This window comes from Pongo abelii, chromosome 8 (assembly GCF_028885655.2).
Source record: "Pongo abelii isolate AG06213 chromosome 8, NHGRI_mPonAbe1-v2.0_pri, whole genome shotgun sequence".
In the NCBI taxonomy this organism is placed as follows: Eukaryota; Metazoa; Chordata; class Mammalia; order Primates; family Hominidae; genus Pongo; species Pongo abelii.
In genome coordinates, this window is record NC_071993.2 from 74,017,043 (window position 1) to 74,303,534 (window position 286,492).

General features: G+C 49.6%; 1 protein-coding gene and 1 pseudogene across 6 annotated transcripts; both read right to left on the reverse strand.

Moving 5' to 3' along the window:
• Positions 1 to 32,200: 32,200 nt before the first annotated feature.
• COL13A1 (collagen type XIII alpha 1 chain) lies at positions 32,201 to 188,356 on the reverse strand. Of its 6 annotated transcripts, XM_063727360.1 has the most exons (41): positions 187,524 to 188,356; positions 167,993 to 168,062; positions 122,588 to 122,595; positions 118,623 to 118,649; positions 115,688 to 115,723; positions 112,831 to 112,857; positions 110,311 to 110,361; positions 103,327 to 103,362; positions 102,489 to 102,515; positions 101,387 to 101,413; positions 96,246 to 96,272; positions 96,122 to 96,148; positions 95,247 to 95,273; positions 92,087 to 92,152; positions 87,996 to 88,103; positions 85,908 to 85,934; positions 85,054 to 85,089; positions 73,536 to 73,580; positions 72,596 to 72,628; positions 71,825 to 71,851; positions 71,186 to 71,248; positions 68,970 to 69,023; positions 68,110 to 68,196; positions 67,050 to 67,103; positions 65,910 to 65,954; positions 65,046 to 65,114; positions 63,805 to 63,828; positions 61,902 to 61,964; positions 60,813 to 60,857; positions 60,366 to 60,518; positions 58,278 to 58,322; positions 55,531 to 55,572; positions 54,237 to 54,263; positions 53,312 to 53,392; positions 50,035 to 50,070; positions 46,890 to 46,943; positions 45,353 to 45,406; positions 43,733 to 43,768; positions 38,156 to 38,242; positions 34,088 to 34,126; positions 32,201 to 32,424 (listed from the first exon to the last, which is right to left on the reverse strand). In XM_063727360.1, the coding sequence occupies exons 1-41, from the start codon at positions 187,815 to 187,817 to the stop codon at positions 32,422 to 32,424; spliced, it is 2,187 nt and encodes a 728-aa protein (XP_063583430.1). In that variant the 5' UTR covers positions 187,818 to 188,356; the 3' UTR covers positions 32,201 to 32,421. The 6 variants fall into 6 exon arrangements, with proteins under 6 accessions (XP_063583430.1, XP_063583431.1, XP_063583432.1 ...); XM_063727361.1 differs by lacking the exons at positions 71,186 to 71,248; positions 92,087 to 92,152; positions 112,831 to 112,857 and adding an exon at positions 93,316 to 93,372; XM_063727362.1 differs by lacking the exons at positions 50,035 to 50,070; positions 71,186 to 71,248; positions 112,831 to 112,857.
• Positions 188,357 to 212,069: 23,713 nt separating this feature from the next.
• On the reverse strand, positions 212,070 to 212,821 carry LOC112135220 (large ribosomal subunit protein uL18-like; annotated as a pseudogene).
• Positions 212,822 to 286,492: the final 73,671 nt, after the last annotated feature.

Below are 286,492 nucleotides of genomic sequence, written 5' to 3' on the forward strand. Positions count from 1 at the left end.
TTTAAGTCTTCTTTCATGGCTTCAGTAAAGAGTTGGAGTTCTTTTTCATAGGCAGGTTACATTTACTTCTGTTTGCCTCCTCTGTGTTCTTCCATTTCTCTTGCTTTCTTTTGGATTGTATTAAAACTGTTTGGACTTCTATTTTAATTTATCTATTAACTTTTTAGCTATTCCTCTTTATATTACTTTTTATATTACTCTTTGTGTTACTTTTTAAATAGTTCCTCTAGGGCTTACAACATATTTCTTCAAATCTTCACTGTTGGAGTATTGTACTACTACAACTAATGGGAGTTAGTATTGTACTACTTTATGTGAACCCTAAAATCTTGCAACTGTATAGATCCAATTATGCCTTCTCATCCATTATGCTATGTAGTTGTCATATGTTTGCCTTTACATATGTTATGGATCACATGTCATGATTTTTAAAACTGTTTTTTGTAGTTGAAAAAAAAAGAGAAAAATATTATGTTATATTTACCTAGATATTTGCCATTTCCAATGCTTGTCACTAATTCCTGAAAATCTAAATTTTCATTTCATCTGGAATCATTTTTTTCCTTTAGCATTTCTTATAATGTGATTCTGTTGGTTTTTAGTTTCTTTCTTTCTTTTGTTCTTTTTCTTTTCTTCTCTTTTCTGTTTTTTCTTTTTTTTTTTTGAGACAGGGTTTTGCTCTGTTGGCCAGGCTGGAGTGCAGTGATGCAATCACGGCTCACTGGAGTCTTGAACTTCTGGGCTCAGGTAATCCTCCCACCTCAGCCTGCTGAGTAGCTGGGGCCACAGGTGTGTGCCACCATGCCCACCTTTTTTTAAAAAATTTTTTGCAGAAACAGAGTCTCCCTGTGTTGCCTAGGTTGGTCTTGAAATTCTGGGCTCAAGCCATCCTTTTGCCTGGGCATCCCAAAGTGCTGGGATTACAGGTGTGAGCTACCGTGTCCAACTCGTACCTGAAAATATCTGTTTTTCACTTCCATTCTTGACATGATGAATATTATAGAATTCTTGGTTGATAGGTTTTTCTGAAACATTTTAAAGATATTGTTGCATTGTCTTTTGGCCTTTATGATTTATGATGTCAGCAGTCATTCAAATAATTGTTCAGTGTATATATGTGTCACTTGTATCTGGTCACTTTAAAAATTTTATCTTTTTTTTGGTTTGCAGAAGGTTGATTATGATCTTCCTAGGTGTGGATTTTTTATTCTTTTGGGGATGCATTGAACTTCTTGAATATATAAATTTACTTCTTTTATCATATTAAGAAAATTTTTGTCATAATTTCTTAAAATATTTTTTCTGCTCCATTCTCTCTCTTTCTTTTGTGCAACTCCAATTACATGGATGTTAAACCTTTTGATATAGTCCCACATATCACTAAGTCTCTATTCATTAAAAAATTTTTTCTCTGTGCTCTTCAGATTGTATAATTCTATTGATCTATTTTTAAGCTCATTGCTGCTTTTGTCCATCTTCCTCAATTTGCTGTAATTGTTTTCCAGATATTGTATTGTTCAGTTTTAGTATTTCCATTTGGGGTTTTTTTTCCTGTAGTTTTTATTTATCTGCTGAGATTTTCTATTTATCATTTATTGTGGGCACATTTTCCTTTATACCCTTAAGCATAGTTATAATAGCTGTTTTAAAATCCTTCTCTGCTAATTTAAACATCTGGATCATCTTGGGGTTGCTTTGTATTTATCAACATTTTTCATGAGAGTGAGTCACATTTTCTGTTTATTTGGGTATTAAGTAATTTTTTATTGTCTATTGGGCATTATAAATGCTATGCTATGGAGATCTAGATTTTGTTTTAGTCCTGTGAAGAACCTTGATGTTATTGTTTTAGCATGCAATGTATTTGGTTTGATTCAAATTATAAACATCATGTCCTTGTGTCTTTGGTGACAGATTAAACTTCAGTTTAGTTCTTTTAGCCTTAGCTGGCTGCTGAAGTCTGTCCACATATGTGTGGTCCAGGGGTTAGGCAGAGATTTAAGTAGAGTTTATACACGAAAGTTAGGGCACTACCTCTGTGACTCTCTCTTTTCTGGTATTACTGCCTCATTGTATAGTGACTATATTTGTCCTGAACTCTGTCTTCTAGGTTTTCAAGTCAGAAAGACTGCAATTTTGATGTTTTAGTCACCCTAAATGGCATAGACTGAAGCCTGCTGTCAGGCTTGAAGCCATGAAACTGTGAAACTCACCCAGTGTCATTCCTATATTTTAACTGTCAACTCTGCTCCAAAATCTACCTGCTTTTGGTCTTTTCCCAGTGCCCTCAAGTATTTGTTTTTTTTTTCATATTTTGTCCAAAGGTTATTGTTTTACCTGTGGAAGGGTTGGTTCATTTAGAGCTTACTTGGTCATTATCAGAAGAAGCTGGAATTCCATATTTCTTGTCTGGTTAATTGCTAGGCTGCCCTTCCTTCCCTTCCTTCCCTTCCCTTCCTTCCCATCCTTCCCTTCCTTCCCTTCCTCCCTTCCCTTCCTTCCCTTCCCTTCCTTCCCTTCCTTCCCATCCTTCTCTTCCTTCCCTTCCCTTCCTTCCCCTCCTTCCCTTCCTCCCTTCCCTTCCTCCCCTTCCCTTCCTTCCCTTCTTTCCCTTTCCTTCCTTCCCTTCCTTCCCTTCCTTCCCCTCCTTCCCTTCCTCCCTTCCCTTCCTTCCTTCCCTTCCTTCCCTTCCCTTCCTTCCCATCCTTCCCTTCCTTACCTTCCTTCCCATCCTTCCCTTCCTTCCCTTCCCTTCCTTCCCTTCCTTCCCTTCCCTCCCTTCCCCTCCTTCCCTTCCTCCCTTCCCTTCCTCCCCTTCCCTTCCTTCCCTTCTTTCCCTTTCCTTCCTTCCCTTCCTTCCCTTCCTTCCCTTCCCTTCCTCCCTTCCCTTCCTCCCCTTCCTTCCCTTTCCTTCCTTCCCTTCCTTCCTTTCTTTTAGGTTTGATAACCTTCTGAAGGGTATTTCCCCCCATACAATGTTTTCCTACTGGTTTTTACTGATACAGAAAAAATATTAAATTTTGTTCATAATATTGTATCTGGCTACTGTACTAAACCCTTTTATTAATTTTAATGATTCATTAATCTGTGCTCCTGGGATTTTTCTAGAAAAGTGTCATAATATTTACAACTGAAGATGTTTGTCTTGTTCTTTCCACTATTCATACTTTTAATTTTTTAATTTGTTATTCCATTGACTAGGACTTCTAATACAACGTTACCTCTAATACTTCACCATTAAGAAGGATGTTTGTGTGAAATTCTTGTAGATATTCATTCTTGAGTGAAGCTTTCATTTTTAAATTCATAATTAGTTAAGAGTATATTAGTTTTGATTTATGGGTATTGAAAAGTATCGAATACTTTTCCTTCATCCATTACAATTTTCATTTTTTCCTCATTAATCTATTAATATAGTCCTTGCATTCCTGGCATAAACCTAATTTGATTCTCATGGATTAATCATGAAATGCATTGTTGAATTTCATTTCACAACGTATCATTAGGGATTTTTGTTTCTGTATTCATGAATAGAATGGATCTACAGCCTAATTTGGGGGCTGTTTTTGTCTAGTCAAGTACAGGGTTATGTTAACTTCATAGTTTAAGTTCAAAAAATTTTCATCTATTTTTATATACTTTTATAGTTGATGTACCATGGCAGTTATCTGTTTCTTAAAAATTTGGTAGAACTTGCCTGTAAAACCATTTGAGCCTGGAGTTATTTCTATTAATAAATCTTTGATGCTTCTTACAGTTGTTTGTTTATTCAGATTATCTACCCCTTAATTGTGCTAATTCTAGTATACTTTATTTTCCTTGAAAATCATCAATTTCACCATCATCAAATTTATTGGTATAAAATTATATATAATAATATCTCGGCGAGGTGTGATGGCTCATGCCTGTAATCCTAGCACTTTGGGAGGCCGAGGCAGGTGGATCACCTGAGGGTCAGGAGTTCCAGACCAGCCTGGCCAACATGGCAAAACCCCGTCTCTACTAAAAATACAAAAATTAGCCGGGCGTAGTGGTGGGTGCCTGTAATCCCAGCTACTTGGAAGGCTGAGGCAAGAGAATTGCTTGATCCTGGGGGGATGGAGATTGCAGTGAGCCGAGATTGTGCTACTTCACTCTAGCCTGGGCAAAAGAGCGAGACTCCGTCTAAAAAAAAAATTATATATCATGATATCTCATAAATTAAAAATTATCTCCCAAATTTGTAATATACTTTCTCATTTCCAATATTCTTTATTTTTATTTTGTTTTTCTCTTTTTTTCTAATTATATAAACTTATCAGAGTTTTGTCTATTTTATTGGTCATTACAAAGAACTAGATTTAGTTATTACTAAATAACTACTCTTTTTCTTTCATTTGTTTATTATTAAATTAATTTCTGTTTTTATCTTTAATAATTCTTTTCTTATATTTTCATTGAATATTTTGGTTATTCTTTTTTGTAGCTTTTGGGTTATTTTTATCCTTTCTTGTTTTTATTAATAAATTAATGTTTTAAATTTTCCTGCACTATTTTGTTTTCATGTATAAATTTTGTGTGGTTCTTAGTGTCACATATTTTAAAGTAATTTATAATTTGTTTTGATTGCTTCTTTATCTAGTTACTAAAAATAGTGCTTAAAAATGTACACATGGGCCGGGCGCAGTGGCTCACGCCTGTAATCCTAGCACTTTGGGAGGCCAAGGCGGGCGGATCACCTGAGGTCGGGAGTTTGAGACCAGCCTGGCCAACATGGAGAAACCCTGTCTCTACAAAAAATACAAAATTAGCTGGGCATGGTGGCGCATGCCTGTAATCCCAGTTATCCGGGAGGCTGAGGCAGGAGAATTGCTTGAACCCGGCAGGTGGAGGTTGCAGTGAGCTGAGATCGCACCATTGCACTCCAGCCTGGGCAACAAGAGCAAAACTCTGTCTCAAAAAAAAAAAAAAAAGTACACATGAATAAAAATACATGTATTCTTTAAATATCCTTGTTATTCTAAATCTATTGCATTTTGGACAGAGTGAATGAAACTTTCATGATTTCTGCTTTTTATAATAGATTAAATAAGGTTTTAAAAGAAAGTGATCTTCTGTTTTGGCAGTGTGATGCCTATAACTAATCAATAAAACTTATTGACTAATTTTAATCTATATTGTTATCTCTTTTTGTTTACTTAGTCTGAGAGAAGTAGATGAAAACTATCCTATTATGGCACAGTGTGGTGACTCACACCTGTAATCTCAGCACTTTGGGAGGCTAAGGCAGGAGAATCGCTTGAGCCTAGGGGTTCAAGACCAGCCCGGGCAACATAGTGAGATCTGTCTCTGCAAAAATTTAAACAAAATTAGCCAGGCGTGGTGGCTCACACCTGTGGTCCTAGCTACTCTGGAGGCTGAGGTGGGAGAATTACCTGAGCTAGGGAGGTTGCGGCTGCAGTTACAGCCTGGGTGATTTAGCAAGATCCTGTCTCAAAAAAAAAAAAAAAAATCAATGTTGTAGCATGGATCAGGACTTCATTCCTTTTTTTCTGGGTGAATAATATTCTACTGTGTGGATATACTGTATTTTGTTTATCCATTCATTAGTTGATAGGCATCTGGGTTGTTTATACTTTTTTTTTTTGAGACAGAGACTTGCTCTGTCGCCCAGGCTGGAATGTAGTGGCGCGATCTCGGCTTGCTGCAACCTCCACCTCCTGGGTTCAAGCGATACTCTGCCTCAGCCTCTGGAGTACCTGGGACTACAGACGCCCACCACCACACCTGGCTAATTTTTTTTGTATTTTTTAGTGGAGACGGGGTTTCACCATGTTGGCCAGGCTGGACTCAAACTCCTGACCCCAGGTGATCCGCCTGCCTTGGCCTCCCAAAGTGCTGGGATTACAGGTGTGAGCCACGGTGCACGGCCTGTTTATATTTTTTAACTACTAAGTAATGCTGCTGTGAACATTAGTGTACAAATTTTTGTGTGAACATGTTTTCATTTCTATTTCTCATATAGCCAGGGGTGGAATTTCTGGGCCATCTGATAACTCTATGCGTAACTTTTTTTTTTTTTTTTTTTTTTGAGACGAGGTCTCACTTTGTCACCTAGGCTGGAGTGCAGTGGCATAAACATGACTCATTGCAGCCTCAACCTCCTGTGCTCAAGTGCTTCTCCCACCTCAGCCTCCTGAGTAGCTGGGACTACAGGCATGCACAACCATGCTCAGCTAATTTTTAAAAACCTTTCTGTAGAGATGTAGTCTCACCATGCTGCTCAGGCTGGTCTTGGACTCCTGGGCTCAAATGATCCTCCTGCCTTGGCCTCCCAAAGTGTTTGCTTAACTTTGAGGAACTGCTAAACTGTTTTTTAAAGTGGCTGCACCATTTCACATTCTCATTAGCAGTTTATTAGAGTTCCAGATGTTTTCATATCCTTGATTTTCATTTTTTTGTTCTGTCTTGTTTTTCCAGATTTTTTATTATAGCCATCCTAGTGGGTGTGGAGCGGTATCTCGCTGTGGTTTTGATTTGCATTTTCATAATGATTAATGATGTTGAACACCTTTTAATGTGCTTATTGACCATTTGTATATCATCACTGGAGAAATGTCTATTAAAATTCTTTACCAATTTTTCAATTCAGTTATTTGTTTTTTAGAAGAGTTCTTTAGTTCTTTTTTTCAAGTATTGTTTTAGCTCTTCTGTGTCTCTTGCATTTCCATATGCATTTTAGTATCAGCTTGTCAATTTCTACAATTTCTATAGCTGGGATTTTGACAAGAATTGCACTGAATATACAAATCAAGTTAGGGAATATTGCCATCGTAACCAGATTAGTCTTCTAATCTGTGAACACAAACTGTCTTTCCATTATTTAGGTCTTCTTTAATTTTTTTCAATAATGTTTTGCTGTTTTCAGTGTATGAGTCTTGCTCTTTTTGTTTAATTTATTTCTAAGATTGTATTTTTTTTTTTTTTTGAGACGTAGTCTTGCTCTGTTGCCAGGCTGGAGTGCAATGGCGCGATCTCGGCTCACTGCAACCTCCGCCTTCTGGGTTCAAGCGATTCTCCTGCCTCAGCCTCCTGAGTAGCTGGGATTACAGACCTGTGCCACCACACCCAGCTAATTTTGTATTTTTAATAGAGATGGGGTTTCACCATGTTGGTCAGGCTGGTCTTGAACGCCCGACCTCAGGACCCTGAGGAGATCCACCCACCTCAGCGTCCCAAAGTGCTGGGTTAACAGGCGTGAGCCACCGCACCTGGCTGATTGTATTATTTTTAAAGCTATTGTAAATGTAATTGATTTTCATATATTAAGCCAATCTTACATTTCTATGATAAATCTCATTTGGTCATATTGTATAATTCTTTTTATATGTTGCTGGACTCAATTTGCTAGTAACATATTGAGGAGTTTTGCATCTATATTCATAAGGAATTTTGATCTACAGTTTTATTTTTCAGTAATATCTTTGGTTTTGATACTAGGATACTACTAACCTCATAGAATAAGCTAAGAAGGATTTCTTCTTTCTTCTTTTCCCTCCCTCCCTCTCTCTCTTTTCTTTTCTTCTTTTCTTCTTTCTTCTTTTTTCTTTCTTCTTTCTTTCTCCTTCCTTCCTTCCTTCTCTCCTTCTCTCCTCCTCCTCCTTCATTTGTTTTTTTTTTTTTTTTTGAGATGATGTCTTGCCATGTTGCATAGGCTGCTCTTGAGCTCCTGACCTCAAGCAATCCTCCTGCTTCAGCCTTCTAAAGCATTAGGATCACAGATGTGAGCTATTGCCTAAATTCAAGGTTATTATTGATTGGTAAGGACTTATTTTGTTAATTGTTAATTGTTTTCCAGTTCTGTAGATCCTTCGTTTTTATTCCTTTCTTGTTGTTTACATCTGTGCTTTGGTGTTTTTTTCTGTGGTGTTGAGCTTTGTTTCCTTTTTCTTTCCCATTTTTGTATCTGCTGTAATTTCTTTCTTTGTGGTTACCATGGGGTAACATAAAGAGTCTTATAATAGACTATTTTAAGCTGATAACAACCTAACTTTAGTTGCTTACAAATACTCTAGACATCCCCCCTTACCCTTACTTTTGTTGCCTTAATCTATATCTTTAGCTATTGTGTGTTCTTTAGTCACTAACTGTAGTTGTTGTTCTTTTTGACCATTTGAATTCAAACTTTCATACCAGAGAATTGAAAGATTTACATAGCACCATTATAGCATTAGGGCATTCTGAGTTTGATTATGAATTTACCTCTACTGGTGAATTTTATATTTTCATGTGTTTTCATAATTGTAATTATCATCCTTCGTTTCCACTTGTAGCACTTTCTTAAGCATTTCTTTTAAGTTCAGTCTACTTGTTATGAATTCCCTCCGCTTTTGCTTGTCTGGGAAATACTTAATTTTTCCTTCATTTCAGAAGGATAGTTTTGCTGTATATAGTAATCTTGGTTGGTGGGCTTCTTTTTATTGTTCTTTTCTTTTTTTTCTTAGGGTCTCACTCTGTCACCAGGCTGGAGTGCAGTAGTGCAATCTTGGCTCACTGCAACCTCTGCCTCCTGGGTTCAAGTGATTCTCCCACCTCAGCCCAAGTAGCTGGGACTACAGGTGTGCACCACCACACTTGGCTAATTTTTATATTTTTTGTAGAGATGGGGGTTTTATCATGTTGCCCAAGCTAGTCTCAAATTCCTGGCCTCAGCCTGCCTCGGCCTTCCAAAGTGTTGGATTATAGGTGTGAGCCACTGTGCCTGGCCAACAGTTTTTTTTTTTTTCTTTGAGCACTTTGAAACATTCTCTCCTGGCCTGCAAGGTTTCTGCTGAGAAGTCTGCTGATAGTCTAATGAGATGCTTTTCTCTCATAGCTTTTAGAATTTCCTCTTTGTGACTTTTTTTTTGAGTTTAGAAGCAGAGGTTTAATAGGCAGAAGAGAAAGGAAAACAGCTTTCTCTCTACTGAAACAGAGGGGCTTCCAAGAAGAAAAGGCCAGCCAGTGGCAGAATTCGCTGGATTTTGTAGGCAGGCTTGAAGGGGCAGTGTCTGATTTATGTAGGGCCCACAGATTAATTCCCTGAACTGTAAAACTTCCCGCACATTGCATACACAAGGAGGACAGGAGACACGGTGGTTGCTTACAGGAAAGGAGGAAATTGTGATAGGCAAGTTGGAGATCCTGTGGCTGACGCACCATTGGTTGGTCAGAGGCTGGGGTCAGTCCAGAAGTCTTTGGATAACACCAGCGGGTAGCCCCAGCCAGAAATCCTCAGTTGCTCCAGGACCTCTTCCAGCCCCATGTGATGGCTATGTCCTCCATGAAATGAAGCTGGTTCAAACATGGCCAATATGCCCAGCAACTCGTGGGTACTGGGGGATTCTCCATGTTCTCCCCAGCAAGCGTCACATCCAAGTCTTTAAGAATGGCAGCCATGCTAATTGTATTCTTAAATGGCTGAAGGATGCCCATTGTTGATTTGATTTGGTTTAAAATGGAGGCCGAGAGCCCTAAAATGAAAGAACAGAGTTGGAGTTCTGTTCTCTTCTCACCATTTTGATGAATGTTGTACCTCAGGATCCTGGATAATTCCCCATTATGAAGCAGCTTTATCATCTGGGGTAAATACCCAGAGTTCATCTTCTCATGCCGAGAAAATTTGGGACACAGACATACACAAGGAGTTTAGGAGCGGAGGTTTAATAGGAAGAAGAAAGAGAAAGGAGAACAACTCTCTCTCTAGTGAGAGAGAGGGACTTCTGGAGGAAAAGGTCCCTCTTTGTGACTTTTGACAGTTTGATTATAATGTGCCTTGGAGAGGATCTTTTTGGGCTGAATCTAACTGGTGTCTTTGAGCTTCCTGGCTCTGGATATCCATATCTCTTCCAAGACTTGGGAAGTTTTTAGCTATTATTTTGTTAAATAGGTTTTCTGTGCCTTAATCTTTTCTCCTTCTGACACCTCTATAATGTGAATATTTATATGCTTAATGGTGTCCTATAACTCCCATAGGGTTTCTTATTCTTTTTATTAGTTCTTTTTTTCCCCTCTCTCTCACTGGGTTGTTTTAAGAGACCTGTTTTCACGTTCAGAAATTCTTATTTTCTGCCTGTTCTAGTCTGTTGTTGAAGCTCTCAATTGTATTTTTTATTTCATTCATTGAGTTCTTCAGGTCCAAGATTTCTGTTTTTTTTTTTTTTTTTTTTTTTTTACAATAACTCTCCCTTTGTTAAATTTCTTATTCAGATCATGAATTGCTTTCCTGATTTTATTGAGTTGTCTGTATACTATTGTATCTCACTGATATTCCTTAAGATCATTATTTTGAATTCCTTTTTGGGTATTTTGTAAATATCCATTTCTTCAAGGTCTGTTACTGGAAACTTATATTGTTCTTTTGGGTTTTTTATGTTTCTTGTGTTCCTATGTCGATATCTGTGCATCTAGTGGAACAGTTGCTTTTTCCAATTCTCTAGACTTACTTTTACAGGGAGAGGCTTTCCTGTGGATGGGTTCTAGGGTGTTGATTGGGCATTGTGTTAGCTTTGGCTCTGGGTGGACTCAGTACTGTGGTCTCTGTGTGTTTCTTTTTTCAGCTGTAATCTCACCAGTAATGTCTCTGATTGCCTCAGTGGCCTAAACTGCAGAAGTTTGTGATGGCAGTGGCATGGTTTTGCTGGAGGATGGGGAGTCTGGGCAGGTTTTAGGTCAGGCATGTTTGGGCATGGTGGGCCAGCAGACTATGTGGTGGGCTTTCTAGTGGGGGCTTTTCATGCTGCCAGCCTTGCTGTCAAGCTGGGCACATACAGGTACAGCAGTCTAACCAGCTATGCAGTGGGCTCTCTGGGAAGGTAGGACCACTGCTATACTGGCTGTACAGCTGGGCATGAGGTCATGCTAGTGTGGCAGGCTGGTTGGTCTCTCTGTGAGGTTGGGCTGCTGCTTTGCTGGCTGTCAGGCTTCGCATGGGTGTGTGCAGGCACAGCAGGTTTGCCAGCTGTGCAGCACAACTCTGTGTAGGTGTGACAGGCTGGCTGCCTGATCAGTGGCATTCCTACTATACAGGTTCACCTGTTCCCTGGGATTGGGGTGGCAAGGAGTGCTCTGTGGGTTTGACCACCAGAGTCTCCATCATTCCATTGGTTCTAGGCTCCATGCAGCTGGGGTTATGGTGTCACAGTCACCTATGTGAACATGTTGGAATGATAACAGGGTCTCATGGATAGAGAAAGGCAGTGGCCACCAGCCCCTAGGGCAGGATGCACTCTAGCTGTGTGTCCAGCTTGAAGATGGCACCATGTCGTAGCAGCTCAGGTTGTGGGGATAGGTAGTGCACAACTTGGGCTCTTCCTCCAGGGCAATGCAGCCACAGAAACTTCCAGAACTCCACAAACTGGATTCAGGGCCTGTGAGGACTGAGAGACTCTTTTCTAGCAAGAACTGCTGGTGTCTATAGTAGCTATGAGGACCACTAGGGATCTCCAACTTACCTTCTCCCTGTAAGAAAAAGTACCCCCTGACTCCTAGCCAATCCTGGTGGGGAAGACAGTGCTACAGATGCAGGGTGTGCCACTCCTCTCTCTATGATGCTATCCTTGGCTTCCATGCTCCATGGGGTTTTCCTATCCTTAGGTGCTCTCCAGCATACTTCTTTAGTCACTCCAGTTATTTATTCGTTGTTTTGGTCCCTTTTTGTCAGGGAGAAAAAGTGCCAGGCAACTCTAGCCAACCATCTTGCTGACATCAGTGGTATAATGACCATATCTTCTTGATGGATTGACTCTTTTATTATTTTAAAATATCCTTCTTTGCCCCAGTAACAATTTTTGTCTTAAAGTTTGTTTTGTGTAATGTGAGTATAGCCACTCCAGTTTTCTTTAGATTATCATTTGTTCTATTTGTGTCTCTGAATTCAAAATATGTCTCTTGTAAATTACATATAGATAGATCATATTTTTATCCATTCTGATGATCTCTGTGTTTTGATTGGCATGTTTAATCCATTTACATATAATGTAATTGATAAAACACTGTTTACATCTGCCTCTTTGCCATTACTTCTCTCTTTCTTTCTTTTTTTTTTTTTTTTTTGAGACAGAGTCTCACTCTGTCGCCCAGGCTGGAGTGCAATGGCAAAATCTCAGCTCACTGTGACCTCTGCCTCCCGGGTTCAAGTAATTCTCCTGTCTCAGCCTCCCGAGTACCTGGGATTACAGGCACCTGCCATCATGCCTGGCTAATTTTTATATTTTTCAGCAGGGTTTCACCATGTTGGCCAGGCTGGTCTTGGCCATTATTTCTTTGTATATTCTTTCTGTCTGTTTCTCTTCCTTCTTCTCAGATTCCCAGTATGCATGTGTTGATATGCTTGATGATTTCCCTTATGTCCCTGAGGCTTGTTTAGTTTTATTCATTGCCTTTTCTTTCTGTTCCTCAGACTGAATAACCTCAGTTAAACTGTCTTCAAGTTTGCTGATTCCGTCTTCTGTATGCTCATATGTGCTGTTTAACCTCTTTAGTGAAATTTTCAATTCAGTTGTATTTTCTTTCTTTTTTTTTGAGACGGAGTCTTGCTCTGTCATCCAGGTTGGAGTGCAGTGGTGTTATCTTGGCTCACTGAAACCTCTGCCTCCCAGGTTCAAGTTATTCTCCTGCCTCAGTCATCCAAGTAGCTGGAACTACAGGCACCTGCCACCACTGTCAGCTAATTTTTGTATTTTTAGTAGAGATGGGGTTTCACCATGTTGGCCAGGCTGGTCTTGAACTAGCCTCAAGTGATCTGCCTGCCTTGGCCTCCCAAAGTTCTGGGATTACAGTTGTGAGCCACCGCACCTGGTCCAGTTGTATTTTCTTAACCTTAGAATTTCTGGTTGTTCCCTTTTATAATTTCTATCAATTTATTCATATTGTCTATACAGTGAGATATTATTCTCATATTTTCCTTTAGTTCTTTACCCATGGATTACTTTTTTTTTGAACATATCTAAAATAGTGATTTTAATGTCTTTGTCTAGTAAGTCCAACATCTGGCTTCCACAAAGGTAGTTTCTATTACCTGCTTTTTTCTTGTATGTAGGCTTTCTTTCTTTTTGCATATTTTAAAATTTTAATTGAAACAGAACACCATATAATATTAGGTGTCATCTCTGGGAATCAGATTCTTTCTTCCCCCTCCCCACTCCATGTTTTGCTGTCCTTGCTGTTTGTTGTTATTATTGTTTTCTTTTGATAGCGATTTTTTTGAGGTAATTCTATAATGTCTTTATTCATCATGTGTGGTCACTGATGTCTCTGCTCAGTTAACTTAGACATCAGCTAATGATTACACAGAGATTTCCTCAAATGACTAGAATAAATAAGTCTCCCATTCTGTGCTAAGAGGCTCTGTATGCATATTGAGGCATGCCTTTAACACTCAGCCAGGGATGACAACTCTTGCTTAGTGTTCACTTACTGTTTGTGTAGGGCCTCAAGGTCAGCCAGAGGTGATAGCCTAGGGCTTTCTCAGATCTTTCCTGAGAATACCCACAGCCCTGTACGTGCACATGTTTTTCTAGACTACTGTGAGTATGTTGGAGTTTTAAAAAAATCCCCATGGATATCTCATTTCTCAGATTTACCCTTTAAACATTTTGGTTGGAATATTGTTTGTCCCAGCTGTTAGCCACCACCCAGGCAGCCATGATGTTAAATAGTCACTGCTGTTTGTTTCTGACAAATTCTCTTGGAGAAGAGGCTGTTTACACTGGGCTAACCCTGATCTGGGTCAAATAAGATAAGTCTTGTGAATAGGGTCTTCCAGGGAATGACCAGACAGGTTAAGTAATGATAATTCTCTGGAAGCATGGCCTTGAATGAGCTCCAAGCTGGTTCTGCCTCCCACATAACCACCTTCTCTCCTGTACCCCACTTCCTGCCCAACCCCAGGGCGTCTGGCTGCCAGGCTGCTGGTTTCATATTTTCAAGGCTACTGCTGAGCTGAGGAGGGTCATGGAAATAGGCAAGTTAAAACTCCACAAAACTCCCTGTTCTTACCAAGTTTCAGCCAATTTTCTTGAATAAATGCTCCTGGATTGCTGTAAGCCTTTCACTAATTTTAGAGTTCTGAAAAAGTCAATTCTGACAATTTTTGCCATTGTTTTAGTTGATTTTATGGAGGAGAGAATGTTCAGAACTCCTTACTCCTCCATTTGTACTGATGTCACCCTGAATACCTTTAAATTTTAGCACATGGTATCTCCTCTGTATGACCACAATTAATCTGTATTTCTCTCTTCCTCTTATTCAGAATAAGGGATAAACTAGGTATGATTTTACTTTCTCCTTCCCCAGGTCTCTGCTACTTTCCTTGCTGAAACTACTTGGGATTTTTGTTTCTTCTAGATTCTATCAATAAAACAACAATTATTTAGGCTTAGCTACATATTTTACCAATTTCTATGGATATAATAGTTTCTTGTATCCCATGTCTTTTTATTTGCTCAAGTACATTTTCTAGCATTAATTTCAGTGAGAGTTTATGGCCAAAGAAATATTCTAAGTCCTGCAGTCTGAACATGTTTTTATTTTGTCATAATACTTAAATAGTTGATTGCATATAGAATTTAGGTTCAAAATTATTTTGTTTTAGAACGTTGAAATTATTTCTACAGTGTCTTCTTTTTAATATATTTTTGTAAATAATTTCAAACACAAGAAATAGCTATAGCAGTGTAAAGAACTACTGTATATCCTTCATCCAGATTTGTCCCCCTTTATTTCCCACATTTTGTTTTCTTATTTTCTTTTTCAGTTTTTTCAACTTATCTTTTTATCTTTTTTCAATTAATTTTTTTTTCCTGAATGATTTGAGAGCAAGTTGTAGATATCTTTCTCCTTTACAGCTAGATACTTTGGTGTGTATTTTCTAAGGACAAGAATATTCACTTATGTATTTCAGTATGTATTTTCTAAGGACAAGAATATTCACTTATATATTTCAGTGTGAATTTTCTAAGCACAAGAATATTCACTTATATAATGTCACACCATATTCAAAAGTTGCCAATTGCCCTATAATGAACTTTTTGTCCATTTTTTTTCTGGCCCTGAATGTATTTTCCATGTCTCTTTAATCTCTACTCTTTGTTATTCTGGATCAGTTCCTCATTGTTCTTTATCTTTCATGACACGGATATTTTTGAAAAGTACAGGCCAATGTTTTTGCTGAATCTCTCTCCATTACATTGTATTTTTATATCCATTGTTGCCAGTGAGAATGTGGAGGTAGAAGGGCTGAACAAGAAGTCAGCATAACCCATCCTCACTCTTCAAAAGCCGGGGAGATAAACAATCTATTTTTGGAATATCCAGTACCTAAACTCCTGAAGGCCTGTTCAAGCTCAGCATCCTTGGAGATGCCATTTAATAGCTTGTTTTTGGGAATTTACTACTTTCTCAAATGAGGCATGAGTTAGGAAAGAGATCTCTATGTGATTGGAGTTATCCAAACCAATCTCTTTCCAATTCCCACATTAAAATCTTACTTCTGAGAGGGTACACTGCCGTTTTCCAATCACACATACAGGCTGTCAACAGCTACTATAGTCACAATATATTAAAGACACCAATGGCCACAATGTATCACCAGCTATCACTGTAAACCATGATAGAATCAAAAAAGATTTAGAATTCAATGTCTTCACTTTTATGAAGAAGAGGCCTTAGGAGATGAAGGGCTGGTGAAGGCACATAACTTGTTAGTGCCACAGCCACATAACTTCTTAGGGTCACAGCCGCATCTTGAGTTAATATTCTGATTTGTTATTTTAACGTGGAATGATCCAGCAATGCTAAGGAAATCACTGTATCCTTAGCAATGGCAAGAGTATAATGACCACATTACATTAATTAATACTGAAAAAGTGGGGAGGGAGACATAGTTCATGTCTCCAGGACTAAGATACTATGATTCCGCCAGCCCAATTAAAAAGAGTGGGTGGATGATAAGCATGAAGTATCATTGGATGGGCCTCTGTGAGGTCAGGAGGGAGACGACTGCAATTTATTATTCTAAGAGCATCTTAGCTGTTGGCACATTGAATTAAAAGGCCAGTAACAAAGATGTTCTTCCCAGTCAGCAGCCACAAATGTGAAGGATTAGTGGTCTTTAATTCAGAGGAAAGACTCTAGCCATATAAACATAGAGATTTATTACTCACCCAGTGATGACTGCTATGAAATCCGGGGTCAACATCCTTCACTACATCTGCTTTTGATCAGCTCTGCAGAGTTAGTATTTATGTCAAGAGTTCTTAGCCCCAAGCTAAGTGGGGGTGGGGTATGAGGTGGAGACAGTGAATAGACAGAGGAAAAGGGCTCAGAGAATTCAGAGGTCAGAAGCTTAACACTCAAATACAGGGCTCCATCAATATCTGCCCCGGGGTTTTTCTGATTACATGTTTACCAGCCTAATATATGAGTTGAAAAGGATGATGTGTTTTAATGTCTGTGAAATAAGTCTAGGTATTAAATAAGGCAGAGCATTGCTTTACAATTGTAGGAAAAAATTCTATGCTTTAATGGAAAATGATGCCACATCTATAGCATATCCTTCTGGGGTATCAGGTTCTATACTATTCATTGTCTTTGAGCTATTTTGCAGCCTTTTCTAACTTGTAGGTAACTGATAGTTATATAAATTATATACTGTCCAATAGTGATAATTGACTTTGTTTCCATTTGCAGTTCATCTCAACCTTCCTTTACTGCATATAATTTGTTCTTGTTTGATTTTTCCTTTGGACCGGTGAAAACATCTGTCTGGTTCCCTCATCATATGAGTCAAATAAAATCTTTAACATGTGTTCATTTTTATGTCAATGTAATAGTATGATTTTACCTTTTCCTGAACATTATCTTTTAGCAAAAATCCTTCCAAATCCTGATTGTTTGTGGAAAGATTCAGCCACTTGTTTTTCCTGTCTTTCCAAGATTTGGTTACCCAGATCAATTTTCTGGAGAATTTTAAACTAGAACTTTTAAACATCAGTCATTTAAAACAAAACACAGCTGAAATTCTTTCTAATGCCATTTTCTGAATTGTTGGGCTAATTGATTGGAAATCACAGGACTGTGTATCTAAGATAACTTCCTGTTTTACCAATTCTGCATCAAGGATCTGATAGAAGTTCAGGGCTGGCAGTGAGACAGGAAAAGCCAGGACAGAGAAAGTGGAGAAGGTGCTTTTAAATGCTCAGTGCTAGCATTTCACAGAAGGAAGGGCTCATGATCATGCTTAATGGAAGACTCAGACCTGGAACCCACTTCTTCAGGGACTTCCCAGTCCCATCCTGCTTCTCAGAAAAGGAGGAGAGATGGAAGCTTTTACTTTTATGACACAATTGTCCTCATCCACAGCCAAGATCCCCAAACTGTACAGTGCAATGCCTGTATTTCTGATGGTCCCAGGGGAAGATGGAGGACCTGTACGTGGCTGAGAGATGAAAGCACAAGTTCCCCTCCACCTGCCTTCCATGTCCCTCATCCTGAGCTGCAGGTGGAGCAGGTGGAACCACAGCTGCTGAGAAGGACTATATTGTCTCTTTATCCCTAGCTGTTTTTCTCATGAGCTGGAGGGCCCATGATTTTGAATGACCCTGGATGAGTCACATAAATTCCCAGTCTCTCATCTGTAAGATGCGAGGGGTGCAGATGATCTTTAAGGCTTCTTTCTACTCTGACATGGCAAGAATCCACGGTCAAGCGTTTTGGTCTGTTGAAGCGTGAAGTAAGCTGCTAGTCATTGTGGCTTTCCTTTGAGTTGAATTGGTTCAGTTTGGTCATTTACAAAGGAAAAGAAGGCACTTCTCAGTTTGATGTATTTGTATATGTGAGTTCCTTGGATCCAAAGTAGAGTTTGCCTGGGACATTCCTTGGGATTCCTTCCCCCTTTGGATGGATTGCCAATTCCACATCATTTGATTACATTTCTGCCTCTGGAAAAGCCTTCATCATGGAACGTTAGGCACTGATGAAGAAATTTTGGTCAAACCAAGAACATTCAGACTTAAGAATTTTGTTAAAAATTGTTGAAACTTATTTCTTCCCCAGTGCTCTTAAAGGTCATAAGATCATTATGATTATTAATTATGGGCCTTTAGAAGTACCAATAGAAGTTAACTTGACATTCAATTTCTGTTTGGTTTTGTCCCAAAATAGAATTCAAGCAAAAGACAATAATTAAACAAATTTCCTATATATAAAATTTTCATCCCTCAACCAATGGACACAATGACAGTTAAAGCTTGGTAATTTCATGCCTTTGAGTACAGCTTTTTACTTTCAAAGCATTTTGCATCTATTACCTTATTGAGTTTTAAAACAATGTTGGCAGCTGTTTTCAGTTTTAGATGAAGCTCCAAGAGGTTAACTGACTTAGTCAGGGCCCCACATCTGTTAATGAAAAAGTCAGAGCTAAAACCCACTCTCCTGACCCTTCATCTTTTCCTCTTATATGGCACCATCTTACTTCCATTAGTTAGGAATGAAGTTTCTCTTTAATCATGAAACTCTTTCCCTTCTGAAGGACAGTAAAGGTATATAATTTCTAAAAAAAAAAAAAGAAGAAGAAGAAAAAAGAACAAGATATAGATGATTTGTAATTTATTACTTGGATCAACTTCCATTTTAGAAAAGACAGAAACAAAAAATATGGTTAATATTTACATTTTTTACAATGAAAAGTATTTACATCATAGAGAAGAAGTACAAAATGGCATATAAAACTCTAAGACAACACAAACAGCAAGGACTACAATTTCAGCAAAAAATTATCTGTCCATTTTTTTTCCTTATAAGTTGAAGTGTGTCAGGCTAACTGTTGTCTAACCATTTTGCTAATTTAGCCAGTTCCTGCTTCATCTTTTTCATTTGATGCCTTTTTCAAAAGAGCCTTTATTTAGTGCAATTAGTAATTGATCTTCCCACATCACTCTTTTGGGTTCACCTTTGATCTTTAGGATACCTATTACATGACTGTGGTTCAAGTCATTGGCCCCTGTGGTTCCCAGTGGGTAGGACCTCTTACTTAAAAGAGCAGTTGTGTTCATTTGCTAAAATCCTCCACATCTGGGCAGTAGCAAAGCTACATTTCAAAGAATAGGCTGTTTTGTTCAGCTAAGTCTTTCCATACAGAATATTTGTGTTGCATTCAAAGTCTAGCCCTGTATTTTATACGACCAAGGCCCAGAAAGGCTGTCGTTGCACCAGTGACAGAACTGGAACCAGAACCTAGGTCTTCTGTCTCCCCATGCAGGGACCTCACCCTGGTGTCACACTGCCCAGGATGGATGTGTTCAGGTCAGGGAGAAAGGTCTCTTCTGAACTGAGACCACACTGCCTGTCTCTGTGTGTGCTGCCTCAGTGGTGAGCAGGGCCTGGGTCAACAAATATTTCTAGAATTCCAGGTTGAAGTCTACCTGGAGGTGGAGAAGTAGGAAGCAAGAAGTTTCAAACAGATGTGGCTATGGGCTAGCTGGATAGTCTGTCCCCCGCTGCCAAAACACTTGAGGAGCCGTTTGTGAAGCTGCTCAGTAGGTTCTTAGCAAACCCTGGCCACTTGGGCTGTTTTTCTTGCTATTCACTCTCAGCCTGGAAGTTAGCAAAATGGAGAGAAGATGCCACTGTCAAGGGAAATATCTGTCTTTGATGTGGTATATTCAGCCATTAGCAAACCGAATCACAGGCAATTAAAAATTAAAGTCAGAAATGGGAAGGACAGAGTAGTTCAGCAGAGAAACAAGTTTTGTTGAAATAGCACCTGTTAATTAGAAGAAAACCATATAGATAGCATTTAAGAGGACCAAATTTTAAGGTCAATGTCTGTCTATCAGAGAGCTTACAGCTTAATTTAAGCACTGCACTTTCCTGTGTCTACATACACAAATAGCTAACATACTTTCAAAATATCCAAGGTGATTAAAAAAATAGAGTGCACCAGAAAAAAAAATCCAACATTAAGAATGATAACAGAATCACGGTGATAATGATCACAATAAAAGTAGAGACAGAACTTGAAACACCAAAGTATGTCAAAAAGTATTTACATATATGAAGTTAGAAACAGCACAACATATATAAAGTGGGTGCAAAGATTTAAACATTTCTGAATTATCTGAAGACTACGAGAAGGAAGAGAAACTCTGTTCTATAATTAAGCTAATTATGGAGATAAAATACTGTACATTTAAATATTGTACACCAAATAACAAGAAAAAAAGTTTAAACAAAAGAGCTAAAGTATCAAATGTATAAAATCCAATTGCTTTAATAAACAGGCAAGATCATCCTGGGCTGCCGTGGAAGTTTGCAATGTTCAGTTGGGCAGAAAGGAAGTATTAAGAAGAAGGGAACCAGGCACCTCCCCTTAGTATTCTTTTCCCAGCAAAATGCTATTTTTACTAAGTTGCTGAAATATGATATGAGATTCTATACTCTTTCTCATAAAGAAAGCTCTCAAAATTATAGACTAATTAAAATTCCTTGGAGCCCTCTTTTTAGATTATCAACCAAAGAGGCCACGGGATGATTTTGTGCTTGATGGGGTCTGGCGTAACAGACTCAAGTAGTTATGGATTGTTGGAGAAAAACTGTGTTTGAAGGCGCAGGTATTCTGCACAGGAGGGGTCCCTTTGGTCAGCACCAAGAGGCTGCATGTGTGGCCAGGGCCATGGAAGGCCAACAGAGACCACTATGCTCTGGGATTACTGCCACCCAGTGGAATGCTGCTCTGGGGTTGCCAGGCTCTGCAGAAGACTTCTCCCTCATACTATGCTCAGCAGTCTGGTGTGGACAGGCTGGGGGCTATGGGCACTGATGATCAACACCATGCATATTTGAAGAACCCTATGTGAGTGCCTCAGGACCCGGAAGGACACCCATGCAAGTGGCTATTTCAGAAAACAGCTGGAGAAATCAGACTTCCTTGAGGGCTCCTCTCCAAGTGGGGAGGGACATCTTTGGTTGATATTAAGTTAATATTTTGATAGGAAGACTGGAGGCTGTGTCTCGATATAGAAGCGGCCAGTTCCTGTGAGTCTGTGTGCCAGTTAACAGCATATTTTCTTGCCAATTAATATAGTAGGACATTGCTCTGTTCTGTCTCTACCCCTGCTGGGTGACAGCTCATGTGACACCTGTTTTAACATGGTCCCTGCACAACCATATTCCCAGAGACATCACTTCATTCTATATGAACCCTGCAGTAACACCACAGAAAACACAGGTGCTGATTTTCTCTTCAACACAATCTATAAACTCTTTTGGCAACAGAACCACTTAGAGATTGACATTTTTACACTGATCATTCCAGAGCGTATACACTGAACTCAAATGGCTTCGGTGATGGAAACTCTGTAGACCCCTGATCATTCATGGGAAATATTGGTGGGGGATCTTCTCTCAGGGTCTTGGATGGCCATGGAACTGGCTTGCTTACTTTTGGCTAAACCATAAACTAAAGAATTGTTTAAGAAAAAGATGAGTTATTCTATATTCTGCCATAAATACCAGGCACTCCGTTTCTCTGGATGTCTCATCGCTTAATGGGGATCTAATCCCAGATTCCACCAAGCCATGCACTGAAGGGAAGCCAAATGGATTCCCTCTCTGAAAGGAAAGAGCATTTCTGGAAGCACTTGCTGGTCTTCTCAGCATGGGGAACTGTAGCCCTTCTTTGTTCACTGTAACTTTCCACCCGGGTTTGGTGGAAAAAGGGTGGGTATGAACTCAAGCCTGAGCCAGAACATCTCTTTAAATCAACAAAATCCAGTAGGCCTAAAGAAAAGTGTGTTTGACTTACTGAAATCAACAGAAAAGTTACTGAATTATAGAAGCACAAAGTAGGACGCCTGATCTTCCCCTTTGGTTTTAAAGACCGGGAAGTGGAGTCCATCCCTTTGCATTGTAGTTGGCTGCTGCCCTCTCCTGAGCTGAGTGTGTCACAGGCCTGTGCTGAGGAGTTTGCTGTGACATGTCGGACCTGAAACCAACAGGAAACCCTAGACACTTTGCTTATGACCATGAAGCCAAAAAACAAAAAAACCTGAAACATTTCTTTACCCTTAGGACCTAATAACAGTGTTTTATGAGACTTAGAACATAAACTAAAACTAAAAATTTTAAAAATGTACATTTTTTCCTCTGAAAGGGAACCTACTAAGATATATCTGTCAAAGAATCTATTTAAATGAAAGGCACCAGGAGTGTTTGAAGGAAAACAAAACTCACACAGGTTGACAATATTGTCGATGTTTTCTCCCTGGGTGTCGTTTTGCAGAGGTGAGGGGTGGTAGTGATCAGTGGGCTGCACTGAAAGAAGTGTCGGGAGGCCTTGGGGGCAGACGGAATGGGCAGGGGGATCGGAATGGAGACAAAAAGAGATGGAGACAGGAACAGGGGAGGGAGCCAAGGGGTCTGGGTGTGAGGAGCCGATAAGAGAGTATTGAAAAATAAAGAAAACAGAGAACAAGGGGGGATGCGAGAGAAAGGGGTGAGGAATTGTCAGGGGACACCAAAAGGAAATGAGACTGTGGTAGGGACAGCTATGGCCAAAGGTACCATCAGAGCTGAAGGGCTGGGGTCAGATTCCGTGAGGGGTCAGAGTTTGCTCTGGAGCTTTGGAGGCCATTTGGTAATGTGCCAAAGAGCAGCAAGAAGGTAGAAGACTCTGAAGCTCTCCTACCATCTGCTTGGTACCATGAGGAGATGTGAGCCAGGGGCTCCGTAAGGATGTGAACATGGCACACACAAAGACGGTGACTGACCTGTCAGCCCAGCAAAGGCCCTGGGTTTTGGGAAATGACTTCTTTTTGGTAAGAGGCACGAGGGTGGACAGGGGGCTCTGGCAGGGGTCAGGTTGGGCATGTATGTGGTTGGGAAACCTTAGGCGAGGAGCCGGGAAGGCCTCACGTTGGGGGCTTAGCACCAGATGGCCTCACTGGGGGCGCTTCTGTCCCAAAGGAGAGTCCAGGGGAAACAACTTTTTAAAAGTCATAGGAAATGTGCAACAATTAGCAAAATGAAGACACCTTGCCTTTACATTGAAACAGAAATGATTAAAAAAACTTCAGCAAACTACGTGCAGATAAATGTTTTCTTCTTCCATACAAAATACCCACTGCCTGCAGTATGGACAGGTCCTTAAGAAAAATAACCACTGCAAGAAAAAAAGTAATGAGTTTGTGCTTTCATCTTCTAGGGATTACTCTGGAAAATCTTTTTTTCCTAGTGCCTAATCTGTGGAACCAGTCGGTCAGCTGTGACCGTCATTATGCAATTCTGAAAATTAGGTTCTGCCTTACTTTCACATATATATATATTATATATATATATAAAAAAATAAAAAATATATATTATATATATATAATATATAATATATATAAAATATATATAATATATATAAAATATATATAATATATATAAAATATATAATATATATATAAAATATATATATATAAAAATATATATATATATATATTTTAGACACAGTCTCGCTCTGTTGCCCAGGCTACAGTGCAGTGGTGCAATCTTGGCTCACTGCAACCTCCGCCTCCTGTGTTCAAGCGATTCTTCTGCCTCAGCCTCCTGAGTAGCTGGGACTCCAGGCGCCGACCACCACACTTGGCTAATTTTTTGTACTTTTAGTAGAGATGGGGTTTCACCATGTTGGCCAGGCTGGTTTTGAACTCCTGACCTGAAGTGATCTGCCCGTCTTGGCCTCCCAAAGTGCTGGGATTACAGGGGTGAGCCACTGCGCCCAGCCTGACTTACTTTTAAAAGTATACGAAACCCTCCATTAACCGAACTGAAGTTTGCCACACGACACAGTGAAATACAGCTTTTTCTACTGATATACTGAGGTAATGACGTTTAAACTTAAGACGTCAGATTGATCACATGGGGAGTCTGCCCAGCGTGTCTCCAAGGGCACAGCGGGGCAGGAGAAAGAAGGAGGGAGGTGGGGGCAGGACCAGGTTGGAGGAAACATCACAGGCCGGAGCCCTCTGAAGAGAAAAACCTCATTTAACCAGCAATATGGGGAACTGGAATTTTAAAGCAAAAATAATGTTTTAAGTTGCTGACTTTTCTAGGAGAAAGGGAAAAAAATCCCTTATGAACATTTATGGACTTTAGTTTGAAAAAGCAACTTCCTAGATCTATCCTCATGTCTTTCCCCAAGCTGCCCACCATTTCCACATCTTCGTTACTCAGTGTCCACAATGTTTATCAGTCAGGCCTTCTTCATGCCTCCAAGGAGGGCCTCTTTGAACCTAATTGCACCAGAAATTTTAATGAACCATTCCTCAAGTGATTCCATTTAATTGAGGTTTGTCTATGCAAAGCAAGATTATTTTTTGTTTTTTGTTTTTCTGAACAGCGAACACTAGCAATCATATTGTCTAGCCTTTGCATGGCTCTTTACCATGTTCCAAGTGCTTCCACAGAGATAGCCCTCACATCACCTGGGAGGTAGGCAGTGCCTGCCCCAGGTCACACATGAGGGACTGGAGGCTCAGAGCATGGGCGGCACTTGCCTACGGTCACTCTGCTAGCACGCTGTGGCCGGAGCAAGCACCCGATCTCCTTACTCCCATCCCAGCCCAAGTGCTTTCCCACTGGCTGGGGGAGTTGCAGGCACGTTTATTTTGGCAGACTTTGCAATAAAATGCTTTGTCTTTGGAATGAGTGGAGTGCAAGAAAAATGTCTCTTAGCAAGCAGTTTCACTGCATTTGTGATCTTACAGTGAGCCCTGGGACTGGGCTGTGTCTTCTTAGAAGGTGGTCGTGATGAGTTTGTCTTCCTTGACTGTTGTAGGTTTAGAGCGGGGTGGTTTTCTGGCAGGAGATGAAGATCATTTGACTATATACAAACGTACAGGATCCTGTGAGTCATCTGGAATCCTCAAACGCACTCACACATGTGTCATTTTAAACAGGGATGCCTTTTATTTCTGCCATGCCCTGGGAAGGGCAGGAGGGTTGGGCAACTGGTTAACTTGGCTGTGAAAAATCTCTAAGTACCCACTGAGCCTCACATCACATCTGGATCACCAGCTGGGTGTATTAGCTATGACTTTTGCTGCATCCAGTCATGCACATGTGCCCTTGACCCCAACGGGGCCGCAATGGACCTGTGCAATTTGTTTGCAGCCCTGGACATACTGCTCCTCCCCATGTAATGGGGCTGCTGTTCCTACGTTACAATAAGCACCAAAAGAGAAGAGAGAGATGAGGTTATCAAATGAAGATCAGAAGTGTACTTTAACCCATAAGCCTTGTGGGCCAGATACTGTGAATGGGAGAAAACACTAAATTTGCTCTAAAGCATTTTCTTTAACCCACCAGGGCCAAGGAAAGATGTTGTTATGAATTTAAAGTCAGAATCCCAGAATTTAAAGTCAAATCACCAGAATGGCCTGGTAACCCTGGCGACCCAGCCTCTCCATCTTAAAATAGTCTCAGGGAAAAATTCCCTCCAAATGTTTGTTTATTCAAGATCTTTCTTTCCTTTGAATGTCCCCTGCCCTTCATTTCTGCCTTCTGCTGGCCTGTCTGTCCTGCCTTCGGTGAGAGTTGTCATTTGTGTTCTGATCATATCCCACTCGCCCAGGTGCATGGAGGTGAGAACAGGGGCGTGTTCACTATGTTCTCCACACAATGTCCACCTGGCCCTGTGGACACCTGAGGCCATCGGTGAAGGGCTGCAGCTACAAGGCACCAGGAGGGGTTGAGCTGTTGCCAGAGCTTGGCTTGGAAGGGCTGGAGGATGACGTGGGTATTGGGTCATTGTTACTGTGATCACCTGCTGTCACGCCAGGTTGACATCTGCTGTCACAGCCTAGTGACTACCAGGGCCCTTCTTACTTACAAAGTTTCCTGGATAGAACAAGAAAATATGGTCATTCTATTCATTGAAGAAGCAGGCAGCAAGGTGGTTTGAGTGTCATGACAAAGGGAGATGTAAGGTGGTTAATTTCCAGCCACTGTCCCTTCAATAATTTTGCTAAAAGAAGAGGGCTTACTTCAGACCCTCCTGAAACTACATAGACTGCTGCCTCCGTCCATGTCAGTTTAGTACTGGCTGGGTCACCTCTGGGCACCGGACTAGATGTGTGAGGCTCCTGGTTCTGAGGACCAGCCCAGGCGCCCGGCATGGCCACCCAGTCTTACTCCCGGGCTTTTCTCCTCCATTATGTTTTGGTTCTGTCCTTTCTAAGACAAACACTCCTTGCTTTTCCAGCTTGGTACATTCGTCTGCTTATGACACTGGAAAGAGCCCAGGAAGTAACAGGGTTGATGGTGGCAGCACCAAAGGAAATTGAAGGAACTCTGTTGAGAAAAGGTGGGAGAGGTAACAGCTGCCTGGCCTGCCTTGGGAGGAGGCTTTCCAAGTCAGATCAGGATGGTGCTGATAGCCCCTTCTGCAGAGAGGTTGCTCCCAGAACCACAATTCTTCATGAGCAAGAGGAGTCCAAGAGCCCTCAAAATTGCAGCAACAGCAGAGGGCCCTGGCTGGGGCTACAGCAGACACCTCAGCAGGCCACGAGAGCTGGAGGTGTGCAGATGTGGGGGCCTCGGCTTTCCTGGCTGAGCTCTAGCCCTTGGAGAGGACAGAGGCCCATCCACACACTCCTGAGATCACAATACACTTTGATCATCCCCTCAAACCAGGTACCCCCTGGAAGGATTCGGCCGGCGACCCTCTGTCCAGGGGCAGCTTCTCCACCTCTTTCCTCCTCCAAGGCAAGGCGCTTTCCCCAAGGCTCTGGGCTTGCTGGCTTCACTTCTTGGCGACTAACCAAGGACTCTGGCCCTTGAGGAGGTATAGAGAAGGGGTATTTGAGAAGGAACCTCTCTGGTGATAGGCATATCCGGGGGTGCCTCCCTGGCCAGGACATCCCCCACCCCCAGCCACTGGCTCCCAGACTCCCAGCCCCTCAGAGTTGAGAGGTGCCCTCTCTACCCTCCTCCTTCCATCGCCATCCCACTTGTCCTCCCCTACCTGAGAAGCGAGCATGGGCCAGGCTCGAGCTCACTGGAAGATTCCATCCAGGAAAGGAGCTTGAGCCCAGGGTGGGGACTGCCTACATGCAGGGCCAGCTCCTCCATCTCTGCTTTGTAACACCCCTCTCAGCTGACTCAGTCATCTGCTCATTCCGTCCACACTGGCCACCGCAGGAGCTTCTGTCCTTAGCACCCCTGCCCTAGCTGGCTGTACCCCTCACTTAGCACTTGGCACACTTGTCCCTGATGGGTGTGCTCCTGGTGGTTCTGGTGAAGCTCCTGGAGGGTGGATGGGTGTGCTCTTGGGTGTGCTCTGGTGAAGCTCCTGGAGGAGCTGGGTCTTACAGTCCTAGGGGCCTCTTCCCTCTCCTTCCCAGCCTGTCAGGAAGCACAGTGGTGCTGTCAGGAATCACAGAGTCAGGAAGCACAGTGGTGTCAGGTGCTTAACAAAGCTGGCTGATAACTCAGCAGGTGGTAGATATGTATGAGCCTCCGTCGATGGCTGGATTGTAAGGGAGACACTGAGCTAGGTCCCTCCTGAGCCTGGGAGTAAGAAAGTCCCAGCCCTTTAAGAGTTCACTATCAAAAATGGAAGAGCCCCTTTGCACACTCTCACATAAAGTGGAGGAAGAAAAGAACACTGAGTTCCAGGCAGTTGCAGGGAGGAGAGACTCCACCAACTGAGGAGCCCAGAGCCGTCTCTCCAGGGCCATGGAATCTGAGCTGGGCCTTGAAAGGAGGCAGATAAGAAGCAATGGCATCTCCAGGTAAGGGCCCGGCTTGGGCAAGCATGTGGAGGGGCAGCAGAGTGTGTGTGCAGAGTTAGTGTCACACCCTGGAAAGGAGGTGGGCCTGCTGGGGAAGGCCCTGGGGGTACAGGGGCCATGGCCCTCTACCTCCCTCTGAGTCTCCTTCCACAGGTGCTTGGCTGTTTCTCAGAGACGAACTTTTCTAGCAGCCAGAGGTCACTTTGCATGTGGATTGCACCCAATTCTGCTTGAGTGGCTAAGACATGGCTCCCTTCCCTGCACCATCCTCCCGTTTCCTTCACCACAGTGAGGGGCATCCTGCTTCAGCGACCCCTTGGGAGTTCTGCTCCTTTGAGAGGTGAACAGCTGCTCCTGCCCTTGCTTTCCTTCTCTGCTTCACGTCTTGATATGGTGTCCTTTTTTCTGAACACTCACAGGGAGCCTGCTCTTTTCTTTTGAAATGATTTGGAGTCTTGGGTGCTTGACGTCTCAAGTGGCTGAAAATGTGTCCAAGTCCAGGGCAAGGGGAGAGACACGCTGGGGGAGTGTGTGGGGTGGTGAATGGGAGGGACACAGAGGGCCTGAGAGGAGGGAGGTGGGTGGGCCTCCCCATGCCAGTGCAGTGTCCCTGAATGTGTGTTGGGGCTTGGGGATTCCCGCGTGTGTCAGGTGGCCAGTGCTGTATTGCTTTCTCTCTGATACATCCTCGGTGTCGACACCAATGTGAGAAACAACCCCTACAGCTGTTCTTGCCCTAAGGCAAGCTGACCCCGCTCACCCTACTTCTGGGTGGCACAGGCCTACTCCGAGTTTTGTTATTTGGGGTTACAAAGCACACACATGCCACACACAGTTTTGCAAAACCAATGCCATGCATAATACTGTCACAGCCAAATAACTCTAGGTGGTGGAGGACATGGAGTACTCCAGCCTCCACAGTCCTCCCAGGAGGTGACCTGCCTGTGGGGCCAGAGGGCCTCAAGGTGTCGAGCTGGAAAGTTTTATGGAGGTCATCCATGTCCAGCTTCTTCACTTGACGCTTGGGGAAACTAAGACCTGGAGTAAGGTGCCCAAGCCACACAGTGAGGTAATGGTTGAGAAAGAACTAGAAGCTGAGTTTCTGGACTTGCTGGCCAGTGCCCTCCTCCTCTTGTGGGCTAATGACAACCCTCCCCAGCTCCATCCTATCCCATTCTGCCAGGCGAAGGCAGGGCTGGGGAAGGGAGGCCAGCACTGGGTGGGGCTGAGATGGGGCGGGGTGGGCATATGTGGAAGGAGCCTCCTCTTCCCTCAGCAAGGGAAGCAATGTGGCTTCCCTTGGCTCACGTGACCACAACCACATAAGTCTCAGCCTTGGGGAGAGGCACCATTCGGGCCCAGATGACCCGGTCACACTGTCACCCATGGGGTACTGGCTCATTCTTTGCAGGTATCCAGATGGACAATGCTAGGCATGTGTCCTGCTGTGCCAGAGCACACAGCCACAGGCACTGAAACGAGAGAGGAACTACAGGAGACAAACGGCCTTAAGACCCAGTGCCTTACAATTTACAAAGAACTTTCACCAACATGCTCAGTGGGCAGGGCTGAGTGCACCTCTGGCTTCCTGGGCAGGCAGTTCTCACCAGGAGGTGCTGCAAGTCCCCCAAAACAAACAGCATGTCTTTCTCCTCTGCAAGCCCTCTGTGGCTCCTGTCTGTAGAGCTGGCCTTTCCCTGGTCCCTCCTGCAACGTGCCTGCATCTCCCGTTCCATCACTGGATTGTTCCTTCTTGCCTGGTTGTCCTGGTCTGCTGGGCGTTAGTATGGACTCACAGCTACTGTGCAAACTCTTTGACCATGTTTCTTTTTACTTCTCATCTCCCTGTACTGCATTTGACACACAGCCAAGATTCAAGTGGAGAGGCCTGGGGGCAGGGGCCTGAAGTCAGGAGCCTGAGGTGCAGTCCAGTGATAGGGTAGGGTCCTGGCTGAGTACTGTGGCAGCAACAACCGTATGGGGAGACAATGTGTTTACACACACGGGGCTAAACCTCAGGGGGCTGCAACCCACTGGACAGGGCAGTGTGGGCTCCGAAACCAGGCTGAGCTTTTATTTTTTTTCTGTGACCACTAGGTGGCCTGAAGTGATGTGTGTGACCCTGCCTCAGTTACGGCAAGGACCTTCCCCATCCCCTGGGCTTCCCAGCCACCGCTGTCTCCTCTCTACTTGTTTTGCTTGACTCTGACTTTTAAACTTCTCTTTACACACATTTCTATTTTATTACATAGATTCTTGTGACTTCGAATCCTTTGTGGCAGTAGCTAAAGTGTCATAAGTAAATGAACAACCCCAGGACTGGAACAAAAGAGGTTTCTTTGCCCATTTACCCAGGATATTCAACTAACACCGAATCTCCCCTTTCCGGGTTCCAGTGAATGTTCTACTCTATCCTGAGATCATCAGTGAGCTGTGATTGCCCTGGCCAGAGCCTGAAAGGGAGGGGGTTAGAAGAACGGGGTCACACCCTGATTGCTTGGGCCCTCGCCTGGGAGGGGAGGAGTGTGGCCTGGAGGTGGGGACACCCGCAGCTAGGGTGACTGTGAATTCTAAGGGGCAGAGGATGTGGGCTGGGCTGCATTATGACTTTTGGGGGCCCTGGGCAGTTTTGCCTTCCTCCATTAAAAAAATACAAAAAATTATATTTTATAATTGTGCTGGTAGAAAGACAAAAACAATCCTGGCTGGATTCATTGTTATATATTCACTTTTTTTTTCTAAATTTAAAAAGGTGAAAAATTAAGATATTTTTGTGGCCTCTAAAAGTACACTGTGGCTGCTGGAGAAGTTGTCCCTGGGCTACAGGGCCATGAGGATCCGGCCCAGGGCAAGAAACATCCCTGGGTTCAGATGAGCCCTCTTTGTGTCCACAGAGATCAACTCTTGTTCACTACTGCATGGCTTCACTTTTCTTTTTTCTTTCTTTCCTTCCTTCTTTTTTTTTTTTTTTTTTTTTCTTTTTTTTCTTTTAAGGCAGGGTCTCTGTTGCCCAGGCTGGAGTGCAGTGGTGCGATCATAGCTCACTGCAGCCTGAAACTCCTGGGCTCAAGCAGTCCTCCCACCTCAGCCTCCGGAGTAGCTGGGACTACAGGCGAGTGTCACCACACTCAGCTAAATTTTGAAAAATGTTTTTGTAGAGATTAGCGTCTCACTATGTTGCCCAGACTTGCTTCACTTTTCAAATGAGGAACCCAAGACTTAGAAGAGGAAGTTGTCCAAGTTCTAAGCTAAGCTAGTGATGTTTAGAGTAAGAATGTTGGTATAGATGTTTTGGGTCCGAGCTGCCTGTGATTTCATTACCATGAGCACTTGTGAGTGTGACCTCATCCCCACACATGGCAGGGGTCTGTCTAATGACTGTGAAGCCCACTAATTTAGAGTTTTGTGTGACAGCATGTGGACAGAGTCTGAGGTTAAATTTCCCCTTGCGTTGTCTAGGAAGAAAGGATGTGTAAAGAAAATGCAAAATGTAAACCAGATGGGGATGTATGTAAAGTACTGGAGTAATTTGTTGTTTTCAAGCTTTTAGAAGCATGAATTTATGCTGTCAAACAGCTAACAATAAACCTGTATGCTACACCATAGGTAAGACTTAACTGGTCATTAAAACCGGTTTCCTGAGGCCTTTTCTAAGCAATGCACTAAATATGGAAAGCAATACAACATTATTTCTTAAAAAAATAAAAACAACTTCAGATTGGCCCAGCCCAAGCCCAGATCTAGGCATGTTTCTGAATGCCCTTTGCAGGAGTGGAACATCAGATGAGGCAAAGCTCCTTCAACTGCTAGTTGTGAGTGAACCCACAAACTCATATCAAGTCAACAGCCGTGATTAGCAATAGCTGGTACGAGGGACTGTAGCTCAAAACAAAACAAAGCAAAACAAACAAGCAAAAACCTACCATAACCCAACAGCAAGAGCAAAAGTCTCCTTTGAAACCCTGGGGGCCCTTAGCACAACTGAACCTAAATGCTCACACAGCAAGCACTGTGATAAACTTGGGATCTGTAACAACATACATTGCTCAATAAAGTTCCCCTCCCTCCCTTTGTTGAACCTCACATTTCAAAACCTTACTCCATAGTTCTGAGGACCCCTGCTTCTGGGAATTCCTGCTTTCACAGGACAGAATGTATTTCATATAATGATTAATCAGGATCATGAATTGCCATGTTTCATTTCTTTTAATAATGAAAATCCATAAGGGTTTAAAATACTCTTAGACACACCTAGCTTAGCAAATATCATGGACCTCTACATTTATGTGACTTCTCACATGAGCTAGCCAGCACCTCAGTTCTGGCTGGCCCCCTTTGGCACCAGGACACAATAATTTATTAAGCTTCGATACTTAATAAGTGTGCACAAATATCATGCAGACATTACGACCAAACAAAAAATGTATTAGAGACATAGGCTTATACAAAACATCTTGTAAACAAAAGGGAAGAGGTTGATATTTTATGTACAAAATATGCAGGTTTTTCTTTCTTTCTTAATAATCTGTAAGATGCATCATACTTCTGGCATTTTCAAAAAGTGAAAACTGTATAAAAATAAATATTCTATGTACAAACACACACACAGGCCAATCCAAGGTTAGAGGCATCACTGCAAAACAAAAACAAAACAATGTTCTGTTAGTTTCAGTGGGTTTGCAGAGGTTTATTTCCTTTGTAGGAAGGGAGGTAAATCTTGTCCTGGGTTGGATGGGAGTTCTGGACAGGAGAACTGTGGGAACCCTGAGCCCCTAGGTGAAAGAAACTGGTGGCTACCTTAGCTCCCTGAAGGGAGGAAACCAAGTTCGCCTCTTTGTGAATCCCCTTTGTGACCACTAGAGGGCACTCTCTTTCTCTGCTGCCTTTGGAGGCCTGATTGTTGTAACCACAGCATTGTCCCAGATTGGACTTAAGGTGTGAATGAGCAGTCTTGAAGCTCTCTGGTTGCTTCTCCAAGACATTGTAGCTCTTGGTAGTGGCTGTTCTTCCCCTGCTAAGCACAACCATTTCTATCTCCTAACCATTGGCAGCAACCTTAAAGAGGAAATTTTTTTTAGGGGTCAAGGGTTTGGAGGTCTTATGACACCTCTGACCTGCTTTTGTGGCACTTTAACTAGGTCTAGGTGGAGCTTGGCAGGAGGACGAGGCCAGGCTCCAGGGATGGATTCTGGGGAGGCATCTCTCTTGAGTTAGGGGGTGCTTTAGGTAACCTTCTTGGGTTAGGGGGTGCTTTAGGTATCCGGGCAAGTAGGTGGTCAGCGTTGGCCTGCAGTCTTGGTGGTTTCACCACTTTTACCCAACCCAGTGCACTAATGAGATTCTGGCATCTTAGTACAGGGGAGCTTGTTCATCTCATTGTAAGTGTGACTCTGCTGTCACTGGAACAGGACTGGATTCGTTGAGCACAGATTCTTGAACAGGTTGGAGTCTCCGGCCCCTTTATGAGGATGAACTTTGAGACAATGGTGGTGGGGGGTTGGTGAGAAGACTTGGAGTGAGAGGCAAGGTGGCGGGAGACAGTATGGGGCAGCACAGCGGCTGCCACCATTGCTGGGGACCACGGCGGGGCTTCTGGATTAGTTAGCAAGCAGATGGCCCCTGTCTGCCTGGGCAGCCCTGTGCTCTGGGGAGCCATGGTTGAATGGGGTGATCACATGCAAGGGCACAGTCCTATGATGTCAGACTGCTCTAACGATGGCAAATGCCAAGGCCAGTGTGAATCAATGAAAACTCTTTGTTCGTAGGAACTCTGGGAGCCCAGGAAAGATTTAGCTGCAGGTCACGTGTGGTGGCATGAAGCTCTGCCAGCTTAAATGCAGGGGGAGTGGTAGAGTGGTGAGGAGCACAGCCCCTATGGGAGGCACAGTAGCATGTGAGTTCAGGGTGAAAGCAACTGAGATGTCCTACATCTAAGACATATCATCACATGGCATAAACGACCTTAGAGGAACTCTATGAGTGATGATCTGGAACTCCTTGGGAAGTTCCTTGGGGGAAAGACACTATGTACATTGAACACACAAAGCATAAAGATGTCACCTGTGTGGCTGCATGGACATTCCGCGTAGGGTTTGCTGATGTTCTAAGAAGCATTTTTAAATGTTCATTAACAGCATGCAGTGTATGGGATGTTTAATGGGTACGCTGCCTTTGAGACAGTGACTATTTGACCTATGTCTTGCTGCCTCATCTGTAGCAAGGCAGAATGGAAATTGTGGAAGCTTTATGGCACTGTTGAGAATGGAGCCCCAGTGCAAACCAATGGGAAGCCTTACCTTGTTCCAGCAGCCTTGGACTGGTAAGCCATCTTCGCCCTGCAAGGAGAAAGGAAGGCAGAGGGCTCAGACTTCCTGCAATGGTCCACCAAGTGGGCAGGACAGGGGTAACAAGGGCCACACACATTTTGGCAGCTGCTCAGGATATGGCCCACCCACTCTTGTCTATTTCTTTTCTCTACTACAGGTCAGCACCTCAGAAGGAGGTGGAAACAAATCCGGCTATTTTCCCATTGGTTAAAGGTCACATGCAGCTACAGTGCAAGGCCAATAGGGGCTGTCCTAGCCTGTGGGACCAGCAAGCAGAGATGTCCTTGCGTGCCATGAAGGAACAGTCTCTGCTGTGGCCCTGTGGAGTGCCGGCTGCTCACGGGTAAGCCACTCAGCACAAGGGGGCCTCAGTTTCCTCCTCCATAAAACCTTGGCAAGGACAGTTGCTTGACGTGACCTCTAAGGGCCTTCCCAGCCTTCTCATTCTCTTATTTGTCTCTCTTCCTAAGAAGAGGGAGGAGGACATGTAGACAGTCCTTCTTTGATGATTAATCCTGGGGTGGGGTGAGGGGCATGAAGGGACAGGCAACCTCATGAGTATTGCAGGACGGCCCTGAGATGCCTTTGGCAAGAAGACAAGCGTTCCTGGCGAAGCCTTAGACCTTGCTGGGAATTTGGGGGTGAAGTGCAGTAAAAACATGGGAATCAACTGCACACCGTCGGTTTCCTTTGTTGGTAGCAACCATGCAGCTCCTTTAGCCTCAAGACGTTCGTGTTCTGCCCTTGGTGATAGAAACCTTCCTGAGTTTTCTTGGGCTCTCATATCCTCTCCTTGCTGGCATACCCTGTGGGAAATCTAGAAATCTAGAGATCCGGTGGGGAAGGCGAGGCTGGGCCAAGGGCAAAGGTCTGGTTCTCAGCCCAAGTCTGCTAGACAGGCAGGGCAGACAAGGAGATGGACACGGGGTTTCAGGAGACCCAGAGCAAGTGCTCAGTCCTGAAGTAGCTTGTGGAATGAGTCCTCTGCTGCCCTGGTCTGACGTCATCCACCCACGCCAGGGGCTGAAACCTCTCATCACCTGGCATTCAGCAGGGATTGGTCCCAATATGGAGGGCTTAGGAAGTCTGGTTATCTTGTAGTAAAAGTCATGAGCAATAGCTACCCCTGCCCCCTAAGCCCATAATAACACAGAGGAGGAGGCAGAGTGAGAAACAAGGGGAAGACACTTCCCTAGTAAAATTAATAGAAAATTGACACATTGATATGGGATGTTATGGAAGAAAATGCCATTTTACATGGACAGTCAAATCAGGGTGACCTTCATTTTCCCCTCTGAGTTGGGGAGGGGTTTGCAGGGGGAGGTGGTGCATTCCACAGTTTCAGAGTGACCCTGTGCCCCTTCCCCAGCCTGCCACGGTGCGGTATGACACACGTCACATGGATGCTGGGAGGGAGAGGAGCCTCTGCGGGCCAGAGCGGCATTCCCATTGGTGTGTGGATGGTGGCAGGGGGATATGGAGGGCAGAGCAGGCAGAGAATGAAAAGTAATGTATGGTGAGGAACAGAGAGGCCAAGGCAGCTGCTGGCAGAACTAAAGGTGCCCAGATTGTGGGAGGGGATTGTGGCCGAGGGAAGACCTGGCTGGTGCTCAAGGGAGCTTCTGCGGGCCAGAGCAGCATTCCCATTGGTGCATGGATGCTGGGAAGTCCTGGTTGAGAAAGGTGGCTGTGCAGTCTGCAAGCACAGGGTTTGGCAGGACCAGCAGGGACAGGAAGCATGCTACCTGCCTGCTTGCTCTGCACTCTCCTTTTGTTGCCTATGCTCCTCCTAAAAAGTCCCTACTGCCCTTCAAGGGGCTCTACGACCACCTCTCAGGGTCACACAGCATAATTTCTTATATCTTTTTCGCTTTTGTTCAAAGAGAATTCCTGTGTGACCCCAGGACGGGGATGTGAGATCCCAAATTCTCTTATTACTGGTATGATAAAATAGCTCTTGAACTCCAAACCTATTGGGGAAATTTGGGAACAGCTGTAACCCCTTGAGCCTTGGAGTGAAGTGTTCCCTTCAGCTTCTTTTGCAGTAAGAGGATCAGCATGGAGGCCTAGACTGTCCATGCCTAGAGAGGGACTGGGCAGGCGGGAACAAACTGCTGCCACTTTGCCTGGGACGTGTTTGGAGGAGGGGTCCTTAGCTGTCTCCCTGCCTCCTCCTTAACTACATTCTTGACCTTTCCATCTCTCCCAGACTCTTCAGTAAGAAGCCATCCGACCATGAAAGAAAGGGACAAGGAAGGGTCTGGTAATGTCTTTGGAGATTTAAGCAAGAAGGACAAACCCTTTAGGATCCAAAAACCTAATCCTGGACCATCCCCTAGTTCTGATGGTGTCACCTGGGCAGCGACCCACGATCCAACCTGGAAGAATAGGCAGGTGGCCCCTCCTCCACCTCACTTCTAGAGCTTCTCAGTCTACTCTGTAATCATGCCCTTCTGTCCCCCAAATCATGTGATGGAGGGGCAGGGGATACAGGGCTGATCAGGCATCTCATTCACACGTTTCGCCAGGTGTTCAGCCAGTGATTCTGAACTAACTTCACTGCCTGAAGGAAAAGAAGTCATGGTTCTGAGAACCAGTCCAGAGAATCCACTTTCCTAGCTGGTCTCTGGTGGCAGCTTTGTCTAGAATCAGCTTGGAGATGAGTATCAGAGGCAGCCAAAACCAACTTCAGGGTGGGAGAGCTGGCTCGCATCGGGTGGCTGTGCTTTAGAAGTAGCTGCAGCAGGAAGCCAGGAAACATCCCAGTAAACTTCGCGTGCAAGAGGGTGGCATGACTGGGAGCCCCCAGAGTACTAGCCTAGGCGGGGTGACCCTTGGCATTTACAGAGTGAAGAAGTGGGAAGTGGAGACTGGGGGGGATGGAGGAGGAGTGTGGAGGATGGCTGGGGAGAAACGCAGCATGAATCACACACGTGGGGAAGCCCAAATCGGCCATGCAGGCAAGCAAGGGCAATGCCATACCAATGGGCATGGGGCATCCAGTCCGTCCAGCCCTGGTAACCCCGGCTCCCCTTTCTCTCCTTTAAAACCTCGGTGTCCCTGTTCACAAAACCAACCACGATGATTATTCAGGTCAAGGCCGGCCAGCTCCAACCATGGAATGGAGAGGCCCAGTCCTACCCTGGCCAGGATGCAGGACCCTTGAGGCATCTACAAACAGGGGCTAAATCCCAGATTATCCCCCATCTCCCAAATCCAGCTTTTGTGCTCTCATTGTGCTCTGGAGAGTTCAGCTTTGCACACATACAACCTGCCCCTCTCCATTGATCCTCCTCTTTTTACAGACTCACTTAGTGTAAACACAGACAAACTTCAACTTTAGTGCATCATAATTTTTAGAACCTTCAAATGGATTCAAAGGCACTTGAGAAACCCAGCAGAAGTGCCTCATCATTAATTGCTGGCTCTTTTGAGAAGGCTTCCCATGGGGTGTCTGTCTGACTACTGATTCTGGTCTGCAGCTTTAAAGGTTTTAGCTGGATGGCTGGTGAGTGTTGGGAGGCTGTGCATTAGAAGCCCCTCATCTGGCCTTGTTCTGCCCAGTTTTGAGCATCAGTGGCCCTGAGGAGACGCTAACTCTGGTGTCCTGCATCCTGACCAAGTGAGGATTCAGACAGCTTGAACTACCGGCCCACAGAGGTGGCCACGAAACGAAGAAGGCAAATCCGTGGCTCACAAATGCTACACTGGCTTCCAAAGCCATCCTGGAGCTAAGAGCAGAGGCCTTCCCTGAAAATCCCTTTTCTAGTGGTTTCCTCACTTCCACACATCGATTGCTCTGTATCTTCAAAGGAAAAGGATTCAAAGGCAAGGGATTTAGCCAGAATTACTTGCAGCTGTGGTTATAAAGCAAATCCAACAGCGGGCAGAATTTCACCGGTCAAATGAACAGATAGATTTTGGTAGCATCAGTGTAGACATTTGGTTCTCATCTTAGTTTATTTGCCTTCTTTGTTTCCAACTTTCAAACCTCAAGGACAAAAACCAGAACAATGCAAGTGATAAACAAAAACATACCAATGGGCAGGGGGCATCTAATCCAGGCGCTCCTTGGTCTCCCTTATCCCCTTTAGGCCCTCTAGAGCCTTTCTTCCCCCTCTCCCCCTGTAAATAATGGTTTAGTCCGAGAAAAAAAACAACATCAAAACTTTAAGATCATTCATGTGTTAAGGTTAAAGACAGAAACAGAAAAATAAAATTAAAAAGGGAAAAAGAGATGTTTTAAATTAGGATATTCTCCCCAATAGGATTTGGAGTCAATACCCACCTCCTCCCTACCCGCCAGGAACCTGAGAATTTGGCTAAGGTGGGTGGGAGGGGGAGGGGAGGACACACAGAGGGCTCAGAGCTGCAGGTGGAGGGAACCACAGACTGAAGATTTTGGTGGCCAGTTTTGCTAATACTAAGCCCAGCGTGGGTCTGTGCTGAACACAATGGCTAGGGACCAACTTCCTTCTCTTTGAGTCTATTTTTGAAAGGCTTTGGGGTGAAAACTTTTTTTCCCCAATTAATGTTTATCCTTTTGACATTCTATTAGGAGGTAAGGTGATTTTGCTTGGAGCCCTGGGATGTGTGTGAACATAGCATGTATGAGCGTATGCATATATGTGCTTGTGCATGTGCGTGTATATGTATGTATGAGTATACAGGTATGTGCTTGTGTATATGTGTGTGTGTGCCCACGTTTGAGTGTGTGTGGGTATGTGCTTGGGCACATGAACACATGTGTGTGCCTGTATGCATGTGTGTCCATGTGCACATATGTATGTGTGTGTCCAGAGCTCACGGATGGCCCCTGGTTCTCAGCTGGGTTCTCCTGTTCTGTCTGTGTCTCTGGTTCATCCTGGTCTGAAGTCAGACAGTTATTTGTATATGAATATGTTGGTTTAAGGAATTCATTTGTTTCTGAAAAGCTACAGTAAACATCATTTTTCTAAATTGAATCCTATATTGTATGTGTCAGAGTCTATTTAAAGAAGGGCTGTGGGGAATTCTTTTTAAAAGTGAAGCATCACCTCTGTAATGAATTTGCATTTGCATTTTTATACGTGTGTTTCCTAAAAAGGGGGCTCAGTATGCCCCCAGGGAGTCTTCCTGGGAGCTCCTCTCCTCTATGGAAGGGGGATTATCTAACACTTGGGGACTTCAACAGCGTCGCTCCAGGGTGACATTGAAGGCTGGGCAGCATATTAGAACAAAGGCTTGAAGTCAGAGTTGGTCCTGACAGTTAGCTGCATGACTTTGTGAAGTTACTTCTTTGAGCCTTAGTTTCTTTACCTGTAAAATGGGTACAATAATACCTGCCTCAAAAATTTGTTGTGAGGCTGGGCATGGTGGCTCATATCTGTAATCCCAGCACTTTGGGAGGCCAAGGCAGGAGGGTCACTTGAGGCCAGGAGTTCGAGGCCAGCCTGGACAACAAAGCAAGACCTCATTTTTGCAAAGAATAAAAAAATTAGTCGGGTGTGGTGGCATGTCCCTGGAGTCCTAGCTACTCTGAGGCAGGAAGATCACTTGAGCCAAGGACAGGAGTTTGAGGCAGCAGTCAACCATGATTGCACCACTACACTCCAGTCTGGGCAACAGAGCAAGACGCTGTCTGAAAAAAAAATGTTGTGAGGTCTTTGTGCACATTAAATGCTTAATAATGGCATATAGTATGTGCACAGTAAATGATAGCTGCTTCATAATGATAATAATGGTTATTATTTCTTTTTAGCCAGTATAGGAGCCAAAGGTTGAGGTCAGAGGTTGTCATGTGCAGTGTTCCTGCAGTGGAAGACTGCAGGGTCGATGTTCATTAGAGGAAGGCAGAGGATAAGAATATTTTTGGCTGGGTGCAGTGGCTCATGTCTGTAATCCCAGCACTTTGGGAGGCCGAGGCGGGCAGATCACCAGAGGTCAGGAGTTCGAGACCAGCCTGGCCAACATGGCAAAACCCCGTCTCTACTAAAAATACAAAAATTAGCCCGGTGTGGCGGCACTAGCCTGTAATCCTAGCTACTCGGGATGCTGAGGCAGGAGAATCGCTTGAACCCAGGAGGCAGAGGTTGCAGTGAGCTGAGATTGTGACACTGCACTCCAGCCTGGGTGACAGAGTGAGACTCTCACAAACAAACAAACAAACAAATATTTTTGATGTTCCTCCAGATCTTTGGAAATTACTCAAATTTCTCTATTCCAGAGGTTGTCTGCAACTGCCAGTGCATTATTCTAAATGAATTTTCTAAAAATGCAAATCCTTACTTAGAAAATGACATGTGTTTAAATATGTATGCACATATTAGGTATATTCCCATCGGTCTGAAGTTTTGTCTGCCAACAAGGACATCATGGCACAAATCATCCCCAAATGGTAGACCAGCAAAACCACTAGCTATTTGGGTGGGGAAGCCCCCTGGTAAACTCTCTCAGTAGTGTGGCCCCTCATTCTCTGGGTCATGAGCAGTTTCCTAATGAAGAAGGTGGGCAAATCTGCCAGAGTGGGGGATCCCAGTCCAGGATACCCCAGGGGTAACAGAGGGTTGGCGTGTTCCAGACTTTCACAACAGGTAACGGACACTATGGGGCATTGTGTTCTAAGAATCTGCACAATTGCCCCAAATCCGGTGTCCTTTGGGGCTATTAGAGTAGTAACGTCACCTGCATTCTCCCTGCCTCCCATCCCCAGACAGTGACACAAAAGAGACCCATTGCACAGAGGGAACCCTAGCTGGTAAGGGAGAAAGGGGCAAATAAAGTCAAGGGGCAAAGGCTTCTTAAAAACATAAGTAAATGTCTAACAGTGGACTTTGGAGGAGATAAACTGAAAGCTGGTAAGGGGGAGGGGGAGGGGAAAGGATGAAGGATGTGGGATTATTATAATGGAATGAACATATCTGGGGGGAGAAGCAGTAAAGGAAGAGGCCAAAAGAGATAGTGGAGGAGGAAGAAGTGAGGAGACAAGACGGACTTAGGAAGTGAGACATACACACACACACGCACACACACACATGCACACACACACACAAACATCTGTGCACCCCCCACCCCCCAAAGTTGGGCATCTCAGAGAGCAGAAGCAGCCTCACTGCATGCACACAGACCTTTTCAGTTGGCTGGTTTGCAGGCAGCTCCACAGTAACACCCAATTTTCCTGAATGATTATATTGCCAGATTCATGCCACCCTTTATCCTTTGACTGATTTTTTACCCTAAAGGTGGCTCCTGGGCCAAATTCACAGAGCTACTTGGGGAAAAGGGAAGCACCCTTAGTGACAAGGTCAGGATATTCTTTCCACTGGCGTGTGTGTCCTTAGAAAGCTCCTGGTCTGGGGCTCTGGGCCTTTGCCCACCACGACAAGGACTTTCCTTCCGTGAACAGGAAAGAGGCTCTGAGACCATCCTTTGATGGGACATGGAGAAGCATACTTGTAAGGTTGTATCTTGGTTCACTGTAAGATGAAGCAGATCTCTGGGCCAGGCGCGGTGGCTCATGTCTGTAATTCCAGCACTTTGGGAGGCTGAGGCAGGAGGATCACTTGAGGTCAGGAGTTTGAAACCAGCCTGGCCAATATGGTGAAACCCTGTCTCTACTAAAATACAAAAAATTAGCCGGGTGTGGTGGCACACACCTATAGTCCCAGCTACTCAGGAGGCTGAGGCAGGGGAATCGCTTGAACCTGGGAGGTGGAGTTTGCAGTGAGCCGAGATAGTGCCATTGCACTCCAGCCTGGCGACAGAGCAAGACTGTCTCGAAGAAAAAAAGAAAGGTCAGAATGAGAGGCAAGATTGAGGGGAGACTCTTCCAGGACATTTGGGCATCCTGAGAGTCAAATCCCTGGCATGAAGAGGACAAGCTGCCCTTGAGTTGGAAACCTGCTCTTTGGGAATAAGTCAATTGGCTCTTTACGGTGTGCTCAAAAGAAAGGTGCGTGCCACCTCATTGTTTTCTGAACTTGACTTTTAGTAAGTGACACGTTCCTAATTTGTAAAGGGGATGGAGGAAAGTGTGTCAAACATTGGGAAGGGGAGGGGGAATAGAAATACTTTCTCACTGATTCCTGGGGCCTCTGTGGATGACTCGATAACCTCAGTTGCTGCAGCATCAGAGCCGCCAGCCCCCGCCCTCCCTCTGTCTGTGACAAGGGTACTTGTCCTGCCTCCACCTCTAGAGCAACACGGTCACCGTCCCTTGAAGGACCAATTTTGCAGCCTTCAAACGGCTCAGTGTCTCCAGCCAACTGAAAAAGTCTGAAGAAGGAGGTTTAGAAAATACTAATTGAATATAATAAAGAAAACTAGAACATGTCAGAAAGACATTTGAAAGGAAGTTAGTATGCCAATGAAGAGGTGGAATGATCAAAGATTTTAGAGGCCTAAATCCTTTGATGCCACACTGAGGAAAGTCCTTCCCAGCATGCTTAGAGCATCTGGAAGCAGGTCTGTTTATTCTGGCGGTTTCCAGACCTGGTCTTGCCATGGGCCGGGGTGGTGCTGCTGCTCCCTCTTGTTTATAGAAGATGCGGGACAAACTGAGTTGCTTTTGAGCAGCTGCCAGTGAAGAGCACTTAGGAAAATGGGAGTGCTCAGTAAATAGATCTTGAATTGAAGAGAATGGAATTCACTGTTGCCAGATAGGAGCATAGGCATTCTGGCACTTTCTGTGCATGAACATGGTATCAGTGTGCAAAGATCAGCCACAAGACCTGGGTTCTGGAGACCGTGTGCTCTGCCTCTAACTCTCCATGGGAACCCAGAACACATAATCATCATCTGGGCCTTGTTTCTCCATCTGTTCCTTCTCCTCTAAGCGCCTTGGATTTTAGGACCCGCTAGAAGACACACTTGGTTTCTAGGGGGTGTGCCCCCACCCCAGGAAGCCCCATGATGCAGCAGCAGATGAGACCCTCCAGAGGGGAACCCAAAGGCCATCTCTTGGTCAGATGTAGTTAAATTCTCCCTGCTGGGCCCAAATGCTGAAGGCTGTGGCAGGTGCCACACCCTGTTACGTGGCTGTGGGTGCTGTGGGCATTTGGTGAGTGTGTCCTGGTGAAGATGGCAGAAACCAAAGGGACAGCAAGGGTCTGAGAAGGCGCAGTCCTTTCAGAGCCCTGCCGACTCTTTCCAAGAGAAATAGTGGCTGTAATATTTTTTTAAAGGGTTGGCTGCTTCCAACAGCTGTCTGCTTGTTCTTGGAGCTGGAATTTATTTTCTCTCTCACCAGTGGCCTGGAATGCCTGGCAAAACCAAGTTTCAGAAGGCGAGGACAAGGTAGCAATGGATCTAAAATGATCACGTAGGGTCCCACAATCAGGGCAACCTAGAAAGAGCTGGACACATGGCTCTTGTTGCTGGATGGCAATGCTAAGCTGGTGGCTGCCGTGGGATTCAGTCTCTCCTTGCTGTGTGGAAAAATATAGGCTTCCATGTGAGGATCAGGCCCCAGGCTCCCTACATGCCACAGGTTAAGGCCCTCCTTGTAAAGCCTTTCAATTTAGGATGACTTATCAGGAAAAACTGTTTGCCATGTTGGTCAAGAATCACCGATTGATCATTCCACTCCATCACAAAGACATTAGTAGCCAGAGCACGAGTGCAGGGGCTCAGACTCACCCGGTTTCCCTTGTCCCCGGGTGGTCCATGTAAACCCTGCAAGAGATCAGAGGAACAAAGGCATGTTAATGAGGATACACAGGCCGGCTGTACAGTGCTTTCTTCCAGGCTCATCAAATTCTCCTGATGCCTCACTCACCGGAGACAGGTTTAATTATTCCCATTACACAGAAAGGGGACAGAAGAGCAAATCACTCAGAAAACTTGACCTAGAGGCAAATGATGAGTTCTGGGCAAAGCCAAGAACACACTTCAGGCCAGGCGCGGTGGCTCACGCCTGTAATCCCAGCACTTTGGGAGGCCGAGGTGGGCAGATCACGAGGTCCAGAGATTGAAACCACCCTGGCCAACAAGGTGAAAGCCTGTCTCTATGAAAAATACAAAAATATTAGCTGGCCGTGGTGGTGGGCACCTGTAGTCTGAGCTACTCTGGAGGCTGAGGCAGGAGAATCGCTTGAACCTGGGAGGCCAAGGTTGCAGTGAGCCGAGATCATGCCACTGCACTCCATCCAGCCTGGCGACAGAGTGAGACTCCGTCTCAAAAAAAAAAAAAAGAGAAAAAAAAGGAACACAGTTCTGGTTTTCTCGCCTCTCCAGCCCAGGCCCTGGCCTGTGGCTGGGTTCTCCCGAGGTCACTATTGCAAGTGAGGGGTCAGTTCTGAGGATGCGCTTGTGGGGGCCAGGAATGCTCTTGGCAGAGGGGAGTTCCCAAGGCTCTCCTGCCAGGCTCTTGCTAGACCCTCTTTTCAAGGTGCAAAATGCTCTTCATTCTATAGCTAGGGGAATTTAGCACGAGGCAAGGGTGGCCCAGATGTGCATACCTGGCCAACACACACAGCCCCCAGTGGATGGGAAACTAAAGTGCGGGCTCTCTCAGGCAGACACTCAACTTCTGTAACAAAGTGGTGGGAAAGCATGCTGCGATGGAAAGCCAGGTGTCCCCTGCAAGGCCCAGCTGCTCCGCTCATGAAGCCTCTCCTATCACAGGGGTCTGGATTTGATTCTGCCCCTTCTGAGGGCAGGGGCCGTGGCGCACACATTGCTGAGGGCAGGCTGCACTTAACACAGTGGGAGGGGCTACATCCCATTACAGAGTCCGGATGGCAGAGGCCCTGGTCCTCTCACAGCGCAGTGCCCAGCAGGGCGTGCTAGCCCATCACCAGTTGCCTCTTGGCAGCTTCGTCTGTCATGGAAATGAGAGTTCTCCCTTGGCCCTGGATTTGTGCTCCAGCCCCTAGGTGTTTTTTTTTTGTTTGTGTGTTTCTTTTTTTTTTGAGATGGAGTCTTGCTCTGTCACCCAGGCTGGAGTGCAGTGGTGCGATCTCAGCTCACTGCAACCTCCACCTCCTAGATTCAAGTGATTCTCCTGCCTCAGCCTCCTGAGTAGCTGGGACTACAGGTGCCCACCACCACACGTGGCTAAGTTTTGTATTTTTAGTAGAGACGGGGTTTCGCTGTGTTGGCCAGGATAGTCTTGATCTCCTGACCTCGTGATCAGCCCGCCTCAGCCTCCCAAAGTGCTGGGATTACAGGTGTGAGCCACCATGCCTGGCCGGCCCTGGGTGTTTCTAATGGGGGCAGGGGTGGGAGGAGAGGAACCTCTGATCCCAAGAGACTCACAGGAAGCCCAGCTGCTCCCGTTGGTCCTGTCATCCCAGGGTCTCCTTTGCTGCCCTGAAATAGGAGAAAGAAATGCATGAATCCTGCCAGACTCGGTAACAATCTTCCTTGCCATTTTCTACTTTGGTATGAAATACAGGAAACCTCTCCAGTCCCCTCAAGAGGAAGCAACGGCTTCCTCCGGGAAGCAAGGGCTATGGGAAAGGTGGGGTGCTGCTGATGCAAACACTGCCTTGGGGAGGGGGCTCAGAAGCCCCCCTCACTCTCCCTCCAGCACAGCCTATCCCCCAAGGCCCTCCAGAATGACCCGTGGTGTCCTGGGCCTGGCTGGCCTGAGGCTGAAGCAGGGGAGAAGAAAACAGAGCAGGAAGGCAGGGAAAGAGAAAGGGAAGAGAAAGAGAGCTTTGCTTTCTTCTCCGGAGCCTCAAGGGTCACCTCTCAGAGCAGCCTCCTGGTTTCCCCAAGCTGGTGGTCACGGAGAAGCTTGTGCCCTCTGCAGAAGCTCCTGCCCTCCCCACCTGAGACACAGCCAGCAAGGTGGGCAGATGGGGAGTGCAGGGAGCTGCCCACACAGGCAAAGAACTCTACGGATGCCCACGCAGGGACATCCTGAGTGTGTAGAACCCAGGGGCTGGCTGGAAAGAGCTGATATAGAAAGACACACAGCTCCCCTGCCTCCACTCAGCCGACGCCCTCCACCCTCACCCTCGGACATGCCCATTCCAGCAGGACAGGCCTGGAACTGCAAGTCTTGTGACATGGCCAACGTCTATCGACAGCGACCGTGGGAGCCTGGCCTATGGCTCTGGCCTCCTGACTTCTTGCTGTCCTCCAGGACAGTTTCCCTAAATCATTACAAAGTTTAGGCATGTCCAGTGATAATGGTGCCCAGGGCCTTGCCAGACTGAACCTGAGATGGACACAAGGTGGCCAGAAGCCAAAGTGGAGGAAGTTCTCCAATTCCTTTTTTTTTCTTTTCCTCTTTTTTCTTTTTCTTTCTTTTCCTCTTTTTTCTTTTTCTTTCTTTCTTTCTTTCTTTTCTTTTTTTTTTTTTTAATAGAGATAAGGTCTTGCTCTGTCTCCTAGGCTGGAGTGCAGTAATATAATAATGCTTCACTGCAGCCTCCACTTCCTGGGCTCAACTGATCCTCCTGCCTCAGCCTCCCAAGTAGCTAGGACTAGAGGTGCACACCATCATGCCTGGCTAATTTTAAAACAATTTTTTGTAGAGTCGGGGTTGCACTATGTTGTCCAGGCTGGTCTCAGACGCCTGAGCCCAAGTGATCCTCCCACCCTGGCCTCCCAGCGTGTTGGGATTACAGGTATGAGCCAACGTGCCTGGCCTCTCCATCTCCTTGATCCCTCCAAGTCTTGTCGACTCATAGCCACACAACCAGCACCCCCTGTCCCAGGCTGCTGTGAGGATGACCAGGAGAAGAGATAGAAGAAGGAAGGCATGAGGGCTGAGACCCCTGGTGTTGGGTCCCACATGCCCCTCCCTCCTGGCCGCCCAGGCCCCTGGCTCAGTGACACTCACCCTCTCTCCCTTTGGTCCCGCTGGGCCTGGAACTCCAATTGGTCCTGGAGTACCCTGGGAAGGGGAAAGAAAGCAGAGGTGAGGGTCCCCACACGCTGGGGAGCCCTGGGTGCCCCACCCGATGCCTAGAGATGAGCAAGGTCCAAGGCCCAGTTTTCAGGGTTGGCGAGGCCAGGCTCGTTCAGGGCAGTCATTCGACCGGGCCATGGTCCTCTTTGGGTTCAGGGGCTATTGGGGAGAGAGCACCTCCCCATGCCTCAGAGCCAGATTTGTGGACTAAAACCCTTTTGCTTCACAACCAAGCTTGCCAAGGCTGAAAACAGTGGGAGAATGGTTGCTTAGTTTTGTTCCCAGAAGCACTTGGGAGGGAGTGGACCCATCCCGGGGCAGGGGCCAGGGGCTGGCACCCTCTTTGCTTTGCAGCTCCACATGCAGCGGGAGGGTCTTCATGCCACAGAGACGGATGCGGACGCACACACAGGGGCAGACGAGAGAGGGTTGTTCAGCCAACACCCACCCCACCAGCTCACCGCAGACCCACAGCCCTGGCCTCAGCCTCTGGCCGGGGCCTTCTCGCCCCACTTGCAGGCCTGCGGAACTGGCTGGACTGGGGATGAATTAGGGTGCCTCAATGTCTGCACCGACACTGGCCTGGCAGGGAGGCGTGTCATGAGCTCTGCTAGCCCGGGGCTGGGGGCGCTGGAGCCATTGGAGCTCATGGCTTAGACACGGAGCATCAGGGCTTGCTCTGGCCTCATCCAACATCTTCCCAGGTTCCCAATTCACAGCCTGGCCAGACCAAGTCTCTAGTTCAGCGTCTCCTATTGTTGGCCTCAGATGAGGACAGGAGGAGTTGAGCTGGGCTGTGGGCAGTTTCCGGTGCTCTGAATGTATCTGTGAATGGCGGGGCATGACTTACTTCACATGAGACAAAGAGGGGAGTAAGATGTCCTCAGGCCCCCCCTTTGCAACCACAAGGGAGGAAGGGAGGCTGTAGGCATCCATAATAGCACAGCAGAAAGAAAAGGAGGCTGGGCACAGTGGCTCATGCCTGTAATCCCAGCACTTTGGGAGGCTGAGGCGGGTGGATCACCTGAGGTCAGGAGTTCAAGACCAGTCTGGCCAACATGGCGAAACCCCGACTCTACTAAAAATACAAAAATTAGTCAGGCGTGGTGGTGGGTGCCTGTAATCCCAGCTACTTGGGAGGCTGAGGCAGGAGAATCACTTGAAACCCAGAGGTGGACGTTGCAGTGAGCCAAGATTGCGCCACTGCACTCCAGCCTGGGTGACAGAGCGAGACTCTGTCTCAAAAACAATAAGGAGTCAGCTCGGGCCAGTGGTTTGGCACAGTGCCACGGAGTCACCTGGCTGGCCTTGCCTCGGAGGCCTACAAACTCCTGGGTATTGGAGGAGCTCCTTAGCGTTGCCGAGTGTCAGTTTCCCTGTCTGTACCACGTGTGTCTGCCTCCTCGACCGTGCCAGGTTTCCATGCATGAATGCATAGCAAGCATTTGGTGCTGAGCCTGACGCGTAGGAAGTGCTCAATAAATGTTAATATTGGCAGGGAAGGCTTATATTTCCCCCCACATTTTCCCTTAAAGTTAGGATACTGATTTTATGAGGAAAATAAAGCCTCAGTTCCAAAGGGACAGAGTGTATGAATTTGTACTGCTTTCCTCGGTCTAACATAAATGGGAGAAGCCATTGAGAGGAAAGTCTTGGTTTCTCTGATTGCAACCACAGATCATCCCCGAGCCTTGCCCCGCACCTGAGACAGGTGTGATCGGTGGGAAAGGATGCAGAGGTAGGGACTGTGGTGAAGGAGCAAAGCCATAATAACGCCTGGGCATGCTCTCTGCATGTAAGGGTTTACGGTGTGAACTCCATCAGTGCAGGGAGGTGGGGGGCTCTGAAGAAGTCTGTCATCTTAGGCAAGCCTCGTCACCTCCTATTTATGAGGGCACAGAATAGGCATTCAGTAGGACAGGGCTCTCACAGAGGTCTATCTTGACCCTCCTACCTCTAAAAGCTCTGGGCTTCTCTTGGTGCCAGTTGCAAGTGCCCTTGGCCACCTGGGAAGACCCGTGAGCCTGTGCTTCAGTGCGTCCCCTACGCTGTACACATGAACCCTGGCAAGGTCTCGCCTCCCCTGAGGGTGGCTCCAGCCAGCTAACTAGAACTCCATGTAGGCCATGGGCAGACGTGGCCTTGAAAGCCCTCTGCAGGACAGAGCAGGGCCTTCCTGGCTGGAAGGGGCTGGGCGCACAGAGCTCTCATTATGGTTCCCGAGCAGGGCCTCAAGACTTGAGGGTGAGTGAGCTCAACACCCTGGGAAGGTTGACCTCGGAGGAAACTCAGGGGAGGGACCGGAGGTGGACAAGGAGGGAATTTTCCCTGATCCTTCAGTTGTTAGTCATAAGCAGAAGGGCCAGGTGCTTTCTAGTCAAGAGTAAATGATGCCTGTTTTCTGGAATCAGAAAGAATGGAGGAAGAGAGGACCCACGTGTGCCTCACTTGCTCTGTAATGAACAGCCTTGTTGGGTTGCAGAGTGGCTGTGCTGTCACAGGGAGTGCAAGGGTGGTTAGAACGTGCATAAGACACAGAGCTGGGACTGGCTTCTGTGCTCCTACAGGCTACTCCTGTCCTCAGCCTTCAAAGCTGTCCTACCCCACATATACCAGACTGGTGGCTGCACAAGACTAGGAGGCCCTCGTGGGAAGACAGGAGATGGACAGAGCTCACAGCATGAAGACAACACAGCATGACGGGCACACACAGACACTGGTGTGTTTGGTGGGGAGAGGCCATGGCTCAAACCTCCAGGGCTGGGCACCCAGGCTGGACTCAGCATTCCTGTGGAATCAGGAGCGGTGCTGCTGGAGTGGCCTCCCACCCCACACCTGGCAGGTTTGAGGTCCCTGGGTGTATTCTGTGGACAGGGGCATTCAGATGAAGGCCAGCCATATTTGGTCAAGAGGCCGGAAAAGGCACTTCAGAGCATCGATGGCATCTTTCTGGTGTCGGAGGTGGGACCAGGCATGATTCACTGGGAAAGTGAGGCCACAGTGGGACAGACAAAAGGGATCACAGGCCAGGTGTGGAGTGGGGTGGGGTGAGGGGTGATGGAGAAGTGACACTCACCGGTGGCCCAGGCCTGCCGTCCAAACCTGAAGCTCCCTGGACGAAGGGCACAGTTTGACCAAAAGAAGGGGAAGAGAGGATTGGGAGGGAGAAAAAGGGAACAATGGGGAGGGAAGAGGTGAGTAAAGCAGTGACTCTGGACAGACATAAATGCTGGTAATCAAACACAACTGGAGAAATAAGCTTGGGAGGACAGGGAATGGTATTTACATGGAAACCAACGAAAACATGGAGACACTGAATGCAGTGGCTGGCTGCTGAGCAGGCTGGGTGGAGGTCGGTGCGGATGGCCACCTGCTCCTCCCGCCCCCTCCTCTCCTCTCTCCCTTTATTCCCTCTCAGAAACCACTCTCCCTTCAGTGTTATGGGGTAAGGGATACAGAAAGGAATGCTTGGAGAGATGTCTTGGAATCAGAGCTGTGCACCCTTCCCAGGACAGGTTTCACTGGGGAGGGGCCCCAGGTGAGGAAAGCTTTCCCAGCCTCTTTGCCTTCCTGTTTGGATCAGGCCATGCTGGGGCGCCCCTGAGGGTCTCAGCCCTGGGTAACAGCACCCAGTTGTGAAATCTGGGTAGGAGTTGGTCTGCTTATCCTTCAGTCTGGGGGAATGAGTTGGCTCTTAGATGATATTACAGATGACGCCTGACATTTTGCTGGCACTTTACAGTCTGAGATGCTCAACCTAAACTCAATCCATTCATATGCTCCCAGACAAGGGCTCTTGTGTAGGCAAAGGCTTTGGAGGCAGCGGCCTGGGACAGAGGTCTAAGGCCATGTATTTCCCAGAGCAAATGGGCAGCAGGTGGGAAGCTACTGAGACCAACCTGCTATCAGCACCCTTACTTGCTGTTGGCCAGTGAAATACATGGTTGGTGGGTGTGAAGCTGCCTCTGAAACCCACCCAGGAAAACCCAGAGACCCTTTTCTAATGATTCCAATGTGACAAGTCAGGGAGAAGGCAGCGGCAATACTCTGGCCTGGTAAGGACTGAGTGCTTGAAAACTGCTTCCAACTGAGCCTCAGCCTCAGAATTTCAAATGAAAAGGAAGTCCCTAGAAAAGGGAGGCAATGAGCTGCTTCTTCATGGAAAAGGTGTTGGGTAGAAGGACTCTGCAGGGACTCTTCTCAGATTTAGGACCACACAATTCTGGGACCGACCTTGACTCACTGGGCTAGAGAGCTGTGGTTCTCAGCCCTGGCAGCACATTAGAATCTCTTGGGGGCAATGTTAAGTAAAACAGATGCCTGGGTCCCACCCCATCCCAGCCCGATCCAATTCAAAATCTCCAAGAGCGAAGCCCGGGGTGATGGTAAGTTTGAAAAGCTCTCAGGGGATTCCAGTGTGCAGCCAGCATTGAGAAGTGCTTCTGCAGGGCAAATGGAGGAACACTCCAGGATATGCCTGGAGAAGCAGGCTGCTACTACGTGGAATAAAACATCCAGGTGAAACCTGGAAACAGAATGGTAGCTAAATATCCATGTACTTAAAAAAAAATGCAGCATTAAAACTCAGTTGTCTTGAGAGGTCTGGAGCAGAAAGCACAAATTAGAGGCTTTCAGGCCATATGTGGGCCACTGACATATTTTGTATGGTCTGCAGTGTTGCAAATAATTTTGATCTAATGTTAGAAAATGGAAAGATTTCACATAAAACACCAGATGTTTAACTTCCTTTGAAAAATAGGAAGATCCAGAAATACCAGCTCCGCCTTCCTCCAAGGCAACAGTCAGCTGAGCTGAGAAGGGACGGTTCCCCTTAAGAAGGGATACACGGTCTCTAGTGCACCATAGTCCCCTCCAATCCCTAGTGTCTCTCTCAGGTTTGTGTCAGTTGTCTCGTATGAATGCTTGTTCTGTTGTTTATTTAAACTAAAAAAAAATACTTCTCTGTACCCATGCCTCTATCAAAAGTGAGAAAATTAATGATAGAGTAGGTACTTTGTCTTTTCATCTGGCGCTTTCCTTGTTTATATTAATATTACCTGTTTGGTCGCTGTGCCTTTCGCATTTCAACCCCTGACTGAATTCTCGAGTGTTCATCAAGGTCATTGGGGCCATGAATGTGGATAAGGAGAGGTTTGTGGTTGAGTGGGGCAGGAAGGCTCTTTAATAGTAAAGAGCACTTAATCATTCCAGACACAGCTTAAGACATGGGGAAATGCCTGCTAAAGTCATCAGTTTTCTGTAGTCCGTCAAGCAGATTGGCTTCTTAAATATTCCTACCTCGAATGCATTCATGAGGGTATAATTATACCTCTTGCATTTGCTGTTTGGTTGCTGTGATTGTATTAACCAGGCCTTCAAGCTCTGCCAAGCGAGGGTAGCTGGGCTTTCCATTGTTTCTCTGCTCTTTATGGCTACCTGGGGTGGGAACTGGCCTTGAGCCCAGGACGGAGGAAGCCTGAGTGGCTGGAAGGAGTCGCTTTGCAAGGCCATGGCTGCAGAGCAGCCTCTGGCTTGGCCACCAACTTTGTATGTGACCTCCAGTGACCCACTTTCTTCTCTGGGACCATCAGTGAAAGATGAGATGGATCACTAACATCCCTTCCAGCTCTTGGAAGAATGCCAGCCTCAGTGGAGGGTTAGGGGGCATGGAGCCCTGGCTCCAGGGAGGGTGGTGGGATGCGCTCACCTGTACACAGGTGAGGCAGTGAAGAGGCCATCAGCCCTATCCAGCCCAGCCCCATATCCTGACATGTGAACACCTTCTGAGTAGCTCCCCACCTCTGACCTGGGGCCTCTGGCTCTGGGCAGGCTGAGATCAGAGATCTCCAGGAACCCAGGAGATGAATGGCCTTGGCCTGCTGGGACCACAAAGTCCGACTTTGTCTTTGCCTTTCTGCCATGACCAGTGCTTAAGAGGGGAGAGCAGGAGTTCTCTTGGGGTCCCTCTGGGAAAATGGACTGTAATGGAGACTATCTTCTTGTCCCACTACTTCTAAACCCTCCAAGCTTGGCCCCCATAAAGGCAGCAGGCTTTGATTGCTTCTGAACCAGGCTCAAGCAGGGCCTGAAGCTGCCCTCCCAGCTCAGTGCCCCTTGGGGTGGGGGAGCCTGTCTTCTTCAGCATTGCCTTTCCCCAGCACCAAGGTGGGGCCTGGGCCCAGAGGAGGAAGAGAATCAGAGCCTGTGGTCTTGTCCAGGTGGGAAAGACAAACCACGTGGAACTCTGGATGCTCAGACTCTAGAACCTTAGCTTTCCAGTGGCTGTCCCCCAGTCCCAGCCCACACCCCTGGCCCGTCAAACCCACCAGTCTTGCTGGGTCCAAGGTACTTACAGGTAGTCCCAGGGGACCACGGTCTCCTTTTTCTCCCTGGACGCCTTTCTCTCCTTTTGCTCCATCTAGTCCTGCTTCCCCCTGGAGGAAAGGAAGAGGGGATGAGATCACACAAGGACATGTCCCAGACAATTCATTCTTGCATTCTGGGGTCCTGGAGGCTGGGGTGGCATTTGTAGAGGAAGGAGGGGTCAGGGTGGCAGCCTGAGGATACCAAGAATCCCTGAATTCTTAGCCTATTCCCGCCTCAGTTAGTAGCCCCTGTATCCTGTGGGAAAAGCCCCACAGAGAAAAGGACTAGGTGGCGTGGGGACAAACCCACAGGTCAGGCCTTGGCACAGGTGCCCAACTGCATGGCAGGAAAACAGGAACCTTACAGAGATTTGCTCATATGCCTGAGATGCTACCTCCAGAGCCCTGAGGCTCACAGCCTAGTCGGGAGAACAAACTGTCCCAAAGTCTCTTGAATACCAGGGCACGAGGAAAGGGCCATTGTCACACCAACAGCCTCCAGCCCCCTCATCCATTTGAAATGCTTGAGGCGAGGCCGGGAGAGCCCAGTGCAGAGTCCCCCCAAGCTTGACCCGGGGAGGGGTCCCACCCTATGTTGCTGTCTCTCTCCCACCTTTACTCAGCATGAGTGAAGGGGCCAGGGCAGGTTTGATGGGAAAAGGATTTTAACTATTGGCTAAGAATCTAACCTGTCCCTTTGTGGGGTGACAGATGGGAAGCTTCTGAAGCCAAAGCATGCCAGGTGTCAATGATAGATGCTAAAGGGAACCTAGGACTTCCTCCTGCCCTGACTGGACCCCCTTGGCTGGAGTGTCACCTAATGCCTTCTAGGAAAAAGGGTCAGCTGGTCTCGGGTGCTTTCCCTCTTTTCTACTAGCACTGACACAGCGCCTGTCACGTGACTTCTCCTTACCTTTGGTCCAGGAACACCTTGGAGCCCCTGCATTTGGAATAAAACAAGGTGCATTAGAGCTGCATCTCTAGTTAACACAACTGCCTAGTCCACAAGTGGACCACAGAAGAACAAGGGTTTTGGGTGCAGAGTATGGTTTGGGGTCCCTGCCCATGAGAGGTAGAAAGAAATGCTAAGCGGGGATCATGCTTGGGGCTTCCTAGGGAATAGTCTGAGCCAGTCCTTTCCAGCCAGGGCTCACAGAAAATCTCTCTGTGGTCCTCATGGTTGACCCAGAGTCTCATGAAAGAAAGACGCAGAGGTAACACAGCAAACATTAAATTAATACAGGCAAAGTGCTTGGAACAGTCTAGCATCCAGTAAGTTTCAATAAACGTTGGCTCCTATCATTATTCCTACTGCTACTTCTACCATCTACAACAGAGGACACACAGTGCCTTGGGGACCACGAACCACACAGAGGCATGGGCCAGCATCTGTTGCTTCAGGGTGCTTGGGGGCACTCTAGAAGCAATGCACAGGGGCCCCATGGTTATATTTCTGTAGCCAAGGAAAGCCAATCCAGTGGGGCTGGGGCTCACCCTTCCTTCCTTCCTTCCTTCCCTCCTTCCCTCCCTCCCTCCCTCCCTTCCCTCACTCCCTGCTTCCTCTCTTTCTCTCTTTTTCTTTTTTTTGAGACAGGGTCTCACTCTGGTTGTCCAGGTTGGAGTGCAGTGGTGCGATCTTGGCTCACTGCAGCCTCGACCTCCGGGGCCCAGGTGATTCTCCCACCTTAGCCTCTTGAGTAGCTGGGATTACAGATGCGTGCCACCACGCCCAGTTAATTTTTTGTATTTTTAGAAGAGACAGGGTTTCATTATGTTGCCCAGGCTGGTCTCAAACTTCTGGACTCAAGCGATCCACCTGCCTCAGCCTCCCAGAGTGCCAGATTGGTATCATGGGCGTGAGCCACTGTGCCGCACCGATGAGTCACTTTCACATGAGGAATGGGAGAAGCAGATGTTTGATGGCAAAGGGTGAGGTAAATGTTGGGCAGAGCTTAGAGACAAGGGACCCTGGGGCTGCCCTACCAGTCAGCTATTTCCAGGAAACCAGGCGATGCTTGGGCTCCTTGGTGTCCCCAGGATGGTGCTGTTTAACATGCGAGGGAAAAGGAGCGGGGAGGGGTTTGTAGACCAGAAAATCCCTCCCTGGGAGGAAGAGGTGATAGTGACTAAGGCCGAGGTTGAGCCCAGTGACTGCTGTGGAGAGGCAACATTAGTGGGCTGGCCACTGACAAGCCCTCCAAACTTACCGGAGGTCCGGGAGGCCCCTCTGGCCCTGGCAGCCCAGGAACCTAAAAGCCAAAGGGGAGCCCTGTTACACTTGAAGTGGCCCTCCCTCCTGATAGGGCCTAGGGCCCAGCTGGAGACTGCAAGGCCAGAGGAGGACATGGCTGCCCACTGGAGGTCAGCCAGTGACTGCCCAGCACAGTATCCCCCAAAAAAGGTTCAGAACAGGTCAAAAACTCATAGCAACCCGGTGGACTGCTCAATATTGAAAAAGCAAATTTCCAGGAAATGTCCCTAACGATCTATTCTTCCAGATTTTTCTTGGAAAAAAAAAAAAGAAAAACACCAGAAGATCTAGCAGCACTAGGTTCTTGTTCATGCATGGCAACAGTTGCCTGGAGTGGAATAAGAGCTTTCCCCTCTAGGTGGGGCATGACATCTTCAGTTTACCCCAGTCCCCACCACTCCTTATTGTCTTTGATCCAGAGCTTTTGCAGTCACTTTTTGCAGGCCTGGCCCTTGTAGACATTTGAGTTTGAGACCCTTGGCTTAGAGAAGCAGAGATTGGTTATCTGGAATGTGGGGAGACTGAGCTGTTCCTGAAGATTGCTCCTCAAGTCCCCAAGGTTTGTTACAGACAGGATGGGGACTGCTGGTCTCTGTTTCCCTTGAAAGCAGATGCAGATTGTGGTAAAGGAGATTCTGACTGGCCAGTGAAGATGGAGGAACTCAGGGCTGTCTCCTCTACAGAGGGTGGTGCCCATTGCAGCTTCTGTCTCTGATGAACACACACATCCTTTCGTCCACAGGCAGCCACTGCTGGGTCCTTCTGAGCTGCTCACCCCGCCTCGGCTTCAGGGCTCTCCTCAGGTGCCTCGTCTTCCCAGGGGTAGAATTCCCTGGAGCATGGCCAGGGGAGTGACTCCTGTGCCAGGCCACGACGGAGGACACCCCTACACTGGGCAGAGAGGAGGTCCCTGTTGTTTCCTGGACCTGTGGACTTTGTCGCCCCATCACAGTCTCCTTGTAGCGAACATGATCTTTGGAAACTCTGCCTTCTTAAAAAAAGCTTCCCATTTTTAATAAAAGTTTACCATTTTAATTCTTATTATAAGTAAGTGGTTTATGTATCCTAATCATGGTATTGGTTATACAAATCTCTACTTGTATTAACATTCACAGAACTGGACACATTCCAGAAGAAGTCAATTTTACCTGGGTGGGAATTTTAAAAATAATAAAAGGCTTCAAAAATTTAAACATTTTCTTGATGTATCAGATGTGCTTGAATATATGTATATACTTTTGATATTTATATATAATATGTGTATAATTGTATATACATATATGTGTATGTTTATGATTTCATATATGTATAAAATTTGGTTTTCGACTCTTTTTCACTTACTGTGAAACTGATGTTTCCATTTTTTATATGTTCTCCACCAGCTTCCTGGTAATGGTGCTGTGCTATTCATTGGGTGGAGTGAAAATGAGTTGTTACATACCCAGGGCTTAGTGTGGTGCTTGGCATGAGGAAAGTGCTCAGACGTGGTGACTATTATTACTATTAGTATTATTACTATAAGTTATTTAATCCTTTCCTTCTTGATAAAATTTAGGCTGTTTCCAACGTTTATTTTAAATGCTTCCGGGAGGGACAATGTGTGTATAATGCTTTTCCTGAATTAGGATCATTTCTTTAGGAGGCTATCCATTTCAAAACAAGTACCATACACATTGTACAATCAGGCCTGTTTCACTACATTCAGACGGGGCTTGGCAAGGTGAACCCACCCTGATGGGGACTGAGAAGGCTTGGTGGTCTCTCCCATGGGTCTGAGGTGCTATTTGGGTTGCCCAGACCCCGCCACCAAACATCCTGTCTCTCACGCATCGTTGATCTCCGTTGCTTTCCCGTTTCTTGCCCCTGAGCCTACAAATATGCCTGATTCTCTGCTGTCTTTTGAAAACCTTGCCTCCATCCTGACTATTCTCACTCAGCCGTTCTGTTTTCTCTTCCTTTCACTACACTTCTCAAAAGAATAATGCCTCTATCTGGAAAGCCTACCTCTGAAACTTCGTGGCGAACTCCTACAAAGCCGTCAAGACTCTGCCCAGATAGCACGTCTTTTGGGACGCTTGCCCAATTCCCTGAATTGCTCCCATGCTAGTGCCCATTATGGGGTACTGTGAGCTGCGGAGGGACGGTTCTGTTTTGTTTTTGTTTGTTTGTTTGTTTGTTTGAGGCAGAGTCTCACTCTGTTGCCCAGGCTGGAGTGCAGTGGCACAATCCTGGCTCACTGTAACTTCTGCCTCCAGGGTTTAAGCGATTCTCCCGCCTCAGCCTCCTAAATAGCTGGGATTATAGGCACCTGCCACCACTCCTGGCTAATTTTGTTAGGAGATGGGGTTTCACCATGTTGGCCAGGCTGGTCTCAAACTCCTGACCTCAGGTGATCCACCTGCCTCAGCCTCCCAAATTGCTAGGATTACAGGCGTGAGCCACCGTGCCAGGCAAGTTCTGTTTACTTTTGTATCTCCAGACTCTAGCACCAGGATGGAAGCACGGGAGGTGCTCTGTGAGGGTTGCTGAGAGATGTGGTTTGGGAAGGCTGGAGCAGTCCAGAGGATCAGTGCCTGACCTACGGTGGTGCTCAGTACATGTAAACGTCAGGCAGTTGCAAGCTTCATTCTAAAGCATAGAAATACTGTGCATTCTGCAGAGACTGTCGTTTGATGAGTCTCTGTCACATTATCTCTCATGTACCTCTGCTCCTGGATCGCCCTTCTCCCCGGCTTCTCCTTTCTCTCCCTGTGGGCACAAAACACCACTGCATGAATGCCAGCCCTTGTGAAAGCCTGGGACAGATGCACCCTCACATCTGTGACAAACTAGACTGGGACATGACTTGTCTAGGGGTCAACAAGGAACACCATGGAGGATGTGGAGGTGTCAGCCTGCAGGACAGAAGACTGGGCAGGGACTGTCATCACTGTCTTGAAGAATCTGAGGCTCTAGTACAGGGGAGGAGAGGCTGATACTCTCTGTGGACTCTGCAGTGGACAGGCCTTAGGGTGACCTGTGGCTTGTTTCTTAGCCATGGAGTAAGGCACATGGCAAAGGTGGTGGGACCTCACTTCTATGATTATGTTGCAGATTATAACATACATGTCATACAGATGGTGACATATAACGTATGTTAAGCTTATGTTACTAATATGTTACATGAACACACAAACACACATGTACACAGCTCTGTCTTGCTAGCACTAGACACTAGAGAGACCCTACTGCTGGCCTTGGCCTTGAAGATGCCAGTTGCTATAATGTGAATTGTCTACTCTGTGGGGGGTGGGGAGGGCAGGGGCGCAGGTGGCAGGAACTGTGGCCTCTAGGAGCTGAGTTCTGTTCCAGCAAGGAACTGGATTCTGCCAATACCAGTGAGCTTGGAAGGGGATCCCTAGCTCCAGATGAGAATGCAGTTGGCTGAGACATTAATTGCAGCCTCATGAGACCATGGGCAGGGGACCCAACTAGGATGTGCCTGAATTCCTGACCCACAGAAACTGTGTGCCAATAAATGTGTATTGTCTTAGGCCGCTACCTTTGCAGTGATTAGTTATGCAGCAATAGATAATAAATATGGCTCCAGAGGCCAGAGGCTCTGAGGGGTCAACTGGGGCAGGCTGACAAGGGAGCTTCCACACCATATCCAGGAATGCTCCCTCCATCCTGGGGCTGCCCCATGGTGCAGTGGACAGGTCTGGAGGCAGTGAGCTGCCTGCCTGTGCCGGCTGAGTGAGGCAGTCCTGCACTGGGTCAGACTTGGGACTGGTTGACCCCTGAGGCTCTTTCCACTTCCTAGAGGAGAATTCTGAGACCAAGATTCTAGCACCGTCGAACTAGGTTGGTGCTTCTAGAGGCCATCATACTGTGAGCCAAGGAAGTTGCAACTCCTGTTTACACTCAAATGAAGTAGGTGCTTGTTAAGAGGACCCCCCCTGCCTGCTCCCAGGCCTGGTAGGCAGGCTTGGGATTAGGGCAGCTTCGTCACAGTGCCAGGCACCCGCTAGGCTGGTGGCCCCAGGGAGGACCCTCATCTGTGGCTGCCTGCAGACAACCTTGACACCCAGCCGTCTGGCTTCACTGTAAACCTCAGAACCCCAGCTGGATTAGGCAATCCTGCCACTCTGGGTCTGCTCTGGCCACGAGGTTCTCCTTCTCTCTCCAACTGGGCCATCTAGACCCTACAGATTGACAACAATTTCTGTTAGTGGAGCTCAAGGTGGTCTTCCTGAGTGTGACCAACTGTGGCATGCACAGGATGTGGCTCCCTTGCTCCAAGGGTAGGTGTCTAGGATGGCACCCATTTCACAGATGGAAACCCCTGAGACCCAGAGAAGGCTCCCAAGTCAAGTTGGCAGCCTAGTGGACTGGGCGAAGGCCCCGTTTCTGTACATGCAACCTCTCCTGGGTATAGGGCTTCTGTACACTTTCCAAAGAGGCAGCTCTAAACCATGACTTCATCTCTTTCCCAACAATCCAGTGAGGTATCCAGGGAAGACGTTATTATCGCCATTTTAGAGATGAGGAGACGGAGGCTCTGCAACAGTGAGTGGCTTTCCCAAGGATACAGATGACAGAGCAGGACTCAGGTCTCCTGAGTCGGGAAACTGGCCTTCATAATGTGAGTGACTTGAGGGGAAGCTGAGTGAATCCTCCACCCCTAAGCCCTGGCCCCAGGTTTCTAGCCCAGGCAGCAGCTGACACCATGCAAAGTGCAAAGCCCTGCAAAGCTGGCGTCATGCTTGGGAGTGGTGTATGCACGGAAGGGCAGCCAGCCCTGCCACTCACCGGTGAGCCTGCTTGTCCTGTTTCCCCTTTCTCCCCCTTCTCTCCTGGGCTCCCTGGGTGCCCGTTTTCTCCCTTCATTCCTGGAGGTCCATCCTTTCCTGGGGGGCCTTGAGGACCAGGAGGGCCCATGTCTCCTGGTTTACCGCGAGGTCCCTTTAGAAAATACCAACAACGCTTCTTAGACACATTAATGGAGAAAAGAGGAGAGAGGGAGAGAGAGTAGAAAAGTCCAAAGGCCTTGGCTTTTTGGTGCTTGACTGGGGCAGGCACAGACAGCCCAGCCTGGGTCTGCCTGGCTCCTCCTGGGGCTTGCAGGGTGGGCCCCTCTCCCCGCCCCTCCCCATTTCCCCCTGCCCGCTGGGCTCACACCAGGGCCTGTTCTAGAGCCTTCCTGCCCGACCTCCTGCCCCCAGGGCCAAGACCGTCTTCAGACCTGTCTGTTCGTACCTTTTCCCCATCATGTCCTGGAGGGCCTGGCAGTCCAATCTCCCCCTGTAACCAGAACAACTAAAGGTGACTCTCAGGGCAGAGACCATAGCAGCCATCAGTTATACATTGCTTAGTGCACCCGGCATCCCACTCCACACTTTCCCATAGAGTTTGCTCATTTAATTCTCACTGTGTTGCTGGGAGGTATGCACTTGCATTGCCTCTCTTCTACAGACAGGACTCCAAAGCACAGAGTTGTGTCCCTGAGGCCCAGAGTTAGTGAACTGGGGAGCCAGGATCCCAGTCTGGACGCTCTGGCTCCATGTCCATGTTTTAGCCACAACCTCCCACTGCTGCCTCTGAGAGCCATAGGCGCCCTTGGCTCCCTTGCAGAAGGGTTCTTGCCTTCCTGTCTCCCCTGAATGCAGAACCCCTGCCCTGGCTGCTCCACAGGGTGCTCCTTTCATCTTCACACAAACCAAGCCCCTTCTTTGGGTCAGGTGCGGAGTTAAGGGAGGTGGCAAAATGATGTAGGTCCTACCCAGAGAAGCAGAGGAAAGGGCAGGGAATTCTGCCTGATAGATCAGGGGAAGCTTCAAGGAGGAGGTGGTCTTTGAATTGGGCTTGAAAGATGAGAGGGGCTTTGAAAGAAAGGTAAGAGGGAAAAAGACTAGCAGGGGAGAGGACCTCATGAGTGGGAGATAGACAGGTAGACCATCTGAGAAAAACACAGGTGGGTGGAGTGTAAAAGGAAAGCAAGGGCAGGGAGTGAGGTGGGAGGATTGGGGAGGGGCTCAAATGCTGAGGTCCCTGATGGGGTCCTCACTCCCGCTGTGGTTCTGGTTGGGGCAAGGGCAGGTGTGTGTCTAGACCCAGGCCCCACAGCATCAGAAGGCTCTGTGAATTACAGGAGCCCAAGCAGATGGCAAGGGTTGGATAGAAGAGCCACAGAGGCTGGGAGGTGGGTGGGTGGCTCCCTTGGTGTCTTGGAGCAGCCAGAGGGTGTGGTGGTGGTGCTGGGAAGATGAGAGGGTCGCAGGAGGAGGGGAAGCCCTGGGGTCGCTGCCCTTGCAAGGTCTTCACCCCCTATGTCAAAACAAGATTTACCTTCTGGCCTGGAATCCCTGGAGCTCCAGGTGGGCCAATTTGCCCAGGAAGACCAGGAGGCCCCTAGGAAAGAAAGGAAAGACACATGGAAGAACTGTCCCACCGAGGAGGGTAGCCTGTGCCCTGAGGGCTATATGTGGAGGCTGGCTTGTAGAGATAAGTTGTTTACAAACCTTTCTCCAGTGATAGAAACACATTTTTTGCAAAGAAAATAACATGGGGAACCCAAAATGCAAGACATATAAGCACCAAGTGTGACTGGGTTGAAGTGGAGGTGGGGTTCGGACAGCCACATCCAATACCCTGTCCTCCTTCTCTCTAGGGCATCTCTGGTGGCCCTTTGGGCTCCAAGAAGCTAAGTCTGACCTTCCCCAATAATGACTTAAAAATGTCTCCAGAAAACAACCCAAATGCCCATCAACACGGGAACGCATGGTACATCCATACAATGAAATACTACTCAGCAGGGAAAAAGAACCAAGTGCTGATGACAAGGGTGCATCTCAAACACATTCTGCTGAGCAAAAGCAGCCAGGCACAGATACTGTTTAATTCCATTTACATGAAACTCTAGAAGAGACAAAAGACACATCTAATCTACAGTGACAGAAGTAACGCAGAGCAGCGGTGGCCTGGGGCTGGGAGTGACTCCCAAGGTGCAGGAAGAAACTTTCTAGAGTGATTGGGTGGTTGATACCTGGGTATATACACTTATCAAAACTCACCAAACTCCACACCTAAAATGAGTACCTTTTATTATGTGTAAGTTACACCTCAAGGTTGATTTTAAAGGAAAAAAATGTTTCTGGGAAAGTTTTATTTCCAATAGCTATTTCACATGATGATGATGATGATGATGATGACAGAGTCTCACTCTGTCATCCAGGCTGGAGTGCAGTGGTGCAGTCTCGACTCACTGCAACTGCCACCTCCTGGGTTCAGGTGATTCTCGTTCCTCAGCCTACTGAGTAGCTGGGATTATAGGCACCCACCACCACGCCTGGCTAATTTTTGTATTTTTAGTAGAGACGACATGTTGGCCAGGCTGGTCTTGAACTCCTGACCTCAAGTGATCTGCCCACCTCAGCGTTCCAAAGTGCTGGGATTACAGGCACAAGCCACTGTGCCCTGCCAAATCATATATTTTAATGTCTCCAAATGAAGCTTATTGATTCCAGAACCACGTCGTTGATAGCAATTTCTGTGATTGGAGCGTCACAGAAGTGGTGTTTGATTGTGAGTTTGTGCCATCCCTAAGTGTGTTCTGTGGCTCATAGCCATGAAAAAATATTAGGTGAATTGAAATTTCAGTAGTCAGAGAACGTCATGATCTCTCCTCGCATTCTCTACCTTAGAAGTTAAACTTGGTGGTAGTCATTCCAACTACAAATATTTACCAAGAGCCTGTTACTGGTAGGCACCTGTACAAAACCCAGGCTTGAAATTCCCTGGTTTTCCAAGTGCAGATAATGAAACTGATTTCCAGGAAAGGGGGATATGTGGGAGGTTGCTACTAGTTTTTCAGGGTATTGGATTTAATTAGCTAAAAGTTGGGAAAAAAGAGAAACATTAAAAACATCCTCCTCAGTACTGCTATTTCCTTGACGCAGCTGTAAATAGAATCCAGCACTTGTATTGTCACCAGAGAGCACAGCTGTATTGGTGAAGAGCCTTTACACAGAGGACAGCCATGACCCAGGGCACGGGCAGCTCTGGAGGCCCACGTACCAGTCCTGACCCATCACCTCCAGCTCAGATCGTCTGTCCCAGCCCTGTCGGGTCAACCCTAATCTGCAGCCCAGTACCTGCTTTCTGGAGGGGAGAAATCAAGTCCTTGCTTCCAGGCTGCCGTCCCCAGCCCCCAGCCCAGTGCCCAAGGAAAGCCAGGAGGAGCAAGACTTACCATCAAGGCCAGCGTCCGGATCTCCTAAAAAACCAACACCAGGCAATCAGTTGAAGAGCAAACCAAGAGCCAACTGGAAGGTTCTCACTGCACAGTCATGGAAACATGGGAGCTGGGCCCCTCAAAGGAGCGTGGGTGGAGGGAGATGCTCGCAGGTGGGCTCCATGGCCCCCAGACTCACACCACCCCCACCCCACCTCTCGCTGAGGTTTGTAATCACTGGACAGAGAATACATAGCATCTCCTAAGCATGATTATACTCTGAGGCTGTCCTACAATGGACTCAGGCACACCCTAAATGGACTGCAACCTTTACTTCACTTTACTGAAGAGAAGGAAGCACCACCTCTTATTCTTTCTAGTCACCTTCTGAGAACCCTCCCTTGTTCTTTCCTCTTCTCCCAGAACTCAGATTTCAAAGTTGCCACGCACCTCCCTTTAAACAGACGCAGTATAGCAAAATACGGAACCACTCAAAAAATAGATCAGGGAGATGATTGTTGGCTTTAAAAGAGGATTTTACACCGTGTAAATGGAGTCACATATGGACACAGACTCTTTTGAAGAAGTGGTTCTTGAGCAGGGGCAATTTCTTCCCCCAAGGGATAATTGGTCATGTCTGGAGACATAGTTTCGTTGTCACAGCTGAGGCTGGGGTGCTACTGGCATCTAGCAGGTAGAGACTGGGGATGCTGCTGCACATCCTGCAACACTCAGGACTGCCTCTCCCCCAACCACAAAGATTCTCCAGCCCCAAATGTCAACAGTGCCAAGGCTGATAAACCCTGCTTTAAAGGGTGGGGAGCGGGAGCTCATGAACTTGAAACAGGATTAAACTGACACGAAAGGAGATGCGTTCTAGGAAGATTTTCTGCTGCATGAAAGGGGGTTATGCATGCATTAAGGAAATGGGGCCCCAGCACCCTGGATGGGCCGTACCTTGTGGGGTGCCAGGATAATTCCACTATGGCACTCAGGGGCCCGGAGGCAGGATAACTGGCCAGCTGGGCCCAGACAGAGAGCCCGGCCACCTGGATACCAGTAATGGGGCCATTTGCCAGGAGGCTACACAGTGGGAGGTCAAAGGAGAGAAACTGAGGAAGCAGCTCTCCTGGAAGTGCTGCCTGAGGGCCTGAGGGCAGGGCCCCTACTCGGCTGTATGGAAGGGCCCCCTGGTCAGGGCATGGTGCAGAGCCCTGGGGTCCATGAGGATCTTGGCCTCTGGGCTGGACCCTGCTCACCTGGAGAGCCTCATTGATGTTTCCATTGTAATCCACCATCTCTCCTTTCCCTGGTTCTCCCTTGGAGCCCTAGAAGGCAAATGAGATCTCAACCAAGGGTCTGGACCGGGAGGGCTGGGAGGGCAACTGTGGCCTGCTCTCTATCAGCCCACACTGGCTGCACCTGGCTGCACATGGGTGGACCCAGAACAGCCCTTGGGGCCCTGGGGATTCCGAACACTCTCAGAGGATGCTCGGGGATTGCAGAACAAATCGAGAAGACTCCATGTGAGAAGTCTGGGCTAGGCCGACCTGGGAAGGTTGGGTCCACCTGTGCTGCCAGTCAGACCTCCCACCTGAGGGCCAGAATGCTCTTCCCTTCCTTCCCCGTCAAGACCCCAAGGTCAAGCCTGTGAAAGGGAGATAAAAACTCGGGACCCCAGTTCACTCTGCCAAAAGAAAAAAAGTTCAGCTGAAAGCTGAGTCATGCAAGAAGCTGCCTTTCCTCTTGTTCCTAAGCAGAGAGCTACAGATAAAAGGTTACATATCCCCACAGGTAGCTGCTCCATGTTCACCTTAGCTTACATAAAGTGCCGATTTACTGAGCATGAGACTAATACATAATCAACTATTCCGCTACTTGCTCATTTTCCCTTGCAGTGTGTGGATTACCATACCCTTCCTCTTTCCCTTCCAGCCTGCTTTTCCGCTTTAAATATTGAAGCCCTCAAAATCATCTTTGGCAAAAGGCACAGACCTGTCTCTTGGGCACGTGCCCTTAACCTTGGCAAAATAAACTTCTAAATATTAATTGAGACCTGTCTCAGATGCTTTTTGATTTACCAGCTGCTTCACGCTGTGACTCCAGGCAAGACAGGCACGTACCTTGGGGCCAGCTGGTCCCTGTTCTCCAGCTGCTCCAGGCTCCCCCTGTTGTATGACAAAATTGGAGCAAAGTGGGGATAAAGTTGGTACAGAGAGCCTGATGTCCCTAGATGGGCCATGTGATAAGGGCCAGAGGCTTATCTTAGCTCTTAGTCCATAGAAGTGCAGGTTCCGCCCCTTCAGGAAACATCCAGGGAACACCCACCCACACTCCTGTCCCTCTGGGCTGCCTCCCATTTCAGACTCGGTGGCGTTCTTTCTGTTCTGTGTTCATTGTTAGTGACTCCCCTTTGTCTCTCTTGCACCTTTTCCCCAGTCCCCTAAGTCAGTTGCCTCCATCGGAGCAGGGACGTTTGCTTCTCTTTAATTCCATCCTGCTCAGGTATCCAGGGCTCAGCAGCTTTTTGCCAATTGTCTGGGTGTCAGTTGCCATCGAGAGCCCACACAGTTCTTTTGCTGCCCACTCTACTTGTGAAAGACCCAGAATGCCGAGTGAAATGTGGAGGGCCAGAAGGGTCTCAGGAGGACATGGGTGTATGAGCACCCACCTCCCAGAGTGGGCGGGTAGAAGGATTTGTTCCTCCTGCAAACAGGACAGAGCCATGGAGAATAAATGAAAAAGCGGCGTAACTTGTGAAAAACCAAGCGCAGTTTCAATTTTTCTGGGATAAAGGCAATTGAAAAAATCAAGATAGAAAGTAAAAATAAAGGAAACAGGAACCCTTTGGTGTGACTCCTGATGACCCTGCTCATGGGACGTGGAGCCACTGCTGCCTCCAGGTAACCCACTCTCTTTCTCCTCCACTGCCACAGCACTTTAGCCACTGTGAACTCATGAGGGACACAGCAGCCTTTCATAGGGAGTAGCTGGAGAGAAGCAAGAGCCCCTCGTTTACCAATGGCTCGGGAAGCTCTGTGTCACTCCCTGGTCAAGTGTCCCATCCCTAGACTGGCTTTTGCATGACTGCTGTCTCAGTGGATGGCTCTCTAAAGCCCAAGCCAACCAGGAAATAGGGAAGCCAGTGGTCATGGCCAGTCAGCCTTGTGCCCTGAGGGATACCCCTAGGGCCGGCCGGGATGATTCTTGACCTCCCAAGCTGACCCTCATCTTGCAGCTCTGGGATGTGGGGGTCTCTGTACCTTGTCTCCTTGCTGCCCTGGGGGGCCAACCTGGCCATCGACACCTGCTTCTCCCTGGGGAAGAGGAGAGAGTTGGGATGAGGGCATGCTGGGCACCTGGACAGCTGCTTATGAGGGAAAAGATGGTCTGGCCGCTCATGCCCGGGTGTTGCCTTGGACTTCTCTTTCCCCGATGGCTTCTGCACTCCCACTCTTCCACCTCCCTGACTCCTACCCACCCTTGGGCCCAGCCTGGGTCTTGCTTCCTCTGGAAGCCCACTCCTGCTTTCCTTCCCTGCATTCTGTACCCTTTACTGGTGTCCACTCTGCCCTGCCAGGCCCTACTAGGCCCACACAGAGCCCAGCCCATGGCAGGTGGATATGGGCGGAATGAATGAGTGTATTGCCCCAGATCATGTAGAGTAATTCATGCTTTCCTTCTGAGCTAAGAAAGAGACCTCCTTCATTTCTCAGTGCTGCTAAAGGAAACCAAGCAACATAGGAGGCATCTGCTTTGGGAAACCCAAATCTTACCATTGCACTTTTCAAGCAGCAAAAGGAAAGTGAGGGCAGTTTCCATTTGCAGCTGCCTCCACTGCTGCCACCTACCAGATATGCTGGTACCAGGTGGGGCCAGCTGATAGTTGACCTGCAACCTACTCAGAGCCAAGGTGGGGGGCCTCTTGGCTGTCCTAAGGCCCTGAAGCCATTGATCCCTCGCTCAGTGACAGCATAGCCATCAAGGTCCTGCAGCCATCAATCCTTGACTCAGTTACAGCATAGCCATGGAGGTCCTGCAGCCATTGCGCCCTGACTCAGTTACATCAGAGTCATCTGAGTCACTGGGACCATCCATCTGCCCCAGGGAAGACATCTCCTCTGAAAGGTCAAACTGTTATCTGCTTGGAAGCAGGAGCTGGGTCCAAATGACCTTTTTGGAATCCATGGGGAAAACCACACATCTGGAGCAGGGGAAGGCTAGAGAAGGCGGGATGTCCGGGACGTAGAGTCCCCGAGAACAGGCTGAAGACAAAGTCCCCAGGTAAGCACCTCCCCAACACCGATTCCAGGGAACACTCACCTTTGGCCCTGGGGGCCCAGGGAGCCCTGGAGGGCCAGGTTCCCCTCTGCCTCCTCCAATGGAGTTGCCAGCATCACCTTTCTCTCCCTGGGGGTGGAAGGTGGAGTTAGCATCCCTGGTGTGGAGGAAGGTCTAGGCTGAGCACTGGAGGGACACTATGGGTTGTGGGCCTCAGGATGTCTGAGGACCAGGGGCCTTCAGAACCCCGGACTGGTCTGATCCAGCCATGGGATTTGAAGAGAGATTGGAAGTGTTTGCTGAAGGGCAGCAGGTTTAGAGCTGACACAAGGGACCCTTCAAAGCTGGGTCTGGAGCAGTGTTTCTCAAAGTGTATTCCACAGAACACTGCTCAGTGGGTTGAGAATATTCAAAATGTAGAATAACATTGTTATTGGTAGCCAAACTATGTTAAGAAATGCAGCGTTAAATAAGGCTTTGCAGACCCCGTCACTGCAGGGTGCTCAGGCCTCTAACAGGCTGAGGAGCACTGTGACTTTCCAAGGGGCCCATCTTATTATGCACGTCTCCCCTTATTTTGGCCTCATCTTTTTTTTTTTAATTTTTAAATTAAATATCTTACAGAGCTCATGAACTGTGGGATGCATTTGCAGAGCTGGTACAAAGAAATCTGACCAGGTCATCACTACCGAATTCTTTACATTTAGGCATTTTATTTTTGCCAATCAGGGCCTGCCTATGGCACCTCTCCCCCAACAAACAGAATCTGGCTGTGTTCCAGCTGCCTTTCCTGCAGTCTGGGAGACAGACACGTCCAATGCTGGGGCCCGTGTGGATGTGCAGGGCCGGCTGTGGGATGTGGGTGATGAAGACCTGAACCCTCCATTCAGAGCGACACCTACCTTCTGTCCCAGGAGGCCAGGAAGCCCAGGGGAGCCTTCAGGCCCCTTCTCACCCTGCAGGGAGATGCAGACAGTGGGGGGTCAGGAACTGTTTCTGCAGCAGGTTTGGTAAGCCTCCAGCCCCACAGCTTAGAGCCTTGCCTTCCCTTGCTCGTGCCTCTCTGCCCCTGCCCCCGGCTGGCTTTTCGAAGGGCTCCACTTCCTCCCGGCTCCACTTCCTCCTGGCTGGCTACTTCCATGGGCCACTTCACATTGGTGACACCTGCACGACTGCTTTCCTTATTCCCATGTGGCCCGGGCCCTTGTCATTCATGCTGGGGAGAAGTCATACTGGCCACAGATCATAACAAAGGCCGGAAGCATCTAGTCTATCCTGGCGGTCTCCTGGGAGAGGTGAGCAGTTCAGAACGCCAGTGGTTGGGCAAGCAATTCCTTTTCACCACTCTGTTCTTCTTCAGATTTTTAATGCTTAGCAACTAAGGGCCCCCAGTCTTTTCTGGCACCCCCTTCTCTGCCTCTAGCTATAACCAGCTCACCTTATTTGGACATAGGGTCATTGCAAATGTAATGAGTTAGGATGAGGTCCCACGGGAGTAGGGTGAGCCCCTATCCAATGTGCTGATGTCCTTCTTATAAAAGGGAGAAATTTGGGCACAGACATGCACCCAGGGAAATGCCATGTGGAGATGGAGGCAGAGATTGGGGTGATGCGTCTATAAGCCAAGGAATGCCAAAGATTGCCAGCAAGCACCAGAAGCCGGGAGAGAGGCTTGGAGCGGATTCTCCCCCTTGGCCCTCAGATGGAACCTGCCCTGCTAACACCTTGCTTTTGGACTTCCAGCTTCCAGAACTGTGGGACAATGAATTTCTTCTGCTCAAGCCACCCAGTCTGTAGTACTTTGTTACCACAGCCCTAGCAAAATAATACACTTCCCTACCCAGCTTCTTCCACTACGGAAGAACTCTTTTTTCCCCCATGACATGAATCAAAGAGCCCCTTAGAAATACTGAACCCCATTCTCATTTCACAGATTTGGTGAGGGAAGCCCCAAGAGGTTACGTGACTGGTGGCCAACCCCTTACTGAGTCAGTGGCAGAGGCAGGTCGAGCCCATCTCCCTGATGCTCTGCCTTCTCTTCACAGAACAGCTGTCTTGGTCAGCTCAGGTGGCCATAACAAAGTCTGGGTGGCTTTGACAGCAGAAATGTATTTTCTTACAGTTCTGGATGCTGGAAGTCTGAGATCAGGATGCCAGTATGGCCAGGTTCTGGTGAGAGCCCTCTTCCTGCCTTGAAGATGACAGCTTTCTTGCCGTGTTCTCACAAGGCAGAGAGGGAGAAAGGTCTCTCAAAGGTCTCTCTCTTTCTTCCCCTTCTTGTAGGGCCACCAATCCTATTGGATTAGGGCCTCAACCTTACGGTCTCATTTAACCTTAATGACCTCCTCAAGGCCCTATCTAAATACAGCCACACTGGAGGTGAGGGCTTCAACGATATGGGTCTGGGATGGACATATTCAGTGCATAGCAGTGTCCAATATCAGGTGAGTGTCCAAGAGCACCCCACCAGCAGGGCTGGGGTATCATGTCAGCACAAGAAGCTTTGCTACCCATGGCCCTGGGGAGAGGCAGCTCTCATGTGCAATAATGTGAGCTGAGGGCTCTGGGCTTATAATTTGGTCAGATGTCTCAATGAACATTCATTCCAGCTGGAGCCACAAAAGGTGCCACAACAAGTCTTTTGGTGTCGTCTCCTTGGCACCTGCCCCAGGGTAGCAGCTGAACGGTAAAGTGGCCTGAGGCTGGTCAAGAGGGGTTGTGGAGGGCCAGGCAGAGGCCCTGGCAGTGGGAGGGAGCCCCCGCTGCCCTGTCCTGCCTGGGCTGCTCCTGCAGATGTGCTTAGTCTGGGTATCCTTCGGAAGCAGGCCAGGTGGAGAAGGAAAGGATGTGGATCTTTGGGGAGCAGAGGTGAAAAGAGGCAAGTTCCTCCTTCTGCTAGGCTTTCTGCTGGGTAATCAAGGCTGCCCAGGAGAGTGGGTGTGCTCTTGAGCGTGGGTTTCTGAAGCTTGGCCAGGCCGTCCTGCCACTCCCCTCGTCTCGGGACACATGCACCAACAGCACGCTGCAGGCGACACACCAGCCATGGAGGAAGGCCAGAGAGTAGGGGAATGGCGAGGCTAGGATGAGGGAGCACACACTCAAATACACGATATCCTACCCTCTGCCCCCTCTTTCCCAGCAAACCTGGGGGCCCCGGCTTCCCTTCTGCTCCTGGGTCTCCCTTTGGGGTAAGAAGAGAAAGTCACTGATAAGAAGATGGGGCCGGGAGTGAGGGGTATGATGGGCAGTGGTCATTGACCAGCATTTCCAGAATACTTGTCCCTTAAGCTTTTCCTCTTTCAAAAAGGGTGTTCTGGTCAAAAACGTTTTGAAAATGCCACATAAGATATTTCCTTTTGAGAGCTCCTCAATGCACATTTAACAAATCAAAGGTTCTGAGAAGGTCTGCAGCAAAGAAACCTGTGTAATATTTCTAACCTAGTATTTCTCAAACTTTTTTTCTTGTCACATATCTTATTGTCACACCTCTTATTGTCACACAAGAGGGAAAGAGAACCCTGTAGGTGCAGGGGACAATAGTCACTGCCTGCTGCAGCTGGCATGCCTGCACGCCAGGCCCCAGGGAAGGGGAGGCATTTGCAGTGTGCTCCTGACCAGTGGGCCCTTCTCTGCTCAGCCAGGTCCCCAGCCCCAGGCCAGCCTCAGGGAGACCAAGAGCAAAACAGCAGCAGCCCCTCCCACCTCTGCCCATGACTGATGCTCTGTGCAGCCTGGAACATTCTCTCTGCATCAGTACCTTGGTTCCTGGGATCCCTGGCTCACCCTGTGTGGGAAAAGAGAAACAAATGTGAGAGACAGAAAAAGCAGAAACAAATGAGCAAGGCACCTGTTGGTGGAGGTGGGGTGGGGGGCAGTCAGGGTGGGGTTAGTGAAACATCTGGCCAGCCCCAGCTCTTCTCTGTTCAGGCATCAGGTCCCAGGCCAAAGGAGGCCTATCAGGCTACTGACCCTTAGAAGGTCCTATTCTTCCCCAGGTGAGGGGTGTGGCAGGTGGGAGCACAAGTGAGGCAGCCCAGGAGGAAGGAGATGAAGGAATGGGCGTTTGGTTTGGACATGGCGCCCCCTGTAAGTGCACCTGCTGTGAAGATAGAATTTGAGCACTTGTTTTTCCAGGCTGTCCTCGCATCTGCCTGCCAACCAAATGGGCAGTTAGGGTGGGGGTTCTGGAGATGAACTCCTGCTCTCTCTGAAGCTTTGGAAGCATATAGCTGCCGAATTACAGAGCATAAAGGAAAGATCTGGGCTGCCTTCCTGCTGCCTTGGTGCATTGGCAGGCTAGTGAGTTGAGGCAGGAAGCCATCGCTACTTACTTGCAAGGCTTAGTTACACATCTGTGGCTTAAGGTTATGCACCTGGCACAAATGTTACTTTGAGAAAAATGTTTCCAAATCCTGTATGCTCCCTCGTTGGTCTGGCAGCCACCCTCCTGAGTCTAAGATTTCCAGCTCTGCCCGCTCACTTCTCTCCCACCCTGTCCCTGATGTGTTGGTTACAACAGTCCACTGACCTTCATCCCAGCCACGGAAATTCCGGGAGCCCCCTGGCAGAGAGAGAAAAAAAAGGTCTGAAGACATTCTGCAGCGAGGGGGCAGCAGGGGGCGGGGGGCAGGGACAGCCTCCCATGGTGCGATGGGAAGGAGGACCGCACACTCCTCCCAACCCTGCAACCACCAACCCCACCTGGGAGGTGGGGGCGCTGAGCTGATGCCACGAGAATGGACCCTGAGGAAGGCGCTTTGTGTAGCTCAGTCTGCGGGGCTCCCTGGGCTTCCCAACCACCTGCATGGCTCCTGGCCTCTCCTGGGAGGCACAGTGGGGACTGTGGGGCACTAGATCGGGCTGGAAGGGGTCCCTGGGGTGGAAGGGGGAGCTTCTTGGAATATGAAAGGAGGAGGAGGAGGAGGAGATGGGAAGGGAGAGGGAAGGAGGATGGAAAGCCACGGGAGAGGGGTGCAGAGTAGATGACAAAGTAAAGGGGCTGATTTCACCAGGGGCAGTTGCCCCCAGTGTTTGATTGGCATTACTCTCACAGTCAGCTCTGTGCACCTCTGCCCTCATGGACTGGGGAGTGGCTGGAGTGAACCCTGTTTTCACATCAGCCCAAGGCCACCTACTTTGAGAGATAGATGATGCCCAAAGTTGCCCCTTCGCAAATCTGAAGTGGAGGTGATTTTTGGGGGTCCCTACTCTCCACTTGGGTCTTAGGACTGCAGTGGAGCTAGGGGTACCTGAGATGGCTTTTTATGACCCAGAGATGCCCAGGAGGAGGCCTCCCACATCAGGGGGCACTGATGAGAGACCACAGTGCTGCAGCTGGGAGAACCAGGGCAGGCAGAAGGAGGCCCAAAGAGCTGGGACTCCAGAGTGTCCCCGGAGCTGGGGAGAGAGGGATGGGCACTGGGGGAGGGGCCTTGGGGCTGCCTGGGATGTGGGGAAGGGGGAGGTACCTTGGCTCCATGCTTGCCTGGCATCCCTGGCATGCCCCGTTCTCCCTGGAGGAAGAAATGAGAAAGCATGAGGAGAGGACCAGACTCGGGGCCTGTCAGCCTGCAAGGATGTCGGTGAGAATGTCTTGTCTGGAGGCTGGGATGGCTGTCCGGTTCATGTTGAGCTCTGAGGACCCTGCCCTGGTGGCAGCCCTGTGGGCCCCTGTCCTCAGCTATGTGAACTTGCAGGAGGGCCCCAGTTACAGGTCACAGAGCAGGAAAGGCCCCCAGAGACAGAGGCTCACCAAGTGGAATGCAAGTTCAGCAAGAGAAGTGACAGGCCCAAGATCTACCTACCACTCCGTGGTTGAGCTGTACCTGGAACTTGGGCTGTGGGAGGGGACCCGGGGCAGGAGCCACCCATTGGCCACTTACCTACCGCACACCTTCCCTCTGGTGCCTGCCTGGGACTTCTTGCCTCGTTTTCACTCCAGCAGCTTTGCTAGGATGATACCTTCTGGCTGAGCCAGACGGGAGCTCTCTTCTCTTTTCATTTGGGGTTCCTTTCCCTTCCAAGTCCTCTGGGTCTAACTCTTCCCAAGGGCATGTGTCCCTGACCATTTATCTGCACCCCATTTCTGACCCTACTCGTCCGGAGGCAGAGGTAGGGTCACCTGTCCATTGTTGCTCCTCTGGGACAGCATGGGGTTGCTCTACCGTCTTGGCACTGCCCTATCTTTATGTTCAACATCTTTACTTCCCCAGGAAAATGCCAAGTCTATGAGAGTAAGGTGAGATCAGGAAGAAGGACACACCACAAGGAGGTGGAGTTGGAGATGACAGCCAGGGACAAATGGGAGGCCAAGACCAGGTGAGTCAGGACTATCATCGGCTACATCAGGGGAGGGGGGAGGGCAGCTCCTGGCTCTGGGAGTTGAATCCTATGTAGTGCCTGAGCACGAAGCCCCAGCTGGGGCCCGGGATGGTGTCCAGCAACAGGTGACTGTGGCCAGCCTGCTGCCACTTCCTCCATCTGAAGGCCAGCGCTGTGGATGGGCAACACAGAGTGTGACAATCCTGCTCCCGGCCCAGTTGCCCCATTGGGTGTGACTGCTGTGGCTGCCAGGCCAGGCTGCAGTTCCCACAGGCTTAAAGGCAGAGGGGATCTGGTGTTCCCTGGCTTTCTTCTCAGCTGTCCACGCTCTCCCTTTCCTGCCATCTTACAGGAGGTCCTGGTCCATCCTTCTCCTTACCAAGGCTAGAGTACTTCCACCCTCTTCCTCCGTGATGGGTCTTCCATGCAAGTGTCCAGTTAAGCTTCGTAACACATGGGCTGGAGACCCCTGCCTTAAAACATCCCTGGCCTGCTGTTGACAGTAGGAAAAGGACCAGGTTCCTGAGCATGACGTTCTGATCCCCGCTTCCTTCCTAGCCTCATCACCTGATATCATGTCATGATATCACTAGTTTCTGTGTCCTGCTAGTTTCTGTGTCCCTGAAAACACCAACCATTTCCACGGTCTGTCTTTCTTCCATTTCAACTTAAAACCCTATTCATCGTTTGGAGTCTTGGTTGATAGAGCACCCAGTGCTTGTCTGGTGCCCTGGACTGAGCTGCCCTCGCACACTGACTCCTGTACCCCTATGGACCAGAGACCTGAGGGCCTCTGAGTAGAGAGGGGCTCTGCCCTGTTTTCAGCCTGAAGAGGCTGTTTGATGGGAGTGGGGCCCTTTTATCTCTTCTATGAAGCTTTTTGCTATCCCCTATAACTCAGCACTGCATCCTCAATGCGACAGGGACCACTTAGTGTTTGTAATCTGCACACACAAATTTATGTCTGCCTGAGATGGCTTCACTTTTATCCTCTTTGGGCCAAGTCTCTAAATTCTACAAAAGGCCTAGAATCTTTAGTTCCCAATGCCAGAGCCCTCTCTCAGCATGACCCCACCAGTGACCCCTGAACCACAGGTGGGATGACAGAGCTAAACTCAGGAAGTTACCACGGCTGAAAATCCACAGCCCAAGGCCTGCCCTAGACCTTAATTTCCTTCTTGTGGGACTGAGAGAGAAGGGCACAGCCACTTACTGCAGCTACCATGTGTCTGCACTGGACTGAAAAGCTTTACAACCTTCCTCTATTCCATCTCCAACAATCCCTTCCAATGTGGGAGTGGACGTTATTCTTGCTTCACAAGTAAGCTAACTGTGGCTCACAGAGGACAGGTATGATTGCCAAGGTCATGCAGCCTAGGGCTTTGGATAGTCTGTTGTCTGTTATGCCAAGGCGCTCATTTCTCTTGGCCAACCCAAATATCAGATGGACTGATGTTCCGTCTGCTTCCATCAAACAGCCTTTGCAGGCTGAAAGCAGAGAAGAGCCCCTCTTTGCTTAGGGGGGGTCCTTAGGTCTGTGGCCTATAGGGGTGCGTGCAGGGGTCAGTGTGTGGGGGCCGCTCAGCGCAGGATGCCCAGAGCAGCTCACTGCCTGTGTGCACAGCCGCTCTGTGGCCGGCAGAGGGCGCGACAGTACCTCATCTAAAGTCTGGCTACTCCGGCCACAGCGGTCTCCAAGCCCTCTCAGTAGCACCAGCTGAGGGCTCCTGTCATTCCTTTGGAGGGTCCCCTGCTAACATTCTGAATGACCAAACCAGTTTGACTCAGTACAGAGGCCCCCACAGTCCTCTGGTGTGGGTGCAGGTGGGAGGTCAGCTTGGGAGTCCTTGACTATTCAGAGGCCCCTGTCATCCCTGTCTTCTACTTTCTCTGTCTTTTCTCTTGCTTTCCCTCAATGCCCCTGCCCTCTTCTTCCCACCTCCATTTCGAGGAGCTGGGCTGGCAGTGCAAGTGACCACGGATAAGCCACTTTCTCCCACTGGTCCAGGGTTCTTGGTTGCAAAGTGAGGTTAGATCAGATACCTCCCATCCACTGGAGCTCCTGTCTCTTCTGACCCACCCCAGCCCTGTCTCTGCTCCCCTGCACGGCCCTTTGGAAGGAGAGAGGCCAAAGCTGGAGAGGTGCCATTTGGCTTGGTTGGCAGCTCCAGAAAAAGGCTCTGTGGGGTGGGGAGGGACTCTTAGCTTTGGTTAAAAATGCAGCTCCAGGAGGGGTCTCAGTGGGTCCCTGCTCTCCCTTCCTCCTGCCCACAGGGGGTGCTCCTGCAGGGAGGAGGTGGCATCTGCTTCAGGCTTGTCTCTGGGCTTCTGTCTCCAATCCCGGAAGAAACTGTGCAGAGTAAAACCCCGGAGCGTGAGAGTCTCCAGGCTAATTGGGGTTGTCCTCAGCCCTTGTTGATGTGAGTATGTAAAGACACAATCAGGCACTCAGGGGAAATCAGAGCCCCAGGAGCCTCCTCGGGAGGCAGCCCTCCTTGTTAGGGTGGCTGACCTTCGCCCCTTCCCTCCTCTCTGGGTCAATTCTCTTAATTCTGTAAATGACCCAGGCTTCCTTGATCCCCATCGCAGGGCCTCCCTCCCTCCCACCCCCTTGCTTGGCAGGAAGCAGGGGCGCCCCCACTGGCCTCCCCCAGCTGACCTCGCTCTGCCGCTCACTCCACTCTCATTAGGCTCACTCCCCGGGGCTTGTCTCTAGGGACCTGCCCCTGCCTGACCTCTGAACTGGGGAATGACTTCTCCTAAAGCCAAAAACATTGGTTTCTGGATGATGGGGAGGTGAGAGTCATTATCAAGCACTCCAGCATCGCTGTGGCCGGGGTCCATGTGCAGGAGGCAGGAGGCGGGGGTAGGGGGAGGGCATGGTTATTGCCCGAGGAGTACGGTGGCCCACCTCTGTTCAGAGGACTGTTTCTTGGGGCATGTCTTTGTGCGAGCCTATCTAAGGGCTCCTTCTTTTCTAATTCCCCTCCTAGGTTTTCCTATTTAAAAGGTGTATTAGTAATTGTGCTCAGTTTCCATCCACTCACTCATCACTGTCTTGGTTTTTGGAGGGCCTGGCTCACTCAGTCCAGCAAAGCCCAGAGGCCTCAATTCACCTCCTCTATCTCTGCTCCCTCTTGTCTCCCCAGAAGGGACTCAGAAGTTCCCCTGGGGGCTCTCAGCTGCCTTACTTGGGCTGGGGAAGTGGGTGCTCTGAGCCTTACAAAAGGTCTCGGCCATGTGCATGGTGTGATGGCAGAAGCTGTGACTCCCGGGCCAACATCCAGCCACCCCTCTGCAAGGCTGGCTTTTTAACTTCAGTGCCAAGAACCAATGCAGGAAGGGGTAGATTGTAGTCATTGTGGCTGAGAAGGCTCTAGGGGAGCACAAGTGGATAGAGAGGCGTTTGCTTTGAATGACCTTGAAGGCCTGTCCCATCCCTGATTTTGAGGCTGCCACTCAGACTCCCCAGCTGGGCACTGCACCTGAGCACCACACAGCATTGATAGGTCCTCTGTTCTGGTCCAAGATTCCAGGTGGGAGGATGCATCCTTTACAGAGATGATAGAATGGAAGTGAGCTCCTTGGAGCATAAACCAGCCACACTCTGGTCCTGTGGGAGTGGCCTCTTAATTGGCAATTTACTGTTTGTTGAACAAGCTGGGCAGGGACTTGGCAAGAAAGAATAGTCTACAGGAAGGAAGGGGGCTTTAAGGTTAGCTCCCAGCCAAGGTCAGGCCAGGGAAGCACAGGGAAGTAAATGAAGTTCTCTAAGATTAGGCCTGGTTTCTGCTGCAGCCAGGTCTGGGTTGGAAGGACCTGAGCAAATGCATCTGGTGGCACTGTCTCTGTTCTCTGTAACGGAGGAGGAAGGCCTGCCTGAGAGTGTGGGGATTTTGTGGGGAGGGGTGGGGGTGGGGGGCGGCTGGTGGATGGCTCAAGCCTCAAGCCTGGACCAGGGTCTTTTCCCTAGGCCAGAAAAGCCAGGTGTGGAGGGCTAATGATTTTCTCCCTATAAAGAGTTCCCAGGTCTTCCTTCCGGGAAAAAGGCAGCTCAGTTCCTGCTTCCCTGTTCCAGCTATCTTCCACACCAGAGAGGACCGGAACCACGGAAATCCCAGTTCCTCCGGTAATCAGGGCCGGCAGGAAGTGATTCGGGGAATTACCGGGGTTGGGTGCCCCATTGAAGGCCAGGGCTTTGGAAGGGCAGCTGGCTTGCAATCTCAATTTGAGATCGGTTGATTTTGTAGTTAGTTCCAAAAAGAAAAGTCAGCTCTAATTAATCTTGGACTTTGGAGTGCATGAAAAACAGAGCCCAGAGTGCTCAGGGTGGGGGCTGGGGTCGATTTAGTCTACACAAGGTCTCAGATCAGAGGCCTAGATCTTAGTTTTCTTATCTTTAATGCGAATGGTCCCCACAAGGATTTCACAGCTTTCAAAGAAAATGCTGTCCCCGCACTAGCAGGCTTCTGCATCTATGGCTTCCATCTGCACGGAGCACTCAGTGGGAGTGGGAACGGCATGGGCTACTCAGGTCCTACAGGAGCCAGAGGGGTGCAGGAAGGTTTTAGGAATACTGTCGTGGAAGGTTGGGGCAAGCTACCTCCTCTAGGCTTTATTGGGAGTCCTGAAACCATCCCAACTCCCTGAGGGACTTATTTGGGTGGAGTCAGTGCCAGTGGGCAAAGCTCTCCACTTCCTTAATTCTTTGGCAAGAGCAACACACCAAGTACTCCCTGTTCTCTGCTGCGGACTCTGCAGACACTGCTCCCAGGGAGCCTGGAGGCTCAGAGAAAGGCCTGAATCCAGCCTTGTCTTACAAGAACAAAAACAGCTCAGCTGCCACCTCCCTTCCTTCCATTCATGGAGGGGTTTGGGGGAAGGTCTACTGGAAATCATCATGGGGTCTCCCAGGGCTGCTAAGACGCAGATAGTAAAGTCATTCAGAGCAAGGCTTTGGGATCACACAGACCTGGCTTCTCTATTTCCTAGCTGTGGACCTCGGGGAAAATGGCCTCTGTGAACCTCAGTATGCTCATCCATAAGTTGGGAATTGAGTAAAAACTACCTCACGGGGTCGTTACAAGGATTCAATAAGTTGATGCATGCAAAGTGCCTAGTACACAGCCTGGCTTGTTGAAGAAGCCAGTAAGGTAGTTACAATTGCACGAGTTATCATTCTACAGCAGTGTGTCCACCACATGGGCCCTTGCTGTGGCTGGCAGATCAGAATCCTCATGCCCTTTGGCTGAAGGATTGAGAAGGGGCAAGGAGAAGGGCCAGCACAACCACAGAATGAAGGCTGAGATGGCTGGGGGGGTGGGCTTCTGTCCCTGTGCCCTTCCCCAGCCCTCTAGCCATCTCATCAAAGGGCCCATCCCATCTCCTCCCCAGGGCATCCCTGTTTCTGGGGAGCCCCACTGGCCTCCAGGAGGCGTAGCTGCAGTTGCAAGCAGCTCTAGCCTGAAGCTCTCATGTTCCTCCTCCGGTCTGAAACCCACAGCCTGAAAGAGGGGAATGTGTGTTTCAGCCATGGTCCTTCATGCAAACCATGAGGCTTAACATCCAGACCACCACAGGCATCAAATGCGCCCCCAGAGTGAGACAGACAGACCAGTTCTGCTGTACTTAGAGATAAGCTGTCACCAGGTTTTGTGATCCACATACCATCTGACAATACTCGTCAACCTTCTTGAAAGAGAGCCAAGGTTGTAATGTTTTAAACATGCTTCGCATCTTGCAACGTATTTAAAGTAGATCAGTGTCATAAATTTGGATCAAATAAATACCACATGGGTGCACAACAATACTCGCAGTGTCTAGGCAGGAGGGCTGGCCCTGACTGGGGCATGGGGGCAGCACAGGGGCCGCTGGCTACACTGGGCTTTGATCTCAAGGAACTGATGGAGAAGCCTGCCTTGCGGGTCTGGCTGGCCTTTGAGAGGATGCCAGGCCCAGTCCAGCTGCTGGGGGTGGTGGTGGACATCAGCAAACTTCATAGGCTGAGAGCCTGTGGTGTCAGAAAGGTGTCCCTCCAAGTGGGTCAGATCTCTGGGGAAGAAGGAAGCTTATGTGGGGGGCCCATCAGTTACCCCACAGGTCCTGCTCACATCCTGACCTCAAGAGGCAGTCACATGGCCCCGTCTCAGCTTGGCATCCCCAGCTGCTGGCACTGCTCCTCCCCAGGGTGGTGGGGGAGGGCAAACTCATTCCCAGCCCCTGAGACCAAGCCACCCTTCGTGTTAGTGCTTCCTCTGTAGGCCTTACTCCAAGCAGAGAGCAGAGCATGGAGGAGAGAATAAAAGAGGGGACTGATGGGCAATAGAAGGGAGGTAGGGGGACAGCCCTCCACATCCCAAAGAAACCATTAGTAGGCGGAGATTGGGAGGGTTGGTCTGTGCAGTTAGCTTAGCCTGGGGTGAGTCCCCTGAGCAGACATTCAACTTCTGCACCAGGGTGGAAAGACAGACTGGCCACAGGGCTTGATGAGGCCTGGTTTCTAATTCCAGCATGGCTGTTTACTAGCTGTGCAACCTTGGGCAAAGTATTAACCTCTCTCATTTAGACAATCAGGATAATGAGTTCTAACCACTGAGCCATGGTAAGAACTGAATAAGGTGGAATAAATGAACTTTCTAAACTAGAGATGTGAAATATTGCTGCACTACCCAAAGATGAAAAATCCCTTCATCTCAAGATTCAGAGGGGAAATAAACTTCTGCCTGATCATGGGGTCAAGACACCTGCTGTCCCAATGAGGCTAGGGCAGTGAGATAGGCACTTGTAGCCTCCCAAGGAATGACCTCAAGTCCTTGGTGGCGGGCCGTCTGCTGCTGGTCATAGTTCCCAGTGCCAGCCCTCTGACCTTTGGTGGACTTGGAGGCAGTGGAGAGTTAGTGGCAAGATAAGGGTCCCAGCAGAGTAAAGGCCAGCACAGAGGAAAGGGTGCCCAGACCAGCCATGGGCTGTTGGCTTTGCAAGGCTAGTCGCTCCAGTGGCACCTACTGAAAAGACTCAGCGACAGGTTGGGAGCAGTGGAGGCAATGGGAACCTTCCAGTGACCCAGAGAGGTGGTGATGGGGCATGATGGCCTCACAGTCCCTCCAGATTCCATGAGAAGAGGCTACTGGAGAAGAGCAGAGAGGGTGGTCTGGCAGAGAAAGAAGGGTTGGGAGGCAAGAGTCCAGCATGAAGGGGAAGGGTCTTCTCCTCAGTGCCTCATGAGACCTAGGAGTGGGGATGCTTCTGACAAGCCCTGGATGTGGATGGAGAAAAGACATGGACAGAGGTTCAGAGAGACAGAGCCTCCTCTCAAGGCCAGGGCTCAAGGCTCAGAGCTGCTTCTCTCTTAAGGCTATGGAGCCAACTCTGTCCCCACGAAGCTATGACTTCCCTGAGCTGGAAGGGATTTTCAGTCTCCCAGCTGATATAGAGACTTCTCTTAACACATCCCAGACCAGTCATTATCCAGCCTCTAATTGAACACCTCTGGTGACCAGAACTCCCTCCCTCCCAAGGCATCTGGCGATTAGGAAGCTCCCTCTTCTGGAGCTGGAATTGCTCTTCTTGTAGAGTTTATTCATTGGCACTTGCTCTACTTCTAGTCATGCAAATGAAAGTATGATCCTTCTTCCACACTAGAGCAGGGAGGCTCTGAGCAAATCTCCTGCTTCCTGGGTACCGGAAGTGTTCCCCCATCAGGAGGGCTACACTGGTCTTCTCTGCAAATTCAATGTAGCCTGGGTTAAATGTTTCTTCCTACAATCTGAGTCTAGGATTGCCACTGTCCTGGGACCAGGCCCTCTAGCGTCAGGACACCCTAACCCCAAGCAGAGGATACTCCGTACTCAGGACAGCAGACCCCATGCCCCTTTCTGGATGAATCACTCTTCTAGTTTGCAGCAGAATGCAGACACCTGTCATGGTATGATGCCAGCCAAGGGCATCGCTGTGATGCCTGGAGACCCTCTGCTGCCCTGCAACTCCTTCATAGCTTGAAAGAGCTGGCCCTGCTGTTAATGAAAAACCGACCCCGCATTGCACCAGGGGGCAGTAAATTTTATGAGTCTGTGTGAGTGGATAGAGGCAACTGCTGGGGCTGATTTCCACTTCCTGATACAATACAAATGTCTTAGTTTATGTAGAACTAATTAAAGATCTCTCAGGTCTTGCCATTTCATTCACCAGGCACCCATAAAGCCATGTAGTTATGGCAACCTCCTGACTGCAGTGTGCGAGGAATGTGCTTTGGAAGGAGTGCTTCTTCCCTTCCCTTCCCAACATTTCTGCCCCCCTCCTGCTGCTGCCTTTCCTTCCTGCCTCTTTTCTCCTCCTGGAAGGCTCTAGCAGCTTCCCAGCCAGGGTCTGGAGGGCAGGGTTGCGCTTCTTACAGCAGGTGGTACCATGGGAAGGACCCAGACCTGGAATTGAACTCCTGCTCTGCCACTTATGAGCCAGGAGACTTTGGACAAGCTCCAGTGCTGTGGTTTGAATGTGTCCCCCATAGCTCTTGTGTTGGAAACTTAATCCCCAATGCAACAGTGTTGAGAGGTGGGACCTTTAAGAGGTGATTAGTTTATGACAGCTCTGCCCTCACGAATAAATTAATGTTGCTGTCGCGGGAGTGGGATAGTTATCATGGGTTAGTTATTGTGGGAGTGAATTAGTTATTGCAAGAGTGGGTTAGTTATTGTGGGAGTGGGTTAGTTATCATGGGTGTGGGTTTGTGATTGCAGGAGTGGGTTAGTTATCATGGGAGTGGTTTAGTTATTGTGAGAGTGGGTTAGTTATTGTGGGGGTGGGTTACTTATCATGAGAGTGGGTTGGTTATTGTGGGAGTGGGTTAGTTATCATGGAAGTGGGTTAGTTATTGTGGGAGTGGGTTAGTTATCATGGAAGTGAGTTAGTTATTGTGGGAATGGGTGTGTGATTGCGAGAGTGGGTTTGTTATAAAAGCGAGCCCAGCCTTCTCTTGCTCGTGTTCTCTCACCCTCTCCTGCCCTTCCACTGTCCACCATGGGATGACACAACAAGAAGGTCCTCACCAGATATGGGCCCCTTGACTGTGGGCTTCCCAGCCTTCAAAATGGTAAGAAATAAGTTTCTTGTCTTTATAAATTACCCAGTCTGTGGTATTCTGTTATAGCAACATGAAATGGACTAAGACACACAGTTTTCTCATTTTTTAAATAGGAGAATAGTCATACCAGCCTCACAGAGTGGTTTTAGGGCGAAAAATAATGCAGTTTCTGTTGAAAGATAGTGCCTAGACCATAGTACGTGTTCAGTAAGTAGTGACTACCATAAAATTATTATTGCTATTACAGTTATTATAATGACTGCTTCTGGGTCTTTGCTCAAATTGTTTACCTATCTAAAATATTGTTTCCATTCAGATTTTCTAGTTGAAGGCCCACAGTGGTAGATTAAAAATGGCCACAACTGGGCGCGGTGGCTCACACCTGTAATCCCAGCACTTTGGGAGGCTGAGGTGGGCAGATCATGAGGTCAAGAGATGGAGACCATCCTGCCCAACATGGTGAAACCCCGTCTCTACTAAAAATACAAAAATTGGCTGGGCATGGTGGTGTGCACCTGTAATCCCAGCTACTCAGGAGGCTGAGGCAGGAGAATCACTTGAACCTGGGAGGCGGGGGTTGCAGTGAGCCGAGATCATGCCACTGCACTCCAGCCTGGTGACAGAGTTAGACTCTGTCTCAAACAAAACAAAACAAAACAAAAAAAACAACAAAAAAACCCAAAAAACCAAAAAAAAAAGAAAAGAAGGCCACAAATGCTTTCTACTCCTCCAATGAAGAAGTAGAGCCTAAGACTCTTCCCATACTGACTCACATGACTTGGTCATGTGACTTGCTTCAACCAATAAGACATTAGAAAATGTGAAACCAGCAGATATGTGACAAGTCTTTATGCACTGGGACCTGCCCATTTTGAATGCTGCCCTGGACCTGCTGTGCTGTAAGGAAGTCTGTCTAGCTTCCTGGAGGATAAGAGGCCATGTGGAGAACAAGGGCCCCCAGCCCACAGCCAGCATTGACCACCAGACATGTGAGTGGGGCCATCTTGTCCCCTCCTACTCTATCTGTCATTTGGTGTGACTGCATGAGTGAGCCCAGGTGAGATTAGCAGCATTCCCAGACTGTCAATCCACAGAATTGTGACAGAGAGTCAGTAAACTTGAAATGGTTTGTTACACGGCAATAGATAACTGATACATCTGCCCATTCATCAAAGTTGAGTTCTCAGGCTGTCTTCTCCCAGAATATTTCCCAAACTTCTCTCAACCTGAAATTTGTCTCTCCACCTCCTGTAATCATGCAGTGCCTTGTGACAGTAGCACTTAATAAAGTCTGCCTTCACTGGGGTTATTTGTGCAGGAGTGCTTCTGACTCTCTGGCCTGTAAGAGCCGGACCCCTCCATGTCCTACCTCCTGGCTCAGCACAGAAAGAACTCTGCCTAGGTGGATCCCAGTAATCTGGCTCCCACTTATCCAGGCCCTCGGGGGGCCAGTGAGAACCTGGCCTGCCTCAGTACAGGCACAGCCACTTAGGTTGGAAGGGAGAGACCCTCTTGGGTCTGAGGTCCAGTAGGCCACTGATTTGTCCAAAGTCCTGCCCCACTTGGGTCCTCCCCCTCCATCTTACCTTCCGGCCATGGTAGCCGTGGATCCCTGGGTCTCCCTGGGGAAACAAAGAGAAGGTCATTAAAGAAGTTTTCCCACTGCCAAACTTTGATGTGTGCTGTTCCCCACACAATACCATCCCTCTTCCTCTCCATGACTCCAAGTCCCACTGCCCCTTCAACACCCATCTCCAGCCTTCCCAGGAGCAACAGCTCTTAGCTTCCTCTGAGGCCAACACAGATTGTTCTACTCTTGAGAACAGGCTCCACTTTGCAGAGGCTGAGGAACGGTGGGAAGAGTCACTTGGGTAGAGACCCAGGAGACCTGATTCTATTGAACATGGACAAGTCACTTTCCCCCAGGGCTCTTAGCTTCTGCATTTATAAGATAGTTGGGCACAATCAGTGCTTGGCATCTTCTTGTCCCCAGAGCCCCAGGGTCCCCAGCTTCAAAGGGAGAGGCTGTTTGACACTGTGGGCCTCTGGGTGAGGGTTCACAGGAGACTGGATTACCCTAGAGGTCTCTTCCCATTCTGACACCTTATAAAACACTATTTTATTGGGATATTGTGACGATGTTCTGGGCATGAGCTTAGAGTTTCCAGCTAGACACTACGCTGCTTGGAGGGTGGACTGTGCCTTCAATGCTGGCCCGTAGCACTTGCTTCATTGGCTTGAGCACACAAGAAGTGCAATTCTTGTTGGAATCAAATTAGTTCTTGAGAAGGTTGGTGTTTTGGAAGTGGGTCAAGCTTGATCTGTCCCTCAGCTGAGATCCCTCTCTGCCCCTGCCTCAGTCACTTTCTGTGCTGCCTCCCCTTCCCTCCTGTAGGGAATTCTCCCGCCTGTTTAACACATCACCCAGAAGGACACTCACCTTTGGTCCAGGAGGCCCAGGTAAGCCCTGTGGAAACAGAAAAAAAAAAAAAAAAAAAAAAAAAGATGAGTAGAGCTGGTTTCCACTGGTTAATGGTTGGGGCTAGCCATACTTACAGTGCACCCTAGGGGCAGAGTATCCCCTAATAGCCATGGCAAGAGAATAGGCCAACAGTCTTAGTGGATCCCAGAAGAGGATCTGAAACCTGCTGAGGGCACGTGGGGATAACAGGCTTATGTCCCTCTTTGCAGCCATGTGGGCGCCGTGGGCAACTCTGCTGTGCTCGCCCATGGAAAGTAGGTCAGCGGCATCATGCTAAATTGACAGTGTGGTTTGGTCCAGATCCTCATTCACCCACCTCCTAATTGGAACCCCTCCCTAGAAAGCCAGCCTTGCCCAGCAGAGCCTTGGTTTTGCCCTTGGTCCTGCCTGCCGGTGGAGGAGCCTCTGTCTCCTTCTGCCCGTGGTGCTGTGGGCAGCTGGCCCCAGTGAGGTGGTGTGAGCTGAGGGACAGGTCAGGGAAAGCTGGCTCCACCGCAGCCTTGGGTGTAGGTGTGGACAGCAAACGTGGGCTGGAGAAAGCCATGACGCCTGAGTCTGGTCTGTTGCAATTGGTTTAAGAAACATGCTCTCTGGTTTTCTTTTTTTGGTTGTTGTTGTTGTTATAAACAACCTAACAAAGAAAACCACCTGCCTTGGGTTCAGTGAATGACAGCCCCAAGTGTCAGGAGGGGGGTGTGGTGGAAAGGGCAGCGGTCAGCAAAAAGTGAATTTGGAGCACTTTTTGGATTTCTTGCCTTAGTTTGGTTCCGTTTCCTAAGTTTCCCTTCCTTTAAGGTTTTCCCATCTAAAAACTGGTGGAAATAAGGCTAACCCCCCTCTCTGGAGTGCTGGGGAGAAATTGTGGAAAAATTTAAAATTCATTCCAGGGGTCAAGCATTGCAGGGGTCATTGTGCTGGCTTTCCCAGCCAAGTGGGTGCTCTGTTCGGCCATAGCTGTGGCCCAGTCCGGGGAGACCCCATAACAAGCTTTGAGATTGAAAGCTGGGCAGCCAAAGGGCTCAGACGTGCAACCAGGCCATCTAGAATGTGGCCGTACACACAGGGTGCTATCTGTTGGGGACATCCTGGCCCAGTGATTCCACTTCTGGGACTCTATTCCAGCAAAACTATCAGAGATGTGCACAAACATTATGTTTCTTTGTCTATGTTCCATTCTTTTCACAATTAACTTATGGTGCTTTTGTCATAAGAAGGAAAAACAGGTTTTGTTTTGGTTTTTCTACCATGTGGGAAAAACATTATTTAAAAAGCATTTTGCCCTTTACCTGCTTCTCCAATAACATTAGTCTTATGGGTGGGAGGAAGACCCGTTTTCTCTGAAGTCCAGGTACCCACTGAGTTATTCCGTCCTGGCGCTTTGTTGTATAAATTGGGCTGGGAAAGAGTGGAGTCTTAGCCAGGGCTTGAACATGGGTGACTTGGTGGCCACTGGGCTTGACCTGTCACTTGAATGTGGTCCAGCCTGGAGAGGTGCCAGTTGGCCTCTCTGGAGTCCTCCAGGCAGTGGCCCTGCAGGCTTGATGCATCCTCAGGCTTGGCGCAGGGCTCTTGGCTGACTGGACCTTCAGTTCAGCTGGCAGGTGGCCCAGCAGTGTGAAACCTGCACACCCCACTGGAGGGCATGTTCACTGGGGTGCCAGGTGGTTGGATGACCCCTCACTACCTCCTTCAGAACCCACTGCCTCTGACTCAGGTTTTCCTAAGGGGCTCAGGGATGGTCATCAGAGGTGTCCTTGGGAATTCTCTTTCCAAATTCCTCTCTGCTGGGGCTGGAAATGGGGCAGGCCATTGGCGGTCCCCTCACTGGAAGGCAGGGGACATGGCCCAGGTTGCATTTCAGAGCCAGAGTGCAACAGGTGATGAGTGTGATGGGGATGAATAGCCCCTTGTGTGGTTCACCCACATCCAATGGCCCTGCCAAGGCATTTCTGCTTTTTGTAGGGGACCCACTGCCTATTCAAGGTTTGGAGGTTTCCAGAGAGTTCTTGGGACAAGTCTTGAAGGAGAGAGGAAGGGAATACTTACAGGTGGCCCCATGGGCCCTGGCAGTCCTGGGTGCCCCAGAGGTCCACTTGGTCCAGGGGGGCCTGGGGGCCCTGGTGGGCCTTGGATGCTGGCCTGGCTCTGTTCACCCTGAGGTTCATGGAAACGAATGTTAGAGGGAAGTCCCCCAGAGCTGCAGACCATCCCCCACCCTCAGGCCATGCACCCGGTGAAGGCCTGCTGTGACTTCTGCTGGGAAGGCAGTGGTGATGGGGGGAGGAGGCGGTGGCATGATGGTGATGATGCTGTGGTAGTGGTGATGACATGCAGGGGCCGGTGGCAGTGAGAAGAACGCCAAGATGTTAGGTCCCTGAAGGTGGGGCTTCCAAAGAGGACTTGCTGCGGAGAGACATTCTGCGGGGGGCAGAGGCAGAGGAGTGGGTGGGAGACAGCCCCTGGCCCAACCAAAGGTCTGCTCCCAGCCTGGCCAGATGGCCTGAATCTTCAGCCTGGGCCTGCCTCTGTCACCCTCCCTGTGTGGCGAGGCACAGGTTTCCCTAAGCCCCGGTGTCTCAGCCATAGAATGGGAACAATAGCCCTCGTTTCCTGTCTCAGCTTTTTGCTGTCTTTGACTATCTGACCCAGAGGATCAAATGGGATCCTTAGGTCAAAGCCCATGGAATTTTGTTTGGCTCACTAAACAACTGAGCAAGAGACTTTACATACAAAATTTGAATTGATGGCTTCTGATGAAACACTGGGAACCCTGGCTGTGCTGGGCCTACATTTCTACGTCCAAGGAGTGGCTGCCTGTTAAGCGGGGCCTGAGTTCTCTGGCTGCTTTTGTCCTCTGCCTCCTAGCCCTTCTCACACACAGCCTGCTTCTGTTACTTAGGTGATCTGCCTGGCCTCGGAGGGCAGTTGAGTCTGCAATCTTTGGTTTCGTTGAAAGAGTTTGGAAGCTGTGTGGAAGTGCTTTATGCTGTGTGGAGAGGCTGTTATTATTCCTTTGTCTCCTCAGCCAGTTGCTCTGAGCCCAGCCTTGCCACCATGCCTGTCCCGGGGATGGACTGTGAGCCCAGGGAGGTAGGGATGGCATCATGCCAGGGAGGAGGAGACGGCCTGGTGCACGTGACCCAGATCTCAGGGCTGGGGCAACACAAAGTCATCTTAGATCTAAACCAAGCCTGGCTCCTTGGTTTGTTATTTTCTAAATGACCTCTCTGGGATCAATCTGGGCTTAGCTCTTGTGAGGAGGGGCCCATCCCTGCAGATGGGCTGAAGCAGAACCTCCTGGCAGGTGTGGGAGCTCCAGGGTGGAGGCTGGGGGATGCAGGTGGCCAGAGTTCCAGGCCGGCCCACCTTTCTCAGAGGATCTCAGCAAGCCCCTATGACACACCGGGTCTCCTGCTTCCCCATGTGAGGAAGGCAGCTGATGATGCTTGCTTCAAACTCTAGAGGGAAGTGGTGGTGATAAATAGGAGTGCACAACCTGGGAATCAGAAATGTAAGCTTTCAGCAAGACCTGCTTGCACCATCTTTTGGCTGGAAAACCTGTGGGCAGATGGCATCTAGCAGTGTCACTCTGGGGCCTGGGCCCTGTCCTGCCACACCTTCTGAGAAGCCACTTTAGGGCTCAGGGTGTCCATGGCAGAGGAGGTAGGTGTTGAAATCACTTTGGCAGCTGCCCTGACTGCAGGTCCCCCATCCGGCTGCATGGTGGTTGTTGATAAATCTCAGGTGTCAGTGTTTCTTCTGAACGGAGAAAGGCTTCACTAAGCCTCAGGCCTTAAAAAGGGACCAGTGCCGCCTCCTTTTCAACCACATTAAACCTGATTCAGCTGCTTGGGTCCTGGAACCTCCTCAGAATCCTGTACTTTATGTGTTTATATTTTTCGTGGGTTTCTACATTCACAAGATGGGGGAGGCTTAGTCTGAGGCAAACTCCTGAGGTCCTTTCTGGCTGTGAAATTCTAGAATCTTCATAACGTCACAAGTCCTATGTTACAGAAGAGAGAACTGAGGCTCTGAGAAGTTGAACTCCCTGATCAAAGTCACATGGGAATTCAGGGTGGCGCCAGGACCCAAAGTTGGAACTGCAGACTCTTCCTATTCTTTCCAAGTAAGCCCCCAGCAAAAAGGGCTCACCATCTACCCTTTTTGCACTTTGGAAATGACCTCCAGCACCATCTGCTAAACACATCTTATCTCATATAAAGCTTCCTTTTTCAGTGAATCTTAGACCCAATGTTTAAGTGGCTTGCAGAGCCTGTAAAATCAATATTGGTTTATTGATAAGAAATGGACAAGCATTTTTATGTCCCATAGTGGCTGACAGCATAAAAAACCTGATTCTGGAGGCAGAATCTGCAGCAGGTAGCTCAGAGTTGCCTCGTCTTCTTTCTCTACTTTGGAAACCAGGTCAGGGTAGCACAAAAAGTTCTGGCTTCACCACTTCTTGCTCTTGAAAAGGGAGGCAGTAACATGCAGTGGCCTGGATGGAATCCTGCACCCCTCTAGATTTCTTCCTTTGCAAAGCGGGGGATAATGAGGTGGCTGGTGTGGGGAATGCATGAGATAATTTGCATAGAATTCTCACAGCAATGCCTGGAACCCAGCGAGGGCTCAACAAAGAACAGCTGATACAACTAAGGCCGGGATGTCGCTGTTGGGGCCCAGGAGAATAGCTATTCTGAGAGTGTGGACTCAGCTCTCCTGGAATGGGGTCCGGCACAGGCTGGGGTGGGTGACAGGGGTGGGCCTGGTGCTTCTCTGAGCTGCCAGTGGGCCTCCTGAGTAGCCATGCTCTGGTGAGTGCTCGGGCACACGGAGGCTCTCGAGGATTTGGCCAGGCGTAATGAGATATGTGGCCTGCAGGCTTGGGTGGCACTGGAGTCATGTGTCCCTCTGTATTTTTAGCTGTTAATTGGAGGGATTTTTCAGCCTTGTTCAATCAGGTGCCTGAACATCCAGGCCCTTGGGCTCCTGACTCCTGACTCAGGCCGGATGGTTGCTCGAGGCTCTGCGGTCAGGCTTGAAGAAAGCAGCTCAGAGCCCTGCCACTGCTAGTGTCCCTGTGCCAGGAGGGGGACCCAGTGCAGCATGAGAAAGGTGAGGAGCACAGGGGCAGCCACGGGCCACCTGGCCTGGAATCAAGCTGTGATCTCTTGAAGATCAGAGGCCAGATGGCTTTGTTCTTTGTGATCTGCTCCTATCCAAGCCTCTTTGGGTTAGGAAGGCAGGAAGAAGGAAGCACTTGCTGACAATGTGGGTTGTGGACTACATTCCCTCCACAAATTCCCTTGCTCCCCAAACTCAGGTTATGAGGGATCAGGTGCTAAGCAGTCTGCATTTCTAAGTAGAGAGGAGGTAGGTCCAGCTGAGAGAGCCCTGGATGTGGGGTCTGAAGACCTGACTTCAATTTCAATTCTGCTTCAAGGCCAGTTTCAATTCTGCCTCTTACTGTTAGTAAAAGCTTGGGCAAATCAATTCACTTCTCTGAGCCTCAGTTTCTTTATCTCCAAAATATGGATAATAGTAATAATAACGGCTAACAATTATATCTCTTAAACTGTGCCAGGAACTATTCCAAGTGCTTTACATATCAACAACAGCCCTGTGAAATAGACACTGTTATTATCCTTATTTTATAGATGAGAAGGCTGGGACACAGAGAGGTCAAGTAACTTGCCCCAAATGACACAGCTAGTAACAGGCAGAGAGACTGGGTACAAATCCCCACTCTGCAATGTACTGGCTGTGTGACCTTGGCAACTTGATTAACCTCTGAGCCTCGATTTCCTCGTCTGTGAAACAAGGATGATCATGCCTAATTCATAAAACTGTTGGTGAATGAAATATAACCAGGCCTGTGAAATGGGTAACAGGGTGCCTGGCACACACTGACAGCTCTTATTGGTGGCTGTTGTGAGTAATCATTGTGTGGTGGTAGTTGTGGGTCTTCTGGGGCCTGTGTGTTGTGTATTTCCATGTCTATGGTATACGTGGGCCTATTTTTGTCTAATTTAATTTCACTGAGTTAGAGAGAGGTTCTGGCTTTGTCTGCAGCCCCAGCAGGCTTGCCAGGCCCCTTGGGAAACCACACATGGTCTGGACAAACGGGAGGTGTCTACCTGGAATGTCCGCCTTTTTATGACCGGGGGTGGAGCCAGTCGCACTGAATTGAGGAGAGGCAGCAGCTGAGGAGAAAGATGAGTTGGAGGGCCAGAGGGCAAAGGCCAAAGATCACAGGTATTCAGATCGATGCCAAAAGTCGCCAGGAGGGCAGGGCGGCCAAGAGGGACCGGAGCAGAGGAAGAGAGAAGAGAGATTAGCGTGCACACAAGGAGTGGGAGGGAAGGAGTGGACAGGGCACTCTCACGGCTTGAGGATGCAGAGCGGAGCTTGCCCTTGGATGGCACAGCCGTCCCTTGGGAGGAGTTGTGGCCCTCAGTCCACACCCGGCCTCGGCCTCCAGGTCGGAGTTTGGGGTGTTGACCAGCAGCCCCCGGAATAGGACAGTGGCCCCCCACGGCCAGGCTTGCCCTCCGTGGCCATGCTGGGCTGCAGAGGCTGCTGGACACGCAGCCCAACATTGCACTGCCAGCCCCACCCGTCCCTGCTTGGTGGACAGAAGGGAGCCAACTCAGAGGCTCTGGCCAGGGAACCACCAGGCCCGTGAAATTGGTACTTGAAGTTGGGCTGGTGTGCGGCTGGTGGGTTCTTTTTTAGGTTGAGCAAGAAAGGCTGGTGTCAGCGCATCTGGGGAGGGTGGTCAAGGGCAGTGCCAAGCCCAGCTCCCCGGGGGTTGAGCTGGCTGAGGGTGCGGCCAGTGTGGGCACATGCTAAGTGCTGCTGAGGGCTCACCCTGGGGCTGCGGGGCCTGGAAAATAGAGGCTGGGCAAAAATATCTCCAGAAAGCTCAACCACGTTTTTGCGGGAGGCAACTTGCAGTCATTTATCTAATGTGATTTTCATTTCTGGAAATTCTTGCAGCTTCCAGTCCCTCTACCCATTGAAGCTGAGCAACCCATGGCTTTAGGAGGCCATCAGAGCCCATGTGAAAACAAAGATGGCATATACTGTCATCAGCTGCTTGTTTTTGAAAGCGCTTAAATCACACGAGACTCCTGGGGTGAGTGTTAAGAACCAGGAGCTGCTTGGGCTGTGAATGCGCCCAGCTGGGGATGGGGAGCCCAAGTGTGGCCTTTCCAGGTCACAGCTGCTGCCTTCTTGGACAGCAGTGGCACACAGAGCTCCACCCGCTCCCGCTGCCGGGGCCTGGGGACGTGCAATGTTGGGCTGTATGTTCAGGAAGCCTCTCAGTGGAGAGGGGCCCGGAGACCTTCCAGAACCTACAAACCTTCAGGGCAATTATCTGGCTGGAGCGCAGAGCTGCTGGCATGCTGCTTAGGCACTCCTAGTTTGGGAGGGGATGGAGGTGGCGACAGGGACCGTGAGGGGAGAGCCCACAGACACCAGCTCCCCTGCTCCCCACCCCTTTCCTCTCCCTCCCTGGGGAAGCCACAGGCTGGAATGGAGGAGGGGCCACCTGGATTTCTTGGTGTCTTCCAGGCCCCGAGACCTGCCACCCCAACCCAACCCCTTGGAAAGCCAACAGATCTCTAGAAGCGCCCTGATTTTCTACCCTCTTCTAAATAAACTTGCTCTGCCCTCAGCTGGAATCCCAAATCTACACCCCCGCCCCACGCTTGACATGTTCCCCAGAGTGCCACTGTCATGAGGTCAGGCTTCACTGCACCCTGTGGCCAGGGGTATTCTGCAGCCTTCTGTCACTGTGCCCTTCCCTTTCCTTGTCTTGGGCTGAGGGGCAGAGAGCCCTGCCCCCACCCCATCCAAAGCGCTCACTAAGGACGGTTGACATACTACCAAAGCGTCTGCAGTTGTGTTGTCTTTTGTGCTGGGGGATGTTGTCTTTCTTTCAGGTAACATAACAATACTGTGAGCCCATCGTTTCAAATTAACACAGCTGACCTTCTATTATTGTATCAGGATCAGGCTGGCCGGAACACCAGGGCCCCTGCATCCCTGGAGCACATGCTGCTGATGGGCTGGCTCTGACTGCGCTGCTGCTGGCCTGCCTTCCTCAGCCCGGGCCCAGCACTGCCGTAGCCTTAAACCCATCCCAGCCTCTCATGCACCAGGCTCACAGTGGTTCCCTGGCCCAGGAACCCAGACCTCAGGCCTGCCTTCCAGCTTCCGGAGGGTCTGGGCAGAGGCTGGGCCCTGCTAGCATGGCCCTCCTGACGGCCTTCTAGAGTCAAGCTGACACTGAGCCCGGCTTATGTCTGTCTCCACTCCCAAAATCGCACCACCTGGACCTGCCTGGCAGGGCTGGGCAGCCAGGGAAGCTGAGCACCATGGGGTACATGACAGAGGGGAGAGATGCCTAAAGATGCTCATCTTCCATCCCTGCTGTCCAGGTCTGGGAGCAACGAGGCCAATCCACAAAATGAGGGGCATTTTTTTCTGGGTCCAGGTCAATGGGGCTCCTGCTGGAGGAAGCTGTGTGTATCTTGCTCTCCCCTGTCCCAAGATCGACCCTGCTGCTGGAACACAAGTTTGAAGATTCCTAACAGGACAACAGCAGTCTTTTGGGTTCTGTATCTTGGAGTGGAGCAAGGAAAAGGAAGGAGCAGGCGGGGGTGGGCAGAGGAACCATCTCAGCCTGAAATCCCCACCCTGCTTGGAGAAGGGCTTCCTCTGTTTTTCAAGAGGCCAAGGAGAGATTTTATCCTTGAATTGCTGCAGTCAGTCCCCGATTATCTCCCATCTTCGAGGTTTGGATGTGAAACACCATCATCTGATACAGTGACTAATCGAAAAGTCCCACTTTTTTGGCCATGGCTAGACTGCCAGGCACCCCCCCCCCACCGCCACACACACGCACTTGCACACACATGCTGGTTGGGTGGGGAGTCAAACAGACTCACACAAGTCACGCTGCCACAGAGGGCCATGTGCAGAGGAGCCACAGAGCTCCAGACACACAGCAGGAGACTCCAACATACCGAGTCGGATGTACGTACAAAGGGGCAGATGTACAGACACGCACGGGTGATGAACGGCTCCACACAGCACATCAGCTGTTCCCACCAGACGCACCACCACCCCAAGCTCCCCTCTCTGACTGCTGAGTGCAGAGGGCACTGGGTGCTCCTGTTCCCCCATGATCTGTTAGTAACTGGAGACCCCAGGGAGATGAGGCTGAGCTGGGTGCTGTGCCCCAGGGATGGATCAAAGGGCCCTGCTCAATTTTAAGGGTTCACTTACCCGGTGTGGGTACTCTCCACACTGACCCTGGGGAGGAGAGGGAAGGGAAAGGTGGTGTTAGGCACTTGTTGGGGATACTTGTCTCTCAGGGCACCCCCAGCACTTCAGGACATGCCACACATCTCACCGCTCACCAGCCCTCCTGCTCTAGTTTTGGTCTGAGCCCTCTGAGGCAGAAGAACTAAGTCCCTCCCTTGCCCCTGGGTAGCAGCAGGGAAGCAACTTCCACAGCCTGCCTGGAAGTGGCCCCAGGGAGCCTAGGGGTGGGGCTTCGCCTTACACCACTTGCCATAATGGCAGAGTCGGGAGTTATGCCCCATGCCTGGCAAAAGGTTGACCCTCTAGGCAGGCCCACCAGACAGCCCTGAACAGGAGCCACTGGATGGAAGCAGCTGGCACCATGGGGGACCCCAAGCCACCTTCTCTGAGCTGGGAGTGCCAGGCCCCTGTACCAGCGGCCCAAGGGCAAGCACAGCAGAGTCTCTATCAGAAATTGAACAAGACAGAGAGGGCAGGAGGCCAGGCCAGTGGTTTACAGATTGATGCCTCAGAATCCCAGAGGCTCATGGAGGTGTCAGGGAACACCATGGAGTGACAGCTGGGAGGGGCCCAGAAAGAGGCTGAAGAGGGCCAGGCTCCAGGAAGATCCCTGGAAAAGGTTGTCACCCTGACCAGCCTCCAAGAGGACCCCTCACTCCAAGAAAAGGATGTCCCCTGGAGTGGTGTCAACCCAATCTGTTATGCGGCACCTCAGGGGCTTTCCTGGTTCTGTCAATTAAAACTAAAGTTTGAAAATAACCATAATCGACCCCTTTCTACCAACTGAGAGGCCATTTCCTGAGATGGAGACTCTAGGAAACCTCCACTGCTCTTACCTTTTCTCCTTTTTGTCCCTGGGGTCCCTACAAAGAGACAGAGATGAGAGAGTTAGAAACCAAAGCTAAGGTCACAGCCACCTGAAGCTTCTCTGCTGGGAAAATAGAAGGACAAGGTACCAACCGGCTGTCCTGGGGGACCCGTCAGACCCTGTGGGAAGCAAACACACATAGGTCAGCGGGCAGACAGAAGATGGGCAATCAGGGACACCTGCCTGGGTGGGGATTGGGGCTGAATCCCGAAGGCTGGGCTCTACCAGCCATGGCCAGGTCTTCCCATGCCCACCACATTCAAGGTGGTGGCCTCATTCACAGAGTTTCAGCTGCTTCACCCCTCAGTGGGCAGGACTAGGGCTGTGATGAAGAACAGATGGCATCTTTCATCCATTCCTCCAACCACCAGCATCTCATGGGCCAGCTATGGAGGGGCTGTACCTAGAGGTCAGGGAGTTTTCCGCTCCATGGGACCCCCTACCTCACATGCATCAAGCCTCTGAGTGACACTAGCACATTCCACCTCCTGCCTCCCAGGCTGCAGTGAAGCCCACTGAACCAGAAGAGCTTCTGGTCTGGGGGGCTGGGCCAGTGCCTCAGACAATGGGGGCCTTAGAGAAACCTTCAGCAAAAGAGAGAAAGCAGGAAGTTGGCAACTGAAGCCATGTTCCGGACTTCTCCAAGGAATATGAGGGGTCTTGAGGTTTCCTTCAAGGTTGTCTTGTCCATGCAGGGCTAGGAAAGGAGCCGGGGTCGGGAGGGACCCTTGCTGTCTGGGGAGGGCCCAGCTTCTCTGGCTCTCTTAGGAGGCTGCACCAAGGCTGGTGGAGGGAAGAGGAGAAAACAAATGCCTTATGAGCTGAGGATCCACCCTGAGGCTGGCTCTTCAGGTATGTGCCTGTGAGGGAGATGCTCGTGTCCACTCCAGCTCCTAAGCGAGGTGACAGAGACAAGGCCCCGTGGCTCAGTGAATGGTGGCACTGGGACAGGAGCCCAGGTTTGTCTGACGGCCAAGGTCCAGCTGTTTCCACTCTGCCGAATGCTCGGAACTGGGCCAGACCTTGGGAGTCAGGGCTTCTAGACTTGGCTAGAGCCATAAGCAGGTCCCTTTGAGCCACCAGTCTCTTTGGGGCCTGAAGCACCATGGATCCCAATAGGTGGGTCCATCTGGGAGGTGGCCGCAGCATGCTGTGATGTGCGAGAGCCTTGCTCCTGCTCCCGACTTGCCAACAGGGCCACCTCCAAACTGGGAAACTCCCAAGAGCATCACTGGAAGGGAGAAGTGGCCTTTGGGACCATCCATGTGGCACTCCCAGCCCATGTGGCTGGCCAAGTGTTTATTTATCTTTTGTTGTTTTATTGAGACAGGGTCTCGCTCTGTTGCCCAGAATGGAGTGCAGTGGTGTGATTTCTGCACACTGCAGCCTCCGCCTCCTGGGTTCAGGCAGTCCTCCCACCTCTGCCTCACAAATAACTAGGTCTACAGGCACACACTACCGTGCTCAGCTAATTCTCCTATTTTTTTATAGAGACAGGGTTTTGCCATGTTGCCCAGGCTGCTCTCAAACTCCCAGACTCAAGCAATCTGCCCGTGCTGGCCTCCCAGAGTTCTGGGATTACAGGTGGGAGCCACCGCGCTCGGCCTGGCAGAGTGTTTAGAATGAAGTTCTGCAACGCATGATTCATCTGGCAGGGAACCCGGGCCCAGACCACAGGTGACCAGGTCATCCTCTGTCAGGACAGAGAGATAAGTGTGATGGGGGAGGGGCAGGTGGAGTTTCAGGACTGCAGAGACTTGGACAATTGAGACCAGACATCCCAAACGGTGGCCCAGGGGACAGTCGTGGTCTTCATAGGGATTTCGTTTGTCTCACATGGTTTTATTTCAACTAGTTGCCAACACTTAAGAGCGAGCAGAGTGCAAATAAAAATTTGGATTTCAAGTTTCTCTTAATTATGTCAAGGCCCAACAACACATGGTACCAGTTATCTCCAGCCAGGCAGCACCTGCCCCTTTAAGGGCCACGGCCACGGGCGATGTGCTTAGCACTTGCCCCCAGCCCTCCGTGAACCGCCACTGCCACTGAAGCATAGCTAAGGCGCCTGTCTGCTTCTCGTGTGCCAGGCGTGTTCTGAGTGCCTGGCACTCTTCACTCTTCCTACAGCCCTGTGGGTGGTGGGTGAGATTTGGACTCAGTCCAGGCCTTGCTTTACAGCCCGTATGTCATTCCTGAGTCTCAGACCCCCAATCTTGTCCACACCCCAACTGCACTATTGTACAACTGTGTCCTCCCAACACTTCAACACCTTATTTCAGGTTCTTGGGAATAATGTGAAATGGGGGGGGCAGGGCAGAGGTGACTCCCTTTTGACAGGTGAGGACACAGGTTAAACAATGAGGGTGAGTGCCAGTGCCCCAGTGGGACGCCAGCGGAGGGGACAGCCTCTGGGGCAGGAGACAGACAGATGAAGAGCAGGCCAAGGTAATGATGCTGGACAGCGGTGGGCAACTAACAGCTCGGGTACCCATGCCAAGCCAAACAGGAATCAGATGGCTGTGTGGCCTGCTGGATTTGATGAGGCAGACAGGGGATCTATCCCACTGATGTGGGCTCACGAGAGAGGGAGTGGGCCTGCCTTTTCTGTTGAGTTAGCTCTGATCCCTGGACAGGCAGTCAAGTGTGTGGGGCAGAGGGACGGTGTGGCAGAGTGAGGACAGGAAAAGGGGCCCCATGGAAGGGTCCCTTTCCTCCAGGACAAAGTGCTGGCAGCTGAGAGGAGGTGTGATGGAGGGGTAGGACCCCACCGCATGGGTCTGAATCTCAGCTCTGGTATTTAGGAGCTTTGTGGCCTGAGGCAATGTACTTAGCCACCCTGTGCCTCAATTTCCCCTCTCATGAAGTGGGGATGATAAGCTGTTATGAGGATGACAGAGTGCTGCCTAGAGGATGACCATTATTATTACTTCTGGGGGGCCATGGGCTACCTTATGGTAGCATAAGGCTGCCAGAGAGGGAAAGAAGCTCGGGCTGAAGGGATGAGCACCCCAAGCCCTTTATGCCTCTATAACAATGCAGCATGGCAGTTTATTCCTGCCTCGGTCTCCACTACTCCATGCATGTGCACAGCATGCCTGGGAACGGGGTAGGGACGGGGGGAAATGCATTTGCAGCAGAGGCAGCTGTGATAGAGAGGAAACCTTGCTGGGGAACCTGGATTCCAGCGCCAGCTCTTCTGTCACTGCCTCCAGGGCCTTCTGCCTCCAGTGCCCTTCCTCCAGTTCTGCAGACATGTCAAGGATTTTCCTACCTCAGGACCTTTGCACGTGCTATTCTCCCACGTCCAGAAAGCACATTCCCATCTCCCTTTCTATTTCCTCTCGGTTGAATCCTCATTCTTCAGGCACTAGTTCAAAAGTCTCTTTCTCAGAAAAGCCGTCTCCAACCCTTGGCCTGGGTGAGGTTTTTGTTATACCAAGATTTCCAGGGCACTAAGGATTATCTTTTTATAGTACTCATTGCAAAGCAACTTGTTAGTTATATGAGTGATTATTTAAAAGGATGTCTCCCTACTAGACTGTGAGCTACAGATGGCAAGGACAGTCTCTCTCTTGCTCCCGTCTGTATCCCTAGCACCTGAAGCAGTGCCCAGCACATTTTAGATATTCCATAAAAAAATGCATTAAAAGAAGGAAGGTGGCAGGAAGGCTGACAAAGAGTGAGGGAAACAGAAAGGGAGGAAAGTAATACAATGTGGAGGGAAGGAATTTGAGAACTGTGTTTCGATCTTGTTTTGGACACTTAGCTGTGTGACTTCAGGCAAGTTACTTAGACTCTCTGAGCCTTGGTTTCCACACCTGCCAAAGGGGATTCTAGTAAGACCTGGAGCACAGAGTTACACTAAGGATTGAGACAGTCATGCAAAGTGCTTAGCTCAGTGCCAACCACGTGGCAAACCCTCAATAAATGTTAGTTGGATCTGAGTCAAGAGGACAGGCTGGGGCCCAGAGGGAGCTGGCAAGTTAGGAAGAGCTAGGCTGGAGCCCAGGCCTTGCAACCAACACTCCACCATCCCCCTTTCCATCCACAAGATTACCTGCCTCCCTCGGTACACTGGCAGTGCCCCAGTCATGGGTCAAGGGTTGTCTTCACACCAGCGCTTGGAGCAAGGCATGAGCCAGACCCCCGCTGAACAGGGACAGGGGGCACCTGCTGCATTGCTTTCACCACCCCGCACAAATTCCTGGCCCGCTGACCTGTGGAGCGGGAGATGGTCCCTCACAGTGTAGGTGTGACCTGGAACTTAGGAGGCAGAAATGCACCCCAGCCCAGGGCTGTTTTGTTTGTTTGTTTGTTTTTTTAAAGCAGGGATTTATTGAAAACCAAAGTACACTCCACAGTGTGGGAGCAGGGGCCCATTTGCTCTTAATGGCCCATCAGTCCCTGCTGAGACCTGGCCCACCGTGAGAGTGGGCAGCCCCTCATTCCCTTCTGGAAAGGATGGTCCGCAGAGACAGCAAATTTATTTCCAAAGCTCTGCAGAAGGTAGGGGCCGGGAGAAAGCTGGGGCAAAGGTTGTCTCTCCACCTTTTTGGGGCCTGAGGCACTCCAGTTACCCTGGGCAGATCCATCTGGGTGGTGGCCGTGGGATGCTGTGACATGGAAGAGAAGACCTTGCTCCTGCTCCTGACTTGCCAAGTGGCCCAACCTCCAAACGGAAACTCCCAGGAAGGCATGGGGAGAGGGGAAGGGGCCTTTGGGATGATGCATGTGGCACCCCCAGCTGAGATGATCCACTGGGCACCACCAGCCCCAGTGGGGCAGGAACCCCTGGAGTCCTGGGGTGGCTCAGGGCACAGCCAGCACCGGGAAGGGGTTATGGGGCCTTAAGGGACCTCGGGCTCAGTAGAGATGGTGCCTCCTAGAGAAAGTGTCCCCTGTGAGTGCAGATGAAACCTTGTCTCCCAAGGCCCATGCGAGTGTGGTTTCAGAGCACTAAGCTGTACACCGACCTCTGTGTGCTACCAGCCAGGTGTGCACTCTCTCTGGATCTCCCATCCTCATGCTTCAGATGGAGAAGCCCCTGCCCATTTCTCCTCACTGCATATTGATGTGAGGATCCAGGGCATGTGGTTTACACAGCTGGGGAGTGACCAGCACGGGCAGCCACTCCTGTTGTCCCTGTGGGACCCACTTTGCAGTGCTTGGCTGTGCCTGTGAGGCTGGGCCAACCCCCACCCATCTCGGGAAGGCAGGAAAGCTGGGCTCTTACCATGTCGCCCTTTGGTCCTGGGTGGCCCTGGAAGGAGAAAAGGGTGAGCACCAGGTGCACTGTTTGCAGCCCAGAAGTTCCACCCCCTGTCCTTCATGCTCCTCCCTGCTCCCTGTGCTCCTCCCTGTCCCCTGTGCTCCATCTGCACCTTCTGGCTTGTGCACTCCTTCACCCACTCCCTAAGGCAAGGTCATTTGCTCACTGCCCCTCACTGGGCCTCACTAGCAGCTGCCTGCCCTTCAGAGAGCAGGGGTGGGGGTAGTCTCCCTAGATCCCAACTCTCACCCCATCCACATGTCCGGGGTAGCTTCGGGGGACGCCTGGTCCCATGACATGAGTGGAAATGATTGCTGGCACCCCTGGGCTGCACTTAGCTTGCTGGCCTGCAGTTGGGGAGTGACTGGGTGGTGCTAGGGTCCCTCAACTGAGAGAGTCGAGTGGTGGGGCCAGGTGTGGCTGTGAGTGGGGCTGCATTCCATCCACTTTGAGGGCTTTGGATGGGTCATGCTCCCTTCCAGCTCACTTGCTCCTAGGACTGGGGAGGGGACTCCTTTCCCCCATGAACATTTGTGTAAGGGAACCAAGTCTGAAGGATTGAAATGAACAAAGAGAGGAGCTATGGTGGGAAGCAGTCTCCACATGGACTTGAGCACACGTGTGGGGTCTCAATCAGGGAGGGAGACCCTGACCTCGAGGACAGGGCCATGGGAGACACAGGTGCTGGGGAGCAGGGGCAAGCATGTGCATGAGTGGCCAGGCTCTTCAGACCAGTGATTTGACCTCCGTACCCTCCCCTCTCCTCACTCCCTCCTGACCTCACCCCCACCCCACCAGAATCATCCATTCTAGGGATGGCTCTTGCCTGGACTTTGAAAGCCAAGCTGGGCAGCTGGGGACCTGTGCCCTGGGGAAGGCCACTGGGGTCGGGGTGACTCAAATGGCCCCCTCCACTTCCCACTAGTGACAACCTTCAGCCCCAGGACTTTTCTTTCTAAGTAAAGCATTTTCCAAGGATTCAGGGTCTTGCAGAAGGACCAAGAGATCCAGGATCACTGACCTGCAGTGAGGGGAGGAGCCCTCCTCTGAGAGCGGGTCCACTTACCGGTTTGCCATCCAGCCCAATGGGACCCTGAAACCAGAAAGGCCAGATGTAAAGACTGAGCATCACAGGACTCCTGCCAAAGAGGCTGCCTGGGCAGTGGGGAAAAGCACAGATTCTGGATTCTGATAAGTTGCAGCTCAAGGCCCTGCTTGACCACATACTTGTTAATGTGACCATGGGTAAGCCTAGGCCTCAACTTCCCATCCTGAAATGGGGTTGAGAATAATAGAATGTTGGATGCCAGGTGCACAGCACAAGAGAGAACCCAATGGGTGGCCTCCCCATTAATGTCAAAGACCTCACCCTTGCCCTGAGTGCAGAGTAGGTGGTGTGTTCCTAGAAATCAGGGGCTGGCCTGCATTGAGGCTGGGAGAGAAGGGGAACTGCTCCCTCTGCTCTGCCTGTCAAAACCTGCCTTAGGCCCCATAGGCAGAGGTCAAGGACACCCAGATGGCCACCCCTCTGCCTCCCCCTCGCTGGATCTCCTCTCAAAGCTCAGGCACAGGCTGAGCTGCAGGATGTTCTCCCACAGGGCATCATCCATTCTATATTCCCAGGTCATGCTGGGGTTTATCAGCCTGTGACTTCACTCACCTGGGGCCTGTCCTGCTGCCCCTTAATTTGTGTATTTGCTTCCCTGTATTTATTCCTTGCATCATGACCTGACTGCTGAGCTACTGTCCTGAGTTGGTGTCCATGAATGGCTGTAGAAGCAAGTCCTTAATGACCAGGGTTTGGGAGAGAAAGAGTGGAACCGGGGCTGATCTCAGATGAAGTTTAACCCAATCAGGCCTACAGACCACCTGGGACACAGCTAACTTCAGCCTTCTCCACTTACTGGAAATCCAGGGAAACCTCTAGTGCCTGGTTGACCCTGAAAAAAAAAAACAAGAGACACGTGATATTGAGCAAGGAGGAGATGCGGCCAATGCCTAGGCCTCCAGTTCATCTTTGCTCCCATCCCTCTCACTTTGTGTGATCGTCCTTGGGGGACACTCACTGTGGTTAGTAGGTTGGGAGGGAAGATGGAGAAAGATGAAATGGAACATCATAGGAAATCTCCTGCAGGGGCTGGGGGTGGGAAAGGAACAGAAAGGGGCCAGCATCCTTTGGGTCTCCTTCTGGGAAGTGGCTCCTGGAGAGCTCCTCACCGCTGTGGATGCATGGCTTGTAAACAAACGCATGGGACAGTGGGGCCAGCGGAGACTCAGCCCACAGCACATGGAACTCCTGGACTGCGATCCTCTAAGCTCTTTTTTATTTACACACGAGTCATTGCTCATGGCCACTTATCTAAGGATGGCTTAGATATCAGAACCTGACCTTCAAAATGTGTGTTTTCAGGCTAGACTAGGTCAGATTGCTCCTGTTCCTCTCACCCTAGCCAGCAGGCTTCTCCTAGCAGTTGGGCAATCTCTGAGCACCCCCTAATCTTTGTGGGATGCAGAGCAATCTATGCCTATTTTCCTGGAGGTGCAGAGTGCAACACAAATAAATATTTAGGATGGAGACTAGAAGCAGGTTCACTGGCCACAGTGATTTATGATCCAGTGGTTTATGATCAAGATTCAGGACAAAGGGGATGTGATGAGATTAGAAGAAGCACAAGGCTGTGATGATGCAGGGCTGAGGAGGGATGGCCAGGTGGTCAAGGGTGATGGAGAGCTAAGAAACGTGAGTCTTGTCACTCTCCTTCTCAAGAACAAGCAAGGGCTCCTTTCTACTATGTTCAAGGCCATCCCTCAATCCCATCCCCATCAACCATATTAGTTTCCTTTCCTGCCACATCTTTCCATCTATTCTATGCTCAGACACACTGGCTCACCCGCCGTTCACCACCAAACTAACATGCCCAGTTCTCAGCTTGGGGTCTCCTTTGGCTGACACAGCCAGAATCTCTTCCCAGGCATGGGCTTTCTAGACTGGCAGACTAAATTCTAATCCTGCCTTCAACTATGACTGTGTGACCCTGAGCAAGTTGTCTAACCTCCCAGAGCCTCAGTTTCCTCATCTATAGAATAGAGGTAACAGTATAACCTCATAGGATCATCAAATTACATTTAATTATGTTTGTAAAGCCTATTGAAATGGTAGCTGCCATCATCAGACACTTGTTGAACTGAACTGAACAGGGAAGCTCCAGAATAGAGCAAGGTTGCTTTTGAGCCCAATATGTCTTGTGATCAATGAAAGTTTGTCCTTGTCAAGCAGCAGTTTTAGAATCAGATCCTCTCCAGAAGATTTCTCTGGATTCACATGCTATGACCCTAAAACATCTCCAGGCTGCTAGGGTCCTCCTTGAAGCCGCAAATATAAGTGCCCAGTGGCCTGTGCTCAGGGAACACGTCAGCTGGGTAGGATGGGCACCCTGCCATCAGGGTGGGTGCGCTGGTTCAACAGGGAGCGAGTTGAAGTCTGCCGCAGGCTTAGGATGGGCTTGTGGCAGCCATCCAAAAGGGCACGAGGGAGGAGATCCCACTCATCTATCGGAAGGGCCCCTGGCTTTTCTCCTCTCAAGGATAAATGATGCTAAGAATAAACCAAGGAGAAAACCCGGAAACCATACAATGTCATCTCTGAAACCTCCCAGTGTAAACTTTTTGTAAACTACTCTGCACACCAAGAGGCCTGAAGAAAAGGTCAGGAGGAGAGGATTCCAAGAAACATCTTCAATCCCTCTAGGGACAATGTTTACGTGGTAGGGATAATCACACAGTTTGTTAATTACAGAGCCAGCCCTGGTAGCAGGATCCTTCTCTCCAACCAGGATCAAATCCAGGGCTAACCAAGGCTTTTTCAGAGATCTGGGGAAGAATGTTGTCACGGACCAAGTGGAAACTGGGACACCACTTTCTGGAGAGGCTGGGCCTGAGAAAGGCATGTGGTGAGACTTGGAACTGGACTTTAATTTATATCTCTTCAATTATATCCTGAGGTTAGACATCTCTTCCAATATTCTCTGCCTGTTTCTCTTTACCAATGTTTTCTAGTAGGTTGTTTGTTTTTTTCCTGCTGATTTGAGTGAAGCACTTTGTCAAGAAAAATAACTCTTTGATAGTCATATATGTCATGACTATTCTTTCTAATTTGGCATTTGTCATTTATTTTGTTTCTGGTGTGTTTTATATTTATATAGACAAATTTAATCTTCTCCTATGGCTTTTGGGTTTTGTGTCATGTTTAAAAGGGCCTTCCTCAGTTTCAGAATTATAAAATGTTCACTCATGCTTTGTCCTTGTATTTTACGGTTTCAGGTTTTGTATCTAAGTATTTTGTTCTTTGGAATTTATTCCAATATAATGAATAAATTGGCTTTAATAATAAAAAAAACCAAACAACCGTCTTTCATTTTACCTTTTACTAAGTGGCTTATCGGTTGTCCCAGCATCATTTCTTGAACAATTGATCTTTCTCTTCCTATTGTGAAATGAAGCCTTGATCATGTACCAAATTGACACATGCATTTGGCTTTATTCCTGGCCTCCCCATTCTGTTCTGTTCATATGTTTACTTAGATTGTCCTGTTTTTATAATACATTTTGATATCTAGTAGAATTTTGTTGGATTTCCAACCTCATAAAACATGCACAGGGATTAGGATCACATTAAATGTATACAAAATAGATGTATTTGTACGTTAATTCATGGATTGATATTACATCCTTCTGAACCAGAACAAGGGAAATAAGCTTTACATTGATCTCTGAAATCTTCTCTCTTAATTCAAGGTCAGAGTGAAAAGGGAGCCGAAGGAGGTCCCCACCTCTGAAAGCAGACAGACCCCTATGTCTACTCCTCCTTGTCTTTCTCCTACTTGCAAATACACAGACAGAAGGTTCTTGTTGGAAAAAGCCTACCAGGAAGTCTCCCTTCTCTTATTTGACCCTCGAGAGATGGTCAATTGTGTCTCTGCCCAGGGGCCACCTCATTCTGCCTCCCTCACCAACAAGACTCCATGCTGGCAAATGTTTAACCATTAGCTGAGTGGGGGAGGGTGGAGAGGAGAGCCCTGCTTTGTACAGCATCTGCCAATGTCTGTGGTGTAAATACACCCACCATAGCCAATTTCAAGCTACCAACATGAGGTCACTGAACGCAGCTGGGAGGAGGTGAGGTGTGCATGGTCCACTCTTGCCAGCCGTCCAAGCCAGCTCCAGCAGACCACATGCTCTGACCTCCAGCAGCAGATGACAGTTCCCGTTGGACATTATGGCATCTCTAATTCATCATGCTCAAATTCATCTCATCTCCCCTGGCAAAATCTGCTCTTCCTTCTGGGAAAGGGTACTCTGCTACTCAAGTCAGAAATGTGGTGTCATCTTGAGCTCCTGCTTCTTCCTCAATCCTCATTTTCTATCATCACGAAATCCTTCAAGTCCACTTCTAAAATAGCTTGCAAGTCCAGCCCTCCTGGCCAGCCCCACCGATTCTGCTCCAGTCTAGGCCTTGGTTGTTGCAAGTGCCTTCCAGCCAGCCTCCCACTGCAGCCTCTTCTAAACGTGCTGCATGCTGGACCTTCTAAAACCTTTTAAACTGCAAATCTGGTCATGTCCCACATCAGCCTAACACAACCTACAGGCTCTTCACACTCTCAGGACAAAGCCCAACCCCTGACCATAATGTAAGGGCTTCTCATGGGTCCTTGATTGCAGTTATTATCCCCTCCTCCAGGAAGCCTTCCCTGCCTGCCCTCCTTCCCCAAGGCTGGTGCCTCCTCCTTGTCCCACAGCTCGCTAACCATCCCCTGGCTTAGCACTTGCTGTCTGCATTGTCATAGATTATGTGATCGCTGGTCTCTCCCACTAGATCATGTGCCTAGAGGGCAAGCTGACAGAGGTCGGGTTTCTACACAACACCTAGCAGGCACTGGGCTCTTAACAAATATGAATGGAGTGAATTGAGACACCCTCAGTAGGTGTGTCTACCTGGTGTGGGGTGGCTCCTAGTGGATGAGGACTGGAAGTTCAGCTATCTCCTGGCCCAGAAGAGAAGCTGGAGAGCTCAGAGAGGGAATGGTCACACTTCGAGATGGGGCATTTCCTAGGACTGGCAGATCCCCTGCCCAGGGCCTGCTGGGCCAGCCAGCATCTTGGAGGTCCAGCCTCCCCCTCGATTTACTGAGGCTCTCTTAAAGTCAATGTGCCCCAACACTGTATTCTAGCTTGCTTCATTAGAAGGTGAACCCTCCTCCAAAGTGCTTGGAGGGGTCCCCCTTTGCTTGGACCATTTATCAAACTCCAAGAGGGGAGGCAGGTGGCCCCTGAGAGTGGCAAGGCTGGTTCTTATTAGCAGCATCTATGCTGGACCCTTCCTGGCTGAGTGGAAAGTCACATGTTCTCCATCATCCCTGGCTGCCACCAAGGGTGCCCACCTGACCTCTACCCCTTAATGACAAATGGACCCTTTGTCTTCCCCAGTCCCTGCTCCTATTAGCTCAGGGCAGCTTCCTGGAAGGAGCTGAGGGGGCTGTCCCTGCTGTCCAGTGGGGACTCAGCAGGGATACCTCGAGCCATTGGGTGATGGGGGCCAAAGTCAGAGGATGCTGGGCTTCGTTAAGACTCCTGGTATGATAAAACCTTTCCTGGCGCCAATGTAGGCACCCACCTGGAGGACTTTTTTCTCCTGAAGTAAATATCATTTTAAACGTAGCGTTTCAAACATGGAACAGGGTATTGAGGCAAGAATGCAGGCTTTGGGATGAGGATAACCTGGCCAAACCCAAGCTCCAGAACTTACTAGCTGGGTGACTACAGGCGAGATAGGAAACTGTTCTCTCCTCTGTAAAATGGGCTGGTGGGGCCTGCCTCACAGCTGTGAAGGACACCTATTATGTGACAGGTGCCCTTATGTGCCTGGGACACCTATTATGTGACAGGGAAACAGAAGCTCTCATTGCTACCTGAGCAGAAGGTGCTTTTCACTATTGGAGTCAAATCCAGTGTAGTAGGTATGTTTCTGATTAGGTTATCCGTGCTGGGCTGAGGCCAGGAGGAGCAGAGTCTCTACTGCCCTGAACACATCTCCAGCAGTGGAGCTTTTCAATAACTTTTTGGTAGCCTGTTGACATAATTTGCTGAAAGCGTGTGAGAGGACCGGCAGGATCCACACAATAGAACGTCTGTAGCCAGACCAGAAGGTGGACAGAGATGGCAGCCTAGGGTAGGGCCTGTATGCTGTGTTACTCCCCTGTCTTCCTAACACACTAGGCTTGGTCCTCGATGTTAGAACCTGGAGGACTGTCTTCTGTTCCTATGACCTTCCCATCACCACCTACATCAGGACCAATTTGGCCAGGGCATTGGTGCTGCACCTCCTCCAGGACACAGGAGGCTTGAAGCCCATCGGGGCAGCCACCGTGTGATCCCAGGAGCACATGTGACAGTGACATCAGGCCTGGCCCATCCATGACAGCAGCAGGAACCAGAAGCAGACTGGAGCCAGATGGTCTGGCTGAATGATCAGCTACCAGTGTAGCCACGTGTCAGCCCTATGGCTTTGGGCAAGTCACTCAGCCTGTCTGTGCCTCAGTTTCCTCACCTGTAAAATGGAGGCGATCACAGTCCCTATGTCATGGAGTTCTTGTGAGGATTAAGTGAGTGAATACGTGTAAAAGTCTTAAGATAAGACCACCACAGAGGAAGTGTTAAGCGTGGTCATTATGGTCTGAACCCAGAAGAAAACCTTGCTGTAAAGGCCGTATCTACTCAGCCCAGGGCCGCTCAAGTTCTGCCTCTGACCCAGCCCCTGACATGTCTGCCAGCCTGGCTCTCCTGCCCCTGCTCTCCTTCCCAAACTGGCTCTACTTCTCAGCTCCCCGCACTCGCCAAAACCCCTTGCTTGGCTGTTCAGCTCACTGCGGGCCCCCTCCCTTGGATATAACTTAGCCATTCGTTCTCCAGCCCCTCTCCCTCTGCTTGTGGGTCTCAGTCTCCCAGAGGCTAGCCCTCTGCTCCCACCCCTCACTGAGCACGGTGGGTCAGGAAAAGTGCAGAAGGTGGAGCCGGCGGCCTGCTGCTGTGGTGAGGCCGGGGCTCCTCGGTTCTAATCCTGCCCAGACTCTACATGGGAGGCCCCTCCCCCTCTCTGAGCCTCAGTTTCCCCTTCTGAGAGGGCTGTGTTAGACCATCCCTGGGATCCTTTCCACCCTGACGTGTGGTGATTTTATTAAAGCCCCGTGGTTCAGGGCTCTGGGAAAATAACAAGCCCTTCTTCCCACAGCCTTGATATCTTGCTGGCTTCATTACCCACACCGCTGTTTTGGTCCCTAAGGAAGCACATGTGAGGGGAGCCTCGCTGGTTTTCTCAAGCTCCCAGCCATGGGGTGGAGGGTGCTAGTGAACACACAGGACCCAGCACTGCACACAGAGACATCTGTGAGGGTGAGTGTGGGCTGGCCCTCTGGCAAGACCAGTAGTGCGTGCCTGGGTCAGTGAACCCGGACTCGTATCTGCTCCATGGGCTTCCAGAAACAAAGGCTGGTTCCCGGGAAAGCCGGATCACCCCATCCGGAGGAGAGCAAGCCCTTTCTCTCCTCTGCGTGTAAACAGCAGGGCCGCCTCGCAGCTGCTGTAGTTTCGTGGCTAGAGGGCAGGTCCCTCAGAACCCTTCCAAGGCACTGTAATTTAGGTATATTTAGCCAGGCCACTTTCCTTAACATCAACATCGGCACCCAAGGCCTGGTTGGGCTGACCACATCACATGCAGTGGCCTCCCCACCCAGGGCCACAGCCGCCCTCGCTGTCCCCTCATCCCCAGCCTAAAAGCCCTTTTCATCAACTCACCCATCCCCCCAATACCCCGAGGAAGAGCAAAAACAACTTACAGGGGGGCCGCGGGGACCAATGATGGACAGCCCAGCGTCTCCAGGGGACCCCTGCGGGGAGAGAGGAAGGGGGAGAGGGAGCGAGCGGCAGGGAGGTATGGAGAAGAGGAGCGGGAAAGAGAGGAGCCAAAGGGAAGGAGCTGGCAGGGGGCCCGGAGCAGGACGCCGGCCCCATGGGACAGGAGAGGGACGCCAGGGGACGTGGAGGGCCCCGAGAGGATCAGCAGAGTCAACACAGAGGGTACAGGGGCAAGGAAGGAGCATTCGGGACAGGTTGGGAAGGGCAGGTAGTAAGGGGAAGCAGCAGGAGGGAAAGGAGAAGAGGTGTCAGTGAGAACACAGGACATGGGGTTCCGGGGAGACAGGGTGGTGGGACCCCAGGCCGGGGAAGCGAGAAGAACAGGATCCATTGGAGTGGCGGGAAACAGGGAGACACAGAGAGAGAGAGGAGACTTAGCAAGGCTGCCCAGGCCCGAGTCCCTCCCCGGCCCAGCCCAGGATGCTTTCCAGCCCCACCCCCACCGCCCCGCAAACACCCATCCGGCCACACACCCTGCAACTGCTGAACAGTGACCTGCCCGAGAATGGGGCTGTGAAAACAGAGGAGGGGGACACAAGCAACATGCGGGCTGTGTGGACTCAGCATCCCTGACCCTGAAAGGCTGAGCTGCCTCAAATTCCCTAGTCCCGGTTTCAGAATGACACGGACGGGTGAAGGCCAGGGCAGATTTGTCAGCTCTGAGAGGAAGGCAGATGCTGCTGAATGAGGAGCTCAAAGTGCTGTCAAGGGTGGCTGAGCTAGCTAGACAAGCGCCGTGTGTGTGTGTGTGTGTGTGTGTGTGTGTGGTGTCCCCAAGTTCAAGGTCCTACTCTGCCAGGAAAAGTCACAAAACCTCTCTGAGCCCACATACCTCCTCTGTGAACAGGGATGCTGAGAGCGGCTCTGTTGCCCTTACGGGAAACGCATTTTGGAAAATGTCATACCTTACAGGCAGGCGAGGGGTGATTTCAAATTAGTAACTGTTTATGTCATGGCAATGATACAATAATTTTTATACAAGGCGGTGTAGTGTCATGGTTAAGAGCCAGAATGCTTGGGTCTGAAGACCAGCTCTGCTACCCACCAGCTGTATGACCTTGGGCAAGAGACTTAATGTCCCCGTGCTTGTTTTCTCATCTGTAAGGATACAGATAGCGCCTGTCTCATAGCATGGATGTGAAGATGTCATGTGATGATGTAAAGTACTTAAAACAATGCCTGGTCCATGGAAGGGGTCATGTGTCTTTCTCCTAGGCAGTTTACCCTCATGCCAATGTGGAGCTGACAGTCTAGTTCGATTTTGGGGACAGAATAGCATGGTAGGTAGGGGCCCCAGCCTTGGAGTCAGACACACTGGGGCACCTCTCCATCTCTGTCACATTCTAGCTGTGTGACCCAGGGCATGTGACTTGGCCTCTCTGTGCCTTGTGTAAATGAGAATATTAAAGCTTCCCTGAAAAGGTTATGTCAGTGCTAGTTGGGAAAACAGACAAAATACTTAAAACTGCACCTGACACAGTTTGTGTTTAATACACAGCAACTGTATTATAATTGTTGAGGTTGTTATTTTGGAGATGGGAAACTATTGCAGAAATACTGCATTACAGACAGGGAAGTACAGAGCCGGGCACCGGGAGGTCTGGCTTGGAGCCCCTGCTCATCACTATTGCTGCGCGATCTTGGGCCAGCCCTGCTCCTTCCTTGGGCATCAGATGAGTTTCCTCATCTGCAGAGTGAACTCTTTAGAAGTGTTGTGCTTGGCCAGGCGTGGTGGCTCACGCCTGTAATCCCAGCACTTTGGGAGGACAAGTGGGTGGATCACCTGAGGTCAGGAATTCAAGACCAGCCCGGCTAACATGGTAAAACCCTGTCTCTACTAAAACTGCAAAAATTAGCTGGGTGTGGTGGCATACACCTGTAATCCCAGCTACTCGGGAGGCTGAGGTAGGAGAATTGCTTGAACCCAGGAGACGGAGGTTGCAGTGAGCTGAGATCTCGCCACTGCACTCCAGCCTGGGTGACAGAGCGAGACTCCATCTCAAAAAAAAAAAAAAAAAAGAAGTGTTGCTCTCAGAAACCTCTCAAGAACCCCCCAGGGCTGATGTTCCAGGATGGCTTCTGGGTTTCTGACTTCCCGGGGGGCTCTATTCCATAACCGCTGGGGTCCCCCTGGGCAGTTCCAGCTACACAAAAGAGCAATTGGCCAGAATGATGAGGCCTCATGCTGTCAGGGCAGGGCAGGGCAGGGGAGACCTCCTCAGCTGGGAAAGCTGGGACCGCCGCCCAGGAATCCCAAGACTGCTGCCCAATGTTATGGAAGCTGTTAGGAAACGGGGCCGTGAGAGGCTGTGAGGGCAGCAGGCCCAGCCAGCACCCTCTGCTGGGGCTTTCATCAGGGGGAGGGCTGAGAGGCTCTCCATCAACAGTCCACCTGGAGGAGGAGGCTGGGTGCAGGGCAGAAGGGGAAAGCGTGGACTCACCTTCTCGCCTGGTTGGCCCTTTACTCCCTGGGGCAGCCACATGCAACACAGGGTGCAGGAAGGGAAAGGGGGGAGAGAAAAAAGAGGGGATGAGAAAGAGGCACCCACACAAGAATCCATGTTCATGGCACAACAACCAAACAGAAGAAATCACTGTGAAATAAGAAACAAAGCAAAACACAGATGCTGACACATGGCAGGTCCACATCCAACAAGCACAGCATGTGTCATGTGGAAGGCGGCTGCTGCCATGTGCAGCTGCTCCAGATAACTGAGAAACAGTGGCTGGGGCTGTAAGAGGCCCTCTTGAGGCACGTACGTGTGTGTGTGTTTGTGTGTGTGTGTGAGAGAGAGAGAGAGAGAGAGAGAGAGAAAGCGAGACAATGGGAGAGAGACAGAGATAGAGAAAAGAGAACAAGATCCCACCTAAGTCAGGAAATCCTCCCCAGAAGCCACGGCCCCAGCTGGCCAGGACACTCTGAGGTTGGGGTGGGGATCGAGGGGAATTGCCCCAGGACTGTGTTGTGATGCTGGTGTCTAGGAGGTTTGCAGGTCCAGCTGAACACCAAGAACAAAGCTTTGCCAAGCTAGACAAGCCTGGAGTCCTTGGGCCTGGCCGGGCAAGGTGGAGGGAGGGGGCCTGGAGAATCACAGGAGGCCAGAAGGCAGGACACACACCTCTGGAAGGATGGAGCATGGGTCAGTGATGCAGACGAGGCTGGTTAGGTGGCCAAGGGTCCCTTGCAACCACAATGACCAGTAGATGGACAGTCCCAATCCACCCTGCTCTGGACAGGCCAGTGGGGCCACCTCTGGTAAACCCCAGGGATGACCCAGGCATGTCACACCTACCGGCCACCTCACTGCTTATCAGGTGGCTCATGCCAGGACCCCTACTGGGCAGCCAAATGGGCCCATTGTCTCATTTAAAATAGCACCAGCAGCCAGAGTAGCTTGAAAATAGACCTGCTAAGAAGGAAGCAGGGAGACCTCCTGAAGCTCCCCTCCTTCTTCCCCCACTGCTATGGGAGGGAAGTGTGGACACTTCTTGGGGGGAGGTGACCACAGGGCCCAAGAAGGAGGACAGCACGGACAGGCCCAGAGCTGTCACTTTGCATTTTGCAGCCTTCCCTGTGGGCCTGTCTCTGCACTCAGGGGAGAGGCTCCTGAAGCTTCCCTGGGAGCAGGGACTTTGGGGTCCCACAGCTGGCTTGGGCACAAACCCCAACTCCACCCTATTTCGGGTGCAGTGAGTCTCAACATCTTCATTTGGAAGACAGGGGCTCAGAGGGCTATGGTAACGTAGGTGACTGGCTCAGGTCCACATGCGCAGGCCCTTGGGAAAGGATGGCTGAATCATGTTTCTCTGCTCTGTACAGAGCCTGTGACGGCTTGGGAGGACTCAGGATCTGGAGTTAGAAAACAGAAGAAAACAGACAGGGCCGGGCAGCAATTCCACTGTGCTCTGCTCTGGGAATTGGTGGGAGAGCTTCGCGTGGGGCAGCCCAGGGCTCCCAGCCTCCATGCCTCCATAGACAGGCCTTGGGTGGGCCCTGGGGAGAACAAAGCTCTGTGACATGGAACACTTGCCCTGAACTCTGAAATATCCCAGGCCTCTGGGGCTTCATTCTAAGGATCAGACCCTCCTCAGAGCTGCAAGGCCACTGGGGATGGGTGGTTAGTGGGGAGTAGTAATATTGTCAGGATCAAGAGCGCAGGTTTGGAGTTGGGCTGTCTGAGTTCAGATTTCTGCTCAGCCACTTCCTGACTGTGCGAACTTGGGAAGGACAGTTAGCTACTGAGCCTCAGTTTTCTCATCGGAAAAGTAGGGGTGGAAACTGTCTACCTCATGCAGTTCTTGTGAAGTCTGAGTAAGCTAACATAAGGCTCTTAGCACAACGCCAGCAAGCAGTTAGCACTAGCAAGGGTCAGCTATCATTTGGATGCCTTTTCTCAACCTCTGAGCACCGGCAGACTCACATCAGGCAAGCAAATTCACACAAGGATGCTACACCCACTCCTACAGCCAATCCCATGAGATTCTGAGGCAAAGCTGAGAATGACATGGGGGTGGTCAGGGGTCCTGGGGAGCCAGGTGAGGCAGAGGCTGATGGGAAGTTAGGAGTCACATGGGGAGAGTGGCCGAGGCCAGTGTCCCAGCCCAGGCTGGGGAGTGGTGAGGGTGGGGCATGGCCATCACTGCCTTAGGCTGCTGTCTTTATAGCCCTTTGTAGACACTGAGGGGCTGATGCTGGCCTTCCCATTTCTGGGAAACACCCTCTCCATCAAACATTCTCATCTCCCCTTCTCTATCTTCATTTTCCAGCAAGAAACAGGGAATGTTTTAACTCTCAGCCTCCTCCTGAGGACTTGGAGGTACCACCTGGGACCAAGCCCTGTCTTCACCATCTCTTAGTGCATCTCTGTCTACAGAGACGGCCTCTGGGAACCCTGGCTCCACCGAGGGGTGGTTGCAGGAGCAGCTGTGAATCTGAGGATGAGCTGCCAGCTTTGGGGGGCGGAGTGGGAGTCCTCCTGATATCGAGGCTCAGTTTGTTCCTGCCATTCCCAGCAGGTGACTAGCAAAGGGCTTTGTTCATGCAGCTTTATTGGGTTTTTCCTTTGCTGTGGCAGCTCTCTGGAGAGTAGTGCCGTACTGTGAGGTCTGAAGGACTGGGATACAACTTCCCTTCTCCTTCCTTGTCCCTCCCTAAAGCACACTGGGACCTGGGAAAGGGAAAGTGCTGACCCCCTTCTTGGGCCTGGGGTAGACAGCACATTGCCATGGTTTAGAGGACAGGCCAGCACAGAGAAGCAAGCAATGGCCACCTGAGCAGGTGTAAATGGGCCAACTCACCACACGTCCAGGCATCCCAATGGCACCTTTGTCCCCCTGATGATGAAGGAGGCAGAAACAGTCAGATGTGGTTGGAACCAGGCTAGCATGTGAAGGACCCTATAGGCAAACCGTGCACCTGATTTAGGGCACAGCTAACCCAGTTTGCAGCAGGGACGACATCCCATATGATGCCCAAGCATCATGTAGATACACTCCCTATGCAGCTCCCAAGGACTCTTCAGGAAGCAGCCACTGCTATGGCTATGTGTACTTAGGCATGAGTGTTGTGGAAAGAGCACGGAAGGAAGAGTCTGGTCCCAGCCTGGGCCTCAGTTTCCCTATGCCTTTCCAAGGCCCTTGCTCCCTTAGACTTCACTGTTGCATCGATTCCAGCCATGGCCAGGATGTGCCTCATCTTTATCACGCACAACTTCAAGGCACAGAGCAGGGTGACTGGCAGCTCCCATGTGACAGATGGGTGAATCACTTTCCTTGGTCTGTCTCTGCCAGGGCTGGAGAGCAGTGCTCCTCCCCAGCCCCTGGTTTGAGAAAGCAACCTCTGGAGTCTTTCTCCGGTCCTCCCTCCTCTCGGCCACCTCCAGTACTGACAGGAAGGACCACGAGCCATGTGGATTCAGCCGAATCACGAGTTGCAGATGCTCCAAGGGAAATGCTTTGTTTTGTAGCCAGGGGTTACATCTTCTCACTCTGGAAATCTGCTTATTAAGTTTTGTTCCTCCCTCTTTTGGTAGAAAATATTTTTTTGCCATCATATGCGTGCAGACATCATAAAACCTGGGGTGGGGCCTAGAGTTTGCTAGGAGCCTGGAACGATGGAAAGCAATAGGGTGCAGAGAATCAGGTGGTTTGTCCAGCCTGCTGGACAGGAGGGGACTGCATGGGCATTTCTGGGGTGACTCTGCATCTGCTAACCCCACTGAGGCACAATGCCTTGAGGAAGAATGAGCATCCACCATGTATGTGGGGCACACCTGGGAGAAGCAACTATTTCTGAAATTAGGCTCTTAAAATTAACACATAAGGTCAAGACCAACGGTGGCTTTGTGTAAAATGTTCCACTTTTACTAAAGAGTGGCAGAGTAGCAGTGCAGACTAGAAGCACTGACTCTTCCCTTAACCTTCCTGAGCAACAGTTCTGTGGAGTGGGGGTGACGAGAGCTTCTTTCTCATGGGGTTGCTGGGAGGATGCCACGTGATGCTGTCTCTGAGAAGCATGTGGCTAGTGCCTGGCCTTTGGTGTTGAGTAAATGGCATCTGCTCGTGTAAAGCCTAGCACAGCCGCGGGCAGGTGAATTTCATCAGCATGTTTGTACTCCACACCTTTTGCTTTGTACACCAGGGGCTCACATCCACCATCTTTTTGAGTGTTACTCCTAGGACCCTTCACACGGAAGCATCAACAAGACCATGACCCGTGGATCTGAAATTGGCCCTGCCTACGAAGGACCCCAGGCCAGGGCTGGTCGTCGGCTGTGGCAGCCCCACGGTCCACTCACTCTTGGGCTTTTGAATGATATTTCAGGATGTGTGTTTTGGTTTCTTTTTCATTTCTTTTTTAAAACTAATGCTCTTTGCAGTCCTGGCCATAAAATGCTTGGGTTAGGGATGGGTGTAGAATGGCCAGGGACTGGAAACTATGTGTAGCAGCCGCTGCTCTGTCAATTGCCCCCTAAATGCTTTTTAAAGGTGGATGTTGTAAGAAAAAAACAAAGTCTGCCCACATTCCCCTCGGTCATCTGATGTTTCCCCTCCTTGGATTTCATGGGACCGATTCACCCGTCCTCCTTTGCGCTGGGGCTCTTACTGGGAGAGTTTCAATTTGCAAGTCTGAACATTCCCCCACATGCATTTCATTAAGAAAGCCACTGCTAGGCATGAATTTTAGAAGCTGTTGGATTAGTCCAAAGGTTACAATATAATCCATGTCTAAAAGGGGAGTCATTAGGTAAGAGGGAGGAACATAAGGGTCTGGAATCTCATGGATGTGGCCTTTGGTATAGGGAGACAGGGCAGACTGGTGCCAGCCTCAGGCCAGGGTGCTCTCCATACCCGATTCCGGCCCCCTGACTGGCTGCAGCATCTTGCCTGGGTCACTCCGCATCTGAGGGCCCATGGTACACATACCCAGTACTCAACTCATCCATGCCCCAGGCTAGACTCCACAGAGCAATGTCTTAAAAGACTTTAAAGATGGGTTTTGAAGGTGAAGCACAGACCACAAGCAACAGCAGTATGGAATGGTGTGGGCCTCTAACAGGTCCCCACCTGAAGCTTGGACAGATGGACAAACTATTTTACCTTCCTGACTCTCATGTATAAAACAGGTTTATAATCATACCCATTTCACTGAGGTGTTGAACAAGCTGAATGTGTGAAAGGTGATAAATGCAGTGCCTGGCTCCTCTTATGGTTTCAATAAGAGATGGCTATCTTTTTTTGTCCCAAAGTCCCCATGGTTACTTGGCACAGCCTCTCTAGAATTGGGACATGGTAATTGAGGGAAAACAAAGTTTTTGAGTCCGCTTTCTTACCAGCAGGCATAGGAGGAACAGTGGTTTGAATGTCAGCTGCTATGCAGGGGGATAGTCAGTGTGCCCGTGGGCTGCCCATCCCTGCAGCTGCCCATGGTAGGGTCATCAGTCTGGAAGTCAGCTGCAGCTTTGGAAGGATCTGCATACTGTAATTTGTCTGCCTGGGGCAAAGGGGCACCAAGGGCTATAGCTAAAGATGCCCCAGCAGGGTCCTCTCTAGATCTCAAAGGAGGAAGGAGCTGAGGTGACTTCACCCTAAGCTATAGATCAGGGACTCTGGAGAGTGGCCTGTCACCCAGATACACCTGGAGAAAAACCAGCCACCCAACCTAGCCAGTCCTCAGACTGAGAAAGAGCACGTAAAAGAGATGCAAAGGAAAGAAGAAACAAAAGTGACTTACTGGGAGTCCGGGTCTTCCAGTGGGACCCTGAAATGAAGAGTGACGTTTACATAGGTCAGGCAGGTATCGTAACACCTAACTGTTGAACACTGTCCCAACCAGCTGTGTGACCTTGGCACACCACTTGGGTGAGCCTTTGTTATTTTATGAAAAAAATGAAGGGGGAGCCTTGATCACTAAGGCTTCTAAAGCTTCCTTCCAGTTCTGGCTCTGAAGAAAGCCCACCTGTGTTCACGTCTTGGCTCTGCCACTTACTACCTGGGTAACCTTCAGCAAGTGTCTTGGTCTCCCTGTGCCTCAGTATTCTCATCTTGAAAATGGAAGAATAATCATTACCTATCTATTAGGATCAAATGAGAGAATGTATGTAAAGCACTGAGCACAGCGGCTGGCATATAGCAAATCCTAAATAAATGCAGCTATTACCATGATTATTAGAAGAGAGGAGGACTGGCCAGAGACGGGCATGGCGCTGGCCTTGGTTCCTCCCTCCAGAGACCCTGCTGTCACATACAGTTTCTCTCCTTCCAGACATCCCACTGTTCCCATAAACCGAAGGCAGAACCAGGAGTAGGTCTTGGGGCGTTCCCTGGGAGACAAGCCCCTCTTCCTCTTGCTTCTAAACTTCCTGTCCCCCAATGTCACAGAGTGGGCTGAGAAGTGGGGCAGTGACCTCCCATCCCAGGGAAGGGAACGGGCCAGGGTGAGGAGGGTCCAACCTCATGCAGTGGGTCTACTCTGAATAGGAACAGAAGGGGAAATTTGCTTACTGTGTCCTTACAACCAACATCATCCACACTGTGCCACCCTTACAGGGACACATGAGGGAAACTTATTTTAGGCCCCATTCTCAGGAAAAACTGTGCTTCGCCCAAGCATCAGGCGCCCTCCTACCTCACTGCAGCCTGACCCTTGCCAAAGCTCTGCTTTCCTCTTTACTCTGGCCACCGAGAAGCTCAGAGCCAAGTGTGTGGCTCATCTGCACAGGATGCTGCAGTGCCATGGCTCTGGATTCCCTTTGCTTTCCTGCCTCTGTTCTCCACCCCTCACCTCCTGTTTCCTTACGTAGCTTGTCAATCCCCCTAAAATGTTTCTTGGAATGAGATGGGGTAGAAATAAATAAAACAATAAAATTCATTAACAAAAATCCACAAAATCATAATTTCTTCCTTAAAATGTAAGGTTTACCCAGCCACTTGGGAGACTGAGGCAGGAGGATGGCTTGAGGTCAGGAGTTCATGACCAGCCTGGGCAACATAGCAAAACCCCGTCTCTAAAAAAAAAAATTAAAAAAATTAGCCAGGTGGGGGGCATACGCCTGTTGTCCTAGCTACTTGGGAGGCTGAGGCAGGAGGGCCACTTGAGCCCATGAGATCGAGGCTTCAGTGAGCTTTGATCGCACCACTGCTCCCCAGCCTGGGTGAGAGAGTGAGACCCTGCCTCTCACTCTCTTGCCTAAAAAAGTTTTTTCTTTTTTTTTTCTAAAAAAGAAAAAAAAATTAAAGGTTTGCAAAAAACCTTTGGGCATCATCTAGGGCCTTATGCTTTTAGGATTAAATGAATTAATATATCCTAAGTAAAAAATATATATATATACGTACACACACACACACACATATTCCTTACAACATCCATATGAAGCAGACACCATTACTGTTCTAATTTTACAGATGAGGGGACTGAGGCAGAGAGAGGTTAAGTAACTTGCTAAGGTTACACAGCAAAAAGTGGCAGTGCCAGGATTTGATTGCAGTTGGTCTGGCCCCAGAGCCCATGCTCATAATCACTATGTTACACTGCCTCCATAAAAACATAACAGTGTCTAACACACAGTAAGTGTTAGATACTATTTCAGCAAGGATCATATTCAACAAGGCCTGGCAGCTGCTGGCAAATATTTCCCTATATTCCTTCAGAGAAAGATATGTCCCTACTTCCCTTGGTCATCTGTTTTCAGTCTCATAGTTCCCAGTATTAGGAAATTCTCCCTTAAATCGAATCCAGGGATGGCCAATAGATGTCAGCTTGAGCACTGACGCCAATGGATTGGGAGTAACTGACTAATGCGTTACGTTAAAAAGCCTCCTAATTGATTAGCAATGTCTGCTAGGGACATGATGGGTGGGGCAGTGGTGGCTGAAAATTTGCTTCCACCTAAATGGTTCCTGCTGCAGCTTTAATCCATCCTGCACAGTTGTGTTCTTCAGGCACTGGCCGACCTTGTGCCCACAGAAATCTGGGTCTTCCTGTTGGAGGACAGAGCCAGCCACCAGGATACACCCAGATGGCATCAGACAGGCATCTCAGAGCCCCTCTCTCTGGCCACCAGCATTCTTCTTTTGCAGGAAGCAGAGATAACAGGGCTGAGGAGGTGATTCCTGCCCTGGCCAGCTTCCCATTTCCTCCTCCTCCTGCCTTGTGGTTTCAGCCAGCACTGGGCAAAGGTTCAGGGCTCTTCTTCTGAGCTGGGCTCAGAATGTGGGGAAAGCTACCCGGGCCTTTCTTCTTCACTCTGTGGGCAGAGACTGAGTGAAGGATCATCCCCTTCCCATCATGGGCTCCTTCAGCACAGACCCAAAGGGGTCTGGGAACAGTCCCTGGGTCGGGCCAGCACAAGCTCTCAGAATGCAAAATTCCTATTGAGGAAAGGACCCTCAAGTCAGGCAGGGACTCAGAGCTGTCCTGGCATCCTGGCCCTGGGGATGAGGTGTGTGCAGGAGGCTGTAGCATCCTGCCCCTGGGGGTGAGGTGTGTGCAGGAGGCCCCAAGGCAGGGTGGGGGCAGTTGAGGGCTCTTGTGGCTTCCTCAGAATGAGACAGGAAAAAGCAGCACATTTCCCACAGGTGAAAGCTCTCTATGGCAGAGTTTATTTTGGAAGATGGATGATAGGAATTAAGATCTGACACACCAAATGTGCCATAATAAATTATCCTTCCTTTCAAGTAATGACATGACAGGTCCTGCCTCACTGTGATGTGTCAGGGGCCATGGGATCCTCAGCGTGGGTGCAAGGGCCTTTCAGGGCACAAATGGAGTCTTCGATAATGGCCTTTACTGAAAATGAAGCAGGCGGCTCCCACAGGTACACATCAAGAGGAAAACAGCTATGGAAATGACTTCTCCAAGGCAGGGATGATGATAGGGTTGATTTCAGCAACCTTGAGAAAGATCTGATGCGAGGGCTGGGCCCTTTCAATTCCTATCTCCAGCTCCCCCAGCGCCCTCTGGTCTTTTGTTGGGATATCAAAGGCAGGTGCTCCTGTTCTCTGGATCCATTACTTGAGGGAGGCAGTCTCCTTGAGCTCTTCTCAGGTTCTCTGGAAGTGGCTCCACTCCCCGCCCCACCCTGGGCTTCCTAGCAAGGCCAGGAAGGAGTGCGGCATGCTGCCTATAATTTATGTGCTGTCTCCCAGTCTAACCGGCTGACACCGCTCTGTCTTACATAAACATTGCCACCACCACCACCACCTGCCCAAAGTGGCCAGAATGGAGCTGCCCACTCAGGGGTGTGGACGTGAGTCCTCTGGAGCAGACCACGCTTGGAGCCAGCTTGATGACCTGTTTTCTGAGACCTTTCAAGGAATAGAACTGAGGAGAGATGATTTCTTTTCCTCTAATACCTGGTGCTTTTTTTTTTTTTTTTTTTTTTTTGACTCCAATAGCTTCTCTGGGGACAAAGGAACTGAGCTAATTAGACGGAAAGCCACTCTTTTATATTGAAATTTGGGGCCTGCTTTGCCCTGGGGGCAGCCATTGTCTTGCCCTGGAGGGGTGCAGAGGTGGGTGAAAAGCAAAATGGTAGCCTCCTCACCACAAGAGGCATTCTGGAGGGACCCCTCAGGAGCCTGCACAGGCCCCCCACAAGACAGCAGGGGCCCAGCTTTCAGTGCCCCCACCCAGAACCCCGTTACCGGCAGGTGACACAGGCCTTTCAGATGCATGAGACCCTCAGCTTGAGTACTTACAGGAGGTCCTGAAAGAGAGAAAGAAAATGCCTAGGTCAGTGTCATTGCTGTAGGGGGCGGTGGGGAGGCCGCCTTGGAAGCAGTGTCCAAGGATTCATCAGCGGAGGGGTTTCCATCTGGTCTTCGAAGTTTGTCTTTTCCTGGCCCACTTTCACCAATATAATCTCTTCCCCCTTTATTTCATCTCCATATTTTCATAATTGGATGAGAAATCCAGAGGTCTGGGCCCCAGGCTCAGCCCTGCTGGGGACCTGCTGGTGGCCCTTCTGCCTCAGCTTCCCACCTCACAAAATGGGCTCTTCGGGACCTGCCTGAACTTGTGTACAAGGCTGCTTTGCAGAACACGGGACAGCAGGCACCGAGGCACACTGAGAAAGGTGGAAATAACAGATCCTGTAGAGATGAGGATCGTTAGCATGCCCATGTCCTCACTGTGCCACGTCAGGGAGGGCCAGCAGGCAGGCAAGGGCGGGCGTGGATGGCCACTGTGCACCCTGCCTGAGGCCCATCGGCCCGTCCTGGTTTCTGTTTAGCAGTGAGTTAGGCACTTCACCCCTCCAGGGTCTGCCACCCACAGCCTCTTTCTCAAAGCCCCCTCTCGGGCTCCGGCCCCACCCTCCTCCATGCCTCTCTCTGTTTCTTTCTCTTTCTGGTGTCCACTCCCCACCTCCCTCCCACGGCCGCAGCAGCAGCCCTATCTCATTACTGGCAACAGCCAAGAATGACAAATTCAAGTGTTCCGAGAGGGAGAAAAAAGGAGTAGGGGTGGGGAGCAGGAGGGAAGGTTTAGAAAAGCAGCCCCAGAAAGATAGGGAAGGAAAGGCACTTCTGCGGAACATGAGCCACGAAACCCCGCCCTCCCGGCGATTCCCAGCTGGGCCTGGTGCGTCTGCCCGGCCCCTAGTGCCCTGGCCACGTTAACTCAGCTGCGACTCCTGTTGCTTCTTTTATGCTCGGCCAATAAAGGCTCCTATGTTTCCCTGTGCTCCTCCCGTTCCCAGAGCCGGCTTCCTTCTCTCCTCCTTTATCTGTCGGCTTCTCTGCCCTGGTCACCGTCCAGGAGGAAACAGCCTCTTTCACGCCGTCATGTTAAGGGAAACACAATGTTTTAGATTAAAAGCAACAGAAAAAGCCAAGAGGTGTAGAGCCTGGGTGAGCAAGCCCCAGGCCCGGGCCTTGCATGCAGGGCCCAGAACAAGCGGGAGGGAGCACGGAGCAGGGGGAGCATCTGGGAGCCATTAGGCTGAGTGGCAGAGGAACGTCACCCAGAATCTGAAAATATCCCCTGCGCGCAGCCTGCCAGAGGGGCCAGCTCAGCTGGGAAATCTGTGCCTCCTGGCTGGGGGAGATGTCCTCTGCATGAGAAGCAGGCTGGTGACAAAATTCAGCCTGTGGCAATTTTGGGATGCTTCAGCCACATGGAGGGCAGATGCCTTGCGCCTGCCAGGCCTGACGGGGCCCTGGCTCCCACTGTGGCAGGCTCTGGTGAGGCCCCCAGTGACACAGGCTGGAGCTCTGAGATGTCCCCAGTGACACAGGCTGGAGCTCTGAGGGCAGCCCTGCCTGTTGTTAGCACTCTCTGCTGCATAGGTGTCACCAGATGCAGCCAAGTAGCTGGCGCAAGACTCAAGGCTCAGCTGGGTGGCAGGAGGAGCAGTTTGCTGGGTCCACCCCTGGGGGATATAAATTCTACTGAAGATTTTGAGGGTTTTTACATCACCACGACTGCCACCACCACTGTCACTGCATACACCTCTATGCTCCTTATTAGGTGCCAGGCACAATTCGAGGGGTTTTCCATTATGCAATAAGTTCTATCATTCCCGCCTTGCAGATGAAGAAACTGAGGCCCCAGGGCCAAGCAGCTAATAAATGGTAGAGCTCTGGACCCTTCTCTACAGTGCCTCTCTCTCTGTCTCTCATTCAGAAAGCAACCTACCCCCCATCCCGCAATTGCCTGCAGACCAAGTCCTCTCCAGGCCTCCTCCTGGGATGCCTGTCATGGTCAGCCTCCAGCCCCCTTCTCTAGACTCAACCCTCTAATTTGTCTTTTACAGGCACCTTTGTCTTATGCAAGGGAATTTGGCTCTTCCAAGCTCAGCCAGGCTGCCGCTCCCCATACCTGTCCCTTACAGGGATTTCAGAAACAGGAAAATCCTCTTTGTGAGCTATTGCTGTGCCATAGAAGGGGAAGAGCTATACGGGTGCTATAAAAGACGACTTTCTCTCTCACACACCTTTTTTCCCCTGTTAAGGATGGTCTTCATGAGTCCCCTTGGAAAATCTTCAGGTGCCTTGGAAAACCCAACTGCCGTCCTGCCCCTGCCAACTTTCATCAAACAGGCCTGCATTGGGACAGCCCTGAGTTTCCAAGCAGATGCTTCCCCTGATGCTGTGTTCAATGCCTGGCAGCTCTAAGACACTGGGGAGCTGACAGCTTTGCAAAATCTAGCAGTGCCTGGATGTCACTAGTTGCTCTTCCATGTGGGCCACTTGGCTGTGCCCATTACCCTGGCCAGGCACCAAAGGATGGAGTCACTCCAAGGCACTACCAAGTCCCCACAGTACAGATGGAGAGAGAGAGGCCCGGGGAGATCCGTGACCATCCAGGGCCACGTTGTGGGCAGGTGATGGTGGTGGGACCAGCATTCAGTCTCCTGAATCCCCATCCTGGGGTCTTCCTCACAGAACACACCATATCTCATGCTGATCCTGCTGAGGTACAGCCCACACTACCACATCTTGAGAGAGGAGGAAGACACCTGGACTCTACCTATGCATCTGCTGCTTCCTCAGGAGGAACCTGTTTCTTGCAGCAGGGAGAACTATGATTGTCCCAGCCCCCTCAGGCGGGCTAAGCAGCCCGCAAGCAGGGCTGTGAGGAGAGGGTCACAACCGCCATCCAGGGTGGGGACATTCTGCCTGAGACCTCCCTGCTGATGTCTGTCACTGCCTCTATGTCTGTCACTGCCTCAGCTACCTGCTGAGGCCACTACTGTTCTCCCCCAGGGTTTGACCCACCTCCTCCGAGCAAGGCGGCCATGCTTCCCCAAAATGGACACATAGGGATGGACCCCCATGAAGAATTCTGGGGTAGCATTCTGGGTCGTGCCTTTTTTTCAACCACTTTTTGTATGTTCGTTCATTCAACAAACACTTAACAATGCCTACTGTGTGAGTCACTGTGCTGGGCTATGGCTCTCTAAAGATGAATAAAGTATACTCATTGTCCTCTGAGGAAGGAAAACTTCATTTTTTTAAGCACTTATTATCTACCAGGCCTGATGCAAAGCTCTGATGATACAGAGATGAATAACTCATTTCCTCCTGCTGAGAAGCCAACAGTTTCCTATGTTAGAAAGCTGGAGAAATTCCAGAGATGAGAACTAAAACAAACATGAGGGTTTAAGGAAGAAAGGATTGCTGTAGGAGGATTCATTTTTTCATTCTTTCATTCATTCAATCAACATTTACTGAGTGCTCATTATGCGGCAGACATAGACACAGTGCTAAGCATGGTAACTATAACACCGCACTTCGTCTTTACAACAACCTTGTGAAGTTGACATTATCACCCCTTCCATAGACTTGGAACCTGAGGCTTAGAGATTAAGCAACCTGCCTAAGGTGGTCACCTTGCTCTTAGATGATGGCATCTGATTCTTAAAGTTTAAAAAATTTAATTTAATTTAATTTAACTTATTGTTATTTTTTGAGATAGGATCTCACTCCGTTGCCCAGGATGGAGTACAGTAGTGCAATCATGGCTCACTGCAGCCTCAACCTCCCTGGGCTCAGGCAATCTTCCCACCTCAGCCTTCTGAGTAGCTGAGACCACACACCACACCTGGCTAATTTCTGTATTTTTTGTAAGGACGGAGTTTCACTATGTTGCCCAGGCTGGTCTCAAACTCCTGAGCTCAAGCTATCTGCCTGCCTCGGGCTCCCAAAGTGCTGGGATTATATGCATGAGTCACCATGCCTGGCCTCAGTTGATTGTTTAACTTTTATTTCCATATGGTAGGGCCTGGATGTGAACCTGGCGTCTCTTGCTGCAAAGCCTGTGTTCTCCTGGCTGGGGGTCATGAAGTTCTCAGGGGTGGAAGGGGCAGCTGGGCCCTCAGCCCCTTCTAAAGTGGTCAGGTAAGTCCCCTACCCCTCGACCCTAGACTTGGTGCCACCCAGTCTCTGGATCCAGTCCTGGTCCTGGACAGGGGGCATCAAGAGTGGCAGGGTGTTCCCAAGTTCAGTGTCATCTGAGCCATCTTCTGACTCTGCTTGACCGTTGGGCTCCCAGAAGCTGGGGTCCTAGCCCGCACCCATGCCTCCTGGTGCCTGCAGCTGACCACCTGCCACCAGCTCTGCCACATGCCCGACCCACCCATCTCTGCCAGGACAGGTGCTCTGCATCATGGGCTCCCCTCAGACCTTGGGTGACTAATGATATTGGTTACACTCTGCCTGCTGGAGCAGGGGTTCTCAGCTCAGGGGAATTTGGCTCCCCAGGGAATAGTTGACAATGTCTGGAGACATTCTGATTTCACAACTGGGAAGCTTCTACTGGTCTGTAGTGGGTACAGGCCAGGGATGCTGCTAAAAAGATAATGCACAGAGCCTCCTACCACAAAGACTCATCTAGTCCCACATGTGAATAGTGCTGAGGATGAGAAACCCCATGCTGGACTAATGGCACCAGATCTGCCTCAGGGCTCCCCCTGTGCCTCAGTCCCTATGACGCACGCCCTCACCCATGGCCCAGCCCTCACCGACCTGTGGTTTGCCAACTCTTGGGATCCCATTCTTCTACAGTTTGGCCTGTTCCACCTCCACCCAAGACCTCATCAGGACAAATAGTAATTTGTCTGTTATTCATCTATTGAGCATGTACTCTGTCTGACACTATGCTAAGACCCTTATTTCACTCGGTCTGCCCAACAACCCAGTGACGTATTGTTGGTTATTGTTCCCACTCTACAGATGAAAAAGCTGAGGCCCAGAGAGTTTATGGTGCATTCAAGGCTGCAGAACACATGCATCACTGGGCTGGTACTTGGCCCCAGGTCTGCCTGCCTCCCAGGACCATGGGCCCCCAAAGCTTGAAGGAGGCACATGGAGAAATAAAAGGAATAGCCTCTGCCTCAAAGAGCAGTGAAGAAGGGAAACACGAGTAGCTTTAAAAGCCATGAAAAGCAATTTGTCAGGGGCAGGCATGAGGGCCTGTGAAGGGACACTGGTGAGCTTTAAGGCAGCCTGTGTCTTCTGGGGTTAACCTCAAAGAGAACACCCAAGCCCTGTCTCGTACAGCCCTATGGCCCAAACCCTGACTTTCTAGGGAGGTCTGAGGCAGATTTCTGGGGTAGACCATCTGAATTTATTTGATGCCCCAGGAGCATGGTTGACAAATCATGCTTTGTGACTGATAAAGCACTTCCTTACATCACAGTTCACCACAACCCAGCTCCCATTTTATAGATGAGAAAACTGAAGCTCTGAGAAGGATGCAACTTGCCTATTATTCACGGCTGGTAAATGATCCTGAATCCTGGTCTAGTGCTATTCCCAGAATAGCCCACCATTAGCAAAGCTTTGAGACGCTTTACATTTCTTAGGAAAAATGTCTGACTACTCAGAGCCAACCTGTGCAGTCTTGCAAGAGCCAACTGTGGGCATCTCTTCCTAACTTGGCGCCCAGTGACTTCACACTGGCAGTTGGAAATTGGCCGTGGTGGAGTATTCACACCACAGAAATTGGCAAAAGCTACAAAGCAGCCCCACCTTACCCCAAGAGCCACTTCTTAAACGTTCGCCAGCACGCCACAGCTCACATCTGTCCTATGATGACATCTCTCAGCCACAAGACACCCCCAGACCTTTCCAGCCCAAGTTGATGGGGTGTAACAGGTCCTGGGAGAAGTGGGCAGCAGTTTAAATCACACACACCTACAGTCTCTCTGCCTGCACTCATGGCTGACATTGATAATCAATCACAGCTCCTTAATGAGCCTAGACAAGGGTTCTCAATTCTTTGCAACACAGCCACTATCAATCAGCAGAAATTGGCACATGATATGGAACCTATTAGTCATCCTGGAAACTAGAGCCATCTGGAGGTGAGACTCAGGGTAAGCAAGTAGACGAAGCAGGAGGACCCTTTTCTAACTAATCAGGCAGGACTGAGTCTAGCCTTGGGGAGTGGCAGAGATGGAGGTGGAGAGGCTGGTGTCCTGAACTCCCCAGACACATCTCATACCAGGCATGGGGACTAACGTTGATTGCAGCCCTCTCTCCTATCCCTGTTCAGCTGTTAAGGTTGGCAGAGAGACTGGAAGGTGCGAGCAAGGAAGGGACAGGAGCCAGTAAGATTCCCTCCAGCTTAGTTCATGCCCTGGCCCCAGGAGGTCCTCAGAGGACCCCACACTAGAGCTATGCCACTGCCATCCCTGGAGCCACCTGACAGCAACCTGAGTGGCCACCTTCCTGTAAACTCCATGGAAGTGGACTTCACACCTGGCAGCCTGGCGGGGCACTTGGTCCGGCTCCAGGGGCTTCTTGACACTCTGCCCTTGGCTAACCCCTGCTTTCAATCTGGAGGTGCCCCCTTCACTTCCTTGCTCCTTACATTGTTTGGCAAGTGCCTGAGGGCTGGTGGGATGGGGGAGGCTCAGATGCCCAGCACCCAGGGTTACTCCTCTCTGTGGACACAGGACGGTGTGCCTGAGTAGCAGACTTTCTTGGTTACCTCCTCTGCATCCATTCTCCCTTTCTCCTCCCAACAAAACCTTCAAGTCCCTCCGGCCTCCTCTCCTTCCCAATGCAGTCCTGTGTTTCCAGGGAAGCCGTTCCCCAGCCTAGCTAGCAATGGGTGAGGGTACATGCCTGGGGCCTGGAGCCCTCGTGGAGATGGCTCTGGTGAGACGGTTGGAGCAGGCAGAGGGACAGGATATCCCCTTACCACCCCTGCAGCTCCCTTGATGCCAGAGTCCCATATCCCTTGGAATGGGGGATAACAGCCCTGGGGCTCATGAAAATGGCCGCAGAAGGCCACAGGCAAGGAGGGCATGGGGGACCTGGCTGCAAGGTTCTGCCCAGGGGGATGGAGGGTGATGCCCAGCCCCTGGCGAGAGGAATGACAACCCAGACAGAAGATGGTGCCAGGCCACCCCCGTGCCCCTGCCCCACCCAGCTGTAATTCTGGGTGAATGAAAGGGAGAGAGGGGAATGGTGTCTCGACAGCTGATGAGAACCTGAAAGGCTAAGGGTTGAGCAGGAAGTGGCTGAGTTCCTCAGAATTATTCTTCTCATTCTTCAGCAGAAGGCAGGTGCTTGGAAGCACGGCTCAGTGCAGTATGAGGGGGTAAAGAAGATTGTATCCTGGCACACTGGAGCTGTGTTTCCCTCATGCCCGCTTTCAACACCTGCTCAACACCAGCTATATGCATGGCTGCTGTGCAGGAGGCTGTGAAGGTCACCCACTGTCCCTGACCCTGGGGGCTTCTTTTCTAGCTCAGGAGACCGCCCCATCCGAGTCCCCTGACACTTCATCCTGAGGCTGGGGGCTGTGGCAGCTTTTCCCTGGAGCAGGGCTCATCTGCTGGTCACTGCGCCTACTGCTTCCTGCAGACTGAGGCTGGGAACCCCAGAGTGAGACTGCAGCCCCCACGCTGCCCACCAGGTGTAGGCCCCCTGACTCTGCCTTCCGTCCAGCTTAGAGCCGGGTGTGCCTCTGGTCCTGGGGTGAGGCTGGTCCCACGTTGGTATCCACTCCCAAGCAAGCTCCTGCCTGGGGGCACTCTGTGGCTGACATTCAGTGCTTCTTCCTTCTCAGGGCTTTGTTTTACCTTTTCTCATTTGAGCCATAAAACAGCCCTGAAAGGCTGGAGTAGGAGTCAGCAGCCCCATTTTCTGAGTAAGGGACTGAGATGCAGAAAGGAAATGTGCTGTCTGGAAGCTTGCACAGAATTCCCAAACTCCAGGCTCCTCTGGCTACAGCCCTCTGGGCAGCTCCCCGGCCTGTGGCTCTGGGCCTTGTGACCAGCGACTGGACTGGGAGGGGCAAGTGGTCCCGACAAGACCCTTGACCACCAGCCCCCAGCCCTTGAGTCCCAAGCCAGGGCTGCTTTCTTCCATTGAGGTGTCGCTCAGGTCCCTGAAGGAAGACAAGTCTCCGGGCATCACACCTCTGACCTGGGACTTCTTCCTGACACCGGATCTCGCCAGTGTTCCTGTGCAAGGCCCTGCCTGGGGAAGCTCAAACGTCACATCATGGCTCTGCTGGCCAGGGCCCTGCCCGGCGACTGCCGGAGGAGCAGAGAGGAGGGGCTGGGAAAGGGTCACAGCTCAGGTCAGACTCATGCCGAATGCCACCCCTCAGAGGCCTGGGAGGGGCTGCAGGCTTCATAGGTCTTGCTTTGACAACTAGGCCTGTATCTCTGAATGATGAGCTTTTTGGTTTTAAAGTCACATTTATTATGTTGGTACAAAAGTAATTGCGGTTTTTGCCATTAAAAGGAATGGCAAAACCTGCAATTACTTTTGCATCAACCTAATATTAATAACCCATTTTGGTCTGGCATCATGCTAACCTCTAACCAGCGCCAAGCACCTTACACATATCATTTCCTCTTCACAGTAGCCCTATAGGTAACTATACAAGCTGTGCTATTGTCCACACCTAACAGTGGAGGAAACTGAGCCACAGAGAGGTCAAAGTTCTGGCCCATAGTCGTATAACTGAAATCCAGGCATGCCCTTAGCCCCAAAGACATGCCCTGACAGGCAGTTTCGGTACTATTATGCGCTGTTTCGCAGGTGGGGCTCTTGTGGCTGTGCAGAGAAGTTAAGTAATTTGTCCAATGTCACACAGCTGGTAAATTGGCAGAGCCTTTGGAATCAGCTACACCCTAAAGCTTTCTTTCTTAACCTTTACATTTATTGCTTCAGCTGGAAAAGCAAATTAAGAGTCAACAAGACTTAGTGGTAGGGGGAGACGGTTAGACTGCTGAGAAGGAAAACCTGCAATGAGCCCTTTCAAGTTCCTTTGAGGACCATGTGGCCTCATTCCTGGGCTAAGTTCAGACCACGCTCGTCTCTTGCCTGAAGTTGGCTCCCAGAGTCCCGCAGTGAGGACTGATCACGAACCCCATCCAGACACTGCCTATCTTAGGAGGAACTTCAACTAGACACATGCACACAGTCTCGTAGTTTCACTGTTCTTCCTTTTACTTAGAAGGAATGGGGAACTGCCCAGAATCCTGGATAAGAGTATAGGCTTTGGAGCCAAACAGTCACAGGTTCAAATTTCTACTTTACTACTTACTAGCTGTGTGAACTTGGGCAAGCTGCTTAACCTCTCTGAGCCCAGTATCCTCTGTAAAATGGGGGTGATAAGAGTATCTACCTCACTGGATTTGGGTGGTAAATGAGAGAATACAAGTAAGATATTTAGCACTGTCCCTGGCTTAGAGTAAGCACTCAATAAATATAGCTATGACAATTGTTATGGTTATGAAGTCAGAAATAATGGCATCCAATCACAGAAGCGTATGATACTGCCCACTGTGTTCTAACCAAAAGAATGGCTAATAAGAGCTATTCTCATGTGCCAAGCACCAATCTTTTTTTTTTTTTTTTTTTGAGACGGAGTCTCGCTCTGTCACCCAGGCTGGAGGGTAGTGGCATGATCTCGGCTCACTGCAACCTCTGCTTCCCGGGTTCAAGCAATTCTTCTGCCTCAGCCTCTTGAGTAGCTGGGACTACAGGCATGCGTCACCACGCCTGGCTATTTTTTGTATTTTTAGTAGAGACAGGGTTTCACCATATTGGCCAGGCTGGTCTCGAACTCCTGACCTCGTGATCCGCCTGCCTTGGCCTCCCAAACTGCTGGGATTGCAGGCATGAGCCACCGCGCCCAGCCAACCAGGCGCCAATCTTAATGCTTCACAGGTATTACCATGTTTAACCCTTACAAGCCTTTTAAGGTGGACATCAGGAGGCTGAGACAGAGAGAGGCAGCATCTCCTGCCTTGCCTCCCAAGCTGGCGAGGGGCAGGCTGATTCTAGGGCAGCAGTCCCTAAACTTTTTGGCACCAGGGACTGGTTTCCTAGAAGACAGTTTTTCGGGGTGGGAGGGATGGGTTCAGGATGAAACTGTTCCACCTTGGCCCATAAGGAGTGTGCAACGTAGATCCTCACATGCACAGTTCACAATAGTGTTCTCACTCCTGTGAAGATCTAATGCCACCACTGATCTGATGGGGAGCAGAGCTCAGGTCATAATGTGAGCAGTGGGGGAGCAGCTGTCAATTCAGAGGACGCTTCGCTTGCTCTGAACCAGTACCAGGCCCTTAATCACCCTGTTGCCCTGCCTCTCAGATGAGCCCTTAAAATCCTGGAACCCACAAAGAACACAGGCAGGGCTCAGGGTGAGCTGAGCTAAGCAGAGCAGGCTGGACAGGGCTGGGTGACCTTTTGAGTGAAATAGTACAGATTTAAGCCATCAGCTTTGAACTGTTGGGACAAATTGCACATTTTCTTACTTCCGTGGGCCCCTGTCGCTTCCAGGTTGGGGTCAGAATCAAGTCCTGAGTGAGGAAACCTTGGGGGTAGGTCTTGCTGGTAGAGACTGGAGTCCCAATTTTACAGATTCAGGCCAAGGGCAGCCATTGTTCTCAGGCTGAACAGTTTCCTGGCCAGGCCTCCAGCACAGGTCAGAGGGGCTGGGCTGCCACACACAGATAGGGACAGTGGGCCCAGGGAAGGTGGAAAAGTTCTCTATCAAGTCGGCCCTTGTGTGGGTGAGGTGGAAATCAATCAGGGGCGGGCCTTGCCCATTGCACTCTGCTGACTCTGACCCCTCAGTTCTATTTTGATAACAATCTGGAGTCTCCACACTTGAACTTGTCACCCTTGACTGAGTCTCCCAGAAACAGTGAGATCCTCCCACAGGACCTAGAGATATCTTCTCAAGGGGAGGGACTTCCTGCTCCACCCCCAGCCCCTCACCTTGGGCCCTTCCCAGGAAATCAGTGGTTGTGCAAGCCTTGCTCCCTTTTCCACATCCAAAAGGCATCGACAGTTCTCCAGCAGAGGTTGCAGTACGCACATCACGGCTTCACATCCTCTCCTCCACGCAGCTGGCTTTGATTTACCACAACCCCACGACATCAAAATATTCAGTGAATTATTCTCATTTCTATGTGTGGATCTCAGTTCCATGTTCCATGCCCATGTTTTTCTACCTTGTCTTTTGTTAGACTGTAAGATTTACGATGGACACAGTCCTTAATTCTTTAGTCACTACTCTAAGAAGAGTTGAGGGAGATTAGGTGTCACAAACTCCAATGCCTACAAGGAGCCAGGCAGGTCACACAAATGAATGAAGTAGGCCAGGCGTCGTGCAATAGGGCATGGTGGAAACTGTGGCAAAGTGCTAAGGGCTTGCCTGTGTGCCTAAAATGGACTGGATATCCCTCAGCTGCAACCAAGTATTGCCAGTTGAGGATGCAGACCTACTATTGGCAGATCTTGAAACTATTCAAGAAAAGCCAAGAATCAGATATTTTCTGCAAAATCCTCTCATTTCTAAATGCTGATAATAATTTAAGAACATTTAAAAACCACTCTGCAAGCCAAACAAAACCTGTGAAAGAGCTGCCTTTGGTCCTCAAGCTGCTAATTCGCAATACACAATCCCTGGGGACCTTCCAGACCTGAACTGCTCCAATTCCACAGCCCAGAACTTTTGGCCCAGAGTGTGGGCTCAGCCAATCCTTGCTGAATTTGCATGAATGAGTAATTAAATGAATGGATGGGTGGACCCACTGGCTATCATCTGACTACAGATCTGTGAAGGAGCAATGTCATAACAGTGTTTGGACATGGAACTTGTATGTGAGAGTTAGTTTGACCAAGAGTGGAATTGTTTGGGTACACTAAACAATTACAAGCACGCCTGCATCCCTCCCTCTTGCATCCCTCCCTCCTTCTACTGGACATGGAGCCCAGAGCTGAAGACAAGCCCCACACAAGTCCCCGGCCCCAGGATGCCAGGTGAGTTAGGAGGCTGCTTTCCTCAGGCCTAGAGGTAAAGCAGGACTCCGTGAAGCAGGGACGGGGAATAATTAACAATTAGTAAGGTACTTAATCACCTCTGGATATCTATTTTTCTTAAATCTTACTTTAAATTGCACACAATTAACAACATATACAGCAGTTAGTAATTAGCAAATGTTATTAGTTGATTATAATATGGAGTGTTTTAACTTACAATTGCACAATCAAGTGAAACATCATTTTTGTCCCTGTCTTTCAATGAATCCTGTCTCAAGCAGCTGTGTCATTAGTCCGGGAGGGCACGGTGAAGGCGTGCATGTGTAACTGTGGGCCAGGAGGAAATAAAGAAACACACAGCCTCATGGGTGGCAGCCTGGCAGCTCCATGGCCTGCTTCCATGCCATCTGGCTGAACGGCACCACCAACCCCTCTGAATGTCACAGGTGGCCAGGATAACAGCTACCCTAACACCTACTGTGTGCCAGCAGTAGACTGGGCACTGTGTCTATTTACTATTTCTAATTTTTATAACTCAGGCTATCTGAGTTCTAACTTAAAGGTGTAAACACCCAGGCTCCATAGCTTACACAGATTGCCCAAGGTCAAATCACAAGTAAACGGTGGAGCTGGGATTCTTGCCGGGGTCTATGAGACTGCAAAGTCTATCCTCTTTCCACACCAGCACACAGCCTGGAGAACGGGGAGCCTCTGCTTTTCCTTACACACATGACAAAGCTGTACAGTACCCAAGGTTCTCCAGGGAAGCACTGGCAGGGTTGAGATGAAAGCCCAGATGTCCAAGCCCTGCGCTGAGTACCTGTCTATTCTGGAATTGCAAATACCACAGGACATATACCATTCCTCTGTCTAGGGCCCACGGCAGACATAACTGATCTATTTCAGCACTGTTTCTTGTGCTTCTTGGCAACCACAACCAATCAATCACAACTGGTCCCTGTGAGGAAATGTACTAGGCATCCTTGGCAGGTCTCAGTACAACTGCAAGTGAAAGAATTTTCATAACCGAGGATGTAGAACCTCTAACTAGAGTCTGGTGACAAGCAGAAATGACAGAAACCACTTTTTTTTTTTTGAGACAGGGCACAAAAGACTGGAGGGCAGTCGTGTGATCTCGGTTCCCTGCAGCCTCAACCTCCCAGGCTCAAGCGACCCTCCCTCCTCAGCCTCCTGAGTAGCTGGGACTGCTGGTGCACACCACCATGCCCAGCTAATTTATTGTTCTAAAATTTTTTGTAGAGAGGCGGTTTCGTCGTGTTGCCTAGGCTGGTCTTGAACTCCTGAACTCCAGCTGTCTCTCAGCCTTGATCTCCCAGAGTGTTGGGATTACAAGCGTGAGCCACAGCACCCGGCTGAAACCACTGTCTTTTGAACAGAAAGGGCCTTAAGCATGTGGCACGAGAAGGGGCAAAAGGGAAAATGAAAGGATGAAGCCAAGTTCTGACATCTCACACACCATACCACGTAGGCTGAAGATTGAGGCCCGGGCTGCACAGTGAGCTGCATGGCCTCCTGTGTACACGCCGGGGATGTGGGGTTCTCGGGAGGCTGAGGAGTCCGGGAACTGGATCCATCTGAACTGAGAAGAGTGGAAACACTTTGGATTTTACATTTGGCTTTGCTTTAAGATTTTTTTTGGTTTGTTTTTCTGACATATATTTATTGTTCAAACAGCACTGCAAGAATATTAAAGGACATTTTGTGAAAGAAAAGCCATCATCCATTATCCCGCATGCCCACTCTCAACTGGTTCCATTTTCTCTTCCCCCCTCTGATCCTCGTCCACACGCACACCCATGTTTGCAGAGCAGAAATCGGTGTGCACGGAATATGGCCCACTGCTTCCTTCACTTACCATGACCAGGCAGACACGTTCCCGCATCGGGGCAGCCTTGGAAATGACATCTTTAACATGGCTGCGTTTAAAGATCATATACCGTGACTTATCTTTGAGTTGGTTACTAGATCACGAAGTTTCTGTTTTTTATATTCTGTGCTGCAGTGAATATCTTTGTGCATCTAGCAGTTTTCCTTTTATAAATTGTTTTCTGAGCCTAAGGGAGGGAGCCTGTGTGAAACCTTTTATGAACATCGTTATGGTTTTTTATACTTGTGTTCACCTCACATGTATAAAGTCTTGAAAGTTTTGAGAGCATCGTACTTCCCTAGATCCTATGGCAACTGTAGAGGAGCACATGTGTTCCCTCACAGGAATGAGGAATCAGAGGCTGGAAGGTTAAGAAGCTGAGTCCAGGTCACTCAGCAGATAAGAGGCCTCATTGGAAATGGCAGTTGTGTTTCAGGCTCCTTGTGCGAAGCTCTCTCACACCTAGAAGCCTGGGGTGCCAGGTGGGGGATGGGATGGGGGGTGGGTGCAGTATCCATAGGAAATGGAAACAGCAGGACCAAGAAGAGGGTGAGGCCTCTCTGGTGGCTTCCCCTCCTCATGGAATGTCCCTTCCAGACAGAAGGCTCTGTCTGACTTTTTAATTAAGAGAAGATGCTTTTTAGAGGGGGCAGGGGCACCCTGGGGAGACCAGGCTGTGTTATCAGATGCTGATTGCTAGGAAGATATCTCCCCACTGCTGGGCTGCACAGAGCCCCCTCCCCGCGCCCCAACCGCCACCCCACCCCCGCAGCTGGACAGCCCCAGGCAAGGGCTCTGCTGGGGAGGCCAGGCGGATGTCAGAGCTCTCTGCAGACAAAAAGTCTGGGTGGTCTCCATAGCTCTGGTCCCTTTCTGTCAAGGCACTGGGAAAGCCGCAGCCCCAGCCCCAGCAATGGGCCGAGTCCACCTTGGCCACTAGCATCATTCACTGCCCGGGAGAAGGGTTTGCCAGTTTTGCCCAGCGAGGTCCATTCCTCTCCCCTCCCAGCCCACTGGGGTCTCCCAAAATGGGACAAGTGACCTGCAGGCCACACTTGGCATCACCCTTGTACTTGCCCCCAGACCACCATCCCAACCAGGGGTTCCATGGGGCTGCACGGCTCGTGCCCACACCCAAGATCAGAGGACTTCCTGGGTCCACATCAGCCCAGTCACCCCACCATGCTGAGTCTTAGCCAGACTGGCAGTCAAGGGCCACCTACTGAGCCATTGCTCAATATATCTGGCACTGCTCTATGTTGGTGCTGGTACTACAGAGGTAGAAAAGACATCTTCTAGCAGGTGAGCTTGGGCAAGTCCACCTCTGAGCTTTAGTGTCCTCCTCTGCAAAATGGGGACAAAGCAGCACCTTTCTCACAGGTGAGTTGAAGGAATTAGATGAGATAATATATGTGAAATGATAAACCAGTACCTGACACATAATAAGCACCATGCAAATATTGGCTTATTATTATTATTATTATTTCTAGCTGTAGGTGATAGACAATAAACAGAAATAAATAAATGGGAAAAATTTACACACTGATGACTGCTATGGAGAAGTTACAATATGCAAATATAGTAGACGGGGCTGGAATTTGGGAAAATGCTTTAGCTTGGATGACTGAGGAAGGGCTTTCTGAGGAGGTGGTGTTGGAGTCAAAACCTAGATAATGAAGAGGTGGCATGAGAGAGTCCAAGGGATGGTCACTGCACACCAGCACAGCAAGTGCAAAGGCCCTGGGGTGGGAAACAGAAAAAAGGTCCTCTGTGGTTGGAGCTGTGATGTCTATTACAGTAGCTGTCAGCCACCTGTGGCCATTAAAATAAAATTGAAATAGGCCAGGAGCAGTGGCTCACACCTGTAATCCCAGCGCTTTGGGAGGCTGAGGCGGGTGGATCACCTGAGGTCAGAAGTTCTAGACCAGCCTGGCCAACGTGGCAAAACCCCACCTCTACTAAAAATACAAAAATTAGCTGGGGATGGTGGTGCAAGCCTGTAATCTCACCTACTTGGGAGGCTGAGACAGGAGAATCACTTGAACCAGGGAGGCAGAGGTTGTAGTGAGCTGAGATTGCACTGCTGCACTCCATCCTGGACAACAGAGAGAGACTCCATCTCAAAAAAACAAAACAAAACAAACAAAACAAAAAACCACAATGAAATTAAAATAAAATAAAAAATTCAGTTCAGTTCCTCAGCTTCACTAACCACATTTTAAGTGTTGAATAGCCACACGTAGCTGTGGCTACTGTATTAGACAGCGCAGGTAGAAAATATTTCATCCTGGCAGAAAGTTCTATTAAGCAGCTCTGCCCTGGAGTTTCAGGAGAAGAAAAGAAATGGACATGAAATGAAGAAGGAAAGGCAGGCAGGGGCCAGACCTCAAGGGATCTTGAAGGCCAGGGCAGGGAGGAGCTTGGCATTTTTCCCAAGGGCACTGGGAAACCTTTGGGGTATCCAGACTTTGGCAAAATTATTTTGGCTCGGCGGGGAGGGGGAGTTCCCTTCCTGATTTCCCTGATTCTCCCACTTCTCTGAACCTGAGAAATCTTCAGAAATCAGAGCCAAAGCTGAACAGATGTATTCATTGAGCCCAACACTCCCGTTTTCTCGAACCTACAGTTGTGAAGCATACGCAGGAATGCCACAGAAACTCCCAGGACCTCGATTCTCCTGAGGGGTGCATGGCTCCCCTTAGTGAAGGCGGAGATGGAGCCCTGCTCTCAGGACCCCTGGCCCATGTGCTGGCCCCTGTAGAAAGGTCCCTGTAGTGCCTGCTGTGCGGTGCCATCCAGATTCCCCTTTAGGGAATGAAGGACTTGTCCCTTCAGATGCTAGGGTGCTGCCTGCAGATAGCTCTTGGGCGTCAGTCCTCTGCAGGAGTGCCTTGGCTAAAGACAGTCACCTTGTCCAAGAACCCCCTTCATGACCTGGCCCCCTTGGGGCAACTCTGAGGGGCCATCCCAGTTCCAGAGCTACCTGGGTGGGCTGAGGCCATCACTGAAACTTGGCACAGCTCATCATCTTCCTTTGCCCAGGTCTGTTGCCTTTCCCTTCTCTCTCTTCCCTCCCCTTTCAATGTATGTAGAGTCTGTTAGCTGTGTATGTATGTTAGGTGTGTATGTAGAGTCTGTTAGCTGACAGTCAGCTTCCCAGGGAACCTGGTCTGCCTCAGCCCCCCTCAGCATCACAAGGAGAACAGCCCGCCCTTTGCCCATTGGTGAAAGACAGCACTAAGAAGAGCAGTACCCTGAGCAGGCTGGCAGAGACCTCTCAGTAGGTGGCTTCCTCCAGACGCAGGAGGCTGCTGGAAGGCCCCTGCATTAGACATGCACCATGGGGTAAGAAACCCTGTTTCTCGAGTGTCACCTCATGCCAGGCAGTTTAACATGTGGCTCCAGGTCCTCTCCTGATGTCTCTTAAGAGGATTGTTATCTTCATCCCACTAGAGACAGGGCCGAGGCTTTGAAAAAACCTAACTTCCTGCAGCTGCTTGATGCCAGAGCTGGGATTTGAACCCAGATCTTGTGGATTCCAGAATCTGCCTTTTGCCCTGTATTGTACTGTGTCGCACAGTCTAAACTTACCTAGAGTTCCAAACTCAGTGATTTAATGAGTTAATGTACAAATTCATTTTACAAATGTGGACATTTAGATCTCATCTGTGGACATTTGGATCTCGTCTGCCTTTGCTGTAGTCGAGAACTAAAGTGATCAGCGCCTTCCTCCACCTCCAGCTCACCCAGTGGGAGTTTTATGGCTCCAGGGCAGCCACCAGCTAATGTCTGTCACAGTCACTATGTGTCCAGGCTCTGCAAATCCTGCTTTGATGTGCTAACAGCTCCTAATGGGAACAGTGGCTAATAAATCATTAAGAGGAGCCCAGGATGACCAACTCGTCCTACTCTCCTGACCTCTGGACCTTACTCAGGAGCTGGCCGTGGGGCCCCGTTTCAGCCCCATCCCAGAAAGCGCTGGGTTCAAGGAAGCTGGAATCACCTGGGCAGCCCACACTGGTGATTCTGGAAAGTGGAATCACCTGGAAAGTGGCCAGGGTCATTATGAGTTCTGCAGATGAGAAAAAACACCTGTAAAGGAGTCACTAAGGGAATCACAGCAGAGGTCTGCACTGGGGACAGGTCGAGGCAGCCTGGGAAGACAGTGGGAGCCGCCATCCTTGTCTCCAGCCCCCGAACATAACAAAAGGCTACACACAGTTGGTCCCACATGCTAGGAGGGTCAGGGAGTCCCACAGAATTGAGGCCAGGGCTAAGATCAAAAGGAGATGTGAAAAAGAAGGAAACAATATCCTCTCTTTTTCTTAAAAATAAATAAAAATAAAAACGGGCCACTGTGTGGGCATCATACCACCACTCTCCCCAGAGACAGAGCAGAGAGGCTGCCGAGCCAGTTGGTAACTGCGGACCGTGGGCCTCCATGATGGGGCAGTGGGAAATGATCAGGGGGCACTGCTGCGGAAGCAACCCCCACTCCCGCTCCCCGTCCCCTGCACCAGGCTAGGCAGCTGGGCCTCTATGACAGCCCTCAGGCCCTGGAGGAAGCAGGAAAGGGATTGAAGGGGAGGGCAGGCACTTCTGTCTCTGATGGGACAGCATAATGGAGTTGAGACCTGGAAGTGACCTTCTACCAGTTTAGGGTCAGAAACCCGTTCTCTGTAAGCAGTGTGACGTCAGAATCTTTGAAAATTCTAAGGCATTTAAAAAAATGGTTTAAACACTTCTCTTTGGGTTTGGTAAAATTTTTAAGAGAATTCCAGCCTGTCTGAGCCAGAGGGGAGGTGGAGATGAATTGCCCACATGGGTCAGGTGAAGCAGGGGGGTGTCAAGGCACCCTGGGTGTCTGAGTACAGAGGCAGCGGCAGGAAATCCCATGGGGACAGCACCACAGAAGCAAAGGCAGGCTGCAGGCTGCAGCCCTTGGCTATGCAAATGTCCATGCTAGGTAGCACCTGAGCCACAAGGAGAAGGTGAGTTGTGGAGGGGACTCTTAGGCTCTCACTTGTCCTTAAGTGACCCCCTTGGTACCAGCTGGCTCTTCTGTGGGGAATGCTTCCATTTGTTTTCATAAGGGGAGGGCATCCCTTTCTGGTCCAAGAAACATCTTTGTCCCTTTGCCTCCAGAAAGACACAGCAGAAGTGTGGCATGGGGAAGGCAGGTGAGTCCGGCGACAGGTGAGAGGACGGTGCGTGGGTGCACACCTGTTGGCTGTTCTTGCTCTCACTCAGTAGTGTTTTGCTTACACACTGAGCGATCCTCTGTATCGGAGGTTTTCTCGGGGATTCTCTGTATCGGGGATGAGCTTTGGAGCCAAACAGACCTAGGTTCAGATCCCAGCAACTCTTAATAGCTCCAGAGCCCCAGGCAAGTTTCTTTTAATTTCTCTGAGCCTCAGTCTCTTTATGAAGTGGAACTAATAGTACCAGTTTGCAAGGTTGTTGGAGACATATACACATATGTAAGGGTCTTGCACTTAATAAGTTCTTGGGAAATGGCAGCTTTGCTTCTTATTACTAAGCCACCCTGCGGGTATAGGATGATTTTAATTCAGCTCAGGCCGGCAGCTTGCTCACACTTCACCAGCAACCTTAGCTGGACTGCTTTGTGACACTCGGATCAGATGCGGCCATCTGATCCATCTTCCTGGCAGCCCCTGCAATTGTCCTGACCCCTCCCCCAGAGCCCCTCAGTCTCAGCTGGTCCCAATGGCTTCTTGACCTCCGTGATCAGAGGTCTTGAGCAAATGACTAGAGACTCCATCTGGCCAGACAACCCCCATTCTAGGGATCTAGACAAGCTGGGAAGAGGAAGGAGGTGGGCCAGGGGCAAGAAGGGCAGTTTCCTGCCTGTGTTCCAAGCATGCTAGGTCTCAGAAGGGTCTCATGCCTTCGGGTCAGGGTCCAGCCCTTTGCAGGAAGGGGAACTCCTCCCTCCCAGACCAGCCCCACATCCACTGAGGACCTTGATGGCAAAGTTGTTAGGTTTTCTTTAGGTTTCTTTGCTGTTTCTGTGGGGCCACAGATGTAAAGGAGAAAGAGAGTGAATCAGAGCCTCTCCCCTGCTGCTTTGGAGGGAGGCCCTTGTCCCTTCCTCCCAGGGCTCCTAATCCCTCCGCCAGCAAATGCCATTCCTCCCAAGCTGAGATGCTGCAGAGCTGGAGGTTTATATACAGACCCCGTTATTTATTTGGGAGGCTTAGGGCCAGGACAAGGTCTGTAGGCCACAGCCACATTCTCTTCTGTCCTGGCTCTTCTCACCTGTGTCATAAGCCTGGAGGCAAGGAGAAAGAGCAGGAGGAGAGAGACAGAATGGGGAGAGAGATGAGGGGATGGGAGGGAGGAAGAGGTACTCGTGCTGAGGGCCTTCTATGTGCCTAGTCCTGTAAGAGATGTTTACAGGGTGACCTCATTTAATAGATCGCAGTAGGTCACTTTTATCTAATTTGCACACCTGTGTGAGCAGTTCAGAAATGTGTGTTTTGGAGACAGAATGGTATGGTGGTCAACAGCAACGGTTTGGACGGTGGTCCACACCCCAGCCTTGACTCATATGGAATTACCTTATATACACAGAGACATCATTTCACTTCTCTGAGCCTCAATTTTCTCATCAGTAAAATGAGTATAAGAATTTCTAGCTGTTAGAGTTCTGAAGGAGCTGGGATCAGGCCCTAAGCACGTGGTCCGGCACCCTGTAAAGTAGATGGAAGCTATGATGAGGAGGAAGAGAAGGAAGAGGCTAAAGAGAGACACAATAGAGAAGATGAAGAAGCAGGCGAGGGTCAAGAAAGAGTGTCCCTCTGCTGGGCACTACCTGGGATTTGGCTAACTTCAGTTTTCTAGCAGCACCCTGGGGTGAGCCCCTAATGAGGGCCGTGGCTCCCGCTGGGAAGCACCCCTACTTGAATCAGGGGGTTCTAAGCTGCCAAGCCCCAGGCTTGGCTGCAGCTGCAGTCACTGCTCCTGCCCTACGTGCCTGCACACCCTGGTTCACCAGCAGCCACGGCAGAGGAGGGACCTCCAGGGAAACTTCCTCTGCCCCTGTGGGGATTTGGTCCCTCCTGGTGCTCCCCTCTGAGAATCAAAAAAGCACCCTGTGTCTTTAACGAGGCGCCTATTGGGAGCACAGGAGGGAGGAAGGTTAAGACGATTAGCTGGTGCTAACAAATTTAGGATGTGGAAGAAGTCTTTTCTTGGCTGTCCATCAAAGGAAGGATTGAATGTCGCTGAGCTTAGAGAGAGCAGAAGAAGGGGAGGGCAGGGTGGGTGAGGGGAGCAGAAGGGTGTTCTGAGCTCACCAGCTGAGCCTTCTCCCTGGATGCACCTTCCCGGGGTAGTGGGGTTGTACAAGAATTGGGCAGGCAGGCGTACTGGGCTGGCCGTCTGTCCCAGTGCTGGCCTCCCCGTCAGCCTGTCTATCACTGCCCCTCCCCCCAACCCCAACCCCAGCTCGGGTTATGTCCAAGCAGCTGGGCTGAAAAGTGATCCTGGAGGCAGAGGCCCTTCCTGTTGATTAGGAACCAGGACACTCTCCCCCAGCCCCTCCAGTGCCACCAGACCCTTCTTCATCCAGGACCCTGTCCTGGTACCACCCCCAGCCCCTTGTTACCGAGGGCTGGGCTGCTCTTCCTCTAGGTTCCTCTCTTGGTTAAGAGAGACATGCATGGCCTCCCAGAGAGATCACAGACTACTCACAAAAACCTTCATAAAAGTTTATTTCCGGCATGGGCTGGAACGAGGGAGGGCACGGGAACCGTGTCATGTCCAGGAATGGTTCATTCAGGACTGCCTGGGCACTGGCCTTGCGCCAGGCCTTGGGGAAACAGACAGCAAGGCACTATCCCTGTCCCCGCCCCCAGGAAACCCTTGTCTAGTGGAGGGAAAAAGATGCAAACAAAAAGATATGCTACTGTGAAATTTAACAGTTCAGTGACTTTCTGAACTCATTGAGCAAAAGGATTGCCTGGATTGCTATCTAAATGCAGATTTCCAGACCACAGGATTGGAGATTCTGATGTTGCAGGTCTGACCTGGGTATCTGCATTTTTAGCTGAGCAGGTGATTCTGCTGCAGGTGAGGTCAGAATTGATTTGGAAAAAGGCTGAAATGTCTTTTTCCAAATCAGGGAGCAGGGTTACTGCTAAGAGGGAATGCAGGGACCTTGTGGGAGGCAAGAAATGCTTCCCAGGGAGGCACCTGAAGCTGGTTCCCATTGGGGAGGGGCTGCACGCTGAGGGAGGGGAAGGAGTGACGAAGGCTAGTGGGTTGGGGCTGCCTACTTTGGTGCAGCTGCAGGGGTGGGGGTATTTAGGGGGTGTAAGAAAAGAGGACGAGGGCTGGTGCGGTGGCTCACGCCTGTAATCCCAGCACTTTGACAGGCTGAAGTGGGTGGATCACCTGAGGTCAAGAGTTCAAGACCAGCCTGGCCAACACGGTGACTCCCTGTCTCTACTAAAAATACAAAAATTAGCCAGGTGTGGTGGTGGGTGCCTGTAATCCCAGTTACTTGGGAGGCTGAGGCAGGAGAATCACTTGAACCTGGGAGGCAGAGGTTGCAGTGAGTGGAGATCATGCCACTGCACTCCAGCCTGGGTGACAGAGTAAGATTCTGTCTCAAAAAAAAAAGAAAGAAAGAAAAGAAAAGAAAAAGAGAAAAGAAAAGAGGACGAGGCTCAGCAAGAAAGCACAGTGAAGTCTTGGAGGCATCTTGAGGGTGTCAGATGTCAAGCAAGGCAGGTCTGGATGGGTTTTGTCTCTATAGGATAGAGAATCCTATAACTAGTTAAGTACAGGACCTTAACATAGTATGGTTCTCTTGCTGGCCTTTCCAGCAAGCTCCTACTCATCTCTCAAGATCCTTAGGAAAAGTCACCTCCTGGATTTCCCAAAACGGAGCCCAGGCTCTCCAGAGCAAAACCACTGCAGACAGTAAATCAGCTCAGGAGCAAAGCTCAATCCCATCTGCCTCCCCATTGCTGCTATAATTGACAGTCTGGGGCACCACCCTCTCCAGTTTGCATTCACCTGGCATATGTACTTTATGGTCTCAAAAATCCTTTAAGGCGGGTGAGGTATGACGGGCCAACATGATTTTAGGAACTTTTAAGTCCTACTCAAACAGGTCAGCCAACACTTCCCTTCTCCATGACAAAGCAAGAATATCTGTCGTCGTCATGCCAACATTGCTAGTTAATCCTTCTCTAGGGTCACTTTGTGCTTGCTACTGTTCTAAACATGCCACTGTATTAACTCTTTTAATCCTTACAATGGCCCAAGGAAGTGGCTAATATTATTACCCTATTTTACAGGTGGGAAACTGAGGCACAAAGTTAGACCACCTTATGTTTGTGATGGAAGCATGTTCTCGTCTCATCTCTCTGTATCTCCACAGGCTTGCTGAGGGCTGGGGTGAGAAGCTGGTGAAGTGTGAGCAGGCAGGAGGCATAGGAAGGTCAGATAACTTGCCCAGAATCACAGTTATGAGCTTCATTCCACTTGCTGATCCCACAAATACTCAGGGAGTGTCTGGCATTTGCTGAGAACTGGGCCTATGGCCCATCCTCCCTGGACAGCCACACTGAGCTGGCCATCATTTCCAAGCACAGATAACTTTTCAGGCCCCTCCTGACAGCCCATGCTCTTCCCTTTGTTTGGAATGTCCTCTTGCCCTCTCCGACTCAAATCCTACACCTCCTTCAAGACCTAGAGCAAATGCTGCCTCTTCTGGGAAGCCCTCAGGGCTTGCTGTTCTTTTCCTTTTTCTTCTGACTCTCTTGGGTGTTTTCTATGTTTTGTTGGTGGGCATCTCTCCTGGAGGATAAAGACTATGTCTTGTATATCACAAACCTGCCACGGCACCTGCCCACAGCATATGATAACAGCACCTGGCCCACAGCAGATGATCAACACCGTCTTATTGATAAATAAATCCGGGTGCACGGCTACCTAACTCCAGCACCTTTTTATTGGGCTGTAGCACCTCTCATCGTGGACACAGTAGGACACTGAAAATGTACGCGGAAGCAAATGGACTGCACCAACCCCATCACCACCATCACCGTCACAGCAAACATTAGCTGAGGACTTAATATATGTTGGGTGCTATACCAGGTTGCTTTATGTACGTTATCTCATTTAATCCTCACCACAATCCATAGAACAAACCTTCTCATTATCCTCATTTTATAAATCAAAGCTGTTGGATAGAATATTTTGCAATAATGGAAATGTTCTATGAGTGTGCTGTCCAATACAGTAGCCACTAGCCACAGGAACACTTGAAATATGGCTGGGGAAACTGATGAATTGCATTTTAAATTTTATTTAATTTGAATTAATTTAAATATAGAGTCATGTGTGGTTAGTGGCAGTCATAATGGACACTGCAGTGTAGATGAAAAAAGACCCTAGAGGTTGAAAAATTTGCCCAAGAGGCCACAGCCGACAAGTGACAAAGGCAGGATTTGAACTCATGGTTGCCAGGATCTGAAACCCAGATTTTGCACTCTCACCCTTTAACTCCTCCTCCTCTTCTCACTCCTAGGCCGTGGGTCGAGGGGGAAGAGTTTAACATCATCACACCAGCTATCATGTGAGCCGATGGCCTCCACGTGGAGGCTGAATCTTCTGACCACTTGAGCAACATGACATGGTGAGAATCTGACCTCTCTGGGCCCCCTCTCCTGCTGTAACAGTGGGTGCCAGAAGAGATAACCCCCATCCTCCAGCACTGACAGCCTAGGAGCCATGATTTCTTTGCAGAAGGCCTTTAGTCACAGGCTCAGCAGCCGGAGAACATAAACAGTTTACTCTTAGTGTTTCTGCAGCCCAGGCAACCTGGAGGATTAACCTTTCTGGGTCCTGACACCAACTTCCACGAGTGTAGACCTGAGACATGTAAAGGCTGCTGCTCTGACATAAATGCTGCTGCTGGGCCACTGCCGGGACCCTCTCTGAAACGCTCACACAGCAGAACCCAGCAGGCTTGGCAGGGAGCTGGGCTCTCTGTTCCTCAAAGGAGCAAACTCTGGGTGAAACAGTCCTCATCCGGTGGGTGCTGGTGCTGACTCTGGCCCCTGGCAGCACACTGAGGCCAGCATCTGGGCATGCACAGCCTGTCCTGGCTACTGGAGACAAGAGTGTAGTGTACACTACAGCCTCATGGAACACAGTTGTACCAAATGCCCAGGAAAGCTAGCACTGAAGCCCAGCCCCTGCCTTTGGATGGGGATGATGTTAGTGCCAGAATGAGCATGGGCAGATCAATGCTTTGGAGTAGGGGAGGTCCTTGGACATGTAGTGACCTGGGGTAGGGAGTGGGGCTACAGAGGCTACAGAACATGGACATCCTATAAGGGCTTAGTGTCAGGGCACCTGGTTATTGTTCCCGCTCTGTACAGAAGCCAGTGTATTAGTCCATTTTTACGCTTCTGATAAAGACATACCTGAGACTGAGTAATTTATAAAGAAAAAGAGGTTTAACATGGTTCTACATGGTTCTACATGGTTGGGGAGGCCTCACAACCCTGGCAGAAGGCGAAAGGCGCGTCTTACTGTGGCGGCAGGCAAGAGAGAAATGAGAATCAAGTGAAAGGGGTTTCCTCTTATAAAAGCTTCAGATGTCATGAGACTTATTCATTACCACAAGAGCAGTATGGGGGAAACCACTCCCATGAGTCAATCATCTCCCACCAGGTCCCTCCCACAACACGTGGGAATTATGGGAGCTACAATTCAAGATGAGATTTGAGTGGGGACACAGCCAAACCATATCAGCCAGTCTGAGCTTTCATAATACCAGTCTGGTTAGGTCATGGTCCTGCTCAATACTCTTTGGTGGCTCCCCACTGCTCTTAGAATAAAGATGAAAGCCTCAACGTGGTCCACAAAGCCCTGCATATTCCAGCTGAATCTCATCTCATACCAGCCTCTGTCCCGAAGCTCCCTGCCCAGGCCACACTGCTCCTGCCTCAGTTCCTCATCCTCCCTTCCCACTGCAGGGTCTCTGCCCTTGCTGTTCCCTCCCCTGGAACACTTTCCCTGCCCTTTACCTGGTCAATTCCTACGCCCTTGCCAGATCTCTCTGCTCAAGGATGCTTCCTCAGAGAGGCCTCCCTGACTGAGGATTTTTTTTTCTAGTTTCTCATGAAACCTTGCATTGCCTTTTGATGGTGCCGATCGCTATTGCAATTTTATATTTGCTGGGGCAATTGGTGGAGGCTGCCTCCCTGACTGAACCGTAAGTTCCATGAGGGCAGGGGGCATGTTTTGCTCACCCTCGGGTTGCCAGCACCTAGCAAAGGCATGGCATGGAGTGAGTGCTCAATAATATGTGTTGAATGATACATGAATGATGCTGTGATGTTGTGCATGGCAATTCCATTTTCTGAGCCTGACACCTTAAATGATTATTGAAGAGCATTTATTCCATGCCAGGTGCTGGGAAGACACAGAGCTAACTGTCCAGAGGGGAGACAGATGTGAAACTAGTTCCTGATGACACAGTGGGATAAGTTTATGCTTGGAGGCTGGGCTGGCTCTAAGGAAGCTTTCGGCAGTGGCAGGTGACCTGAAATTGGGGAGGTGGGGGCAGGGGTGGGAATCAGGGATGGCTATCTAGGAGTTTACAACTAAGGCCAAATCGGAAGGGTAAGGGAGAGTTAACAGGCAAAGGTGGAGATGAGGGGTTCCTGGCAGAGGGAAGAGCAGGGGCGGAGGCCCAGCGATGACAGCCCTGCTCCTAAGCCTCAGGCTGGCTGTGCTGCAGGGAGTCCCGGGAAGTGGGGCGGGGGGGCAGTGGGGAGGGATGGAGCCCGATGGGGCGTGCTGGACGTGGTCCTGAAGGCACTGGCACCACTGCAGGGCTTCAGGCGGAGGGGCGACAGAGGAGTGTCCTCCTGAGTGACGGAAAGGACTGGATGGGGCAGAGCCTGGGGCCCCTTCCAGCTCTGGCGCCCAGGGTTCTGAGAGCCAGGGGGCAGGGGAACGCTGGGTTGGATTAGGATGGTTCCCGACTCTGTTGCCAGCAGAAACCTCAAGAGACCAGTTTTCCTCCCTGACGTCAACTTAAAGGTCACACAGATCCCAGGTTTCCTCTCAGGGGCCTTTGAGGGCCCCTCATTTTGTTCTTTTACCCAGATCCCTCAGGAATCCCATGACATTCCCAGCCTGGACCACCTCTCAGGGTAATGAGTCCCCTGAGGTCCTAAGTTGCTGTGAGAAGCAGGACTTCCTTTAATTTGTCCTAAACTTACCTCACTCAAGTTTCAAAGGGGGCCCCATCATCCCAGTATTTCAGGATTTAGTGAGCAAGGAAATGCACTGTGAAGCTGCTGAGGTGGGGAGGGGAACTCAGGACATCTGACTCCAGAGGGCCCCCCTCAGCCAGGCAGACAGGCCACAGGCTCTGCCTCCTCCATCCAGCCCCTCTCGCTTCTAAGCTGGTGAAGTGGAAGGGGAACCAGCAATTCAACAAACTGCTCACTCTAGCAAGTGGACTCCACGCTGGGGGACGCGCAACTTACAGGACCCCGAGTCAACGAGTCACTGAGTCACCGGGCTCCTTCAATGCCGCTGTCTGTCCCTCCAGCCCTGTCCCCATCTCTCCAGGAAACCTGCCCCTGACCCCCAGCACGTGGGCTAAGCATTCTCCAGCTCCAGCAGCTTCACAGCCCAGCCCAGTCAACAGCTCAAGTCGAGAAGCCTTCAGCTCTGCCTGGCTTCTCTCCATCTCTCACCCGACAGCCAGCCCATCAGCAAGGCCTGCCAGCGTCACCTCTAGCACATACCCCAAATCTGTACACTCTCCCCGTTTCCTCTGTCACCACTGCCTCTCACCTGGACACCGCAATTGTCCAGGACACCTATTGGCTCCTCTCCACTCTGCCTCTGTAATCTATTCTCTGCCGGTGCCAAGAGGACTGGAAAGTGTAGCCCAGAGCCTGTGGCTCCCCCTCCTGAAACCTTCCCGTGGCTTCCTGGCTCACTGAGGGCGAAATACAAACGCCACAGGCCAGAGTCACATGAGGCGCCCCAGGACCGGCCCACGCCCTCCCTGAGCTCTCTCTCTGCTCTCTCCCTGTCACTCATTTCACCTGGCCGCTCTGACCTTCTTTCTCTTCTTCAGACACGCCAAACTCATTCCGACCTCGGGGATTTTGCACCGGCTGTTCCTGCTAACCAGCATACTCATTCCCCATCCTCTGATTTAATTCTTTAATCAATTTATCTCATGGACACTCTTCTAGTGCCTTCTGCTATGACAAGTTCAGGCACAGCACTTCTCATGCTCAGGATCATCTGTTAGCTCTGCGTGACATCTTGTCATTCAGATGTCACCTTCTCACAGATAACACTGCCCCCCACCATGCCCTATCGAAAATATCCCCTGGATCACATGGTCAGCCTTAAATATATACAGTTTTTAATTGTCAATTGTACCTCAGTAAAGCTGGGGTGGGGGGAATCCTTTAAAATTGTCTTAATTTATTTTCTTCATAACGATCAGTGGATATTTTCTTGTTAATTTCCTTATGTGCTTATTTTGTTGATTTCTCTCATTACACTGGAAGCAAGAAGAGGTCAAGACCTCTGTCAAGTTGGTCCTCATATCACTAGAGCTCGGTGCCACTGCACATGGCAAGCACTCCACAAGTATTTGTTGGACGAACGAACGAATGAATGAATGAATGGGTCATCTTTCCCCTGGAGGCTTTGAAGACCATCGCATTCTCCAAATACCACAGCTGACACATCCAGATTGCAGGATATAACTGGTGAAATACTTCCCGTGGACACTGCTCAGAGGCCCAATCAGGGGATGGGTTTCTAGAGACAGGGTCGGGTCTTGTCCATTATTGTGTAAATGCAAAAATAACAACTGGCACGTGTGTAGCAAATAACAATCCACTTCGAACTTTCAATGGAGCTTCACACACAGGAACTCACTGGCTTCGCCGAGCTACTCAGTGAGGCCCAGCGACTCAGGGCCACACAGTGTGCACAGAAGCCATGCCTCACCCCATTTCCCAAGGTGGATCTGAACCCTTTGTACAGAGGCCTGTATATACCTGTGTGCCTGGTGCTCTGTATACACCAGGGGCTTAGTGGAGGTAGCAGCATTTGCTGCAGTCAAAAAGCAGCTTAGAGGAGCCCCTGTCTGAACAAATGCCTCTGGAAAGGGCTGGTCCCCAGGGCAGTGGTATTTCAGAGGCTCAGGAGGAAGGGCAATGAGGGTGGTCAAGAGTCCTGGCCTGCGATTCAGGAGAGCTGAGTACCAGCAGCTCAATACCACTGATTAAACTCCTCCCCATGCCAGGTACTGTACCACATGCTTTACATACATCTCCTTCATCTCAGGACAGTGCATGGAGGTAGAGGTTGTCATTATCCCTATCTTAGAGGTAAGAAAGCTGCAGCTCAGAGATGTCAAGTCACTTGCCCATTGTAACACAGTTGGATCCCAGAATTCAGCCAGCAGATAATCCTGCCACTTTGTTAGTCTAGGTGTTTCCAATATTGGCTGGGTGATCCTAGAAGAACCCCTTGCCTTCTCTCGGCCTCAGGCTCTGTCTCTAAAGCCCAGACTCCTACCAGATCCTGTCTAGGCCTGTGCAGCTTTGACACAAGTGGGACCGGGAAGGCACCAGGCTGTGCCTGCTGCTGTCTCCTGTGGCCCCTTGAGGAGGAGGCTGCCTGGATGCCTTGGAGCAGCGGCAGACCTTGCCCTGCCCAAGGCACTGTGGGTGGATTGTCCAGGGGTGACCAACCCACAGGGCCCTGGCCTCCTGTGCTCACTGGGTGACAAGACCAGGATGGCCACAGCACTGGAGAAGGGCTGGGAGATCTTGGAGCTTCCCAAGATTGAGAAAGTGGCTCGTCACATCACAGGGGGCTTTTAAGGTAGGCAAATGCTCTGCAGAACATCCAGCCCCACTACAGTGCCACTAAAATGAACATCAGAAATTGGCCCCAGCTTCAGCTTCCTTTGGATAATGAAATCTGGCTTCTTCTCTGCGTTTATTTATTTATTTGGCAGGATCTGCCGTTCCACAGGAACATGATCCCACTGCCTTAAGGGGCCACTCCACAAGGGGGACAGCATGGAGGATGACGAAGTGGGAGAGTCAAGGCCCACTTTCAGCTCCCCAGGGATTCTGCCACCCTCCGCAGAAGTGAGGAGAAGAGGCAGTGGGAAAATGTCCCAGGGTAAGCGCAGAAGAGGCTGGATCTGACTTCATCCCTAGAAATAGTTGCATGGTGGGTGGTGGCTTCAGGGTCCAATCAGTTTCTGTGGCAGCATCTTTTGCTCTCTTTTAATGAACAGCAGTGGTGTCACCTGTCAGGAAGGACAGGCTGTCTAATGGACAGATGAATCCGGAACCAGGTGCCCAGCTTGGCTGTAGCTCTTGGCCTCAGAAGGCGTCAGGAGTCTGTGGCATTGGCTGACACACCAGTGCCTCTGAGTGCCAATGAGCAAAGAATGATACAGCTGGAGCTGATGTGGTCAAGCATTTGGGACTAGAACTGTACAGAGACCCACCAATCAGAACCGACACCAGCCAGGATCATTGGTAAGGTCCCCCATGGGATGCTGATGGGGCCTCATTGTCCAGATTCCCGAATACCCTTAGGGAAAGTAAGTTCTTCATTGAGAAGGACTCACATCCAGGTTCTAAGCCTATAGGAAAATGGAGAGGACATTCAGGCTGTCAAAGCTCTTGGGCCCTGGGCACCCTGGATCCGGAGACCTGGCATGGAGGCCCCTCCATGCCCATAATCAGGCAGATCTTGGGAACACACGGCACAGCTGCCCAGTACATGCTGCCCCTGGGAGGTTGGGACCCGCCCCACACTCCCTCCGGCCTGTCATGGTATGCCAGGTCACCCCGTGACAGCTCACATAACTACGTGGGGAGCTATGTAGTTATACCCCCACCGCCTGCTGGGCATCTTTCTGTGGCTGGCGTTTCCTTACCAGTTGGGGTTTAAAGAGGCATGCAGGCACTGAGGGAGCCTCTGCCCATACTTGGTCCTCATTCTAGCTCCAGGAGGCTCCCCAGGATCTCCACGAGGCTGAGGAGCCAGCCTGCCAAGGATGTAGCTCTGTGTGCCCCAGATTTGCCCATGTCCAGCTCTGTCAGCCACACACCTTGCCCACTGGAGACATTCCAACAGTGCCCTGCCTGGTGTACTTGCCACACAGACAGATGGCAAAGGCTGGAGGGGTGGGAGGAAGTGAGTTTGTGAAGTGAGCTGGAAAGAGAATGAGCAACTGGAGCTCTGACCTTCCCCTCCCTCCCCTGCCTATATGTGCATAGCCAGCTCCCCTTTGCGTGGTAGGTGGGCCTCTCACCAGGAAGCTGAGTCAGCTGAGCTGTGGGGTCCCTTCTGAGTCCCAGATCTGATGTCTCAGGGCCAAATGCCAGCTGCACAAGCCACCAACAGTGTGGTTCTAGACCTGTGTCCCTGCCTTGGCACCGCCTTGCTTGGGGCTGGCCTCACAGGGCTGGAATCCTGGAGGATGCAGCCCTAGGACTGTAGCCCACACTGGGCACCGCCTGGCCCCACCGGAGCCCTGGGTCTCTGCAGCAGCCACTGAGTTACCCCTGTGTTTCCCCTCCCTGGACTGTGGGCTCTTCTCTGTCTCCTGAGGATGGGGCATGGCACAGAGCCAGTGCTCAAAAACTGTTTGGTAGGGAGTGAGAGAGTGAGAGAGAGAGATAGCTAGAGGTTGGTGGGAGGAGCTTCTGACACTGCTCTGGTTTGCCCAGACTCAGACTACTTAAATTCTGGCTTCAACACACACTAGCTCTGTGGCCTTGGCCCCGTTACAGAACCTCTTTGGGCCCCAGTCCTCTATGGAAATGGAGATAATAATAGTACCTGCCACATAAAGTAATTATGAGGATCAAATTAGACAATGCAATGAAGTGCTTATCACAGTGCCAGGCGCAGAGTAAGCCCTTAATAGATGTTGTTGTTATCATTACTAATTAACGTCCTCCAGCCTTATCTGACTCCACGCTCCCTGGACAAGCATCACGGCCACTGCCGAGTCCTCAGTTTCCCACTGTGCTCCAGGGTAGCACTTGGGTCCCTGGGGGGCATTTGCCTTCTGATGTTTCAGAGCTTATTTCCAGTCCCAACCCTGCCACTTCCTAACCCTGTATCCTCGAGCAAAGAATTCTGAGCTTCAGGGTCCTCATCAGGAGAATAGGGCAGTGTGAGTCTTAACCTGGAGAGCTGGTGGGAGAGTGCAGTGAAGAGGGCCAGGTGTGTGGGGACAAGAGTGTCACTGCCAGCAGAGGCCACCCAAGTCGCCTCAGTGGCTGAACAGGAACTTGCCAGGGAGTAACAGGGGAGAGGCTGGCTGGGTTATGACAAGAGTGGGGGTAGTCATTGAGGGAGTGGGCAGCCTGGGTGGGTCCAGGAGGAACAGTCAGGGACTGCATCCGTGGGTCTGGCATGTCCCACCTTCTAGTCGGTTATAACTGCCCAAGCAGAGGTTGTGGGCTCTTCCTGCTTGCTGCCCCTTTCCTCCAAAGGAGCATCTGGCATTCCTTTAGCATCACTATGGCAGAACCTTCTTCAGGGCAGAGCAGGTGGTGGCAAGATCAAGGGACCCTCCATTGGGTCTAGGGCAGGGAGCTCCTCTGCCCCCAGCAGCCTGGGACAAGCTGCACAGCACCCACGGGTGCTGCGGGCAGGATCGTGAGTCCTGGGTGAAGGGGCACAGGGCCCTGGGCTCTGGGCATGTCCTGGGGCAGAAAGTCTCCCACCTCGGTGCTTCTAGCCAGCTCTCCAGCAAGATGCCCTCCTGTTCTCTCTCTTCCGTGAGCAGTGTCGCTGGCAGATGGCTACAGGTAAGGCCACTTCCCTGAGCATTGTCCCCAGATAATGGCTACAGGTAAGGTCTTTCTTCTCTAAGTCCGCAAGCTCAGAATGAGCTTCTAGCCCCTCTCCCTCTGGACAAACTGTTCCAGGGCCCTCAGCACTTCCATGAGGCATCCTGCATCCCCCACCTCCCAACCTCCAGCTTGTTCCAAACAGAACTTTGACCCTTCCTCTCCAACCTACCCCCCTTCTGCTCTGCCTTGTCCGGAGGGCAAAGGTGCTGGCATTGAAAGTCCTGGGTTCAAGTCCTGCCTCTGTCCCTTAGCCATGGACCTCAAGCAAACCCTAAACATCTCTGAGCCTCAGTTTCTTCATTTTTGAAATGCGGATAGCCAGAGACTTACATCACAGGGTGCTTGATCAGAATGTAAGTGATACTGTATTTAAAGCACAAGGTCCAAGGTCATCTGCTGAATATATGCCATGGTTATTATTAGTTACCTGGGCTCAGAGGCTCATAATTGCCTCAACCCCTCCTTGGCCCACCCCTAGTAGGTAGCTAGAACTTGCTAATGTTACCTCTGCAACCTCCCTCTCGTTACTCCCCTCACCTGCTTCCTCTGCTGCTCTGTGTCTTCTCTTAGAGCGGGGGTCCCCAAGCGCTGGGCCATAGATCAGGACTGGACTGTGACCTGTAAAGAACCAGGCCTCACAGCAGGAGGTCAGCGGTGGCAATAGATTCTCATAGGACCCCAAACCCTATTGCAGACTGCGCATGCGAGGGATCTAGGTTGCGGGTTCCTTGTGAGAATTGAACTAATGTCTGCTGATCTGAGGTGGAACAATTTCATCCTGAAGTCATGCCCCTATCCCCATACATGGAAAAACTGGCCCCTGGTGCCAAAAAGATTGGGGACTGCTGCCTTAGAGAGATCATTGCTGCCCACTGAAGTCATCCCCCTATCCCCATACATGGAAAAACTGGCCACTGGTGCCAAAAAGATTGGGGACTGCTGCCTTAGAGACCATTGCTGCCCATTCCCAGCTTCTCTCCTGCCCCTAATTCCCCCTCTACACTGAGCTATACACAGCTGGATACATCACATCCCTCTGAGAAACCTTCCGCGGTTTCCTGCTACCCACCAAATAGAAGCTGGCTTTCAGGGTGGTGTCCAACTCCCTCCACGGTCTGTCTCCCCAACCCCCAACTTTTCTTTCCAGCCGTACCTCCTACTCCATCCCTCCACGTGAGCTTACTACAACCACTCCAGACCATTCCTCATTTCCCAGAGTGGGGTGTGGGGTGTGGGGTGTGGGGGTGTGTGTGGAAAAAACACAGTTGTTCAGGTCTCTATTCTTTATTATGTTGTTTCATTGTTTTAAAATGTCCTTATGTACATTCTCATTTACTGAAATCTTACTTGCCATTCAGGGATTCCTTCAAATGCCACTTCTTCCATGCAGCCTTTTCTGATTCCTCCCTTCAGGAGTAGTCACTCCTTTTCTTGCATTTTCCAAATAAGATGCCTGTGCTTCTGTTTAGCACTTGCCCAGCCCTGGACCGAGGAACTGTGCCTGATCACCTTGCACCCCACGGCACTGAACACAGGGCCTGGAGCAGCCATCTACCCACAGGTGGATCCAGGCTGCTTGTTGATGTAGTCCATGTTCATCCTGGAGCCCTAAAGAGCACATAGCCAGTCCAGAAGTCTGGCCGCTGATTCCTGGCCTGGGCTAAGATGAGGAGCGGAGAGGTGGGGGTGCTCAATCTAGTTATTGTAACTTCCAGTTATTGTAACTGCCCAGAAGTGCAGTCCTTTTTCACTCAACTCCTCTGGCTGCAGTTTCCACCCTCACAGGGCAGGTGCTAAGGGAAAGGCTTCTGATGGGTGAGAGTGTGATACAAACACATGGAATCATTGTGGGAGTGAATGACATCCCTGGGAGCTGGAACAGGATGGTGTCTTTCTTCCCCAGGTCTCCTCCACTGGTCTCTCTGAGACAGGCAGCCTGGCAGACAGGGAGAGGTGACCAGGCAGCGCGTGCTGCGGTATACCTTTGAGGCACTTGCAGTTGCCCCATGTTCTCCTACTGACTGTCCCTGGAGAGTTCCTCGGACACTGGATTTCCTGCAAAATCCAGAATCACTTCCAACCCAACTACAGCTGCTACGAATGTAGCCCATTCCCTCTCAGGATGCGGAGAGAGGATCCCTGATTCTGTCTGGAGAAGGGGCACAAACACAGCCTTTAAGGCAAGTCCCGCTCTCCAGAAGCTCCTGCTCTGCATGGTGGCTGGATGGAGTGGGGTGAAGGAGGGTGAGTCCTTCTTCATAAACTGGGGGTTCCAAGGCCCTCCAACACCAAGTATCACCAGCAAGTTCCAGTGTCCCCTCCAAGGAATCAATGGTCAGCTGCACTTGTAATTTACCCTTCCCCTGCCCTGTCCACAGCCCTTTATTTATATCCCACAGCACTCAACAAGGTCTACCTTCTACAAAATAACTGGATTGTGCACCAGTCCAACTCCCCTCCCATAATATCCTCCATCTGGAGTCAGATGAACTACCATTGTGCCACAAGGTCGGCCAAATATCCTCCATTTGTATCTCCATGGTTGACCAAGAACTTTCATAATAACCCTGTAAGATCCTTATTTACATGTGAGAGATGAGCAAGTGAAAACTCAGAGGGAGTAGGTGGCTTTTGCAGTGCTGGAGAGCTAGACAGAGAGCTGGGATTCCAACTAAGGCCCCTAAACCTGCGACAAATCCCACATCACGTCCTTAAGGGCGGGTATACCTTTCGCCCATCTCTTGCAGTGCCTTAGCACAGTGTCTCATAAATAGAACATCCAGCGTTTTTCATAGTGTTGGAAGGGCCTAGCCTTCCACAGGGCGGATCAGGGAAGTAGGAGTAGGCCAACGCTTTGAGCAGCCATACCACATTACCTCCTTGCATTCAGTGGCAAGCGTGGCATTGCCTTCGGGACCTCACATGGCTGAATGCAACTGGGCAAAGACTATGACCTCTCCTTATAGCCCCATGTCACCCGAAGCCCTTTTCCACTCATGTCATCATCACCATCATCATGGCAACTAACAATCGTTTCCAGCCAAGTGTGTGTCGGGCCCCACATTGAACCCATCAGTCCAATAAGGTAGGTGCTGTCATTCCCATTTTACATGAGGTCAAGAGAGTCACCCATCCACTGTACCATGACTAATAAGGAGTAGAACTGAGACTACTGGGATTTACTGGGAAGTCAGAGCCCACATCTGTAACTGCTGGGTTAGCCTGCCTCTCCCAGGGCAGTGGGTATTTCAACTCCTGAAGCCAGTCCATTGCTCCTTCCTGCAGACAGCACAGCTCTTGCCCAGGACAATCTTCGTGTCCAGTGAGTGAGTCAGAGGCATAAAGCAAATCCTTCACCACCCCTGAAAAATTTCGTACATAACTTATCTCCCTATCACCTTGAGTCTATCAGGCAAGCACCAACATCTTCATTTTCCTAGAGTGAGGACTGATGCTCAGAAGCTTAAGAAGCTTGCAGGGCTGTAAGCCTGGCTGCTGCTCTCTCACCAGGGGACCAAATAGCCACCCCATGGTGAGTTAGTTTTCTAGCTCTAGGAACTGAGAAAAAGGGCCCCCAGCTGTGTCTGGGAGATTCAAGGGAGGCATCTCAGAGGAAGTGACACTGAGCACGGGCAGAGGAAGAGCAAGGGTGCTTCAGAGCACCACAGAGGGGGTCAGGTGTCGGAGTCCAGCTGAGCAGGGCTTGACCCCCTGGATCTGGGTCCTGGCAGGGTTAGAACCATTGCTGTCAGCCCACAGGTGGCCGAGGGTGCACTCACATGGGATTTAGGCAGCAAGCAATGATACATCCTTGCTGGTGAAGACTGCCAATTAGGTACAGAGGCAGACATGAAGGATTCCTTCAACATCCCCTAATTCAACAACATCTGTTCATTAACTCTATGATTTAAAGATGTTTTATCTTGAAATATTTCAGACATTCAGAGAGGTTTAAAAGCAATATAACGTATTATTTGGCAATAAAAAGGAATGAAGTACTGATACACGCTACAAGATGGATAAACCTTGAAAACATTATGCTAAATCCATAAAGATGGAGAGTAGATTAACGCTTGCCTGGGGCTGGAGGTGGGAGGGCGGGCAAAAATGGAGGATGGCTGCTAAAAGGAATGGGGTTTCTTTTTGGGGACGATAAAATGTCCTGGAACTGATTGTGGTGATGGTTGCACAACTCTGTGAATGTAAGAAAACCCATCAAATTGTACACTTTAAATCGACCAATTGTACATGGGAATTACATCACAATAAAGTTATTACAAAAAATGTGTACTGAACCTGGCGTACCCACCACCCAGCCTAATAGCTACCCATGTAGCTGAACCACCCTAAGCACCCCAGTCTCTACCCAGTCCCTCCTCCCTGCTGAATTTGATGTTTACCATTTCCATGCATTTCTTTTCATGTTTACTATCTATGCATATAGTTGTTGAAGATTGTATTATGTTGTCTTTACATTTTTAACTTTAGATAAATGCCTTATATTGTAAATATTCTCTTGTCATTTGCTTTTTTTCCCTCCAGAGGAGGAGATCCAGCCATGGAATTGCTGAGTCTGAAGGTCTCGTTTATCCTGTTTACTGTGTGAGAATTTTCATTGATGAAAGTACTGCAATTTAATACTGCACAACATATCTCTGCACACTCCTGCTGACAAATATTTAGGCTTTTCTTTTCTTTTCCTTTTTTCTTACTACAATAGTGTTGCAGTGAGCATCTCTTCTTCTTTTATGCACAGACGAGTGTTTCTCTGAGAAGTGCCTAGGAAGGGAGCTGCTTTATTGGACATGATTCTTTGCCAGATACTGCCAAATGATTTTTCAGTCATTCACCTTTTTATATCAGCGAGGAAACCAAAGCCCAGAGAGAGGAGAGCAATCTGCTCAGAGTCCCTCAAGGTCTGGGACTGAATTCCCAGTCCAGAGCTCTTCTGGCCTTTCCGGAACCCTCCATTTCCTTATTTTTATTTCCCTACAAATCTCAGCCGACCACCCCAGTGTTATCAGAGCGGATCTAGGAGAAACACATTATCAGCAGCGTCCAGGAGGGCTGGGGATCTGGAATTGCTTTTGGGAGGAAATGGGGAAGAAATGAACTTTGGAGAATTCCCCAGGCATTTCTGAAACGCAGAGCCAGAGGGCCTTGAGAGAAAAGGCTCTTCCAGGGGCAGATGGTGGAGCGTTTTGGCAGCCGCACAGCACCTGGTCTCCCAGCAGCTGTGGTCATCTTGGCCTCACCCACGCCAGTTACCTGACCCTCCACCCCATGAGGGGCATAGAGAGCTACGGCTGTGGGGGGCGGGGGTGCTCCTTAAACCCAGGGCCCTCTCCAAGGTGATGGCCAACCTTCCTTGTGGAGCAGGCCAGTTGCCTGAAACGGGGCTGCAACAGCCAGGGAAGGGCCTTCATTTGGAGCCAAGAGTCCAAGCTTTATGGACTGGCTGATTTCTAAAGCATAACGTTCTGTCTGGCTCGGCCGGGGCTCGCTTCAGCCATAGTCTGTCACTCCAAATGTGGTCAGACAACCAGCAGCACCAGTGCTGCCAGGGGGCCTACTGGGAATGCAGAAGGAATCATGGTGTGGGGGGTCAGGGCAGGTAACAAGCTGTGTTAGGGATTTAGGGCTTTATCCTAAGGGTGATGGAAAGTATTGAAGTGCTTTGGTTAACTGGAGTTATGCATCAATGTTAAAAATGCCATTCTGGCTTCTGTGTAAAGAAGGGTTTGGAGGAGGTCGGGTGGCAGCAGCCTGAACAAGGGTGATGACGGTGGAGGTGGAGGAAATTGACAGAGTGGGATGAATGAGACTTGCTGATTGACAGGGTGTGAGGGAAATGGTGGTGTTCAGCCTGATGCCCAGGTCATGGCTTAGATGCTGGGAGAGGTCGAGAATGTTGGCAAGGGCCAGGTGGGGGGAAGGTGCTGGCTTTCATCGTGGGCCCTTTGAGGATCCAGGCAGAGATGGCAAGGAAGCTGCCCAGTGTGGTTTGTAGGTGGGAAGGCTCTCCCTGGCTGGAAACCCGCAAAAGCTACTCTTGCTGTGTAAGAGACTCATACTACATGCTGCTCTCAAGCACCTACACCATCTAAAGCAAATGGTTAATGCTAGCAGCCAGGGAGAAACCTCTGCAGGTGTATACATCTTGGTCTGTTTGCACTTCTCATTTTAGGACAAATTACTTATCCCAGTGGGTGGTTTTGCCTGGATTGTGCATCGAGCATACACGAGGCATTATGTTAACATACTCATCAAACAGCAGAACTCATGGCCAAGGCCAAGTGGGGAGGAGAGGATGGAAGGAACTGCAGGGATGATGTAGCTGACATGGAGGGGTCAAGAGTTCACTAGGTAGAAACTGAGAACAAAGATACCGGAATAGCATGAGTTGTGTGCAAGTGGGACACTGTAAGGTCCGACAGGGGAGCAGCCCAGTTTTACTGAAAGAAAAGGAGGACAGCGGAAGATTGGTCAGAGATCAGGCTAGAGAGACAAAGTGGGCTTATCTTTGGGGTAGGGGGTATGAGCACTGAAGAGCCATGGATGGTTTTTGAGCAGAGGAGTGGAGTTGACAGAACCTGGCTGATGGAGTGCAGTGGGTGAAGGCGAAGGGGGCACTGATGTTGCTATTGTGGGTTTGCACCTGGGTGTCTGGAAGGCCAGATGGGACATGCGGTGGGGCTGCAAAGTCAGGAGGAAGAGACGGGGGTGGGAGGACTGAGGCTAACATCGCAGGGGAAAGCACACCACTCTGGCTGCTGCAGAACAAGGGGGAGTCTGAATATTGACGAGAACAGCAATCGAACAGTAGGATCTCTTAGTAGGCTGGCCCCAGGGGATCTGCTTTAAGAAATAACTAGAATGACCCCGAAGTAGCCCATCAATTATTTGCGTATAAAGCAGGGTTTTGGAGCTACCTGAAACAGTATACCTTTAGTTTAAATATTCTCCCTAAAATAACCATCAACTCTTGAATCTTTTCTTCATTGATGGAAACAAAGGACGCTTTGGTCTGCAGATTCCTGAGATCTGAAATAAATCAAGTCTGAAATAAGAAGGACCACAAAGAAGGGGGGCTATGGGTCTGCTCTGCTGCAGCACAGGGGAGATAAGAGGAGCCTGGTTTGTGACCAAAGCTCTGGCTACAGGTCCTGCCCATGTAAATGTCATGAGGCTGTTGGGGGCAAAGTCTGGTGCCAGGGAAAATACGGCAAGGCTAGCTAGAGAGTAGGGTTCAGGATGTGTGGGCATCAGCTCTCATCATCTGTGGAAGAACAACCAAGCCTGGAGAGGCCATTACAACCCGAATGTAAATAGCAGCTCATAAGAAAATAAAGCCCTATTCATAGGATCGCAGACTCTCGTTGCTGGAAGGGGCTGCTCTCCCCTCCAGGCCAGCCTCCACATCACTGCTAGTTATTGTTCTAGAATACAAATTGTATCAGGTGACATCCCTGCTCCCCAAACCTTCTCTGATGCCACATCATCTCCTGTGAGGACAGCACAGCCAGGGCAGAGGCACTGCTCCCCCACCACTCCTGTATCCAGAGCAGACCTCAATAAGCGATTACCACATTTTCTGCTGAACCTGGATACAGCCTCAGAAGCTGACTCCGCACAGCCCCCCAATCAATCAGGCAGCCATTACCAATCAATCACCCTCTGGATGAAATCATTTGCCTCCTACTGGACAGAGGGAGCCGGGCAGCCTCAGCCTGGCCCTTTGCAGTCTTGACATCTCCTCCCACCCTCATTTCTCGTTACTGCTCTGTGCTCCAGATTTCTTCAACTGCATGTCATCCCGAAACTTACTGCCTTTTTCTTGCTCCTCCAAGTTTTTGTCCATGACAGTCCCTCAGCCAGCCTGGAATGTCCTCTGTGCAGTATGCTAGTTGTTCTTCGTTATCTGTTCTCCCACCCACCATCGTAATAAAGTTCTATCTGGGCATATCGCCACCCACGAAAAATATTGCCTGGCCTCCCTTGAATCTGGGGGTAACCACGTGACTAAGTTCTGGCCAATGGGTTGTGAGCAGAAGTGATCTGTGTCTCTTTCTTCAAGTTTTGCTCTTGAGGGTTTGAGCACATACTCCACTTGTCCCATTCCCCTCTCATGCTGGTCATGGGGTGGCGAGAACCGAAGCATCTGCCAGAGAAGCATGCCACAAGATGAAGACGGCAGAGCCAGCTCCCAGCCCTGGCCTGCTAAGGAAGGGAGACCTCCACCTCCGCCTTGTCTAAGTCCTTGTATTTGGGGGGTCTGTTGTTATGGTGTCTATGTGGACAGCATATGGAGTCTATGATGCCTCAACAATATGCCTTCCTACTTGCTTATTTGTTCCTTATGAACAACCTCTAAGGCCTCTCCTCGGTGAAGTTTTCCCAGAGCTCCAGCTCCTTTGGCTCCTGGGCACTTCCTGCACCCCTCACCAGCACACTGACCCAGAAGGCAGGTGTGGCCTCTCCCATTAGGCTGGCTGAAGGCGACTTCTCTGCTTTCATCCATCCTCTCTGCAGTGCTGGTCATGGCGCTAGTGCACAAGCCTGACCACATCACCCCCATGCCACCACTGCTGCAGTCCAAGCCCTTTGGCCTGGCGGTCAGAGCATGACTCTGACCTACCCTTTCCCTTGGAGATGAGGCTCCGCCAGCGAAGTGATTTCCTTCAGCAGCTGAGCTAGCCATTCTTCCCTCTGGGTGCAAAAACGTGTCATCCTTCACACTGCCTGCCCCACCCTGGACTTGACACAGGCCAGCCCCACACAGCCCCAGTGTGGCGGGCCTGAAGTAGCTGCTTCCTTGCTGGCTAGACCTATAATGTCCTGCTCCTCATTTGTTAATAAGAAAAGGGACAGAGAATGGGAAAGTTTCCTTGGTCTTTGTATTTTTCTCAAGTGGCCTAGGAAGTCTCATGGTATGTATATCTGTTCCCAAGACCCTTCTCCTGTCCCACCAGGCCATATGCTGCGCAAATGGCCCACACCTATTCCTCTGAACGTCTGGCAGCCATGACCCTCCTAACTGAGGGTTGACCTTTGGCATCCTTCTCAGGCCTGCAAGCCCATCACTCCCCTGGCAAACAGTGCATGCAACCCAGAAGCAGGATGCAGCCAGATCTCAGCCAGCAGATGGCTATTTTGGGACAGGGAGGATCCCAGGAGGATGCTGGCAAGGTCAGATAGAAAGGGAAAGAGGCAGGTTTTCTGTCCATGATTATGCGTCCCAGGCCTTCTGGGTGCCGCCCAGGGGCCCAAGGCTGCCACAAGGAAGAACACACCCACCGCAGGACTCCGGCTTGGCCTAGCTGGCCACAGAGGGCAGGCACCAGTTTGAGGATCGAGGCTTCCATCTCAGCAACCACAGTGGGCAGGAAGAGTGTGTTTGTTTTGTCCCAATAGCAGTGAATTCAGCATCAGGCAAGATTTGGGGTGGGGTGAGGGATGAGGTGTCTGAAACCAATCAGATGGCAGAGGGAGAACACCAGGAAGCAGCCAGTCATCAGCAATGACTACGGATACTCATTTATTGAACATTCACAGGGCATCTACTATGTATGGGGTACAGTATTAGGTGCTGCAAGACAAAAGTGAATCAAGCTTTGAATTTGTATGTGGCACTTGACAATTGTATGAGTCCTTCTGCAAGGATCAGGAGCCTTAAAGTGGTTTATAAACTCCGACCCTCAGGAAATAATCGGAAATGCATGATGTAAGGGCAAGAATCACAGTGATGTTCTGTTTGCGAATTTGAGGCTGTTCAGACATTCCAGAGTGTTGGAACTGAACTCCCTTCTACCTACTTTTAGTATTTTGAGGAAGGTTACCAATGCACATGAAGTGCTCAGTCCTGTGCCTGGCACATAGTAGTTGCTCAAGTGGGACACATCGGCAGTAACTGCTATTATTTATAATAGGTTGGGTTTGGTGTTGAGGAGGTTACTGTACCAAGGCATGAGAAGCCTCAGGTCAGTCAGAGAGAGGCAGGGCAGGGGATCCAGCAGGACCCAGCCCATCCTAGGAGATTTTGCTGTGATTCCATGATGTGCGATGCTTCCGTGTGGCCATTCCAGTCGTTCCCTGCCTCAGTTACGAAAGGCCGAAACAGCATCTTAGTCCCCTCTGATTTTGCCTGAGTTTGGGGCCTTCTCTTTAAATTCTTCAGGCGTTGCCCACTGGCTCTGATGTATGCTTTGGGCCAAACTGCCTTCTTAGAAATTCTCAACATGCAGGGGTATCCCTTCCAGGAGCCCCTGCCCACTCTTCCTCTATGCCTGGCCAACTCCGTCCCTGCTGCTGTCCTCTCCCCGCAGAGGACCAGTGTCAAGCCCTTTCTTCTCCCCATGGCGTTTCGTCCTCCCCGACCCTCTGAGCTGCTTCATGGTCTTTTCCTCACTGCCCAGGACCCGTGGGTTCCACACACACTCCCAGCAGGCAGGGAGAAGAGAAGCACTCTTCCATGTCCTTCCCCTCCTGCCACATTCCTCCCCAGCTCCCAGCCTCCCAGGACTACCTGAGCCCGACTTTCTGAGGCACAATATTGAAGCCTATTGAGAGCCACCCACTCTGATGGTGGACTTGAAGGCCATCGGACGACTGATGTGCTTTCCCCAATAAGGCAGGGAAGGGAGAAAGGCAAGTCTCTGCCTGGCCACAAATGTGCCCCCAACACTAGGACATGGCATTTGATAAGGATTTCTCTGCATCTTTGATGTGCGAGAGGCAGTTGAGAAAATAATAATAATCGTGCTTACTAGGAATCAGAGAAGATGCTAAGTAGTTCCCAGGATTATCTCAAGGAATCTCTACCTTGCCGATGTCTATTGTCCCTGTTTTTCAGACAAGGCAACTGAGGCACAAGGAGGTTAAATAACTCTCTGAAGGTCATAAGGCTGGTCCATGTTGGAGATGGAATTCAAACCTACATCTTCTGTGGCTTCAAATATCCTGCCCTTGACCAGCATTCTATACGCTGAGCAAAAGTTGGTTGTCATTGCCCAAGAGTTATAAGGGCAACAGACATGATCCTTGGAAACATGGGGTGTCCCATGAGCCCTGATGCGAACAGTCTCTCTGCCCAGGCCCCATCACCCAACCCTCGCCTCCACCCCATCTCATTAATCTTGGCATTCCTCTCCCAAAAGCTTTCCCAGACCCCCGGGCCCAATCTTCTGGGCCCAGAGGGAAGGAGGGAGCTTCCCAGGGCTTCTGGACATCCTTTTAATTAACCCGGATGACCCTCTTCTCACCGGGTCCAGCTGAATCTTTTCATGGTCTCCTTGTCTCCCAGGGCAGCATCCCGGAACTGTGACTCCCACCCAGCCCATTCACTCTCCAGCAGATGCGGTCCCTTGTTTCCCATATGCTTAACATCTGTCAGCCTCTCTTCCCTGGCTTGGGAACCTGGGTGAGGGTTACTTGGGTCCCTCGGCTTCCGGGGCCAGAGGAGGGCCTGCCAGAGAGCCCAGTGAGCACCCTGCCAGTGCCACCTGCCACTGTGGGTATCGAGGAGGCCGCACGCTGAGCTGGCAGAGGCCAGTAGCAGACCAAAACTCTCTGCCATTACTTAAATGTGATACGTTGTCTCCCCCAACTCTTCTTTAGGCCTTCCTTCCCCACCTCTAAAGAGGTACAGTGCATTCTAGTTCCTCAGGGAAACAGTGAAACTTCTTCGTCTGTCATTCTCATGGCTTAACAATAACAGGTACCTAGAAAAGTTCTCATAAGCTGTAACTTATCATTTGCATTCATGGTGGACAATGCACTTGAACCCGACACATTGCATGGTGCCCAGCAAGTCCTTAGTACACAGCTGTTACACAGATGAATAGACACAGTTGAGGAGCAGGCCCAAGGATACAGAGGAAAGCACTAGAATAAAGAGGTCAGGGGTCCGCCCATACAGAGCTAGTAAGTGGCAAAAGCAGATTTTTGTTCTAGATTAGACCAGTTCACTGTATTACGTAGTATCACCTTGCGACCTTTGGCTTGTGCCTTCATTCCTTGCACGGAAGCATGTGTGTGTTGCATGTAGCCTAGAGGCCATATAGTGAACACACATTGCCCTAATCCGGCTAGCTATAGAAAATAAGGTCTTACAATTATGGGGTCATTCATTCAGGTAGCAAACATTTTAGTATACCTGGGAAGCTGGGGACACAATGATGAACACAGCAAGCAAGGTGCCCCCCACTGGGGGGCCGATGGTCCCTTTGACGCTGCATAGCACTTCATAACTTTCAAAACAGTCATGCCCATCATCTTATCTGACTTCACCACAACCTGGTTCAAAGAGTATCAGGCCCATAAAATACTCTATGAACAAATGAATGGTGGGTGGACTGATGGATGCGGGGCAGGCAGGCCAATCTGTGAGTAGATGGAAGGCAACCACAGATATTGTCACTCCTGTCTTTCAAATGAAAAGTGACGGCCTGAGTGAGGTGTAGCTAGAGCATGGCCACCAGGAAGAGCCTCTGGTCTCAGTCTTAGGAACATCCACGGTCACCTATTTGCAGGGCTGCTTACCTGGTGGGCAGTTACATCCTGGAGATGTCTTTGGGGCCTCCCGGCGCCTCCTTGAGTGGAGCTTCCATTTCTGTACAAGGAGACAGACAAGAGGAGTCACCAGGAGCTCATAGACACCAAGCCCTGGAAAGCAGCTGTGGGCTGATGAGGAGGGCAGGAAGAGGGGGAACTGGCAGAACTCTTCCTGGATCAAAGACAGGCAGTTAATGGCCTTCCACTGGCCACCAGGCATCTGGGTAATAAGAAGCAGACAAGAAAGCCCATCCTGGTAATCACAGTGTCTGATGTCTTTGGAGCACTCTTAAAGAAATTAACCCCAAACACAGGACCCTATAAACCAGTTGCATTTTCCTGCACCTCACGTTTATGTGCACAATGACATGCTTTTCTCAGCTCTCTGCGAATTGTTTCCTGCCTTGGACTGGACTCCTGATGGACCCCTGGGCAGGGACAGTGCCTTCTGTTCTTCTGGTGTCCCTTACAAAGCTAGCATTTGCAGGCTGGGCAGGGGTGCAGGAGTAGGGGGATGGCAAGGCTCTCTGCACCCCTCCACCAAATATCTTTCTCACTTCCCTTCAAATCACTGAGCCAACCTGGAAGGCCCCAGAGAGGTGGGAGCATCAGAGAGGTAGAACACCCCGAGCCTCGAGGAGTTGTCATGTTCATGGTGGCAAGTGGAGAAGGGCATGCATAATGACCATGCATGCAGGATGCCCCTGTGTGTCAACTCTGCAGGCTTACACTGCACAGGGCAATGTGACAAGGGTCTCGTAAGGACTCTTACTTGATTCTTGCAACAAAGTTGGCCAGACTAGCAGTTAACAGAGATATTTCTAGAGCCAGGCTGACTGGACTAACACACAGTTCTCAGACTCTGGGCTAATAAGAGTCCTCACTTCACTGGATTACTGTGAAGTTAGAAAGATTAATGCATAGAAAGAATAGCACCTGATACCCAGGAAGTTTTCAAAGAATGTTAGCTATTACCATATTCATTTCACAGGTGAGGGACTTGAAGCACAGAGAGGAGACTGCACCTGGCCAAGGTCAAGGTTGAAGTAAGGAACAGAGCTGGGATTCAAATCCACACTCTGATGCTCATGCAGCCATAAGAAGCTGGTAGCCCCAGGGCCAAATAGACCTTTCAATGTATTTTATTTGGTTCCCACAGTGAGCTTCAAATCATTATTACGGAATTTGTTGCCAATATTTTGAAGTGGGTGGTTTCAGGTGCAGATCTGCATTTATAATTTCTCTTGAAAAACTAACTGACAGATCTGGCTGCATGAAGCCTGTGCTCTGGCTGGCCAGGACTGACTGCACCTGATGTACTGTAGTGCCCACCCTGACAAGGTTGACCAGTTAGGATGACAGCCAGAGCTATTTGCTTCCTCACTACTGTGCAATTTTGTCACTCAGTGTGGGCCACAATAGAGGTAAAGAAAGTAATATAGGAGGTGTCATAAGGGTGGTATCACCTCTGGTTTGGGGGTGGGGAGGGAAATTCAGAAAGCTTCACAAGGATTCAGAGCAAGCGGAGTGATTTGCTGAGGGTCACACAGCCAGGATGTAGTGGATCTGAGGTGTGAACTCATGCCTTCTGGCACAAAGCCTGCTCCACCTGCTGGAGGAAGGTGAGTGCAAATGCCTGGGGAGGGAACACAGTGACAGATGGGATGGGGGGCTCTGAGAGCAGAAGGGGGCCGAGATCAAGGCAGACCAGAAGAGGGGAAACACCCCAAAGTGGGGACCCTCACTTAGAAAGGGGAGGCTGAGTAACAATTAGGAGGATGGATGTTGAGGCCAAGGTACAGGCGGGCACAGCGGCCGCTGGGCAAACAAATGAGCCCCCAGGCCAGAGTCTGGTGACAGCCCCTCTGGTGATAGCCAGCTCTGAGCCTGGCTTATGAATGCTGCTTTCCTGTAAGGGACTGTATGAACCTGCCTCCACATCCCTCCCCACCAATCACCTGGGGGCCTGGCACCCAGAAGGCGCATGACACAGGTCTGCTAAATGACTGACAAGCGAAGACCAGAGGAGTCGGCAGCATTTTGGCTAAAGGTTGTAACCATCAGAGTTGTCACCCACTCAGCAGCAGCACTGAGCAAGCTGCCATCACAGGGTTGGGCTGGAGACACAGCTTGTGGCATGAGTGGGTGGCGCCCCTGCTCCATCCCCATGGGGCACACCCCTAGAGGGGCATAACTTCTTGTGGAAGAAAAAATCAATAGAAAAACAAAAAATATGTAACAGGCAGTGATAAATGCTGGGAGAAAAATAAACTAAAGCAAGGGGACAGAGAGTGATGGAAGGTGGTTTTTTTATACCAGGGGGTCAGGGAAGGTCTCTCTTTGAGGGGACTTTGAGCAAAGACCCAGAGGAAGGTAAGAAAATGAGTCATGCGGTATCTGCAGGAAGTAAGAAAATGAATCCTTTGGTATCTGGAGGAAGTGTGTTCCAGGCAGAGGGAACAGCAGAGGTGAAGGCCCAGAGACAGGATTGTGCATGGAGCATCTGAGGAACAGGAAGGGGTGAAGTGTGGCTGGAGTGATCTGAGTGAGGACAGGGCATAGGAATGTGGGGGGCAGGAAGGCAGGTCATTAAGGCAGGGTCAGAGACTTTGAATGTGTAACATGGATCCCTGCCACTGGTTCTGGGGCTTGTTGACAGCCATAAAGCACCACAGCTCGTGGGTGCTGTGGTGGGCCATCCAGGCTCCCAGGATTAGACCAGTGGTTTAGCTGTTGGGAGTGTTGGCTGCTGATGGCTGAGCCTCTTTCTGGGAGCTGCTCTCAGCCCAAAGAAGCAGCCTTGATCAGGGTCACACTCTCCCTCAAAGGCAACCCATATTCAATTACTGATAGATGGGAGGAATGCAGACCTGGCCCCTCTGCCTCAATTTGGACTGACTCTAGGGCCACCCCAGCTACGGAGCTCCCACAGGACCAGCTGGGGCCTCTGTCATGACTGTATCACAGCTCAGCCCCTCCTCTGCCCAACTCTGCTTCCCTCACCCCCCCTTCTATGTTGACGCCAATAAGTCAAATAAGTAAGTCGTCTACTTGAAGACCTCCACTTTGGAGACTGTTCCCTTGGGAACCCAACCTAAGGCAGACCTCCGTGCGACTTTCACATTTCCTGAGGCTTCACCTGACCCTCATCACTGACCTGTGCAACAGGCAGGCTAGAAGTCAGCCCCATTGTATAATCCAGGAAACTAAGTCCCAGAAAGGGAAAGGGAATTGCCTTGAACAAGTAAACCACAGAGGACTTAAATTCTGGGTCCTCTAACTTCAAGTTCAATGCTTTTGTTCAATAGATCCTATATTTATTTTCTACTAATTGTGAGACTGTAAAATAGAGAATGGGTCACAGTCCATCGGCAAACAGCTGAGCTTGGTGTGAGAGAAGCATACTCAGATGTGTGCAGGTGACTGTAGACTTTGGAGGGCCTGGGTGTTGAGTCGGGAGTGGGAGCTGTGAGGGTTAATTTTATCTGTTAACTTGCCTGAGCTAAGGATGTCCAGATAGCTGGGAAAACATTCTTTCTAGGTATGTCAATTAGCACTGGAATTAGTAGACTCAGGAAAGAAGAGCATCCTCACCATAGTGGGTGGGCATTATCTGATCTGTTGAGGGCCCGAGTAGAACAAGGTAGAGGAAGGGAGACTCTGCTCTCTCTGCTTGAGCTGGACCATCCATCTTCTCCTGCCCTTGAACATCGACTCCCGCTGCACCACAACTGGTTCTTGGCCCTTCAGGCTTGGACTGGAATTTACACCATTGGCTCTCCTGGCTCTCCGGCCTTTAGGTTTAAGCGGAGCTACACCACTGGCTTTCCTGGGCCTCTTTCTTGCAGATGGCAGATTAAGGGACTTCTCATCTCCATAATCACATGAGCCAATCTCTTCTGATAACTCACTTTCTGTGCATCTATATACAGCCTATTGCTTCTGTTTCTCTGGAAAACCATGACTAATAACCAGGCCTTCTGTGCCCAGGTAAGGATTCTAGCATGGAGGAACCATTCAAAGGTTTTAAGCAAGGAGGTCATGTGGTCAAATTTGGGTGGTATAAAGGGCACTCCAGCAGCCCGTTGAGTATAGACCAGTGAGACCACTTGGGCTGAGGTCCTCTCTGGAGGATGTCATGGTCATCACCCAATGGAGAGATGTGGGAGGAAGAAGGAACTGGGCACTGGATGGATTTGGGGTGGTGGTGGGAGACAGGCCCTGCCTTGGGCAGCCAAGATGCCACCCCTAGGACATAACCCCTAGGACATAACAGCGGCAAGAGCAGGTTGCAGGAAGATGGCGAGTTTGTGGAGCCCAGCAGGGTAGGCACGGGCAGCTCTGGAGTTTGGGAGAGAAGGCAGGTGGGAAAGGTGGACCCGGAAATCGGGAGCCTTGATTGGAGGGGATGGAGACATCTGAGCAGGCAAAGCTACCACAGGCACAGCTAGAAAATCAGGTCAGTTCAGGGTGTAAGTGTTTTCTTGGCCTGCCCAGAGTTTATTTTGAAAGAGTATTAAATCTCAACAGCACCATGACCCATCCACAGTCTAGGCTTCAACACTCTGCCCACGGATCTCCATTTCCCAAGGACCTAACACCCCGGCCCCAGGGACCCTCGAATCTCACAGGGCCTTCAACCTGCGGGTCCTACCAACTTTTTACTGTCCATCACCACCATGTGTCACTACCCTCTGTGCCCGGCTCAAATTCTGTGGCCAGTGATTATCACCACCCCCTGTCTGCACCCTCCACTGCCTTGACACCCGCCCCGTTCACTAAGCCACAAGCCTGGCTAGATCCAACGTCTCCTCCTACCCCACCCCTGCACACAGGTAGCAGGGTAAAGGGGGAGAAACACACAACCTCGCCGACTGATCTTACTTTAAATTCATGATCCAGATCTCAAACGGAAGCCCAGCAATCATTCTGAGGTTCCCTCAACCCTTCACCATTGCACTGTCCTGGGAGTTTTCACACTTCCTCTCCCCAGACCACCAACACCCCCTCCCCCAACTTCATTGTCAACTGATGACCTTGAGAAGAAAAGCAGGCAGAAGAGGGCTTCCAGAGGCAGCTACCACTACACGTGCCGTCCATCTGCATCTGCGCCTGCCAGCACCCTTCTCTCCTCCTGAGCTCCCCATCTGTGCTTCCAGGAGGGCCAACCCCTCCTGTCGCCAGAAAGTCCCCTGCCTTCCTGCCTCATCAATCCCCTCCTCTAGATTGGATCATTTACATCAGGGGCCGGCAAACATAAATATTTGAGGCTGTGTGAGGCACATGATCTCTGCCACACCTACTCCACTCTTCCATCGCAGGCCAAAGCAGCCATAGTTTGGAAACAAATCAGTGTGGCTGTGTTCCCATAAAAAATATATATTTACAAAAATGGGCTGCAAGCTGGATTTAGCTGTAGTTAGCCCACCCTCACGGAATCATTATGCAAATATGCTGTTGTTGTTCCCAGCATAAAAACGGAAAAGAGAAGAATAATCCTCTTTTGACTCTGGTTAGCTCTTTCCCTAGAAAAACTCCTGGATGACAACCTTCGCTGCCTCCTACATCTCTCCTGGACCACTCCTACCCGGCTGTTCCCCTACTGTCCCCTAAGAACTGTCCTGCAGGTTGCCAATGACCTCCAGGTTGCCAAATCTGGTGGACAGTCCTCATGCCTCCTCTCAGCCAGGCTGACACTGGCTCCCTAGGGTAGCTCATCCAGTCTGATGGCTTCAAAGCCATCTACGCAGGATGACGCCCTCCAACCTATACCTTCCTCCAAAACTTCAGATGCATCTATCTGGCTGCCGGCTTGATACAGCCATTCATAGGCATCTCAGAATTAGCCTGGCAAAACTGAGCTTCTGATAGACTCTCCCAACTCCTCTCTGGATCTGCCCCTACCATCAACTTCCCCATCCCACCAGTTGCTCAAAACCTCACAATTATCATTGATGTCTATTTCTCTCACCCTACACCCATTCCATTAGCAATTCCTGTTCTTTACGTGCCAGACACATCCGAGATCTGATCCCTTCTCACCACCTACACGACTACCACCTGGTCCAAACCTCGTTATCTCTGGCCTAATTACTGTGATAACCTTCTAACGAATGCCCGACTTCTGCCCGTGCCCCTGCAGACCTTTCTCAACACGGCAGCCAGGGTGATCACACAGGCCTCTGAAGCTCTCATACATGCTGGGCTTTCTTCTTCCTCAGGGCCTTCACACTTACTGGGCTCTCTGCCTGGGTGTTCTCTTCCCAGCTACCTACCTGGCTTGCTGTTAGGCCTTCCTCACCTCCTGCACCCCTTCCCCCAAAATTCTTCCTCCCCCAGCACACCCCCTTGTTTTATTTCCTCCTTAGGATTTTTTTTTTTTTTTTGCTTATTTATCTTACTTATTGTCTCTTTGTAGCACTAGAATGTAAGTTCGACAAGGACCTGGATACTTTGTTCTGTTCTGTTCTATTCACTGCGCCTAAAACAGGGCTTAGCACATAGTAGGTGCTCAATAAATATTGGTTGTTCACACATCAGGAGATTTCACATCCAGTTCTGGTCTCTCTTGCATGATGGGAGACCTGGCAACACTGAGCATGTACGATCAGGTGGTGCTGTGTGGTGGTTGCCCCTTTCGTATGGATATGCGCCATCTAGGCTACCAAAGTACTCTCTCTCCAAAACCAGCTTCACCTGCTTAGGCCACCAGCCTGGCCCCCTTGACATCTGACTTTGAGACCCATGGTGAGACACCCCCAAGATGAGGCCCTAGGGTGGACCCTCAGCTACCCTGGGCAGAGAAGCCTTCCTGTTTTGCCCCTGCTGGCAGCCGGGGCCTCCTGGAATGCCCTATGTGGCCAGAGCTGAAACATCACCCGCCTGATCGGTCGCAGCTATTAAAATGCCTGTATCAGTATCAAAGGGAAAATGCCAGGCGGCTACTCACTCCTCCCAGAGAATGTGGCTCCAGCCTGGCCTTGGGTTTAGGGAACACTCCCTCCCTATGTCTCAGCCTCAGGGCTCTTAAAGGGTCCTAGCTCAACCTGGGCCTCTGCAATATGTGGGGTGGGTCCAAGCTGTAGCATAGACACAGCCCAGAGGGAGAAGCCAGGTGAGACCTGCAGCTGTGACCTTGAGCCTGGCACGTCCCTTCAGGGGAATCTACAAAATAAGGATATGACCCACTACCCCCTGCCAGCCTCCTGAGTGCCGATGTGGAGACTGAATGAGATAACGCAGAGGCAAGTGCCTGGGAAACCACGGAGCATTTATAAATTTTGGGTTGAATTATTAAACAAGAGTTAATATTAATTATAACAGCTATGCACATTGAACACCATATATCAGCCACTGCGCTAAGCACTTTAGGTGGAAAATATCATTTAATAATTGATTTTTGATATTATTAGTGCATGCCTCCTATTCCCTTGGAGGCTGGAGTGGGACTGTCTTTTGGGTTGGCACAGATGGCCCCCAAACTCCATTGAAGCATCTATTATAGGCAGAGCTTGGCAGTGCTAAAATCGTATCATATCAGCTTGACTACACTTGGGAGTGCCAGAGCCTTGGGGTCTAGTCCCAACTCTCCTACTAACTGTGTTTTAAGCAAAATCTATAACCCCTCTGGACCTTGATTTTCTCATCCATAAAATGGAGATAATCTAAGTGATCTGCTAGACTACACAAGACAGCTGGCAGGATAAAATGAGATGAGGCCAGAAAACAAACAGAGGTATCCAGATGTGAGGAGGGTGAGCACCTGTTTTGCCAGCTTGTTTTGTTTGGTGGCCAGGTGAAGGCCACTTCTCTCTTGAGCCAGTGCCAGGCCTGCCTCCTCCCACCTGCTGTAATGAGGCTGGCCTGACCCCTGCTGCCCTGGCTCCATGGCATACACCTCTGCGACAAGTGGTCAAGTTTCCTGCACTTGCCATGTCCCTCCTCCTCCTGGGAAACTCAGAGCCCCTCTTCCGGAAGGGGAGGGTGAGTGAGGAGGGTCTGACCTGCAGCCCTGCCTTTTGACCCTGAGAACTAGGAGTTGAAGGAAGAGGAGGTGCCCAATGAAATGACCACAGTAGGCACAGCTCCGGCCCCTGTGCCAGCACTCTGATCACAATGCCTGGCACAGGGCGGGGGCTTGATCCCATCTGCTGGAGGACTTTTGATCATCCTGCAGCATAACTGCTGCTGGGCTGGCTGCCCCATTGCAGACTGAGCTGGCCCTCGGATGTCAGGGGCCCAGGTCAGATGTCTTGATCCACACTCGAACCGAATTACTTACTTTTAGGTCAACCCTCTAGGACTCATCCTTGTGGTCCCAGGAGGAGGCGGGCTTTGGCAGAATTGGGATAAATGGGCATGGGGGAGGGAGGGCATTTCCGTGAGGAGGTACAGAGGCAGGACCTGGCTGCTCAGTGCTGGCTCCAAGGGCTACACATCCCAGGGACTGCAGGAGAGGGCTGGCTCCACAGAAGGGTTTAAAGGGACAGGCCCACATGTAGCCACATGCCCTAGGGCACAGGCAGCTTGGCAGGGTGAAATCAAAGTGGAGGAAATCAAGACATCCAACCCACACCCACCAGAACTGGACTTGCATGGGCTGCTGCAGGGGCCTGTGTGCTGGAGACAGGGAGGGGGCGCCACAGGGTTGCCTTAGGAGCTGTCTTCTCCCTACCTCAACAGTTCTCTTCGTGCATTGGACTTGGCACCTGATCACAGACTCCCAGGGCCATGAAACAGGGGCCTGCGGGTCCTTCAGATACCACATACTGTCTCTGTCTCTCTCTGCCTCCCTGTCTCACCAGAACCACAGACAGATGTGGCACCAGGCTCTCTGGTTCAGGAAAAAAGTCAGGGACAGGAGGCACATACTCCTATATGAGCTTTGCAGCCTTCATATGAAAAAGTCCTTCCTTCTAGCTAACCCAAGGCCCTGCTGCTGCCACAGGGAGTCAAGGAGCCAGGCCCCAGAACTGATGGTGTACGTGGAAGGCAGATTGGCAAGGGGCCCAGGACCTCAAGGATCTCAGGGGTTCAGGGGTCATCTCTGGGCCTGGTGCAGGATAAGGCAGGGGCCCCCCACCACAAAGAAGTCCTGGGGTGAATGTTGGGGACCTCTTTCCTCCTTTCCTGCCTTTCACAAATGGGTATTGACTATCTACAATGTGCTAGGGGTTAACGTTGGGAACCTTGCTATGCAAAACAGACACTGAGGCTGCTCCCAGGAAGTTTATACTCTAGGGAGGGAAACAGAAGAGCCTACAAACCACACATCAATGTGGAGCAGCCATTGTCATCAGAGCTGTGGCCAAAAGGGGCAAGGAGCTGAGAGCCAGCCAGGGCATGGACTAGTCTGGCTCATGGCAGAAAAGTGAGACGTGAGCCAAGATCTGAAGCTGAGCAGTAACTCACCAGGTGAGGGGCCCAGGCACAGGGGAGAGGCTGAAAGCTGACCCAATAATGCGCTTCTTAGGAGCCAGGCAAGCATCTTGCATGGATTAGGTTGGTGCAAAAGTAATTGCAGTTTTTGCCATTACTTTTAATGGCAATTAAAAGTAATTACTTTTGCACCAGCTTAACGTTAATTCATCCAGCACTCACTGCAACCCATTTCGTGAGCGAGGAAACTAAGACAGAGAGGGGCCAAGTAACCTGCAAGACAGCACACAGCCTGGAAGGACAGAGGCAGAATTTGAACCCAGGAAGCCTTGCTCAGAGCCCACACCTTGACTCTATGCCTGTGAGAGGTGAAACTTGGCTCTTTCAAGGAGATTGGATGATCTATTACTGGAGTACCAGTCACTACTCAAAGCACTTTATATCTTAACTTTTCTTAATCCTAAAAACAACCCTCATAAAAGTACTCTTATTATCATTACCCTTATTTTACAGAGGTATAACCTAAGGCAACAGAGAGCTTGAATAACTTGCCCAAGGTCACATAGCCAGTAATTGGCAGAGCTGGTCTTGAACCCAGCAATCAGGTTCCAGAGTCTGTGCTCCTAGCCTTGACAGCGTGCCTCCATGTAGCTGGACTCCAGAAGCAAGGGCAGGTGAGCCATGAGGCTGGAGAGAGTGACAAGGGCTGCACCTGAAGGCCACATGGGTCGCATTTAGCAATGCGGTCTCTAGCCTGAGAGCAGTAGGGAGTTACCGAAGAGTTTAATCAGGGAGATGGCGTGATTGCACTTAGTTTTTTAAAAGGTCCCCTCTGGCTGCTGTGTGGATAAGACAGTCAGGACAGCATCGGTGAGAGCAGATGAGTTAGGGGGGCAGCTCGGGCTGGGGAGGGCAGGCAGGGATGGAGAGGAGAGGACAGGTCTGCAGAGGCTGAGAAGGTGTGGGCAGGAGGGCCAGGGTGGGTGTGGCTGGAGGTCATTATGCTCACATATGAAGGGATGCTGGTGAGGGGTGGATTTCCTGCTCAGTTTACACATGTAGAGTTTGAGGTGCTTTCAAGACATGCTGGAGTTGTGGGTTGGTGGGTGTAGAGATTGGCTGGGCCTCTGATGACATTAAGAGCCAGAGATGTCCTACCATGGAACAGTCAGCCATATAAGGTAGTGAGCTCCCCATCACTGAGGTGTGTAAGCTTGAGGACCAAGGCTGTTGTAGGAAATTCCTAGAGGAGCACCTGACTTATGAATGCCCTTCCTGATTCTATGGAGTCAGGTGAGGCTGGAGGTGTCAGGAGCACCCTCTGACCTCCCATGTCACAGAGCTTCCCCCAACTCCAGGAAACCTCAAGTGCCAGTTCAGCGGGAGGTGGATGAAGCTATTCCTGGAAGAGCCCTGGCAAATGCCCCTTTAACCCAGCCCCCTTTCCGCACCCCTGTCCCGAGAGGTCACCCTTTCTGACCTGCCCTACAGGCCACCTTATCAAAGCATGACCTGGTGCTAAAGAAGTGCCTTCACAGAGCATCTGCAGCCTGACAGAAGGCAGCGGGTGCAAAGTCCCTCTATGGCAGAAGCTCAGGCCCCACAACAGCCTTTAGGGGCAGCAAGGTTCTCCTGCTGCAACCCAAAGAACAGATAAATCGAAGAGCCTGAAGGGAGGAGGGGGTGGACAGGAGGAAGGAGCATGTGGGCAGAGGGAAATGCCTGGACGAATGCTCAAAGGAAAATGACCAAGACTTGAGGAGGCAGGCAAGGCTGGGGTGGGAGTGAGGATGGGAAAGGGCCAAGGAGGCAGAGGCCCAGCCTACGTGGGCCCCAGCCATGTGGGGTTTCAGGAAAACCTACAATAGCCACCAGGCAGGGAGACAGGGGCCCAGTGTCCCCTCAAAGGCCATGCCCAGCCTCTCTGGCAGGCAGTTCTGCCCCTTTGTGCTCGGCTGGCCCTTGCTCTTTGAAGGACCAGGGGAGCACCCTCTGCCAGCAGGCCCACCCCTTCCGCCACAGACAGTGTCTCTGCAAGGAGGCCCCACACCCAGGGCTGTGGATGGGAGAGCGGGAGTGTCAGCAGGGGCTGCTGCTGGGGGCTGCCAGTGGCCCAGACAACACCCAGCGCAGCTGGTGACCCCATCCACCCTAGCCTCCCCAGACCCAGGCCTCAGTTTCCCTTAGAGAAGCCTGCTGACTTCCCTCTGACTGAGGGCTCAATAGACTGTTTCTGGGAGGGGCAGAACCCAACCCAAAGAGGTGGGAGAAGGATTTCTGAGGCTTCCTGGAGGGCAAACCTCAATTGATTTTGTTTTTGGAAAACAACAGCAAAAAGCCTGCTACTTGCCCTTCTTCAAACCTCCCAGTGCACACAGAGACTTTTGTTGACATCTCACCGTGAGCTTCATCACTGCCCCTCAGCCCCTCGAGCACTGCTTGGGACCCGGGTAAGGGAGTCTGGGTTTCACTGCACAGGGAGCTCCAGGCACTGGGCCACACAGACTCTCTGTCTCTCTCTGTCTCTCTCTCTCTCTCTCTCTCTCTCATTCTCAGGGCCTGCCAGGCCCAGCCGCAGAACACAATCACCCGTGGAGCTCTTTAGACACTTACAGCCAGGCCCTACCCACAGACATCTGCAGCAGGTATTGGGAACAATTGGCCTGGCGTGTTTTGAAAGCTCCCCAGGTGATTCTAATGCAACCAGCATCACCCGTACAAGTGCAAGCCTTTGAGGACATCTGGATCAGTGAGAAGGGGGGTAGAATAACTTTAAAATGTTTAGTTACTTCAGATCTTTTACCCCTCTCTGGCTCTAAAAGGGAGCATTCAGGCAGCTGATACAAACAGACAGACAGACACTATACAGTAAGGTAGAAGAACAGCAAAGGCGGAGTGATCAAATAGGATCTGGGATCAAGGCTCATACAAAAGCCTTTGCCACTGGCTGAACCCTAGATTTGTTGCTAAGCTTCCTAGTGGACAGTTCAGAGTCCGAGAGACAAGAACAAACCCATCCACCCTGGGGAGCCCAAGCATTCCAGAGGCCAAGGCTGAACAAGGGCTTCCCTCAGGGTACTCATCACCAAGGCCTGATGTCATTAGCAACACTCACAATGTCTTTCTTACAACAAAGATGGTGGTGCGGCCCTGATGCCACGGCAGTTCAGTAAACACTGCCTCTGGGAGCCAAACCAAACTGAACAGATCCCCAGCCCCTGGCTGGTTTGACTGGCCTCAGCAGAGTTAGAGAGGTATGGTACTTCATACAGACAAGTATATCCTAGTGGCTGAGGATGCCAGCTCTGGGCCAATTTCAAGGCCTAGCTCTGAGGCTAGGCCTCAAGGCTGAGGATGCCTGATTTAAAGGCCTAGCTCTGCTACTCACTTACTGTGTGACCATGGGAAAGTTGCTTAACTTCTCTGTGCCTCTATTATCTCTTCTGTAAGAAGGGAATAGTAACAATAGTAACCATTTCATAGGATTATTGTGAGGATTTAGTGAATCAATAGATGTAAAGGTCTTTGAATAGTCCGTGGTAGACAGTATAAGTGTAAGCTTAATACACAGTGTAAACTCAATAAGTATTAGCTACTAATAAAATTTGTGGACAAGGTGCATGCAGCCCCATATTACCTCCTCCAATGATGAGAGAGGTGGCAATGGTTACAGGTGCCATTAGCCAAATGATTTCATTTAATCCTACAACAACCCCATAAGGAGGATGTCATCATCTCCATTTTTCTGATTAGGGTACTGAGGCTCAGGTCACACAGTTAGTGGCAGGGTTTCAAATGCTATGGTGTTGCCTGCTTCACCATTTTGCCACCCCCCGACTCTGTAAAGAAAAACCTTGGCAGCCAGCTGGGGCAGGTAAAAATGAAGCTCCTGACCTTGGGAGTAGAGGATGGGAGGGGGTGGGTGCCCCCAGCTTCTCTGCCCAGTGGGGAACACATCACTGAGCCTTTCCTGCTCTCCCAGCCAGGACAAGGCATGCAGCCTGGACACACAGAAGTCAATCATCTCATCCTCTGCTGGTTGCTGAGAAACACCCCCTGAGCAAACGCTGCGCCTATTGCTGGGTCCAGGGCCGGGGACGTTGCGAGGAGAGCTGACTAATAAACCTTCCCCAGCCTCTAGCAGGGGGACCTTACATCAACAGCTAATTTGTGAGAGCTGCCTACTATGTGCAAAGTCCTGGGCTAGACTTAATAAGGGACCCAAGACAGCATGCCTCTATTGCTGTCATTGGGTCGTGTGTGGTCACATGGAGAGACCATTGTACAATGTGGTTGGGTTGAACCATGAATGGCAAATGGATTTCCTCTTGTGCACTGACTCTAATGGACGGGAGCGGCAGCCTGGGTTGCCGTTCTCCGTGCCACTGGAGGACTGTGCTGAGAAGGATTCTGAGGCCTACCTAGGATGAATGGGAAAGAGTGTGTTGAGCGATGAGTAGTATCTGCTACGGTTTGGGATAAGGAAAGCCAACAACACATGCTATGTCTATTTTCCTTCTCTGAGCTAAATGTCTGGCACAACCAAGGAAGAGCAACAGGAAGTTGGAGCAGGGAGAGAGCCCACATTGGGTTGGAGTGGTTCGAGGAGGCTTTCCAGAGGGAGTGGGGCAAGTCTAGAGTGATTAAGAAGAAGGGGAAAAGACATCTTTCTGGGAGTTACCAAACCGTAAAGCTGTGCTTAGGGCAGATGGAATGGTGTTTGAGATGCTTTTGGTTTTCCCCACCACCTTCCTATGAGGATTGGCTGCCTCCTGAGGTCCTCCGTCTGTTCAGAGATATCTGCTAGTTCGAAGACCTTTGGAGAAGCTGCAGAGCTCTAATAATTCTCCCTGCCTTTACAGTAAGCACCTGTTATTTAAAAAACAAAATCTAGAGTTATGAAATAGCTTTTCATCTTGAACACCAACCCTCACTAGTAAGTAGCAGCTTCCTGGAACACTGTTGAAAAGGATTCTGAGGCTGCACGTAAGCTCCATGGGAAAGTGTGCAGCAATTGATTAATAATGTCTGCTGAGGGCCCTGGAATGGGGAGCAGTGTACACCCAAGCCATGTATGGGCCACTGCTGACCTAGTTAATTGTCTGGAAAGGGGAAGGTGTGGTGGAGAGATGCCTGCTGGGGGCTGGATCCTACCCCTGACTCCTCTGGTACCACCTTGTGCTGGCTGCATTTGAGGAAACCTGAATCCAGAGTATGTCCATATACTGAGGTCCAGGCAGCTGTGGTCAGCACAGGACACTGTGCACAGGTTACCCACCCTAGCACACATGTACTTCCCCTTTAAGAGTCTCTTCCCATCCTCATCCCAGCATTTCAGTCCTAAAGGACCCCATCCACAGCCCCAATCTTTTAGCTGCTGCTTTGTTCCCTCCCCTATATCTGTCCCCTAAATCTCTTTGCCATTACTTTCAATGGCAAAAACTGAAATTACTTTTGCACCAAAATCACACACCGTATAAACATGAGACACGTTATTATAATTGTTGTTATTTTTAGGGATGAAGGAGTCTGCCTGGGGTTCCTCAACATTTTAGCCTGGAAGTTTCAACCACTTCCTCTCCCAGGAGATTCCTTAACATCCAAAGGAATGAATCACAGATAGTGGGAGGGAGGTACAGTGACATCAGTCTTCTCATCTGTAAAAGGGGGTGGTGTGAATGTCAGTCCCTTAGGGAAGTTGTGAGGATTGACATGCATAGCATTGGCTCCTGTATGTACCCTATAACTACGGGACGTTTCTATTACAGTTTCTGATGTTATTATTGGGGTTGGGGAGTCTACCTGGCATCTCTCAAAACTCACCTTAAAGGTGGCTGCTGAGACCCTCCTCTGCTTCCCCTTGGGCCTAGAAGATGGACTTGGCTCTTTTTTTTTATTTTTATTTTTTGAGACGGAGTCTTGCTCTGTCGCCCAGGCTGGAGTGCAATGGCTCGATCTCAGCTCACTGCAACCTCCGCCTCCCAGTTCAAGTGATTCTCCTGCCTTAGCCTCCCAAGTAGCTGGGATTATAGGCGCCCACCACCATGCCCGGCTAATTTTTGTATTTTTTAGTAGAGATGAGTTTTCACCATGTTGGTCAGGCTGGTCTTGAATTCCTGACCTCAGGTGATCCACCCACCTTGGCCTCCCAAAGTGCTGGGATTACAGGCATGAGCCACTGCACCCGGCCCAGCATTTGGCTCTTTTAAATTCCACTCTCTTCTCATTCACTGCACACGGCTGCCCAGTCCTAGGTGTCATCTGATTGTCTCCATTTGGGACATTCCAGCTTCTTTCTTTCTTCACAGCAAGCAAATCAAATAACAGGCAGCTGGAGTGCTCGTTAAGGGCCCCAGACTAGAAGAGAGGCGCTGATGGGGGAAGAGTTGGGGCCTGAGGTCTGGAGAGCACACTCCTGATTCCCCACAGAGCCGGCTCCCGCCATCCTCCAATCCCGGCTCTGCACAACCCCCGTCATGGGCTGGTCCCCTCGGATCTGCCTCTGGCTCCCCTCTCAGGCCTCCTGTCCTCCTGGGTCCCCTTGGCCAGCCCTCCCTGCAGCTCCCTCTCCCTTCTGCCTCATACACACAGTCTCTGCCCCCTCACCTGCTTTCCCCATTGGCACAGGAGTCCCTCCCCCAGGCCATTGCACAGGCCGTGTGCCTCACCAGGCTTCCCCTCCCCAATGTCCTTCTCCCATTCTTTAGGAAGTGGCCCAGTCCTGCCTGCTCCAAAGATTGCCTGCCCCAGATCCCTAAGAGCCCTCCCTGAGCACTCATCTGGTCTTGTGCATGGCCTTTGGTGATGGCACCTTTTAGTGAAGTCTCCGATCTGCCCCCAATCCCAGGAGGGAGGCAGGGCCTAGATTTAATGGAAGATGAACCTGAAGTGCAGGGGTGTAGCATGGCTTGCCTAAGGCCACACGACTGGCAAAGCCCAGCTAGAATCCTGGTCTTGGCCTCCAAACTCACCAGATGCCTGTGTGCCCCATGAGGACAGGGACCTTCTGCACCTCCATTTTGGAGAATTGTTTTGTAACAAAACCATTTCCCCTCTCTTGTCTCTGAATTTTCCTCTCCTGTGGCAGGTTTCTGCCTGTCCCAGTTCTCTGCCTTACCCATTGCTCTCCTCTGCCCTTTGCTCAGACCTGGGAGAACACACCTACACAGGGAAAGGCCCAGGATGGTCCCCTCAAGTTGCTTTGCAGGCCCGGAAGCTGCTTGTAGCACAGCGCTGGCCAATAGAACTTTCTGCGAGGATGTACAAGTTCTTTCTCTCTACTGTCCAGCTCCATAGTCCCTAGCTGCAGTGTCCACTGAGCATTTGAAACCAGGCTGTTGCAACAGACAAGCTAAAATTTAAATTTTATTTAATTTTAGTTAGTTTAAATATAATGAGTTGCATATGACTAGCAGTTACTGTATTGGACAGCCCAACCCTAGGGTGTCCCTCCAGGAGCACAGACAAGGCCCCCACAGATAAGGCCACTCACGCCATCCATCTGTGGGACAGCTCCCTTCCTCTGGCTCCAGCATCTTCCCCTATTGACCTCAGCCACCATTTCCAGTCACCCCTCTGTGACCCTACTTTCACCCCCATTCATTGTCCCCTCTGGCCTGCAGCAGCCTCCTGTTTGGCCTTACTGCTTTGCCAGCCGTAAGCACTCACTCTAGGGGCATAACTGCCTTCCTGAAAACCCTTCAATGGCTCCCCATTACTCTTATTTAGATCTAACTTTCTCTAAGGCCCCTCTTGACCTGGGCTGCCTGTCTCTCTCCAGTCACGTCTCCTACTTCCTCATACTCCCAGTCCTCCGGGGTCCTGGACTTCCCCCAGTTCTCCCAATTCCCTCTGGCCCCCAGCCTCAAAGGCTCTTCCGTTTGTCCCCTTAGAACAAGGCTTCACACTCACTCGTTTTTGCCTGGCAAACTCCTGTTCATCCTTCAGCTCTTCATTTGAAAATCACTTCCCTAAGGAAGCCTGCCATGACTGCCACCACCATCAGACAATGTTGCATGTAATGCATTTCCCAGGCCCCTCTCTTCTTTCACTATTGTAGCTCTTTTTTTTTTTTGCACACGACATGGTCACTGCCCATTTTCTTCTTTGTGTACTACTTCCCTGTAAGTTTAGGAGGGCAAAAGTGTCTCCCACAATGCCTGACCCACAGCAGGCTCTCAGTAAACATTTTCTGAATGAATGAATGAGAATAGACCAAAAAAAAAAAAAAAGGTGGCAGGATACAGTGCAAAGAACATTGTATACAGGGCCAGGAGGCTGAGGTTCTAGTCCTGGACCTCACCATGTGACTCTGGGCTCAATTTCCCCATCTGAAAAATGGGGTTCAGTTCAGATGCTCTCTGGGATAACTTTCGTATCTAGCAGTTGAAAATATTACATTCAGTAGGGTAAATATGCAGCTGCAGCTTGGAGGGAAGGGGTGAGCATGTCGGATACAATAGTTAGCCCCAAGGCCCCTAGAGTATGCGACTTGGCATGGCTAAGTCTGAAGCAGCAGAAGCAAGAAGCTGGGAAAGACCAGGGCATGGTCAGGCCAGCAGGAAGGTCTGGGAAGGGGAAAGCATGGAGAGAGGGGCTGCGCTAAACCCTGAAAATCAGATGCTTATCCCTCAGCAGCCAGGACCCCCAAGATACCTGGAGGAGCTCTCAATGCCCTGACACCTTCTTCACCACCCAGCCAGTCTGGGCTCACACTGCCTGAGCCCAGAGATGCCCCACCTCCACCCCAGGCCCAGGGGACCATGGGCGGCCCGATGGAGTTCTCCGGATTCCCAGGAGCCTAGCAGGGCATGGGAATGAGCTGACAGCAGCAGTCATGGGTGCACCACTAGCACCAGTACGCTTGCCCTGTGACCGCCCTCTCTGCTCTGGCCCTGCAATCTCCTTCTCCTTGGCCACCCTGGAGAACTGCTCCAGCAGGTGCCAGCCTGGCAGAGGCAGCTGAGAGGAGCCTGGCTGTAGGGAATAGGTACATCTTGCCAAAATGCTCACAGCACCCCACCCACCACAGTTAGAGCTGTGCTCCAGTGTTTGCTACATCAGCACTGTGTCGCATGTTCAGAGGGGTTGGAGCATTTGTCCCAAGCTTCCAAGCAGCAGAGTGGGGATAAAAACCCAGGATTGCTGGACTCTACCACCGTGATCTTTACTGCTGCACACTCCCTCCAGCTAAGTAAGAGATCCTCTCCCATTTCTTCCCCATGGAAACCTTCCATGGCCAGGACCTGCTCCACGACCTCTTCCCAGACTGCTGCGGCCCCCACCTGCCTGTCCTCCTCTCTATCTGGGCCCTGGATCCCCTGTGCTGTCCAGATTCCCACAGATCATCAGACCTCACCCTGTCAAGGCCCAGCCTTTCCTCTGGTGGCACAAAGAGGCTGCATGTCCCTCCTTCCTGGGGAGGGGACAGCCTTTTCCTGTATCCCCAAGATTGCCATAGCTACCTGACACACTAGTAGCGCTTAATCTACTTGGATCAAGAAAATTTGGAGAATGGGAGAAAGCATCCTTTCTCCAGAAAAATAAGAAACCTGGTTTAGGAAAAAGAAGGTGTGGACTAATTTGTGGCCAAGGACAGCAGAGCCAGGCGACCCACACTTCGACCCTAGCGGCCTGGGCCAGTGAGCAGAGACCAGGGCACCACCCCCTGCAAGAACTGTCCCCTCTCCCCACACCCCCTGGGTCTTTAAGTGGTGGAGGGGGAGGGCCATGGGGGCTCAGTAAGCCTCGGCCTGGGCCTCTGGGCGCGCTTCCCACTGCGTGGGCGCGGGGCGGCTGTCACACCACCCCGGCCGGGTCGCGAAAGGGAGGAGTGGAGTTTGCCCGCCTCCGCGCGTCCAGCTTTCCTCCACCTGCCCGGCGCGCCCAGGGCGCTCCCAGCGCTGGAAGCCGGGAGCGCTTGCCCGAGGCGGGACTCGAGGGGTCATGCTCTTGCCCGCAAGGTACTCCGAATCCCTGGCAGGGCAGCTTCTGTCCGTGTCCCCGACCCCTCTCGCAGGCAACTCTCGCGAACCTGGGGCTCTCAGAGAGCGAGCGCCCGCGGACACGGGCTGAACAGTCTGGAGGCTGCGCGAGGGGGCGCCGCGGGGAGGGATAAAAGCCAGCAACAAAGAGCACAGACCTCGTCCAGCAGTTGATTGACTCGTCCCAAAATAGCCGTCTCCATTTGCTGCTCCCCGCGCTCCGCTTCCAGGCGCAGCACCCGGGCCTGCAGCTCGGCCGTCCGAAAGTGGGCGAGCAGGCTGAGTGCCAGCGAGCAGAGGGTCAGCGCCAGCAGTCCGCACGACCCTGGACTCGGCAGCCGTGCGCCGCGCTCCGCCCGCGCCGCCGCCAGAGCCACCGTCTCGGGCGCGCCCAACTCCTCAGGGCCGCGGGCACCGGTGGTTGCCGCTTTGTGGGTGCGCTCCGCTACCATCCTCTCGCGTCTTGAGAACCAATAAATAAATAAATAGAATAAATAAAGGCGAGAGCCGCTGCCAAAAGGCTCTATCCAAACTCCGGGGCAGGGGGAAACGGCTTGTATCGCTGGAAAACGTCCCTTTCCGTTGCTCCCGGCAAAGAGGACGGAAAAATTAGCAGTAGGAGGGGGAGTGCGGAAAAAGCACAACCGGCGGTAATTGGGGTACACCTAGGTGAGAAAAAAGTTATTTCGAAGAACGTTCCAAGTCCAGGAAAGTTAGGGGAATCTGACCGGCTCTCCTTCTCTCCGCCCAGTCTTTCCCTTCAAGTGTCTGCAGAGCAGTTGGTGCCGAGCTGTCAGTCCTTCTGGGCGCCTCGTGTCTCCCGGGCCAGTCAGTTTCAGTCCCCGGGCGAAGGGGCGCACATGGAGGGCCCCATGGGCAGAGGAGGGTCGTGGCGGCTGGCGAGGAGCGCTGGGGCCGATTCCGGCGCCTCTGTAACTTGACACACTCCCTGCCGCGGCACGGATCGGATGAGCAATCCGTGCTACTTCCCAAACTAATCTCTCCCGCCCCCTTCCCTCCTCCTCCTCCTCACTCCTCCTCCACCTCCCGCGGGGCCGACGGCTTGGATTTGTTTATTTATGCAAACTCGCCCGGGGTGGGGGGCGTGGTGAGCAGGTCCGGCGCCCCCAGCCCGCCGGCCCGGGAGCCCCTCTCCCGCGCTCCCCGTCCTCTTTGAAGTGACACTTGGGGTTATTTATAGGCAGGAAGGGGGTGTGGAGTGGAGCTGGGGCTGCACTTCTCTCTCTTTCTCCGGATTCACACCGAGGGCTCGTTTGGCCTTCCACGGAGGCGGTGGGGCAGGCACCACTCCACCTTTCCCAGCCCTTGAGACCCTCCAGGAACTCGACTGAGTTATTGTCAGGGCTTGTGGGTGGATCTCCACGTCCTGATCAGGACTACCTGATCCCTTCAGCCACCGCTCCTCTACTCCCAAGCCTCCAACCTCTTTCCCCTTCCTTCTCCCGCGACAACTGACTCCCTGGGGGCTCTGTACCTCCTGAGATCTGCAGCTCCTCCAGTGCCGGGCGGCCAACCACATCTTTACTCTGGGGTGAAAAGTCAGCCCTCCAGGGGGCAGCAGAGCTGGCACCCCTTTCTCTCTTTCAGGACCAAGACAGGTAGTATGAGACACTGAAAACTGAGCAGAAGAGCTTATTCCAGGTATCTGAGAGGTGGCTCAGTGGGGCCGCCTGCCAGTCCTGACATCTCCCCTTCTTGCCTGCCATTAATCTGAGACCCATGCCATCTATCTCTGTGTGGTGAGACCAGCCTGCCCCAATCATCCCAGTCATCAAAGGTGAGCAATTCCTACACAAACTCAGGCTCCATCCCTGCGGGAGGCTTAGGGCTAACCAGGCTCTCTCCTGTTGTCATTTCCTATATTCCACTAGAGAAAAACTGGTGGCCTGAAGGGCATTTGGTAGTTTTCTCTCTTCTCTTGTCACCTCCTCCACCCCCCACATTAAGTAGCATTTGTATCCCAAGAGACTTTAACTCCTTGTGCCTGTTGACATTCCTGTGAATGAGGTGGTGGGACTGAGTTTTTGGGAGAAAGCCTGTCTTCCTGGAACAGCGGGCAGAGGAGAGAAGACTGGGTTTTCAAATATGCAGTGGAGGTGGGGGCAGCAGAGGTGCTGGGATTCCATTTCAAAATAAACAAGGCATGCCAGTACAAACTTCCCATTTTCTATATTGACCTGATAGAACTTGATATATAATACAGTGTCACTGCTCTTCTAATAAAGTGTGGCACACTTAATAGTGTGTATTGGACTTGTAACATAGTAAGTACTTAGATCATATGTAATAAAGGTAACATTGACTGCTGGGCCAGTCAGCCACTATGGAGGACAACAGGAATAGAAGGTGATGCTGCTGAAAGAGCCGGTGGCCAGGAGCTCTGGGTTCCAGTTCCAGTTCTAGGATTTCCCTTATGGCTTCAGTGGGCAAGGGCACTCTATTTTCTCCATCCCTGTGATGGATGTCCCAGTCCACTCTACAGAGGAATCCTTCGGAGAATTCGATGGTATTGAAGAACACCAGGGGGCGCTGGAGAGTTTCTGCACTGGGAGGTACAGGCCAGGAAATTCAGGGACTTTGGACTTCCCCCACTTCCCGCCCAGGCTAGTCTCAATGGAGGAACTGAGGTGGGAAGTTAGTTTCATTCCCTCCTTATTCTGCAAACTGATCTTTTCCCTTTCAGGACTTTGGAGGTCCTCAGGAATGCTCAGGCAGTGAAATCTAAACAGTTTGGAGCTGGAGCATCCTTGTGATTGGGAACTGAAAGAGGAGGGTGTTGCGCTAGCCTGACCTGATCCCAGCATTGCAAACCCTGGAGCTTCCAGGGGGACTCTGGAGTCAGAGAAACCCGGGTGTAAAGCTCCCTTTTGTCAATGTGGAAGCTGCTGAACATCTCTGAGGCTCAGTTTTCTCATTTGTAAGATGGGCTGATAATAAAAGTATCTACCCGTCTGGAAGGACTGAATGAGGTAATGCATGTAAAGCAGTGAACACAGTGCAGGCACAGGGCAGGCACTCAATAAAGGGCATCCGCCTCCTTCTTTGGAACTCATGGCTGCTAGGGCCATCTCAGACACAGCTAGCTCTGGGCTCCCAGTTGTGAAACAGGAAGAAGTTTCCATCCCAGAGAAAGCAAATGGATCACAGTTAACCTCCATTTTTTCCCTACCTGATAGCTGAGAGTAGCAGCTGTGAGCAGCAGGAGTTAGCCTGTGTTGAGGGGCCTGATCCCCAGGTATCCCTCTTCTTCTTCCAACACTGCTTAGAATTCTTACCCTGGGAGATTTTTCCTTCAGGTAGAGCATTGTCTACCCCAGGCACAAGTTACAGCCTCATGTGGCTTATCTTGAACCCTTCTTTCTTCATAGGTGGGGGCCGGGACTTGGGGACACTGAGGTGAAAAGAGTGCCTTCCAGGAGCTTTAAAAACAATTGATTAAGGAAGACAAGTCGTGTTCACATAAAACCGCCACAAAAGGCAGAATAGCGAAAATCCACAATACATGTAAAGACCACAAAAGTTGCTTCAGGGCTCCCAGAAGAAAGGCGGGGATTCATATGCCTCAGGAAAAAACACCAGGAAATAGATTTTCTTGTTTGCAGTAAGAAGAAAGAGGGCCTCCAATGCTAACCCAAAGACTTTGATTTTAAACTGTGGTCTTGGTTACACGCCTAGACAAAAATGAAGAAAAAAATGCCCCAGGCATACAGCCTGTACTGTTCTTCAAGTCTTTTCTGTGTTTTTCCACTTTTTTGCTCCTGCTAGACCCTCTGCCAGGAAGGCCACCCTTCTCTCTCCTGTTTTCTACACCTTAAAATCCTGCCATTCGCTCCCAGCCCGTTTTTATTGAGCAAACCCCATTTTTCTTCCTCCACTGTGGCTTTGACAGCATCAAACTCCTTCCTGAAACCAAAACTGCCACCGTGGCATCTCCGAGGCCCCACTGTGCTGTCTCCCACTGCCTCTTCCACTGCCTCTCCCGCCAGCTTTTCAGTCTTCCCCAAAGACTCCACTTCTGCTCCCCATGACAAAAGCGAAGGTCAGCCCTCCTCCAGAAGGCCGCAGGTCCTCTGTCCTCTGCTTGGCCGTTCTGCCCATGGCTCTTGACCTGCCTCTCCCATTTCTTCCCCATGGAAAGCTTCAATGGTCAGGACCTGCTCCAGGTCCCCTGTAGGGGCCACAGGGGAGCCAACACCCATCATTTTATTTGCCCTGAGCCTAGTCCCCCTATTCCTAGTAACTGTGACTCAGTTTCCTTTGGGGAACCTTCTTCTCCCCAGGACATATGGCTCTGGTGGAGTTAACTCCATACCTGGCATATGAATAGGAAGTAAGCTCAGCAGTTGGCCTCTCTCATCTCCCCTGGCTACTGTGACTAGGTCAGAGAGGACATGTGGCCCAGTTCAGGCCAGTGAGAGTCGGGCTGGAGTGACTGGGAGCTACAGCTATTTCCTCGGAAGGGCTTTCTAAAGGGATGAGCTGGAGCTGCCGCGGGTGTCTTGCCACTGTTGATAAATGAGGATGAAGCCAACACGGAGGCAAACAGAGGTGGAGAGTGACTGAGTCCTGAAGACATCATCGAAACCCTTCAATCAAATTGTGCCAGAAGCCTGGTGACAGGAGTCCTTTCTGTTCCAGCCAGTTTGAGTTGGGTTTCTTTTCTTGCAAGTATAAGAGTCCAGTCACATACAGGGCCTCAGGCTACCTTTCTGAGTCAGAATCTCTTTGTGGTTGGTAGGAAGAGATGGCAGGGAAGTCCAGGTTCCTGTCTGCTTCTAAAAGCTTCCCAAGGGATTGGGAGGTCCATCCAGGGAAGACACTGGACTGAGCGCTCGCCCTGGGAGAACTTGTCCATCGTAGCCTCCAGTTTGTATCTCTCTGTGGACAACTCTCCCACTCAAACACACTGTTCATGTCCCATGCACAGCTTGCTCATGGTAGCTCCCCCTCCACCTCACACTCAGCTTCCCCACACCCTCCCTGCCTTTTGTTCCCTCGGTGCCAGGTATGGCATCACCCTGTGCTCAGCCGGGATGTTTGCTTTCTCCCCTGTCCTCCCTTCCCTCACTCACTTGAGTAGGGACTAATCCTGGAGATTCCACCTCCTTCCCTTTTTCTGGATCTGTTCCTCCTCTCTGACCTCTCTGCTTCTGTTGTCTGCCCCAAGCCTAAGGTTTTTTTTGTTTTTTGTTTGCTTGTTTGTTTGTTTTGAGATGGAGTCTTGCTCTGTCACGCAGGCTGGAGTGCAGTGGTGCAATCTCGGCTCACTGAGGCCTCCACCTCCTGGGTTCAAACGATTCTCCTTCCTCAGCCTCTCGAGTAGCTGGGATTACAGGCATGTGCGAACATGCCTGGCTAATTTTTGTATTTTTAGTAGAGATGGGGTTTCACCATGTTGGTCAGGCTGGTCTTGAGCTTTTGATCCACCTACCTCGGCCTCCCAAAGTGTTGGGATTACAGGCGTAAGCCACTGTGCCCAGTCCAAGCCTAGGTCTTTAAACAAGCCCAACTTTCCCATATCGTAGCTAGAACAGGCAAAACCACGGAGGTGTGGACGGAGACCTGCCAGAGCCTCCCCAAGGAGCTCCAGACTTTCTGTTTCTTACTTCTGTCCCAGGCTGTATGATCCCTGGCATGACACTCAGTTTTCTAGCTCTGCTTCTGACTCCTGCATCAAGCAACAAGACAGAAGGGTACCTGGGCCCCTGGTGGCTTCGTGGAGTCAAGTTGCCAAACAAGCCTAGACTTTCACATAAATGAGAAATAACTAAGTTCATTTGAGCCGCTGTTATTCTGGGTCTGTCTTCTGTAGCGTAAGCCACATGTAACTGTGACTTGCATCTGTCCCCTCCTGAGCTGTGAGTTCCCAGGGGGCAGGGATGACTGTACTCCTCCCCATATCCTCAGCATTCAGCACAGCGTAGATGCCCAAGAAATGGTGGAGTGAAGGAATGAGTAAGCGAATGATGGAATGAATGGATGGATTCTAGCTCTGGCTCTCTCCTAGCTCTGTTACCTAAGGTGTGCCTCTACTTCTTCTTGTATAACATGTAGAGATTAATGGGCAAGGGAGGAAAGGAGAAGTGGAATGGCTAAGGGCCTTCCCAGCTCAAAAATCCATTCATTTAACAAATATTTATAGAGTGTTGTCTAGTGCCAGGCTCTGTGCTGGTATTGGAGACACAATCGTAAATGAAACAAGGCTGGTGGTGAGGGCCAACCCTGAGAAGCACTACCATGCAGGAAATAGTGGGAGCGTAGAAGAGTAGCCCCTACTAGGCTTTGGACATAAGACCTGAAGGATGAGTAGAGTGGCCAGGTGAATGGGGTATAGGGAAGGCATGCCAAACAGGGGAACCTACCTGTGCAAAGGCCTGTAGGTGAGAAAGTGCATAGTGCTTTGGGGAAGCCAAGTGGTTCACCAAGGCTGAAATGTGGAGTGCAGAGGGAAAGGACTGAGGGCTTCTTCACTCTCCTGTTTTCTGCACCTTTGGGTGCTTATGGTTTCAGGCTGTGAGTGACTGTGTTCACGTGTGTGTGTGTGACTCCCATCTGCCATCAGTGTAAGATTTTGTGGTGTGTGCATGCCTTTTCTGCTCTTGTGTTTTGTGACACAGAAGATCGTGCACATTTCTGCATGCACAGGCAAGCAGGCATATGTAGGGGAGTGCAAATGCTGTGGGGTACCAGGGATGCCTCAAGGTGCACACGAGTTGGCTCCAAGCCATTCCCTGTGTGTGTGTATGAGTGTTTGTGTGCATTGGCAGAAAGGGAAGTGTGCTGAGCTCTATGTATGTAATCTGCTTTGGTTGAAATGTATATACAAGAGCATGTAGGTGCTTCTGAATGGTCAGGACTCCAGCCATGTCTAGGAATGATGGTAGCTGTAACTAGGGACAATATGTCAGTCATCTATAGCTGCATAACAAACTGCTCCAAAACTTAGTGATTTAAACAATGATTTATTATTTCTTATGATTCTGTGTAGTGACAGGGCTCAGCTAAAAGGTTCTTCTGCTTTAGGTAGTATGGCTATAGTCTATCCTGAGCCAGCATGGTCAGGACCCCAACCATGTCTAAGAATGATGGTAGCCATAACTAGGGACAGTATGTCAGTCATCTATAGCTGCATAACAAACTGCTCCAAAACTTAGTGGTTTAAACAATGATTTATTATTTTTTATGATTCTGTGTATTGACAGGGCTCAGCTAAAAGGTTCTTCTGCTCTAGGCAATATGGCTATAGTTTATCCTGAGCCAGCATGGGGGCTGGCTTTCATGAGGAGTGTTCCAAGACTGCTTATCATGCCTCTGCTTGTGTGGCAATTGCTAATGTCTCATTGGCCAAAACAAGTCACATGGACAAGCCCAGCGTCATGTGGGAAGAAACTAATCAATGTCATGAATACCAGGATGTAAGGTCCGCAAATGTAAGTGTTTACCTGAGCAAGAATGAATGCCTGGTATGGTGGGCTACTGGATCTGTCTAGAGGATTATTTGACCCTGAAAAGTATGATTTGGGGAATGTTGTGGTTAGCAAAGCCCATGCCCAGCTGTCAACCCCAGTGCCCTGATGCTGCCCAGACCCACTGTCTTTTGTTGACTTCTTCCAGGAGCAGCTGGAGGTACTAAGCAGCCCATATCCCTCTGGACCTGGATGGTTTGAGAATAAATCAGCAGAAGTCTCCTACCTGGCACCTACCTGGCTTTATTCCAAGGTCAGGTGTAAATGGCTCTGAAACTAATTTTCTATTCACTTGGAGGCTATTTCAGGTAGTTTCAGGTTCTGGCTCCATTGTGTGCTACCTATGTGACTTTGCAAATTATGTGGCCTCTCTGCATCTGTTTTTTAAAGTATGAAATATAAGGAGAAGAATTCCTATCTCCTAGAGTTATTGTGAGGATTGGATCCAATAGTGGATGCCAAGTGCTGAGTCAGGACTAGGTTCATGGAAGCCAACCTTGCCATTATAATAACTGTAGAGACTGGGCATGTACCACAAAAACCAAACAGGGGTTCTTGCCTCCTCTCAAGCCCTGTTTTCTGGCAGTGGAGAGGAAGGCTACTGTTTGCCCATTTGCACGGTCTAGGTCATTGATATAAATTAGTCTGCATTTATTATTGAGCCTCCTAGTGGGAGCAAAACCCAGAGTTAGGTACTCACAGAACTCACAGTCCTGAGGGGCATCTGTGGGGACTTATGTGTGCAGAAGAAAGAACAGCAGTGCCAGGCAGCGTAAGCTGAAGGCCAAACAAACAGGCAGATGATTAGTGCCTTGGGACTCAGAGAAGGGAAGTGGGTGGAGACTTAGAGTTGAAGTGAAGGCTCAGGAAGGCTTCCTGGAAGAGGTGAATTCTAAGCTGGTCCTTGGAGCATGGCAGAATCCAGACAAAGAAAGAGACTGGGAGAGTAGAGCAGAAGTTCCAAGGTTATGTGGTCCATCCTTGCCTGGGATGCATCATGTGACCTCCTGAACCCCAATAACCCCAAATACCTGACCTTCCATTCTTCTTAAGTGGTATGGTCTGGTCGTGTTTCACACACATGCCATTACTTCCATTCCCACGCCACTGGCAGACATCACTAATCAACTACAGAACACCACTCCCACCATACACACACACACACACACACACACACACACACACACACACACACACAATCCCTTATGCTCCTCAAAGCAGAAAGCTATTATCAATCTAGTGAGATTAGTACTTGAGATGAAACCATTTTGCTCACTCAGGTTGAGTTGAAACAAAGCACCAGAAGCTTTGCTTCTTTATCTACAAATTGTATGCCTTTTGGTAAATGCCTCAACCTCTCTGGAAGTCCACCTCCTGCCCAGGCAGGGGAAGATGAATTCTTACTTAGGGGAATGCTGGAAGACTCAAATGAGATCATGTGTGCAAGGCCCTAATCAAGTGCAGAATACAGAAGAGATGATGGTGATGGTCGTGCTGCAACCAGGCATCAGAAACCACAAGCAAATGCAGCCATTTGGGCCCGATTTGCAGCTTTTTGGAGAAAGGACAATCAGTTAAGGAGTGAGAGTGAAACACAGACCCTCAGAGCTGTCAGTCCATGGAAACAAGGGCTCAGAATCTGGGCCTCAGAGTTAGTGGAAGGGCGCCCCAATTATGTGCTCGGAGAAGGAACGCAGACTTGAGCTCTCCCTGACAGACAGGAAGAGCTGTTGGAAAGGTGGGCAACTGCAGTTTAAGAGACAGATGTTTCTGGTTGATGACCAATGGATAATGAAGAGCCCAATTAGTTTACTGATCCAGATCCCCGCTTACCAGAATTTGAGGTATGCAAGTCACAGCATTGTGTCTCTGCTCTCTTTCCTGTCCCCCAACCCTCTGCCCACCCCCACCACTGTGGAACTCTTGGTCTTGACCACAGAACTCAGTAGTCAGATCTTATCTTAGGGGCTACTCTCCTGGTTTGAAGTGTGGGGCACCCCCACCCCTTGCCCAGAAGGACCTTTGTCAGTCCTCCAAGGCTCCACTAGTATGTGGCATCTGCAGAAACTGAATACAGAGAGGTCAGAATGTGATCCAAAGTTACCCAGCATACTAGTGGCAGAGCCAGACCTGCCACGCAGGGCAGGTCTTTTCCCTGCCAGGCAACTCACAGCCCCCAGGTTCAGGCTCAGCCCATTGTCTGGACTGTGGCCAATGGCCAATGAATCCACAGGAGGCTTTGCACTCATGACTGAGCTCTTCTCCCTCCAGCTCTTTCTCCAGCAGTAGCTGTGAAGGCAGAACCACCTGAAACATTTGTTCCTGTAAACCTCATTACAAAGGCCATTTTTTTCTTTTCTCTTTTTCCTAAAAACTGTTGCTTTGTTAAGGTCATTTCTGAAATGGGGAGGGATGCCCTGTTTATCTTTCCTTACACTCCGCCCCCATCAGGAAATGAGGGGTCTTGCTTTCCTTGAGTGCTCCGTTCCTGACATTAGCTAGCTGCTGACAGGCAGGTCTGTGGATATATTAACTTGGGCCTTTCCGAGACTTTATTAGGCTCTAGGACAACGTCTAGAAACAGATGTTTGCTCAGAGGTGGAGCAGGAGTAGGGGGAATAGAGCCAAAAGCAAGTCCCAGCCCCCAAGGGAACAGGGCAGATGTGCGGAGGGCTCTGGTAGAGCACAGGGCAGTGGGCTGGGGTGGGAACTTTGTGAGTATGAAGGAATGGCTCCGGTTCCTGGCTGGGCACAGGCAGCTATTTTCCAAGTGGCCTGGCCATCACAGCACAGCCTTGTTAGCTTCCAAGGACTCTGGGTCTGTTCAGGGCTTAGGGCCAGTGCTGAAGAGGTGCCAGATGCTGTCCCTACAGCTTCCCTCTTTGCTCCCATCCTGTGGCCAAGGACTAGAAGTCTAGCTCCTTGAACAAGTCAACTTTCTTGTTTCCAGAGACAGTAAATTCCTGCAGGGCTGGAGATTTCTTCAAACTCATATTTGATGTAGTTCAAATGTGAAGTTCAAGGCTGGGCACATTATAGTTCTCAGAAAAAGAGTGATGATGGTGGCAATGGTGGTGATGGTGGTGGTGATAGTGGTGGTGATGGTGGTGGTGATGGCAGTAGTGGTGATAATGATGCTGGTGGTGGTGGTAGTGGTGGTGATGCAGTGGTGGTGGTGATGGTGGGTGGTGGTGATGGTGACGGCAGTGGCAGTGATGGTGGGTGGTGGTGGTGGTGGTGGTGGTGGTGATAGTGATGATGATAGTAATGTTAGTAGTGGTAATGGTGGTGGAGGCGGTGATGGCAGTAGTGGAGATAATGGTGGTGGTGATGGTGGTAGTGGTGGTGATGGTGGTGGAGATGGTGGTGGTGGTGGTGGTGATGGTGATAGTGATGATGATAGTAACGGTGGTAGTGGTGATGGTGGTGGTAGCAGTGATGGCAATAGTGGAGATAATGGTGGTGGTGGTGGTGGTGATGATGGTGGTAGTTGTGTTGATGGTGGTAATGGTGATAATGGTGATGGTGGTGGTGGCAGTGGCAGTGAGGGTGGTGGTGGTGGTGATGGCAGTGGAGCTGGTGGTGGTGCTGGTGGTGCTGGTGATGGTGGTGAATGGGATGTATGTCAACATAAAGTAGAGTACTCACCTGTTCACCAAGTTTCCCCCAGTTGCCATGTTTTTACTAGGCACACGACCAAGGAGGGTCAATCAAAGAACCACACATTTCTAGCCACTATGATTGGCCCAAGGGATGGCCAAGTGAAACCAACCAAGGACTTCCATTAGAATTTTTCAATCAGAGCTTGGGAGATAGAAATTCATTTGCTTTTGAGTCACTATGCAACTGTGTATAAATCCATGAAGCTCACATAGACATGGGTTTGTCTGCAGAAGAGAATAAAATTGACTCTGGAGAGAAGTGGAGATGAGAGATGGAGAAAATGAAAGCTTTCTGTTGGTGTTTGAGTCCCTTGGGCACAGTCATCCCTCGGATAGTCTCACCCTTTCTAGTTTAGATATGTGAACCACAATCCTTTCCATCTCTTTTCTTAAGTCAGTGGACTTGGATTTCTGTCACTTACTACCAAAGGGTTCTGTCTGGCCCCTGAGCATAGGTGATCTTGAAAGTGCAAAGATGATCATGTAAGAGAGATCCTAACAGTGACAATGGCTGAGAGGAAGATGAAAAAGGTGAAGACAACATCAGTGATGGAGGTGGTTGTGGGATGGGATGGTGTTGCTGCTAACAGAAGTGATGGTAATCATGGTTTAGATTAGATGGTGGCATTGATGGATGACATTGGTGATGATGTCACATTGGTGGTGTGATTGGTAGTGAGGATCATGAAGATGCCAAGGCTTTGCCAGCCTAGAAAACACAGGCCCAAACGACCCAAGAAAGCACCACCTAGAAAGGGCAGGGTGTTGGGGGTGCAGACACAGAGAACAAATTCTTCCAAAATGGCAGGTGCTGGTTCTTTTTTAAGCTGGGTAACTCCTAGCTAAACCTGGACCTGGAGGGGTAGAAGGACCACAGGTGGTATCCCATAGAGCTTCAGAATTATATTGAAACCTTCCGGAACAGAGAGACCTGGGGTCCCTAACCCCATCAGGTCCTTTTGAGAATTCCAAGTGCCTCTAGTCAAGAGGAGTAGCCAGGTTCAAACAACAGGCAAGATGAACTTGGGCGTAGGGGCTGCATTTTTGGTCAGTAGGAGAACGATCATAAAAAAGCACTGTGTCTTATGTCTGACCATTTATACTTCAGCTGTGTATATCTGTGAATATTTGTTCACCATGGTCTACTTGGTGAAAATGAGTCACTTCTGGAGAATAATAACTAATTTTTGTTAAGCGTTACTATGGACTGTTCTAAGTGCATTATTATATACATCATCTCGCAAGATGAAATCTGCACAAGAGTAGGTATTTCTATTTCCCCATTTAACAGATGAGAAAAACCAGGTACAGAGAGGTTGTGTAACTCACCCAAGGTTACACTGTTAGGAAGGGAGGGTGGGAAGCGAAATGGCCTGCGCCCTGGATCCCACCTCCAAGTCACCACAGTTACGGGAAACTGCCTCCGCCACCCCCACAGCAAGGCTTTTGATCCAACCCCTTGCTCAGGGGCCTCCTCTTTTGTACCCTGCTACCCAAAAGAGCATTTTCCATAGGAAGGCTTGCGGCCAAGAGGGAGGAAGTAAACTTCTGTGCATCCCATCAAAGAAGCTAGGGGGTGGACTGGTCCTAGCATCCCCCATGTGGAGAGAAGAAAGGCCCCCGCCTCTTCCTTGGGGTACAGTCTGTCCTGCCACACAGTGGGCTCCTGCTGACAGTAGTGACCACAAAGGTCCAAGATTCTGCCACAATAGAAGACTACAGTTATGACTTTGCAGTCAGTCAAGCCTGTGCGTAATTCTTGCTTTACCAGCCTGGACTGGTAACTACTTCTCTGAGACTGGATTTTCTCACCTGTAAAATAGAGACAATGAAAGCCACTTCCTTGGGCTATCATAGAATACTTTGCACAGTATTCAATTTGCAAAGCTCCTAGCCCAGAGCCTGGTGCAGGGTAAGTGTCTGATAAATGTCAGTCACCGTTATTGTAGTAATATTTTAATTATCTGGAATTCAGCTCTCCTCTTCGTCATTCTCCTTCACATCCACGAGCAAGATTTCTGTTCTGCTTGAGGGAAAGAGGCCTAGGAGGGAAGAATCAAATGGCAAAAGAAACCCAGACCCAGCTTTCACAGTAGGAGAGTCAGTATTGGCCCTTGAGCTGTCTCCCTCCCCAAGAAGTTATATATCCCTGTGGCTGGGTTTTTAAAAATAAACACATGCCATTTCCACAATGGAAAGTTTTCTTTAAAAAAAAAAAAAGAAAGAAAGTAAAACATTCCCCTGTCATCTCCCTTGGCCAAAGAGAATTACAAAAGATAAATTAAGCCTTTTACACAGACGCACCAGGTTCCAGCTCTGGGGCTCCACCCTGTCACGGTTCTGGCTTTGTTGGAGGCTCCTGCAGCCCCTGGAGCCCCGTTCCCCACTGCCCCTGCAAGGCCCATGGGGGATCCACTATGGGAATATTGTCTTCTGTTGGAGGAGGGGTGTCCTAACTCCCCGATTTTAGGGCTTTTATTCTCAGTGATGCCCCCTTCAGGCAACCAGAGCCACTGCACTTGCTAACCCTATCCATTTCCATAGTGCCCAACACATTGTGCATAGACCCCACAGCCTTCCCTACACAGAGGCCCCAATCGGGAGAAAATACCTATCTAAGATCAACCAGCAAGTAAATGGCAGAACCGGGACAAGAGGGAGGGTCCCATTTTCTGGCCTAGGAACTTTCTTCCATATCTGCCACCCTCTTCCCCATTGAAGAACACGCTCAGAAAAGCTGACATCAACTTGGTGGTCTGGGGTGTGATGAGGAAAGCTCTGAACTTGCAGTCAGAAGCTCTCTCTGCTTGCTGTTTGCCCTCCGTGTAACTCCATGGTTCTGAGTGTCTCAAGTCTCACTGGCAAAATGGGAATAATGAAGTCTACCTCATGGGGTTGTTGGGAGCCTGAATGGCCTAGGATGTAGGAAGGACTCCATACATAGTTTCAAATTCAAATGCACAAATTTATCATTGTGTTTCATGGAAGGGTGTGTTTTGGTGTCTTTTAATTACATGATAAATTTACTTGGCTTTTTGGGATTTTCCAGTTTTTTTTTTCAATGAGCATACATTGTTTCTCTAATAATAGAAAGTTCTTTTAATTTTAAATAAAACATAAACAAGCCCGGCGCGGTGGCTTGCACCTGTAATCCCAGCACTTTGGGAGGCCGAGGCAGGTGGATCGCCTGAGGTTGGGAGTTCGAGACCAGCCTGGCCAGCATGGTGAAACCCCATCTCTATTAAAAATACAAAAATTAGCCGGGTGTGGTGGCAGATGCCTGTAATCCCAGCTACTTGGGAAACTGAGGCAGGAGAATCGCTTGAACCAGGGAGGCGGAGGTTGCAGTGAGCCGAGGTCACACCATTGCACTCCAGCCTGGGCAACAGAGTGAGACTCCTTCTCAAAAACAAAAAACAAAACAAAAACCGCCCAAAAAACATAAACAAGAGGGTCTGTGCTTCTCAACTCCTTCTTTAGCACTATTCCCGTCAGTGCAGGAAAAGAAGTGATTGGGATCCAGTCTCTCATATCAGGCCGCACAGACACCACTTGCCTCACCTGGTGCCATGGCTTGGACTCTTGAGGAGGCAGACTCTGGGGCAGAGATTTGCATGCAGGGGATATACTGGGGAACATGGGAAGGCCTGGGCAGAGGATGAAGTTTAATTGTAGTGTGGTAGCAAGAAAGGTCTCAGCCAACACTGAGGGGAGCTTGTAGCTGGGATGCCCTTCAGAGTTGGCCTGGATTGAGCCCAACTCTGGCTCTCTGTGTAGACACTGGCTGTCTGTGTCTACACCCCAGCACGAGTCCTAAGGTGCAGGCTACCCCGGGGGTAGCGTGGTCTTGTGTGCAGCTGATCCCTTTAGCTATATGTGAGCCATCAGCAGCTGTCACCCTACCCCAGAGGGACTCTGGGTGGTACATTCCAGCACCCACTATACCCAGATTCAAGCTGGCCCTGCAGGAGGCAGCAGGAGCAGAAGCTGACTCTTGACGAAAAGGCCCCAGTCCCTGCCCAAGCTCTCAGACCCATGTGCACACACCTGACTTCTTGCCGTCACGTAGGTGGCCACAGAAACCAGGAAACTTAGAAACGAGGCATTTCACCGTTGCATCTAAGCTCTTCCCTTCCCCACTTTCCCCATGGGAGCCCAGACACTTCATCCACAGGGCACCTGGGGATGCAGGCACACAGCTGCCCACCTGAGGAAGTCTAAGCCTCTTGCCACAGAACCTTAAAAGAGATGTATGTTGAGCATCTTCTCAAATGCTCAGGAGCACTGACTCTCTAAAGGAAAGTCTGCCTCTCCACACCTCTGGCTCCTCCCAGAAACTCTGTGGGGAGTAGCCCTCCACCTTCTATCTGTCACACCTGGGGCAGGCATCTCTCTATACAGCCATTTTCATGGGCTCCCTAGACTTAGAAGTAGCTCACAAGTATTTTGAGTGAATCAGTTAGAATGCTTTGGATTGCAAGTAATAGAAAGCCTGACCCAAACTAGCTGCTGAATTGGAATTTTTGTTTTATTTTGTTTTTAGTGATGGGGTCTCACTGTGTTGCCCAGGCTTGACAAACTCCTACGTTCAAGTGATTCTCCCACATCACTCTCTCAAGTATCTGGAACTATATGCCTGTACCACCTAGGACTTCAGCCTGGCTTGCTGAATTTGACCCTGGGAGGTATAGCCTGGAGCTGCTGACAGCCATCTTACCCCAACTTGAAAGTGAAGACAACTGGAAGAGAGTGGGGCTGAGAAATGGACCAAGACTGCTCCCTAGTGACAATTTGAAATCCTGGAACAAGCTGCACCTGAAGCTAGAGCTATGTTGGGCTTTTTAGGATTATGATCCAATGAATTCTCTTTTGGCTCAAGCCTGATGAGTTGGGTTTTCAGTCACTGGCAACCCAAAGAGTCCTAACAATAGGGTGGGCAGTCGACTTACCTCCACCCCCACCTTGCCTGACCTAAAAACTCCTGATGTGTTTTGTGCGAAGCTCAGACTTTCAACGAGAAAGCTGTTTCCCTGCCAAATGCTTCTGCTTGGGGCTGCTGAAACATGGGGCCTGTTAAGAAGGAAAAACCAGTTGTCCATAATGGGTCAAAGTCATACTGTCAGGCGATCTCTTCCTCCTAGGTAGGAACATGGTCATTACTGTGAAACGCTGGAGAAAGAGGTGCTCCAAAGGGAGGCAAAAGAGAACGGCAGGCAAGTTTCCCCCTTATGAAGGCATCAGCGGGGAGCTATGTATGGGTGACTCCCTGGGGAAACTGGGCCTGGCTGTTGAGAATGTTTCCCAGGAGAATGCACGGCTCTGCTGCACATTCCCACTCAGGCCCTTCCTCAAATGGCTAAATAAACCGAAGGGTTTTGCTACGTATTTTTCATTCCACATACTATTTGCTCTGCCTGCCTGCCCCAATTTTGCTGGCTGCCCCAGCCAGCCAAGTTTAACCCAACAGAGACGTTCTTCCTACAGAATTCAAATTAATCCCATAACTCGAGGGACCACATGTCAACTGTCACACTGTGTAGCTTTGTGCCCAATTCAGCAGATATTTCTGAACATCTTCAGCCAGGCCCAGGTTTGGTCAGGCCCTCCTTGAGCAATGATGTTAGATGCAGCTCCTGTTTCTCAAGGAGCTCAGAGTTAGGGGAAGTCAGATGTGAAAGAAATGAACTATTACACAAGGTGGAGAGAAGTAAGGGCAAGTGAGAATTGGGGTTGGAGCCCTGTGTTTTCAGAATCTCGGGGAAAGGGATGTGTGGGGAGGTAGGGCTGGCAGGATTCATGGTGAGGGGTGGCTTAGGGCTTACCCTTCAAGGGCTAGAGTTTCACTCTGGGGAGAGAGTGGGAGACTTCTGAGCTGAGAGGCAGTGGGAGCTGAGACACAGAATGATCCAAGGCCACATGTTCATCTCTTCTTCCGTCTTCCTCTGGCCATGTTTCTACCACTGGGTTTCTGCCTCTAAAACTCAAAGGGGATTGTGAAAACATCATACTCAAGAGGCGAGGGGTTGAAACTGAGCCTTCATGGGTCACATTACGGCCCTTCTCCCTAATTAAGTTCTTGTGTTTTTGGTTAGGCCTGTTCTTTCTCTGAGCCAATCTGACAAGCTCAAAGCGAAGCCAAGAATTACATATCTTTATAGTAGCATGATTTATAATCCTTTGGGTATATACCCAGTAATGGGATCACTGGGTAAAATGGTATTTCTAGTTCTGGTCCTTGAGGAATTGCCACACTGTCTTCCACGATGGTTGAACTAGTTTACATTCCCACTGACAGTGTAAAAGTGTTCCTATTTCTCCACATCCTCTCCAGCATCTGTTGTTTCCTGACTTTTTAATGATCGCCATTCTAACTGGTGTGAGATGGTATCTCATTGTGGTTTTGATTTGCATTTCTCTGATGGCCAGTGATGATGAGCACTTTTGCATGTGTCTTTTGGCTGCATAAATGTCTTCTTTTGAAAAGTGTCTGTTCATATCCTTCGCCCACTTTTTGATGGGGTTGTTTGATTTTTTCTTGTAAATTTGTTTGAGTTCTTTGTAGATTCTGGATATTAGCCCTTTGTCAGATGGGTAGACTGCAAAAATTTTCTCCCATTCTGTAGGTTCCCTGTTCACTCTGATGGTAGTTTCTTTTGCTGTGCAGAAGCTCTTCAGTTTAAGTAGATCCCATTAGTCTACTTTGGCTTTTGTTGCCATTGCTTTTAGTGTTTTAGTCATGAAGTCCTTGCCCATGCCTATGTCCTGAATGGTATTGCCTAGGTTTTCTTCTGGGGTTTTTATGGTTTTAGGTCTAACATTTAAGTCTTTAATCCATCTGGAATTAATTTTTGTATAGGGTATAAGGAAGGGATCAGTTTCAGCGTTTTACATACGGCTAGCCAGTTTTCCCAGTGCCATTTATTAAATAGGGAATCCTTTTCCCATTTCTTGTTTTTGTCAGGTTTGTCAAAGATCAGATGGTTGTAGATGTGTGGTATTATTTCTGAGGGCTCTGTTCTGTTCCATTGGTCTATATCTCTGTTTTGATACCAGTACCATGCTGTTTTGGTTACTGTAGCCTTGTAGTATAGTTTGAAGTCAGGTAGTGTGATGCCTCCAGCTTTGTTCTTTTGGCTTAGGATTTTGGCAATGCAGGCTCTTTTTTGGTTCCATGTGAACTTTAAAGTAGTTTTTTTCCCAATTCTGTGAAGAAAGTCATTGGTAGATTGATGGAAATGGCATTAAATCTATAAATTACCTTGGGCAGTATGGCCATTTTCATGATATTGATTCTTCCTATCCATGAGCATGGAATGTTCTTCCGTTTGTTTGTGTCCTCTTTTATTTCATTGAGCAGTGGTTTGTAGTTCTCCTTGAAGAGGTCCTTCACATCCCTTGTAAGTTGGATTCCTAGGTATTTTATTTTGAAGCAATTGTGAATGGGAGTTCACTCATGATTTGGATCTGTTTGTCTGTTATTGGTGTATAGGAATGCTTGTGATTTTTGCACATTGATTTTGTTTCCTGAGACTTTGCTGAAGTTGCTTATCAGCTTAAGTAGATTTTGGGCTGAGACAATGGGGTTTTCTAAATATACAATCATGTCATCTGCAAACAGGGACAATTTGACTTCTTCCTCTTTTCCTAATTGAATACCCTTTATTTCTTTCTCCTGCCTGATTGCCCTGGCCAGAATTTCCAACACTATGTTCAATAGGAGTGGTGAGAGAGGGCGTCCCTGTCTTGTGCCAGTTTTCAAAGGGAATGCTTCCAGTTTTTGCCCATTCAGTATGACATTGGCTGTGGGTTTATCATAAATAGCTCTTATTATTTTGAGATACGTTCCATCAATATCTAGTTTATTGAGAGTTTTTAGCATGAAGCGCTGTTGAATTTTGTTGAAGGCCTTTTCTGCATCTGTTGAGATAATCATGTGGTTTTTGTCTTTGATTCTGTTTATATGATGGATTACACGTATTGATTTGCATATGTTGAACCAGGCTTGCATCCCAGGGATGAAGTCAACTTGATCGTGGTGGATAAGCTTTTTGATGTGCTGCTGGATTTGGTTTGCCAGTATTTTATTGAGGATTTTTGCATCGATGTTCATCAGGGATATTGGTCTAAAATTCTTTTTTTGTGTGTGTGTCTCTGCCAGGCTTTGGTATCAGGATGATGCTGGCCTCATAAAATGAGTTAGGGAGGATTCCCTCTACTATAAAGACACATGCACACGTATGTTTATTGCGACACTATTCACAATAGCAAAGACTTGGAACCAACCCAAATGTCCATCAGTGATAGACTAGATTAAGAAAATGTGGCACATATACACCATGGAATACTATGCAGCCATAAAAAAGGATGAGTTCATGTCCTTTGCAGGGACATGGATGAAGCTGGAAACCATCATTCTGAGCAAACTGTCACAAGGACAGAAAACCTAACACTGCATATTCTCACTCATAGGTAGGAATTGAACAATGAGAACACTTGGACACAGGGTGGGGAACATCACACACTGGGGCCTATCGTGGGATGGGGGGATGGGGGAGGGATAGCACTGGAGGAATACCTAATGTAAATGATGAGTTAATGGGTGCAGCACACCAACATGGCACATGTATACACATGTACCAAACCTGCACGTTGTGCACATGTACCCTAGAACTTAAAGTATAATAATAAAATTTAAAAAAAGTCTATTTAAAAAAAAGAATTATGTATCTTGAAGCATCATGGTGGTTTCTGAACCAGCCTGGTACATGAAACCTGCTGGCAAATATTGCAGCTACCAAGTCTACCTGTCACAAATTGGCCACGTTGGATGACATTAGGCACAAGCTGTGATGATTACCATCTCCACATTGTATGTGGTTAGGTTTTGAGCACAAAACCTAACCACATTTGAGGATTTGAGAAGAGGGGAGAAATAAACCTGTTTCCAAAAGAGGTGATGATGGTGGGGACATAGGAGCATGGGCTAAGTGAAGGTATGGTTTAAAAAGGAGAGAGGTAGGTAAAGAGGTGAAGCAGATATAGGAACTCTATATAAGAACATAGAAGTTGAATATTGTATTGAAACTCTGATGTGTGACCTGGGACCACCACACAACTTCTCTGTTCTTTATTTAGGAGGAACAAAAACATTGGAAACTCTGATAGTGGGTGGTGATGAATTAGTGATCAAATACTGCATAAGAAATCCCCCAAAACTTTGTGATTTAAAACAAAAATAATCATTCATGATCTTTCACAGTTTCTATGCATCAGAAATTATTTGTGACTTGGCTGAAGTTCTAGCTTGGGTCTCATGTGAGGCTGCAGTCAGATGTCAGTCCAGGCTATGCTTATCTAAAGGCTTGACTGAGGCTTGAGGATTCACTTCTAAGGTGGCTCAATGGTGTTTCGTGGCAGGACTCAGTTCCTCTCCATGTGGGCTCCAAGGCTTCTTGAGTATCCCCAAGACATGGCTGCTGTCTACCCCCAATGCCAGGTATCCAAGAGACCAAGGTGGACGCTGCAATGTCTTTTATGGTCTGCCCTTGGATGCCACACACTCTCACTTCTGCTGCATTCCATTGGTCACACAAGTCAGTCCTGATTTAATGTGGGAGGGGACTACCAAAGGCATGAATATCAGAATATGAAGATCACTGGAGGCTAACTACCATAGTGCTCCCTCTAGCTGCAATGATGCAAGACCCTCCCACATGCAAAATACACTCACCCCTTCCTAACCTCCTCAAAAGTCTCATCCCATTATAGCATCAACTCAAAGTCCACAATCTCATCATCTACAGCAGATTCAGGTGTGGATAAGGCTGCTCAGGGGCAGGTGGCAGGCTGCCACCATGGTAGAAACATAATCACTGTCAATATGGAGTCTCTCTTCTTTTCCATAGTGGCATCTAACTTCCTGGAGGCTCAAGTGGTGTCCAGGCACCTGGTCTTCAATGTCATTTGTGATGCCCATCACTGTGCCTGTCCTTGTTCATTAGTCCCTGCAGGTTGTCCCTTTGCAGGGCCCTTGCTGATCTGCTCTTCTTGTCTAGTCCCATGCTGCTCTTATGAGCAATGGGGTCATTCTGTTCTTTAGGTCCATGCTAGTGTTTGGGAAAGCTCTGCCAGGCTGACTAGGACTTTGCTGCTGGAACAGTCCATGAAGCTATTTCTCTTGCCTGGGGTCTTGCCACCTCCCAGTGCTCTCTGGATAATGGGACCCAGGTCTCGTCTCTTCTCAGGTCCTCGAGTTCTCTCTGGTACCCTCTTCTGGAAACCACCATTATCTATACTCCTGTGCCTCCTGACCTCTCTCAACTTTCCACTCCACCCCCAAGATGGGAGCTCCTTTACAAATCTGAGAGATGGAAGCATTGCCTTGCTCATGTTTTCTTCCAAATTTTGCTGGTATGGGGATTTTCTTCTGCCTCACTGGCCCAAGGCTTTTCAACTCAAAGCCAAGAGACTCCTTGCTCTGCTTTCTGGGGTCACACCTCTTCTCTGAGACAATGAGCACAGGACAGAATTTGGGTGATGGTGAGAAGGAAAGGGGCAAAGTGTGAAAAGGAGAAATGCCAGAGGGGAAAAACATTGGTTAATATTTCCAAACACTAACCTCTGTCAAAGTTTCCCCTGAAACTCAGACAGGACCTGTGAAAGTAATGCTGCTAGTCACAGACGGATCCAAAATGAGAATCTGGAGCCTCTTTCTGCACGCCCAAATACAGTCTTTGATCACCTATTTGACTTATGCTTAGGAACGGGTCTGGACACAGAAATGTATTTGAGCACATGGTCTGGGATGAACCCCTCACTTGGGTAGGCTGTCGACAGCAAAGATGCCAAGAGAACCTGACATCTGGACAGAGAATGATGAGAAGACCTGCAAGACCACCAGTCTGATCAAACCATCCTGGGAGAGGAAGAATTTCAAATAAGTTTCCGTCAATTACACTTGAACATCGGGTGGCTGCGAATTGCTAGGCAAGCACTTTGGGGAGCTCGGAGGAAGGCAGGTCAGCCAGGTCATGGCTGAATCTTGAGGACCAATATTGCCCTGGAGGAAATCTTGGGGAGAAGGCAGATCTGGTGAGGGGTCAGGAATCTTGTGAGATAAGGGAGGGTGGGGAAAATGGAACATTTATTCTGGAGGAGAGACTAAGATCTCTGAAGGGCTTCCAGGTAGGACTTGCTCTAGGATTCCCTGTAGGACCTTACGGAATCAGAGAGTGAGACTTCACTACTGAAGGAAAAGCTTAAGGATTTGAAAGTGTTTGGAAATGGAAAGACTTCCTTAAAGGTAGCGAGTTCACTGCCGGTGGGATGATGACGCAGAGGACAGATGAACTATGAACTTGATGGTGAGACAGACCCTTGGATGGAACATCGCATGAGAGCTCAGAGGTCTCTGCCTTGCTAAGATGTCATGATTCTTCACACCCACTGAGTTCTGATACCTCCCACATCATTCATTTCCATTCTGCTAACCCATACCTTGTGGTAACTCAGGTGCTGTCTGAAGACATCACTGGTGGTGAAAAATGAGTTTGCTGAGAGATAGAAAGTATATATGAGATCAAAAGGGAAGGGCTTGCCCTGCTTATGAGAACAGACTGTTTCTGAACCTTCCTTCATATGTAAGCAATCACCATGGTAATTGACATCATCGTTCACTCTCAACTCACTACAACCTTGCCTCCTCCTCTTTCCAAGAAAATTGAGGCCATGAGGTATGAATTCTCAATTCCCAGGCATCCTCACCATCAAGTCTTGCCCCAGCCAGACTCATCCTGCCTCCCTCCCTGCAGCCTCAGAGGATGAGGTGTCTCTCTGTTCAAAGCCAACCAGCCCATCTGTGTCTTTGACCTCCAATTCTCCTGCCTCCTCCAAGAGGCTATCTCATCAGTCATCCTTCCCTGTCCTGGATCTTCCAGGACTGGACTCTCCCAGTCCACTGGCTGCTTCCCCTCTGCCTAAAAATATACTCGAGCTCTCACATCCAAAAAATGAAATCTTCCCCTGTCTTCCTCTAGCTTTTATCCAAATATCCCTACTCCCCTTCTCATCCAGCCCTCTTAAAAAAGTACTGTTGACCCTTGAACTATGTGGTGCTTGGGAGTGCTTACCCACTGTGCAGTCAAAAATATGCATATAACTTTAGACTACCCCTAAATTTAACTACTAATAGGTTACTATTGCCCAGAAGCTCCACCTAAAACATAAATGGTTGATGAACACATATTTTGTATGTTATATTTATTATATACTATATCTTTATAATAAAGTAAGCTAGAGAGAAGAAAATGTTAAGAAAATCATAAAGATGAGAAAACATATTTACTATTCATTAAGTGGAAGAGGATCATCATAAAGGTCTTCATCCTCATCGTCTTCACTTTGAGTAGGCTGAGGAGGAGGAATAGGAGGAGGAGGAGGAAGGAAAAGCATGGGTCTTGCTGTCAGAGGGGTGGCAGAGGTGGAAGAAAATCTGCTTATAAGTGGACCCATGCAGTTCAAACCCATGTTGTTCAAGGGTTGCCTGTAGTCTACACCTGCAGTTCTCCACTTACCCAGCATTTACTCAAACCTCAGTCCACAGCAAACTGGTCAACTGGAGTTGCTCATAACTGCTCTGAATGTAATGACCCTGATTGACAAATCCAATGAGTATTTCTCAATGCTTAGCTGCTGGTTCTCACTTTTAATTATAAAAAGTATTGAATGCTTCTCTTCTGGAACGCTCCTCTCTGTGGCCTGTGACAGCAGGCTCTTTAGGCTCACCTGAGGTCTCTTGCTGTCTTCCCTGTCTCCTTCAAGGGCTCTGTGGTAGCCAGTTTCCAAGATGGTCCCCAAAGACGCCCACCTCCTGGAGTTCACCTTGCATAGCCACCTCCCCCATTGTACCAGTTGGACAATGTGACCAATAGAATCTGACTGAAGTAATGGTATGTCATGTCCAAGATTAGCTTATAAAAGACAGTGTGGTTTGCACTTGGTCTTTCTCTCATTCTGTCTCATGGATCACTTACTCTGGGAGAAGCCAGCTGCCGTACATTGAGGACACTCAGGATTTCAAGTGTCTCGAGAGGCCCACTTGGCACGGAACTGAGTCTTCCAGCCAACAGCCAGTGAGGAACGAAGGACTCCAACTAGCAGCCATATGAGTGAGCCCTCTTGGAAGTGGATCCTCCTCCAGTTGAGATGACTGCAGCCCTGCCCATCAGCTTGACTGCAGCCTCACAAGAGAGCTTGAGTCAGAACCATCCAGCTAAGCTGTGCCCAGATTCCTAAACCTCAGAAATGGTGACAAATAAATGCTTATTGCTTTAAACTACTAATGTTTTGGGGCAACTTGTTACTAGGAACTAGTAAGGCTGCCTTTTCTGTACGTGAAGTTCCATGAATGTTGGTGAAATATTGTCATACGATCTAATTTCTGCCAATGGGACCTGAGGAGTAGGCTGCCAGGTGTTACTGATTTTTGTTGTTGTTGTTGTTGTTGCTGTCAATAAGTTTATTGTCTTTATCTGAAAAGTTCTCATAGAAAATTGGGTTAGCTCTCAGCAGGCCGCTCTTGAGCTCTGAAAAAGCTTGCCTTCTTTTGAGCTACCCGATCTTTCTTCTGAGCAAGGGACATTTTGGGGCAACACCACCTCTTCTTTTTAACTTCTTTCTTGGGCTTCTTCTCCCAGGCTGGATTCTCTCATATAGCAGCATGAGTTTTCTTATACATCTCTTCCATCATGTCTGTGGTTACACCGTTCTTTATGTATTGAGAGAACTATTCCTTGTGAGCATCTTCAACTTCTTCCATTAAGTAGCAAGAGTAATCTGCAACATTCCGGCCCACGATATGCTTCTGGTGTACTTCTGCATTAAATTCCTTGCTTTCAGAATCATAACCAGGGAATCATTTGGTACTGTGAGGGATAGACAAGCCTCCATCCACACCTCCCATCAGTGCCCCCAAAACTTTTTTGCAGTTCTAGCAAGGCCTGCATCCAAACAGCAGGTAAAGGCACGTGGCTGACCATCAATGCCTTCCACATTGTATTCATCTCCAGTCACCTCCACTTGGCGTTCGCAGATCTTATCCATGCCAAACCTATTGAGAAGCCTGTGGGCCAGCAGCAGGCCAGTACAATACGTTGCAGCATCATTTGTCAGGCCAACCTTCACACCATATTTTGGCAGTTCATGTGCATATGCTGTGCAGACTATCATATCCCCTTCTAAATGGGAGTAAGCAATCTGACAAATGATATCTCTGTTTGTTACACAAACTATCATCCTGTATTTGGGTGTGTCATGTTTATTTTTATCCTGTATCACCAGTGTTTCTGAGCATAATAATCAGTTTTACCCTATCATCATCTTCTAAATTTCACTTGGTACCTCTTAAAGTAGGGCTTATTCTTAACAACTTTCACAAACCCTATCCTGTGGGACAGAGGCTCGACAGAGACCTGCAGGCCCAGCAGCACTCCTGGGTGTTTTGAGAAAGGTTTCTCTCTGATAAAAAGAGGCAGATGAGTGAAAGACTCTCCTTCTGCCCTCCAGCTTTTAAGTGTCATCATGCAGGCGTGATTTTTGGAGCTACACAATTTGCCATTCTGGAAAGTACATTTTCCCCCCATTATCCTCCTTAGATAAGGTAAGCATGGAAAATATGCCCTTCTTGGGGGCTGAGTAATTTTCTCAAACTGTAGAATTTTGCAAGCCCAAGAGTTAAACCCTGAACAACGGTTTAAGTCTAAGCGCCTGATTTTTGAGGGGAGGGGGAAGGTGCAATATAACTGACTTTAAAATTTAACAGTCTTCTTATCTATTTGATTCTGGAAAACTCCATATACCAGTAGCCTCACCCATAGTTTTAATTTTAAACATACATTTAAAATTTTCTGAAACTCTCTCTTGTCCACATTGACCTCCAGTTTCTTTTTTTTTTGAGACAGAGTCTCGCTCTGTTGCCCAGCCTAGAGAGCAGTGGCACAATCTTGGCTCACTGCAAGCTCCGCCTCCCGGGTTCAAGCCATTCTCCTGCCTCAGCCTCCCAAGTAGCTGGGATTACAGGCGCCCACCACCACGCCCGGATAAGTTTTGTATTTTTAGTAGAGATGGGGTTTTGCCATGTTGGCCAGGCTGGTCTCGAACTTCTGACTTCAGGTGATCCGCCCACCTCGGCCTCCCAAATTGCTGGGATTACAGGCGTGAGTCACCACACCCGGCCTGTTATCTTTCTTTAAAGAGTGTTGAGTTTTATTCCAGCAACTTATTTGAAGATTGGTTTGGTCCTTTCAAGACTTGTCTTTAAGCTTAGGATGGGTCTAGGATAGCCTTCACTCTAGGATGGAGGCTTGTTAGTTTAGATCTACTCCTACAGTGCAGCCTTTCTGAGTTTTCCACTAAATATTCTGAGGGCTCAATGAGGTCTCTCCACTCTGGTTGGCCTGAACTTGAACATCTCCCAACTCTGAGCACAGAATATTGTTCAGCTTACAACTCCCAAATAAGTACTCTTTCTCCAATATTTGTTCTTTGTCCAACCTCATGGAATCTCATCCTACTCATGAACACCTAATTTTTAGCCAAAGACTCAAAGTGCCTCCTATGCAGTTTCTGAAGCTCTTTCTCTGCATATGTCTCTTCAGTATTCTGCTCCACAAATTCCAGCTGCACAGTTCTCGGAATTGTGATCTCTGACTCCTCAAAACAGTGAGGCTTCTGCGCTCTGCTCTCCTTCCTCGTGCTAGAGCCATGGTCTGCTAAATGCCTCTAGGCAAAAAGTCAGGTTGATCATGGAGTTCATCTCATTTGTTTACTTTCTCTCAGGGAACACAGTCCCATTCTGAGGGTTAGTCAATGTCTGAAAACAGCTGTTTCATATATTTTATCCAGTGTTCTACTTGTTTATGGTGGGTGACGGCTAGTCCCAGTATCTGTTATTCCATCATTGTCCACAGCAGAAGTCCACACAGGATAAGTTTAAATCAGCCTTAGGGTTAGGAAGCAGTTGCCTCTTCCAACCCCACAAGCACTAACTAGTGGACATTTAATTCCCTTTTCAATTCTGCTTCTTAACAGGCCAATTATTTTCTGAGCCTATTCCTTTCTTGTATCCTACTAAACACAGCCAAAGACAGGCATTTCATCTGTAAACAAATTGTTTCCTAATCTCTTGCCCCGGGGCTACCCATCCTTTGGGTATGTCATCTGCATTCTATGTTATCACAAGGCATATGCTTACGGATGAACTGAGATGGCAGAGCTGAAATCGGTAAAGATTTGGGTCTCCAACATCATATTGAGATGATGAAGAAGCTACTTCCAAATGGATTAAGTGCCTACTTCCAAATGTATTCAATTGAAATAAATAAATAAATGATCTTATTGTTTGAGCAGCTTTTGAGTGTGTTCTGTTCCTTGCAGCCTACATAACCTTGATGAACACATAGGTGGGCCTATCCCCTTCTGTTCTTCCTAAAGCTCATGCCTCTCAGGTCTTAACTCCAGCCTGCATCTTCCTCCATAGGGGTGAGTCCAGATATTCACGTGCTGGCTGGTCATCGCCACTGGAAGTCCCACCCGCAGCTTCCTCCAACCGCACATCCAAAATGGATCCTATTTTTCCCCTCCTAAACTTCCTTCACCCAGAATTCTTCATCTCAGTCAAGGGTAGCACCTTCCACTCATGCTGTAAGTCTGGCTTTCATCCTAAGATTCTTGCTCTTTCTCCTCTCCTTATATCCGAAAACCACCAAGACCTACTATTTTAGCTCCCTAAGTGTTTCTCAAATACATCCCCTTCTCTCCATTCCCCCAACCACTTCCCTAGGACAGTCTCCCGACATTTCTCTCCTACTCCCAGCTGATCCCCCAGCTTCCATGCATCCTTCATGCCACTTCTACACCAGCACCTTTTCTAAAACACAAAATTATCTATATCTCTCCCCTGCTTAGAACCTTTCATGTTTACATGATGAAGTCCAAACTCTTACCAAGGCTTACAGGCCTCCAGGGTCTGGCTTCTGCTGACCGCTCCAGACCCAACATTTGCCACTACCCGTCTTCACGTTACAGCCCATCAACTCCAATTTGGGAGTGTTTTCTTGATTCATCCCACTTTTTCTCCTCTTTAGGACTTTCTGCGTGTTATGACTGTTGCACAAGTTATCTCTCTGCCGGCTCCATCCTACTGCCCCCGCTTTTCTCCTGTAAGTATCTATTATTCCTCCAAAAGCATGAGCTCCCATTTTCCTCCTCCTAGAAGCCTTCCCTGGTGACCCCACCCTCCAGCCTTGTTCAGTTCTCCTCTTCTGTGTTCTGGTAATACTCCCTGCACAGGGCTTTTGCTGTAGTGACCACTCTGCTTGATACTCATGGGAATGTGTCTATCTCCCTCTCAGACTGAGCTCCTTAAGGGCAGACACTGAGACTGATTTAACCTTGTACCCCAGCCTCTGGCCCATGGTGGCTGCCCAGTGAAATGTTGAATGACTGAATTAATCCGCAATCAATCTCTTCCAGCAGGTCCCCTACAGACCATTGTACAGACCCCTACAACCTCCCACTCCACGAGGCTGTGGAGTGCCTCATGGTTAGTTCACTCGAGTAAGTGGATTAACTTAAAAATAATAAAAACTGTGTTTCGGTAAAATCATATTTCCACCAGCCCTTTCTTTCAATTAGTACCATCAGGGAAGGGAGTGTATTTGTGGTGAGGTTTCCATAGCACTTCTCTCAGAAGGGGGATTATATTTCCAGAAGCAGAAACCGTGGCTTTAGGAGGAAAAAATGTGGAAAGAGCATGACAGGGACCTGAGAAGTCGCTGAAACATGTGTCCAGGCCATGACCATCAGCAGGGACCAGAACCACGCAGGGGAGGTGACTGTGGATGTGGGTGGCATGGTTGGTATCTGATAGGCCCTTCTCTAGTTGCTATACTTATCAAAATGTCACCATTAGAAGGGCACTCCTTTTAACCACCCATAACCCTGTCCTGTGGAACTCTTGCAAGCCAAATTTCCTGTGGAAGGAAGTCCCTCTCTCCTTCCAGGGACTGCTTTCTTCTGCCTGGAAAGCATCCACCTCCCCCTCTGTCTATCCCAATTTTTCCTGTTCTTTCAAATGTAGGTAAAATCCCTTCCTGCCCATGAAGTCTCCCTGGATCTCTCTTTTAAGATGGTGAGTATCTCGGAAGCAGAAACCACATGTCATTCAGCACTGGCTCCGGGTGCTCTTACAGAGCCTGGCCTGTGGTAGGTGTTGAACAAATAACCCGAAGGAGCTCCATGAGCTGCCGTTTCTCTGTCCTTACATTCCAATGCTTCCGTTAATGCTGGTGATCACTTATTCCTTGTGAAGGTCTTTGGTTGCTCTAAGGAGACATTTCTTCTGATGTGGCTTTTTGATGCTTCCTGAATATAGGCTAAGTTTCCCATCTGGGTGGAGGACTCTGAGCAGGCAAGGGCCATGCCTTAACCTTCTTGGACTGCCCCTGTAGGTGGGGGACTGGGAGGCCCCTTGGGGACAGATGTTTCCCAGCTTGAATCAGATGATGAGGAGAAAACTTCTAGCATGTGACATGTGGGACACCATTTGTACGATTATCCTAGACCCCATGGGTGATGGGGCAGACCTGCCCCTGGGTACCTTAGCGAGTAGGTGATGGGATTTTCATCAGCCATGAGCTCAGCAAAGCCCAGTGGACTGGGGGGTTGTTTCTCTCTGGACTGATGATCAGTTCATAAGGGGCTCAAGCAAAGTCATGGGTCAATCATTGTTGGCCTGCACCAGAATGATGGGAATTTCCTGCTCTTAGGTTGTCAGGTATGTCTCAGGGCCCATGTGGCTCCTGGACCCCCAAACATTATTTCCCAATGAAGCCTTCTGCCAAGTCAGCTCACTTGACTCTTCTTGGGCAACCTTCCCAAAATTGGGTTCCAAACTTTCCCCAACCTCTGATCTTAGACTCTGGGGAAATCCCTCCCTATCTTAAACCCTATCTTTTTTTTTAATCAATAATTACTTTATTTATTATTATTATTGTTATTATTATTATTATACTTTAAGTTTTAGGGTACATGTGCACAATGTGCAGGTTAGTTACATATGTATACATGTGCCATGCTGGTGTGCTGCACCCATTAACTCGCCATTTAGCATTAGGTGTATCTCCTAATGCTATCCCTCCCCCCTCCCCCCACCCCACAACAGTCCCCAGAGTGTGATGTTCCGCTTCCCGTGTCCATGTGTTCTCATTGTTCAATTCCCATCAATGAGTGAGAACATGCGGTGTTTGGTTTTTTGTCCTTGTGGTAGTTTACTGAGAATGATGATTTCCAATTTCATCCATGTCCCTACAAAGGACATGAACTCACCCTTTTTTATGGCTGCATAGTATTCCATGGTGTATATGTGCCACATTTTCTTAATCCAGTCTATCATTGTTGGACATTTGGGTTGGTTCCAAGTCTTTGCTATTGTGAATAGTGCTGCAATAAACATATGTGTGCATGTGTCTTTATAGCAGCATGATTTATAGTCCTTTGGGTATATACCCAGTAATGGGATGGCTGGGTCAAATGGTATTTCTAGTTCTAAATCCCTGAGGAATTGCCACACTGACTTCCACAATGGTCGAACTAGTTTACAGTCCCACCAACAGTGTAAAAGCGTTCCTATTTCTCCACATCCTCTCCAGCACCTGTTGTTTCCTGACTTTTTAATGATTGCCATTCTAACTGGTGTGAGATCGTATCTCATTGTGGTTTTGATTTGCATTTCTCTAATGGCCAGTGATGATGAGCATTCTTTCATGTGTCTTTTGGCTGCATAAATGTCTTCTTTTGAGAAGTGTCTGTTCATATCCTTTGCCCACTTTTTGATGGGGTTGTTTGTTTTTTTCTTGTAAATTTGTTGGAGTTCATTGTAGATTCCGGATATTAGCCGTTTGTCAGATGAGTAGGTTGTGAAAATTTTCTCCCATTTTGTAGGTTGCCTGTTCACTCTGATGGTAGTTTCTTTTGCTGTGCAAAAGCTCTTTAGTTTAATTAGATCCCATTTGTCAATTTTGGCTTTTGTTGCCATTGCTTTTGGTGTTAAACCCTATCTTAAACCCTCTCTTCACTTCTATCACCTGACAACCTTCCCAGAAATTGAAAAACTCATTTCTTTTGCTTGATGATAAGGAGGGCCTAATACTCAGCTCTGGAAGCCTCAAATGAGGAAGTGAGGGGACATATTTGTATTACATCTCTTCCAGTGTAACAAAGAAAGAAAAAAGGAATGGACAATCTAACTTCCATATCAAAGAGGCTGAATCATTTTCATGCAGTAGATTGGATGATTGGCACTGATCTTCACTGGCCTCACCAGCCAGGCCTTGCCACGACATCATGGTGGAGCCTGTGTCTCTGCTTCTTGACTCTAGGCAGAAGTGACAATTTACTGGCTCCTTGGGAAGTTTCCTGTGTGCCTGCTTTCCTCTTCTGCTTCTATAGCTGCCATGAGAGGAGTATGTCCTAGCTACTTCCTTGTCCTGGGAGGATGAGAGACACAATGTCTCTGGGAGCAGAATGTCCCCAGCTGACCCAGAGACCTGCAACAAGAAGCAGCCTAAGGCATAGCCCCTTTGCCAAGCCCAGCCTGGATTAGTTGAGCCACAGCCAGCCTCCTTGAGAATAACTGATTGTTGTGTTAAGCCACTGAGTTTGGGATCATTTGTTATGCAGCATTATTGAGGCACTAGCTAGCTGATATACCTATCCTGCCAGAAGACCAGGGTAAAGCAGTTAGTAGGTACACAGCATGGGTTGAGGGCTTAGTATTTGGTTATCAGTTGAGGCTTCCTGGCAGGCGTCATTAAAGAATACCAGAGTATTGGCCCTGGAGGAGCCTCTAAAGGAATGTTGGCTGCAGAGACAATCCCAGAGTGGAGCTTTGACTTGTCCCAGGCCACATGGGGGATTTGCGCAGAGCCTATACTAGCACTCAGGGCTAGTGGCTCCTCAAGACAGTAAGCTGACTCTCCACTTCCTATGGACCAGGCTGATGATAACCATGTCTCCCTCTGCTTCCTCCTTGGCCATATGTACGAGTTTCATGTCATCAAGCTGGAATTTTGACAAATGTGAGGTGGTGGCAAGGGAGAAGGAGCAGGAAAAAGGTTTGGCCAGAGACAAGACTCCAGGTGCAAGAGGGGATGTTTTGTCTGTACCCACATTTCCCTTGGGTGCCAAATGCCCTGTGATGGGACCCCCAGCCCAGAGCCCAGGCTTTGGGCCAGCTTCCGCAGTCTCATCTTGGGAGGGAAGCTTGTGCTCAGGTGCCAGAGGCACAATGACTGCCTCACCTGTCACCACTAATGTCTGGCTTCCTCCCATCTCCCAGGAGCCTAGCACAGACAGCCATGGGGATGGACCAGAGGGAGGCTGGGAGAAGAGGGGCCTAGAGCTCTAGGAAGGGAGCTGCTGCTCCTTGATGTTTGTGCCTTGCTGATGTCACTCCTGGCTCCAGGGCCTGGAGAGACACCTTTGCACACTCCAGACTTCCTTGGCTCAGAGTGGAATCAGCTTCTGAGACTCTTACGGGGGTGAGGAGCAGCACAGCCCATCAATCTCCCCACTGTGCTGGGAGCAGGAGAAGAATGGGGGCCTGGGATATGGATTTAAGGGGTTCTTTGAGTCCACTCTACCAGAAATTCTGGGCAAAAGAGTGAAGAAGGCACCAATTGGGGAGTCAGCAGACTGGGATTTTGACCCTAATGTTTCTTGCATTTTATTAGCAACCCATGTGACCTTTGGCAGGCAGCTTCTCATATCTGGGCGTCAATCTTCCATTTTGTAGAATGGCCATAATGGAATAACTGCTTTGGAGGGTGCCTCCAGGCCTGATATCCAGTGATGGCATTGGGGCTGGAATACTTCCTCTATTCCGATGGAAAATAATAGCTCCTATTTGTCCAGCCCTCAATATGTGCCAGGTACTGAACTAAGCCCTTGCACATATTAGCTCTGTTCAGGCTCACAGCAATTCTATGAGGGAAGTATTCTTATTGTCCTCATTTTACAGATCAGGAGACTAAGACTCAGCAAGGCTCAGTAACTCATGGCCACACAACTTGATGAGAAGCCATGGTTTCAGACAAGGCTGTCTGACTCCACAGCCTGCCCTCCTAATCTTTCTGTTGTGCTCTAGTGAGAAAGCTCTTTCTCTGGTCTCTTCCTTCCAAGATCCCATGCTCCTTCCAAGACACCCCCTCCCTGTACACTTCCACAGTCAAAAAAAACCTCCAGGCTTTAGGCTGGAAGAACTCAAGATGTCTGAAAGAAATCCTTTCAACAATAGAGATAAATGCAATCTAACCCATCATCCTCTCTATACTGGCCTCCCCCATGAGGCCAGTCCCACCCCAGTGCATGATGCTAGGAGAGATGGAAGGTTGTCCCTGCCATCAGGATGACATGCTGACAGCCTGGCTGGGAACTTAAGACTGACCCTGGGCAGTCTGGTTCCTCACGCAGCTTTGGACCTGGGGGGCCCAGCACAGTGCCTGACATGCAGTAGGTGCCCAGTGAGTGCTTGTTGATTGCACTTTGGTGAGATGGAATAAGCAGCTATGGGCTACGGCTGGCAAAGGTGCAGCATTGCTCTCTCTAGGCTGGAAACCTTTGCTTTGCACCTCTGAGCTGCCATAGCTCAGGAAACAGGGAGGCACCGACACCCTGGAGAGGAAGTGCCTCTGGGCATCCAACTCACTGAAGATGAGCCACGAGTACAAGAGGAGATCGTCTCACTAGCACCTCTTTCCTGGAAAACCCTCTACTTTCTCCCTTGAGGTCAACAGGCCGTTTGCACCCATGATCCCTTAATGAGCTGACCATGAAGTCTGAAGGTCTGGGTGCACAATGCTAAAATGCTGCTTGGAAAGGGGAGGTACGGCATGGAGAAATGGGTGGATGTCCAAGCTGTTCTTCCCGAATCGGACTTGACTGTCCTTTAGGGTCAAGAGAACCCCTTTGATTTCATAGTCCAGGCATGGTGGGGACAGGGTCACAGAGACCAACCACTGTTTGGTATGATTGGCTAGAGATGAGGACACAGCACCAACCTCACCACCACTAATGAGCTGCATGACCTTTCCTGCCCATCAGGAACAGGAAGTCAAGGCCCTATGTCGCTCTGGAGGCTGTGAACTCAAATGTGACAAAATAAGAGAATTGCTAGGAGAAGCCAAGTGCTGTGTAGAGGCTGGGAAGGACTAGGACAGCTGGTTCTGAGGAGGCTTGCCCTGAGAATCCCAAACATATGCCCTCAGGTAAGACGTGGAGCCTCCCTGAGCCTCTGTTCCCATTTCTTCATTTGTTGGTTCATTCATTCATTCAATAGCAAGTCACTAGTGACTCAGACAAGGGCATGCTTGCTATACCAATCTGGGCAGCAGGGAGGCTGTGGGGGTGCCCATGTGGTATTTTGCCGTGTGATCTTGGTCAGGTCACTTCCTGTCTCTACGCCTTACAACCTCCCAGCCTTGCAGGGTCATAAGGCCCTGGAATCAGCCCACCTGTGCTGTAAACAACCTGGTTCCAGAGGCTGCGTAGTGTGGTGGGAAAGGCAAGCTCTCCAGAAGCGGCAGGTGCGGGTCCCTCTCCCAGCGCTGCCTCTTGCTCCAGCTGGTTCTGAGGGTCCATTCTGTCTCTAGGGGTTGTGAGAATTCCTTTACTGCAGGAACAGCACTTGGGAGGTGCCTGGTACCTAGTCAGTGCTTGATAAGACTTAGCTCTGTCTTTCACAGAATTCGCTCTTCATGAGAAAATAAACTTGCTGAGCTCTGGTTTATGTTGGTCTTGCAAAGCCTTGGTTTCATTCAGGGTGGTGTTGGTCCACCCTGAGTCTGAGGATGCTGTGTCCAGCTCCTCCTCTGCCTTTTCTGGATCTTCCCCCTCATGCAACCCCCAACCTCCATGAAAGTGAGACCCTTGCTCTGTGAAATGCAGCGTCCTCATGCTCTGTTTCTTCTTCTCATTCAAACCTGCCATTGGAAAAGGGCTGGATGACTCATTTATATCAAAGAGTAAATGACTGATACGGCTGGGGCTTTTTCCTTGCAGGGGGGCTACATTTTGGAAGAAAACAAAGCCATAAATGGGCTGAGTGATTATGACAGTCCTTTGGGCATCGATGTGCAAAGGAGAGCTCTTTGTGGGTTGGAGGGACCTATCTGGAGGGGCCCAAGAGTCCTGGGACACCAAGGCTGTTGCTGCAAATCGGCACAGCAGGGCGTCCTGGCAGTGACTCACCCTGGCAGGAATGTGGTGAGCTCCAGGCGGCCTCAGCCCTCCCCTCTGGCCTCTCTTGGACCTTCCTTCTGGTAGTACATCTGGACCCCAAGAAGCAGCTGTTTCGGGGGCTCCGCGGAACCCACAGACCTTCCCTGACTCAGCCCAGTTCCCACCCCCACTGTCCTTGCAGCTCCGTTTGTCCCTTTGCTCAGATCCCAGCTTCTAGGAGTTTCCTGGGGTTTGGGAACAAGATGGCCTGATTTGTTCTAAGAGCGTTTTTGTTTATATTCCCTGGTTCTTTCTACTCTTGGGGGAAAGAAAGAAAATAAAAGAAAAAAGAGGGAGGGAGGGAGGAAGGGAAGAAACGGAGGAGAGAAACTTGTACTTTGACCAAAGAATTGAAATGGATTTTCCCCCTTTTTCCTTCTTCTTCATTTTTCTCCCCAGCAGCAAACTACCAGACTCGGAAATGGAAGAGTGGGGATGCCTTTGGCTTCCGGACGAGCCAAGGATGGCAGCTCTGCCTGGTGGGAGCGTGGGCCACCAGACCTCAGGGGCAAGACCTGGGCTTCCTGTCCTTCATCCCAGGGGAGCATCTCGGGGGACAGGCTGACAAGGCCAGGAAGCGTCAGAATGTGGGTCTTCCCGGACCCCTCACCCACCACGCCGAAGCGTTTCATCACCCCCTTGCTCTCACACCTCACTTTTCATTCCGTGCTGCACTCCCAAAATCAGACAAGAGGAGGAAGAAGAAAAGGACAGGATGCCCACCACAGCCCCCATTCCATTTTCTTCTCACCCTGCATTATTCTCTGACATCGTGTTGTTGGTTTATTTGTGTGTTCCTGTCTCCCCTCACCAGAACGTGGCCCCAAGAGGGAGAGATGGGGTCTTTCTCATGCACATGGTCGCCGTGGCACCCATGGCTCAGCTCTGGGACTCAGTGGATGCCAGGAGAGCGAGAGGAGGTCAGCTTACTCATCACCCTCAGGCTGCTGCAGCCACCAACAGCCCTGGAAGCTCCAGTCTCCAGATTCCCTGCCCGCACATGCACCATATGCACTCACGTGCATATGCCCACATCCTTGTGTGCACATTCACACACACACATGCACATTCACACACATGCATGTGCGCCCTCACACACACATTCACATGCACACACATACACACATGTCCACGTGTACACTCCCATGCACACGCTCACAGGACCATGTTGAGAGGGGCTCTATGTCTCAGAGCCTCAGAGATGAGCGAGGGAACCCGAGGCCAGAGCCCTCAGCCCCTGGCCTTTGCCTGAAGAAGAGGAGAGTGACTCAATTCTGCCTTCCTTGGGGTCCCTTAGCTCAAGGACAGAAGGTGCAGAGCCACCTGAGCTGCCAGGCCCCTCCCGAGAGTCTGACCAGCCAGAGGCTGAGGATGTGAGAGGCGGTGGTGGTATAACTGTTTCTGCCTCACAGATCTTTGGCAGCCAGACCAGGCTGGGGGATGTACCCCAACATGGAGGGCTGGGCTGGGCAGGGCAGGGCAGCCAGGAAGCCTCCCTGGTGCTGCCAGCTTCCTGGCCCACCTCTTGCTGCCCTTGGCTGGGAGAATGACATTGTTTGGAGGAGAAAGTGGGGTATCTGCCAGAGCTTGTCTGGCTGAGCTAGGCTCGGCCTGGGTCCTCAGGAGCACCTGGCCAAGAGGTGTCTGAGCAGTGGCCAGCTCCCACCACGAGGGTGTGAGAGAGACTGGAAGAGCCCTGATACCTGCTACCTGCTCCTTCCCAGCCGTCCTCTGCATAGCTCACGTTTGCTTTCCCAGACTGAGCTGACCACACCCGCCTCAATGTCCTTGCTTTGGTGGCTCCATTGTAGCTCCCAACTTGCAGAGTGTCCAACGCTTCCCATGAGTTATTGCAAATCCTTGCAAGGGGTTGTTTTACAGGCAGGGAAACTGAGGCTTAGAGATGTTATGTGATGTGTCCAGAGTTGCACAGCTAGTGAAAGGTGGATCTGGGATTCAAAATGGAGTTGGTGATGCTCCTGGGTTTATTCTCCCTGCTTTGTATCAATGCTTCCTCCCCTGGGAAAGTTTGTGCCTGGCACTAACTGGAGACTTTGCCACCTTGCCCTGTGCTACCCCCTCTCCCAGCACAAGCTGAGAAGAGAGAGTGGGAGAAGCACCCACTCCTTCACGCCCCATCACAGCCACACTGGGCCCAGAAGGCAGGCGTGCTCCTTGGGTCCCAGAAAGCATCCCTATATTGTCTCTTATCCAACTGGACAGCAAGGTCCTGAAAGATCATCTTTTCAGATTTCTCTTAGGTTTCCTGGGCCTAGAAAACACTGCTACTTAAGTAAACACAGCCCACCATTGCCAAAGGGCCTCCTGCCTGGATGCCACTAATCCCCTCCTCGTATTATAAAAATTAGTGGACATAGTCCATGGCAAGCTCGCAGACACTGTTCACCACACAACACCCTCTAAGCAAATGCTCCTCATCACTTTCATCAAATGACAAGGTGGGGCAGTGGAAAGAAGGCCAGCTTCCAACCCCAGATTTCTCAGTTAGTGGCTGGGCCTCAGTTTCCCCTTTTCAAATAAGGTGGATGCTTCTGAACACCCGTTCAGCCGTGTGCTTCAGTGTCCTCTGAGGTGATCAAGGCCTGAACCCTCGGATAACATGTGTTCCAACCTCTGTGAGCATCTGCTTTCCCATGTCAATGTTTTTCACACATGCTTTCCTCATCTCCACAAAGGAGGAGGGAAAGCAGGGACCAGAAGTTCCCACTGACAAGCAATGACAAACACCCAGAGAGGTTATGTGACCTGCCCGAAGCCGCACAGCAGACTCAACACTGGAGCCCAGCTTTCCCTTCATTGTCTTCCAAGGACCACTGTAGCTCAAGCTGGACAGTGGGAGCAGAAGCCATGGGGGAGCAGAGTGGAACAAAGCTAGGGATGGGAGCAATGTTGGACGGCTGAACATCACCCCTGCCCCCTTCCCCACAGGGCTGTGGGGGTTTGCCAGCTATTCCAGGGATTGAGAGAAAGGCGGGCAGCAGAAGAGGCCCCGGATCTGAAGCCGGCCTTTCACCACGAGCAGTAAGCAGAGAGTGCCTAATGACTCCAAGCTGTCCTGGAACGTTCTCTTGGCCCTGGGGAACTGCTGGGGGAGTCTGGCTGCTGTGCACAGCAGCTGTGTGAGCTGCCTGCCGGCAGCAAGCCCAGCCACCAGAGACCACCAGTGACCACAACCAGGGGCTGCCAGCAGATGGGGCCAGGGGAGGGCAGCTCCTTCTTTTCTCAGCTTGGGATCTAGGGTCAGCCAGGTTAGCAAGGAGCAGGGTTGTGTGGCCAAGCGGGCTCAGGCCCTGGCTCTTCCTCCCTTCCTGTGAGCTGATAGAAAGGGCCCAGCTCAGGGCCAGGACACTGAGCATACTTCTCCCTACCACCACCAGGCAGACCTCAGAACCCACGCAGGACCAGCCCAGGCCACAATGAGCCAGACTTCTGTCTGTGAATGCCTCTCCCCACCCCTTCCTCCCATCAGCAGCTGAGCACTTAGGCCTAGGTGCTCAATCCAAGCTCCGCCTTTATGAACTGTGAGATCTTAAGCAACTTACTTAACCTCTCTGTGCACGTTACTTAACCTCTGAAGCAAATACCTACCTCACAGGGTTATTGTGAGGATTAAATAAGTAAAGCCTCAACCAAATCCCAGCATAAGGTACCAGAAAAATGATGGCTCTTGTTGATCTTAGGTTAACTGAAGTCGAAGCCTTTGCCTGTGTGGATGTGTGGAGGGCCACCAGGGTGCCATGACAGAGCCATTCGCCATTCTCCTACTGGCCTTAGCAGTCTCTTTTTTTTTTTTTTTTTTTTTTTTTGAGATGGAGTTTCACTCTTGTTGCCCAGGCTGGAGTGCAATGGTGTGATCTCAGCTCACTGCAACCTCCACCTTCCGGATTCAAGTGATTCTCCTGCCTCAGCCTCCCAAGTAGCTGGGATTACAGGCGTGTGCCACCACATCTGGCTAATTTTGTATTTTTAGTACAGATTGGGTTTCACCATGTTGGTCAGGCTGGTCTTGAACTTCTGACCTCAGCTGATCCACCCGCCTCAGCCCCCCATGTGCTCAGATTACAGGCGTGAGCCACCGTGCCCGGCCAGCAGTCTCCTTTTGCTCTGTGGCACTGGGGCCCCATGAGAAGCCGATAGAAGCCCCTGCAGCCCAAACTTGGCCAAACTGCTCTTTGAAGTCGAATGACATGAAACATGGTGATCATAACACCAGCTAGCAATCATCAGGTGTCCTCTGTGACACCCTTGTGCTGAAAGTTTCATGTGCATTAATTTAAATGAACTCAAAACAACCCTAAGATGTTGCTACATTTATAATTCCCACTTTACAGTTGAGGAAACTGAGCCCTAGAGAGACTAAGTAACTTGTTCTAAACTACAGGCAGACTTGGGAGTCCAATCCTGGCCATTTGTCACCAGAACCACAAACATTTCCTTAGGCTCATTTATAATGATATCTGTTATTATATGCTTGCATCATGTTTCATAAATATATGTTTACCCCATTAGGTTACAAGTTCCCTGTGTGTGGACACCTGGTCGACCTTTCTCACTGCTGCGTCTCCATGAGACTGGTACACACAGGTACCTGTGGCAGATGCTGCTGGTGTCCGGCTCCCCAGAACTTCTAGCACCTTGTGTCTTTGCCTGAGGGTTCTCTGTGACTGCTGGAGCCTGCCCTGCCCATGTGGCAGCCCAGAAGTGCCAGGGAATCAGTTGCCCCACAGAAGTAGCCTTTAAACCGTGACTGTTGGGAATTGGCAGATAAACACCCCAGGTCCCTTGTCCCTTGGGGAAGATAACTATGAGGCATGTTATGAAATTGTGAAATAATAAGAAATATATAGTTTGGGCTTCATTCCAGCTTCTGGAAAGAGCTCCTAAACCTTTGTAATTTCTTAAATAATAGGGGCGCTAGGAACATTTTTTACTCTAATAATCTAGGAGCATCTTTTATTCTAATAATATTCTAATATTTATTCTAATACACTAATAAAATGTTTTATTCTAATATTCTAATCTGTGTCAGTTCCTGACACAGAGCTCCTAAATCCTTCAGAATTTCCTGGGGCTAGAAGCATTTTTGTTCCAATGAGGCCATTCTTGATGGGCTCCAGGATAACTTCAGGATGTGGGGTGGTCACCAGAAAGACATAGCTGTGATTAGAATCTTGGAACTTGCTTTCTTTCTTTTTTCTTTTTTTTGAGACAGAGTCTCACTCTGTCTCCCAGGCTGGAATGCAGTGGTGGGATCTCGGCTCACTACAAGCTCCGCCTCCTGGGTTCATGCCATTCTCCTGCCTCAGCCTCCTTAGTAGCTGAGACTATAGGCACCCGCCACCATGCGCAGCTAATTTTTGTATTTTTAGTAGAGATGGGGTTTCACCAGGTTAGCCAGGGTGGTCTCGATCTCCTGACCTCGTGATCCACCTGCCTTGGCCTCCCAAAGTGCTGGGATTACAGGCGTGAGCCACTGCGCCCAGCAGAATCTTGGAATTTTCATCCCCACCTTCCCTCCTCCTGGGAGGGGAGAAAGGCTGGAGATTGAGTTCATATATCATGCCTACGTGATAAAGCTTCTATAAAAATCCCTAAAGTACGGGGTTTGGAGAGCTTCCAAGATACTGAACACATCCATGTGCCGGGGGGTGGTGCTCCCCAAATCCATGGGGACAGAAGCACCTGTGCTCAGGACTCTTCTGGAACTCACCCTACGGATCCCTTCATTTGGCTATTCATCTGTAACTGTTATTATATCCTTTAAAATAAACTGTAAACGCATTGCCCGGAACACTTTCTGTGAGCCACGATGGCTCTGGGAGCCACGATAGCAAATTACGAAACCCAAGGAGTGGGTCACAGGAACCCCTGATTTGGAGCCAAGTGGGACAGAAGTACGGGTTACCTGAGGAACACCTTGCGATTGGCGTCTGAAGTGGGGGGAAATCTTGTGGGACTGAACCCTTAACCCATGGGCTCTGCACTAACTCTGGGTAGCTAGTTTAATAATTGAATCGTGAGACTCAGCTGGTGTACTGAAAGTTGGAGAACTGGTTGGTGTGGGGAAAAAAGCCCCAGATATTTGGCATTGAAAGTGCTAAGAATATAGAAGGAAAAACTTTTCCTCATACGTATGTGTTCTGTGCTGCCTCCCAGAGCTCCCAGTTAGATTGAGCCCCGGTTGCCTGCAGTGGTCACCTGTTGGAAACACACTCTTTGTTGGGCAACTTCCATTCCCCGTCTCACTTCCCCACTCAACTACCAGTCAACGATTTCAAATAAACCTCATGAATACATGACTTGCACTCAAATTCTCATCTCAGAGTCAGCTTCTTGGGGAGCCCATTCTAAGACAGCACTTCAGGTTTGTGGAATGATTGTCCTACCTTACATGGTGGAGTTAAAGAAAGGAAAACCACTAGCCTAGTGGTTCTGTACACTTTTTATTTTTTATTTATTTATTTTATTTGTTTATTTTTGAGATGGAGTCTCACTCTGTGGCCCAGACTAGAGTGCAGTGGCTTGATCTCGGCTCACTACAACTTCCGCCTGCCAGGTTCAAACGATTCTTCTGCCTCAGCCTCTCGAGTAGCTGAGATTACAGGCGTGCACCACCACGCCCAGCTAATTTTTGTATTTTTCGTACAGATGGGGTTTCACCGTGTTGGCCAGGCTGGTCTTGAACTCCTGATCTCGGGTGATCTGCCCACCTTGGACTCCCAAAGTGTTGGGATTACAGGTGTGGAGCCACCGCGGCTGGCCCACTTATTTTTATAATAGACACACTTTTCTTTTGCCATTGCATTGAAAAATATTTATTTAGAAAGAGGTAAACCCACATTGGAAAGATAAGCCCTGGCCACAAAGGAGAATTCCCTTTTTCCCGAGCACCTTGTGATTAAGGTCACCAGGGAGATCCAGACAGGAAGGCCCTATAAGTGAGTGCAGGGGAAAGAGAAGGGTGAATGCCTGGGAGTTGCTGGAGTGGTCAGGGAGGGCTTCTTGGAGGTGGCAAGGGAGCTGGGCCTTGAAGGTGAGTTGGAATGAAATAGATGATGAGTGGGTCTCTCAGGGGTTAGTGAGGGCATGAGCTCCCCCTCCAGGTGGGAGCAAAGGAAGGGTAAATCTTTGGGACTCTTAGGAAGGCAGCTGTGCTGCTCACTGGCTGGGTGATTTGGGGCAATTACTCAGCCTCTCTGAGCCTTACCGCCTCATCTGTACAGCGGATCTTACAACCATACCTGCCTCAGAGTTGCTGTGAGGATTAGACAAGACCATGTGGGCAAAGAGCCTGGCATGGAGCGTGTGACCAAGGCTCAGCAGCAACCATGGGTGGTATACGTGGGGACACTGAGTGGTTCAGTCTGACTCACCATCTGCAACTTGGTCCTCAGCTTGGTAGTTGCTGGGATGGCACCTGGCAGGGCAAGATGCTACCCCTCTACTCAGTTCCAGTCTCCAGGAAGTCATCTCACCTCTGTGAGCTCCAGGTCTCTCATCTGTAAGATGAGACTCGAATCTCAACTCCACCTGCACCCAAGGCTGTCGGGCAGACCGGATAAGGAAACAGATGGAAATATAGTGTGTAGGCTGTTAAGTGCTGGCGCTTTGCAGGGGGGAGGGTGATGGCCACAGTGACTCAAATTCAGAATGAGAGTGCTCAGAGCAGAGATGTTATTATGAGGCAGGAATTCCTAGATGCGTCAGGCTGAAAAAGACTCTGAATAGAGCACTCAAGTTGAACCAGCCCCTGCATGGCCCATTTTACAGATGCTCAAACCAAGACCCAGAAAAGAAGCAGGATTTCCCCAAGGCCACCAGCTGGCAAGAGGCAGAGCAGGGAATTGAACGGAGGACTCTGGTGGCCAGCTGGTCCAGGGCCCCCTCCTCTCCCCAACAGTTGCTGCCAGGAGCACAGGCCGCCTTCTATGCTGCTCCCCGACCCCCTGCCTCACTTCTGCCCTTCACTTTGCCTTTCTGTCTGGCTTCACTCTCTCCTGCCTCCACCTTCAACCCACTCACACTCTGCACCCACCCACTGCCTCCATTCCCACCTAGTGAGCTGACTCTGATGTATTTATCTCGGAGAAGCTGCGTTGGCATAAGCCTCTGTTTGTAAGACTCCCCACCTCTGTTTACTGGTGTTTATCCGGTTGTGTCCTGTCTACCCTTCTAGCCTGGAAGGCAGAACAGCTCGTCCTGCCTCCTGGGTACCATCACCCATCCCCTGTGGGCTCTGACCTCTGCACACAGCAGGCACTGAGACAGCCACCAACCAACTGACAGGGCGCCCAGGCTTGCACAGGGCTCAGGGGCTCCCATGGGTGGGGGATGAGAGGATCCCCCTACCAAGAGGAAAGGGACCTGTATTTCTGGAATTAACAATCATCAGGATATTAACAATTAGGATATTAACAATCATCACCATTATATTCACAATAATTACAATGATAATCATAATAAAAATGTCAGTTTCCATTTACTCCCATTTACTATATGCAGGGACTATACTAAGTGCTTTTTGTATATCATCATGGTTAAACCTTACAATAGCTCTGTGCCTTACAATAGCTCTGATGTGGTCATTGCTGCTCTGCTTTTTCAGATAAAATGATTCACAGAAGTCACATTTGTTGGAGATGGTTCATGGGTGATGCAGCCAGGATGCAAACACAAATCTGTTTGGCTCCAAATCCTCTGCTTTTACCCACTCTGTCTAATCACTGTATTGATTGCCACTTCTATGATCCATATACAAGCAACACTCATCCCCACCCAACACACTGCTGCAGAGGGGCCTGCTCATTCCACAGCCCCAGCTGACTTCTCGGCAGGGAAACGGGTCCCAGCCATCTCAGAGCCACCTGCCAGGAAGCTCTGGACCCAGTCAACTGGCAGAACTGCTGCCCCAACCTCTGATGTGCAACTAGTGAGACCTAAGTTAATTCAGCCTTTTAGAGAGCAATTTGGCAAAGCTAGCCACAACTGAAAAATGTCACACTCTTTGATGCAGCCGCTCCTCTTCCAAAAAGTAATCACCAGCAGGCACTCAGTCCACATAAGAGATGTTCTTTGCAGACAACCTATGGCCACGATGACAGAGACACCCAGATGTTCACTTATGGATGAGCTGTGTGTTCACCAGTGGGGGAATGGTGATATAAGCCCACATGCATCCACAGGCGGCTAGGAGGCAGCCATTAAAATGAATGAGGCAGACTTAAATGAACTGACGAGGGAAGATCTCCAAGACATATGGTAAGCAGAAAACAGCACGCTGCAGAACACTATGTGAGGTGTGTATATAAAACGCCCAAAACAAATCCAAATGATATATGTGCATAAATAAACGCCAAGAAAATGGACTGCAATGATACATACTCAGTTGTAAACAGTAGTTACCCCAGGGAGGGAATAGGCTTGAAAGGGCAGAGGTAAAGTCGAATTTTCACTGTTCACTCTGTGTACTTGTGTATTTTTTTTCTAATGAGAATGTGTTCATGATCCACTTGTGTAATTAAAAAACAAAGCCAACCCAGGCTCAGGTGGCTGTCAGTGGAGAGGAGGCAGGAGGTCACAAGGATGGATTTTGCTGAGGAGATGGTCCAGGGGTCAGCCTGAGCCCTTGGGAGACCCCTCCGGTGCATCTCCTGTTGCTTCCCCAGGGCAGTTGCCTAATCCCTCTGAAGTGGTCCGTGGCACCCCATGCCTAACGGGCCCACTGACATCCATGACCTTGTGTGGTCTGTGCAAGAGTCTTGTGAAGTTAAGAGGCCTGTTTTGTGGATGAGCTCATTCAAAATTGTAGCCAACAGGGTGGGACCAGGGGGAATCTGGGAGCATATAATCCCACAGAGGGGAAAAGGAGGTAGGTCTCAGCCATAATCAGGGGTGGTGGTCCCTGTAGGAGGAGAGAAAGGGGCAGACATGTGATGGAAGGTGGCGGAGGTTCAGGCTTAACAGAGGAACCCTCCACTGTGATCTGGACGGGATGTCCTCCCCTATCCCAAAGAGATCCCCTTCCTTGCTCCACTGTTTTACAAGCTTGGAGTCCCCCAGAGTCAGTCAGACAAGGTTTGAATCTGCCTCTTACCAGCTTCACGGGCATAAGCAAGTCACTTTCCTTCCTGAGCCTCCATTTCCCCATCTGTAGAACAAGATGATAGAGGCCGGGCACAGTGGCTCATGCCTGTAATTGCAGCACTTTGGGAGGCTGAGGTGGGTGGATCACTTGAGCTCAGGGGTTCAAGACCAGCCTGGGCAACATGGTGAAACCCTGTCTCTACAAAAAATGTACAAAAATTAGCCGGGCATAATGGGGCATGCCTGTAATCCCAGCTACTCAGGAGGCTGAGGCACGAGAATCCCTTGAACCTGGGGGGGTGAATGTCGCAATGGGCCGAGATTGTGCCACTGCACTCCAGCCTGAATGACAGAGTAAGACTCGGTCTCAAAAGAAAAATCATAGAAACACCTCCCAGGGGTGTTGTGAGATTACAACAAACAATAATTATGAAGCATCATCACAACATCTGATGCACAGTCAGTGCTTGATAAATGGTGCTATTAATTATTCCTGAGTTGATCCCAGCTGACATGTGAGCAGGACAAGGTGGTGGCTTTTAAAAAAGGCTTCAAATCTGGCCCAACTCTAGACATTCTACTTTTTTTAACCTCCTAAAACAACAAATAAATTTCCCCTCCATTTCCAAGAACAGGTTATCAGCTCCCTATTTAAACCCTTGTGGCTGGATGTGTTTCTGCTTTCAGAACTTTAGAAATTGAGATGTGCTGTAGAGAAACACATCCCTCCCCTACCAAGGTCTCATCAAACATTGTAATATTTTTGCAGCAAAACATGAATATTTACACCAAGGGGGATAAATACATGCAATAAATAGCTTCATGTCAGTTTAGTTCAGGTTTTGCTGCCAAATGAGTTACAAAAAGCTTTGGTTCTCAGAGCTTTTGGGGCTTTGGTATTTTGGGCTAGGGACTGTGGCTCTGCTTTGTAACTCCCTTATACCCTCAGACTGGTCTTCCCCTCCCAACAATACCTTTGCTACACTGTAGCAACTCCGAGAAGAAGGCATTTTATCGCCACTTTACAGATGAGGCTCAGAGAAGTGATGTGACTTACTCGAAGTCACACAGCCAGTGAGTGTCAAGGCCAGGACTGGGATCTAGGATCCTAAGTTTTTTTGAATGGCCATGAAAAATAGGGATCTGAGGCTGGAGGAGCTTCTGTCCCTCCCGCTGCTCTCCCGCAAGCCAGTTGAACTCAGCTGTGTGCCAGCAGCCAGCAGGCCGTGTGCATACTGCCCATGGCTGGTCCAGGCTGCACTTCCTGCACACACAGTGCCAGACACTGGGCTCAGAAGTCTCTCTCTGCATCTGCAAGTTTCCGGGGATTGCAGTAATGAAGCTGTAACAGAGAAGGATTTTCACCCTACCCATGTGTTTTCACTTCAGCCATACAACCAAGATATTTCCTGGCATCTGGGTTCAATTGCAGGCAGACAGGGGTGCTGGTGGCGGTAGAGGAGGAGGAAGACAGAAAGCCTAGGCTGAGGCTTCCCAGTCCCGCTGTGGATGTGCCCGGAGCTACGGCATGTCCTCTCCCTGTCCTGTCGCCACAGACAAGACCAGGAGGAAAGCGACTTGGCCTGAGGCCAGCCAGATGATATGGATAACTGGGGTGGCGGGGGTGTAAATAAATAATTCAGGACATGGATCCAGGGTGAATTCACTAGGCCACGCTGGTCTGTGTGGGATGGCTGTCTCGGGAGGGGTGCTTTTTCAGCAGAGGCAGCTGGATCCTGACCTGGAATCTCCTGGGTAGACGGACTCCTTCCTGGAATGAACCCTCCTCTGAGCCTCTGAGCCACACGAGGGTTGTCTTTAAGTCTCTTTCTAGAGGCTGGGCAGCCTGGCTCAGCCAGACCTCCACTCCCCCTGGGAAACTCCAGGAGGCTCAAACCCTGTGTTGAATGAATTGAAAGCACCGATGCTGCCCCAGAGGGCAACTGAGCCTGGGACCTGTGCCTGCTCTCTCCCCAGCACAGGGAGCGTAGCTGTCGGGCTGCCCACTAGCTACACAGACCCTCGGGGTCAGGCCCGGCTCTCTCTGGGAGGACCTGTCTGGCATGCTTTACTGTGTAGACTAGGAGCTGGTGACCCTGGCTGAGGTTCTTACCAGCCCAAGCACAGCCTGTCTTCTGCATCCTGGCCTGTGCCTACTCAGGGCCACTGACTTGTGCTCTGGTGATCAGGAGCTGGTGGCGGCGTGGTGGCTAAACGCATGGGCTGCTCAGACCCAAGTTCTGGCCCTGATGGTGTCTTGCACTCCTATATGACTTTGAAGTCATCGAATTCGCTGTGCCTGAGTTTCCTAACTTCAAAATGGGAGTGGACCAGCACACACTCATAAGCATGTGGGAGTTAAATGGCTAATTTACAGTAAGTTTACTCTAATGTATAGATTATATAATAGTAGCTACTTCAGAGAAGCCAAAGCTGGAAGAGCTTCTGGAAATGAACTGGGCATTCCCCTCACCCTGAGGTGAGTCTCCTTGAGACCAGACAGGGGAAGCAAAGCAAACCTTGTTAGCAACAGAATGTGTAAGGTCTGGGCCTGCTCCCCAGGCCTGCCTCTTCTCCCTCACTCCCTAGGTTAAGTCTGCAGGCCTGGGTTTCACCATCCCACACAGCAGTGTCTACTGAGCATTCAGTGAATGCAAGCAAACAAACAAACAACTCTGTCTGAAAAAGTGACACCATCTTTAAAAGAAAGTAGATGTATAGATAGATATTAGATATGTCTGCATATGCTAAGTGAAAAGCCTAGAAGGAAATAAGCCCAATTCAACAGAGAAGGAATACTCAGGTTTTACTTTATGTTATTTTGTCATGGTGAATCTTTCCCCCTGCTTGGGCCAGCTTTATAAGATAGATAGGTAGATACTAGAGGATATTAGCAGACAAATAACAGAAAGATAGATGATAGATAATAGATAGATTGTTGATAGATAAATGATAGGTAATAGAAATACAGATGATAGATACATAATAGATATAGATAGACAGACAGACAGACAGACAGACAGACAGACAGATAGATAGATAGATAGATAGATAGATAGATAGATAGATAGATAGATAGATGGCATACTTTGAGAAAGCATCCAGGGAGTTGGTCACAGAATGCCCAAGTTGCCAGCTTGGCCCAGCAGCTGCAAGCTAGGGTGTGGGCTTTTGCTCCAGACGGGCCTGTGTCAGGGTAACTAGGATGAGAGAGGCAGAGAAGAGGGACACAATAGGCGTGAGTCTGGGAGAGGGACAGCAATGCCCTTTGCCCAGCCTTTCCCCTCTGGGGGAAGAATGCCCATCTTTACTCTCCAGGGCCTTTAGGACAATGTGATCTGGTGCCCTGGTCTCTGGCTGCTAGCCTGTTGGATGTATTTGCAGGGCTGACTTAACCTGTCCACTGCTGAATTCAGGGGTCACACGTTCCCATAACAGGTTTTGGAAGGCACAGCTAGACCCTGAGGAGCCTGGTGAGGGGTTTGCTCTCCCTTGTCATCCTGCTTTTGACTTTCAAGCCCCATCATATGACTCGGCTCTTCTCTCTTGGGGTAGGATGGAGTATGTGTACGTGGGCAGGTTATTGGGTGCTGAGAATGGAATCATTCCAGTGTCAGCAAGACATGCCTCGGAGCGACATGTAATTGTATTCCTAGGACCCAAGCTTAGGAGAAGGATTCTGAAGCATCAGCTAAGCCAACCCAACAAGCCATTGGTGTTACTCTGCCCATAGTTGAATGCCTCATTTGGCTGGATTCTTACCTCTACCTGAAGTGGCCTGTCCTGTGCTGATTTGATCGAGGTCTTCCACTTTCATAGAAATGACTCTCCTTCGCTAGGAAAGGACGAGTGAGTCCAAGGTATTGGGCATACCACGAACCCCAGACTTTTTCAACATGGTGCAGCTTGCCAATGGCCTGAGAGGAAAAGGCCAGGCCTAGGTACCACCCAATGGTGTGGTTTAGAAGTCCTCTAAAGTCATCTGTTCAAAGGCACATCCCTACTCAATGTCATGGGATCTGATGTTTCCCCCCACTGGAAAGGGTCCCCTCTGTTTTGTGATCTGTCTTTTTATTTTCTTTAGTTGTCTTTTGAAACTAAAAAGTTAAAATTGAGCTATAATTTACATATCACACCATTCATTCATTTAAAGTGTATAATTCAATGGTATTTAGTGTATTCACAGAGTTATGAAACCATCACCATGATTAGCTTTAAAATATTTTCATCACCCCAAAAAGAAACCCTATACCCTATTGCCCCCAGCCCACTACCCACCTGTCCTTGCCCCCTGGTCCTGGCAGCCCCTAACCTACTTTGTGTTTCTATATATTTGCCAATTCTGGACCTTTTATATAAATCACATTATACAATATGTGGTCTTTCATGACTGGCTTCTTTCACATAGCATAATGTCTTCAAAGTTCATCTATGTTGTAGCAGATATTAACTCTTCATTCTTCTCCATTGCCAAATAATATATTGTATAATAAGCCACATTTTGTTTATCCATTCATCAAATGATGGGCATTTGGGTTTTTTCCACTTTGGGGCTGTGACAAATAGTGCTGCTTTATATATTTTTGTACAAGTTTTGTGTGGACCTATGTTTTCATTTCTCTTTGGTTTATCCCCAGGAGTGGAATTGCTGGATCATGTATTAACTCTTTGTTTAACCCTTTGAGCGTTTTCCAGACTGTTTTCAGAAATGGCCTCATCATTTCACATACCCACCAGAAGTGTATGGGAGGGTTCCAATTTCTCCACATCCTGGCTAATACTCGCTATTGTCTGTCTTTTTGATGATAACCATCCTGGTGGGTGTGAAGTGGTAACTTACTGTGATTTTGATTTGCATTTCCTTGAAGGCCAACAATGTTGAGCACCTTTTTATGTACTTGTTGGCTGTGTGTGTAGTTTTTTTTTTTGAGAAGTGTTCAGATCTTTTAGGGCTTTTTAAATTTTTGAGTTGTAATGGTTATTTTATAGTCTAGATACAATCTAGACTATGTAATATATATTATATTATATTATATTATACAATATAATCATATATCTTTATCAGATGTATGATTTACAAATAATTTCTCCCATACTGTGGGTTGTCTTTTTATTTTCTTGATGATGTTCTTTGAAGCACAAATTTTTTAACTTTGATAAAATCCAATTTATCTGGTTTTCTTCTTTTCTTGTTTATGCTTTTGGAGTCACATCTAAGAAACCATTGTCTAATCCAAGGTTGCAAAGATTTACACCTATGTTTTCCTCTAGGAGTTTATAGTTTTAGTTCTTTAGGTCTTTGATTCATTGAGTCAGCTTCTGCAGCTGGTGTGAGTTCGGGGTTTAACGTTATTTATTTGCATGTAGATATCCAGTTGCCTGTCTTTTGATGAACATTCTTAGTTTTAATGTGCTTGACTTAATCTGTCTTTTATCTTAACATTAGTACTTTTAAGGCCTTATTTTAAAATTCCTTCCATACTCTTCAAGATCAGAAAGATATTCACTTATATTTTTATTTAAAAATGCAAATTTTTATTTTTGACATTTAACTTTTTAAGCCACTTGGAGTAGTTTTGTTTACTGTGTAAGGTAGAAATTACATTTTATTCCCCTTCCCTACTCATAAATCTTAGTTATTCCTGTGCCATTTAGAGAAAACGCTATACTTTCCCACTGTTCTGCCACACCACCTGTATCATGGATCAGAAAGGGCTTTGGATGCAGGTGCAAACTCTGCCTTTTCCACTCCAGTTGTGTGACTGTTGGCAAGTCTTTTAACCTCTCTGAGCCTCAGCTTTTCCCTCCTGTAGATAGAAGCAATATTCTCTGCTTATCTGCTTCATTGGGTCGTTTGAAACTAAAGTTATTAAGTTTTTTTGTTTTTGTTTTTGTTTTTTGAGACAGAGTCTTGCTCTGCCACCCAAGCTGGAATGCAGTGGCGTGACCTCGGCTCACTGCAACCTCTGCCTCCTGGTTTCTCCTGCCTCAGCCTCCTGAGTAACTGAGATTACAGGTGCACACCACCATGCCCAGCTAATTTTTGTATTTTTAGTAGAGATGGGATTTCGCCATGTTGGCCAGGCTGGTCTTGAACTCCTGGCCTCAAGTGTTTCACCCTCCTCGGCCTCCCAAAGTGCTGGGATTACAGGCTTGAGCCATTGCGCCTGGCCAAGAAGTTTTATAAAGCAAAACACATCATGATGATGGTGACAATGACGACAAAGATGATTGAGAGTGGTCAGGTGTGAAGGTTTCATCCACTGTCGGCCTTCAGGAGGAGTGACTGTTTCAGGTGAGTTTCTAGTGAATCAGAAAAAAACCTGAAGGATTGTTCAGACTGAGGGAAGATCTACAGAGGGGAAGTCCCAGAGCACACATGCTACTGTGAACAAACGAGGCTGGGGTGGGGAGTCCTGGGTAACTAGGGACAAAGGGGCCCTGGTGTCTAGGATGGGACCCCTGGAGTGGGCAAGAATACCCACCTTGATTCTTTAGGTGGGCCATACATGGGATAAGAGTCCAGGCCAGCTCACCCAAACCTGGAAGGAGTCCACAGACTAGCTGGGCAGTCCTCCACTTTCCAAGGGCCGAGCCTACCCTGGGTTCTCTTGCCAGCTCTTGAACGATGATTGGTTCATCCAGACTGCCCCACTCTGTACTGTGGAAAGTTTTTACTGAAGCTGGGCTCTCCCACCAGCCTGGGAGCTTCCTGAGGGCAGGAAGCATAAGGCTCAGCACACAGTGAGAACTCTGATGAGTAAAGGAAAGAATGAATGAATGAATGAAGAGCTGGTCTAAGCCACATGGCATGGGGACCAGGCTGACTCTGCCTCATGTGGCTGCAGCACCATTGCGTCCTGGGTCGGAAGGAGGCTTTGCTTCTTCCGGTAACACGAGCCTTCTGCAGCACTTCTCCCTCGCCATTCCGATGGCACTGCCTTTCTCCCAAAGCCTGTGTCCATCCTCCCTGACTCTCTCCTGGAATCACTCTTTCTCTCGCCTGCTCTCTGAAACAGTCTTCTCTCCTTCATGCTTCTCATCCAGAATCTCAGACTCCCTCCTTTCTCCAGAAGCTTCCAGCTCTCCCATTATCTCCCTACTCCTCCCTCCCAGAATTCTTCCGAATTGACCCTTCACTCGTCATCTATATACTCAGTTGTGAGTTTGGCCATGAACCAGATCCTTCTATTTCCCTCTTTCTGCTGGGGTGGGGGTGTCATTTGCTCATTGACCTTTTCTTCACAGGGAGAAGAAAGGCCTAAACACCTCCTCCAATTCCCCACCCGAACCCTTCTCTCCCACTAAGTCAAAACCCCAGAAATCTTCACAGTATACTGTTTCCAGATAAATCTTAGCAGCCCCCACATGAGGCCAGCATTCCAAACTGAGAAGAACAATTTTCATCCTCATGAGCCACAAACCCACCCCTATTGTACCCACCACACATGCCACACAGACAGAGCCAAGGGATGGTGCAGCCCAGGATACACCCCCGTCCTCTGACTGCTGGAAACTGAGGAGGGTGAAGTGGAAAAGATGGGGGAGACTGGGGGTGATGGAGCCAGGGAGGGCGGGAAAGAGAAACAGAAACACATTGTGGTCCAAACTTGCAAATAGCAAAACCATGGCCAAAGCTGCCTGTCTTCGCTCTCTCTGCCTTCCTTTGGCTGTCAGACTAGGCTGGCTGTATGCACAGATTTTCCTCACACGATAGTAAGACCTGAAGGAGTTCTTTTCCTCATGGAGCCTGGACTGCTAGGCGCTGCAAAGTTCTTTTCCATGTCCACAACTTCCTGCTCTGGTCTTCCTGTTTATAGATGTACCCCAAATGTAGAAACACAATGAACAGAAATGTGCTTTTGTGTTATTGTTCATCTAGAGACTGGTTCTAAATACAAAAACCTAGAGATCTGCCTTCTATAGGATATTCCTTGAGCCCCCCTCTCCCTTCCTCCCTGCAGCCACACATCCCATTATGAGCTCTGTCTGCAGAGCTGCTCCCCTGCCCCATCACCTGTGCTGCCTGTGGTCCCACTGCCTGACTGCTAATTTGACACCTCCACCTGACTTTGCTTAGAGAAACTTGGATGACACCTATGGAGGCAGCAGCTCCCAGCGTGCCCTGAAATGCAACCCACACAGCCAAGAAATGCAGCGATGTCTGCTGCTGTAGGAAACTGAGAAAAAGAGGTTTATGAGCCTAGTGTTCTGCTCAATTAAGCTGTCACTGGATGTTTTGAAACTATGGGCCAAACACACTTGTAATCACTTTGTGTTTATGCTTGGAAATCTATTTTGAATATTACCATTATCATCCTGGAAAATATTTTCTCTTAAAATATGCAATTTAGCTATTTTTTTAAAAGTCATTTCATTACATCTTACATTTTGGAGGTCAAAATTTCCCCTCCAGAGGAATCTGGAGTGGCATCCAGATGAATGAATGAATGAAAGTGAATGAAAAATTAGGATTCAATATGCAGAAACTTATCTTAAAGTTGATTTCCCCTCCTGCTAAAGTCTGTTGCCATCTTCCCTCCACCTCATTCAATCTCCAGGCCCTTTGGCATTTAGGGTCACTGCCAGTTGCTTTCTGTAGCTCTCACAGACAGCCGTGAAATCCTGAGCTTGACTCCTGAGAGAAAAAAGGCCTGGGGCAGACCTCGGAGTTCACGGTACTTTAAATACAGCCATATTCCCAAAACACAGATGTGAGAGCCTGGAATTATCGGGCTCAGGGCTGGAAGAGTCCTGGAAGCTCATCCACCTCTAAATAGACAATAATTTTGTCTTCCAGAACATCCATCTTTCTACCCTCTTTTTAAAAGTGTTGCAGGTGTAAAAACTCCATGGGTACCTGTTCTAGAGTTTGTGGGTGAGGAGTCCTCCTCTACAACTTACTGCAACCTCACCAGCTTTAGCCTCCTGACCAGGGTTGCCAGACTTAGTCAAAACAAAAAATAACATGATGCTAGTTCAATTTTAATTTCAGATGAACAACAGTTTGGCAATCTTACACATGACTGTGTCTCAAGCTGATGCTGGCCACAGATTGTGAGATCCTAACCTGTGCCCATCTCAGGATGAGCCTTGAAGATGTCCCCCTGTCCCACAGGAGAGGAGGTGTTTAGGATATCACCCTCCAGCCGGGAGCACAGTCCACACTGGGATCAGTAGTTGAATCCAGTGTGAAAGATCAGGATGACTAATTGCCATCACCTGTCAGGAGGGGACAGGAGAGGGTGTCCCCACCAACAGGCAGTCCCAGCAGCCGGAGTGGAACATGAGGCTCTCCTTGCCTGCACTGGCGAGGATGCCATGCAGAATGCGCTGACAGGCCTTCGAAAGCCAGAGCAGAGGCTGCCAAGATGGGGCCAGGCAGGAAGCAAGGAGGGACAGACCCCACAGAGGGAGATGGGAGGAGGTCAGGGAGGAGGGGAAAGAAGCAGAGAGGAGGGGGCAGGACCAGAGCAGACACAGACTTGGGCAGCTTGGTGAGTGTGAGGAATTTCTGAGGCGGCATGTGGATGCTGCATGGTTGAGATGGTCAAAGTGGACTGCAGGACTGGTGGGCTTCCCACAGTAAGAATGGATCACCTATGGCAGGATGGGGCAGAACTGGGTAGGTTGGAGTCCTACACTTAGGAAATCAATGCACAAACCAATGATGGCTGGCTGACTGCCCTCTTCCCTTCCAGTCTGTCTGGCACGGGTTCATGGGAGAGGTGCGCTGGCCCTTCCCCAGCCAGTGAATGCAGAGGATCTAACGAGGTGCACAGCATGGAGGGTGCCCCCCGACCCCCCGACCCCCTGACCCCCGACCAGAAAGGCAGGGAGGCTGTCTGTAGACCAGGGGGGGGCCAAAGAGGCCCAAAAGGGAGAAATTCTCCTTTTTTTCCTTTAGCACTTTTTATGTTTTGGCCACTGAATGAGTCAGGATTCCCAACTGCCAATGAAAGAAACTCATTCCCAACTGGCTGACACCGTAAGGAGAATTCACTGGCTTTGAGAGGCTGAAAAGGCTGGGAGTAGAGTTCACTTTAGATCCATCTAGATGGAGAGGCCCAGGCAAGGTCAAGAGCCTCCCACTCCCTCGTCTCCTGCACCCCGTTTGCAGCAAGCCTGCGCTTCAAATGATGGCTTCCGAGGCTCCACGCTCATCCATCAACTCAGCAGCCCCAGTAGCAGTGCTGGCAGCAGTCCCATGACGCAGTCTTGTCTGTCTGATCTGTTTAGTATGCTCCTCAGGTCAGAAGGGTAGAGAATGCTCATTTGCCAAGCATGGGCCATGTGTGACTCTGGGGAATGGAGGGGTGGGGGGCCAGCTACAGCCACCTCAGGGACTGACTTTGAGAGAAGTGGTTCCCCAAAGGAAAACTGGGGACAATGAGCAGAAAAGGAGAAGGGGAAAGAACGGATGCTGGTCAGGTGAAAATGCTGGTGTCCAAGATAGTAGACTTTTACATCACAGCTGATTTCATCTGATCCTTGCAGTGAGGGGTGTTGGGTGGAGAATATTGTTATTTTACAGAAAGGGAAACAGAGGCTTAGAGATATTGTGACTTGTCTAATGTCACAGAGTGTGGTGGAGGCACAGTAGGCATAGAACTCAGGTTACTGGGTCCTGAGCCAGCCTCAGCAGATGCCCTCCTACTGGAAACACAGGGCCTGGTTCCTGTTAGCCAAGGGCTTTTTCCCCAGCCAGCGCCAGGCCACACCCAGCCACTCTGAGAAGACCAAGAAAGAAAGAGAGTTGCTTCAGGGTGAGCCAAGTATGTGGAATGGGGTAAGGAGAGGGAGCTGCAGGCCTCACAGAACAGTGGGGAACTTCAGCCAGGTGTTCACCATAGCAAGAGTGTTTAGCAGGAGCTGCAAATGAACAGAACTCACCTAACTGGGGACCCAGGAGCAGGGCTGGGTAAATAAGCAGCTCCCACGTGGAAATGGGGCAGGAAGTGCTTCTGTAATCCCTGCACCCTTCAGGGCATGTGTAAGGCCTGGAGCCCAATAACCAGGGAAGCAGCTTGAAGCCACTTCCGGCCCCAGGTGCCTGGGGCTCTGTCCCCAGAGGATTGCATGGCCCTGTGCAAGCCATACACATGCTTAGGCCTCAGTCTTCCCATCTGTGAAATGAACCACACAGACCAAATCAGTGGCTTTCCTTTTTTTGGTGGGGCGGGGGGTGCTGCAATCCACAGTGAGAAACACCTTTGCCACTGACTGGGTACAAACATAGATACACAAATTTCACAAAATTATATGGGCCTTGACTATAAGCAGTACATGCTGATATTTTCTAGTTTATTAATTTCATTTATTAAAGCTGGTTTTTATCCATCCATTCCTGGAAATCCACACCAGATTCATTGATTTCCAAGGACCTTCTTAGATGTTAAATCTTTCTGGCAGGACCTTGGGCTTGGGATAGCAGTTAGGTGCTGTGGTCATAAGGAGGAAGTGACAGAAGTGGGCTTTGGAGGAGCTGATCCCCAAGAACTCCACTACCCTCTGGCTCTTCTCCCATTTCCCTTTCCAGCTTTCCCAGGAGGTGCTGCCCTATGGGCTGGCAGCTACTCTGAGAGCCTCCGTGCTGTGTGCACTTGGGCAATCCCCTTCCTTGAACCTCTGTTTCCTGGCCTGTAAGATGGGGTAATAGGAAGCACAAGGCTGGATTGTGGCAATAAGCAGGCTGCACTGTGCTTTGTCTCACATGGATCTCCCACATCCAGGTGTCCCCAGTGATGCGAAGTGCCCCAGGGAGCTCTTTCATGGCTCCGCGGAGCCTGTGCAGCCAGTGCCTCGTCAATCCTGGCCACCCCTTACACCCCTGAGTGCCTTGTAAGCAGTTTTAAGGACATCAGCTGCATTTGTGGGTAGTTGACAGGTGGTTTAATCAGAGACTGCAGTTTCTGTTTGAAGAACAAGGGAAAAGCCCAGAAGGAGGCCTGAGAATTTGCAAGGAAATACTGGTGGGCTGACTTGTCTGTCAAAGACAGTCCTGCTGAAACGGCTGCTCAGCCTTGCATGATTGGCTCCCAGCTTTTTTTTGTAGAGCCAAGAGTCACTCAGGCAATTTCCTCCTTCCTCTCCAAGCTCCGCTACCCAGTCAAACTTTTTAGAGTACCAAGTCTTTGCTTCTGTAGTGTTGGGCTCTGTTGGGATTGGGCCAAATCTGGGGATGCCAAAGCCAGTCACTGACAGGACTTTTAGAAACTGACTTTTAGTTACCCAAGTGATACATGAATACAGCCTCCCTTTTAAAAATGAAAGAATCACTGATAAAACCAAAGGCCCTTTGAGCACCACACCCAAGCCCATTCCCCACTCCTACCTCTTCACTGCCACTGCCTCCTTCTGTGATAACCTTTGTATGTACTTGATTAAAAAAAATAGGTAATGTTGGACACGTGGGTGTGTTTTCTTTTCCACATAAATTGTATCTGCAGCAGACACTATCCCTTACCCACCCAACAGCCAGGGCACCCCTTTCTTCTGTGCTAACAGAAACTGATATTCAAGTAATGGGCAGAACTCTCTTGCTATAGGGAAGAGTCGGTCCCTCTTCTAATTTCTAGAGAATGAATCACGACTGATGTAAATGAATTTTGATAATCTCCCCCCTTTAACAGAATGGTCCAAAGGTTGGCAGATGACCCAGTTCTTGCTAATGAGTTGTAAGGAGAATTCTCTGGGAAAGGCTTCCCTTACCCAAGAGCTAAAGCTTTGTAAAGAGAAAACCCTGGGCCAGGCGTGGTGGCTCATGCCTGTAATCCCAACACTTTGGGAGGCCAAGGCAGGTGGATCACGAGGTCAGGAGATGGAGACCATCTTGGCTAACATGGTGAAACTCCGTCTCTACTAAAAATACAAAAAATTAGCCGGGTGTGGTGGCGGGTGCCTGTAGTCCCAGCTACTTGGGAGGCTGAGGCAGGAGAATCGCTTGAACCTGGGAGGCGGAGGTTGCAGTGAGCTGAGATCATGCCACTGTGCTCCAGCCTGGGCAACAGAGTGAGACTCCTCCTCAAAAAAAAAAAAAAAAAAAAGAGAGAAAACCCTTTCACTTTACCCTTCTTCCGCATTGAATACAAATGTGATGTCTGAAGTTGCAGTAGCCATTTCATGACTATGTAGCAACGAGCACAAGAGAAAAGCCAGAGAATCACAGATGTATTAGAGAGCCGCTGACCCAAATTTAACCATTGCTACTTCTGGACTCCATGTTATTTGAGAAAAATAAATGCCTCTTCATTTATGCTATAGTATGTTGGCTGTTTGGTTACTTAAAGTACAAAGGAATCCTGACTTGGGATTATATTACATCTATTTTTACAGTAGTCACCCCTTAGCCAGGGGGATCCTCTCCAAGACCCCCAGGGGATGCCTGAAACCATGTCAAATCCTAGATATACTATGTTTTTTCCTATAACACATACCTATGATAAAGCTTACTGTATAAATTAGACACAGTAAGAGATTGCTAACAACAAAATTAGTAATAAAATAGAACAATTATGACAGTATACTACAGTAAAATTTATGTGAATGTATTATCTCTCTCTTTCTCAAAATATCTTATTGTACTGTACTCACCTATTTTCACACTGTAATTGACCATGAGTAGTTGAAACTGCAGAAGGTGAAACCACAGAGAAGTGGAGAATGACTGTATTTTTTTTTCCCACTCAACAGTGATTTTGAGATCTATCTATGTAGGTACAAAGGGATCATCTTTTAACTAGTGAATCGTGTTCCATTATGGAATAGGTCACATTTCAGCTAGCTATTTCCTCCTGGGAATATTTCGCTTTCCGTTTTTATTTTACCATCAATACTGTAATGAAAACCCCATACACGTGCTAGTGTTTCTTCAGGGTAGGTACCTAGAATAGGTTCCGAGAAGTGTGTTTGCTGGGTCATGGGCTATGCCCATTTTCAGGTTTAATAGATTACAGCAAAATTGCCATAGAAAGTGACTGTACCAATTTATACTTCCAATCATGGGTGTGTGGGTCCTTACTCCACACCCTTGTCTACTTTTCTTTGACCACAATTAAGTTTGCCCTTTTGCCGATCTGGTGAAAATTACTATTGCATTTAAATTTCCCTGGTTACTAATGAGGGAGAGCTTGCTTGTGTGTATGTGTTGATCATTTGTGTTTCTTCATGTTGTCTGCTCAGAGCATTTGCCTGCTTTTTTGTTGTGTCATTTGTCCTTTATTGACTTATGATTCCATATCTATTGTGGATCTGCTCCTTTTTCTGTGTGAGTTTTGAGGCTTTTTTCTCAGCATGTTACTTGTCTTCCAATCCTAGCCCTGCAGCAGTGATCCCTGCTTACTCTAGGTGTGTCCCAGGACACAGAGCACATAAATAGCAGAGCAAAGACTCACAGCCAGGTCATCAAACATCAAGTTTCATTCTCATTCTTTGATGTTCTGCTGCCTCCCCAGTGTTCAGTTATAAAGTAATCAAGTACCCCCATTTTTCTAAGAGATAGTTTAATTATTTTTTCCTCTCTGTTCTTTTTTCTTTCCTCCTTTCCCCCACTTCTTACTCTGTCCTTTAGAAATGCAATGACAGCCTTTTACTTCCTCTTCACCAGACACTCCGTACAGGGCAAGTTCATCTAACTATGTGCTTAGAAGCTCCAGAGCCCAACTCTCACCCACCAGGAGGTTGCCTCAAGAGATAACAGTTGAGTTAAAACCCAAAGTATGCCCTCTGAAGTTTTGAGCCACTTTTACAACTTACTTCCACCCATGAAGACACCAGCTTGACTGCCTGGTAGATAAGGCACTGATGTGAGTATGCAGACCCCATACCTGCTCACTTCTGCCCCTGAGTCGCACCCCCGCCCCATCTTGGAAGCAGAGAGCACGCCCCTCACCAGACACTGAATCTACTCGTAGCTTGATCTCAGACTTCCCAGCCTCCACAACTGTAAGCCATACGTTTCTGTCATTTATAAATTACCCAGTCTGTGGTATTTTGTTATAACAGCTCAAACGGACAAAGACGGGCATTAAAAAAGAGTCATTATTTCCAGAGATGACCTTGGGTTCCCCAGGGAAGGAGGAAAAGGCATCAAAGCTCATGTTTTGAGGGGCTCCTGTCTCTCTAGGATCACAAGGATCTGAAAAGTGTCCTCATTATCCAACTCCCCTGACCCATTGAAGGTGGCTGCTTCATTTGTTTCCAGGAGTCACTGGCGGCAGCTCTTGGGGCAGTGGTTCCTAATGTGCACTCTTCCTGCCTCCCCAGGAAGAGGAAGAAAGCCCAATCTCAGGCAGGGCCCCTGAGAGATTTTAGGGGTCTCTCAGAGGCCCTGCATGACAGTGGGCTTTGGTCTTCACAGTCTCAGGTTCCACAAACACCCTTCTCTTCCCATCCTGGGGGTGAAGGAGGGGGGCCTCTCCAAATATGTTCCTCAACAAGTGCTCCCACTTTTTGCTCTGTTCTCCCCCCGGTCCCACCCCGCTTCCCACGCCACAAGACAATCAGCACAATGACCCATTAAGAGCCTGGGCTTTGCAAACAAAAGCCCCAAAACTTGTCCTGTGGGTGGCCAATACCTTCTGCTTTGGGTGCTTTCACCCACTGCTGCCCATTAGGCCCCCTCAATGGCTTTTCCTCCTTGGCCCTGTTCTCAGTCCTCCCTGACAAGATTAGGGCCAAGGCTCCAGCATTCAAAGCTCTGGAAACCCTCCATGCCATCTGCCCTCAGCCTCAGCTCTGCCATGTGCCCTTGGTGGGCTCACTGAGCTTTCTCAATCTCTAGGCTTCCCCTCTGGAAAGTGAGGTTTCTGGTCTTCACCACCCAGGAGGGGCCACCTTCGCTTGGCGGCCAAATGTCTGGAAATGGAAGCCTTGGAACAAGAGCCTGCAGGGTGAACTGCTACTCCTGAGCCCACCATGTTGCTTCTGTGCAGTGGGAGTTTTCTAGGTCAGCCTGACACCTAGGGCCATCAGTGGCCTGGTGTCTGCTCCTGGATCAGACCTTAGTTCTTAGTCCTTCCTCTGACCCCCTTCCTTTCTTGATGTCCCAAGGATGCTGGAGTCTCTACAGTAGCTCCTGACCTGACTCTCAGCCTCAGAAGAGGGCCAGGTTGGAAGCCTCCCAGCCCTCTCCTGCAGGAAATCCTCCCGCTGTCGCCCTCTGCCGTTGGGCCTGGCTGGCTTCAAATCCCCTCACGCTGCAGCCTGACAACCCCTTCAGCCTCATCTCTGTGGTGAAGCTCATATATCAGCCACACCAAACCTTCCCCCATTGTCAAGACATACCATGTTTCTCCACATCTCCATGTCTTTTTAAGGCTGTTTCCTCTTCCCCAAATATCCTTCCAACCTACTGTGTCTACCTGGCGAGCCCCTACTCACCCTTCAGTACCTCAGTCCCCTTGAGATCCTGAGGTTATGGCTGGGCTCAGTGTTAAAGTGTACGTGGCTGATTAGTGATGTCTGCCATGGTGGCAGGAGTGGGGAGGGATAATACAGGTCGATGGAGTGGTCATCCTTGTACCAAAGTGTGCCCAACCCCAGTTAGTCTCTCTTCCCTCAGTATCTCCAGATCTGTGTGTGGAATCACAGCCCCAGCCACACTGTATGTTACTATTTGCTGATCTATATGTAGACTTTAAGCTCAAGGGCTGAGGTGGTAACATGCTCATGTTTGTACCCCATTGGCACACAATAAATCTCAATACATGTTTATAGAAACAAAGAGAAAGAAATATATAATTTTCCAAAACCTTCATGAAGTGGGTAATATTTTCTCCAGTTTCTGAAGGGGGAGAGTGAGTCTTGTGGATTAAGCCATGTGTCTAAGCTCCTACAACTTGAGGGTGGTAGGGACAAGATTTGAGTCTGGGCAGCCCTGCCTCCAGAGCCTAGACACTTGTGCAGAGTGCCCTATTACTCCTACAGGGCAGCCTTCTGTGGACTTCAGGCCCATGGCATCTCCAGGTTTCTATGCAGATGGCAGACATGATGAATGTGCAGCTGGTCTTGAAAGGCTGTGTGACCCAAGATGAGTCACTCAACCTCTCTGGGCCAGCTTCCACATAGGCAGAGCAGCAGTAACAATCTTTCACGGCCTTTCTCATAGGGCCTTATATGCTTCACATCAGCTACAGGATGGGAGAGGGCTTTAAAGTCTGCAGAGCTAGATTCCTATGTGAGATTCTAGTTCATAAACACATAGAGCAGAGGCCCCACCAAGCCCAGACTCCATTTCCCCTCAGGGGAAGCCACCTCCTCTGTCCTCATCTGTCTGCCTTGGAAAGAAGCAGGCCAGTGGAGCCTAGCCAGTGGGGGCTGGTGAGCAGCCTCCCTCCCCAGCCTCCTTTCCCTCCATTAATGCACAGGTGTTGTCACATTGTGGGAGCAGCCTCAGGTCCCAGACACCCCAGAGGTTTCCACAGTCAGCCTGAATCCCTGGTTATCTAGCAAGTGAGTGAGAAGGGAGAAGGTGCCAAACAGACATGCTCCACCTTGTTAAGGCCAAGAAGGAAGAAAAGACGCTTGAACGAGGCCTGGGGTGGGGGTGGGGTGTATTCGACTGCAGTTATCTGCACCAGGGGTCTTGGATCTGCCTTCTGAAGAGTTGTCTGTTTGTAGGCTGGGCTGACTTATTCCAGAAAGGAGCAAGCAAACGTGGCCACCTGCTCTGGTAGGTGACTGCCCGGCTGGGCAGGGATATAAAGATGCATTCATTTATCTAACAAGGATTTAAGAATAGGCAGTGGGTGCCAGGCTGTGTGTTGGGCACTGGGGAAAGACATAGTCTTTGCACATAAACTGCTCCTGGCCCTTTGGCTTAATTCTCAAGGATATTTGAAGAAGGAAGCACCCTCCTGCCCTGTCAGCTGCTCTCCATGCTTATAGGCTTAGGGAAAAACTCTGCACTTGGACCTGATTTCAGAGCATGTTTCCCTCACCCAACTACAATCTTCTTTTTATTCTCTGTGCAACCCTGTGAGGAAGGCATAGTGGGGGCTAGTCCCCACTTGGTAGTTGTTGGAAACACTGGAGTGCTGGGTTCAAAGAGATCCTGAGGTTATGTCTGGGCTCAGTGTTAAAGCATGCTGTGGTTGATTAGTGATGTCTGCAATGGCAGCAGGAGTGGGGAGGGATAATACAGGTGCAATGGAGTGCTTATCCCTGTACCTCCTCAAGGACACAGGTTGAGTCTTGTTTACTAATGTACCCATGATGCCTGGCATGGCACCTGGTACAAAGTAGTTGCTCAGTAACTATGCATTATATATAAAAGAACAAAGAACAGTGAGAATGCTGAGACCTAGAAGTGAGGAGTGCAACCTATCCAAGGACACATGGTGAATCCAGGTCTCCTAACTACCCACCCTCTGCTGTCTTGTCAAAGCCCATACTCTCCCCACCCCTGTACTTCCATCTCAGAGCAATGACTCAAAGCCTCCATCATTCATTTGAAACATGCCTTTGAAAACCAAAGCTGCAGGTGGCCCAGGCTATGAAAGAATCTGGCTGGGAGAGAGGGTCATGATGCCATCCCCTTTCAGGGGTGGGTACTGGGATTCCACATTGGCTCTGCTCTGGGCCAGAGTGAGACCAGAGACCTCAGAGCGGCCTCCCCAGCCCCTGAGCTCAGCTTTCAGAAGGACTAGAGAAGGTAATGTCATTCTCCTGGGTGAGTGTGTGGCGGTGGAGGTGGGTGCATGGGTAGGGGGAGAGACAGTTCTGGGATGCACCACTGGCCCCTAGGCAGGAAGGAGCCAGATCCTCTCCTTGCACAGATCACCAACAAATATCTCAGGTTGCATCCAGGCCCAGATCTGGCCCAAACAATCCCAAAACAGAAAGTTCAAGGATTTCTAATAAGAATCCTTCCCAGCAGCCAAGGGCAGAGCTATTTCCATCCCCCAGTATCGTGCTAATGAGAATCTCTTGATAGGATTCTTTACTCTAGTCAAGGTGCTGTCATAACAACACTCTGAGCTCAAAGGGAATCACAGGATGTCAATGCTTGCTTAAAGGGGCCTTAGAGATCCTTGGAAACTGAGGCCCACAGAGGGAAGTGACTCGCCCAAGGTCACACAGAGATGGACAGAGCTGGGCTGATTCCCAGCAGAGGCCTTTGCTCTCTTCACAGAAGTGGCCAGATGACAGCGCTGCAGGATTCGGGCCTCTCCCAGAAGGTGGGAACAACAGGGATGTGTAACCAGAAGGGGAGGAGGTGTGGGGAGAGAGTCTTGGGCTGGGGCCCCAGGGCACTCCAGCATTTAATCCCAGGGTAATACCTCTATGGCTGCCCCCATCTGCCCCAGGTCCTGTTATGCCACCCAGAAAAGATTCCTTATTCATTTATTTATTTTTAAATATTTTGGGGTTTGTTTTCCATTCTTTGTGTTTACAAGGAAAGCTACATAAACAATCCCAGAAAGAGGCCACCAGCTCTGACCAGCTGCTTGGGTTCAAGGTCGAAGTCAATATTTTTGGGAAATGGGTCTCTTCTCCTCCCCTTCCCCTCCCCATCTGGCCGAGTGGAGACCCTGTTGATTAGCATATCGCCAGGGCAGGAAGAACGGGGCAGGCGCTGAGTGGTGTGCTTTACATGCACTGTGCTTCCTTGTCCCCAGAATAACCCAAGACCCCCATTTTGCTTATGGGGAAACTCACTTGCCTGAGGCCACGTGGCCAGTCACTCAAACCCAGGAAGTTTCAGCCCTTGCTACTGTACTAAAGGGGCCTCCAAAAATGGAGGTGGACTGCAGGGTGCAGGAGGAAACTGTGATGTGGGGGAGGAGTGGGAAGGGCAGGGCAGATGCTTCCTTTTAAGGAAAGGTCTGCCTGCTGGAAACCCCCGCACCCCGCCTGCCCATGCTGCTGGGGAATACTGTGCAGTGTGTATATGCATTCAGACAAGATCACACATGCACACATGCACACACATGTAAACACACAAACTCATCATAGGCACCTGCATATGCTCACTCACACATAAATGGACCCCACTGTAACAATGAGGGAGGTGCCCCGCCAGGCCAAGTCCTTGGGATGCATTCTTCATCTGGAGACTTGAGCTGGGATCAGCTCGGCTGCAGCCCCTGGATGCTGGCCAGGTTTCCTTGAAGCCTCAGCCTGACTCCTCTGCCCCCAGCTTGGTTCTGGGTGGGAAGCGGCATTCATGTTATCAAGGCCAGGAAGTGTCCTGCTTGCCCTTTGCTTTGGCATTGCCTTCCTTTTCCTTCTCATGCTGTCCGCTGGCCACGTGCAGGTGAGGAAACAAAAAGGCCACATGCATGCAGTGAGTCCCTGATGGGCCTTGGCCCTACAGAGATGGCTCCTTTCATCATATCTCCAGACTTTGCTAGCATGAGATCCTCGCTGGCCTCGTTGAGAAGGATGAACAGAGACTCCCCTGGCAGTGGGGGTGAGATGGGGCCCCTGTGAATGTTTGCTGCATGAAAGAGTGAATGAATGAATGAATGGGTGAATGATTTTGGAGTCAGTGAATGAGGCAGGAAGGGAGGAGTGAATGAAGGATGAGTAACACACATCCTTCTCCATGGCAAGCAATTCATTCAGTTGAAAACAACAAGACTGCCCTCGTGGAGCTTTCATTTTCACCAAAAAAAAAAAAAAAAAAAAACCCTATAATTTTTTTAAAGTGTAAAAACACAAAAAGGGTCCACAAAGGGCCACACTCCACAGTATCTTTGCATCTTTTTGGGAAGATCGCGCTATCTCCTAACTGGTGTCTGATCTAGGAGTAGACTCACTGCTCTCCTTTAATTTCCTGTAGCACAACTGAGAGAAGACGCGTTCAAATAAGACTGAACTGTAGGCTTGGGGATAACACTAGGAAAGAAACCCAGAGGCCAGCTTGGCCCTTCCTCAGGGCTCCCAAGTTCCTGGCGTTCACGCCCCTTTCGCTATTCAGGTGCCTATGCAGACATCACTAGATGACCTTGGCACTTTCTCACTGAGCCTAGGATTCTCCTCAGAACTGTGCCCCAGACAGGTACTGGCAGTCAGTGGGTGCAGACACATGAAATAAAGCCTATTTGCCCTCCCTGGGCTAGAGAATCTGGCCGTGGTGATGTTGCTGATTGCATCCTCATCTCTGGAAGTTCATGGGGAAGCCTCCCTTCCTGCTCAGCCACAGAGGATCATGCAGGAACCAGGTACAGGCGGGGCTTGGTCAGTGGGTGAAGCAGGAACCCTGTGGTTGGAACCAGAATGCCCAAGGCAGAGACGACCAGAAGCCTGGCCGAGCTCCTGGTAAGGATTCCCCAGTCCAGGGCCAGCAGCAGGGTTGTGCCTGGGAAGGTTAGAGATCCTCTCAGTCAACACTCTTGTATTCAAGAGCCTCAGAGAGGCCTGGTGACTTGCCCAAAACCACACAGTGAGTGTCTAAACCCAGAAACCTGGACTTTCACAGCCCAGGGCCCAGGCTCACCCATGAGCGGGGCCCGGGAGAAGCCTCCAGGCCTCCTGATCTTGCCCAGCACCCTTCTATCGCTGCCCTCTCCCTTCCTTTCTCTGGCATGTTCAGAGCTGGAAGTGCTGCCTATCTCGCTAGGGCCTCTTGAACTTCATCTGCTGGGGACCCCTTCAGCGTGGCTCCTAGTTTTGGAAACTTAACTGTTTTTCCAACAGTTTTGCGGTAGAAGGGGTTAGGAGGTACAGGAAGCTACCTCGTGTTCTCCCAGAGGGGCAGGTCTGGAGCCACCAGGGGTACAGAGGCACACTATCTCAAGTGCCCCCACCCCGTCTGCTCTGCTCTCCCCTGACCCGAGGAGAAAATATCTCCATCCAAGTCCGAAGCCTCTAAAATAATTCTTGGATAGTCCTGGAAGAGCTGGCAAACCTGCCTTTCTTGGAGCTTGGATGGAGTCGGATCTGGAAAAAGCGGCTCTGGTTTATGAAGTGGGAATGTGGGCAGGCTGGGCACAGGGTGGGTGGGCTGGCACTTGGCTGATGTTGCAAGTGAGTAGTCAGGGGCCCGGGGCAGTTAGGGGCTGAACTCATGGTGGGGAGGTCCCTGGGTGCTGAGTGGGCTCTCCAGCGAGTGGGTGGGTAGGCTGGGGGCCAGACAGGAATAGGCCTGCTGACGGGGGTGTGGGTGCAGACTAGAGATCGCCAGGAAGGGTGTTTATGTGGGGTAGGCCAGGAGGTTGTAGGGGAGTGGGGTAAGTGTACTGGGTCAGGCTGGGGGTTGGGGAGCACGCTGAGTGCTGGGTAGGCTGGGTATTGGCTGGGTGAGTTGGTGGTGGGATGGGAGGGATGGGAGGCTGGCAGGTTGGGGGTGTGGCTGGTGACCAGCTGTTGAGTGGCAGGGTCGGGCCAGAGAGTCTCCATGCTCCACTCCATCTTCTCTTTGGCATTGGATACCTGGCAGCTGCTGAGTCAAATGCCTGGCTCCTTCGTTGCCTCCTTCGGGACAGACCAGCCTCCAGGCCTCCACTGCTCCCCACCCACCAATTAGCCTGCTCTGTGCTGAGGGAGTGGACCCAGGGCAGGACAGTAGCTATTCAGAGCGGTGGTCAGGGCCCAACCTACTTGAGCCAGGCAGAGTGACCTCTGGAGGCTTTCTGGAAACCTCTGGCAAGTCCTCTCCCTTCTCACGTTGCACAGGCTCAGCTGTTTGGGGAGGATGCGGAGCAGGGGGAGGACTCAGAGCAGGGGGAGGACTCAGAGTAGGGGGAGGAATCAGCGGGTGGCTTTCCACAGGGAGGGCATAATTGTGAACCCCACAGAGCTAGGCTGGCTGTGGGTGCCATGGCTCCAGTGGGGGATGCAAGGCTGGGGCCTGGCAGAGGGAGGGCTGGGGAGCAGGGGCACAGCAGGGGAGGACAGCAAAAGCCTAAAAGGAGCCACTGTGTAGATCCTTTACAAAAGAGCTCTGATGTGAATCGATGCTGGCATGGGCTTTTAAAATTTTTTTATTTATTTTTATGTTTAAGACAGGGCCTTGCTCTGTCACCCAGCTGGAGGGCAGTGGCACTATCATAGTTGACTGCAGCCTGGAACTCCTGGGTGCAATCTTCCTGCCTCTGCCTCCCTAGTAGCTAGGATTATGGGCACACACCACCGTGCCCAGCTAAGTTTTTATATTTTTTTTGTAGAAGACAGGGTCTCGCTATGTTAGCTAGACTGGTCTTGAACTCCTGGACTAGGCTCAAGTGATCCTCCCTCCTTGGCCTCCCAAAGTGCTGGGATTACAGGTGTGACCCACGGTGCCCAGTCTGGCATGGGCTTTTGTACCATCTAGGAAGAGTTTGTGGAGCCAAATAAGGATTCAACAGGATCACAATGCGGCTGTTGAACCACCTGAGTCCAGAGACGGTCTGTGTAAGTGCTTAAAAGAAAGGGCTATGGAGCCAGCCTCCTGGTATCCAAACCCCTGGCTGTGTGACCTCAGGCAAAGCTCTTAACATCTCTGTGCCTTGTTTTCCTCATCCATCAAATGGGAATAATATGATAATACCTACCTTATAGGGTTACGAGGATTAAACATATTAATATGTGAGAGGTGCTAAGAAGAGTGTTTTGCAAAGGGTAAGTGGTGTCTGAATGAGTTATTTTTGTGATGACATTGTTAATATTATGGAGACAGACTGGCCAACCACTTCTCATTACCCAGCCACTTACCTGTGCTTGTCTCCAGAGAAACCTATCTTTGTTTTAAAGGGGAGTCCCAGGGAGAGCCATGGGCAGCTTTGCTGTTATCAAGTCCTGCCACTGCAGATCCTTGAAAGCAACAGAAGTGCACGAATGAATTTAGGTATTTTAGTCAGCGAGTATTTCCTCCGGCCCTCCTCTGCATCAGGAACAGTGCCTCCATTCCCAATATCTACTTCAAATCAAGGGGCAATGTGGCAGGGTGACAGAAAGAGAATGACGGTGCTTAGTGAAGAGGACTCTTCCTACCTTAGGAGAGGCTAAGGAAGAGAGAAGGCCCTGCCCAGGCCCCTGCAGGCATTCCAGGGAACAGGTGTGGGACCACAGGCCACTGTGGATTGTCTGCAGAGGGAGATGAGAGGGCAGTTGAATGGCCTAATCACTGGGCTCTCTCTCCCTGCAAAGGCCTGGTCATCAGCTGTCTGGTCAAGAGTGCCCTCTGTGGAAGGGGCTGGCTGCTGGAGAGGAAGCCTGGGGCATGCCAGTCTGCCTCCCAGGGCCAGGTCTGGGCTAAGGCCAGCTCTCAGGCCACAGCTGCTCTGCTGGCTCGTCCCCGCCCCACCAGGAACTGTCAAGTGCATAGTCACCCAGTTAGGGGCCAGTTGCTCACTCTCAAGTCCCACTCTGCTTCCAGCCACTTCCTGCTCCTGGTCTTGGCCTCTTTTCTGTTCCTAGCTTGGTCTCAGACACACCCTGGGTCATAATGAGCCACCTCCAGGGCTTCTCGACAGAGGTGTGTGTGTGTGTCACGGGGCAGCCAAGTAGGGGAAGGGCTCTTGACGCATTGTCCCCTCCCTAAAACCAACTGTGGAACCACGGACAAGTGAATTCACCTCTCCAGGCCTCCTTGACCTTGGCTCTAAATTTATGGATGGGCTTCTTTGGTTAAGAGGAGTGGGCTGGAAGAAGATATTAGTCGTGTCTAAAAAAAGTGAAATTGAGATGATTACTGGAAACACAAAGCCACAACTTTTATCTCCATTACTACCACAAACTCAGCCACCTCCATGGCTGATGCAACAGTCATACACTGCCTCTGCACAGATGTACCCAGTTCTGTGACTTAGCACCAGGAACTCCTAACCTGGAGCCTCTTCTTGGGTCTCAGTATCGAAGTCTAACTGAATTGGCAAAATTGGAGTGGAAGGAAAAGCAGACTGTGTGTGTGCGTGTGTTCATGCATGCCTGTGAGTGTGTACATGTTCAGGCATGCCTGTGTGTGTGTGCATGCGTTGGTGTATGCCTCTGTGTGTGTTTGTGTATTGGTGCATGCCTCTGTGGGTGTGTGCGTGTTCACGCACGCCTCTGTGTGTACATACATGTGTGTATGTTGGTGTATGCTTCTGTGTGTGAGTATGTGTGCATGTGTTGGTGCATGCCTCTGTGTGTGTGTGTGAGTGTGCATGCTGCATGCACTCATGCAGTTGTGTTTGTATTTGGTCTCAAAGGCAGATCCGAGGACTTTGGATTTATCTGTCTGTCCTGCACCCTTTGTAGCACCCAATTGTTTGCATAATAACAAAGAGATAACAGGAACACCCATCATTTATTTCACCTTCCCTTTGACTGGGAAGATGAAGGAAGAGAAAAACAAGACTTTTTCTTGCAATTTTCCTGAGAAGAAACCCAGGCACAGAGAGATTATGTGAGCTGTCTAAAGTCACCCAGTGAGTCAGAACTAAATCTAGCCCTGGAAGCCAAATGTCTGGAGTCTCTGCTGGGCAGTTCCCAACAGAGGGTGAGGTTCAAAGTTTGCTGTTGGCCCCTCCCTGTGGCTCTCTCTCCGCTCCTGGGCATCCCAGGGCCTGTCCTCCCTCTCTGCTTCTCAGGGGGTCCTAGGAAGAGGGGGATTGGCCAGCAAGCTGGGGGCTGCTCCGTGTCCTATGCAATGAGCTGCCCTGCAGGACCTCACAGAGCAGGAGTGTTCCATAGCCCTCAGCATTCCTGAGAAGGCCAATAGGCCTGACTGGTGACCTGGTCCCTTGAAAGGACAGCTGATATCCCTGGAAGCCAGACCACAGTCCCCAGGGCAGGGCACCCAGGGGATCCTGGACCCTTCCTTCCAGAAAAGGTCACACCCCTGCTACCCAGTGTGCTCTAGAGCAGTGGTCCCCAACCTTTTGGCACCACGGATCAGTTTCATGTAAGACAATTTTTCCATAGACGGGGTGGGGGGTCGGGGGGTGATGGTTTCGGGATGAAACTGTTCTACCTCAGATCATCAGGCATTAGATTCTCTCTGGGCCTCAGTTAAGAGTCCTCTCCTCCGAAAAACACAGTGCCCAGAAGGAGAGACGAGCCCCAGGCATGAAGGGAGACACCTTCCCTCAACCACACTCTGTGCCTCAGTTTCCCTCTCTGGAAACAGAGCTGCTTTTTCTTGACATTTTGCTGGTGGAGAGGCTGAATGTTCTGGAAATGAATCATGGTAGAGCCTGGAGATCTGTCTCTGTCTCCAACTACACCCCAGCCACACTGCCTTTCAGTTCCTCCAACTTGCCAAGCTCTTGCCCACCTCGGGGCTTTGACCATGCTGTTCCTCCTGCCAAAATGCTCTGTTCTTCTTCTCCTAGCTAAGACCTGCTCATCCCTCAGATGTCCCTGAGGGAACAAGTATTGTGGGGAGGCAAGGCCTAGAATGAGCTCCCAGCCCCAACGTGAGATGGGAGGGATGAGGAGGATGGGACAAAAGAGAGCAAGAAGGAAGAGGATCTGGGAAGGCAGGTCCCGAGTCCATGGGAAGGAGGCAGCCCAGTCGGTAGGGAGAGCACTTGAATTTAGATATCCTGGATCCTCCATGACCACCGCCCCAGGCCAGAGGATGACCTTGAGGCCCAGGGCCGGCATCGGGAAGGAGCGGGGCTGTGGCATCTGTCTGTGCCTGTCACACTCTGAACTCTACCTCTGGGCCTTTGTTCAGCCTGTTCCTCCCTGGAATGCCGCCCACCCTGTCTCTACTCGTAAATCCAGCACATTGCTCAGGGCCAAACCCCGAGTTCCTCTGTCCCCAGTCACCCTGGCACGGCTGCCTCAGGCCAAGGCTGGCTGCCCTCGTCCTGCCTTTCTGTGGGTGGGGACACGATTTCATTCAGCTCCTTATTCCTCCCCGCCCCAATAGGCCCTCTATCCCTCGCCTCTGCCGCCCTCTCCCTGCCAACCCCAGGCCTGGCACAGAGCAGGTATTTCGTTCATAGTTGCTGACCAGAATGAGAAGGTCATTGCCGCGCAGCTGAGCCTGGCTTGGACTCTGATTCCTCAAGAGGCAGAACCGTGCCCATGGCCTGAATGAGCAGACGGGCACAGGTGGGGTCCAGAGAGAGGAGGGCCCTGGATCTCTCTCCATCCACATCCCTTCCCTAAGTCCCCTCTGGAGGGAGAGAACATCTCTGCAGTCTACTCTCCTGTCCGCCCCGGCCTGCCTCGCCTTGTCTCACTCTCAGTCCTCCTGGGGGGCTTTCCTGCCCCTCCCCTCGCTCCTGTGGATTTCCTTCTTAACTAGCATTGCAATGCTGTCACTCCCTTGTCCCAAGCGCTCCGTGGTTCCCGATGGCCTCTGTCTGGGGACATTCAGGCCCCAGGTGCACTGGCCCCACCCACCTCTCTGGCCACACGCTCGGGTGGCCTCCTGCGTGCTCTGCCGGCTCTCCCTCAGCTGCACCATGGGTTTGGGAGCTTCCTTCCTCCTGCATGCACTGAAGCTCCCTTTCTCCAACGGAGAAGTCGCCCACCCTTGTAGAGTCACTCAATATCACCCGCTCAGAGAAACCACCTCCCTCAGGGCCTCCAGGCATTTCCATCAAGGTTCTACAGACACCTGTGTGAGGGGTCCTGGGGTTCCGCATGTGCGTCCCTCTCCCCTGCTCCTCTCAGGACGGAAACCTCGTCTTCTTCCCCTGTGTCTGCGGCCCTGCCCCAGAGCATGGCTGCTCCAGGCCTTAAAACATGCCTGTGGAGGGGGCGGGCCAGGGGCTGCTCCTCTGGGGGCTCAGAGCCGGGGAAGGTTCCCCACTTCCATTCCTGGCAGGGTGGGGGCTGGCTGGTGAGTGTTCTCATGGGCTGGGTGGCTGATGTCTGGTGCTCTGGAGAGCCAGCTGGGCTGAGGGAAGGGGAGAGCTCAGAGCCTGGATGCCTGCTGTGGGTGAGGAGGCACAGAAAGTGAGGCTCCAGGCTCTGAGGACTTCCACAAGATCTGGGGAGAGAGGGTGGGAAGCCGGGGAGGCAGTGGCTAGGCCTGGTCATCATCCCAGCCAGAGCCCTGAGTGCAGAGTCTCCCAGTGGCCCTCTGGTTCCAGGCCCCAGAGCTTCCCACCATACCCCCCCCCAACCACTACCACCACTGGCTTTGGGGGTCCCTGGCTCAGCCTGCAAGGCCCAGGATGGAGGGAGGGAGGGAGGGTACCAGGCAGGGACACCAAGCCCAACTCCTTCTACTGCCTGTGTAAACAGATGACTTAAAGGCTTAGGAACAGAAAAATAAATAGCCCTGCTGGCCACAGCTGGCCTCAGCCACAGGGAGCTCACTTTTCCTTCAGGAAGCAGCCTCTGGTCTCAGAAGCCCTGGGAGACTTGGCAGCAGCTGCCCACCGGCCCAGGAGGAGGGCCTGGCTTGGCTTCCTAGTGGATCCTTTCCCCAAGTTCCAAACACAGGAAAAGGGACGCTGCCCAGAAACCCATTTTCTGTATGCAAAATACCTCCATGTGCAAATGTAATATTTGAAAGAAGGGCACGGTGGGATTGGTCCCAGAAACCACTGGGGGTCATTCATGGGATGGGGCAGGGCTGTTCAGCGGTGACCTGCATGCGCTTCTGTGTGAGCCTGGCACTGCCACTGGCTTGCTGGGTGAGCCTGGTCCATGACATGACCTCCTGTGCTTCAGTGGCCTGGAGAAGGGGAACAGTAATGGTAGCTGCCCCACAAGTTTGTTGTCAGGGTTAAATGAGATAATACATGCAAAATGCAGAACAGCACCTAGCATGTGGTGAGTGCTCAACAAGTGGTAGCTATTATGTGAACGTTACCTGGCTGCCGCCCTGGGGATCTGACTCTCACTTAAGGAGGCCAACCAGCTGGGGGAGTGAAGTCCCCAGGCCACACTCCCACCCCCAGCTTTGTGCCAACACTGCCCTGAATCACTGGCCGCAATCTACCCTGCCCTTTAGCAGGAGCCCCGGCCGTCCACCCAGATGTCTATTCTCTGCTGACACCCGACATCAGCTTTGAAAACATCTGCATGGCGCATCTTGGCTCTCTCTGCACAGTCCAGATGTTTGGGACCCGTGAGGACTTGCCTTTCCGGCCTCCCCCAGGAGTAGGGTGGGGGGCTCAGCATGTTGGGGCAAACATCTGTGACTGCAGGGAGCCTAGCTTTCACCTTCCCTAAAGCAGGCCTCCCAAGCATGGGCCCTCTGCGTGGGAAGGGAGCTGAAGACAGTCACCCAGCCTCTGTTCCAGAGGACTGCTGGCTGCAGGCTAGCCCTGGCCCTGGCCCTGCTGGGCACTGCAGAACATGAAAGCCAGCTGACCTTACTGGGAGGCAGGCCAGGGGGACACTCAAGGCTGGTGGGGGCAGGGAAGGACGTGGGGATTTCTGCAGACCTGAAGCCTGGGGTTGGGCAGTGAGGAGTCCTGAGTTCTAGTCCTGGCTGTCCTAGGCAACTGCTGTGTGACCTTGGACAGGCCACTCTCCCTCTCTCAGCCTCAGTTACTGAATTGGAACAGTAAGGGGGTTGGACTAGATCAGGTTACAAAGTCTATCCAGCGTCAGAACCCCTAGAGAGTCTGTTAGATCCCAGTCCCCCACCTCAGTCGCCATCATCACAGAGATTCTGATTTACCAAGTCTGGGGTGGGACCTGATAATTTTTCAAAGGCCCCTAAGGCATGCCTCAAGGTGTGAAAGCCACTGGCCCAAATGATGTGTAAGAACCTGCTGACCTTCTGGTGGCCTCTGTATGATGTCCTCTGGCCCTGCTTCTCACAGTCACTCCAGAAGGCTAACATAAGCCTGCTCTGGCCTTCAGACAAACCCAGGAGTGAGCCGAGAGCTTCAGACACAGTTAGGTCAGGTGGTATCAGCAGGACGTGTGCATGCGAGGGGAGGCACGTGTGTCCAAGTGGCCCTGGGTGTGTGGCAGCTAAGGGACGTGTGCTTCTCTGCATGGGTGGGGAGTATGAGTGCCTCTGTCTAGGAGTGTGTCTCCTAAAAAGGGACAGTTGCTGAAATGGCCCGGGAAGTCCCTCTTGCCTGTCCTGCCCTCCTGGTGAAGGAGTGGATGCTCATACCCGCCCGGGAGCTGCAGAGCCAGGCTCCGGCTGGGAACATACTGCAGTGAGTGGCTGGGAAGGGGGCCGGGGCTGGGCCAAGTGAGGGACAGGGCGACAGCCAGGCCCAGCCACTCAGCTCACCCCTCACTGAGGTCTTGACAAAGCTGAGGCTTGACAGGAGGCAGCAGATCCACGGAGGTGCCCCTCCCACAAGACTTCCAGAACATCTGGGCAGCCTTGAGACTGGGCAGAAGCCCGAGGACCCTTCAATTCTCCCTATTTTCACTCAGCCCAGGCTTGGAGCCTAAGAGACCTGGTGAACTGGGACAAGAGGGGACAGCCTGGAGCTGAGAATTGGAAGCTCTTCCCTGATCATCCGGCTCCATCACTCTTCGGCCCACTTTCCCCACCGGAGCCTGCTGTACCAGCTCAGAGCTCCAGCCTCTCTGGGCTGCTTGTCCTGGGCCCTGGTTCACCAGAAGAGGAGCTGCCAGGACAGGGGTGGGCAGAGCAAAGTGCAATGGGGGCTCAGCTGGCTCCTGCCCCCGAGGTGGAGGCCAAAGCAGCCCCAGTGGCTCTGTGGTCTTCTCAGCCATGGAAACTGCCCACCACAGATGGGGCTGCCTTTAGCCATTTTGGGTGGACCTATTTGCCCTTTCTTTTCCTAAAATGAGTGTCTCATCCAGCTACAGATACACACACACATCCCTTTGCTGGGAAGGCCAAGCCCAGGATCTCCTGCTTTTAAGCCCCCATCTCAGCTCCAGGCTGCCTCCTGCTAGGGGTGTCATGAAGCCCCACCTGCCAAGGCTCTGAGTCAGGAGGCCAGCTCTCTGCTCCCTGCACAGCCTTGACTTTTCTCGGGGGCCCTGGGCCAAACATGGGCCAGGTTCAACGGTAGGCAGCTCCCAAGATCCTCCACAGAGATTAAGCCAATGAGAAAAACAATGACTAGGATCTTATCAAATGTTTACTGTGTGCCCAGCACTCTTGGAAGCAGTTTACATGCAATGACTAATTTGCTCTTCACCAGGGCCCTATGAGGTAGGGACTATTCTTATTCCTATTTCACAGGAAGCAACTAGCCCAAGGTCACACAGGGAGTGAGCAGCAGAGACAGGATGCAGAGGCTGCACGTATGTGCTGCACTGCTGACTCAGGTTCCTTCCCAACACCTTTCAGTGACTGAGCACTAACAGTGCCCCAGGCCCTGTGCTGGGAGCTTCCCAAGCATTCGCTGATTTCACAGAGGTCCTGCCTCTTTAAGAACCAGGACTGGAGGAAGGGGAAGCAGGAAGGGAAGAGATGAGTAGCTTGGGAAAAGAGCCACAGAAAGCTAAGGAGGGAAGCTCAGAGCTTGGCAGCAATAGGTAAACTTTTCCTATATAGGCCAGGTACTAAAATGTTAGGCGGTCTCTTCGATGACTATGCAACTCTTCTCTTGAAGCACAAAGCAGCAATAGACAACATGCAAAGGAATGAATATGAATGCATTCCAATGAAACAGTATTTATGGACACTGAAACTTGAATTTCATATAATTTTCATATGCCACAGAATATTTTTCTTTTGATTTTTTTCCAATCATCTAAAAATGTAAAAAGAATTCTTAGCTTGTGGACTGTACAAAAACAAGAGGTGGGCTGGATTTGGCCCTTGGGTGGTAACATGCCAATTCCTGCCTAGGTTCGGCTCATGAGTTCTGTGCTTTGTGACTACGCTGATTCCTACAGTGCTTCAGCCAAGATCTAGCTCCCATCTCGGGATGCTAATCCTAGAGTTCTGGAGGACAGTCCAACAATGGCTAGTCTTGATCCTGAGCCGGGATCTGGTTCTAAGTCAGGAACTCCATTAGGGGTTTGAGTTTTTGGCACCACCATTTCCTGGCTGATCTTGAGCAAGTTTCTTAAACTCCCTGAACTAGTCAGGATTCCCTTCAAGAATCCTCCAAGAGGCCAGGCACGGTGGCTCACACCTGTAATCCCAGCACTTTGGGAGGTTGAGGTGGGTGAATCACCGAGGTCAGGAGTTCAGGACCAGCCTGGCCAACATGGTGAAACCCCGTCTCTACTAAAAATACAAAAATTAGACAGGTGTGGTGGTGGGTTCCTATAATCCCAGCTATTTGGGAGGCTGAGGAAGGAAAATCACTTCAGCCTAGGAGACAGAGGTTGCAGTGAGCTAAGGTTGCAGTGAGCCGAGATTGCACCATGGCACTCCAGCCTGGGCGATAGAGTGAGACTCTGTCCAAAAAAAAAAAAAAAAAAAAAAAAAAAAATCCTGCAAGAGAGAGAACTTCAACTCAGTTGCTTAAGCTAAGAAAGAGATCTACTGGCTCCTGTAATTGAAAAGTCCAGGAGCATATCTAGTAGCTTCACAGGTAAATCCAGGTGCTCAGGTGACACTGTTTGGAGTCTATCTTTTCACCTCTTGGTTCCATGTCCCTAGGTTGGCTTCTTGCTCAGTTTCAGTTATCCTAAGGGGTGGTAGAGGTGGCTACCAGCAGCTGAAGGTTCACATTCTATCTGCTTAGTAATCCCAGTTGAAAGCTAACTCCACTTCCCCAAACTCTTGGCAAATTTCCAACAGGTGCTCATAGGCTCTGGTTGGTCAGGTTTGGGTCATGAAACTCCTACTAAACCAAGCACCATGTCCAAGGAAAATGGAATATCTGGTTTGCCCCTGGAGCCAAGGAGTGGGGGCAGCCCCCAGTGGCTCGGCGTACATTGTGAGTAGAGGAGTAGCTCCCCAGTGGAAAATTGAGAAGCTGTAACCAGCGGGAGGGAGAATGGAGGCTGGACAGACAGACCAGCAGCTGCCCGTCTTAGACTCTGGGGCTCAGTGTCCTTTTCTGTAAACGGGGCATAATGATACCACCTCAAAGTCAGTGTGACAATGGGGAGCAAGAGCATAGTGACAACCCTAAGCTACCGTGAGGACGAAGGAAGGAAACTAGGGGCATGTGGTGCTTCATTTGGGGGACATCTGACATTCACAACACACCTGCTCCTTAAGAGGAAGCCCCACAGAGCTGGGGGTGATGGTACATAACTGTAGTATCAGGAGGCCAAGGCAGGAAGATTGCTTGAGCCCAGGAGTTCAAGGCTACAGTGAGCTAGTATCACACCACTGCACTTCAGCCTGCATGACAGAGCAAGACCCTGTGTCTAAAAAAGAAAGAAAGCCCTATGGAATGTAAAATGGCACAGCCACTTTGGAAAACAGGATAGAGGTTCCTTAAAAAAATTAAACGTCGAATTACCGTATGGTCCAGCCACGCTACTTCTGGATCTATAGAAGTAAAAGAATTGGAAGCAGGGACTCAAACAGATCTGTGTACACCCATGTTCATAGCAGCATTACTCACAGCAGCCAAAAGGTGGAAGGAACCCAACCATCCATCAAACATAAATGGATAAACAAAATGTGGGCTATCCATACGATGGAATCCTACCCAGCCTTAAAAAGCAAGGAAATTCTGACACATGCTAAAACATGGATGAACCTGGAGGACATTATGCTAAGTGAAATAAGCCAGCCACAAATAGAAAAAATACTGTATGATTCCTTTATGTGAGGTAACTAGAGGAGCCAAATTCACAGAGATAGAAAGCAGAATCGTGGTTACCAGGGGCTGGAGGGGAAGGAGGAATGGAAGTGTTGATGTTTAATGGGTAGAGGGTTTCGGTTTTGCAAGTTGGAAACGTTCTGGAGATAGATGGTAGCAATGGCTATACAACAATGTCATTGCGTTTAATGTCACTAAACTGTATACCTAAAAATGATTAAAATGTTAAGTTTTAGTCTGGGTACATTTTATCATTATTTAATAAAGTTTTTAAAAAGAAGCAAAGAAAGACCCACAGAAGACATGCTCAACTCAAAACTTTCCTTTCAGAAGCCATGGCTGCCCTGAAGCCCTCAAATTATGCCAAGGGAACAGCTGGGTTTTGCTTCCCTTCCCCTCTGCCTTATTTTTCTCCCTCCTCACTCTTGCTGCTGGGGGTTGCACCCCACAATAAAACATTAGCACATAAATTTGACCACAGGCTGTGTTTCCAGGGGAACCTAGGATAAAGTACTTACCTTTGCAAAGCCAGCACAATACCTAGCAAAAATAAGTGCTAGGGAATATTTGTTGGATGGGTGGATTGGACGGATGGATGGATGGATGGATGGAAGGATAGGCTTTGCTAGTAGAATGCAGTAAGGAACTCTCTCTTGATTAGAGAAGCAAATGTAGATACCTACATATTCAAGCTCAAAACACTGGTTCACGCAGTCAGGGAAACACTGTCCCGCATAGGCTGCCCCATTCTCCCACATACCAGAAACTCCCATCAGGCACTCCCCTGACCTGTGTATGGCTCTGCCTCTTCCAGATCAAGCCTTCTGTGAATGAGCCAAGGCTGTGTTTGTAGAGGTAGAAAAGAGATTGCTGACAAATGGAAGACAACTCTGCAGTGGATAGAAACCCTCCTGAAAAATGACGTCAGAGCGAACACACGTGCTTTGTGCAACAAATTCCGCCCTGAGCACTGTGTGGGTAAACTCTCCTAGTCCGCACAACACCCCTATTACAAATGAGGAAACTGAGGCAGAGGTGAAGTTGCCTCCTCAAAGTCACCCAGCCAGTAAGAGGCTGAGACAGGGTTCGAACTCATGGGCCACCTGCTCCAACAGGGTGCTCCCACCACCATTCTTGTGGACAGTGGAGGCAATTTTGTTCTTTGTCAGCCTGATCTAGTGATCCTGGTTATCCCACCATCCCAGTCAGGGCAGCCTTTGAGTAAGCTGGGCTTCCCCTCTCTTGGGTGGCCTTCACAAATCCCTGTAATATTTGGCTTGACAGAGGAGATCCACCCCAAACATCTACTCAGGAGAGAGACCTGAATGACTCCTTTCTCTCTGCTGGGCTCTGTAGGAAAGGGAAGGATGGAGGAGAGGCTCCAGTCTGGATGGAGATTTCTGAGCCCCCTCTTGCAAAGGCTTCTCTGTTCTGTGAATGGAAGGCCTCTGGGGATTTTTCCTCAGGTGGAGGAAAGTGGAGAAGACAGGGCAAGGAGTGAGGAAGAGAGGCCAAGAGCACGAGGTGGCTTCACCCCTTCCCTGCCAGGCCTGATGTGAGGAGACCCAAGAGGACTTTGCCCCCACATACACTTGGCTGGCTCCTTCTTGTCATTCAGGTGACAGTTCAAATGTCACCTCCTCCAGGAAGCCTTCCTTTGTCACAGTCTAAAGCAACCCCTCATGCCATCCTGCCCAGGACCATCAGTCATTGTCTACATGGCACTTAACACTCTTGTACCTTGGCTTCCTATTTGTTTGCGTGTTTCTGGTCTGCCTCCTGGAACTATAATGCATGTGCCATGAGACGAGGGACTCCATGCTCAGCTGCGTCCAGCACCTCTACCGTGCCCAGCACACTGTGAGTGCTTGGAAAATATTTGCAAAATGAATGACTGGGAATGTCAACAAGCACTTGCTAAGTCTCAGGCAAAAGAAACCAACCATAAAACAATCTTCTAAATGTAATGGATGATACAAAGGGGGAAGATCAGATAAATGTGTTCTGTTTGCTATTTCTAGTTGATGCTGAATTTTTTCTCTACTTTGCATAAACTCAGGAGATGGACACAAGAGACTACCTTCTGATCAGGTAGATCAGAAACAGACTGGATTATGCAGTTGAACAAGTTGTGCCGCCCACGCTGCAGTCTTGAAGAAGGCCACTCTCTGGAGTTGTACAGTGCACAACCTGTGCTCTGGAGCAGGCAGCCCTGATAACTGTGTGTGAAAGAGAAAGACAACAGGAAGGGAAAGAAAAAGATATTTTGGTTTGTAGAAGGAAGGATTGGAACAGACCTAAGTAACCATCTACTTTAACTGCTCTCCTCATTTTTTTCCAAATTAAAAAATTACAGTAGGCCAGATGTGATGGCTCATGCCTGTAATCCCAGCACTTTGGGAGGCCAAGGCGGGCGGATCACGAGGTCAAGAGATCGAGACCAGCCTGGCCAACATGGTGAAACCCCATCTCTACTAAAAATACAAAAATTAGCTGGGTGTGGTGGCATGCGCCTGTAATCCCAGCTACTTGGGAAGCTGAGCCAGGAGAATCGCTTGAACCTGGGAGGCAGAGGTTGCAGTGAGCTGAGATCATGCCACTGTACTCCAGCCTGGGCAACAGATTGAGACGCCATCTCACAAAAAAAAAAGAAACAGTAAAATGCATATAATAAAATTTACCAATTTAACTATTTTAGGTATACAGTTCAGTGGTATTGAATACATTCATAATGTGCATCCGTCACCACTATCTCACAATTCTTTACATCTTGCAAAACTGAAACTCCATCCCCACTAAACAGAAACTCCCCTCTCCTCCCTCCCCCAGCCCCCAGCTACCACCAGTCTACCTTCTGTCTCTCTGAATTTGACTATTCTAGTTACCACCCACAAGTGAACTCATATAGTATTTGTCTCTCTGGGACTGGTTTACTTCATTTGGCATCATGTCCTCCAGGTTCCACCGTGTCGTAGCATGTGCCAGAGTTTCCTTCCTTGTCAAGGCCGAATAGTATCCCACTATACGTATTCTCCCTCTCATTTTACAAGTGAGGAAAATGAGACCCGGAGACGTGAAACAACTTCACAGAGCAAAAAAGAAACAAAGCCAGCCAGAGCTCCACAAAGTGCAAATAACATCAACACCTTCGTGTCTCTGACTAGTTTGTCACCTTGTAGTGGTAAAGAAGACCTTTCACTCCATGTGTTTCCAGGACCCTGGTCAGAAGTTGTGGTTGAAAACTTACAGTTCTCAAAGGCAGCAACCAGGTCTCCAACTGAGTAAACTACAAAAGGTCAGAGACAGTACCTGTCTCATTCACCACCAAAGCCACTGCCCCCCACCCAAGCTCAAGGGTGGTGTGCAGTAGGCACTCAGATAATGACAGCGAACCTTTCCTCAGCCCTTCCTACCTGCCAGGTGCTGTTTTAAGCACGTTACCCCTTTACATCCAGCATTAACTCATTGAATCCTCTCAGCGCCCTTATGAAGCAAGTTTTAGTGACATCTCCATGGGGAAACTGAGGCACAGAGTGGTTAAGTAGCTCATGCACAATACACAGCAGTAATGAATAAACAAGTCAACAAATGAACCTGTTATGTTGTCATTGAGACCTTCTAAAATATCCCCCTCAGGACCTCAGAGTCTTGTCCTTCCCATGGCTGAGGAGCTGCCTAGCGCTGTGACAGCGCTCATAGTTTGGGGAGGAGCCTTGATAGAGTCTCGAGATGAGGAGCGCAGCAGGCCTGTGGAGGAAGTGTATTTTGTTGGCTATTCTGGAGGCGCTAAGTGGGAAGGTGGCAGGGCCCTGTCCACACACTCACACACCCACTGTGTCTCAGCTGACAGGAAGAGGAAATGCCTTGCATTTTCCAGCCCCTTGTCCCCAGGCCAAACCGAAATGCCAGCCTAAAAATACAGCCTGGAAGCAGAGCTATGATAACAGCTCTCTCCTGTCTCTGTCACCACCTCCCCTTCCCTTACCCCCTCAGGTTTATTTTCGAATGAGGACACCGCATAGAAGTAACTTGATGCTGGCGAAACCTGAGTGCTTTCCTTTCATGTCCGCTTCCATTCAGGTTTCTGGAGGGGAAGAGAAGGAAAGGAGGGAAGCATGGCTGCCTTTGTCCAGGAGGAAAGCAAAGGGGATGGGGTGGACAGCAGTACAAACAGGCCCTTTCGGACTGATTTAGTGACCTGGTTGGCAATGAGAATTTGTCATGCTGAGCACCATGCCAGGCATGGTGTAGAGAGCTGGAGTCAAATATACCATCCCTGTCCCCAAGGTGCTTTCACGCTCAACAGGGCTTGCACCAAAACGCCGGAAAGAAGAGCATGATGCCCCAGGGCAAACATCGGGGTCCTCCAAGCAGTTATAAAAGGTCACCCCTGCCAGGGCCAATAAAAGCCAAGGAGGAGTAAATGCTTGAAAACTTCCCTGCTACTCATTATTGGAAACAAGGCAAGGATGTCCACTTCTGCCATTCCTACTTAACATTGCACTGGGGCTGCAGCCAGTGTAATAAGGCAAGAAAAAGAAATTTAAAACATCCAGATTGGAAAGGAAGAAGTAAACTGTCTTTATTTGCAGATAACATGAGTGTCTACATAGAAAATCCTATAGGTGCCTGTAATCCCAGCTACTTGGAAGGCTGAGGCAGGAGGCGGAGGTTGCAGTGAGCTGAGACTGCACCACTGCACTCCAGCCTGGGCAACAAGAATGAAACTTTGTCTCAAAGAAAAAAAAAAAAAGAAAATGATATAAAACTTACAAAAAAAGTACCAGAATTAATAAGTGAGTAGGAAGGTTATAGAATTTAAGATCATTATACAAAAATCAATTGTATTTCAAATATACTAGCAACCAAGAATCAAAAATTGAAATTTAAAATACTACCGTAGGCCGGGCTTGGTGGCTCATGCCTGTAATCCCAGCACTTTGGGAGGCCGAGGCGGGTGGATCACCTGAGGTCAGGAGTTCAAGATCAGCCTGGCCAACATGGTGAAACAACGTCTCTTTAAAAATACAAAAAATTAGCCAGGCATGGTAATGGGCACCTGTAATCCCAGCTACTTGGGAGGCTGAGGCAGGAGAATCTCTCGAACTCAGGAGGTGGAGGTTCTAGTGAGCCGAGATGGCACCATTGCGCTCCAGCCTGGGCAACAAGAGCAAAACTCTGTCTCAAATAAAATAAAATAAAATAAAACAAAATAAAATACTACCATTTACAATAGAATGAAAAAATATGAAATACTTAGGCATAAATCTGGCAAAAGATGTGTAAGACCTTACACTGAGAACTAAAAAGCATTTCTGAGTGAAACTAAAAAGCCAAATAAATTGACAGATATACTGTGTTCTTGGATTGGAAGACAATATTATAAGACAATATGTCCACCAAATTGATATATAGAATCAATAAAATCCCCATCAAAATCCCAGTAGGCTTTTTGGTAGACATTGACAAACTGATTCTAAAGTTATATGGAAATACAAAGGATCTAGAACAGCCAAAACAACTTTGAAAAAGAACAATATTGAAAGACTTACTCTATGTGGTTGTATGACTTATTAAAAGCTATAGTAATCAAGACAATAGGGTATTGGTGTGAAGATAGACAATAGATCAATAGTGGACATTTAGTCTGGAACTAGAGATAGGGGTCATTCTTACAGAGTCAGAAGGCAGCCCAGGTACACAGTCCAGTCACCAGGTAAGCACCAGTGGACAGGTCCATCTCAGTAAAGGCTATGGCCAAACATCTGCCCACAGAGAAGGAGACCTGTACCTGGGAGAGAGTAATAGAGTCTAAAAGTAGACCCACTTGTATGTGGTCAACTAATTTTGGACCGCAGTGCCAGGCAATGCATAAAAGATAATCTTTTCAACAAATGGTGCTGGAGCAATTAGACAATTAGATACCCACATGCAAAAATAAATAAATAAATAAGAACTTGAATTCATAAAGAACTTAGATTCATAACTTGTACCATATATAAAAGTTAGCTCAAAAGAACATAGACCTAAATGTAAGAGCTAAATTTACAAAATTAGAAGAAAACATAGAAGGAACCCTAGCGACTTGGATTTGGAAAAGATTTTATAAATGTAATGCAAAAAGCACAAACTATTAAAAATAAATAAGTACATTGGGCTTCAAAATTTTAAAAGTTTGCTCTTCAAAAATATATGCTTATGAAAATGAAGTGGCAAACCACACACTGGGAAAAATATTTGCAACAAATTTATCCAGCAAAGGCCTTGTATCTAGACTATATATAAAGAACTCTTACAACTCAATCAAACAGCAAACAACCCCATTTTAAATTATTTATTTATTTATTTATTTTATTTTTATTTTTTAGATGAAGTCTCGCTCTGTCGCCCAAGCTGGAGTGCAATGGTATGATCTCGGCTCACTGCAACCTCCACCTCCCAGGTTCAAGTGATTCTCCCGCCTCAGCCTCCTGGGTAGCTGGGATTACACGCACCCGCCATCATGCCTGGCTAATTTTTGTATTTTTGTAGAGACAGGGTTTCATCATGATGGCCAGACTGGTCTTAAACTCCTGAGCTCAGGTGATCCACCTGCCTCAGCCTCCCAAAGTACTGGGATTACAGTTGTGAGCCACCATGCCTGGCTGAACCCAATTTTTTAAGTGGGCAAAATATTTGAACTGACATTTCACCAAAGAAGATATGTGGATAACAAATAAGCACGTGAAAAGATGCTCAATATCATTAGTCATTAGGAAAATGCAAATTAAACACCCACTAGAGTGGCTAAATATAGCTTAAAAAGACTAACTCTAGTGAGTATTGGCCAGCACGTGGAGCAACTGGAACTCACACACACTGCTGCAGAGAATGTAAGATGACATTCCATTACAGAAGACAGTTTAACAACTTCTTTCCACCCAAGAAAAATGAAAGCATTTGCCCATGTATGCATGAATGCTCATAGCAGCTTTCTTTGTAATAGCCAAAAACTGGGAACGACTCAAATGTCCAACAGCAGATGAATGGAAATACAAATTGTGGTCCTTCCACACAATGGAACACCACTCAGTGATAAAGAGCCATGAACTGCTGACACACACAATAATGTGGATGGCCACCAAAATAATTAGGCAGAATAAAAGAAATTGGACCCAAGAAAGTATACACTGTATGCATCCATTAATAGAATATTCTAGAAAAATTCAAATTCATCTATAGTGACAGAAAGCAGATCAACTTTTGAAGGTGATAAGGATGTTCACTATCTTGATTGTGGTGATCATTTCACAATGTATACATATGTCAACATTTTTATTAAGTTGAACACTTTAAATATATGCAATTTATGCTCTATCAGTTATACCTCTATAAAGCTATTTTTAAAGTGTTTTTTTAAAAAGATAAGGGTGAGGTGCAGTGGCTCATGCCTGTAATCCCAGCAATTTGAGAGACCCAGGTGGGAAGATTGCTTGAGCCCAGGAGTTCGAGACCAGCCTGGACAACATGGTGAAGCCCCATTTCTACGAAAAAATACAAAAATTAACGGGTGTGGAAGTGCGTATCTGTGGTCCCAGCTACTCAGGTGGCTGAGGTGGGAGGATCAACTGAGCCTGGAAGGTCGAGGCTGCAGTGAGCCATGATTGTGTCACTGTACTCCAGCCTGGGCAACAAACAAGACCCTTCTCCAAGTAAATAAATAAAAGGAAGAATAGGCCTAGGCAAGGATTCTGAACTAATTTTTGGTTATGGTCCTTTGAGAATCTGATGGAAAACTACATAAAATTGGGCACACGCAAATCCCACACAATTCCAGGTGGGTGTGTGGACCCTCAGTGGCCTGCGGCGCCCACCCTCAGGCCCCAGGTTTCACGCCCCTGGTCTACGGTAGCATCAATGACCACACAGGTTCACATGCTGACTCTCCACCCTAAAATAATGCTGGACCCCTTCCCCTCAGTATAGCTCACCCTCCCCTGGGCCAAGAACATGCATTTATGACAAAGTTGATAGATATTACAGTAAGACACTGCACCCTGAGAGAGAGCCACAGGGTGGGCCTACCATGGAGTCAAGCCCAGAGGGCTGGCCATTGGTGCACTGCATGCTGACCCCTGAACTACGGGCCCATAACATCATGAAAGCTCAGAGCAGCCATCCTGGGGGAGCTGGAGGAAACAGGGACATGTTCTGCTTTCTCGGTCTTCTTCTTCTCCCTTGGTCTCCCAGACATGGGCCTCCTTCACTGTGGCCAGAGGCTTGGCCATAGCCTTTAGTGAGCCGGACCTACCTGCTGGTGCTTCCCTGGTGATTGGACTCTGGACACAGTCTGATCCCTGACTTTGTAAGAATGCCCGTTGGCCCTAGCCCCAGACTGAATTCTAACTCTCATCACCACTGATCCTAACACTGACCCCACATTGACTCAAGTGCGTTATAAACCACAACGGAGTCCAGATCAGGAACTGTGGGTGCTCAGAGCAGCTGATCCTTCTTGGAGACACAGAACAAAAGCTGTGTTTTCAATCCTGTTGCCTCGAAGCCTGAGCCAGTGCAGATGGATCAGTACTGACAGTGATGATAATGAGAAGGAAAAGGTGAAAGGGGCAGAAAGAGCCTCAGTGTGATTTGGCTGCGTAAGCAAATCCGTCCCACCCTTCAGAGTCTCAACCTGCGATCCTTCGTCTAAACTGGATTTTGGCTCTGCAGACCCTGAAATAGGAAGACAAAGAAGAGACACAGAACAGCCCTCCCTGCCCTCCCCTGATTTCCCCTAGTCCACCTGAGTCCCTGGGGAGAAATGCTCAAACCTCCCAGCAGAGGGCGCCCTGTGCCTTCTAACTCGGCACAGTGGTGGTTTCCTGGGTGCCAGGAGGGGAGTCCTTGGCTCCCAGGTGCCCAGCCAGGCCGAACGGCAGAAGGAGGGAGCTTCTGGCCAAACCACTCCTGAGACTCCCCTCCTGGTCCTTCCTGAGTTGTCACCTGTCTGTGCCTTGGGGTGGATGATGTTGGTGAGTTCAGAGATGCCTTTGGCTGGTACAGTGCAGGGCGGATGCTCTCCCTCTGTCCCCTCAAAGTTCCCCAGTGGTTAGTGGGCACCCACCCACAAAAACACTGTAGGGCTCTGGCTGCCCCAGCCTGCCCCATGCCTAAGGAACTAGCTTCCTGCCCTCCAACAGGGTCTAATCTGAGAATCCTGGACCACATAAAAACGCACACCTGTTGGGGTGAGGGACGGTGCCAGCTCAGTGGCTCTATCCTAGCTGCCCATCACAGTCACCTGAAAAGCTCTGTAAACACACCAGTACCTGGCTCGCTCCCCACCAATAAGCAGAGACTCTGGAGGTAGGGCCCAGGAGAAGTATTTTTCTCAGGTCCCAGGGCTGAGAACCAAGGGAAAGAGGCTCTGCCGGATGGCTCAGCCCTTGTGCTCCAAGTGTGGCCCCAGGACACAGCATCGCCTGGGAGCTTGTTAGAATTGCAGGGTCTTGGGCCCCACCTCAGGCCTCCTGACCCGGGAGCTGCAGCTTCACAAGATCCCCAGGTGATTCATGGCACATAAAAGTTCAGGAAGTGCTGACTCCTGACACCAAGAGGTTGATTTTGTGATTGGGCTGTGGGAAGCAGACCAAAAATAGTTGCCACATGGCATGCGAACAAGTGTTAGCAGAACAGAGAGAGCTGTAGGACATTTAAAAATGGGAGCCCTCTGAGTGCCGGAGTATTCAGAAGGCTTCTTGGTGGAGGCAGAATTTCAGCAGCCTTGAAGTGAGGTCAGTGAAGAGGGTGAGGAGGTATTTCAGGAGGGGTCATGGCTCAGTGAGGGCCCCGGGGAGGAAAGCACATGGTGCATTGGGGCACAGCGAAGAGGCAGCCTGGGGGAGAAGGACCTCCTTAGAGGGTAGGCAGAAGTTCACCTGGACAGGGAGTTTGGAGCCAGCCAAGGGGAGCCGTGACTGTTAGGCAGAGGAGTTAGAGTTTTTTCTGTAGGCAAAGGGGAGCCATTGAAGATTCTTGAGCAGCAAAATAGCCTGTAAATAAGAGCTTTGAAAAACATACCAGAAAAATAATGGGAGGAGAGATGGAACAGAATGGCCTGCTTTCCCCATAGTCCCAGACAGGGTGATTAATAAAGAAAACAAGAAAAGGAATAGCTACATTTTTCTGGTGCCTACTATATTCCCAGCATGATTCCAAGTGCTTGTTTTGGTTACAAGTAGAGTTGACGTTCAGCTGGTGCACACCAGCAAGCTTCAGGGTGGCATCTTAACTGAGGGATCAGAGTCTCCAAAGCCCCTATTGTGAAACATGTTGAATGTCATCCCTGGTTAAATCTAGGCCTCTGTCCAACAGACCACGTACAACCCCCAGCACAGTCAAGTAGCACAACCACAAGGAGCCTTGATTTCTCCCGTGTTAAATGGAGTTAGCAGTAACTGCACCCCATGGAGTTTCAGTGAAGATTAAAGAAGGCCATTTACGTAACACGCTTAGCAAAATGTCTGGCGCAAAATGTGTGGATAAATGGAGCTATTGTCATTCGGCAGAGCCTTGTGTGAGGGAGTGATGCTGGAGACTGGAGGCTGAGTGTCTCATCTGTGCCTACTTCAGACTTCTGGACTGCCTGCTTTCCTGGCAGGCTGTGGGTAAGGGCTCCATTCCCAAACCCCATCCCATCCTCTTAGCTATGGCCAAGTAGACCCAGCTCCTGGAAGACAGCATGCTGCTTCAGGATGAAGCCTTCTCACGTCTTTCAGCTTGAACCCCCTTCCTTTGGGCTGACTCCCATTTGCCCGTGAATATCTAGTTCAGTGAACAAAAGAGAAACTGAGTCTGGGGCACAGACCCTGAGCACTGAGACTGGATTGGAAGCCCCTACCAACACCCTGTGGCCATTGTCCCCAGCACTACCATCACTGCCATCTTCGGTGTCCTGGCTGCCTCCCCACCATGCTGTGTAAGGACTCTCGCTCTCTGAGTCTCGGAATTCCCAGGCTCAGTGCTGTGGCCTGAAGGCTGGGCCCAGCAACTGGCGGGGCGCAGGCAAGCAATAATGTTGAGTGAATGAATGAATGAGCATTCTCTCCCAGAGTTCCTGCATCTGGGGGAAGGCAGTGTGACTTCATGGTTGAGAGCTGTCAGACAACCTGGATTTAAATCCTGGACCTCCCATTTACTAGCTGTGTGACTTGGAGCAAGCTACTCAACCTCTCTGTGCCTCCATCTCTGCGCCTATAAAATGGGCTAATAGAGTTGTGAGGAATTAATTAATTAATATGCATAGAGCACTCAGCACAGGGTCTGGCAGTGGTAATCTCTCAATAAATCACACCTGGAATTATCATTATGGTGATTATTATTAACTCTTAGCTCCCTGGGCTTGCAAACAAGCCTGGCTCTTCAGAATAGAGACATCTAGGGTGCAGGAGCCCCCACCACCCTGTCCTTGGCAGGCGGGAGAGGATTTCAGGACAGGCAGTGGCCTGGCCTGCAGGCTGGAAAGGTGGGCTGGGAGGATTCCTCCAGCTGCTTCCTCCCTGTACCCCTCTAACCTAAACTTCCTCTGGGAGTGGATCCAGCTGCAAGGTGACTTCCTTTGCCTGTGATCCTAAATCCCTCACCTCATTGCATCTGGGACAGAGCCCCGGACTCTATGACCCCCACCTCATTTCCAAAAAGATTAGACCAAGCATGTTCCCCCACACTTTCCCTTCTTCCCCAACCTCTCCCAACAAGTTATAGGTCAGCATCCCCCAAAATGTGCTCTTCAAGACACAAGTCCTGAGGGGAGCTCCCCAGTCAAGTGCTTCATGTCACAGTTGTTTTTTTGTTTGTTTGTTTGTTTTTGAGACGGAGTCTTGCTCTGTCGCCCAGGCTAGAGTGCAGTGGCGCGATCTCAGCTCACTGCCAGCTCTGCCTCCCGGGTTCACGCCATTCTCCTGCCTCAGCCTTCCGAGTAGATGGGACTACAGGCGTCCACCACCATGCCTGGCTAATTTTTTGTGTTTTTAGTAGAGACAGGGTTTCACCATATTGGCCAGGATGGTCTCGATCTCCTGACCTCGTGATCCGCCCGCCTTGGCCTCCCAAAGTGCTGGGATTACAGGTGTGAGCCACCGCGCCCGGCCCATGTCACAGTTTTACGCTGCAGCCCTAGTGTTTCCTAATGCACATTTGTTACTAAAGGCCCTGACAAGTCCTGCAGCATACAAAACTGTTTCTGTCTTGTATCAGCTTCCTAGGGCTGCCATAACATATTACCACAAATGTGCTGGCCTAAAAACAACAGAAATTTCTCTCTCACCCTTCTGGAGGCCACAGGTCTGAAATCAAGGAATGGGTAGGACTGTCCTTCCTCAAAAGGCCCTAGAGGAGAATCCTCCCTTGTCTCTTCCAGCTCCTGATGGTTCCAGGCATCTTTTGGTTTGGGGCTGCATGACTCCAGTCTCTGCCTCACTGCTAATGTGCCCCTCTACCCTGCATGTCTCCCTCACCTTTTACTCATCATTGGATTGGGGCTCACCCTAAATCCAGGGTAATCTCATCTTGAGATCCTCGATTACATCTGCGAGTACACTCTTTCCAAATAAGGTCACTTTCACAAGTTCCTGGGGTTAAGACATGGACATATCTTTTGGGGAGCACCATTCAACTCATGACACCTCTGTTCAAGCTAGAGTTTTCCAAATTTTGGTAATGGAATTGTCTCTGACTTTTTAATAAATGTTTATTAATTTATAAGACACGGCCAGGCACGGTGGCTCACGCCTGTAATGCCAGCACTTTGGGAGGCTGAGGCAGGCAGATCATGAGATCAGGAGATTGAGACCATCCTGGCCAACACAGTGAAACCCCGTCTCTACTAAAAATACAAAAAAAAATTAGCCAGGCACGATGGCAGGCACCTGCAATCCCAGCTACTTGGGAGGCTGAGGCAGGAGAATTGCTTGAACCAAGGCGGCAGCTCCTTGCAGTGAGCTGAGATTGCAACACTGCACTCTAGAGCCTGGGCGACAGAGTGAGACTCTGTCTCAAAAAAAAAAGATATTTATAAGACACAGTTTGGGAAGCACTTGTCAGACATCTGGGAGCACTGGAAGCTACGACCTGGATCGTCCTATCTAGTTACTGCTCCTTGTCTAACATCACCCAGGGAGTCACTGGCAGAGTCCAGGCTGGGACTCTGAAGTCCTGACAACCAGAACACTGCCCCTACTGCCATGCTAATTCCTGAAAGGTCACAGCACTCCTAGGCCCCAGACAAGCTGCCCGTGGCCCATCTGACCCGACAGTCCCAAGACCCACCAACAATGGTCCTCTCTGAGGAGGACGCCAGCCAGGGCCATCCACACACCAAGACAGCTGCCGGCTGAGCATCAGGGAGACCTGGAAAATAAATGATGAGATGGGCTGGGGGCCTGGCTCCCAGGGCCGGAGATTGATGCGGCCACAGCCAAAGTGACATAATGGGCCTTGTGGGCCAGCCGGGCGGGAGATAAAAGGCAAGGGACATAAATAACCCAGGAAAGAAAGGGTGAAAAGCCGGCCCACAGGAATAAATCCCTGGTCCCTGACAGGCTCAGTGTGGGAGTCAGGGCAGTGTCTGTGGGCAGGGGCAGGCGAGAGGGTGGGGGTGCTGCGTGGTGGGCTGCCAGCCGCCCTCCGCCACCCTCCCAGGGCTCTTGGTCACACTCGCCCCAACACACCACACTCATGGGGGCAGTAGGGGAGGGGATAAAGCCCAGACAGGAAGTCACCCTCTCTGCCTCAGTTTCCTCCTTGGTAAAATGAGGTGAGGTGCTAGGTCAGTGTTTCTTGAGAGGGGCTTGAGGACCACCTGCATCAGCATGACCTGGGAAGCTTGTTTAACATGTGAGTTCCTGGGTCCCTCACAAATTTATTAAATTAGAACTTCTGAGGGAGGATCTAGGACAAGCCCAGCTAACAAGCGTCCCAGGTGGGAAACCTGCTGGAACAGAGGAACCTTAATATCCCTGCCATCATATGGATTGGATGGATGGTTGGTTGGATGGATGGATGGATGGATGGATGATGGATGGATGATGGATGGATGAATGGATGTCTGGTTGAAGAGATGGATGGATGGATGGATGGATAAAGAGATGAGTGGACAGAGAGATGGACAGGCAGAGAGATAGACGGGCAGATAGGCAAATTGTCAATGTGTGGTTAAGTGAATAGATGAATGGATGATAGATGTTTGCTACCATTTATTAACTGTTTCCTATGTGTTAGGCTGAATGCTTTGCTTGTGTTTATCTACTATAATTCAATTTTTACTCTAATACTCCAAATTCGCAGAAGATTAAACTGACTCAGAAGTTCCATGACCCACCTAGGGTGAGTTCAACGCCAAAATTCAGCCCAGTCCTGTGCTATCCAGAGCCAGTGCCCCTGACCACCACAGTGTGCTATGCAAGACAGAAGGGACACCGGGGGCATCCTCCAGTCAATGAGCATGACCAGTGTGGTGTCTTTATGACCCTGACATCTCTTAAGGTAGAATCTGACCCCAAGAGTCCCCATCCCATCCCCACTTGGCCCTTACTGTCTCTGTGCCCGGGGACTGGGTGACAGCAAGAAGAGCTTGCAGTCCTCCCAGCTGAGGCAGTAGGCAGTCATTTTTCCTGGTGGCTCATGCACTCCTCCTGTTCTTTTTAGGTGTTCTCAAACCTTCCTACTTCCCCAGTTCTCCAGGGAGCCAGCACTCCTCTAATGTCCCCCACCCCATCCCAGCCTTTTGCTATCCCCTCTGGTGAGGGCCCCACCTGCCTCCCAAAGACCATGGGGAAGACTGGGCCAAGGGTCCCTGAGAAAGGACTTTTGCTGTCTTGAGGACTGGGGTCAGGATGGGGGCTGAACCTGGCCTCTGGACATGATTTTTCAAGAGATTCAAAGAGGAAGGCTCTGCTCAATGGGGCCTGCTGCAGAAGAAAATGGAAACCAGATGTGTGTGCCATGGGGGGAAAGTCTACTCAAGACGGGGGCGTTAGCACCTCATTCCCACTATTCTCAGCCATGGCTTGGGATCACTGGAGGAGAGAAGGGCAGGGGGCCTCCCAGTTGCCTTTTTCACTCAGAAGAGAAGAAAGGGGAAGAGAACCTTCCAGAGCAGTAGAAAGCTCCAAGCCCTCTGGGAATTCTGGGCTGAACAGACAGAACAAAACAGGAGTTGTACTGGTCAGGGCCAAGACACGGAGGCCCAAGGCATGAAATTGCTGAGACAAGATCACATAGCATGGCCATTTCAGCAAGATGCCGCCAGTCCTTTGTTCTCCCCCTGGAGTTCCGCCATTGTCATTCCTTCCAAGCAAAACTCCCCTCCCAACCCTTGGTGAATATGAAGCTGCTCCTGGGAAGAGCATAATGTTAAGTCATTTCCAGCCATCCCACTGTGACAGCAAATTAGGTGGTCACAGATCTCTAATTTTAAAGTGGAGAATGATCTCCCATAATATAGCCTAGTGGTTCTCAATCCTGGCTGCATATTCAAACCACCTGGGGTCGGTGGGGAGTGGGACATTAAAAAAGAAAACACACAGGTGTCCCGGTGCAAGCACAGAGTCTGCTTCAATTGGTTGGGGTGGGGCCAGACAATATCTTAAAGCGTTCCAAGTGACTCTGTGGTGCAGCTCCACCCAGCCTCTCTCAAGTGTCCCTTTAGCCCTGCTGCTTACAGCCTCTGGCCCCGCAGCATGGGCAACACCTGGGAGCCTCTTAGGAAAGCAGAATCTCAGGCCCCACCCTAGACCTCCCAAATCAGAATCTGCACCTGAGTAAGACCTCCAGGTGATTCCTATGCACGTTTAAGTTTGAAAAGTACTGACTTTCCAAGGAAATACTGGCCTTGGTTCCCACCTTATCCTGCAGGCCTCTGGACAGAGCAAGCTTCATATTATCTCTCTTCCTTTACCACCCCAACAATCTCCCCCACTGTTCCACCTCCCTGCAATACCACCCCAACAATCTCCCCCACTGTTCCACCTCCCTGCAATACCACCCCAACAATCTCCCCCATTGTTCCACCTCCCTGCAATACCACCCCAACAATCTCCCCCACTGTTCCACCTCCCTGCAATACCACCCCAACAATCTCCCCCACTGTTCCACCTCCCTGCAATACCACCCCAACAATCTCCCCCACTGTTCCACCTCCCTGCAAATCCTTTTCAACTGCAGAGGCCGCTTGTCTGCTGGTGGGAAGAAGCAGAGCATGTTTGTACCGGGAGCCCTCTGTCTGCCCAGCCCAGGAGGTCCCAGACCTCTCCCTTCAGAGAGAGCATGTGAGTGATTTACTGCCACAGAAACTGGGACGGAGGGGCGGGGGTGCCAGGGACAGGGCATGGGCTGGCAGCCAGCCTGACCAAACACTACACAGAGGCCACCACTGGGACCCTCGAGAAGTCACACAGCTTCAAACATGCATTAACCATACACAGAGAAGGATGGGCTGTTTTGTTTTCCTCTTTTAACAAGCGAGGCTTGTTCCTGAGACCGGGACCATATGTTGTCAGGGCTGTTCTGGCCCAGGCTGCACCTGCTGATTCTGTTCTCAAGACCCAAATATCCCAGCATGTCCCCACCCTGGTGCTACCCACCCCTGGCTCTGTGCCCTTCCCCACAACCCCATTAGAGTGACCCTGGGCCCATGAACTCCAGGTCATAGGGTCACAATCATAGGGTGAAGCCAGCAGGGCACTTTCTTGTTGCTGAAAGCTCCTCCAACACTGGTCCTGAGATGCCAGGATAAAGCATGGCCATGCAGGAGGTGAGGGCTGGCAGGTGAGGAAGGGCATTTTTAGGGAGGGTCAGTGTGTTAGAGATGTTTTCTCAACTGTGTCACTCCTGAAAGGGAATGATCTTCTGTTTTCTCTGAAACATTAAAGAACTGGGGACAACAGAGGTGACTAAAGGAGAATGAGTAAGGAATACAGAGAAAAATCAGTGATAGATGGATGAAAGGATGGATAGAGTGGATGACTAGGACTTCTAACTCCAACATTATTGCAAACTAGATATTTAGAAAGGCCCTCTTGCTAAAGAACTAGAGCCTGGATATGTGATAACACATATTTAAAACACATTTCTGAGCTTGCAGAATATTAGGGAAATATTCAAAAAAGGAAAAAACTCACAAGGAGCTGAAACCCAAAGGTGATGAGATGGGAGAATTCCCTTGACCCCCTCGTGGGACTTGTGAGAGGGGTGGCTCATTTACTTGGACACCACCCTCAAACACCTTGCAGTTGGGGAAGTACACAGGTGAGTGGGTGCAGGAGCCAGGGCAAGTGCCTTTGGGCACCGGCAGGAACAAACCCCGTACCAGCTCCCGGCAGTGTCTAGGGGTTGCCCTCAACCTCTGGAGCCCCAGAGGGTATGTGTTACAAACAGTGCTCTTTTAGCTTTGCCATCCGTGGACTGCTTAAGTGTTAAACAGCTCAGTGAAGAGTCAGTGTGACAGCCTTTTTGGGTTCTGCACCCAGTGCATCCCAATTTCTTGTCTGGCATCCGGGAAGAATCAGGTCACAGGAATGGACTGAAGGGTGGTGTGTGCAGAGTATTTTATTGAGTGATGGAAGTGGCTCTCAATGGGATGGGGAGCTGGAAAGGGGATGGAATGGGAAGATAATCTTCCTTCTCCGAACATCCCCAGCTGAACTCCTCTCCAACCGTAGTCTCCAATGTCCAGCTGCCTCTTCTGTCAACATTCAGACACTTCTCTTCTGTCCTCTGCCACACCACTCTGCTCCTCTTCCAGTGGAGTTTGGTGTTTTTATGGGTACGGATTTGGGGGCGTGGCAGGCCAGAGTGGTTTTGGAAAAGGCAACATTTGGGTGGGGAAACAGGAATGCATCGTCTCATTTAGGGCTGCAGATCCAGGCTTGAGGATGGAGCCCTCACCAGGGACCCCACCCTCTTCTACCCACTATTTCCCTGCCTTCTGTCCATATCAGTGATATTGACCTGAGGGTAAATACATTTATTGGCAATAGCAGAGAGCCACCTGCAAGTTGGAGGAGCTGAAATGGATAGTCCTAAATAAAGTCTGGGACAGAGGTTCCAGGTCAGAAGTACTTCTCTGACTCTCAGCCAAACAAGCAAAAATCACCTCTAGAGGAAGGCATTCGCACCTGAGAGACTTGTGATGCCCAAAGACTAAGTCACAGTCACAAATTACCAAACACGTAAGGATACAAGTCACCACAGATTTAAATCCTTAAAGACTACAAATGTAGGAATTCTCAGATATAGACAATTAAATAACTGTTTGAAATATTTAAAGAAATACAAGATGGAACTGTGAAAGGAAAACATCTTGGGCCCCCAAAATCACTAAGGAAAACTCATGCTGGAAACTGCTTAGGGCAAACCTGCCTCCCATTCTATTCAAAGTCACTCCTCTGCTCACGGAGATAGATGCATGTCTGATTTGCCTCCTTTGGAAATGCTAATCAGAAACTCAAAAGAATATGTTTGTTTATCACCTATCTGTGACCTGGAAGCTCCTTCCCCCACATTGAGTCTTCCTGCCTTTGCTTCAAGTTGTCCCACCTTTCCAGACTGAACCAATGTACTTCTTACATATATTGATTGATGTCTCATGTCTCCCTAAAATGTATAAAACCAAGCTGTGCCCTGACCACCTTGGGCGCATGTAGTCAGGACCTCCTGAGGCTGTGTCATGGGCGCATCCTCAACTCTGACAAAATAAACTTTCTAAATTAACTGAGACCTGTCTCAGATTTTCTGGGTTCACAGAACCAAAAAAAAAAAAAAAATGAGCAAAGAATAGGAGACTAACAAAAATGACTACGCCATGAGAAGATAGCAAGGTCTAGACTTTTTCTCCCTTAGTAAACAACTAGAAAACTGGGGTGGAAATGTATAGAACAACTGTTTTAAGATGTAGGTTAATAGAAAACCCAGGACTTGAAAGAATACAAACAGATCAGATCAACCTTACCCCAATTTTCTGCATGGAGGCAATTTCTGGAATGCAAAACAGGGTGAGAGAATTCAGAGTTCAGTGGTCTCACTGAGCTGAAGAGATTGAAATGTAAGTCTGGGGAGGCTAAGGTGCCTACAGTTTGCAGGGCAGAGTACCAGAGAAAAGGAGGTTATGCAGAGAAAGGGCTCCAAGAGTCTGCATGGAATCCCCTCAAATCCTTGGCTAAATTCCAGTCTGTGCAGCATCCCAAGGCTGAGCAAAGAACACCAGGAGAAGGAACAATTACCAGGAGCTGTAAGCTGAAAAATTCCCAATGCTTACACAGGGCTAGGAATCATTGAGGTTTTGCGGGTTTTTTGTGTTTGTTTCTTTACCTATTTGTTTTCATACAGCTATCCTATTATTTTGGCATCTTTTATTGAAAAAGATGTCTCCCATCATTATTTCTGTTCAACATTTTGCAGGAAGTCTTAGCCTCTGCAATAAGTCAAGAATAAAAGCATCCAGATTGGAAAAGAAGAAGTATAACTGTCTTTATTTCAAGCATTGCAATTGTGTACTTTGGAAATCTCAAGAAACGTAAAGAAGGTGAGGTGAACTAAAATGATAGGTGAGGTGAGCAAAGTTGCAGGATACAAGGTTACTATATAGAAATCAATTATATTTCTATATACTAGCAATGAATAACTGGAAGTTGAAGTGGAAAAATGCCGCTTACAATAGTATCCAAACATACTTAGAAATAAATGGAATGAAATATGTGTAAGACCTATACACTGAAAACTACCAAACAAATGGAAACTATTTTGTGCTCATAGATCAGAAGATTCAATACTGTAAACATGTCAATTATTCCCTATTCTACAGATTTAATGTGTGAACCCCAAATATCTGAGACAGGTCTCAGTCAATTTAGGAAGTTTATTTTGCCAAAGTTAAGGATGCACACCCATGAGACAGCCTCAGGAAGTCCTGACGACAAGTGCCTCAGGTGGTTGGGGAACAGTTTGGTTTTATACATTTTAGGGAGACATGAGACATCAATCAATATATGTAAGGTGTACATTTGTT

Coding starts and splice junctions, on each gene's coding strand:
- COL13A1 (XM_063727360.1), bottom strand. CDS start 187,817: ATGGTAGCGGAGCGCACCCACAAAGCGGCAACCACCGGTGCCCGCGGC. Junction 58,323..60,365: donor CAGGACAAGCAGGCTCACCG/GTGAGTGGCAGG, acceptor TTGTGCCCACAG/GGAGAGAAAGGAGAAGCCGG. Junction 34,127..38,155: donor TAGATGCCCCCTGCCCATTG/GTATGTTTTTGT, acceptor TTCTCCTTGCAG/GGCGAAGATGGCTTACCAGT.